Source organism: Maniola hyperantus, chromosome 27, assembly GCF_902806685.2.
Source record: "Maniola hyperantus chromosome 27, iAphHyp1.2, whole genome shotgun sequence".
NCBI classification, from domain to species: domain Eukaryota; kingdom Metazoa; phylum Arthropoda; class Insecta; order Lepidoptera; family Nymphalidae; genus Maniola; species Maniola hyperantus.
This window is the reverse complement of record NC_048562.1, coordinates 1,025,375-1,313,732: the sequence shown is the minus strand read 5'-3', so window position 1 is coordinate 1,313,732 and position 288,358 is coordinate 1,025,375. Positions and strand designations below refer to the sequence as shown.

Genomic DNA, 288,358 nt, shown 5'->3' with positions numbered 1-288,358 from the left:
CGTGGGAACTCTTTTTCGGGATAAAAAGTAGCCTATGTCACTCTCCAGGTCTGTACCTATATCCATGCAAAAAATCACGTCAATCCGTTGCACCGTTGCGACGTGATAGATGGACAAACCAACAAACAAACACACTTTCGTATTTATAATAAGGGTACTGATTTAATAAAATCTTAAATATATAAAAGGAAAAGGTGACTGACTGACTGACTAAATGACTGACTGACTGATCTATCAACGCACAGCTCAAACTACTAGACGGATCGGGCTGAAATTTGGCATGCAGATAGCTATTATGACGTAGGCATCCGCTAAGAAAGGATTTTTGAAAATCCAACACTTAAGGGGGTGAAATAGGGCTTGAAATTTGTGTAGTCCACGCGGACGAAGTCGCGAGTATAAGCTAGTCTCTATATATAAAAACTGGCCAAGTGCGAGTCAGGCTCGCGCAACGAGGGTTCCGTACTACAGTCGTATTTTTTCGACATTATTACAAATACAACAAATTGGCATCAAAGTATTGCTATCCTTTGCACAATATTCCTTGCGGAAACGTACAGCACATTAAAGTATAATGTTGTTTGCAGCGCTATTGTTCGGCGAGCAGATCGGCTCGCGGCAGGCGTCAGTCAACGGCATGGGCATTGGCGGCAGACACATCGGCTCCATCGACCCCGCGTGCGACGTGGTCGCAGTTGTACGCGACGCGTATGAAAACGCGCGGTTTCTGTGCGACCGCTACTACCTCGCCTCGCCTGAACTCGAGCTGATGCAGCATGGACGTGAGTATCTACCTCCAGTCGCCCACTGCTGGACATAGGTCTTTCCCAGCGTTCTTCATTCAGCTACGTCCTGCCACTCTCACAATATCGCTTGTCCATGATGCTGGAAATCGGGGCACACTGCTTGTACTTGTTACACACTCTCCTTTTTATTATTTCCGACTCCAACTGTTATCGGTCACGACAATCCGTAGCCATCTTCATAGCCCTTATTCCATACTTTGTCCTTGCTTTGTCTAAACTCGGACAAATCGGCTCCATCGCCCCGCGTGCGACGTGGTCGCAGTTGTACGCGACGCGTATGAAAACGCGCGGTTTCTGTGCGACCGCTACTACCTCGCCTCGCCTGAACTCGAGCTGATGCAGCATGGACGTGAGTATCTACCTCCAGTCGTCCACTGCTGGACATAGGTCTTTCCCAATGAGCTTCAGCATTCCTCATGTAGCCACTTCTACCACTCTCGCCATATCGATTGTCCAAGGTGGATATAGGCCTATCTCAATGAGCACCATTACCCAGCGTTCTTCCTTCAGTGACTTACTGCCACTCTCACAATATCGCTTGTCCATGATGCTAGAGATCGGGGCACACTGCTTGTAATTGTTACGCAGTTTCCTCTCTAGAACTTTCCGACTCCAACTGTTATCGCTCACGACAATCCAGAGAGAATCTATCTTCATAGCTCCTTACTCCATACTTTGTCCTTGCTTTGTCGACTCCTCCTATGACTGCCTGCTCAATGCCCACGTTACTTGTCATTTTATGATGATTTGGGCTGTACGATTTGGTTCTCCTAAATTTTCGTTCCCTCTTATCACTAGAGAAAAAGTCTACTGACATTATCTGCAAAGAGTTTAATGAGAAAAAAATTGAGAAATTTAGCGAAAACTAAACCTTTGAACTGAATTTCTTAGGATGAACAGACCAGCCGATGAAGATAGTTTACATGCCATCACACGTATACTACATGCTATTTGACCTAAACTTTCACTCCCTCTTATCTCCTAAACTACCAAATCTAGAGAAAAAGTCTACTGACATTATTTACAAAGAATTTAATGTACTTTATTTTGTTCTTAAAGTACTTCATGCTAAAACCTATAGTTTTTGAGAAATTTGGGGAAAACTAAAAAGTTTCACATAATTTCTTAGGATCAAGTGACCAGCCGATGCCGATAGTGTACGTGCCATCGCACCTATACCACATGCTATTCGAGCTGTTCAAGAACGCGATGCGAGCTGTGATGGAGAGCCATGAGAACTCCCCCCCACCTATACAAGTCAACCTTGTCCGGGGGAGGGAGGACGTCAGTGTTAAGGTAACCTAAAAACAAGATTCAAAAAAAAGGGAACAACCAAACAGCATGAACATTTGCAGCACCAGAAGAACCGCCAATACGTTGCCGGCCTTTCAGGAATTTGTTGGTCCGCCCCTTGAATAACCCCATGTTGTAATCTAATGGGAACACTGCCGATGGGAGTTGATTCCACAGTTTGCATGAGACATTGAGCAAAAATGGTTCATGATGAATATCCCTTACTAAAAACGGTTTGTAAATGAAAAGAGGGTAGGTACGAATAATCGTTACTTCATCTGTAATATAAAAATGAATCACTAAATGTGTTGGTCATCGCAAATCTCGAGAACAGCTGAACCGATTTCGCTAATTCTTTTTTTATAATATTCCTTGAAGTACGAAGATGGTTCTTAGGTAGAGAATTTTTAAATTGTAAGTATTAAAAAAAATAAAGAATCGACTGTTAGGCGGTACGAAGTTCGCCGGGTCAGCTAGTTACTAATAAATAAAATGGATTGAACGGGCTAATTTAGTCGATTTTAGTTCTGTGTTCCATAAGTTTATCTACCTAGTTAGTTTTAAATACTCTGTGCCTAGTTTTCATACGCGTACTATGCCCGTGTGTTGTGGACATAATTTTTATTATAAGTGTTAATTTCTCATTGGAGACTGCTTTGGTTTAAGTGTTTTTATATATATACTATCTATTCATCTAATTGTAACTGTTTGTCTCTACAAAATAAAATAAAATAAAAATAAATAAATAATCTTCGGAACGGGTGGACCTATTTTGACGGGACTTTCACAGACAAGTAGAAAATTTACCAAGGAGTAACATAGGCTACTTTTTTAACCGACTTTCAAAAAAGGAAGGGTTGTGTTTTATACACCGAAATTTCTGAACCGATTTGCGAATTGTTTTTGTAATGTCCCATAAAAATTGTATTTTTTTTATTTTTATTCATTATAGGTGTACGCTTGACCACAATCACACCTGATGGGAAGTGATGATGTGGCCTAAGATGGGACGCGTTTACCTAGAAGATGCCTATTCACTCTTGTTTTAAAGATACCCGGTTTTATTCCAATTCCTCAATCCTGATACTGTACGGGACCTGACCGCCAAATCTGATGGGATTTTCAATAGCTCAACCGGTATAGGAGTGGACTGAAAACCGAAAAGTCGACGGTTCAAACCCCGCCCGTTGCACTATTGTCGTACCTACTCCTAGCACAAGCCTGACGCTTAGTTGGAGAGAAAAGGGGAATATTAGTCATTTCACATGGCTAATATTCTTTTTTTTTTTTTTAAATATATATGGAGGTACCTACCAAGAAAAGACTTTTTGAACTCGAGGACCCAACTCCTCACTACTGATGCTGTAAGGAATTGCATTCCTAAATCGTGATGATCCCACGGGATTTCAAAGAATCATCTGTTTAAATGTTTTTACGAAATTTGATGACGGGCTACTACGGATAGGCTACTTTTATCCTGGAAGTCTAAAGTTCCCAAGGGATTTTTAAAAACCTAAATCTAGGCGGACGAAGCCGGGCATCAGCTAGTTATATGATATAATCATCTTTCATGATAAAATTTATCATGATAAAAGAGCGTGGATTTGACCTGCAGCTCGTTCCAGCAACGCACAAGACTGCAAATACCTACTATTTAGTACATGGCATAATCTTGTACCTATATCAAATATTTGAAAAGAGCAACCGCCGAGTTTCTTGCTGGTTCTCGGTAGGAAAGGCATTCCGAACCAGTGGTAGATGCATCCGACTTACTTGTAAAAGTGCTTGTAAAAGTTTATTTGAATAAAAAAGTTTTTTTTTTTCTTTCAGATGTCAGATCGAGGGGGAGGCATCAGTCGGAGTGTATCAAACCTTCTCTTCAAATACATGTACAGTACAGCGCCTCAGCCGTCTAAATCCGACTCGCAAAATGTGCCCTTAGCGGGTGAGTTGGCTACCGTGCTCACTTCGCTCGTGCTTATCGTTTATTTTATTTTATTCAGATACAAAGTTAGCCCTGCACGCCTAACATGCGCACCACGAGAAAATTTTGTCTACGCATTTACTCGTCTTATTTGTATGAAAAACACGAGATAATGCGTAGACAAAATTTTCTCGCGGGGCGCATGTTAGGCCCTCTGGACTGCAACCAATACCCATGGAAAAAATCTCGTTGATCCGTTGCTCCGTTACAGTGCAACAAGGCGATCTTGGCGCGTGGCGAAAATCGGAACTAACGTTGCCGTCGAGTGTCCCCTTTGTTCCTGTTTGAATATTTTAAGCCTTTGTTCTCCAACAGCGCCTCCCTGTCAATGTCATTCAAGTGCCTAGAGAGCCTTGTCCCACTGTAAACTGTACGGGAGCGGTGTGCAGATCAGGCAGATCTCCCACCGAGCGGTGTTGTACTCGGTATCTTGAAACTTCATAATATAGTCCAGATGGCAGAAAACTCCGTTAGTGCGATTACTGTCGGCGGTACATTTGTTCGGGACTTCGTCTTGAAATGTTATCGATTGAATAAATAAAAATAAATAAATAAATAAAATATCTTTATTTAATAAAAACAAGTTATTTTGGCGTCGGTTACTAGTGGTCTCCACACTAGGTTAAACCTGTGAGGTGGAGACCATATTATATGAGTTCCTAGTGGGTTTTACTGAGGACTAGTGAAATTTTGGCGGTTAGAATATTTTATATAATATTACTAATTACAGTTACGAATATACAAACAAATATATAATATTATGATGATGAATGAAAGGAGCAATAAGTAAATAAATAAATATTTATAATATTATAATGTATACATATATATTTATTGCACATTAGGTATGTAGGTAGGTTACAAAGCATAAGTAGTATAGTTTTAAATAACATATTATATTATAGCTTGTTTGCCGAAATAGCGCCATCTAGTTTTATCTGTGGCAACCGCCACAAAACCAACAAACGAACACACTTTCGCACGTATAATGTGGGTAGTGATTTCGTCTTTTTGTACCAACATTCTTGCATATTCTTCTTCTTCCCAGGTTATGGATATGGATTACCCATATCGCGACTGTACGCGCGATATTTCCACGGGGATTTAGTTCTCATGTCCTGTGAAGGCTTCGGTACAGATGCTGTCATATATTTGAAGGTAATTTATCTAAATATATAAAAGGTGAGATATGTTGTGGCCGTATGGTAATAATTAAATGCGGCAACGGTGAAAGATGTTTATTGAGAGCCGACTTATGATCTACTCTCGCTTATGGGCTAACAATACCAATAAAGAAATCTTACATACTATTGTCTTAATCGTATTGCTTAACTGCCTAACCTACATAATTTTGCATCACCTCTCTTTCAATCCGATGTGCAGGCAACCCGTGCAGGCAACCTACTTCGATATATTGAGGAGTTGCATTTTTATGTTACAGGTAATATGAACATGCTACGTTTAAACTGACAATTCGTACATATTACAAAGGAAAAGGTGACTGACTGACTGACTGACTGATCTATCAACGCACAGGTCAAACTACTGGATGGATTGGGCTGAAATTTGGCATGCAGATAGCTTTTATGACGTCGTAGGCATCCGCTAAGAAAGGATTTTTGAAAATTCATCCCCAATCATTCATCATGAAATAGGGGTTTGAATTTGTGTAGTCCACGCGGACGAAGTCGCGAGCATAAGCTAGTTAAAGATAAAATATAAAAAAATAGGATTCTCGTTATTATTCACTCGATGATCAGCCCCCCAATTGTGTAAGAATAACCATTTCATCGCTTTTTTTTTTTTTTTTTTTTTTATTCAGATACAAGTTAGCCCTTGACTGCTATCTCACCTGATGGTAAGTGATGATGCAGTCTAAGATGATAGCGGGCTAACTTGGAAGGGATATGGCAGTTTTTATTAAACCCGTACCCCTTTGGTTTCTACACAGCATCGTACCGGAACGCTAAATCGCTTGGCGGCACGGCCTTGCCGGTAGGGTGGTAACTAGCCACGGCCGAAGCCTCCCACCAGACCAGACCAGAAATTTAGAAATTATAAAATTCCAAACCCCTGCCAGGAATCGCTATCGCAATCGTCAAGAAATTCTGCCCTTTGATTGGATGATTCGCTTTTACATTTTACATTTTTTCACAGCCAATCAAAGGGCAGAATTCTTGACGATTGCGATAGCCATGAAATGGGGTTTTTTTTTTTTTTTTAAATCTTTATTTTTTTTGGGACTTTTACCCGACACGGACACGCCATGAAATGGTTATTCTTACACAATTGAGGGGCTACTGAATCTCAATGATCTCGATCTGGCTCACGAGTGCACGGCTGCCGGGGTGTAATCCTCCGCCCGGTACAAATATGTATCTATGTAAAGTGTATGTAAGTTTGTCTATTTTTATGTATATAAGTGTATTATATTTCTTTTTGCTTTTTATATATATTTATCTTGTACACGGGCGTGAGAGTAGATATATTATCACGATAATATAGCTATTTTATTTTATTTTATTTTTTCTTTATTATACTTACAAAAAAAAAAAAAAAAACTATCGTACAATTTTCCTATTCGTACAATTTACAACATCTATTTCAATGTATTATTTCTTATTTCTTCTTTTATGTCCTATATCACTTTAAATTTAAAAACTGTAAACACTTAATTTCATTTTATTTATCCATTTACTCGCCAACTTTATATATTCTATGCCACTGACGTTTAGGTCATATTTAAAAGGCGGTCACTGAAAATCAGCGTTGGGGCGTCTGGTACCTCAGATATTTGCTCTAGAGGTTTGTGTCTGAGGGGCCCGACGTCTCAACACAAGCTGAGTGGCCTACCTGTTCGAGGTGTTGCACTGCTGTACAGGACGATATTGCCTACACCATGTACCACCTATATACCTCGAATAAACATTATTCTATTCTATTCTATAATAATAATAATTTATTTATTTACACAACGCAGTACAGTTCATCTCTCTGGAATCCTGACCCCTAACCTAGGAAATCCCGTGTGTCTTAGGGGCCAGATTATATATTTAGATAGTGAATTCTAGCCCCATAAACTACCGCTATACAAAAAATTATATAATTTTATTACTACAGTCCAGGACTCTATTATAGATCAATGTCTTTCTTATTGTTGTACGCAATTCTTATTGTATGGCTGTCACTTTGTATAATAAACTATCTGACAACATTAAAAGTCTACCAATGTCTAAATTTAAGAAAAAATTGTTTGACTATTTAATTAACCAATGTTTCTATAGTGTTAAGGATTTTTTGGATAACTGTGGGATTTGACATAAATTATTATTACTTTGAATTATGACGTTTTGATAATGTAACTATAAGTTTTTAAAATTTTACTGTCGTGGTCATTTCTATTTGTTCTTTTCTTAAATTTATTTTTATTGTAAGTACCACATATTTTGCACGCCATACATAAATGGCAAAATGTGAAAGGACCATCTATATATGTACGATCATTTACTACTCACATGTAGCAAAATTAAATGATTTCATTTCAGAGGATTGAGAAATCAAGATAAATTAGTGTCTGATAGGATCTCCAAAACATCATTATACCAAAAAAATTGTTACTCTATGTGCATAAATTTTTTTAACAAATTGCCGATGGAGATTAAAATGCTTCCATTTAAACAATTCTGTCATAAATTAAAAAAATGGTTGCAAGAAAAAATTTTTTATGCAGTGGATGACTTCGTACGACATATTAAGGCTTAATTTCGAGATTTGATTAAGTAATTAATTTCATCAATGTAATTAATTTATTATTATGTTAATATTAACATGCACTTAAATAAGACTATTTTAGGTTTTCTCTGACATCATATTTTAAATTTATTTTTTATTTTTTAGTACCTATGTTAATAGTAACTAAATGTGTAACTGACACTATTGTAAAATTGCGCGCCATTGATGGCAGATTGTAATTGGACTTTTATATTTTTAAGACCCTATGTACATACAATTTTGCAATTAATAAACTTATCTTATCTTTCATTTCAATGTTTTGTATCCTCTTAATTGCAGGCGCTGTCAAACGAAGCGAACGAGCTGCTGCCAATCTTCAACAGAACTTCTAGCAAGTTCTATCGTACGTCACCCACACCCGCCGATTGGTCCGGCTCCGTGCCCCACGTGTCCCGGAACCCTTCCCGGGACAAGCCGTCTCTGTCGCACAAGGCGTAATGTGCCTGCGTTAGAGCGGGACGGCGATACGCGCGAAAAGGACAGTAATATAAAGTGTAATGTGACAAAATCATCAAAACTATTATCATTTTAGTTAAGGACACTTCAAATTTTAAGGACACCTTGGATTTTTAAAGTTACCAAATATGGTATTTGGGGTTTTATTGCAGTTTTGGCAAACCGTTTTTTTAATGCTAAAAACCTATCTTTAATTTTAAGATGCCTGCCTTCAAATAAGATCGTTACGAATCGGCAGCTATCTATATTGTGTGGCTCCAACAGATTGTTGAATGAGTGCCGGGACAAGCCGTCTCTGTCGCACAAGGCGTAATGTGGCTGCGTTAGAGCAGGACAACTATACATGATTTATTAAAATATAATGCGTAAAATTTAACTCCTCACGCGCCATTTTAACTTTGTGTAAAAATTTCATGTCAAACGTACGATTTTAGTCCTTATTTTAAAGGTGAACCGTACTTTTGACATAACAATTGACCCATAGAGTTAAAATGGCGCGTGAGGAGTCATTATGTACAAACTATAACAGAGTATACAGGGTGTAACCAGAATATTAGCAAAAACAATACCAAACCCGCAATGTGTAGCGTGCAAAACTCGGGTCAATGCTCGCGTTGTAGGCGGGGCATTGACCCGAGTTTTGCACGCTACATATTGCGGGTTTGAAAAATACTAAATCACTAAAACTACAAAATGTGGCAAATGGTTATTGGTATTGGATTGTGTTTAGGTAGTATAACAATAAGCCAGGGTAGGCATCAGTTGGGTAGGAACTTGTTTACTGGCAGGTCATAATGAAAAATATGGTCATAATGATAAATAGCTTACAACTGGGGTAAGCAGTGCATTTATGCCTCTATGACCTGCACGCTACTGACAATAACGCTAAGTTTTTGCTAGCGTTGTGGTTACACCCTGTATAGCGATTTTCAAAACTACCTGTTCGATTAAATGCTAAAATTGCTGCGTTGTTATACGAAGGTGGTTACAGTAGAAACTCGATTAACCGGACTAATTGTTGTTAGGGATTCGGATAATCGAAAATCCGGATAATCGAATGTATGAACAAAAGCGGGTTTTGTGCATATGTAGTTCACTATCTTATTTGCAGGTATTATTTGACGACCTCCCTGGCGCAGTGGTGAGCGCTGTGGTCTTAATAGTGGGAGGTCCCGGGTTCGATTCCTGGCAGGGGTTTGGAATTTTATAATTTCTAAATTTCTGGTCTGGTCTGGTGGGAGGCTTCGGCCGTGGCTAGTTACCACCCTACCGGCAAAGCCGTGCCGCCAAGCGATTTAGCGTTCCGGTACGATGCCGTGTAGAAACCAAAGGGGTATGTGTTTAATAAAAACTGCCATACCCCTTCCAGGTTAGCCCGCTATCATCTTAGACTGCATCATCACTTACCACCAGGTGAGATAGCAGTCAAGGGCTAACTTGTATCTGAATTAAAAAAAAAAAAGGTATACAACAAAATTTAATTGGTATTCTTCTCGCACTTGACCGAACAATTTTCGGTGGGTAGTCCGGATAATCGCGAATCCGTATAATTGAGGACCGGATAATCGAGTTTCTACTGTATTTGTTTATTTTAATCAAAATTGGCCAAAAATATGATGTTATGATTGTATTGGAGTAAGGAAGGCTACACACTTAACGACATAATAAGTGAGTCTGTTAGTGTTAGCCGTCCTAAGAAATGATCGACTGATTTTAAATCGATAGAAATCACGTCTAGTGATGTTAAGTTCACTTAACTATGTGGGAATAGGCTAGTTGACACTTTTTTTAAGTTGGTCTTAAATGGTTAATATTTGTCCTATTAGATCAAAAAAATTAACACTATATTTTTTTGCGCCCTAAAAACCGTAAAACTTTAATTTAAAAATATATTTTTCTTAGACAGGTGAAAACACTGTCGGCCATGTTTGGCCGATAGATTATCTATGCTCTGACGTCATGCATTTGTAAACAACAGCATAACCTCCCAAAGTTTAATAAACATGACTTCTATACTAGTTTACATGAAAAATATAGTAATTATCGTTATTGTATCATCCGAGAATGTAAAAACGCATCGATAAAGACCACAGGAAAGTTGTGGATTAGAGTGCCCAGTGAAATAAATATACGTAACACGCGAAGACTTGCTTAAAGGGATCCTATATCACTAACGACTGCAACCCAATTTTATTTTTGCAAAGATCACTTTGTTGTAAGTTTTACTTAATAACTTATTCAATTTATAAAGAGAAAACGATAATTTTTTACGTTTACTATGTTATTAGTGAGAAATATATAAAAAATAGCTTATGCTCGTGACTTCGCCCGCGTGGACTTCATAAATTTCAAACCCCCATTTAACCCACTCAGGGGTGGAATTTAAAAAAATCCTTTCCTAGTGGATACCTTCTCTTTACCTACAAAGAACACACCCACCAAATTTCATGTATCTAGGACCAGCTGTTTAGATGTTTAGGCTGTGCGTTGATATATAAGTTAGTCAGGAGGACTTGAAATTTTATATATATGGATACTACGTTAGTCAATACGGATGACATTTGTTTGTTTACATATTTAATGACGTCACATCATGGCTGACAGCGTTTTCTGAGTTTCAAATAAAAATAAAAACTGTATATTTTTAAATTGGATTTATATATCCATCCTGCGTTTTTAATAATTGTTATTGATATATTTCGTTGTCTTAAGCAAAATACTATAATAAATAATCATTTATTGGACGAAATTAGATCTGAGTCAAGTAGCCTATTGGGTATAATCGAATGAAATTGGTATCGATTTTTATTTATCGGTATATCCAGTCATCGATTATGAGTTTAGGACAAATTTTTCAATCACCGAATAAACTTTAACTGACCAATGACGTTTCGACAACATTCAATGGCGGCGATTCTTTTGTCTTTCCCTAAACTAAATTTAGAGTATTTGCATCTTTTTCTTTTTAATATTGCTAAAACAGGACGGAACATGAATTTTAATTTTAAAGACTCCAAATTTTAGTGCGCTCTACAAATTTAAACAATAGGCTCTTTATGATCAGGAGGTGGATCGCCCAATAAACTCAATCTTCGTAAATACATAAATATAATTTGTTATATTAACAGAAAGACATTACTTTTTCCAACAATAACGACGACTCACAAGTGACAGACTTACAAATATAGAACGCTATTTTATTCTTTCTTCACTTTAGATGTAATGAGTTTACATACGAGTATATCACGTTCTAATATAGGCTCGCGACTGGGAGCTAAAGTCACGGGTTTGACTGCTCTAAATTAACTTTAAAACTGTCAAAATATGTTTGTCCTTTTCATAATACATTAGTAAGAAGAGGATGCGAATACTCTAAAATTTAGTTGTGCCCAGAATCAGTACCAATATCTCTATGATTCAGTACAAATTATGTCAAAACGTCTTAATTTCTTAGATAAATATTATTTGGCGATTGAAAAATCGATCTTAATACAATAAAATTTTCGACTGATGTAATAATTGATAGGAAGGATTTTTGAAGAGTGTAGGTTAGTAGTGTGAACTGGTTTGCTTTAGTTTTGGGTTGTGTTAATAAAATCGATTGTTATTATCGATCACATAGAATTTAATAACAGCTGGTGTCATGTCAAGGGTCGTGTTTTGCTATTTTTATTTTTTTTTTCATTCTCATTGAATAGAAAAAATATAATAAAAATATTGTAACACTAGATGATGCCCGCGATTTAGGTTTTTGAAAATCCTTTTGGGAACTCTTTGATTTTCCGGGATAAAAAGTAGCCTATGTCCTTCCCTGGGATGCAAGATATCTTTGTACCAAATTTCATCAAAATCGGTTGAACGGTTGGGCCGTGAAAGGCTAGCAGACAGACAGACAGACAGACACACTTTCGCATTTATAATATTAGTATGGATGATTGTCATTGGTCATTGTAGGGTCTAAAATATTACTTGGAGTCACGAAATGGCTTCCCTAAACTGCACAATGAATACAGATTATAAATAAGATTAATAATGTAAAAAAATAAGGAATATGCGTGTGTTTTAAATTTATATTTTTTTAATTTAGTTCATTTTTAATAACAAAAATAATTATTGATTAAAAAGTGCAAAATAACAGGGCGAAATTTACATTTGCGAAACGCGTCACCATTGGTCGAAACGGAACGTGACGTGACGTGATTCACGTTTTCAAATTTCTCTTCTATAGTAATACTGTCAAGTGACAAAATGTTGTAAAGATTAGTTTAAAAAAAATTTAGCATTTCAAACAATATTTATATTTTTTACTATGTTATAACAATGTAAAAAGTGAATTAAAATTATATATAAAAAAATTACATTGCATATTCCCTATTATGGTAGGATTTGGGTAGTCGCGAATTAAATAAAACTAGTACTGTAGCCGGCAGGAAATATTGTGCATCGACCTTTTAGAAAGAGATTTCGGCTCCGTAGAGTGTTGTCTCTGTCACCCATACCTATGTGAAGTTTTGTCGGTCTCAACGACAGAGGCAATGCTCTACGAAACAGCTATCTCTTTCTAAATGTCGATGTACAATATTTCCTGTGGGGTATTATATTTACTTAGTAGGTATAGAAAAGAAATATTTTTTGTAGTGACATTTTTTATAATTTAACTAGCTGATGCCCGCGACTTGGTCTGGTTGGAACTCTTTGATTTTCCAGGATAAAAGTAGCCTATGTCACTTTCCAGGTCTTTATCTGTACCCATGCAAAAAATCACGTCGATCCGTTGCACCGTTGCGACATGATTGAAGGACAAACCAACAAACAAACACACTTTCGCATTTATAATAAGGGTACTGATAGCACAATTACCTACTTATACATTAATTGGAAAGGATGGTTAACAAGTTGCCATGGGATTAGGAACTTTAGGAAGTACTACTTCTAAAAGGCCTTTAAAGTTGCTAACCGTACTTTTTAAATGACAGTAATTGACAGATAGAGCAAATATGGGGATCCCATTGTTATAGTTCCCGTCAGTTAAATAGTCGCGTCTGACCTACGATGCATGTGCGACGTCGCGCAAGTATTGTTCCACGCGCTCGTGTACTGTGTACGGATGTAGCACTCACACTAATGCAGATGTTGAACGTAGGACGCCTAAAAAATGCTATTGCGACGCGTCTTGCGTTAACTTCAAGAACGACTATTTGATAGGCGCGGACTATACATTGTACTAATCATAATATTATATCATTCAAATGCACTACCTATGGTGTGACGTACAAATAAAATTAAAAAGAATTTTTAATTCAGATTGTAGGTACCAGTCAAATCAACTAGGGGACAAAATTACTAGTTATGTTTTGATTGGGATTAGACAATTTTTAGATACTAGAAAATGGCAAATAGGTTATAAATAAAATAAAATAGATGCCATACTTATATATTTTCTAAAAACTTTGTAATGTTTAGGTTGTGTAAACAAATTCAAACAGCAATATCTATTTATAGTACGCGGACGAAAGTAATGTACATCGGCCTTTAGAAGGAGACAGCAGATTTGTAGAGCACTGTCTCGGTCGTTGAGGCCGACAAAGCGTCATATGGGTATGAGTCAAAAAAAAGTCAAAAGTCAAATGATTTATTCAAAATAGGTAATTAATAACTCTTTTTGAAGGTCAGATGTTGGATTTCTAAGATATAGTGATGATAATTATTACGCAAACTTAAAACTAAAGCTACGAGGGTTCCAAACGCGCCCAGGTCTGAGAAGAGCCCACAACAAACTCAGCCGGGTATTCTTTTTATTATCACCACTTTACAGAATTATTGAAACTTATTAGAACTATCACAATCCGTTAAGCAACTCATTCCCAAGCTTGCTTATCATTTAAATAATCCTTTACATTGTAATAGGATTTTTCAAGTGACAGAGACAACGCGCTACAAAGATGAAATGTCATTCTAAAGGCCGATGTTCATCACTTTCGGCCGCGTACTGTACTTTTCGTATTCAAGCAATTAATTATACACATAAGATAGCTCACTTGTATACTTTTTACAATAAAAGTACCTAGTATAGTTTTTACAAGTACAATTAAATACATTTTTAAATTTTTAGCAAAAGTTCTGATAATTTTTTTGTCTCATTATATTTTTGTAAACTTATTTTCTTAAAAATAATTAAATAAAATAAAATTAATTAAAATTAAATTCAATTATAAATAAATGTTCTACTATTTTCTGTACTTTACGGTATTTAATAAATTCTGAACTCACTGCATTTTTTCTATCATTATTATTATTTATTGTTTTAGTTTTAAGCGTTATTCCAAAATCGATATTTATTAAATAAGTGTAGAAGTAAATTAGGTGAAAAAAAGATGTTTAATTTTTAATAATAAAAAGATTAAGTATAATGCATTTTTTGTTTTATTGGCACCTACGCAGACTTTATTAATAACTAGAGGATGCCCGCGACTTCGTCCGGGTGGATTTCGGTTTTTAAAAATCCCGTGGGAACTCTTTTATTTTCCGGGATAAAAAATAGCCTATGTCCTTTCCCGGGATGCAAGCTATCTGTACCAAATTTCGTCAAAATCGGTTGAACGGTTGGACCGTGAAAGGCTAGCAGACATACAGACAGACACACTTTCGCATTTAAAGTTAATATTAGTATGGATGATTATACCTTGTATTTTAACAGCCTTTGATTTTCTATCAATCACAACAATTGAGATTGTCATAATGATTGATGCAGGTTTTACGAAATCGCCCTACAGTTTTCTTAACTTTGACTTGCAGTACTCAGGAATCAAAATCGTGACCCTGAGTAAGTGGTGCACATCAAAATTGTCTGGTGGGAGGCTTCGGCCGTGGCTAGTTACCACCTTACTGGCAATGCCGTGTCGTCAAGCGATTTCGTGTTCCGTTACGATGCCGTGTAGAAACCGGGCGATAGGCCTTTATTATAGATTTATTATAAGTATTGATTGAACAAACCCTGCCACAAGGGCGGATCCAGCTTTGGTGCCAGGGGGGGGTCACATAGTCGTGGTCAAGTCACAACATCTCGACCTCTTGCGACAGGTCGAGTTGGTAATCGGGGTATGACGAGCGGGGGTTGGGGGGGGACACCCCGCACACCCGCACGCAGGGCCGTCTTTAACCTATTGGAGGCCCTGGGCACATTAGAATAACGGGGCCCCTATGATCTTGACAGAGTAGGTACTATTTTCTTGGAATAGGCAAAGAAAGCAGATAAGTCACGTTCAAGACGTATTATAAATGCGAATGTTTCTATCTATCTGTTACCTTTTCAAAGTCCATATTCTAAATCAAAATTTGGTACTATTCAGAGATAGTTTACACTCGGAAACGGCTTTTTATCCCAGAAAATTAAAGGGTTCTCACGGAAATTTTAAAAAACTAAATCTATGTGGACGAAGTTGCGGGCATTAACCAATATAAAGTAAAAGCGCGAGCGAAGCGAGCGCGAAATTTTTCACTTATTTACGAAAAAATCATAAGGTAGCTACTAATATTATTATAAATGAGAAAGCGTGTCTATCTACTTATCTGTTACCATTTGACGGTCTATCTTTTTGACCAGGTACTACACAAAGAAAGCTTTCGTCCCGGAAACCTGCATACACTTTTTATGCGGAAAATCAAAGAGTTCCTACGGTTTTTTGAAAACCTAAATCAATGCGGACAAGGTTGCGGGCGGGCAACAACTAATACAGAGCAAAAGCGCGAGCGAAGCGAGCGCGAAATTTTCTGTCTGTCTATCATCTTGTTAGGTACTTTTTCACGGCCAAATGTAGGTAGGTAGGTACTACTCAGTGATAGCTTGCATCTCGGAAGGGATTTTTAATCGTAGGGAACCGTACGTGCGAGCGAAGCGAGCGCAAAATTTATGACATTATTTACAAAAAAGAAAAGATAAATGTCAGAAATATTGTATTACGATATAGATAAATGCCAAAAATTTTGTACTAAAAACTATAAAGTCATCTGTTGTATAAAGAATAGTTCTATTATCTTTAGGGGTCCCCAGATGCAACGAGCGCTTGGATAATAAAAACTTTACTATAAATAATAAACGTAAAGGACCAATCCGACCAATACATTATAGGTATATAATACATATTATTTTTTACTTTTAGAGGTTTTTACTGTCGGGAATTTTTTAAAAAGTGTGAAAAAGAATGAAATATTCTATCATTTGCGTAAAGGCAATAAAGATCGGATATAAGACTATTTAACAATCTCTACGGTCCTTTGTTTGAGATGGCTTTTTTGACCGTTGATTTTATCGAAATAAATATGTTTTTGGGTATTAAAATATCGGTTGGTCTGTTATAGTTTGGTGATCTGGCAGGGACTACTGGGCCCCAATCGATCGTGGGCCCTGGGCAAGTGCCGTGTGATGTTCTTCAATCATTGAAGAACGACACACGAAATGTGACATCTCGATGAAAGGTAGCGGCGGCGCGGTAAAATTCAAATTTTGGATGCGTTTGTTCGTAAGAACATAATGTTTTTGCCATCATACAAAATATTATATTAAATTGCTTAAGTATTGAAGGAACTTACATAAAATCTAGGTATATAAAAATATAAAAAACATTATGTTTAACAATTTTAATTAGTGGTCCACCTAGGTCCTGGACGCAGCCCAGGGGGGGGTCATGACCCCCGTGACCCCCCCTTGGATCCGCCCTTGCCCTGCCATACCCCTTCCATCTTAAACTGCATCATCACTTACCATCAGGTGAGGTTGCAGTCAACGACTAACTTGTAATGAAGTAAAAAAACATCCAAAATGTATTGTTTTTAATATTTCATCTATTGTAACTCAAAATGGCAAGCAATAGTAAAGCTAGATTACTTAGATTTTAGAAGAGTATTGTATTTTTGTCTCATTTTAAAATTATTGGTTTTTGCAGCTTATTGATAGTAATGTAATTTTTATCCATCCAAGTTTTTATGCCATTGCATTATTTCCATTGAGCCATTCAACTCACCATGATTGGCATGTTTACAATGTTACCCGCGATGACTGCATTGACCACAGACTTTTATAAAGTTGGCAATTCTGATCGTGGATTAAAATGTCAAAAAACAATTGTCATTTATTACCCATTTGGTCCGCCAACTTTACAAATTTGTATTTTTAGGTTATGTATCGCAAAAAATACATTTTTATATAGAAAAAAGACTTAAATATACTAAAAATGAAGGTGTACACCAATCAGAACAACACAGCAACGTTGAAATTATTGATATCTGGAAAATTAGCCGGTAAAAAACTCCTTCTACACAAGGCTACTTTGGAAGGTACTATTTCAATATTTACTCTAATTTCTATATTAAATATTAGATTATTTTGTTCGAAAAATTGTTAATCAAATTATTTGGTAGGGTTTGTTGTTTGTATAGCTGTGCTTTGCTGATTTCTTTATGATCTTATTATTGCATCATTTTGGTTTTTGCTAGGTTTTATTACTTTAAGTAAAGATTATCTAAATAGCAATGAGAAAGTGCCCTTATGTTAGATTCAGGATTTGTTTTTCGGTTTCATCGTAGATGATGTGTTCCCTGGTCCCCGAGTGCTGCCACTGCTGGAGGTAGATGCCGATCTGACATTTTTCAGCAGCAATGCAGCCACACAGTACTTGTACCCTGACTTATCAGAACATGGACAATGGTGAGAGGTTATACCTAGAATGAAATGGCGTTTGTTTAGCATACAGTGTGGCTAATCCTGTAGTCTATATATATAAAAGGAAAAGGTGACTGACTGACTGATCTATCAACACACAGCTCAAACTACTGGATGGATCGTGCTGCAATTTGGCATGCAGATAGCTATTATGACGTAGGCATCCGCTAAGAAAGGATTTTTGAAAATTCAAACCCTAAGGGGGTGAAATAGGGATTTGAAATTTGTGTAGTCCACGCGGACGAAGTCGCGGGCATAAGCTAGTGGCTAATAAAATTTAATAAAATGATCACATCGATCTGTTGGTCTGTTGCGACTTGATTGAAGGACAAACCAATAAACCCCCAAACAAACACTTTTGCATTTATACATTCAATATGGGTAGTGATTTTTTTCAGCAACCAGGTCCTAGAATGGGAGGCGACACGTCTGCAGCCAGTGGTAGCGGCGGTGCTGACGGGCAAGTCTGTGCCATCAGACCTAAAGCAGGCTTTGAACTCCCTGCTGCTTGTGATTGACGGAATGTTGGCTAAGCAGAAATATATTATTGGGGTAAGTTGATATTTAAGTATTAAGTTATTTTTTTGTAACCTGTTGACTGTTCTTTTAAATAAATAAATAAAATTAAAAAAAAAGTAACTGACTGACTGAGATCATTATGTCCTTTTATCCTTTTAGAGTTGAAATTTTCTCGGAGTGTATTTCTATTGCCGCTATATTAACAACAAATATTAAAAACCAAGATGGCGCATTAAAATGGCCATCATGCAAATTAAAAAAAAAACCGGCCAAGTGCGAGTCGGGCTCGCGCAACGAGGGTTCCGTAATTCAGTCGTATTTTTTCGACATTTTGCATGATAACTCAAAAACTATGATGCATAAAAATAAATAAAAATCAGTTTTAGAATGCACAGGTGAAGACCTTTCATATGATACCCCACTTGATATAGTTATCTTACTTCGAAAATTGAAAATACTAATTATTAGTTTATGACAACAATTTTTTTTTTGTGTGTGATGTAACCATGAATGTCAGCTATAAGACCTACCTACCTGCCAAATTTCATGATTCTAGGTCAACGGGAAGTACCCTGTAGGTTTCTTGACAGACAGACAACAAAGTGATCCTATAAGAGTTTTGTTTTTCCTTTTGAGGTACGGAACCCTAAAAATTAAAAGTGCATAGTGTTATATTATCTTGTACGATGGTACGGAACCCTTCGTGTACAAGCCCGACTCGCACTTGACCGGTTTTTTTTCTTTTTTCAGGATGAACTCTCGGCAGCCGACATATCAATATGGAGTACCCTGTACCCACTCACACATAAAGATACCCTCAAACAGAGTTACCTCAGTGAGTTTACCAACATCATCAAATGGGCGCAAGAGTTCGCACAAAACGAAGCTGTTCAGGTAACTACTAAGTATGACGCGTAAAAAATGACTTCTCACGCGCCATTTTAACTTTGTGTGTCAAATTTCATCTCAAAAGTACGATTTTAGTCCTTACTAGCTGATACCTGCGACTTCGTTCGCGTGAATTTAGATTTTTAAAAATCCCGTGGGAACTGGTTCCGAGATAAAAAGTTCTCCAGGTCTTTAACTATACCTACCCATACAAAAAATCACGTCAATCCGTTGCGACGTGATTGAAGGACAAACCAACAAAGCAACAAACAAACAAACACACTTTCGTATTTATAATAAAGGGTACTGATATGATAAGGGTACTGATTATAGGCCAAAATTCGACGCCGACTGAGGCAGTGGTCCGACCGCTGACGATGAACGAGAAACGAAAAACGAGTAGAACTAGAAACTATAAACGAGTTGGCGATCAGCGTGTGCGGGAGCGGTGTGCAGGCTCGACCGTACCAAAGGGGAGATCTCCCACCGAGCGGTTGGTTGTGCTCGGTAGCGCCAGCTGGGCCGACGGTTATGTCTTGAAACTTCTATATATAGTCCAGATTGCAGAAAACTCCGTTAGTGCGATTACTATCGGCGGTACATTTGTTCGGGACTACGTCATCGATTGAACAGCGCCATCTAGTTTCTATTGTGGTAACCGCCACATCACTCCCCTCCGAGACGAACGCGTAGTGTGAAGCAGTGAAGAGAGGTGGCGTTGTAGCGTGAAGGCGTGTGAAGGGAGGGCAATGGCTGGTAACCATGCAGAGAAGCGGTAGACCAAGGCGCTTGTAGCTGGTGATGGAGTGCAGAGCCATTGTGCCCCGAAGCTGTGGCTACATCCGTCTTACAGGCCTCGATGTGCTTGCTGTTGCTGCTTGTAGACTTGGAGTTTGGAGGAGACGTCGGGCTTGCGGTGTGTGATCCAAAGGTGTTGCGATGTATGCGATCACCCTTGATCACGTATGCGCCAGTGCGGAGTGCGGCGGTGTGCGGTTTATCTTCGATGACGTCGGCTGTTGTAGTGTGCGACCATTCTTGATTTCGTCGGTTGTTGAGGTGTGCGACCATTCTTGATCACGTCGGGGTCACCAATGTGCGGGAGCGGTGTGCAGGCTCGACCGTACCAAAGGGGAGATCTCCCACCGAGCGGTTGGTTGTGCTCGGTAGCGCCAGCTGGGCCGACGGTTATGTCTTGAAACTTCTATATATAGTCCAGATTGCAGAAAACTCCGTTAGTGCGATTACTATCGGCGGTACATTTGTTCGGGACTACGTCATCGATTGAACAGCGCCATCTAGTTTCTATTGTGGTAACCGCCACAAGCGGGAAGCGAGTGTGTAGTTTCGATAGTTTTGTCGCCGGGCTATAAGCGAGTGTACAAGTGCGACGAGCGATTACTCGCGCGATTCGCCCGCGGTCGCTCAGTCTTGTGCAAACCTGCGCGCGCGTTACACGCGTTCAAGCGAGCGAGCATCGGTGAACAAATATCGCTGAGCGAGTTTATTTTTGAAAGCTCGTCGCTCAGCGACAAAACTAGTAAATCGAGTCGTCGCCGGCAGTGTGAACAGTCAGAGTAACTTTTGATATATGCATCTCTTTCGTTTACACGGAATGTACATTTATTGTGCGTTTCTTGAGAGACAAAATCGCCGATAGTTAGTCCAGCGACAAAACTAGTAAAGCGAGTCGTCGCCGGCAGTGTGAACAGTACAGAGAGTAACTTTTAATATATGCATCTCTTTCGTTTACACGGAATGTACATTTATTGTGCGTTTCTTGAGAGACAAAATCGCCGATAGTTAGTCGTTTTCTCGCCGGCGCTCGGACCACTGCCTAAAACCGAATGTACACCAATGTAATACACACCTTATTAATTTTTATAGGAAGTCCTAAACCAATGGGAGGGTACGGTGGACGGTCCGTTCAGCTCAAACTCAGCTTTGGGTGTTCCACAAATCACCAACATGGTCTCGCCCATTGGGTAATTATGAACAGTTATTTTTAGGGTTCCGTACCTCAAAAGTATAAACAGAACTCTTGTAGGATCAAATCAAATCAAATCAAATCATTTATTTGCACGATTGCAGGTACAATGATGGTGTTACAGTGGTTTATTTACAGCTACAATCCGCCATACAGTGGGCATGCAAAATTTATTTTTTTATTATCTATTATTAATAAGCTATTTTATAACTAAGCTATTATATAAATTTTTTTTAGAATTATAATGTTCAACAGTCACATATCACATAATATAATATCACATGTCACATAATAATTATCTACCTATAATATATTAACCAAGAAATAATTTAAAAAAATAGTCAATATAATATAATCACTTTGTTGTCTGTCCGTCTGTCTGTCAAGAAACCTACATTGTACTTCCCGTTGACCTAGAATCATGAAATTTGGCAGATAGGTAGGTCTTATAGCTGACATTAGGGGACCTCTGTGCATTCTTAAACAGATTTTTATTTATTTTTATGCATCATAGTTTTTTAATAATCGTGCAAAATGCCGAAAACATACGACTGTAGTACGGAACCCTAGTTGCGCGAACCTGACTCGCACTTGGCCGGTTTTTAATAATTTATTTACTTAATTTTTTCAGGTCCCCCGATGAATCTCCGGAGTTAATAGTTACTCCAGAAGAAATTGAAGCGGCCAAAGAGAACCTACTGAGTGGAGTCAAGAACCTCCCAGAACCACTCCAACCAGAGACACCTATGTAAGTATTAAAACTATGTACAGTACGCGGTACATCGACCTTTAGAAAGAGATAGCGGTTTTGTTGAGACTGACAAAATGTCACATAGGTATGAGTGACAGAGACAACGTTCTACAAAGCCGAAATCTTATTCTAAAGGTCGATGTACATTATTTTCTGCCACGTACTGTATCTCTTGACTAGGTATTAATTTTTAGAGCCCGCGAATTCGTGGTAAATTGGTAAATTAAAACTACCTGACTATTCATAAGTACTTGTAAAAAGTTTACATGAATAAAAAAACATTCTATTCTATTCTATTCTAATCGTCCGCGTGAGATAGGATTTTAAAAAATTTCGAGGAAACTTCGATTTTCCGGGATAAAAAGTAGCCTATGTCCTTCTCTGGGATGAAAGCTATCCCCGAAACTATCACTTGCTTTAACGGTGAAGGAAAACATCGTGAGCCAACCTGCATATGCCTGAGAGTTCTTCATAATGTTCTTAAAGGTGTGTAAAGCATCCAAAAACCCTCTCGCTCTGAGAGGAGACCCGTGCTCTGTAGTAAGCCGGCGATGAGTTCATCATAATAGATATATAATCCATACTAATATTATAAATGCGAAAGTGTGTCTGTCTGTCTGTCTGCTAGACTTTCATGGTCTATCCGTTCAACCAATTTTGATGAAATTTGGTACAGAGATAGCTTGAATCCCGGGGAAAGACAGCTACATTTTATCCCGGAAAATTAAAGAGTTCCCACGGGATTTTAAAAAGCCTAAATCCACGCGGACGAAGTCGCGGGCATCATCTAGTCTCTATATATAAAAATGAATCGCTGAATGTGTTGCTGATCGCAAATCTCGAGAACAGCTGAACCGATTTCGCTAATTTTTTTTTATAATATTCCTTGAAGTACGAGGATGGTTCTTACGGAGAGAATTTTTTTTAAATTGTCTGAAAAGGAATCGACTGTTCGGCGGTACGAAGTTCGCCGGGGCAGCTAGTCAGTACCCTTATATGAATGCGAAAGTGTGTTTGTTTGTTGGTTTGTCCTTCAATCACGTCGCAACGGTGCAACGGATTGACGTGATTTTTTGCATGGGTATAGATAAAGACCCGGAGAGTGACATAGGCTACTTTTTATCCCGGAAAATCAAAGAGTTCCCGCGGGATTTTTAAAAAACCCTAATTCCACGCGGACGAAGTCGCGTTCATCAGCTAGTTTATAATATTGTGATGGTATGGAACTGACGAGTTCGGCTCGCACTTAACCGGTTTTATTTCGGAAAATCAAAGAGTTCCTACGGGATTTTTAAAAACATTATAAAACTTCGCGCTCGCTTCGCTCTCGTTTGATTCAAAATACTGAATTGGTACTACTGTTTTTAAAAAACCTAATTCCACGCGGATGAAGTCGCGGGCATCAGCTAGTATTACATGTTTTATTGCTGCCTTCCGCCTCAGGAAAGTCCAAAAGTCATTTGTGGGTATTGGTATTACCTTTTATTAAAGATGGGCGTTATTGGCTATTTACGGCAACGGTTAATCAACAGTTACTTAGTTTCAATACCGATATTGTTAACCGTTGCCGAATATCGGTATCAGAGTTGTGTTTCAACTAATTTAATATGCGCAACGCGCAGCGGTTTCCGTAGTAGTAACTAAGCTAGCTGCCGTATCAATACCGTCTGTATAGCTAGCGCGCGCATATTCACTAAAATAAAACCAATTTTACTTTCATGAATATCGTGAAGTAATCACAACCTTAAGTTCATAGCAGTAAAGTTTAATTTGATCATTGACATAGGTCAAACTATAGTGGACGCCTGCACGAATAGTTTGCCACAGTCCAGTTAACCAAAAACATTTCATGAAGATTGATAAACCAAAGAGGACCTTGTCTCTATTACTCTAAGGCTAACTGTATTTAGAATGATAGATCAAAGTGTAATGGACAAGTACTTGTACAGTTAAGCCTTAGCGTAATAGAGATAAGGTCGGCTTTGGTTTACCAAGTTCTTAGTTACTAATCCGGTAGCCAATAACCGCTCCTTCTCAGCTTTCAGTGAAAGAAAGAAAGAGAAGGCATAATTATTGCGTTTCTAGTTACCAAAAAACCAAACAATGCATTGTCAGTTGCCAGTTGGCAGTGTTGCGTTGTCAGGTGGTTCGTCATAGATGATAACTGAAAACCGTTGTTAGCTACGACAATAACGCTACGGTACGCTATAGGCACGGCAGCGGTTTTCAGTTAAGTTAAGCTATAGCGGACACATGTCTACCTTTTATAATAAAATCCCGCAAACTATTTTGGACTTACCTTTGCACAAGTTTAAAAAATCTATTAAAAATATGCTCCAGAAAAAAGCATATTACACAATTGAAGATTATCTAAATGATAAAAGAGCGTGGATTTGACCTGCAGCTCGTTCCAGCAACGCGCAGGACTGCAAATTTATTTTATACATGGCATAATCTTGTACCTATATCAAATATTTGAAAAGAGCAACCGCCGAGTTTCTTGCTGGTTCTTCTCGGCAGGAAAGGCATTCCGAACCAGTGGTAGATGCATCCGACTATTCGTAAGCACTTGTAAAAGTTTATACGAATAAAAAAGATTTTCATTTTCATTTTCATTTTTCATTGTTTACAGATTGCCAGTAAAAGGTCGTAAGAATGTGCTAATAACATCCGCTCTGCCGTACGTCAACAATGTGCCGCATTTAGGGAACATAATTGGCTGTGTGTTGTCTGCTGACATTTTTGCTAGGTAAGAACAATCATAAAAAACCGGCCAAGTGCGACTCAGGCTCGCCCACTGAGGGTTCCGTACTACAATCGTATTTTATCGACATTTTGTACAATAAATCAAAAACTATTATGTTTAAAAATAAATAAAAATCTGTTTTAGAATGCACAGGTGAAGCCCTTTCATATGATAACCCACTTGATATAGTTATCTTACTTTGAATGTCGAAAATAGCAATATTTGTTCAAAACACATTTTAATTTTTTTTCTTGTGATATGACCACTTAGTTCATGACCACAATTTAATTTTTTTTGTGATGTAACCACAAATTCACGGTTTTCAGATTTTTGCCCTAATGTTTGATATAAGCCCGTACCCCAAAAGGAAAAACGGAAAACTTATAGGATCATTTTGTTGTGTCTGTCTGTCGGTCTGTCAATAACTACAGGGTACTTCCCGTTGACCTAGAATCATAAAATTTGGCAGGTAGGTAGATCTTATAGCAGACATTCGGGGAAAAATCTGAAAACCGTGAATTTGTGGTTACATCACACAAAAAAAAAAATCTGGTCATGAACTAAAAATTAGTATTTTCAATTATTGAAGTAAGATAACTATATCAAGTGGGGTATCATATGAAAGGTCTTCACCTGTGCATTCTAAAACAGATTTTTATTTATTTTTATGCATCATAGTTTTTGAATTATTTTGCAAAATGTCGAAAAAATACGACTGTAGCACGGAACCCTCGGTGCGCGAGCCTGACTCGCACTTGGCCGGTTTTTATATTTAGATACGTGGTGTGGACACAAAAACATTTTATATGTATACGTCATAATATACGCTAACAATATTTCGCCCAATTAAGTAAATGATAATTTTTGTCGATAATTTAGGATTAATTTTTTCTCTCATTAACTTCAACATCTCATTAACATATTATTAAGTATTCGAATTATGAATAAGCATTTTTTTATGATACTTAAAAATTAGTGGTGTATATGTAAAGCTGTGATAGCCTAGTGGTTATAACGTCCTCCTTCTAATCGGAGGTCGGGGGTTCGATTCCGGGCACGCACCTCTAACTTTTCAGAGTTATGTGCGTTTTAAGTAATGATATATCACTTGATTTAACGGTGAAGGAAAACATCGTGAGGAAACCTGCATGCCTGAGAGTTCTTCATAATGTTCTCAAATGCGTGTGAAGTCTACCAATCCGCATATGGCTAGTGTGGTAGACTATGGCCAAACCCTTCTCACTCTGAGAGGAGACCCGTGCTCTGTAGTGAGCCGGCGATGGGTTGATCGTGATGATGATATGTATATGTATTTTCGCAGGTACTGTCGTTTGTGTAGCTACAATACTTTGTTTGTGTGTGGAACCGATGAATATGGCACTGCCACCGAAACTAAAGTGAGTATAATGCGTACAAAGTGAGTTCTCACGCGCCATTTCAAGTCTGTGTCAACTGTCATGTCAACAGTGGCCCTACCGCGGTTGTTTGACAGCTACAATGTCACGATCGCAATCATCTCTGATTGGTTAATGCTCGCTTCACTATTGGCCACAATGCATTGTTGCAACAAGAATCGCACAAATTCAGCCAATCAGAACAATTGAGATTGTAATAATGATTGATGTAATTAATTTATTATTATGTAATTAATTGATGTAATTAATTATAATGAATAATATGAGATATTTGAATATGAGGTATTAATAAATAATTGTTGTGTTGCCTATTGTTGTAGTAAGGATTCCTATTAATAATTCTATTTGTGTACCTATTCAAATTTGCACACCATAGTATGGTAGATTGTAGCTCGAAACAAAAATTGTAATTGACAACTTATAAATGTAACCTACAATCAGCAAATAAATAATTTGTATTTGTATTTGTAGGTTTTAGACAATCGTTGTACAACAAACAAATGTTGTATGTTGTACTTACTATAACCTGTTAATTTAAGTTTAATATGACATAGGGGCTGATTCTCTTGTACACAATCTCTAAACTAAACTAAATTAACAGGTCTAAATCTAGTGCTATCCTTTTCCGCAAGCAACAATATGAAAGGGATAGCAATAGATTTAGATGTCTCATTTTAGCTTAGTTTAGAAATTGTGTACTACGGAATTAGCCACATAGGGGCCGATTTTCTTGTACGCAATCTCTAAACTAAACTAAAATGACACGTCTAAATCTATTGCTATCCCTGTCATAATGTTTCTTGCGTAAAAGGATAGCACTAGATTTAGACCTGTTATTTTAGTTTCGTTTAGAGATTGTGTACAAGAGAATCGGCCCCATTCTTACTGAAAATCGAAACTATTTTATATTAACATACTTGTACCTAATTAATATTACTAAATTATTAACAAAGAAGAAACTAATTGACATTATAACAAACTTAATTAATTAGTGCGATCAATAAATAAAATAATTTCGATTCAAAATGAATGCCCTATATAATTACCTGATAAAATCTATTATAAAATAATGTAACACGTAGTTTGCATGTAATTGTATAATAATTATATATTTAGCATGTATGTATTGTTAATGTACCTAACTTTGCAATGCCCTAACGGGGCTTCATGTAACCATGAAAGCAAATTAATAAATAAATCATCTAAATATATAAAAGGAAAAGGTGACTGACTGACTGACTGACTGACTGACTGAATGACTGACTGACTGACTGACTGATCTATCAACGCACAGCTCAAACTACTGGACGGATCGGGCTGAAATTTGGCATGCAGATAGCTATTATGACGTAGGCATCCGCTAAGAAAGGATTTTTGAAAATTCAACTCCTAAGGGGGTGAAATAGGGTTTTGAAATTTTGTAGTCCTCGCGGACGAAGTCGCGAGCATACGCTAGTCTAAATATATAAAAGGAAAAGGTGACTGACTGACTGACTGACTGACTGAATGACTGACTGACTGACTGACTGATCTATCAACGCACAGCTCAAACTACTGGACGGATCGGGCTGAAATTTGGCATGCAGATAGCTATTATGACGTAGGCATCCGCTAAGAAAGGATTTTTGAAAATTCAACTCCTAAGGGGGTGAAATAGGGTTTTGAAATTTTGTAGTCCTCGCGGACGAAGTCGCGAGCATAAGCTAGTAAATCATAAATCAAATCGCCCTACAGGTCACCGACAAAAATAACGACTAAAATCGTACATAGTACAGACTATATATAGCAAACTTGTAACTTGTCAAAATTGAAGCCAAGTGTTAAAAGACTATTCTAAAGTTTTAATAATATCGGTGAAGTAGAGCCACTTTGCGAGCAAATCTATACTTTTTAGGGTTCCGTACCTCAAAAGGAAAAACGGAACACTTATTCTTCTTTCTTCTTTTCGCTCTGGGCTGGTTTCCGCACTTAAACGTTTCCGTCTGTTGTGCGTGCATTGCCCCTCCCCGCTGAAGTCTTCACTCCAGCCATCCAAGCTCACTCCAGAAGCCGAGTAGACCGCCCAGGACGGTAAACGGAACCCTTATAGGATCACTTTGTTGTCTGTCTGTCTGTCAAGAAACCTACAGGGTACTTCCCGTTGACGTAGAATCATGAAATTTGGCAGTTAAGTAGATCTTATAGTTGGCTTTAGGGGGAAAATCTGAAAACCGTGAATTTAGGGTTAGATCACACACAAAAAAATTTAATTGTGGTCATGAACAAATAATTTGTATTTTCAATATACGAAGTAAGATAACTATATCAAGTGGGGTATCATATGAAAGGGCTTTACCTGTGCATTCTAAAACAGATTTTTATTTATTTTTATGCATCATAGTTTTTGAATTATCGTGCAAAATGTTGAAAAAATACGACTATCATTATTATTATTATTATTTATTTATTTATTATTTAATTAGAACGGCCATAAAGCCAATTACACTAATTAAACTACGAGTAAAAACTAACATAAACATACATACAAAAATTGTTAAAATTATAAATTTTAAAAAGCAAAATTATAAATTTTCACAAAAGTGCAAGATCTGACCCATGAGGTCAGCCCATTTGTCAGCAAATATGTCATATAGACTGACTCGCACTTGGCTGGTTTTTTTCTTCTTCTCGAGTCGACGGTCACCTCAAATACGGGCAGCCCATAGTTTTTTATCTTACCTTGAATGCACTCATAAAAATCTGATAAAAGTCCATCAAATGACTGATTGCAGATAGCTTTGAAATATCAAAAAAAAAAAATAGTTTTCTCATAAATTGAATAATTTTCAGGCGTTGGAAGAAGGCATAACACCGCGTGAGATCTGTGACAAATACTTCGCGATCCACGACTCCGTGTATCGCTGGTTCGATATCGGCTTTGACTATTTCGGCCGTACGAGCACTAAGCAGCAAACTGAGTGAGTTTATTTAATTACTACCTTATGCTCGCGACTTCTTCCGCGTGGACTACACAAAGGAGATCGCCCGTGAACGGGCCCTCTTATGTGGCGTCGTGTCAGGACTTAAATTAATTTTTAAAAATGTGTTATTTTTTACGATTATATATTTTATTACGACTTTTCTTTCACTCTATTATTGAAAATATCCACAATTACAGTTAGAATCGTAAACATCAATTTATTTTGAAGAAGAATTAATTAAAAATAACCTCAATATCAGCAGCATAAAAAAAAGATTTCTTTATAACCAGGGTGAATAAAATGGAAATCGTTCGCAGAATATAAAAAGGTAATTATTTGTCTACAAAATAAAATTAAAACCATGGTAACATAACAATTAAACTAGGGGGGGGCCCAAAGCTCCTAAGAAAATGGGCAATCTCCCAAACCTCTATTTCATCCCCTTAGAGGTTGAATTTTCAATAACCCTTTCCTAGCGGATGCCTAAGTCATGATAGCTATCTGCATGCCAAATTTCAGCCCGATCTGTTGAGTAGTTTGAGCTGTGCGTTGATAGATCAGTCTTTTATAATAGAATAGAATGTTTTTTTATTCATGTAAACTTTTTAAAAGTGCTTATGAATAGTCAGGTAGTTTTAATTTATATATTGAGATTACATGGGTTTATATTTTTAATTTTTATTAAAATCCTGATTACAGAATTGCACAGAGGATGTTCTTAAAACTAATGGATAATGGTTTTGTCAGCAATCAGTCCGTGGATCAGCTGTTCTGCGAAAACTGCCAAAGATTCTTGGCCGATAGGTATGTATTTATTTGTAACTAACTGACCCGGCGAACTTCGTACCGCCTAACCATAACCAAAAAAACCATTCCGTACTTCAAGGAATATTATAAAAAAAGAATTAGCGAAATCGGTTCAGCTGTTCTCGAGATTTGCGATCAGCAACACATTCAGCGAATCATTTTTATAAATAGATTTATTAATACGGTCTTGGACTGTAGTAATGAAATGACATGATTTTTTGTATAGTGGTAATTTATGGGGCTAGAATTCATTATATAGGTTCAGGTTTTACTTATAGGTTTTCTTGACAGACACGACGGACAGACAGACAGACGACGAAGTGATTCTATAAGGGTCCCTTTTTTTCCTTTTTAGGTATGGAACCCTAAAAAAAATCTATTTCTATTTGTCCAGATTCGTAGAAGGCACCTGCCCTCACCCAGGATGTCTGTACGACAGTGCGCGTGGCGATCAGTGCGATAAATGTGGGAAACTCATAAACGCCATAGAGTTGATAGAGCCGCGCTGCAAAGTGTGCTCACACAGACCCTCTGCTAGACCCAGCGACCATCTGTTCATCGAGCTAGGCCAGGTAAGCTACTTAACCTCACTGATTTCTGACAGGTTACTTATATTTGGTCATTGATATGCGAAAGGTAACTTATGTTTGGTCATTGATATGCAAAAGGTAACTTATGTTTGTTCATTTAATTATGATAGTTACTTTGAAGAGTGACTTTAGAGTCCCTTCCTGGTTCTTTTTGGTCTAGATTCGTAGAAGGCACCTGGCCACCCAGGTTGTCTATACGACAGTGCTCGGGGCGATCAGTGCGATAAATGTGTAAAACTCATAAACGCTATATAACTGATAGAGCGGCGCTGCAAAGTGTGCTCACACAGACCTGCTAGACCCAGCGACCATCTGTTCATCGAGTTAGGACAGGTAAGTTACTTAACTACACTGATTCCTGACAGGTAACTTACATTTAGCCATTGAGTGACGACAGGTAACTTATATTTGGTTATTGATATGTTAAATTTGGTCGTTCATATGCAAAGGTATGATAGGTTAGATCATCGAGTTGTGACAGGTAAGTTAAATTTCATTGTGTGATGGCAGGTAAGTTATTGTATTATGTTCTAGCAGTACTAACTTGACCACAGATCATTTATATTCCGTCCATTACTGAGGTGAGGAGCAAGCTAAAAAAACATATAGTGGTTCTAAGGGCTAGGACACAAATACCCGTACATCGCCTGCAGTATCTGTCACATCTCAGTAACCAAATATAAGTTACCTGTTGCATCTCAACGGCCAAATATAAATTACCTGTCCATCTCAAATACCAAATATAGGTTACCTGTCGCTTCTCAGTGCCCAAATACAACTTACCTGTCGCAGTACATTAGCTGTACATAGTTTTAACACCCTGTATACTCCATTGCCAGTTGGAGCCCTCAATCCGTACGTGGTTCAACAACACAGAAAGTGGGTGGTCGCCGCCTGCTAGAGCTGTCACTCGCGCGTGGCTCAGAGACTCGCTGAGGGCGCGTGCTTTGACACGAGACTTAAAATGGGGGGTGCCCGTTCCAGTGCCTGGATATACCAGTAAGGTTAGTATAAGGATTTTGTCAATAAAAAGCCATGATAGCCTAGTGATTAGGACGTCCGCCTCCTATACTGGAGGCCTGGAGGGGGGGGGGGGGGGGGGGGGGGGGGGTTTGGGGGTGTGCCGGGCACTAACTTTTGGGAAGTAATGTGCGTTTTAAAAAACATGGCGCGTGAATCTGTATGGTGCAACATGCGGCATGCGACATGCACCGCCCGCCCTCCCACTGCTAACCATGCAGGGAAAAGCAGCCACCAGGCAAGCAGTACGCACCACCACCACACAAATCCCAAAACACACTCGACGCACGTTTCGCCCCAAAACCGGAGCATCCTCAGGAGATGTGCACTTTACAATGCACAATTGTGCATTTCGCATGCTGCATGTTGCATCATAAAGATGCGACCTGTTTCAGCGGATTATACCTACACTAGCGACCCGCCTCGGCTTCGCATGGGTGCAATGTAGATACTAATGTGGTGTCATTGAGGTGTCATTGCCTCGGAAACTCTCAAATCAGTGGAATTTTTTCCGACCTAATTCACATTATTACAATTTCTCTAGGGATCTCTATTTTTTTGAGAATCAAACTATACCTATAAACCTTCCTCTTGAATCACTCTATCTATTGGTGAAAACCGCATTAAAATCCGTTGCGTAGTTTAAAAGATCTACGCGTTCATACATACATACAGACGCGGGAAGCGACTTTATTTTATACTATGTAGAGATTAAGCTTTTGGTTCATTGTATAAACTATGAATTTGTTCAGGTGTTCTACGTTTGGTTTGTTCGTAGTGTGCGAGATTGTTGTTAGTACGCCCACGAAGGCTTAAAGTAATATGTTGTAATCCTGACTTATCCGTCAATCATTATCATCATTATCTTCTAAAAGACTTTCAGTCTTTCCTACATATATATATTCAGTCATAGTCATATATAACTATGAATTTGTCCAGGTGTTCTACGTTTGGTTCGACGCGCCGATCGGGTACCTCAGCATCACGCAGTGCGCCACGCACAACTACGAGAAATGGTGGAAAAGGGACAAGGACTATGATGTGAGTATAATATATATATACAGGGTGTAACCTGCTGCGCGATTGCGGGAGAATGACAGCTACAATGTCACGATCGCAATAACCGCTGATTGGTTGACGCTCGCTCACTATTGGCTACAATGCATTGTTGCGACAAGAATCACATAAATGTAGCCAATCAGAACAATTGAGATTGTAATAATGATTGATGCAGGCTTTACGATGCAGGATGCAGAACATGCAGGATGAATGCTTTTTCCTGCATGTTTAGCAGTGGGAGGGCGGGCGGTGCATTCAGTGGCGTGCACAGGGTTTGAAGCCAGGGTAGGCATTAGTTAGGTAGGAACCTGTTTACTGGCAGGTCATAATGAAAAATATACATTGAGCTATTACAACTGGGGTAAGCAGTGCATCTATGCCTCTATGACTTGCACGCCACTGGGTGCATTTCGCATGCTGCATGTTGCACGATACAGATTCGAGCTGTTTCAGCGGATTATAGCAAATTAAGCTTTTGGTTCAGTGTTTATAATAAACCTAAATACCAATAGCTAACTAAACTAAATAAAATACATATTGGGGCCGATTCTCTGGTACACAATCTTTAAACTAAACTTAATGAACAGGTCTAAATTTAGTGCTATCCTTTTCCGCAAGCAACATTATGAAAGGGATAGCAATAGATTTATACGTGCATTTTTAGTTTAGTTTAGAGATTGTGTACAACGGAATTAGCCACACTATTAAAGGTCTACTTAAATTTTTTTTCGTTTCTTAGATAAAGCTATACCAGTTCATGGCGAAAGACAACGTGCCGTTCCATGGTATCATGTTCCCGGCCACCATTATAGGAGTCAACGAAGGATACTCGTTGGTGGACCACATTTTTGCCACAGGTTTGTAATAAAGTTGGAAGAGATCGCTTTAGCGATAAGGCCGCCTTTGCATGCTACATCTATTAGACTAGCTTATGCTCGCGACTTCGTCCGCGTGGACTACAAAATTTCAAAACCCTATTTCACCCCCTTAGGAGTTGAATTTTCAAAAATCGTTTCTTAGCGGATGCCTACGTCATAATAGCTATCTGCATGCCAAATTTCAGCCCGATCCGTCCAGTAGTTTGAGCTGTGCGTTGATAGATCAGTCAGTCAGTCAGTCAGTCAGTCATTCAGTCAGTCACCTTTTCCTTTTATATATATAGATTAAGATCCTGTATTGTGTTTTTTCACTGTTTACTTTGTGTTGTGTGCAATAAAGTGTAAAATAAATAAAATAAAATAAAGTTGGGTATAAGTCCCGCAAATTGCCATTGCGCTGGAACCATGTCTCATTAACATCGAAATTACGTCATTAGGGTTCTGTACCTCAAAAGGAAAAACGGAACCCTTATACTCACTTCACTTTGTTGTCTGTCTGTCTGTCAAGAAACCTGCAGGGTACTTCCCGTTGACCTAGAATCATGAAATTTGACAGATAGGTAGGTCTTATAGCTGACATTTGGAGAAAAATCTGAAAACCGTGAATTTAGGGTTAGATCACACAAAAAAAATTAAATTGTGGTCATGAACTAATAATTAGTATTTTCAACTTTCGAAGTGAGATAACTATATCAAGTGGGGTATCATATGAAAGGTCTTCACCTGTACATTCTAAAACAGATTTTTGTTTATTTTTATGCATTATAATTTTTGAAGTATCGTGCAAAATGTCGAAAAGATACGATCGTAGTACGGAACCCTCCTTGCGCGAGCCTAACTCGCACTTGACCGGTTTTTTGACGTCATTTGATGTTAATGAGACATGGTCACAGATCTATCTTACGATATTTGTTTCAGAATACCTGAATTATGAGGAAGGCAAATTCTCCAAGTCGAGAGGTGTAGGAGTGTTCGGAACTGACGCCCAGGTATCATTTTACTTTTTTACTACACTCATCATCATCATCAACCGATAGACGTCCACTGCTGGACATAGGTCTCTTGTAGGGACTTCCACACGCCACGGTCTTGCGCCGCCGCCATCCAGCGGCTCCCTGCGACTCGTCTAATATCGTCCGTCTACCTAGTGGGGGGTCTTCCAACACTGCGTCTTCCGGTGCGGGGTCGCCATTCCAGCACCTTGGGACCCCAACGTCTATCGGTTGTACGAACTATGTGCCCTGCCCATTGCCGCTTTACCTTCGCAATCCAACTACAGTAGGTACTTAAGTGGGCTCAGTTCGGTGCTTTCTTCATACAAACGTAGGAGGGTAATTACTACATTATTTGATATTGTATGCTCAAAACTAAGTATTATATCGATTAATCTCGTCATTATCTAGGTTTATTGATATATGAAACATTAAAAAAAAATATATGTTTTAAAGTTACGAGCCTCAAAAGATTCCTATTTTAAGACAAAATTTATGACAACTTTGGGCGTTAATAAATAAGATTAGGGGTATGAAAATTGTACAGGAATTTAACATTAGACATAGTTTATTTATTCATTAGTTGAAATAACTATACTTTGTAAACATAAAGCTAGTAGTTTTTTCTCAAAAATACTTTTCCTAAACCCTTGATTTCGGTGAAAATCATCGTGCCTCTCACCTTTCTCATACAATGTCAAGTGAAAAGCAAACAGGTTCGGTTGATCGTACTGCGTCACCTTAAAAGGCCTTTTTTAGACTAACTGATGCCCCCGACTTCGTCGATTTAGATTTTTAAAAATTCCGTGGAAACTCTTTGATTTCCCGGGATAAAAAGTAGCCTATTTCACTCTCCAGGTCTTTATCTATCTATACCCATGCAAAAAATCACGTCAATCCGTTGCACCGTTGCGACGTGATTGAAGGACAAACCAACGAACAAAGGGTACTGATTGAATTGCCAATATGTTTGCCAGGAGACTGGTATACCAGCGGACGTGTGGAGGTTCTACCTGGCCAGCATCAGACCTGAGACCTCGGATTCCAGCTTCAGTTGGACGGAGCTGGGCACCAGGTATTATTATAGACATAGATCTAGTCATAGACCTAGACCTACTTAAGTTTTTTACTTGTTCTATATTTATATTACAAGCTTACCCAGCGACTTCGTCGGCGTGGACTACACAAATATCAAACCCCTATTTACCTCCTAACGGGTTGAATTTTCAAAAATCCTTTCTTAACGGATGGCTTCGTCATAATAGCTATCTGCATGCCAGATTTTAGCCCGATCCGTCCAGTAGTTTGAGCTGTGCGTTGATAGATCAGTCAATCAGCTTTTCTTTGTATCTCTCTTCATTGACTCTTCTTCTTATATCTTCTTTTCATTGACTCCGAATGGCCTACTTACGCAAATTTCGTTGACCTCTAGCGTCAGTCAGATGTTTTATTTGCAATATATCGTGAACTTTTACAAAATATAGGATTCTTTAAATTTTTAAATATTTTTTACGTTTTTTTGTGGTATCATATCAGTAATCATCAGTACTATCACCTGTTTTCGTTTTTGCTAGCGTTCTGGTTGCACCCTGTATTTATTTTATGGGTTTTCAGGAACAATTCGGAGCTGCTGAACAATTTGGGCAACTTCTGTCACCGCTCGCTTAGTTTTTGCGCAAACACATTCAAGGGTGTCGTGCCCGAGATGACTCTGACTAACGCAGACTATGAAGTTATTGCGTTAGTCAACAGAGAAGTTAACGGTAAGTGTTAATAGGTGGCGCTAGTAGTATGTTAGCTCGCGCTATTGTTTCTTCGTAATCCTTAGATACCTTTGGTAACACCTTCAAGGGCGTTGTGCCCGAGATGACTCTGACTAACGCAGACTATGAAGTTATTGCGTTAGTCAACAGAGAAGTTAACGGTAAGTGTTAATAGGTGGCGCTAGTAGTATGTTAGCTCGCGCTATTGTTTCTTCGTAATCCTTAGATACCTTTGGTAACACCTTCAAGGGCGTTGTGCCCGAGATGACTCTGACTAACGCAGACTATGAAGTTATTGCGTTGGTCAACAGAGAAGTTAACGGTAAGTGTTAATAGGTGGCGCTAGTAGTATGTTAGCTCGCGCTATTGTTTCTTCGTAATCCTTAGATACCTTTGGTAACACCTTCAAGGGCGTTGTGCCCGAGATAGCTCGCGCTGTTCTCTCTTGGTAATCCTTAGATACGCGTGGATTAAGGTTTTTAAAAATTCCGTGGTAACGTTTTGATTTTCCGGGATAAAAAGTAGCCTATGTCCTTCCCCGGGATGCGAGGTATCTCTGTGCCAAATTTCGTCAAAATCGGTCGAACGCATGGGCCGTGGAAGGCTAGCAGAAAGACAGACAGACACATTTTCGCATTTATAACATTACTAGCTTATGCTCGCGACTTCGTCCGCGTGGACTACACAAGTTTCAACCCCCTATTTCACCCCCTTAGGGGTTGAATTTCTAAAAAAAATTTCTTACCGGATGCCTACGCCATGTTAGCTATCTGCATGCCAAATTTCAGCCCGATCCGCCCAGTAGTTTGAGCTGTGCGTTGATAGATCAGTCAGTCAGTCAGTCACTTTTTCCTTTTATATATTTAGAGTAAAGAGTACTAAAAAACTCTTGTTGCAGCATACGTGCAGCAGATAGAAAAAGGCCGGTTGCGGGAAGGGTTGCGGCACGTGCTGTCCATATCCCGCATCGGCAACCAGCACATGCAGAGCACGCAACCCTGGGTGCTGCTCAAAGGGACCGACGAAGACAAGTTCGTATTGCTTCATTCATTCATTCATTCACTAATGCCCGGTTTCTGAACTCGTCAGTTATGTTCTCATTAGCTTTTAGTTCAATAAAGTTATGTATAAGATAAACGTCGTTTAACTGTCCATGCGTTTCTGCATACAACAACAAGTCCCGCAAATTGCTGATGCGCGTCTCCGCCATTTTAGTGACGTCTCCACTAGACTCAAGTTTCGACCTGATGGTATGTTTTTACTTAAATATACGTCAAATTACGTCAAAATGACGTCATTTCGATGTTAATGCTACATGGTTCCAGCGCAATAGCAATTTGTGGGACTTATACTATGGTACACTTTTTGATTGTCAGTTATTGGATTTGTATTTTTTCTATCATAATTTTTATTTATTTTATTAGTTTTTTGCAATCAACAGCGATATATACAATATAATTTTACATAATAACAGACTGAAAATAAGGCAAAATAGGATTACAATTTTATACAGATTACTTAAATAGATATTAATTATAAATTTATAACAGTACGTTTGATAATTTAAACAAGCTTTACAATAATATAATAATAAGAAAATATAAAAGTCAATTAACTAGTAAAAATACCTAGTAGGTGATTCACAACATATGTATGTGTGTGTGTGTATTGTATGTGTAATTCATACCCTATCCCTAAAAGTTATGTATGTTCCAGGGTGGCCGGCGCGACGGCAATAGCGCTGTGTTGCCAGCTAGTAACGCTACTCTGTACGCTATTGTCGCCGTATATGCCTGCCACGTGCCAACGGTTACGCGCGCAACTCAACATTGATGGCGAAAAGCTCAGGATTAACCCCCAGTGAGTATTTCTACTACTAATGACTCTTGGTATTACTCAAGCTTGAAGCTGTGGTAGCCTAGTGGTTAGGACGTCCGCCTTCCAATCGGAGGTCGGGGGTTCGATCCCGGGCACGCACCTCTAACTTTTCGGAGTTATGTGCGTTTTTAAGTAATTAAAATATCACTTGCTTTAACAGTGAAGGAAAACATCGTGAGGAAACCTGCATGCCTGAGAGTTCTCCATAATGTTCTCAAAGGTGTGTGAAGTCTGCCAATCCGCACTTGGCCAGCGTGGTAGACTATGGCCAAAACCCTGCTCACACTGAGAGGAGACCCGTGCTCTGTAGTGAGCCGGCGATGGGTTGATCACGATTACTCAAGAGGGGCATTATTGCTACTTTTAAATAATATTCATTTGGTGAATCTATTTTATTTTTCTTCACAGTTATTTCACAGGCTTCACTTAGTAAACTATAATCAAACTATAGATATTTAATAGGAAGCCAACGGTATACAACGAAATATTTTTTATATCTACATTAAAAGTAAAAAAAACATCATTAAATCTAAATATATAAAAGGAAAAGGTGACTGACTGACTGACTGATCTATCAACGGAAAAAAGGAACCCTTATAGAATCACTCCATTGTCTGTCTGTCTGTCCGTCGTGTCTGTCAAGAAAACCTATAGGTAAAACCTGAACCTATATAATGAATTCTAGCCCCATAAATTACCACTATACAAAAAATCATGTCATTTCATTACTACAGTCCAAGACCGTATTAATAAATCTATATATAAAAATGAATCGCTGAATATGTTGCTGATCGCAAATCTCGAGAACAGCTGAACCGATTTCGCTAATTCTTTTTTTATAATATTCCTTGAAGTACGAGGATGGTTTTTTTGGTTATGGTTAGGCGGTACGAAGTTTGCCGGGTCAGTTAGTTACAAATAAATACATACCTATCGGCCAAGAATCTTTGGCAGTTTTCGCAGAACAGCTGGTCGACGGACTGATTGCTGACAAAACCATTATCCATTAGTTTTAAGAACATCCTCTGTGCAATTCTGTAATCAGGATTTTAATAAAAATTAAAAATATAAACCCATGTAATCTAAATATATATAAAAGACTGATCTATCAACGCACAGCTCAAACTACTGGACGGATCGGGCTGAAATTTGGCATAGTCTTAATAGCTGATTAAGACGCAGGCATCCGCTAAGAAAGGATTTTTGAAAATTCGATCCCTAAGGGGATGAAATAGGGGTTTGAAATTTGTGTAGTCCACGCGGACGAAGTCGCGGGAATAAGCTAGTTAAAACTAAAATAAATCTAAAACCTCATCGAGACCACCGCAGGAGGCATTGTCATTGTGCTTTGTTGCTGGCAGCATTACCCCTTTGGATGGCCAAACTAATTCTTTGACCAAGGTATCTGCCAGCTCTCGGGTCCCCGGTTGACTCGATAACCCTTTTCGAAATTTCCTCAAAAAAAGCTCGAGCCCCCGGGCCCCACGGCCCCAAGGTCTCTACACCAAAAGGCACTAATATGAAGCTCCCATCAAGGTTTTAATTTTTTTTTCTTAATAAAGAATATATTAGCCATGTTAAATGACTAATTATAGCCTTGTTAAATGACTAATATTCCCCTTTCCTCTCCAACTAAGCGTCAGGCTTGTGCTAGGAGTAGGTACGACAATAGTGCAACGGGCGGGGTTTGAACCGTCGACCTTGCGGTTTTCAGTCCACTCCTTTACCCGTTGAGCTATTAAGGCTCTGATTTGCGCCTCTTGGGCTGTTCGCCGCTGATGGCCCCTGCATATTTAAAATAGATTCATTTTGCAGGAATCCATCGCTGATCCAATACCTACCGGCCGGGCACGTGATCGGCAAACCGGAACCGCTGTTCAGCAAAATAGAACCGGAAGTGCTGGACAAGCTGCGCGCCAAGTACGCGGGCACGCAGAGCGAGCGCGCCAATAAGGTATTGTTCCATGCGCTCGTGTACTGTGTGCAGATGTAGCACTCACACTAATGCTGAGAGTTACCCACTTCCCACTACCATTTAAAGGTTCGTACGCACCTGAGCGGCGCGGCGCGGCGCTTCAGCGAGCTGCACGTCGCGGCACAGAGCTTCAAAATATCATTTCTATCATTTTGTATGGCGCATATCGCACTAGAGCGGCGCTGCACAGCGCTTCACCGCGCGTTGCCGCGCGGCACGGCTGGAGAGAATATTTTGAAGCGCAGCGAAGCGACGCGCAGTGCAGTGACGCTAGTGCGACATACCCAGCGGCGCGGCGCGGCGCTTCGCGCTCGTACGCGAACGGGTATAAAAGTGACGCGCAAGTGACGCGAGGTGCCGCGTACTGAAGTTGTAGTGCGGTAGGCACCGTCGAGCGGCCTGAGGTGACGCGTTCTGCAGTCGGACTGAAGCGCCGCGCCGCGCCGCTCAGGTGCGTACGAACCTTTAATGTCGTCAGTCCAGCGGGCTGGAGTTCGCCCCACACGGCGTTTGCTGATACGCGGTCTCCACTCCAAGTAACTTACAACGTACAAACTAGATGGCGCCACAGGTACCTACAGTCACTAATTAGGAAGCCTGACTCGCGCTAACGAAGTGTTGACCTCGGAAGACTACATTAAGTTCCAATCCAAGATACGATGGTCAGACCAGCTGGGTCCCAGGACATAACAGTCCGGAGGAAGATCATCAAGTTCCAATTCAAGATATGATGGTTAGACCAGCTGGGTTCCAGGACATCACGCCAATCCAAATGAAGATTTTATATCGTTACGGTACGGTAATCCAATACCTACCGGCCGGGCACGTGATCGGCAAACCGGAACCGCTGTTCAGCAAAATAGAACCGGAAGTGCTGGACAAGCTGCGCGCCAAGTACGCGGGCACGCAGAGCGAGCGCGCCAATAAGGTGGACATAGCCCACAGGTCGCTCGTGTACTGTGTGCGGATGTAGCACTCACACTAATGCAGAGAGTTACTATGCGATCCTCCGCCTTCCTCAGCCACCTACTTCCCACTACGCTCCAGGACACTCTACACACTACGTTCCAGGACATCACGCCAATCCATAATGCAGAGAGCTACCACGCGACCAGTGGCGTGCACAGGGTTTGAGGCCAGGGTAGGCATTAGTTGGTAGGGACCTGTTTACTGGCAGGCTATAATGAAAAATAAGCATTAAGCTGTTACAACTGGGGTAAGCAGTGCATTTATGCCTCTATGACCTGCACGCCACTGCACGCGACCCTACGCCTACTATTAATAAGATAATTTAAATACAAGTTCAAAAATTACGGACTCAGCAGGATTCGAATCTGGGAATGGCGCCCGTAGCGCTTTTGACCTATCTACGCAACATTCGTTGACCTCTAGTGTCAGTCATCCCCCCCCCCCAAAGGGTCTTGGACTGTAGCAATAAAATGAGACGTCTACGTCTTCCGCGGTCCAAAAAAGAAAAAAAGTGATATATCATGTACGATGGTACGGAACCCTTCGTGTGCGAGTCCGACTCGCACTTGATCGAGTTTTTGTGTACAATAGCTCACATTAATGTTACATAACCTGTTTATTTCCTTATTTTCAGCAAAATGGCGAAGTAAAGCCAACCACAGCGGCTGAGTTGGAAGCCGCCATTGCCGCTCAAGTAAGTTTAAAAAGCGTGAACTCTATATTGGCACCGATTCCGTTGTCTTTCTCTAAACTAAATTTAGAGTATCTGCGTTCTTTTCTTTTTAATAATGCTAAAAAGGGACAGAACATGAACTTTACATTTAAAGACTCTAAATTTTAGTGCACGCTACAAATTTAAACAGTAGGCTCACGACTGTGCGCTATAATCACGGGGTTAAACCATCTAAAAATTAAATTTAAAACTGTCAAACTGCATCTGTCCTTTTCATATTACATTAGTAAGAAGAGGATGCCAATACTCTAAAATTAAGTTGTGCTCAGAATCAGTACCATTGCTATTCTATTTAACGAAAAACTTTTTAAGACGCACAGTACGCGGAAGAAATTAATGTACATCGACCTTTAGAAGGAGATGGTAGATTTGTAAAGCACTGTCTCTGTCGTTGAGACACTAAAGGTGAGATCTATAGAGCGCACTATGACTTTGCTTAGACTTAAGACAGAGTTAAAACGAGACAGAGATATCTCTCACGTAAATCTGTCTCGTTTTAACTTAATCTTAAGTCTGAGCAAAGTCAAAGTGTGCAAAATTTCAGCCTTAGCTTATAAATAAATAAATAAATAAATAAATAAATAAATAAATAAATAAATTTATTCATAAGAATGCAGGTGACATAACATTGTTATAAAATTAGTTGGCGAGCCTTATGCATTCTACCTTAGAATATTGGTGTATGAATATTTAAATATTACATTACAGTTAAATTTTTAAATACATGTAAGTACATATAAATTACAAAATCTTTAAAATTATATAATATTCAGAAAGTAAATTAATTAAGTCATACAAAAAGTTTTCGTCATAGTTTAGTCATAGTTTTCGTTGGCACGACACATTTTAGACACTAGGTACCTATATTTTGCTTGAATTAGATTTTAAGGAATGTTTTTTTGTAAATATTTGTGTTTGTGTTTATAGTGTGTTGGATCAACCAATAAATTGATTTCTATTCTATTCTATTCTAAAAACAAGAGAAAAAAAAATAGAAATAATAACAGTCATTAAAATTTTAGCCTTAGCTTGTGCTAAGAGTAAGCATAAAAGGCATAAGGCCGGCAACGCATCGGCTGTTCCTCTGGTGCTGCAAATATTCATGGGTGGCAGTAATCACTTAACATCAGGTGAGGTCGCCTGCTCGTTTGCTCGCTATCTCTATTTTAAAAAAAATCTTTTTTCAGGGCGAAAAAGTAAGAAACTTAAAATCGTCGACAAAAGACAAATCAATATGGCAACCGGAAGTAGATAAACTACTGGCGCTAAAAAAACAATTAACATCACTTCCGAAACAACAAAACACAACATGCGACAACAAAGTCGGTGTTGCAAGTGTTGTGGACTTGGAAAAGGCTGTTGCGGAACAGGTAACACGGGTTTTATAATATGTTTTTAGATTTAAAGGCGTTTGTGCACACATCCGTGATTTTACGGATCCGTGAAAAAAGTCCTGCGCCTGATCTCTCCGGACGTGTCGTATTTCCGTCCCATCGTGCTATGAGAGTGAGGGAATAGGGAGTGCTTGCCCACACACTTGTGCACTATAATATTATGTCCCGCGCAGTTGACTAATCTTTCTAAGGATTAGATTTAAAAAGGCCAAGTTTGTATTAAATTTTTAGGGTTCCGTACCTCAAAAAGAAAACGGAACTCTTATAGGATCACTTCGTCGTCTGTCTGTCTGTCAAGAAAACCTATAGGGTCCCGATGACCTAGAAATTTGATAGGTAGGTAGGTCTTATATCACAGGTAAAGGAATAAATCCGAAAATCGTGAATTTTTGGTTACATCACAAAAAAAAATTAAAACGAAAGTTTTCGTAAACATATTTCACAACAGGCGACAACAAAGTCGGTGTTGCAAGTATTGTGGACTTGGAAAAGGCTGTTGCGGAACAGATAACACGGGTTTTATGTATTTTTAGGGTTCCGTATCCCCAGTAAGCTGTGATAGCCTAGTGGTTAGGACGTCCATCTTCTAATTGGAGGTCGGGGGTTCGATCCCGGGCACGCACCTCTAACTTTTCTTATGTGCGTTTTAAGAAATTAAATATCACTTGCTTTAATGGTGAAGGAAAACATCGTGAGGAAACCTGCATGTCTGAGAGTTCTCCATAATGTTCTCAAAGGCGTGTGAAATCTACCAATCCGCACATGGCCAGCGTGGTGGACTATGGCTAAAACCCTTCTCACTCTGAGAGGAGACCCGTGCTCTGTAGTGAGCCGGCGATGGGTTGATCATAATGATGATGATGCAAAAAGGAACCTTTTTTAATAAATATACTTTTTAAGAAAATATTGCACATCGACCTTTGGAAAGAAATAACGGTTTTGTAGAACGTTGTCTCTGACGTTGAGACCGACAAAACGTCACATAGGTATGAGTGACAGAGACAACGCTCTACAAAGCCGAAATCTCACTCAGAGCTTTCTTATAAAAATTATAAAGAGTTATATTTGTATTTCAGGGTGAAAAGGTGCGAAAGCTAAAATCGTCGACCAAAGATAAGGCAATATGGCAACCGGAAGTAACCAAGCTGCTGGCGCTGAAGAAACAGTTAGCGGATGCGCAGACGCACGCTAACAGTGTTGCCAACGTAGTGGGTGACAGCAGTGCTGCCAACGTAGCGAGTGACAACAGTGCTGCCAACTTGGAGAAAGCTATCGCTGAACAGGTATATTTACATGACTACCTAAAAAACCGCCCAAGCCTTTCAAAATCAATGACGAAAAACAATAATTTTTCCCGCGTTAAAATGTTCATTTGTTTTTTTTTTCAATAAACATATTTCTATTTGCAAGTCAGTTCGAAATTTGTTTATTATTTTTTAAGTTATTATTAATAACTAAATATTTATAATTAATAACTATTTAAGTAATCTGTAAAACAAAATTGTAATCCTATTTGGCCTTATTTTCAGTCTGTTATTATGTAAAATTATGTTGTATGTATCGCTGTTGATTGCAAATAAACGAATAAAAAAAAATATGGAAAATATTTATTATGTTAAAAAATTAGCAATTACTCTATTTTTATGTAAAAAATTGAAAAATATTTGTTGTCCAAGACCCTATTTCGGTTTATCTCGAATAATGTCAAAATAATACTAAATTTTCCAAGCGTGTTTGAGAAAAAAGTGTTTCTGACGCAGTGATAAGCGCTGTGGTCTTATTAGTGGGAGGTCCCAGGTTCGATTCCTGGCAGGGATTAGGAATTTCTAAATTTCTGGTCTGGTCTGGTCTGGTGGGAGGCTTCGGCCGTGGCTAGTTACCACCCTACCGGCAAAGCCGTGCCGCCAAGCGATTTAGCGTTCCGGTACGATGTCGTGTAGAAACCAAAGGGGGGCATGGGTTTACTAAAAAACTGCCATACCCCTTCCAGGTTAGCCCGCTTCGATCTTAGACTGCATCGTCACTTACCACCAGGTGAGATTGCAGTCAAGGGCTAACTTGTATCTGAATAAAATAAAAATAAAATGCTTACAGGGTGACAAAGTGCGGAAACTGAAAGCGTCGACCAAAGACAAGTCGGCGTGGCAACCGGAAGTCAACATTCTATTGGATCTCAAGAAACAACTTGCCGCGTTGCAACTCAATAAATAAAAAAATATTTAATTTACACCATCTTTAATTATTTTATTTATCAAAAAAAAAGAACGGTCAAGTGCGAGTCGCACTCGCACGTTCGAAAAGCCGTTGTTCTCCAACAGCGCCCCCCCTGTCATATGTCATTCAAGTGCCAAAAGAGCCTTGTCGCACTGTACTTTTGAACTTGCATGGCGGCCATTTTGTAATTCTTATTATTTTTGATATTATAGCGGTAATAGGGTTTTAAGTACTACGAGACATCCGGCAATAGAATAGCGGCAATAGAAATACACTATAAAAATTTCAACTCTACTTATTAGTGTTCATGAGCTACAGACAGACAGCCGTACGGACAGGGGAGACTTAGTAATCCATTCGGAATCCTAAAAATGAGGTAAAACAGTTTTTGTGTTTCAATATAAATAAGCTTCAATTGGCTAGCATCCAGAGCTGGAAGCTAGTTTAGAAAAAAATTACAATATTATTATTTATTGTCTATTATTTTTAAGTTTTTCGGTGCTTGTTTAAATAATTTATTTTCTGTTTATTTGGCTGTAAAATGCATGGCATTTATTTATTTAAATTAACTTTGGTTTACAAACAATTTATTTTAAGTTAAATAAGCTGCATTCACTTTATTTATATTTTGTCACGTTTAAAAAAATGAATTTCCTTTCCTATAGGTACTTATTTATAAAAAAGATTATTGTTTTTTACATTTCATAACTTTAAAATTGATTTCTTTTTAAAGTAAAAAGGACAAATTCAAGTAAAAGAGTATTAATTAGTAAGTGTCATTAAGATTTTTCTATTGTGTTCAAATCATTACAATATTGTTTAGGGTATTAAGTTCCTTTGTATGTAAATGTGGCACATGGAATCATGATTAATAAATAAAAATTGACAAAGAATCTGATTTTTATTACTTTACTAGTTGACCCGCCCCGGCTTTCCACAGTTGAGCAGTATGGATCAAAAAACCGGCCAAGTGCGAGTCAGGTTCGAGCAACGAGGGTTCCGTTACAGTCGTATTTTTTCGACATTTTGCACGATAATTCAAAGACTATGATGCATAAAAATAAATAAAAATCTGTTTTTCATTGTACAAATGAAGACCTTTCATATACTTGATATAGTTATCTCACTTCGAAAGTTGAAAATACTAATTATTAGTTCATGACCACAATTTTTTTTGTGTGATTTAACCACAAATTCACGGTTTTCAGATTTTTCCCCTAATGTCAGCTATAAGATCTACCTACCTGCCAACTTCCATGATTCTAGGTCAACGGGAAGTACCCTGTAGGTTTCTTGACAGACAGACAACAAAGTGAACATAAGGGTTCCGTTTTTCCTTTTGAGGTACGGAACCCTAAAAACAAGGTTGAAGTTCCTGAGCACATCTGCTTACTGCCAGACCTGGCGGAAGCTCTTAAGGAGCTTAAAAATAAGTTTTCTGTCTTTTTGATTCAGACAAGGGTAATATTACAATTTTTTATGCTAAACAAAAAACCAATTTATGAAATATTATATTATTTATTTATTTAAAAAAATTACATATATTTGGATATACTTAATTAGTCATTCTTATTGAAAGTAATTTTTAAAATAATCGTTGTTTCAAGTCATGATAGTTAAAATTTAATGACTCACATACACACTAAGGTACATTCACACAATTAATAATAATTAATTACATATCACTTTCTAACAAGAAACCAATGACACTTTATTATGTCTACGATGGCGACCTTTTTAGGGTTCCGTACCTCAAAAGGAAAAAGAAACCCTTATAACACTTCGTTGTCTGGTCTGTCAGAAAACCTATAGGGTATTTCCCGTTGACCTAGAACTACGTAGTAGTACATACAATTTCTTTGACCTAGAATCATGAAGTTTGGCCAATACGCGCTATACATGTCAAGAGACCGCAGTCAAAGCTAAATTGTCATAAAACTAAAATAAATTAATTACTTATTAATATTATTATGATTAATAATATCAGAATGGCACAAGAGCAAGAAATATTTTTAATTGTATAAAAATATTAGCTTATTATTATAATTGTTTGCCTTGTTCTAGAAAATCAGCAACTTTTTTTTTTAAATAGCAATATTTAACTATTTTATTTAGTTTTAGATGCAAATGAAAATACAATAAACAAAAATACCAAACTTATTCTAGAACATAAAAATTACAGATCGAAAATATCATCTAAACCACCGCAACGAGGCAATATTTAACTAATTTTCAATTTTTGTGATGTTTTCGTGTGATTTAGAGATTTTCTCTAATTTTCGATTTAAGTGTTTTTTTTACTTATTTCCAATTTGAGCATCTCTTTCGCTAATTTTATATTTTTTGGAGATTTTTAATTTTAGCGAGTTTTTCGCTAATTTTAGTTTTTTGGCTGGTTTTTCCGCTAAATTTCACAATAATAAAACAATGCTACATAATCAAACTTTCGTTCCCATGCACTTTAATATGAACTTTTAGCGCCGAGGCCTTCCTAAAGGCCTGTCCACAACACGTGCATATACAAGACCTCTCCCCAGTATGACATCGTATATATGAGACGAGATTATTCCTTTATGTAAAGGCCTTGATATAATAAACAATTGTATTTTATTTAGTAATAGAAAAGTAACACTTTCACTGTCTATATATAGGCTTTTAATACTAGTGTCATGTTAAGAAATGCTTCCACCGTTTTCAGATTTTTTCAGTCCTTATAAATTTTAGCGATTTTTGCCGCTGATATTCAAATTTAGAGAGCTTTAGCCAATTTTCAATATTGTCGACTTTTGTTGCTAATTTCTTTTCTTTAGACTTTTCTTCGCTAATGTGCAATTTCAGCGAGAGTTTTTGCTGGTTTTCAATTCTATCGATTTTGTCGCTCTAAACACTTTGCTTTGCTGATGTACAATTTTAGCGAAATTTTTATTGTGACCATACAATGCTACATAATCAAACTTTCCTTCCCATGCACTTTAATATGAACTTTTAGCGCCGAGGCCTTCCTAAAGGCCTGTCCACAACACGTGCATATATAAGGCCTCTCTCCAGTGTGACATCGTATATGTGAGACGAGATCGTTCCTCTGTGTAAAGGCCTTTTCACAAAGGGAGCACTGATACGGTTTTTCACCTGTGTGAGTCCGTCTATGGTTCTTCAATGTGTTTAATACGGTGAATCTCATGGGGCATAAGTCGCAGGCGTATGGGCGTTCTCCAGTGTGGATTCTCCTGAAAAAATAAATATAATAAATAAAGTTAGCAATTGGTAATTCTATACGTTTTTACAATAAGCTTCCAGAAGACATATTGGAAACGTCTCTCAACAAGTTCAAAGTTTTCATAAAACGTAAACTAATTGAAAAATCCTATGTATTATAATGTAAAGGATTATTTAAATGATAAGAAAGCTTGGAAATGAGTTGCTTAACGGCTTTGTGATAGTTCTAATAAGTTTAAGTGATCTTGTAAAGTGGTGATAATAAGAATACCCGGCTGAGTTTGTTGTGGACTCTTCTCAAACCTGGGCGCGTTTGGAACCCTCGTAGTTTTAGTTTTTAAGTTCACGTAAAAATTATCACCACTATAATGATATTAGATGATGATATTATGCATCTAACAAATGCAACAACTGACTTTCAAAAAGTGTCATTTATTACCTATTTTGAATGAATATGATTTTGATTGTGATTTTATAAATTATTAGATTATACCCGTGACTTCGTTCACGTAACTTTCGGTTTCGGGTTCTAGTTCACCTTTTGATACGAACCGGTCAGCAAGTTAGAGTTTACCTAATACTTAGCTTACCTGTGTTTAGTTAGAGAGCTGGACGTAGTGAAACTGCCTCCGCAGTCGTCACATACAAACGGATGCGCCCCGCTGTGCTTGCGAGTGTGGGCTTCTAGTTCACCTTTTGATACGAACCTGTCAGAAAGTTAGAGTTTTAGAGTTATTTATTTTGAATTGAATAAACAATATAGTTCGTTGAAATATAAAAAAATTATAATTTATACTTCATTCTAAGAATTTTAAATTACATAATTGAATCCTGAATGCACCCGAAAACTTCAAGATAAAGTTTATTCTATTTATTTATACATTAAAGTAAATTCACAATTCACAGCGAGGAAAACGTAGCGTTTTCCTCGCGGCATGGCACGGCAAGGGCACGGCTGCAAATTTATTTGCGCTCGTGCCCTTAGATTTCTCGCTACGCTCAGGATTCTATTTTTGAACCACGAGCGAAATCCTTCGTTGGCTCGCAATTCAATACAAACCCTTGCGCCAAAATAACAACTTTGCAGCCTTGCATAACAAATAACTATTACTGACCCCCTCTCGCAAGTCTGACATTTGAACGGCTTCAGCCCCTGGTGCCGTCTCATGTGCTGAGTCATGTTGTTCTTCTGACTGAATCCTCGCCCGCAGACAGAGCAGAGGTACGGTTTTTCACCCGTGTGGATTTTTATATGCTCCGTTAATGTTGACAGCATTGTGAAAGATTTGCTGCAGACCTGAAATGTTAGACTTTTATAAAAAGACTAGCTTATGCTCGCGACTTCGTCTGCGTTGACTACACAAATTTCAAACCCCTATTTCATCCCCTTTAGTTTTTAAAGATCCTTTCTTAGCGGATATAATATCACTACAGAAATAACATTTGGTATAAAATAAACTAATACAGAATTTTGTAAACTCATAGAACTGAAGAATCTACCACCCATGAGACACTCTGTGATAAAGGCCAGTAAATAAAGCCGTTTTTTTGGTCAACCTCGTAAATTTCCGATCCAATTTTATTTTATTTTTAGGTTAAGGGTCACATACTGACCATAAAATCACAAAATGCTGACAGATCCAGCAGGGCGATTGTCTAAAACCTGCATCAATCATTATTACAATCTCAATTGTTCTGATTGGCTGAATTTGTGCGATTCGTGTTGCAACAATGCATTGTAGCCAATAGTGAGCGAGCATTAACCAATCAGAGATGATTGCGATCGTGACATTGTAGCTGTCAAGCAACCGCGGTAGGGCCACTGGTGGAGCTTCGACCGCAATCTTGAAGGAAAGTTTTTGGCCGATATCTCAAAAAATATCCACTTTAGGGCCAAAGTTATGCAGACCATTATTGTAGAGAATAAAATTTCGCATCTTTTGTTTCCTGTAAACTTTTTTGTAAAACTTACCGTTAACGATTTATGGCCCGATTTAATGAACCGGTTTTTCTATTTGGGTCGATACCTTTTGAAATATCAGATTAATCAATAAAATGCATCTTTCTATTTTTAAAGATCACTTTATTATCTACAACTTTTGTGTAATTTTTTTTCTAAAGTCAATAATGATTTTTATAATGGAATGAACTGAAACAAACCTTGCATTCATGTTTCCTGTTGACTTTATTATGCCTTTCCTGATGACCGTCCAAAATGTCTTGTGTGGAAAAACTCTTATTACAAATGTCGCAAGTAAAACCTTTCTCCTTTGAATGTACCAGGACTACATGGTTTTCTAGATGTGCCTTGAATGAAAAAAAAAACAATGAAATCACTGAGAGAAACTAATGGACTAAGAGCCAGCGCGTGCCAGACCTTCATTATTTTATTAAAGCTGAAAGTTTTTTCCTTAAATGAATAGCCTAGCGCTTGGCTGCAATAACAATGTTGACGAAGTCGCGGGCCTCAGCTAGTAATCTAAATATATAAAAGGAAAAGGTGACTGACTGACTGACTGATCTATCAATGCACAGCTCAAACTACTAGGCGGATCGGGCTGAAATTTGGCATACAGATAGCTATTATGACGTAGGTATCCGCTAAGAAAGGATTTTTGAAAATTCAACCCCTAAGGAGGTGAAATAGGGGTTTGAAATTTGTGTAGTCCACACGGACGAAGTTGCGAGCATAAGCTAGTAGAATATATTTATTCAAGTAAACTTTTACAAGTGTTTTTGAATCCTCAACTAGTTTAATTTACCAAAATTCAAATAATTTATTCAAAATAGGTAATAAATTACTCTTTTTGATTGTCAGTTGTTGGATTTGTAAGATATAGTGGTGATAATTGTTATGCAAACTTAAAACTAAAGCTAAGATAAAGCCAATAATATAGGTAATGATTAATTTATTACCTTGTGCTGAAATTCTCTTTTACAAGTCTTGCACGGGTACTTTATCTGTGCCTTGTCTTCATGTCGTTTTATATGAGTCACTAACGACAGCCTCCGCTCAAACTTACGCATGCATAACGAACACTGGTAGCTCTGGACTTCGTTATTTAACTTAACATTATCAACGAGACTTTCTTCGTTACCTTCCTTATGCATTTTCAAATGCTCTTGGAATGATTCCATAACGGTAAATTTTTCTTTACATTTCGGACATGTTAGTATTAGAGTTAGACTGTTTTTATTTTCGTTATTTTTTCGTTTCTTATGTTTCACTTTTGCTTTGACTTTATGTGTTTTGATATGGCTTTTTAATGACAATTTGCATGTGAAATTAGTATCGCATATAGTACATTGATAATTTTCGACATTATCGTTATGGGTTAACGTATGTATTTGTAAAAGTTCTATATTTGAAAATTCTTCGTTACATACTGTACAAATTAATGCTATTTGATTTTTGCTACTATCAGGTTTTTGGATCATTTTACTTGTATCATATTCTTTTGAATTCGTATCTCGAATACTCAAGCCTGTATTTGATGTTTTTTCAACTATAGCAGTGCTTTCTATAGCTGTACTTTCTGTGAAATCATAATCGTCATGTACGGAATCATCTTGTTCATTTTTAACCAAATTTTGATCATTTTTAAAGTTTTCTATTGGATGATAATAATTTTCTACAATAGCCATTTCTATTTCGCCAGTGGATGAGTGATTCTTTTTTAAACTACTATCAAAGTAACTGTTGTTCGTAACCTGAGTATTTGTGTATGAATTAGAGACGTTTAAATCTGTATTACTACCCAATTCGCGTTTTATTAACTCTTCAAATGTATGCGAGAGAAAACCATTTTTTAATATAGTTTCCGATTGTAAACATCGCTTTTTGAACTCGTCAGCTTTAAATAACATTATGTAGCACTCATCACAAACCTGTTTAGGATATTTATCGCTCACTGATATGTCCACATTTGTAAAATTAGTTAATACTTCTCGTACAGTACGATCGTCCCCATCCATTTTGCTCAGTAAAGACTTATAGCCTGATGCCTCAGTGAGACAGGTCCTGCATATTATTTTCCGTAACATATTATCCATGTTTCTTTCAATAGAACGCAAAACTTTTCTTTAATTATTTACGAAAACACAAAAATGCAAAATCCCATTCATTTTCACTTTATTTTGTATTTTTTTTTTTTTTTTTTTAATTTATTTTACGGCCCTGGATAACACTCCTTTAAGGCCTTTCAAAAATTTACAAATTCTAAAATACAAAATTGCTTATAACTAAATATTATTCTAAAAATACAAAATTGCTTATAACTAATTAGTCTAACGTTTTTACACTTTATTTATAGTATTACTTATATAATTAAAAATAGACTTAAAATATGACGTTTTACACAACAAGTCCTTTACATGGCGGGGAAAATCAATTTTTTGTTTTTGTTCCATATTTATAGTGTTTAGATCACTGGCTAATATAAGTCTTTGTATGCCAAAAGCTGGACATTTGAGTATCATATGATTAACATCAGCCTCCTCATAATCACAATAGTTGCATTTTTTACTGTTTAGTATTTTTATTTTATTCAGGTGTGTTGGCACCAGACAGTGACCAAATCTCAGTCTATTCATTAATGATGTAAATTTTCTAGATTCACACTTCGTTTTGAAATACCATGGTTGTATTGGTATTTCCTTTTGAATTTCCGCATACCATTTTCCTTTATTTTTATTAGTCACATCCCACACTTCACTCCACAATTTCTTTTGTCTTATTTTAATTGTATTGCATAAATCCGTAAATGGCACCTTGATGCTACTTGAACAATCTTCATAAAAATTACTTTTTCTTGTAGCAGAATCAACCACTTCATTTCCTGTTATACCTCTGTGGGAGGGTACCCAAACAAATTCTATATTAATTCCCCTTTGTTTTAAATTAAGTAGTACATTTTTAATTTGGAAAATAATATAAACTAATTTATAATTACTAAAATTAAAATTATTTATAGCTAAAAGAACACTTTTCGAGTCTGTTATTAAAACATAGTTATTCATTTTAAACATTAATTCTTCTTTGATATATTCCAATGCCTTGAACAGGGCAACGCATTCAGCAGTAAACACACTGCAGTCAGAGTTTAATTTATATGATCTACATTTTTTTAACTGTGAATCATAAAAAGCAGAACTTACAAAGTTCTCATTTTTAGAACCATCCGAATATATCCTATAATGATTTTTACAATTTTCTTCAATGAACAATAGGAAGTCTAAATTGGATTTAATATCAGTGATGTGTATTCTATTTTCGAGGTTTATTACATCATAGTGGCAATCATACATAGGCCAAACGTCATTCACATTTATCTTACTAGCAATACTATGCATATAAGTCATAATCATTGACATAGTAGGTCCTTTACCGGAAAGAAGTGCTTCCGCTGTAGGTTGTAGAGTTTCAATTGATGCTTCAGTAACTTTTAATAAATCCTGTGGAAGTAATAATTTGTTTACCAAGTTAGAGTTAGCGAATAGTTGCTTCAAACAAAACTTTTCAGCCAAATAAACACGTCTCACCGGCAAAGGAGGGATACATGTTTCTACTTCCATTGAATTAATAGGTGTAGACCGCATTGCTCCACTTATTATTCTCAAACCTATATTTTGAATGACATCCAATTTTTTCAACAACGATGGATTAGTTTGCATATACGCAAGACAACTATAATCAAAATGACTTCTAACCATACTATTGTACAACAAAGTCAAAACTTTGGGATCTGAACCCCAAAATGTACCAGCTAAACATCTAATAAGATTAATGCTTTTTAATGCATTTTTACAAATGTAGTTAATGTGAGCATCGAATTTTAGTTTTGTATCAAAAATTACTCCCAAGAACTTCTTATTTCTTACAATTGGAACATCTAAGTTATTATATTTAATGTTTACATCTACTGGTCCACCAAATACCATGCATGAACTTTTAGAGGTATTAATACTTAATTTTAAAGTGTTTTGGTAATAATTTTGCACCTGAGTCAATGCTGAATTAACATTATTTACAGCTATTTCTACATTTTTATTTACACTATATAATAACAAGTCATCTGCAAATTGTAAAATTTTTACATCCTTTGTTGTTACATATTTCTCAATTTGAGAGGTATATAAATTGTATAAAATTGGAGATAATGATGCACCTTGCATAAGGCCTTTACTTGTTGAGTTAGGTCCATGAAGTATATTATTATACTTAACATAAAACTTTCTGTTATTTAAAAAATTTGATAGCCATTTTAACATTTTTCCAGGAATGCCAATTTCATGAAGAGAAGTAATAATCTGGTTTAAATCAACAATGTGGCTAATTCCTTTGTACACAATTTCTAAACTAAACTAAAATATCACGTCTAAATCTATTGCTATCCCTTTCATAATGTTGCTTGCGGAAAAGGAAAGCACTAGATTTAGACCTGTTAATTTAGTTTAGTTTAGAGATTGTGTACTAGAGAATCGGCCCCATTGTCATAAGCACCTTCTATATCCAAAAATACACATACTGCAGCATCTTTTGATAACTTACAGCTTCTTAAATCCGATACAAATGATGTCAAACTCTCATTAGCACTTCTTCCTTTTCGGAAACCGTATTGGAATGTTGGTAATAATTTATTTTTTTCTGTAAAATAATCTAATCTCAGTTTCAGCATTTGTTCAAATAATTTTCCTATGCATGATGTTAGTGATATTGGTCTGTATGAATTACAATCAGATGAAGATTTATCAGGTTTTAAAATCGGTACTATACATTGGATCTTCCAACTCTCTGGAACACATTGATTATCCCATAGCCTATTAAATATATCAAGTAAAGCTAATTGACCTAATTTATGCAATTTTTTAATCATTATATATGGAATGTTATCTAAGCCGGGTGTAGAGTTTTTTCTTGATTGAAGTGCTATATTAAATTCTGCAAAAGTGAAAGGCTTTAAAAGTAACATATGCTTGTCAGAATCATTATTAAATTCGAAAACAGAGGTATTTAACGTTGTGTTATTGTTATCATGTTTAAATTTTGAAATAAAATCGGGAATCCATACATCATTTTTATGCTGTGGTGGGTTTTTAATACGTTTAAACATTTTCATATAATTCCATACTCGAGTAATAGGAGTATATCTATTGAATGTTGAACATAACTTGTACCAACTATTTTTCTTAGCATCCTTAATTATTAATTTTTTTTGTGCATCCAATTGTTTATAATTAATGTAATTTTCCATCAACCCATTTCTTTTATATAACTGTAAAGCTTCTCTCGAATTTTTAACAGCAACTTCACAGTTTTCATCCCACCAAGGAGCAGGAGTTTTAAAAAGTCTAGGACCTTCAATTTTTACATAAGGAACGAATTCTTTTCTAAGAGTATTTAAAACTTCACAGAACTTATCATACGACTGTGAAGGATCTATTTCATCAAAAGATATACCTTTAAAGTACTCCTCTGATTTTGCATAATATTTGGTCCAATCTGCTTTATGAAATAGAAATTTCTCTACTTTGTCATTGACAGAATATTTAGATGGAACTAGGCTTAATTTTGTAAAAGTTGGATAGTGGTAACTACCCAAAGGATCGTCACCTACTGACCATTCACATAGAGGTGCTAATACGGGACTCACCCCTGTCACATCAATAGCAGAGCTATTTGCATTAGGTCTTTGTACTGTAGTAGATACACCTGTGTTTAACAGGCATAGGTCATGTTCATCAAAAATTTCAAACAATGTTTTGCCTCTTGAATTTGTACAATTGCACCCAAAAGCAATATGATGCGCGTTAAAATCTCCTGAGACTATACAAGGTTTTGGTAAGCTAGCAATAATATTTTTAAGTTTATTAATTCTACAATAATTGTTATTTTTATTTTTAGGTGGACAATAAACACATAGAATCGACACGGAACCTATATTAGTTTCTAGAGAAATTGCTATGGACTGGACATCTTGATAAAATTGTGTTGGCAATATTTTATATTTTAATGTATTTTTTAATAAAATGCCTACTCCACCATGTTCATTATTTGCATTTTTTCCTACAAAATTATATCCTGAAAATCTAATAGGATTACTTGTATTTTTTTGCCAGGTCTCATTTAATAGCAAAATATCAATATTATGTTGTTCCAAAAATGTTTTAACCAAGGGTTTCTTATTGTTAATACTTTGGATATTATGCTGCACAATAGTTAGGTGAGAATCCATTATATTTTACTTAAATGTTCTAAAAATGTTTCTTTGATTTGATTAGTAGTCTTAATATTATTAGAGTTCCCTATTGTAACCAAAGTGTTTACTATGGCTCCTAAAAGCTTAGAGTTATTTACAATATCATTGTGTGAAATTTCTGTCTTTGTCTGTGTAGTTTGCTTAGGCTGTGAGTATGTAGTTTGGTTTTTTTCATATGTCTGAGGGCTCTGAGGCTTTGGGAGTGGAGGGAAACTCGCACTACTTATTTGAACTACTTTTGAGTAGGTTTCTTTTTTGTTCCTCTCCATTCTCGCTGCCTTTACAGGACACGTTTTTGATATTGCAAGATGCGCACCCCCACAATTGCTGCACTTCAGTGTATCCGTCGTGCAGTCCTTGTAATGGTGCTCACCAGCGCACCGTGAGCATATTTGCTGATTTTTACAAATTTTCCCATAATGGTTAAATTTCATACATTTAAAACATTGCATCAAAGGAGGAACATAAGTGAAAACTTTGTATCTCCAGTTGTCCAAATAAATATACTGCGGTAGACTAGTACCGCTGAAAATTACACTGATAGTGGAGAGAGGAATTAGCTCCTCTCCCACTTTTTTCAAAAATCTCTTTACACCTATTACTTCACTTTCCGAGGAGAGTTTATTGAAAAGTTCCTGATTGCTAGATTCTTTTGGAATAAACCTAACCACCCCTACCCTTTCCACAGAGGACGCCGGGATGAACGCTCGAAGTTTATAAACTGAAAGGCACTCGTGCTTCAAAAAGTCATTAGCCGCTGTCGCTTGTTTGAAGACAAGCATAATTTTAGTAGCGTTTATGCGCCTACTTTCACTTACACCTTTTACTTGTTTAAAATATTTGGATACCACTAGGGGGTTTTTGTTTCCTAGTTTGATATCTTCTGTGCTTTCTACGTATACAGGGAATTCTGAATTGGTACTAGTATCGCCGTACGCCCGGCGATACCCTGGTTTTATAAATGGTTTGTATTTTGCACCATCACTTTCAGAGGGTTTCTCCTTTTGCATTTTCTTCCTCTTTTTGCCCGCTGCTGGTTCCAAATCACAGCCGTCACTATCTGACGGCATTGTACCACAGTTTAACGAAAACTATTTACAAAATAATGTACTATTTACACTCAAAAACTATATTTTTAACAATTTTCAATTAAAAAGCGCACTTCGCGTTTCCCGCCAAAAACGCAAGTCCCTTTATTTTGTAAAAAAAACACAGACCACAGATCACTATATACTAGACAAGTCTAAAGACTCAGACTGTAGACCAAGCCACCACTATTTTATTTTTTACCATAGACAAACAACCGATTTCTCGTACACGTAACTTTACCACACCACCAGGCACCAAGTAACTTTAACATCCTTTAAGGAATACGAGCCGACGAGCGATTCGCGCGGAGATGGAAGTTTTTTATAGTTTATTTCAGCCAAGGGCACAGATATGTCCAGATATGCAACTAGCGTGGCCCCCTCAGTCCCTCTCGCTCAAGCAGAGGCACTTACCTGTGGAATGTTATTCCGTCTATTTTACGTTCGCTGCGCCTATTGTAGCCTAGTATACTGTAACCCACCATTGCACAATAACTTCAAAAACAAAAACAACAAAACGAATCAATTAGGTATTTATTTAAAATACTTGAGTCAACATAACCTCACTTCACGTTGTTTGCCAAAGTCTCACGTACAAATACATTTTGGCAAACAAAAAAAAGTGGCCAAGGTGATAAGGACAAAACATAATCATTTTGTCACGTTCTAATAAGAGCTTAAATGTATTTAGCTATCTCGCTCTAACAGTAAGTGTCACAATAGGGCTACTTCTAATAGTCCTTATTCTGAGGCCAAGGACAACACGTTATGGCCATAGATAATATATATCATATATCATCTAAGGTTATGGCTACCTCTGTTTTATCTTATGAGTATCTCTGTGTTGTAGTTATGGTTTTATACTATCTCTATTCCCCCCTTTAAAATTTGCCGCGCTTTTCCTGTCTTCTTTCGTTAGCCAGCTACATACAAGCTGGGTTTCCGTAATGTTCTCAAAGGTATCTGAAATCTGCCAACTTGGCAAGTGTAAATATCTCTGATAAGTGATAGGGAGACCCCGTTCCCACTAGTGGGCCAGCGATGGGTTGATAATTGAAATGACGATAATAAAAAACATCGGAACAGAAAATAAATTCTTTATTTCAATATCAATAATATCCAATTTAATCAGATTAACATAACATGAATCAAATAAAAGTTAATACGAAATATATCAATACAGTTTAATTATAAGACGTTTGCCATATTTTAATATCATCAGTGAATAAACATTTACATAAAATGTTGAGATCTTATAAAATACATCACATTAATATTATAAAACTGTTTTAAACGCCAGTGTTGCTATCCGCAAAAATCTTCCATTTTAGTAGATTTTTTTCAATAAACTTGGCAACTATTTCGTGGCGCGACTGTTAAAACAAAAAGGGTGTAAGTCCCATATAAAAATGTTTCTAAAACGTTTACAAACTACAATCTATATATTTTATTTACAATACACTGTCAGAATGAGGTAATTTTTTTTTCTCTAACAACACTTTTGTACTGCATTATTATTTCACGTCCTACTATTTATTTATAAATTACTTAAAACATTAATTTTAATATCATACTGCGTCGAATTCCATATTTTCGTATTTCGGTATTTGTCTACGTTTACGTATTTAATTTTTTTATAATTTTATTTTGTCTATGCTTTCTTATAAATGTAATAACTATATATAATAATTACATAACAATGTTACACGTTATTGGCACGTCAATGACTTGAATGTTTAATTTTTATGTAGTAGTTATTGGATTGTATTTTGTTTAGTTATAAAAATAACAAATGAATGCAAAACCATAATATATACGAGAAATATAACATTATAAACGCCTTTGTTTTAATTTTTGTTGAGATTGTTTTACATAAATAATCTTGACATTTAATTTTTATGTTCAACGAATGAAAAAAAACTGCTTCCAAAATAAACTAACAAAATTCTTGCGTTACGAATATTTATATCTATGGATATATAAATCAAACGCATAGACTAACCACTACATAGTTTTAGTAACAATTTATGTAAAGCAGTATTTAAAATATCTCAACGGTGTGCGTATCTTTTATGCAAATAAAATAACTACTACATAAATATATTAGAAATCTTACTAGACTAGTACATTTCACGTTATATATTACCGTTATGCCAAAGGAGTCGACACTAATGTCAAAGTTACCCCCGAAAATCGGGAAATCTACCCTAAAATGAAAAAAAAAAATTAAAATGTCCCTTAACGAGACACTAAGTACCTACAAAATAAAAAATAACAATACATACGCAAAATCTTATTTATTTGGCAGTTTTATTTTGCACGACGTTAGTAAATAGCTGCCTTATTTAAAAAATATAATACTATAAAAAATAAATCCGCGTATTATTTGCGCGGCTAAAAAGAATTTAAGCACATTATATGTACTAAAAACTAAAAAAATATAGTACAAAATAAACCTATGCAAAATAACGGTTACAAAAATAAATTCCTATCAGTTTATCATCACAATGCGAAACCCATTTTTGGTACAATTTACAAATTCACTATGGCAACACTGAATAAAATGGCGCCCAGTATATTATGTCACATTTTTTATTGTACCAAAATTTATCCTACACGAAACTAAACTACGAATCCATTAAAATAAAAGGCGATAAAAAGGCCCAATAATGCTTTAACTGTCTATTTCACTATTTTTTTTTATAATAATAAAATGTCTTTAGAAGCTTCTTTAAAAGCCTTTAAAAAAATATTCTCTGTTCGTGATTTTTTTGAGCAAAATATTGGGCAGAATGAGTTAAAAACTTTAGCAATTAAAGTTAACTAAACAATAAAATGAATATTATAAAACAACAACTGTAAACTAAACTTACGATGATGGCACAAAATGGACTATGGCGGTTTTTATTTTATTTATATCTATTTACGTTACACCTGTCTCTTTCTAACACCTACTGCGTGACAGAGACACAACATCCCAATAGGGGACTTCTTTTTTTAATTTCACGGCTGTGGATTCTACCGTTTTTGCCACAGCGACCATAAAAAAAAACGTCACGGCTCCAGGTTCTAACTTATAACCCTTTTGTCATAATGACCACATTTATAATGAGCCCATTTGAGCCTGCGATTAACTGTGACCACAGATTGAAAATCAGCGACTTGACATCTGTCACTTTGACAGATGACCACAGAGTAAAAATCAAAGCGTTACAGTTTGACGTGTCACTTAGCGCTGGCCTTTTCAAGGAAATCCATTTTCAACCTTAACTCGATGAGAAAGAGTTGTTTTTGCAATGAAAAAATTTCCTCCTTTTGCTTGAGTTCCATATTTAAAATCTTCATTTTGGCTTCATGCTCCCAGACCGCGTGTTCTCTTTTGGCGATGAAGTATAACCTTTCTTCTTCTGTGGCGGTACCACAGTCGTGTTTGATTTCGTCCGACTTCTCTTGTCTCTCGTGGCCATTTTTTCTTCTTTCCTCGTCTAAATGGCTTAGATTTAATGGGGTATTTGATAATTCGTTTAATTTTTGCAGGAAGTTTTGTTGTAGCCTAGCTTGTTCGATCGCTTGGAGGGGGTTAGTTAGTAATAGAGGGTTGGGGAGGTGGTTTATTAGGGGGTTAATTTGGGGCGTGTGGGGTTTGATGGGGGGCGGGGTGGGGGAGGACTGGGGGATGATCTGGACTTGGGGTTCAAGTACGTTTGGCATCGTGTCGTCGCTGTCGTTCGTGTTCGAAAGGCGGCCGTTAGACATCTGAAAGGAATAACAAAAAATGCAAAAAATATATTAGGAATCTTTTTTTTAAATTGACAGTTGAAAATTTTACAATCCATACTATACTAATATTATAAATGCGAAAGTGTGTCTGTCTGTCTGTCTACTAGGCTTTCACGGCCCATCCGTTTAACCGATATTGACAAAATTTGGTACAGCGATAGCTTGCATCCCGGGGAAGGATATATATTAGCTGATGGCCGCGACTTCGTACGCGTGGATTTAGGTTTTTAAGGATCCCGCGGGAACTCTTTGATTTCCGGGATAAAAAGTAGCCTATGTCCTTCCCCGGAATGCAAGCTATCTCTGTACCAAATTTCGTCAAAATCGGTTGAACGGATGGGCCGTGAAAGGCTAGCAGACAGACAGACAGACACACTTTCGCATTTATAATATTAGTATGGATTCAGCCTTAGCAAAAAAAAGTTATACATATTACTCACGTTGACGGGCAGGCAGTCGTCATCCTTGACGCTGAGGGCGCCCTCCACACTCGTCGTCGCCTCACCCTCCTCGTCTGGAATACAATCTCTAAATAATATAAAACTTCTCTGGCACTGATTATATCACAGAACAACGAGAAATTCAGTAGCCCTATTGTGACACTGTAAGAGCGAGATAGCTAAATGCATTTAAGCTCTTGTTAGAACGTGACAAAATGATTATGCTTTGTCCTTATGACGATGGCCAATTTTTTTTGTTTGTCAAAATGTATTTGTATGTGAGTTTTTGACAATTTTTTTTTTTTATTTTTTATTCAGATACAAGTTAGCCCTTGACTGCAATCTCACCTGGTGGTAAGTGATGATGCAGCCTAAGATGATAGCGGGCTAACCTGGAAGGGGTATGGCAGTTTTTATTAAACCCATACCCCTTTGGTTTCTACACGGCATCGTACCGGAACGCTAAATCGCTTGGCGGCACGGCTTTGCCGGTAGTGTGGTAACTAGCCACGGCCGAAGCCTCCCACCAGACAAACAACGTGAAGTGTAGAAGGAATGACATTTCACAAGTAAGAAAATCTGCTTGAGCGAGAGGGACTGAGGGGGCCACGCTAGTTGCATATCTGGACATATCTGTCTCAATAGCTCAACCGGTATAGGAGTGGACTGAAAACCGAAAGGTCGACGGTTCAAACCCCGCCCGTTGCACTATTGTCGTACCTACTCCTAGCACAAGCCTGACGCTTAGTTGGAGAGGAAAGGGGAATATTAGTCATTTAAAAAATAGCTAATATTCTTTTTTAAAAAAAAAAATCTGTGACAAAGGCTTAGAATATTCAAACAAGAACAAAGGGAACACTTGACGGCAACGTTAGTTCCGTTTTTCGCCACGCGCCGAGATAGCCTTGTCGCACTGTAGGGATGACTAAGTACTAGTCAAATCAGCGACTTTTTATCAATCGTCAAAACGCTCGCGTAAGATGTAATTTGACATAATTTTTTAGTTAAATCAATAGAAATAATCAGCAAAGTTAAAAATAGCAGCGAATGTGGTATTTTCGAATTTTGGAAGACCATCCTATTTCATTATTACTAAGAAATAATGTTTGTTGTCCAAAGAGGACAACCTGATCTGTAAATTGCTGGTGTTACCAATTTTTAGAATAAATTATATAGGATAGGATAATTAAATAATAGGAAATAAGAAATTAGTAATACGGTTAGTTAGTAATATAAGATGTATAATTATTGTATCAGAGAATAAAGGCTATTTTATTTTTATTTTTATTAAAGAAATAATTTAACGGGAAATAAGATGCCGCGTCTCTACACAGTATCGTACCGGAACTCTAAGTCGCTTGGCGGCCTCACTGGGGGGTTTACACCCCCCTTGAGACTCCCGAAATAAATTACTAGCAAGCTAAATAAAACCGTTTAGAATGTGAGGGTTTACCTTTGACATCTAGGGGGTGAATGCTTTGCCAGAGCATGCCGTCGAGCAGGCTGGGCGTCTCCGAGGGCGGTTGCTGGAAACAGTTATATCAATTCAGTATTTTGAGACAAACGAGAGCGAAGCGAGCGCGAAGTTTTGAAATGTTTTTAAAAATCCCGTGGGAACTCTTTGATTTTTCGGAATAAAAACCGGTCAAGTGCGAACCGAACTCGTCAGTTCCATACCATCAAAATATTATAAACTAGCTGATGAACGAGACTTCGTCCGCGTGGAATTAGGTTTTTTTAAAATCCCGTGGGAACTCTTTGATTTTTCGGGATAAAACGTAGCCTATGTCACTCTCGAGGTCTTTATCTATAGCCATGTAAAAAATCACGTCAATCCGTTCACGTCAAAACAAACCACAAAACAAACACACTTTCGCATTTATAATAGGAGTACTGATAGTAGATTATACAACAAATCCATACTAATATTATAAATGCGAAAGTGTGTCTGTCTGTCTGTCTGTTAGCTTTTCACGGCTCAACCGTTTAACTGATTTTGACAAAATTGAAACCTCTGTACCAAAACGAATTGGTACAGAGGTAGCTTGCAACCCGGGGAAGGACAAAGGTTACTTTTTATCCCGGAAAAGGTTCCCACAGGATTTTTAAAAACCTAAATCCAAGCGTACGAAGTCGCGGGCATCAGCTAGTAAAAAATAAAGTAAATAGTAGTTTGTACAACACGGGCATAAAACAAGCCATTTTATCCGAGACGTTTATCACCCGAGCCGAAGCCATACAAGTCGAGGGTAAAAAGGGGTTTTGTGACCGAGTTAATATACTCAGGTTTTCATTTCGATTGGGAAGAAATGAAACAGTGATACGCGACTGCGAGCCGTGCGTGCTCATACTTCACCTCTTCTGGTCATTAACATGTGCTCTAGTCCTAGACCTAGACCAGTGGCGTGCACAGGGTTTGAAGTCAGGGTAGGCATTAGTTAGGTGTGAACCTGTTTACTGGCAGGTCATAATGAAAAATATGCATTGAGATATTACAACTGGGGTAAGCAGTGCATTTATGCCTCTATGACCTGCACGCCACTGACCTAGACCTAAGTCTACTTAATTGTTATTACTTGTTTTTTATCTGTATTATTAATATATTTTTTTGTGATCCTTATATAATTTATGTCAGCACTCAGCAACTTAGTCAATACATCGTTAAATCACCCACTGCGCAGAAACAAGGTACAAGGCCTTTTAATGAAACGCCAAATATATAGAGCGACTAGCTTATGCTCGCGACTTCGTCCGCGTGGACTACACAAATTTCTAAACCCCTATTTCACCCCCTTAGGGGTTGAATTTTCAAAAATCCTTTCTTAGCGGATGCCTACGTCATAATAGCTATCTGCATCAGCCCTATCCTTCCAGTAGTTTGAGCTGTGCATTGATCATGATGATGACTGTACAATACTTTTATGCATGAGGATAAAAAGCCTGCGTGTACCTGCGTGTCGTGCGCGCGCATCTTGCATTTCTTCTTGTAGTTCTCGTACCACATCTTGACCTGCGCGGGAGTGCGCGGCCGGTCGCCCCCGCAGCGCTTGTTCACCTCCTCGCAGATAGTCGACCACACCAGCTGCAACAAACAATAGCACATTACTGCACGAGACCGGAAAGTAAGCGTTTTCTGGGCGAGTGTAAGTTGGACGGCCGAGCCTTGGCGAGGACATCTATGACATCTAAGCCAGAACGGCACTCCCGGTAGAGGCATGTATAGTGCTTTTCCTTTTTCATTTTCAATGGGACCCATTTAATGATGGGTCTATAATACTGGTTCGGGAGTTACTGAAGTACGCTGAGAGCATTACATTTTTTTTTTTTTTTTTTATTAACTATCAAATATTGAACATTTTACAAATACTTTTAACACAACAAAAAAACCACTAAGGTTTAGTATGTTGCTTATCATTCCGTCCATTAATCGATTTTGGGTATAGTGCTTCCATAAATAATATATACATTATGTATAGAAGCACTAGGGAGCGTTACATGATAATAATTTGTTATATTTAATTTTTCAAAAATGGGAATTGTTAATATTTGTTTTGAAAGTATGATTTTAACTTGTGTTTAAAGTTAAATTCGGTTAGTCCTGACCTAAAAGTATTATCTAAACTATTTATTAGGCGAGGGATCATGTACGCGCTGGTGCGCTCACCATATTTATTTTTTGCAGAGATGGTAACTAGTTTTTTTTGAGTTACTTTGCGTGTCTGAATTTTGTTAATAACTTCCTTTTGCATGGCTAAATTAAAAAATTGTTCTTTCAGGATCGTAAATTGAACTTTGTCATAAATATTATTTTTTGAACTTTTAATTGAACTTTGTCATGAATATGTCATTCAATGTTCTTAGCGTACATATTCAAAATTCTTTGATCTTTTATCGTTTTGTATTTTATGTCTTTTTTCTTGTACCTTTATTTGTATTTAAATTTATTATTAATCATCTAGTTAGTGTAAGTGGCACTGCCGTTCTAATTAGATATAAAATAAATAAAATAAATAAAATAAAATAAATAAATAAAATAGCTATTATGCAGTGGCGTGCATAGGGTTCCAAGCTAGGGTAGGCATTAGTCAGTTAGGTTACCTATTTAGAGGCTGTCATGATGAAAAATGACCATTGAGTCATTTCAACTAGGGTAAGCAGAGCTTTTATGCCTCTATAAAATAAATAAGTCTTTATTTCACAGACATCAAAGGCCCACAATATTATGTTAGTAACCATCTTAATCTATGTTAGTAACTATATTATAATATAATGTATGTTAGTAAGAAACTTATTCTATGTTAGTTAATATAATTAATATATTTATTAACTAATGCAGACATCCAGTGCGCTTTGAGAGCGCTGTCCTGTCTGTCTGCTATCACCTTCAGGATAATGTTGGGACTTCTCTCCAACCTACTTTTGATTGAGGCGATCCTTTTCCGTATGATTGCGAAGAAGCCGTCTACACAGTTATCCGCAAACATACCGGACGCGCTACAGTACCGACTACCGGGGCAGTCCCAACATTATTCTGAAGATGTTATTATACTGGACTCGGAGGGAGGGTCTATGACCTGCACGCCACTGCTATTATGAGAGCATGTATTCGAGAAAGAGCAATCCTAGATTTAAGGGACATGATATGAAGCTGCAATATCAATTGCCATCATCAAATCCAATCAAACACTTTCTGACTAACAGAGTTGTACACATATGGAATAAATTGCCTAAGGATGTGGTTATGTCAAGTTCTGTTAACCAGTTCAAGAATAGATTGGGCAAACATTTGGAAAACTCGAAGCACTTCTGATCGAGCTGCTCACTTCATCCCCAGACGCGCCAGGAGTGATCATAGATCTGACTTGTGACAGTCCGTGTGCTAGTAATACCAAGTCATTGCCGGAACATAACTTGGTATATTTGAATAGCCACAACAAAATAAAAAAATATATAAAACTTAGTAAAGTAATTAGAAAAACCAAAAGTTTGATAAAATCTCAAAAAACTCATACAAAAAATATTGCATTACGAAAGGAACGTTCTCAATTATTAAATAAGCTCGATGCTTATTGCTTATCTATTACAGAACTCCGGGATAAGTATGATTTGCATGTTCAAACCTTAAATGATGAAATTTCCAAATTGACTTATTCGCTACATAATGTCACAAACCAATACGAGCTGTCACAAAAACAGATTGATGAGCAAATACTGGCAGCAGATGAATTATTAGCATTAAGTAACTATAACATGGCTCGCTTTGAGTCATTAACCAATAAGCATGAATGTTCTCCAAATGTACCTATTGTTCACCAAGATAGTCCTGCACCGCTCCCTGTGAAAACAGATACTTGTCCAGAGCAGTGTAGTATTGATGTTACAGAGGTTCCGTGTAGTATTGATGTTACAGAGGTTCCGTGTAGTATTGATGTTACAGAGGTTCCGTGTAGTATTGATGTTACAGAGGTTCCGTGTAGTATTGATGTTACAGAGGTTCCGTGTAGTATTGATGTTACAGAGGTTCCGTGTAGTATTGATGTTACAGAGGTTCCGTGTAGTATTGATGTTACAGAGGTTCCTTCATCTGTCAATATTAATCCCTCAGCTAAGCCAATAAAACAAACTATAATTATTTCTGACAGCTTAGGTAGAGGTCTGGGCTCCATAATGAGCTGTTGTTTAAAGCATTCAGTGATTAATAGATGTTCTCCTGGAGCTAGTTTTAACTATTTAATTAATAACTTAAATGAAAAATCATTGGATAGTAATACAAATGTTATATTATTGTTTGGGGACAGTTTACAAGTCAAAAAACAACAGATTGTAAAATGCATTCAAAAATTATTGCTCCTACATGAGAAAACAAAATGTAAATTTGTTTTGTGTGCTTTTCCTTATTCTGGTACATTAAACAAACAACAAAATGATAAAATACATACTTTAAATTTGAAAATGTATAATCTCACTAAACATTATAGTGAAGCTATTTTTTATTTTGACATTAATAGTATTAAATTGACTAATAAGTTTAAATTGACCGGAGACAGTATGTATCTGCCGAAGAGATGTAAGATGCATATTGCCTCACTATTAGCACATAATTTAAATGATTCAGTTACAAGTGTTGTAACAAACTCTTTTGACTCTTATACAAACTGTACTTCTAGTACAAATATTTATAATATTGACTCAAGTACTTCTAGTACAAATATTTATAATATTGACTCGAGTACTTCTAGTACTAATTTTTCTATTATTGACTCGAGCAATAGTGTAAGTACTATTAGGAACCCTATTGCTTGTTTAAACTAGACAGTAAGACAACGGAGGAGCCCTGTCACATGAAAAATGTACATCAAAGTATACAGAGCTTCACCGGCAAAGAATTAGAAATTGCAAGTTGTTGCAAAAAATCTAATGTTATCAATCTGGTGCACCAAAATATTCAATGTATCAGAGGGAAAGATCTGGAAATAGAACTTTTTTTGAATAATTTCAATATTGATATTTTATGTATAACTGAGCATTGGTTAAAAAATCATGAGTATACATTCAATTTTGGTAATCACCAGGTTGGTAGTTCGTTCACCAGAACCAATGCGATTCATGGCGGCTCGTTAATTTTGCTTAGCAAACAATTAAAATTCAAGAATCGAAATGACATAGAGAGCCTGTCTGTTGAGCGAACAATAGAACTATCCTCAGTTGAACTTGAGCAATTCATTGTTGTGTCTGTATATAGACCACCCTTGTCTAACTTTGATCTTTTTGAAAAGGTAATGGATGAAGTCTTATTCAAAATCTCAAAATCAAATAAAAAGCTGATTGTGTGCGGAGACTTTAATGTAATATTTTGGAAAGTAGCCCTTTAAATGGCAAATTATTAAATCTTTTCAAATCCTACAACCTATCCAACATGTTTATGGAGCCTACAAGAATAACTGTAACTAGCGCCACATGTATAGACAATATTTTTACAAATATAAATCCAATTACTAAAACCATAATTAGCAAATTGGATTCGGATCATTGTGGACAGTTGATCCAGTTTGAAAATTTGAAGAAAAAAAATTCTAAACGTAGAATAACCTTTGTACCAGTAACGTCTGACCGAATTGAGAATATGAGACTAAGCCTTATAAAACACCTTCCATTTTTGTCAAATGGGTTTAGTCCTGATGAAATGTATAATACATTTTTTAATATATTCAATACTATATTTAACTCAATATTCACCAGTAAATCGGTCTTGACTACTGATGCAAAAGTTTTTAGTGAATGGGCAACAGTAGAACTACATAAAAGTAGACAAAAACTATATGAATTGTATGCGGAGCGACAATATGATACTGGTGACGAATTCAAGCAGTACGTTCAACTGTTTTCCAAAAAGTTTAAGAGAGATTGCATTGCAGCCAAGTCAAAATATATCCAGGCAAAAATTAAAAACAGCTCCAATGTAGTAAAAACTACCTGGAAAATAGTTAACGAAGAAACAGGAAGAGTGACACATAAAACTTGTAATTTTGAACTAAAATATCATGACAAGTTGATTACGTCAGACCCCGAGGTTGCAACCGTTTTCGAGACCTTCTTTACAGATATTCCTGTTTCTACTACAAAATCATTGAACTCTTCAGCAGCCGCCGCTCTCTCACTATTGGAGGATAACGTGCCTGAATGTAATAAAATGTTTGAATTCAGTCACGTTAGTTGCTCTGACGTTATCAAAGCTTTTAAATTAATTAATAATAAGAAAACAAATGATCTGTGGGGCATTTCCGTTAACGTTGTGAAATCATTAATTGATATTGTTGCACCCGAGTTAGCATTAATATTCAATAATTGTGTTGACTGTGGTGAGTTTCCAGACTTAATGAAACATAGTAAAATAATTCCATTATTTAAATCAGGTAGTACTAGTGACCCCACTAACTTCAGACCGATATCTGTACTACCCACTTTTAGTAAAATCTTTGAAAAAAATAATTTTAACTCAACTGCTTAATTTTTTCAACATTAATGATTTATTTCACACCAAACAGTTTGGTTTTACACGGGGTCGCTCAACAACCGATGCTGGTGTTGAGTTAATACTAAATATATTTGAAGCCTGGGAGGAATCACGTGATGCGCTTGGCGTTTTATGTGATTTATCCAAGGCTTTCGACTGCGTTGATCATGAAACATTGGTCGCGAAATTGCACCATTATGGAATTAGGGGTGCAGCATTGGAATTGATGAGTTCTTACCTAAATGATAGAATACAAAGGGTAGACGTGAATGGAAAGCGATCTCCCGGATCCGTTGTAAAAATGGGGGTGCCACAAGGTTCCATCTTAGGACCTTTTCTGTTCCTTATTTACATCAATGACCTTCCTTACCTCGCTAAGGACAATTACGGGATAGTCTTGTTTGCTGATGATACATCACTTTTATTTAAAATCAATCGATACTTAACAACTTTTGATGAAGTAAACAATTCTCTCACCAAGTTAGTACAGTGGTTCGAAGCTAATAACCTGCTTCTCAACGGGAAAAAGACAAAGTGTATTAAATTCACTTTACCAAATGTTAAGCAGGTGAAAACCACTGTGCAACTTAATAATGAGGAATTAGATTTAGTGGATACCGCTATTTTTCTTGGAATAACGTTAGATGCAAAACTTCAATGGGGCTCTCATATAAATAACTTATCGAACAGACTTAGTTCTGCCGCATATGCGGTAAAAAAGATTCGCCAGTTGACAGACATAGAAACTGCGAGACTAGTATATTTTAGTTACTTTCACAGCATTATGTCATATGGTATATTATTATGGGGTAATGCTGCTGATATTAATTCTATTTTTGTGCTGCAGAAAAGGGCTGTTCGAGCCATATACAGTATGGGGCCACGAGAGTCGCTGAGAACTAAATTTAGGGAAGTTAAAATTATGACAGTGCATAATCAATATATTTTGAAAATTTACTGTACGTACATAAAAACATAAATAAATTTAAAAAAAAAAGTGACTGTCATAATATAAATACTAGAAATAAAAATAAACTTGTAATTCCCGCCTCTAGGCTCAGTAAAGTTAGCAATTCATTTGCTCGTAATTCCATACGTTTCTATAATAAGCTTCCAGAAGACATATTGGAGATGTCTCTCAACAAGTTCAAAGTTTTCATAAAACGTAAACTAATTGAAAAATCCTATTACAATGTAAAGGATTATTTAAATGATAAGCAAGCTTGGGAATGAGTTGCTTAACGACTTTGTGATAGTTCTAATAAGTTTCAATAAATTTGTAAAGTGGTGATAATAAAAAGAATACCCGGCTGAGTTTGTTGTGGGCTCTTCTCAGACCTGGGCGCGTTTGGAACCCTCGTAGCTTTAGTTTTAAGTTTGCGTTATAATTATCACCACTATATTATCTTACAAATCTAACACTATACCAGACAATCAATAAGAGTAATTTATTACCTATTTTGAATAAATCATTTGACTTTGACTTTGACTTTGATATAGACGCATCAGCGAAAGCTGCTTAGTCTATTATAATGACGTAGACATTCGCTAAGAAGGATTTTTGAAAATTTAATCCCTTACGGCGATTACGCACTGCATTTCCGTCATCCGAGTTCTATCCGTTATCCGTGAGAATACCAGCGATTATCTACGACATATGTCATAAGCTCCCATACAAAACAAAAACCGGCCAAGTGCGAGTCAGGCTCGCGCAATGAGGGTTCCGTACTACAGTCGTATTTTTTCGACATTTTGCACGATAATTCAAAAACTATGATGCATAAAAATAAATAAAAATCTGTTTTAGAATTTACAGGTGATACCCCACTTGATATAGTCACTTACTTCGAAAGTTGAAAATACTAATTATTAGTTCATGACCACAATTTAATTTCGACTTATGTGATCTAACCCTAAATTCACATCCGACATTTAAATCCGACTGCAGACGTACCTAAGTTATCGCAAAGTATATTTTTAGGCTTCGGCTATTGTAGCCTAGTATACTGCATCCCACCATTGCAAAATAACTTCAAAAACAATACAGGTGAAGACCTTTCATATACCCCACTTATATAGTTATCTCACTTCGAAAGTTGAAAATACTAATTATTAGTTCATGACCACAATTTAATTTTTTTTGTGTGATCTAACCCTAAATTCACGGTTTTCAGATTTTTCCCCAAATGTCAGCTATAAGATCTACCTAGCTGCCAAATTTCATGATTCTAGGTCAACGGGAAGTACCCTGTAGGTTTCTTGACAGACAGACAGAAAGACAACAAAGTGATCCTATAAGGGTTGCGTTTTTCCTTTTGAGGTACGGAACCTTAACAAAAAGGAACGTAGTTTCACGGACTCGGATCGGATACAATGCGTAACCGTTCTTAACAGGGTAAAAAAAAGGGGTTTGAAATTTCTGTAGTCCACGCGGACGAAGTCGCAGGCATTATCTAGTATTGTATAAAATAAAATATAACAGGAAGAAGATATTTACCTATGCTAATATAAAATACCAGAGATACTAAGTTATGCTGATTAAAAAAAATATATGCGAAATCGTTTATTATAGTTTATACTAAGCGAGTTACTATTATGTGAACCGTTGGATAAAGCCGCGCGCACATTAGCAGACCCAAATCCCAATACGGTATTTTACACTAAGCGAGAAAAATCTAAAAATTTATAAAGAAGATAGTTAGTATTATCAATAAGCAATTGAAAAATGTTACTTTCCGTTTATAATAATACTAGCTACGTGCTCGCGACTTCGTCCGCGTGGACTACACAAATTTCAAACGCCTATTTCACCCCCTTAGGAGTTGAATTTCCAAAAATCCTTTCTTAGCGGATGCCTACGTCATAATAGCTATCTGCATGCCAAATTTCAGCTCGATCAGTCCAGTAGTTTAAGCTGTGCGTTGATAGATCAGTCAGTGAGTCAGTCACCTTTTCCATTTATATATTTAGATAATGAATTTTAAAGATTTCACTTTTTAAATATGTTCCACAAATATCCAAAACTGTGTATTTTACGCGTTTTTGAAATGATAGTTTATTATCACTTTAGGATCACAATATTAAGACACTTTTCAAAAACGGGTAAAATATACAATTAGTGAAAAATATAATAACTCTTAGTAATGAAATAAATATGATTGTATTGGATTATGGAGAGAGCTATGCTTGGAGTCTCTACGTGATCAAATCAGAAATGAGGAGATCCGTAGGAGAACTAGAGTAACCGACATAGCTCAACGGGTTGCGAAGCTGAAGTGGCAATGGGCATGGCACATAGTTTGTAAAACCGATAGACATTGGGGTCCCAAGATGCAAGACCGTGGCGTTCGGAAGCCTCTACAAGAGGCCCAATGTCCAGCAGCGGACGTCTATCGGTTGATGATGATGATGATTGTATTACCTACCGCAGCTTTTATTTATTTTGGTTTTTTTTTTTCATTTTTCAAAAAATTAGGCATTCCTAGCATCATGGACAGGTCCCCGTCACTCAAGGTCCCCAAAATGCAATTAATTAGCCTTAGCCTCAATAGCTCAACCGGTATAGGTGTGAAATGAAAACCGAAAGGTCGACAGTTCAAACCCCGCCCGTTGCACTATTGTCGTATCTACTCCTAGCAGAAGCCTGACGCTTAGTTGGAGAGGAAAGGGGAATATTAGTCATTTAACATGGCTACTATTCTTAAAAGACCGGCCAAGTGCGAGTCAGGCTCGCGCAATGAGGGTTCCGTACTACAGTCGTATTTTTTCGACATTTTGCACGATAATTCAAAAACTATGATGCATAAAAATAAATAAAAATCTGTTTTAGAATTTACAGGTGAAGACCTTTCAAATGATACCCCACTTGATATAGTCACTCACTTCGAAAGTTGAAAATACTAATTATTAGTTCATGACCACAATTTAATTTTTTTTTGTGTGATCTAACCCTAAATTCACGGTTTTCAGATTTTTCCCCAAATGTCAGCTATAAGATCTACCTACCTGCCAAATTTCATGATACTAGGTCAACGGGCAGTACCCTGTAGGTTTCTTGACAGACAGACGGACAGACAGACAGACAACAAAGTGATCCTATAAGGGTTCCGTTTTTCCTTTTGAGGTACGGAACCCTAAAAAAAAAAATTAAATGAAAAAAAAAAATTAAAAAAATTAGTACGGATATTGAAACGTTCGAGTAAGTATACACGGTGCTTTACAAAGTTGGTTACACGAGGCAAATCACTTAGCAAGCGCAATACAGTATCGAGTTACTGCTTCTACGGTCAGCTATAGTTGTTAAACTATTGTGACACTTTATACATGTACCTAACTACTCCGATAAAGAAGAGCCTCAATAGCTCAACGGTTAGTCCGCGCGACTGAAATCCGAAAGGTCCGCAGTTCAAACCCCACCCGTTGCTCTTTGTCGTACCTACTCCTAGCACAAAGCAAGCAAGCGTAGTGTGGGACGCCCTCCAGCACGAGGGACCGACGATATAAAGAGGCTGGCGGGAAGTGGCTGGATGAGGAAGGCTGAGGACCGGGTGTGGTGGCGCTCTTTAGGGAAGGCCTATATCCAACAGTGGACGTCCACAGGCTGATGATGATGATGATGATGATGACTCCTAGCACAAGCTTTACGCTTAGTTGGAGGGGAAACGGGAACATTATTCATGACTAGCTTATGCTCGCGTCTTCGCCCGCGTGGACTACACAAATTTCAAACCCCTATTTCACCCCCTTAGGGGTTGAATTTTCAAAAATCCTTTGTTATCGGATGTCTACGACATAATAGCTATGTGCATGCCAAATTTCAGCCCGATCCGTCCAGTAGTTTGAGCTGTGCATTGATATATCAGTCACCCAGCTTTTCCTTTTATATGTATATTACTAGCTGATGCCCGCGACTTCGTCCGCGTGGACTACACAAATTTCAAACCCCTATTTAACCCCCTTAGGGGTTGAATTTTCAAAAATCCTTTCTTAGCGGATGCCTACGTCATAATAGCTATCTGCATGCCAAATTTCAGCCCGATCTGTCCAGTAGTTTGAGCTGTGCTTTGATAGATCAGTCAGTCAGTCAGTCAGTCAGTCAGTCAGTCACCCTTTCTTTTTATATATTTAGACTAGTTGATGCCCGCGACTTCGTCCGCGTGGATTCAGGCTTTCAATAATCCCGTGGAAACTCTTTGATTTTCCGGGTTAAAAAGTAGCCTAAGTCATTATCCAGGTCTTTAACTATACCCATGCTAAAATCACGTCAATCGGTTGCCCCGTTGCGACGTGATTGAAGGACAAACCAAAAAACAAACACACTTTCGCGTTTATAAGATGGGTACTGATTTAGACTAGCTTATGTCCGAGGCTTCGTCTGCGTGGACTACACAAAGTTCAAACCGCTATTTTACCCCCTTAGCGGTTGAATTTTCAAAAATCGTTTCTTAGCGGATGTCTACGACATATCTAATAGCTGCAAGTCAAATTTTCAATTCAATTCAATTCCCAATTATTGGCTTTTAGGTGTGCCAGCTGGGCACAGAGTGATTCGCCAGTGTCACGTTTATGGAGTCAAATTTTCGGGTCAGGTAACCTCCTCGTGTGCCTGAGCGTTACGGGTCCCATTCGGATACGTACGGGGGGAAGAGCAGGGCTTGAACCAGTGTGTAACATAACATATACAGTGGAAACTCGATTAACCGGACTAATTTGTTGTCGTTAGGGATATTTGAAAATCCGGATAATCGAATGTATGAAGAAAAGCGGGTTTTGTGCATATTATGTAGTTCACTATAATAGTAATTAGCAATTTTAGACTTGCCTTTACACAAGTTTAAAAAATGTGTTAAAAGTATGCTGCTAAAAAAAGCATATTATACAGTCGCAGACTATGTAAACGATAAAAAAGCTTGGATTTGACTCGCTCCAGCAATGCACGGGGCTGCAATGGCTTGTATAGTACAGTATAATAACATTGTAAATTGAAAAATTAAAAAGAGCAACCGCCGAGTTTCTTGCTGGTTCTTCTCTGTAGGAACGGCATTCCGAACCAGTGGTAAATTAAAACTACCTGACTATTCATAAGCACTTTTAAAAAGTTTACATGAATAAAAAAAACATTCTATTCTATTCTATTCTATTCTAAATTTTCAAAGTAAGATAACTATATCAAGTGGGGTATCATAACATGCCTGTACATTCTAAAACAGATTTTTAATTATTTTTATGCATAATAGTTTTTGATTTATCGTGCAAAATGGCGGAAAAAATACCCGAGTATGGAACCCTCGGTGCGCGAGTCTGACTCGCACTTGGCCGAACAATTTTCGGTTGGTAGTCCGTGGTCCGAATAATCACGAATCCGTATAACTGAGGGCCGGATAATCGAGTTTCTACTGTATACAATATTGTTAGCCATGGCTAATTGACCTGGCGTGGGAGTGTTTGTCCGCGCGTCCATCTTAGCCCGAACAGAAGGCGCAGCGGACGCACCCATGTGCCTCAGTATGGGGCTCAGACCCCGGAACACGAGGACCGTCCAGTTATAAGACTGGGCGCATGAGTGGGACGCAAATCGGAATAACGAGGAGTTGTCGGTCCCTTTGCTCCGTCGGAAGATGGAACTTCGTGAGGTTTTTGGTCGAGTTAGGACTTGCTGAACTATAATAATTACACCAATAACAGTTTCTGAATCTCCGTAACTTAAGTGGGAAGTAACCTTGCAACATCAGGATTGAAGAGCTGGATCCAAAATGTATTTATTTAAGGGGCCTTCTGGTAAACTTCCTGTACTGAGTAAAAAAATTTTTGCAAATCGGTCCAGACTCCAGAAATCAGTGTATAATCAAAGAAGTCCTAGACTTTTGTAATTTTTTTAAATGTCTTAAGTCTGAGCAATAAAATTCCCCAATAACAGTTCCTGAATCTCTCTTAGGTGGAAAGCAAGCTTGTAACATCAGGATTAAGGAGTGGGATCCAAAAATAGACCACAAAAGGATGCCAACGTTCAAGATTTCTCGCTGTTCTGTGGTAGAATGGTGAAGGAGGAACAACGATGTGAATTTCCTGAGCACACTCTCCAAAATATATCCGATAAAAGACAGATAGACAGGCGACAATGCGTCGGTGCTATTCGCCTGCGTGATTGATCCCCAATTATTTTTCGGGCAAATCTTCGGGGGTCATTAAAACTGATCTATGTCAAAGTACGCTCTACAGATCTCAGTATCAGTATTGCAGTGTGGTCAGGGGTTGGTGTGAGGCGACTGACCTGCTTGCTGCGGTTGGTGGCGTTGTTGGAGCGCCCCTGCCGAAGCACGTCTCGGTGCCGCGCGATCAGCTCGAGGACGGTACGCTTCTCGAGCTCGGTGAAGTTCTGAGAGCGCTCCTTGTGCCCGCGCCGCGCTCGTGTGTCAGGGGTTGGTGTGAGGCGACTGACCTGCTTGCTGCGGTTGGTGGCGTTGTTGGAGCGTCCCTGCCGAAGCACGTCTCGGTGCCGCGCGATCAGCTCGAGGACGGTACGCTTCTCGAGCTCGGTGAAGTTCTTAGAGCGCTCCTTGTGCCCGCGCCGCGCTCGTGTGGTCAGGGGTTGGTGTGAGGCGACTGACCTGCTTGCTGCGGTTGGTGGCGTTGTTGGAGCGCCCCTGCCGAAGCACGTCTCGGTGCCGCGCGATCAGCTCGAGGACGGTACGCTTCTCGAGCTCGGTGAAGTTCTTAGAGCGCTCCTTGTGCCCGCGCCGCGCTCGTGTGGTCAGGGGTTGGTGTGAGGCGACTGACCTGCTTGCTGCGGTTGGTAGCGTTGTTGGAGCGCCCCTGCCGAAGCACGTCTCGGTGCCGCGCGATCAGCTCGAGGACGGTACGCTTCTCGAGCTCGGTGAGGTTCTTAGAGCGCTCATTGTGCCCGCGCCGCGCTCGTGTGGTCAGGGGTTGGTGTGAGGCGACTGACCTGCTTGCTGCGGTTGGTAGCGTTGTTGGAGCGCCCCTGCCGAAGCACGTCTCGGTGCCGCGCGATCAGCTCGAGGACGGTACGCTTCTCGAGCTCGGTGAGGTTCTTAGAGCGCTCATTGTGCCCGCGCCGCGCTCGTGTGGTCAGGGGTTGGTGTGAGGCGACTGACCTGCTTGCTGCGGTTGGTAGCGTTGTTGGAGCGCCCCTGTCGAAGCACGTCTCGGTGCCGCGCGATCAGCTCGAGGACGGTACGCTTCTCGAGCTCGGTGAAGTTCTCAGAGCGCTCCTTGTGCCCGCGCCGCGCCCGTGTGGTCAGGGGTTGGTGTGAGGCGACTGACCTGCTTGCTGCGGTTGGTGGCGTTGTTGGAGCGCCCCTGCCGAAGCACGTCTCGGTGCCGCGCGATCAGCTCGAGGACGGTACGCTTCTCGAGCTCGGTGAAGTTCTTAGAGCGCTCCTTGTGCCCGCGCCGCGCTCGTATCGCGGTCGCGCTGCTGCGCGTCGACATATCACTCTGGAGGACAAACGCATCACTATTACAAATTAAAAAAAAATTAAAGAATTCTGTAACGTTTTCAAAAGTTCGCGATGTATTGCAACGAAAACATGACTGACACTAGAGGTCAACGAACAGGTGTAGATAGATGCCGCGTCGTAAGCGGGGCATTGCCCTCGAGTTTTGCACGCTGTACATTGCTGGTTTGGAAAATAAGGCAAATGGTTATTGGTATGGCAAATGGTTATTGGTATTGGATTGTGTTTAGGTAGTTAATGGGGCCGATTCTCTTGTACACAATCTCTAAACTAGACTAAAATAACACGTCTAAATCTATTGCTATCCCTGTCATAATGTTGCTTGCGGAAAAGGATGGCACTAGATTTAGACCTGTTAATTTAGTTTAGTTTAGAGATTGTGTACAAGAGAATCAGCCCCAATAGCGCTAAGTTTTTGCTAACGTTCTAATTAGCCCTGTCCCTACCTATATCGTTTTTTTTATTGCGTGATAGGCTTGCGCTTGGGGACAATCATGCTTAAAAAGCTATAATGAGGTCTAGGTTGGAGCCTAACCTAGAAGATGGCTATTTACTCTTGCTTCGAAGGTAGAGATTTCTGCAAATTCAACCATTAAGCGGGTAAAACAGGCAGGGGTTTGAAATTTGTGTAGTCGCGAGCATAAGCTAGTTATTTAATAAATTAACATAATAAAATATGTCGCAAACTACAAAAAGGTTTACAAAAGTGTTAAATCAATTATTAGCAAGTTATGCGATGTCGATTAAAAAAAATTACCAACCATTTTATTGGGTAGAACTTTTTATTGAACTATAACTAAATAATACTCGACCAGCTCTGTTCTGGTACCTACATCATTAAGTAAACCCGTTCGTAATTCAGATCGGTTTTTTATGAGATCAATTAAACTTGTGAATAATTTGTAGTTCATCATCATCATCAACCGATAGACGTTTCCACACGCCACGGTCTTGCGGCTCCCTGTGACTCGTCTGATGTCGTTCGTCCACCTAGTGTGGGGGCAGTGGCGTGCAGGTCATAAAGGCATAAATGCACTGCTTACCCCAGTTGTAATAGCTCAATGCATATTTTTCATTATGACCTGGATGTAAACAGCCTACCTAACTAATGCCTACCCTGGCTTCGAACACTGTGCACGCCACTGTGTGGGGGTCTTCCAACACTGCGTCTTCCGGTGCAAGGTCGCCATTCCAGCACCTTGGGACCCCAACGTCTATCGGTTTTAAGAACTATGTGCCCTGCCCATTGCCACTTCAGCTTCGCAACCCGTTGAGCTATGTCGGCTACTCTAGTTCTCCTACGGATCTCCTCATGTCTGATTTGATCACGTAGAGAAACTCCGCACATAGCTCTCTCCATCTCCCGCTGAGTGACTCTGAGCTTTCTTATGAGGCCCATAGTTAGCGAACATGTCTCGGATCCATATGTCATCACTGGCAACACGCACTGTTCGAAGACTTTGGTCTTCAAGCACTGAGGAATTTTGGACAAGAAGACATCTCGAAGCTTCCTGAATGCTGTAGTTATTTTGTAGTAAAAATAGATCAAATTATTTCCGACTGCAGACGTACCTAAGTTATCGCAAAGTATATTTTTAGGCTACTGCATCCCACCATTGCTCAATAACTTCAAAAACAATACAGGTGAAGACCTTTCATATGATACCCCACTTGATATAGTTATCTCACTTCGAAAGTTGAAAATACTAATTATTAGTTCATGACCACAGTTTAATTTTTTTTGTGTGATCCAACCCTAAATTCACGGTTTTCAGATTTTTCCCCTAATGTCAGCTAAAAGATCTACCTACCTGCCAAATTTCATGATTCTAGGTCAACGGGAAGTACCCTGTAGGTTTCTTGACAGACAGACAGACAGACAACAAAGTGATCCTATAAGGCTTCCGTTATTCCTTTTGAGGTACGGAACCCTAAAAACAACAAAACAAATCAATTATTTCTTTAAAATACTTGAGTCAACATCTCACTTCACGTTGTTTGTCAAGATCTCACGTTCAAAATATGTACATCTTGACAAACAAAAAAGTGGCCACGGTGATAAGGACAAAATATAATCATTTTGTCACGTTCTAGTAAGAGCTTAAATACATTTAGACATCTCGCTCTAACAGTAAAAGTCAAGGGCTACTTCTACAGTGAAAATGAATATAAAATAAGTTTTTATACGAACTGCTAACCATATAAAAAGTTTATAAAAAGCTCGAATAGTGTTGAGTTTCTCTCAATTATATTGCCATAATCAGATCATTAAAATAACTCATTAGTAAACCTGGCCCCAAATACTAGTTCAGTGCTTTTTATATATACGTGTGACCGATCAATCAAAACTTCGCAGTCCTCTTGGAAATGTATAGATGTTGTGACCATGAATGCCAAATTATTCAGGATAATATTAATTTTCTATGTAACGTATCTAAATAGGGTCTTGGACTCAACAAATAAAATGATGATTTTGCTTGTTCAATGGCCCTGTCCTTACGAAGTAATATATAAGTCAATGTATAGCGGTAGTTTATTGGACTAGAAATTAATTATATTTAAAGAGAATAATTTAAAAATGTTATTTTTATTTATTTTTAACATGAACGTCACGCTGTAGCGAAGGTGGATAATGACGTCACAATCCGTAAACGACATTTTTTTAACACAAAAATAGTGTAATTTCTGTGGGAAAATATTTTTTATGTTATGTGTTGAAAAATATTTGTCGTTTACGCCTTGTGACGTCACTACTGGCACGCACTGTTCGAAGACTTTGGTCTTCAAGCACTGAGGAATTTTTGAGGGAGGAGGGAGTATGTGAAGTCTGCCAACAACTGGGCTAGCGTGGCAGTATATGGCCTAAACCCTTCTCATTCTGAGAGGAGACCCGTGCTCTGTAGTGAGCCGGTGATGGGTTGATCATGATGATATCACATCCCGGTGATAAAAGACCGCATTCTACCCAAAAGCAGCCAACAAGAACTTTTGTTAGAAGGTACGACTTACACAAGAAACCAGCTAGGTGATTCGCTAACTCAGTGTCTAACACCGAATGATAGCCACCGAGGTTGGTTGGTTCTACATTGCTGCTTCATTGGGTGATATCAAAATCTTTTTTTCGTAGAAAACCTTCAACGGATTAAAAAATGAGCTCAGTGGCTATCATTCAGTGTTAGACACTGAGTCGGCGATTACGTAAAACGTTGCAGTAGCGACAGCAATGCGACAGTTGATTTGCTGTCTCTATTCTTCTTCTTCTTATTTTGCTTTGTGGCTATTGCTGTCTCTCTCTTGCCGCTGTTACGTGTGACGTTTGACAGGAATGATCGCGAGATTTACGCCTGTCGCGAGATACGTAATCACAATCACCCCACCGGTGTTACCAAAGCGCGTGGTCACCGTACGCTATTATCATGTTTTCGTCATTGGTGATATCAAGTTAATGCTAGATCTGAATCGCAACCAACCTGTTAACAGACGGCATGACATGACTAGAACGTGTTACTTCGCAAAAGTGTCATTTTCATGTTTTTTTTTCATTTATTTAGCCAAATGTGAGTACATTCATGGATGGTCCCTTTCACATTTTGCCATTTATGTAATTTTAATTCACTTATTTAAATAATTATATAAAAGGAAAAGCTGACTGACTGATCTATCAACGCACAGCTCAAACTACTGGACGGAACGGGCTGAAATTTGGCATGCAGATAGCTGTTATGGTGTAGGCATCCGCTAAGAAAGGATTTATGAAAATTCAACCTCTAAGGGCGTAAAATAGGGGTTTGAAATTTGTGTAGTCGCGAGCTTATTCTCGTCAGCAAATAAATGATTTGATTTGATTTGATCACATCCCGGTGTTACCAAACCGCGTGGTCACCTTACGCTATTATCATGTTTTCGTCATTGGTGATATCAAGTTAATGCTAGATCTAAATCGCAACCAACCTGTTAACAAACGGCATGACACTGAACCGCCAGTCGGTTCAGTATCATGCCGTTCCTAGGTTCGTGTTAGACTTTGTTTCAAGTTTGAAAGTAGAAGTTTTTTAAGCTTTACTATATAATCGCCTGTTTGCGACTAGAACGTGTTACTTCGCAAAAGTGTCATTTTTATGTTTTTTTTTTCATTTATTTAGCCAAATGTGAGTACATTCATGGGTGGTCCCTTTCACATTTTGCCATTTATATAATTTTAATTCACTTATCTAAATATATAAAAAGAAAAGGTGACTGACTGATCTATCAACGCACAGCTCAAACTACTGGACGGATCGGGCTGAAATTTGGCATGCAGATAGCTGTTATGATGTAGGCATCCGCTAAGAAAGGATTTATGAAAATTCAACCTCTAAGGGGGTAAAATAGGGATTTGAAATTTGTGTAGTCGCGAGCTTATTCTCGACAGCAAATAAATGATTTTATTTGATTTGATCACATCCCGGTGTTACCAAACCGCGTGGTCACCGTATGCTATTATCATGTTTTCGTCATCGGTGATATCAAGTTAATGCTAGATCTGAATCGCAACCAACCTGTTAACAGACGGCATGACACTGAACCGACTGGTTCCTAGGCTCATGTTAGACTTTGTTTCAAGTTTGAAACTAGAAGTTTTTTAAGTTTTATCATATCGTCTGTTATTTCGGAAAAGTGTAATTTTTAGGGTTCCGTACATTAAAAGGAAAAACGCAACCCTTAGGCTTATACAATCACTTTGTTTTCTGTTTGTCTAGAAACCTACAGGGTACTTCCCGTTGACCTAGAATCATGAAATTTGGCAGGTAGGTAGGTCTTATAGCAGACATTCGGGGAAAAATCTGAAACCGTGAATTTGTGGTTACATCACACAAAAAAAATTAAATTGTGATCATGAACCAATAATTAGTATTTTCAATTTATTTTCGAAGTAAGATAACTATATCAAGTGGGGTATCATATGAAAGGTCTTCACATGTGCATTCTAAAACAGATTTTTATTTATTTTTACCCATCATAGTTTTTAAATTATCGTACAAAATGTCGAAAAAATACGACTGTAGTACGGAACCCTCGTTGCGCGAGCCTGACTCGCACTTGGCCGGTTTTTATGAATGCCCAAACCTATTTATCCTATATCACTACCCATATTATATATGCGAAAGTGTGTTTGTTTGTTGATTTGTCCTTCAATCACATCCATGCTAATTCTAGGTCAATGGGAAGTTCCCTATAAGTTTTGATTCCCTCGAACTGACTGACACGACAGACAGGCAACGAGGTGATCCTAAAGCTACAGCTAAAGGTAAGAGTTCCTATTTCCTTTTGATTGAAAAGGTTTGAAAATTAGACCTTGCTCTCTAACAGACAGTTTTTTTTTTAAAGAATATTAACCAAATTGCTGACCCCCCCCTCCAATTAAGCGTAAAGCTTGTGCTAGGAGTAGGTACGACAATAGTGCAACGGGTGTGATTTGAACCGGCGACCTTTCGGTTTTCAGTCCGCTCCTATAACCATTGAGCTATCTTTATCTTTATTATCTTTATTATTACATTTTAAACAATATACACTAACAGTCTTAACCAAAGCGTGTACATGCAAAGTTATTAACAGCTAATTAGTAATTACATTCTAAAAAAAGCACTTAACACCCAAAAGTACTTAACAGCTACAATGCCACGATCGCAATCATCTCTGATTGGTTAATGCTCGCTCACTATTGGCCACAATGCATTGTTGCAACAAGAATCGCACAAATTCAGCCAATCAGAACAATTGAGATTGTAATAATGATTGATGCAGGTTTTAGACAATCGCCCCGCTGCATCTTTTTGATAAAACACGTCGGCATCTGGGAGTCTGCATCAGCATCTCGTTTATCAGTGCCACTACCCTGTGGGGCTTAATAAAGTTTCTTCATGAACAATTAAAGTAATCAGTTTTTAGTTAAGCCTCAAAACTACCGGTATAAATATTGTAATCTTTGTTGCTCTCGTGGCGATCTAGACTCGACACCTGACATTTAGACGGCATTCCGTCGCTAAATGGTCAAAAACGACAAAAACTGTACACCCACCCGGCTTTTAGGTACGAGATGACAAATTATGCATACGGTTCAGTTTGATTCTTAATTCTTTAGTTTAATTTAACCTAGCCTAGGGCTCCGCGCAAATCTATACTAATCTATACTAATATTATAAAGAGGTAAAGTTTTGTATGTCTGTAGGGGGTAATCTCTGGAACTCTGTCCCATATATGGGAAGGAACGTTTCGAACTGGAACAAAAGACAGAAGTGCAAATAAGGAAAGAAACGCTGGAAGTACTGCTAAGAGACAAAAAGTGCCAAAAAAAATTTTTAGAATAGGTACTGCACCAAAATAGCGAAATGTACTATAAAGAAAAATAAAACTTAAGTAAAACTGTAAATATTTTAATATATATTATACTTGTAAATATAGATCTATAGTTGTATGCTTATTATAAGAATAAATGTATATACTTTGATAAAAAATTATAGGTATAATATAGTTAATATAGAAAAACAAACTGTAAATAAATAATGTAAGAGACTAACAAAATGTAATACCCAAAAAAGAACTCTGACACAAATCGGAGGATTTCCGATGATTTTAATTTAAAAAAAAAAATCTCTGGAACTACTGAACCGATTTTGAAAATTCTTTCACCAGTAGAAAGCTACATTATTTCTGAGTGACAGGCTATATTTTATTTTCAAAAAAAATAGAGATCCCTACGAAAAATTGTAACAATGTGAACAAAGTCGTCTCATCTGTGAGCTTCCGTGGCGTGCGCTGCGTAAATAGTTAAAGTTGCACGAAAACAATGTTAGGTGGAATTGTTTTTGTTAAACAGCTCTAAAAAAAGTCGGCGATAGCATAAATCTATCTTTTACGGTAGGCTCAAAATAACAATTTTTAGGGTTCCGTACCTCAAAAGGAAAAACGGAACCCTTATAGGATCACTTTGTTGTCTGTCTGTCTGTCTGTCAAGAAAACTACAGGGTACTTCCCGTTGACCTAGAATCTTGAAATTTGGCAGGTAGGTAGATCTTATAGCTGACATTTGGGGAAAAATCTGAAAACCGTGAATTTAGGGTTAGATCACACACAAAAAATTAAATTGTGGTCATTAGTATTTTCAACTTTCGAAGTGAGATAACTATATCAAGTGGGGTATCATATGAACGGTCTTCACCTGTACATTCTAAAACAGATTTTTATTTATTTTAATGCATCATAGTTTTTGAATTATCGTGCAAAATGTCGAAAAAATACGACTGTAGTGCGGAACCCTCATTGCGCGAGCCTGACTCGCACTTGGCCGGTTTTTATGATTTTGAAATGTGGTCTAAAACAAAGTTTTAATTTCGAAGGTGTTTTACTATCATAGTATTAATCCTTATCAAAATAAAATTGTTCGTCATCTCAAGTATATTGCATTTAGACCAAAATTTATCCTTTGTATCATTTCATTTAGAATAATATCTTAGGAGATATTACGAAATTAAAATAATCGCGACGGCCGCGGCAGTCCGGGACAGGAGTGTAGAAGGCGGGTAGAGAGGCGCAAGGGGCGCAACGGATCGACGTAATTTCTTGCGATGGATATAGTTAAAAACCTGGAGAGTGACATAGGCTACTTTTATACTGGAAAGTCAAAGAGTTCCCGCGGGATTTTTAAAAACCTAAATTTACGCGGACGAAGTCGCGGGCATCAAAAAAAATCTATTAAAAATATGCTCCTGAAAAAAGCATATTACATAATTGAAGATTATCTAAATGATAAAAGAGACCTGACCTGCAGCTCGTTCCAGCAACGCGCGGGACTGCAAATAGTATTTTATACATGGCATAATCTTGTACCTATATCAAATATTTAAAAAGAGCAACCGCCGAGTTTCTTGCTGGTTCTTCTCGGTAGGAAAGGCATTCCGAACCAGTGGTAGATGCATCCGACTATTCGAAAGTACTTGTAAAAGTTTATTCGAATAAAAAGATTTTTATTTATTTATTTATTTATCAGCTAGTATCCTTATATTTTAGCGCATGGGAATAAAAACTGGCTGACGATAACGGAAATACTGACTGCTTCCGCCTGTAGTGTATAAATGACAGTTTTTAATTGTCATTTTCTAATGTATGCAAAACGTGCTGTCTATCGGTTGAAGAACGTGGGATCCTTGCCTATGCATTTTTAATAGTAGGTACCTAGTTGAAACGGTTGCATAATAGGGTTTATGATGACCTCCCTGGCGCAGTGGTAAGTTATTAGTGAGAGGTCCTGGGTTCGATTCCTGGCACGTGTTCAATCATGATTTTTTAAGTTGTTCTCTTTAATAATGAATTTTAGCCCTATAAACTACAACTTACCACTAAAAAAAACCGGCCAAGCGCGAGTCAGGCTCGCGCAACGAGGGTTCCGTACTACAGTCGTATTTTTTCGACATTTTGCGATTGACATTGACGATAATTCAAAAACTATGATGCATAAAAATAAATGAAAATCTGTTTTAGAATGTACAGGTGAAGACCTTTCATATGATACCCCACATCTTACTTCGAAAGTTGAAAATACTAATTATTAGTTCATGACCACAAATTATTATTTTTAGGGTTCCGTACCTCAAAAGGAAAAACGGAACCTGTCTGTCTGTCTGTCTGTCTGTCTGTCCGTCTGTCTGTCAAGAAACCTACAGGGTACTTCCCGTTGACCTAGAATCATGAAATTTGCCAGGACAGACAGACAACAAAGTGATCCTATAAGGGTTCCGTTTTTCCTTTTCAGGTACGGAACCCTAAAAACCACGTGATTTTATTACTACAGTCCAAGGCCCTATTTGTTTCTTAACTTATATCTACTTAATTTCTAAGGAAGGGGAAAATTATATGTACATAGTTAGTGTAGGCCTTATTAAAAAAAAGTCGCGAAGTTTTCTCTCACAACAAAACTAACCCGATCGCGATGAATATGCATATAACATATGGCATATAAAGGTTAATACAAACACGTTACATATAACATACATATAGTATGGATACTTAAATGTAGCGCCGACCTGATTTTTGGAGATCCTTAATTAAATTAGCGAAATCTAAACCTAAAAGAACTAGGTAGGTAAGAAACATATCTAGCTCTGAAATCAGCCATTTTTGAAATCTAAATATATAAAAGGAAAAGGTGACTGACTGATTGATCTATCAACGCACAGCTCAAACTACTGGACGGATCGGGCTGCGGCATGTAGATAGCTATTATGACGTAGGCATCCGCTAAGAAAGGATTTATGAAAATTCAACCCCTCTCTCGCGACTTCGTCCGCTTGGACTACACAAATTTCAAACCCCTATTTCACCCCTTTAGGGATTGAATTTTCAATAATCCTTTCTTAGTGGATGCCTACGTCATAATAGCTATATGCATGCGCAGCCCGATCCGTCTAGTAGATTGAGCTGTGCATTGATAGATTAGTCAGTCAGCCAGTCAGTCACCTTTTCCTTTTATAATATTTAGATGCGAAAGTGTATGTCTGTATGCTAGCTTTTCACGGCTCATTCATTTAACCAATTTTGATGAAATTTGGTATAGAGATAGCTAAGATAGCTTGCATCCCGGGGGCGGATATACGGCTACTTTTTGTCCCGGAAAATAAAAGAGTTCCCACGGGATTTTCAAGAACATAAATCTACATTTACTAAGTCGCGCTCTTTTGTACAAAGATAGTTTGCATACTGGCAAATCTCTGCATAGTATAAAATAAAGTCGCTTCCAGCTGTCTGTATGTATGAACGCGTAGATGTTTTGAACTACGCAACGGATTTTAATGCGGTTTTCACCAATAGATAGAGTGATTCAAGAGGAAGGTTTATAGGTATAGTTTAATTCTCAAAAAATTAGAGATCCCTAGAGAAATTGAAATAACACCTACTTGTGTGATTTTTTTGAATTTGGTCGGAAAAAAACCTCTAATTTCAGGGTTTTCGAGGCAATGACACCTCAATGAAACCACATTAGTATCTATATTGCACCCATGCGAAGCTGGGGCGAGTCGCTAGAAAGTCGAAAGAATCGCAAGATCGTGGTGTGTGGAAGTCCTAAGAGATCTATGTCCAGCAGTGGACGTCTATCAGTTGATAATGATGATGATGGAATATTAAGGAGCCATAGAAAGCCTTTTTTCCAACCCTAACACTAAGTAAAACACTATTTTTTGCACTAAACAGAAACAGGTCGGTTATTAGTGTTAACATTTAATAGAAAACTCGTCTCGACGGGTTGTCGAATTTGCATGTTAACTTGTTTTCATACAAAAAATATAACGCTCCAATTATTTAAACTTTAAAAGCTAGTTCTAGTTTCGTCGTGCGAAAGCTTAGGTAAGACTAGATAAGGCTGGGCGCAGACCTAGGTTTTTGTAGGGTATCTCCAGGAAAAAAAAACCGGCCAAGTGCGAGTCAGACTTACGCACCGAGGCTTTCAAACTCGAGTCTTTTTAAGAGACCTTTAGAAGAAGATAGCGGATTTGTCTCTGTCGTTGAGACCGACAAAACGTCATATAGGTATGAGTGACAGAGACAACGCTCTACAAACCCGAAATGTCATTCTAAAGGCCGATGTACATTATTTTCTGCGTACTGTAATCCATACTATCCATACTAATATTATTATAAATGCGAAAGTGTCCGTCTGTCTGCTAGCTTTTCACGGCCCAACCGTTCAACCGATTTTGATGAAATTTGGTACAGAGTTAGCTTATATCCCGGGGACGGACATAGGCTACTTTTTATCCCGGAAAATTAGAGGGCTCCCACGGGACGAAGAAGGTATATTTGAGCCTCGATAGCTCAACGGTTATAGGAGCGGACTCAAAACCGAAAGGTCGCCGGTTCAAATCACACCCGTTGCACTATTGTCGTACCTACTCCTAGCACAAGCTTTACGCTTAATTGGAGGGGAAATGGGAATATTAGTCAGCATGATAAACTTGACTAATATTTGACTTGATTTAACATTTGACTGTGGACGCCTATCAATCGCGGTTCTTAGCCATAGCTTTACGGACGCGTCCCATAGTTTGTTTCACGCTTTAACCTTGTGTTTTGTTTATTTATTTATTTTAAATAGTTGTAACATCTAGCTGTAAATTATTAACTATTCATATCTTATGTATGGGAAGGCACTGGCCCCTTTTCCAAATCCCGTGTTTTAACACGGGATTTCCTAGTTTAGGGGTCAGGATTCTAGAGAGTTGATTACTGTACTGAGTTTTTTAAATAAATAAATATTATATTATTATTACTAAAAAAAAAATGTAGGTGCAGTTGATTTCGTGGTCAAGCGTAAACCGTAAGTATCTCTAAAAATGTCCTTCGTTATCGATTACAGTTAACTGATAGACAAGTACAATCGATTACAAGTTACACGTGTGTCCAAACACCTATTATCTACTTTGGAATTGAACTGAGTTATCTAATTATCACATTTTTAGGGTTCCGTACCTCAAAAGGAAAAAACGGAACCCTTATATCACTTTGTTGTCTGTTTGTCTGTCGGTCTGTCAAGAAACCGACAGGGTACTTCCCATTGACCTAGAATCATGAAATTTGGCAGGTAGGTAGGACTTATAGCCTGTGGCGTGCACAGGAGTTTAAGCCAGGGTATGCATTTAGGTATGAACTTATTTTACGGCCGGTTATAATGAAAAACAAGCATTGATTTATTACAATGAGGGTAAGCAGTGCGTGTATGCCTCTATGAGCTGCACGCCACTGCTTATAGCTGACATTCGGGGAAAAATCTGAAAACCATGAATTTGTGGTTCATGACACAAAAAAAATGAAATTGTGGTCATGAACTAATAATTAGTATTTTCAATTTTCGAAGTAAGATAACTATAATATCAAGTGGGGTATCATATGAAAGGTCTTCACCTGTACATTTTAAAACAGATTTTGATTTATTTTTATGCATCATAGTTTTTGAATTATCGTGCAAAATGTCGATAAAATACGATTGTAGTACGGAACCCTCAGTGCGCGAGTCTGACTCGCACTTGGCCAGTTTTTTATGTTAATATTACTATTGGCGTGAGAAAATAAAATCTGAATCACTTTCTAAACTATTCATGATCAACCTATCGCCGGCTCACTACAGAGCACGGGTCTCCTCTCAGAGTGAGAAGGGTTTGGCCATAGTCTATCACGCTGGTCAAATGCGGATTAGTAGACTTCACACACCTTTGAGAACACCTCACACCTCTCGAGAGGAGACCCGTCCTCTGTAGTGAGACAGCGATGGGTTGATCATGATGATGAAAAGTTTAAAACCATTTTTAGGGTTCCGTACCTCAAAAGTAAAAAAGAAACCCTTCTGTCTGTCTGTCTGTTCGTCTGTCGTGTCTGTCAAGAAAATCTATAGGGTACTTCCCATTGACCTAGAATCATGAAATTTGGCAGGTAGGTAGGTCTTATAGCACAAGTAAAGGAATAAATCCAAAAACCGTGAATTTGTGGTTACATCACAAAAATAAATTAATTTGTGTTCATGAACAGATAGTTAGTATGTTCAATTTTCAAAGTAAGATAACTATATCAAGTGGGGTATTATATGAAAGGGCTTCACCTGTACATTCTAACACAGATTTTTATTAATTTTTATTATGCAAAGTAGTTTTTTGATTTATCGTGCAAAATGTGGAAAAAACACCCGAGTACGGAACCCTCGGTGCGCGAGCCTGACTCGCACTTGGCCGGTTTATTCACCTATCAAGAAGCCTTAGAAGAAGCGGATAAGTATGCCTATGTTAATTTTGGCAATATAATATTTTAGTCGGCGACATTTCAAAACGAGTTCAGTCATAATATGAGTAGATTAAATATTGACTCTAGTATTTTATAATTATGTGCCGATCCATTAGAAAGCGATCGAGATTTTATTTTCTCACGCTAAATATAATGTTCATCATCATCATGATCAACCCATCGCCGCCGGCTCACTACAGAGCACGGGTCTCCTCTCAGAGTGAAAAGGGTTTTGGCCATAGTCTACTACGCTGGCCATGTGCGGATTGGTAGACTTCACACACCTTTGAGAACATTATGGAGAACTCTCAGGCATGCAGGTTTCCTCACGATGTTTTCCTTCACCGTTAAAGCAAGCGATATTCAATTACTTAAAACGCACATAACTCCGAAAAGTTTAGAGGTGCGTGCCCGGGATCGAGCCCCGACCCCCGATTGGAAGGCGGACGTCCTAACCACTAGGCTATCACAGCTTATAATGTTAGCATTTTTTTTTAAATTTGATGACTAGCAACCCGCCTCGGCCTCGAACGGGTAGCTTATAACAATTTTCGTACGGATCTCTAAGTATTCCGAAATCTCCAAAGTTTACCAACCGAAAAATCTCAAAATAATTAGGGTCAACTAGATGATGCCCGTGACTTCGTCCGCGTGGAATTAGGTTTCTTAAAAATCCCATAGGAACTCTTTGATTCTCCGGGATAAAAAGTAGCCTATGTCACTCTCCAGGTCTTTATCTATACTCATGCAAAAATCACGTCAATCCGTTGCACCGTTGCGGCATGATTGAAGGACAAACCAACAAACAAACACATTTTCGCATTTATAATAAGGGTACTGATTAAATATTGACTTTAGTATTTTATAATGATGTGCCAGTCCATTAGAAAGCGATCCAGATTTTATTTTCTCACGCTTAATATAATCTAAATATAGCTAATATAAAAGTAAAAGGTTACTGACTGACTGACTGATCTATCAACGCACAGCTCACTGCTCAAACTACTGGACGGATCGGGCTGACATTTGACATGCAGATAGCTATTATGACGTAGGCATCCGCTAAGAAAAGATTATTGAAAATTTAACCCCTAAGGGGGTGAAATAGAGGTTCGAAATTTGTGTAGTTCACGCGGATGAAGTCGCGGGCATAAGCTAGTTTTTTTAAATAAAATAGTCTATGTTACTCAGGAATAATGCAGCTCAGCAAACGACGAGAAGACATCTGATCTGAAGCTTCCCGAACGCTGCCCAGCTGAGCTAGATACAGCGGTTAACCCTTTAGTTTCTGTAGTCCATGGGTTAACCTCTTTCTCGAAATTGGACCTACCTAACTGTATTGTGTGTCCCAGGTACACATACTCGTCTACAATTTCGAGTGCAGAGCTTTCAACTGTTATAAAGAACGTATACTACGCGATAGGTCCACCCCCCCCCGATAAAAGACGCCCTAAGCACGTCCTTAACGATCCCGATGATCAAATCAATACCGACAATGCTATCTCGTAGGGCTACACAACTCAATCTTATTACAGCGTCTTCGCCGGTGAAGACGAGGTCCCCGATTTCTAACGTCACCTGGACGTAGACTCACGCCACGGTCCGGGGGCGTACGGACTAAGCAGTAGTCTAACAACTCCACCCATCCCATCTCAACGTCATCCTAAGCCGTGGTCCGAGCCTCACAGGAGGCGCCCTTAGGAGGACGTTGCCCTCCGACCTGTCAAATTACTTCTTCGAGCCCTAGGGCTCACCCCCGGGCGGAGCTTAGAATATAATAGAATAGAATATGTTTTTTATTCATGTAAACTTTTTACAAGTGCTTATGAATAGTCAGGTAGTTTTAATTTACCACTGGTTCGGAATGCCGTTCCTACCGAGAAGAACCAGCAAGAAACTCGGCGGTTGCTCTTTTTAATTTATCAATTTACAATGTTATTATACCGTACTATACAAGCCATTGCAGCCCCGTGCATTGCTGGAGCGAGTCGAATCCAAGCTTTTTTATCGTTTACATAGTCTGCGACTGTATAATAATATAGTTTTTTTAGGAGCATACTTTTAACACATTTTTTAAACTTGTGTAAAGGCAAGTCTAAAATTGCTTGTGGAGTTTTATTATAAAATATTACACTCATTCCCACAAATGACTTTCCCACCCTCCAGAGGCGGAGCGCAGGAGTAGCTAGCTTATTTCGGTTTCTAGTTTGCCTATCGTGTAATTCGCACTTCGCGCTCCGAGTTAGCGCGGGGGCGTGGCAGTCTCACCTCGATTGCCATGTCGACCAGTCGCGAACTATACTCGTCTAAATTTCGAGTGCAGAGCTCTCAACCTTATAAAGAACGTATAACTTACGCGACAGGTCCCGATGGCAATCGGTGTATGAGGTGGGGGGACGCCCCGCACGTCTCGCGCTATCCCGCACCGAGTTAGGCCCGGTATCCACCTAAGTGGAGAGGATAGGAGATGCGTTCAATCGACCAATCAGATTCAAAATAGATGACGCAACAAAATTAGCACGTCATTTTTTAAAAATCGGATTGGTTTATACTGTACACATCTCCTCTCCGCTCCGCTTAGGTGGATACCGGGCCTTAGGGCGGGGGCTGTGTGCAGCGGCCTCACCTCGATTGCCATATCGACCAGTCGTGAACTATATACTCGTCTATAAATCCCGCAAATTGCTAATGCGCGTGGCCGTCATTTTAGTGACGTCAGCAATAGACTGAAGTTTCGAGCTGATGGTATATTTTTATTTCGGCTGACGTCAAAATGACGTCATTTCGATGTTAATGAGACATGGTTCCAGCGCAATAGCATTTTGCGGGACTTATACAATTTCGAGTGCAGAGCATTTAACCGGTATAAAGAAAAGAAGGTACAAACAAAGAAAAGCTGTCCAAATATTTATATTTGGGTTTTATTCGTTACATACAAACGCCATTTTAAAAGCTAATAAAGAAAACTTGATCTATAAAAGCACAGGATACGTTTATCATTAATAACTGAACTGAATAAAAAATCGGCCAAGTGCGAGTCAGACTCGCACACGAAGGGTTCCGTACCATCTAAATATATAAAAGGAAAAGGTGACTGCCTGACTGACTGACTGGCCGATCTATCAACGCACAGCTCAATATTATGACGTGGGCATCCGCTAAGAAAGGATTTTTCAAAATTCAACCCCTAAAGGAGTAAAATAACGGTTTGAAGTTTGTATGAAAGTCTGTCAGTTTTGAAGTTAGAATCGCGAAATTTTGCAATTCACACTAATCTATATATATAAGGAAAAGGTGACTGACTGACTGACTGATCTATCAACGCACAGCTCAAACTACTGGACGGATCGCGCTGAAATTCGGCATGCAGATAGCTATTATGACGTAGGCATCCGCTAAGAAAGAAGTCAGTCAGTTTTCAAGTTAGAAGTTTGAAGTTTTGTAGTTAATATTTTTGCAATTAGCAGTATGACATATTTTATGTTAAAATGTCATTGTGAAAGATCAACCCTAAGGGTGTAAAATAGGGGTTTAAATTTTGTTTACTCCACGCGGACGAAGTCGCGGGCATAAGCTAGTTGTTTTATATTTGGACCATTTATAGCTGAAACCTGTTTTGTGTGCCTTTATAATAAAAAAATAAAAATAAAAACGGTGCAACGGATTGACGTGATTTTTTGCATGGGTATAGTTAAAGACCTGGAGAGTGACATAGGCTACTTTTTATACCGGAAAATCAAAGAGTTCCCACGGGATTTTTAAAAACCTAAATCCACGCGGGCATCATCTAGTTTTCCGATATTTTTTTCGAATACGGAATTCTAAAAAGAGCTACTTTATTTTTAATGGCTATCCGTAATTATACTGATTAATTGATAAGCAATATTATAAGTAGTTTAGTAGATAAGACATTAAACAAATACAGGTTTTTTGAATGTCAGTTAAAATAAAACTTTCACACTAGGATTCGTACTGATGCGAAGTTATTTTTTTAAAGAATATTAGCTACTAGCTGATGCCCGCGACTTTGTCCCGTGGGAATCCCGTGGGAACTATTTGATTTTCCGGGATAAAAAGTAGCCTATTTATTTATTTTATTTATTTACACTTTATTGCACACAACACAAAGTAAACATTGAAAAAACACAATACAGGATCTTAATCTAATAGCTGTAGCATGCAAAGGCGGCCTTATCGCTAAAGCGATCTCTTCCAGGCAACCTTTGACGAAAGGAATCACGAAAGCACGGGTTACGGGCACGTAGCCTATGTCACTCTCCAGGTCTTTATCTATACCCATGCAAAAAATCACGTCAAACCGTTGCACCGTTGCGCCCGTGATCGAAGGACAAACCAACAAACCATAAAAACAAACGCATTTTCACATTTATACTGAGGGTACTGATGTTGAATAACTAATTATTATTCCCCTTTCCTCTCCAACTAAGCGTCAGGCTTGTGCTAGGAGTAGGTACGACAATAGTGCAACGGGCGGGGTTTGAACCGCCGACCTTTCTGTTTTCAGTGCACTCCTTTACCCGTTGAACTAATTGAGGCTCTAGTTTGTAGGGTTCCGTACCCGAAGGGTGCAAACGGGACCCTATTACTAACCCTCCGTTGTAAGTCCAACCGTTCGTCCGTCTGTCTGTCAGCGGGCTGTATGTCGTGAACGGTAATAGATAGAGAATTCAAATTTTCACAAAGTGTGTATTTCTATTGCCGCGATAAAACCAAATAGAAAAAATCCAACATGGCCGCCATGAAAACTAAAAAAAAATCAGCCAAGTGCAAGTCAGAGCCACGCACTGAGGGTTCCGTACTACAGTCGTATTTTTTCGCCATTTTGCACGATAAATCAAAAACTATTATGCATAAAAATGTCATGTAAAAGTGTAGTCGGTAGTGATGTTTATTATATAACACTTATTATGTGATAGTTAAGATAAAGATAGATAAATGTAATTGTTATCTTTAACTTTGAAGATTAATTGGGTTGCATACTGATTATACTTAAATAACATTAGTTTTTCAATTTTTATAAATAAGTAATATTATAATACATCAATACATACCCTTATAATAAATGCGAAAGTGTGTTTGTTCGTTGGTTTGTCCTTCAATCACGTCGCAACGGTGCAACGGATGACGTGATTTTTAGCATGGGTATAGATAAAGACCTGGAGAGTGACATAGGCATAGACCCGACGGGCGACAACGCGATCCTGCGCACGAAGCCCGCGTCTCATCCTTCGCCTCTTCTACTGTGCCCTCTGCTAGTCAGAGGGACACGCGGAGAAACCTCCCCTCCCAGGTCATTAGCCATAGCCAACAATATCCTCGAAGAGAGATTATTAGCCATGTTACCGGGGTGCACCGGCCCAAATACTGCTCTTCACCTCGGACGTATTCAAAAGGGACCAGCAGCACCCAGGCACACTGGGAGGTTACCTGGCTGGCACCCCAGGGATCAAACCCCCAAACCCCAAATAAGAGAAGCTTGTTTTTAGCTATCAACGCTTTTTAACTAAACTGAACTGAACTTAAAATAAATTAAAATTGAAATGGTAATAATTAAAGTTTAATTTATAATCTACTAGCTGATGCCCTCGACTTCGTCTGCGTGGATTTAGGTTTTTAAAAATCCCGTGGGAACTCTTCGATTTTCCGGGATAAAAAGTTGCCTATGTCCTTCCCCGGGGTGTAAACAAGTTTCTTGCCAGCTCTTCTCAGTAGAAACTATTTTCCGAACCGGTGGTAGAGGTCTCTAAAGAGGTAGTGGTCATGTAAAACATGAAATAAAAAATATTCATTTCAAGTTTAACCAATAGACAAGGATCTTATTCAAATAACTAGCTTATGCTCGCGACTTCGTCCGCGTGGATTACACAAATTTCAAACCCCTATTTCACCGTCTTAGGGGTTGAATTTTCAAAAATCCTTCCTTAGTGGATACCCACTCTTTACAAAGAACACACCCTCCAATATTTCATGTCTCTAGGCCCAGTGGTTTAGGCTGAGTGTTGATATATAAGTCAGTTAGTCAGTCAGTTAGGACTTTTATATCCAAAAATAATAATAATATAATATGTGAAGTCAAGTCAGCTGGCAACAAAAAACTTTATATTTATCTTACAAACTATTGATTATTCCATTTGACTTCTTAAAGGTTAAATATTTTTATTAGAAAAATCTTTCAAATTAAAATCATTTGATAATAGATATATAATAAAATAATATATTCTAATTTAATCCATATTATTTTTCCTGCTTAACTATATATAGTTGTATGTTTGTAACCAGTTTAAGATTGGCAACATTGTTTTATTAACCGACTTCAAAAAAAAGAGGAGGTTCTCAATTCGTCTGAATCTTTTTTTACAAGAATTTTTGTTACTGGTTAATACCAAGAAATAACATGAATTTTGGTACAAGACACAAAAAATATTTTTTTTACACTGGCTTTACAGCTCTGGATTCTAGCCATTTTGAGCCTAGTAACCGAATGGCATAACTCAGAAGTGCAAATACAATTTTTAAATTTAATTAAAGTTTCATTTTTAAATAGAATAATTAATTGAAATCGCATCTGCTAAATTCAAATTAGTAATAATCCTACGAAAAAAGGAAAGTAAGAATTTAAATAAAGCACATAGTTAGTAAGTATCAATTTAAAAATAAGCCAAAAAATAGCTAGGTACCAGTCAAAATATTTTTCTTATCATGTGCGAAAATAATAAATAAGTAAATAAATGTTAAGTATGTAAAATAAGACTGAAGAAAAATTCAAGGTACTATCAGATAAATACATTGATTAGAGTCCAATAGCATTTTTTTGTAGATAAAGAAATAAACATTCAAAATAATATAGTGCTGTTGAAAACAAGCCTTTAGCGACATTTTTAAATTTAAATAAATTATTGCTTGGAACTGACCTTTAAAAATTCAAATTCGTTCCATTTTCGTTCCAAAACTTCAGAAGCGATCCACTCAGCCAACTTTGCACGATTAATAAAATTCGCGATTTTATTTTAAAAAAGATAACTAAGAATATCGGTTAAGGCATTTTATCAAACGGTTTAGAGCCAATCATAGGTTTAAATATGAATTTTGTACTAATTGAGATAACACCACAATTACGTACGATAAGTAAACGACTCGAGGTTTGTATCACTGCAAATGCCGAAAATATACAGCCGGTTATTATTCGACAAATGTATGCGGCGAGGAGGCGAATCGTAATAAAATTATACACGGCATAGCGTCAAATTACGCGTCTCTCGCCTTTAGTTAAAAGGTTAACAGGCAATTGACTACAGTTTTTTTTAATCAGTTAAAAATAAGGACATTCAATGATCATATCGCAATTTTTATTAACTCACCGATGCTAGCGGGCCGCATTCCACCGTTCTCGAAGTGCGTGGGCTCGTATTTTCATCTTGTTCACGTAATACCACTTCACGAATTACTAATATTTTGTATCAAAATGCAAGAGATATAAAAAATAAGATGACCACTGTTACTTTGGAACTGTCAAAATTTAACTTCACTCAAGTGGTTGTGCCAAGTGCCCATAGACAAATATTCGTGTTTTATTTATAGATGTTAGTTTTTCTATTGCACACGAGATGGAACTAGTAGTAATTTATTTTTCTTTGTCTATAACCTAGTTATTCAACTGATAACTAGATGGCACTGTAAGTTATTTTTAAAACTTATCGTCTACTCAACGCTAGATGGTGATGTAAGTATTTTTTTGTCAAATTAGTTTCAGTACTTTTAGGTTTAGCTTTTAGGATCTTGAAGTCTTGAATTAAATAATTAGTTAATAATTTCTCTCTCTCTCTTTGGATATTGGGAAACAGTGGTCTGTACTCTCTATTTCCAAATCGTTCGAAACAGTCCATACTAAATACTACCTATTCAAAAGATTCAGGATTCCAAATCTAAAACTGTGGTGAGTACAGTCGGTAACAGTAAGGTTTTACGAGAGAGAAGGCTCGGGTTCGATTACCATAGGTATCCTAATTCCTAATAATATTATAAAATGTGAAAGTGTGGATGTTTGGATGTTTGTTACTCAATCACGCAAAAACGGCTAAACGGATTTGGATGTGGCATGGCGATAGATTATACCCTGGATTAACACATGGGCTACTTTTTATCCCGGAAAATCAAAGAGTTCCCGCGGGATTTTGAAAAATGTAAATCCACGCAGACGAAGTCGCGGGCATCAGCTATTAATTTATAAGTCAGATTTCTAATTATAAATTTAATGTGAGTATCTTACGGGAGAATTTGACTGCGAATATGACCAAGTCAAGCCAATTCAAGTTAATCTAAAAACCAAAAAAAAAATAAGTAAGTTGGAGGATAATTCTCATTTTCTAACACCGGATGTAAAACCAATTAGATCTAGAGGAAATAAATAAAAAATCAACCTTTGCCTAATCTATGAATGACTTTTAAAAATAAAACAATAGCAGGGCCATAGACAATCGCCAAATTTCCAAACAAACGTATTGGCTATGATATCTATCTTGTAAAAAACAAAGAGCGATCTATGCATGCTTAAATTTGTAGGGAATAATTTCTGTGCGTTGATTTTTATCCGAGTCGAAAAAGGTAGAGTTCAGTCGTCATCATCATGATCAACCCATCACCGGCTCACTACAGAGCACGGGTCTCCTCTCAGAATGAAATGGGTTTTGGCCATAGTCTACCACGCTGGCCATGTGCGGATTGGTAGACTTCAAACACCTTTGAGAACATTATGGAGAACTCTCAGGCTTGCAGGTTTCCTCACGATGTTTTCCTTCACCGTTAAAGCAAGTGATATTTAATTAATTAAAACGCACATAACTCCGAAAAGTTAGAGGTGCGTGTCCGGGATCGAACCCCCGACCTCCGATTAGAAGGCGGACGTCCTAACCACTAGGCTATCACAGCTCATACACAGAGTTGAGCAAGTGCTCATTAGTAGCACGTGTGTCATGTAATGAGCATGCTTATTTCGAGCATGCTCAAAAATCAACCGACGTTTGATTTTCGAGCATGCTACCTGAGGCGCGGGTAGAAGGGGGCGTGCTCCGAGCGCGTCTGAACAGGGTTTGCTTATAGCATTACTCAGTACAACATACAACATATAACTCTACAGTTTATTTAAGCATGCTTATTGCTGGCAAATGTGAACAGTTGCATGAGCATGCTAACATTAAGCTAGCATAAAAGCACGCTTATTTTGAGCACGTCTGTCCGTACCTTTAAGTATTTTTCAGTATTTCTTGAAAGTTCTGGTAAGTTAAAAACTATGTGAATAGGTAATACGGTATTTGACGACTAGTCAAATCAGTGACTTTTTATCAAACGTCAAAACGCGCGCTTAGTATGCGAGATTCTATGGAATAGTGTGTGAAGTCTTAATCATTTGACGTGCTTTTTGTAGTTTAATCGATAATTTAAAATGATTATCACACTTAAAACCAACAAAGGACGCCTGGAAGAGATCGCTTTAGCGATAAGGCCGCCTTTGCATGCTACATATATTAGAATAAGATCCTGTATTGTGTTTTTTCAATGTTTACTTTGTGTTGTGTGCAATAAAGTGTAAAAAAAAAAAAAAAAAAAAAAAGGACGTGGATTTTACGTATTTTGGATCTATTTAATAATCACTGAGAAATAATTTAGTTTTGATGTACCGAGTCAAATACCCAATTATGTATTTCATTAATTAAGTTAAATACCTAAAAGCCTTGCGTGCGCCTTTGCGACAAGTCTCCTTGATTCGTCTGAGACAAAGGCTAGAATATTCAAACACGAACAAAGGGGACACTTGACGGCAACGTTAGTTCCGATTTTCGCCACGCGCCAAGATAGCCTTGTCGTACTGTAGAGCCCTATTAGCACTGTTCTCTATTGAATAAAAATGCAGGCGCGTCCGGGTGCAGTGCCTAGTCAACAGTGGAGTGGAAAGTGACAAAACAATATGTAAATATCATTATTTAGCGAACACGCACAGTCATCCAACCAATTTGTTCTGGGTTCGACGTTTGCTTATTGGGACAGAGGCGGAGCAGAGTCGATTTTTTTTTATTCGTTTATTTGCAATCAACAGCGATACATGCAATATATACTATAATTACTTAAATAGTTATTAATTATAAATTTATAACAGTACGTTTGATAATTTAAACAAGCTTTACAATAATATAATAATATGAAAATATAAAAGTCAATTAACTAGTAAAAATACCTACCTAGTAGGTGATTCACAACATATGTATGTGTGTGTGTATGTGTGAGTGTATGTGTGTCTGTGTGTCTGTGTGTGTGTGGGTGTGTGTTTGTGTGTGGGAGAGAGAGAATACGTGAGAGAGTATGCGTGAGTGCGTGCTTGTGGGTTATGATATTATGCGGATTTATGTACTATTATAGATACTAGTATAATTATTATTAGTTACATATTATTATTTTTCCGATGCAGTTTAATTATTTCCTTTATCTTTATTTATTATCTATTATTATCTAAATAAATAAAAGGAAAAGGTGACTGACCGACTGACTGATCTATCAACGCACAGGTCAAACTACTGGACGGATTGGGCTGAAATTATACTTAACTATACTAAACTAATTTTGAAAGTTATAACCCTTAAAACAACTCCATTTTAAGTCAAATTTTGAGGCAACTTTACTTAGTTAATAATAATAACTAGCTTATGCCCGCGACTTCGTCCGCGTGGACTACGCAAATTTCAAACCCTTGTTTTACCCCGTCAGGGGTTGATTTTTTAAAAATACTTTCTTAGTGGACCTCTACGTCATAATAGCTATCAGCATGCCAAATTTCAGCACGATCCGTCCCATAGTTTGAGCTGTGCGTTGATAGATCAGTCAGTCAGTTAGTCAGTCAGTCACCTTTACTTTTTAGATATTTAGATTTTGTACAATACGCGGCAGAAAACAATGTACATCGACATAGAAAGAGATAGCAGATTTGTAGAGCATTGTCTCTGTCGTTGAGACCGACAAAACGTCACGTAGGTATGAGTGACAAAGACAACGCTCTACAAGGCCGGAATTTCATTCTAAAGGCCGATGTAGGTACATTACTTTCTGCCGCGCACTGTAAGAAGAAGTGGAGTACAGTCGATTCTATTATTTAGTATCTAATAATAATTCTAATCTACCAACACTAGCTGATGCCCGTGACTTTATCTGCGTGGATTTAGATTTTCAAAAGTCCCGTGGAAACTTTATGATTTGCCGGGTTAAAAAGTAGCCTATATCACTCTGTACGTCTCAACTATTTTTACTATATTATCTAGTTATACGGAACTTTGTAATGCTAAGTGAGTTTTTTTGCAGGAATTTCAAAGTTGTGGAAATGTAGAACATTCGACTCTACAGTTTTCCTGCGATCGATCTGCATTTTGAAATTGGAACGGCGCAAGTCATAGACAATAATGATGGTATCTGTGGCCGTTTAGCATAGAACACGGTTTGGCAACCTGGCATTCAAGTCCCCAGACAAATTAAAAAGTTAACTTTAGACAATGTGTTACAAGCTTTATTGTGATAATAACCTGTTTAATAGATGGGCTGATGTTATTATAAATACATTAATTACTACGTAATAAGTACTTCGTCATCATCATGATCAACCCATCACCGGCTCACTACAGAGCACGGGTCTCCTCTTAGAGTGAGAAGGGTTTTGGCCATAGTCTACCCTACCACGTTGGCCATGTGCGGATTGGTAGACTTCACACACCTTTGAGAACATTATGAAGAACTCTAAGGCATGTAGCTTTCCTCACGATGTTTTCCTTCACCGTTAAAGCAAGTGATATTTAATTACTTACTTAAAACGCACATAACTCCGAAAAGTTAGAGGTGCGTGCCCGGGATCGAACCCCCGACCTCCGATTAGAAGGCGGACGTCCGTTAGGACTAGGCTATCACAGCATATTCGCTTTGCAATACAGCTGCTCAATAATCGATAGTCACCTAATAATCGAATCATATGACGTAACCCTGTATAGATTAGAGGTCATAAAATCGATCATAGCTTCCGATCGACGCGCGGTTCGAATACTGATTTCATTTCAGGGAACTGGGAAAAACATAGTAGGCTATTTTTTTTTTTGATAACGTGTTTGTACTCTTAGTTTAGTTTAGTTTAATATTCTTTATTGTACACCAAAAAGAAAAGACACAAAAAGAAACATGTAAAAGAAGAACACTTCGGTGAATGATTAGCTGGGTGATTCGCTAACTCAGTTTCTAACACTGAATGATATGCACGGAGCTCATTTTTAGGGTTCCGTACCTCAAAAGGAAAAACGGAACCCTTATAGGATCACTTTGTTGTCTGTCTGTCTGTCGGTCTGTCAAGAAACCTACAGGGTACTTCCCGTTGACCTAGAATCATAAAATTTGGCAGGTAGGTAGGTCTTATAGCTGACATTCGGGGAAAAATCTGAAAACCGTGAATTTGTGGTTACATCACACAAAAAAATTAAATTGTGGTCATGAACTAATAATTAGTAGGTATTTTCAATTTTCGAAGTAAGATAAATATATCAAGTGGGGTATCATATGAAAAGTCTCCACCTGTACATTCTAAAACAGATTTTTATTTATTTTTATGCATCATAGTTTTTGAATTATCGTGCAAAATGTCGAAAAAATACGACTGTAGTACGGAACCCTCGTTGCGCGAGCCTGACTCGCACTTGGCCGGTTTTTTAATCCGTTGAAGGTTTTCTACTAAAAAATCTAAATCTAAATGTCTATAGAACTAACCAACCTTGGTGGCTATCATTTAGTGTTAGACACGTTCCCTGTTATGTGATGAACGTTCAGGACCAAAATTCGCTGACTTTTGCATCGGTGTCATGTTCAGGACCCACTTCCATCTTAGACTGCATCATCACTTACCATCAGGTGAGATTGCAATCAAGGGCTAACTTGTATCTGAATAAAAAAATAAAAATAAAAATTAAGTAAGTACCTACAGTAGGCACGCGGCAGAAAATTAGTTCTTTAGAAAGAGAGATTAGTCGTCGAGACCTACAAAACGTCACATAGATAACAGTGACAGAGATAACGCTCTACAAAGCCGAAATCTCTTTCTAATGTCGATGTACAATACTTCCTGCCGGCTACTGTATCTAGGTACATATTCCATATTTTTTCTTCTCCTCTCCTTCCTCCCCCTCCTCCTTTCATTGCCTGAGTCCTCCTCCTTCCTTTTACGACATGGTGGTTAACGTAGGTTATAGACCAGAGTGTGCTTAGTCCGTGACAGGTCGAGATAGCAATCAGGGCATGAGGCGGGGGACGCCCCGCACACCCGCACGTCACCCGCGCTCGCCCGCACCGAGTTAGCGCGGGGACCGTGCGTGTGTGCGGAGCGTTCCTTCCCCGATTGCCACATCAACGTGTCGCGTACCTACCATGCATTGAGGCTTGTGGCGTGAACTTCAGTCCCAATTCCCAAACAATGAGCTATAAAAGCATTTAGGCGGTGCTTGTATCATAACAATATCTGAGTCATCCAGACCAACATAACACCACGAATAATTAGTTATGGGCACCTATGGGCGCATGGTAGATATATAAAGCACTATTAGTAAACCTATGAAGCTGATTTCCGTTAGGTTAGTTCAATAACTTTATTTAAGATAAAATTGAAAAAACTATTGTTAGAAAAGACATATTACTCGATTAATGATTACCTTGTAGAGAAATTTTAGTTTTATTTTAATTTTTGACATTTGTAACATTATCATTTAAATTTGTACTTTTTTGTGACTAAGTATTTAATTTGACTAATTTTATCAAAACTATGTACCTACACGTTGTTCGGTATATCATAAGCTTGGACGATCTAACCTATTGTTTTGTAATATCTGCACTGTTTACCCATATTCGCAATAAAGAAATTTGAATTTGAATTTGAATTTGAATAATACTTCGTCGAAATTGATTGATCAGTATTCAGTACCCTTATTATAAATGCGAAAGTGTGTTTGTTTGTTGGTTTGTCTTTCAATCACGTCACGTCACGTCGCAACGGTGCAATGGATTGACGTGATTTTTGCATGAGTATAAATAGACCTGCAGAGTGACATAGGCTACTTTTCATGCCGGAAAATCAAAAAGTTCCCACTGGATTTTCAAAAAACCTAATCCTATCTTGACTATGAATTCTGGTGTTAGAAACTCTTTTCCAGTAGGGAAGAAAAAGACTCCTTTTAATTTTACTTTTTAGTCGTTTAGTGTAAAAACGACCATCGAAGTGTTTTGATTTTTGCATACAATCATCAATGCCAAAATAAAAAAATCTATGTTGATATTATTACGACCCTTATTGGTATCTTCTTACCTGCTATTTTCATTTGAATATTTCTTTTATTTATTTCCATTTGCGGTTGATTGTATCACGAATTTATTTGGAACGCTAAATGACAGATAATTGTCGGCCATTTTGAATCCATTGGCGCCATAAATGGCGGACATTGGTTTTGTTTGCGATCTAATTTGTCATAACAATGCTAATTGTTTTGCTAATTGTAATTCTATTACTGTTGCGGTGATTTGTTCAATAGTTTTATTTTATTGCATGACTAGCTTATGCTCTCGACTTCGTCCGCGTGGAGTACCTACACAAAATTCAAACCGCTATTTCGCTCCGGGTTGAATTTTCAAAAATGCTTAAACCTACGTCATAATAGCTATCTGCATGCCAAACAGCCCGATCCGTCCAGTAGTTTGAGCTGTGCGTTGATAGATCAGTCAGTTAACTTTTCCTTTTATACTTATATTTAGATAGATGCCCGCGACTTCGTTTGCGTGGATTTCTTACTTAGTTTTTAAAATCCCGCGGGATCTTAGATTTTCCACATTTTCCGAGATAAAAAGTAGCCTATGCTATATCAGGTCATAGGACTCGCGCAATGAGGGTTCCGTACTACACACAGTCGTATTTTTTCGACATTTTGCATGATAATTCATAAACTATGATACCTACATAAAAATAAAAATAAATCTGTTTTAGAATGCACAGGCGAAGACCTTTCATATGATACCCCACTTGATATACCTACTTACTTAGTTATCTTACATAGAAAATTAAAAATACAAATTATTAGTTCATGACCACAATTTTTTTTTTGTGTGATGTAACCACAAATTCACGGTTTTCAGATTTTTCCCCGAATATCAGCTATAACATCTACCTACCTGCCAAATTTCACGATTCTAGGTCAACGGGAAGTACTCTGTAGGTTTCTTGACAGACCGACAACAAACTGATCCTATACGGGTTCCGTTTTTCCTTTTGAGGTACGGAATCCTAAAAAAACGTCAGGTATCTACACTAGATAGGTACATAAATCCATAGAGTAAGTACAATAATATAGAAGGCAATCGAAACTAATGCATTAAAAATTAAAAGGTACTTATCGGCTCCAAATATGGCTTGGAATTGATTTTAAATATCCGAAATTAATAGATAATAGAATATAATATCCGTTGCCGATAGACAATGATGATTATCATAATAAAGAGATTTGTTCACGCGCTGGGGAAGGGACCGGACGATGGCGCTCGAATGTAGCGACAGCAAAAAAAATCAGTACCCTTATTATAAATGTGAAAGTGTGTTTGTTTTTTGGTTTGTTGGTTTGTCCTTCAATCACGTCGCTACGGTGCAACGGATTGACGTGATTTTTGCATGGGTATAGTCATAGATAAAGACCTGGACATAGGTTACTTTTTATACCGGAAAGTCAAAGAGTTCCCACAGGTTTTTTAAAATACCTAATTCCACGCGGATGAAGTCGCGAACATCATCTATTGTAACTCATAAAAAAGTTTCACAAAGACATGCAACTTTATAATATGACTAGCTATTGCCCGCGTCTTCGTCCGCGTGGAATTAGCTTTTTTAAAAATCCCGTGGGAACTCTTTGATTTTCCGGGATAAAAGTAGTCTATGTCACTCTCCAGGTCTCAAACTATAGGTACCCATTCAAAAAACCACGTCGATCCGTTGCGACGTAATTGAAGGACAAACCAACAAACAAACACACTTTCGCATTTATAATAGGTGTAGTGATAGTGAATCCATCTGCGACGTAGCTCAAAGGCTTTTAGAACAAGAGTAGTTTTAGGCTGAGATCTAAGTATAACTAAAGAGTACTTTGACATTGCTCAGACTTAAGTTTACGCTAAAATGAGACAGATTTATGCCAACAGACATATGGACAGATGAACTGGACGAAACCTTAAAGCTAACTACAAATTTTTTTTGCTGTCGCTACATTGCGTGCAGGCACGCGGACGCATTACCAAATAATCGAATAGGATACCGAGTTATCGATATTTGCTGAGCTTATTTATGACCTATTAGGAATTGTACTATAGGTTCACGAGGAAGGCAGCCATGACGGTGCTGAAGCTCTAATGGTCTAAAAAAAAGATTCCGACGAATTGAGAACCTCCTCCTTTTTTTGAAGTCGGTTAATAAATTTGTACGTAAGTATCAGTCCCGCAAATTGCTAATGGGCGTGGCCGCCATTTTAGTGACATCAGCACTAGACTGAAGTTTCAAGCTGATGGTATATTTTTATTTCAGCTGACGTCAAAATGACGGTGGTCTCAGTGGTGCTATAGCACTAATGTAACCTTAGTGACGTCTGGATTTCAAACGGGTCGTTAATTAGTATCTAAGAGGTGGCGCTGATTTATTTGGTTGTTCGCTTGACCATTATACTTATCTTGTCATTATTTTATACTAGCTGCCCCGGCGAACTTCATTCCGCCTAACAGTCGATTCAATTTTTTTAAATTTTTCTCTCCGTAAGAACCATCCTCGTACTTCAAGGAATATTATAAAAAAGAATTAGCGAAATCGGTTCAGCTGTTCTCGAGATTTGCGATCAGCAACAAATTCAGCGATTCATTTTTATAATAAAGAAAAAAGATCGATGCCAACGAGGCACCTAAGTAGGTACCTATAGTTATCGCAAATGTGTCATCGATGTAGCGACGATTTCGTACGAACGATGCACGATGACGACAGACAACAATTAAGCACGCATGCATCATAAATTACGAATGCAGTGCGCATACAAAGCCTCCTTTATGCCGCCGACGGGACGCGCATCGCATGCGACCCATGCCATTGATGCAGCCGCAATTAAAAAATAAAAATATCAACAACTGTCACTATAACAGGCTGTATTGAGTTTCGATCTTTGCCTGAAAAAAAAACCCGCTAAGTGTTAGTCAGGCTCGCGCAATGAGGTTTCCGTAGGTACTACAGTCGTATTTTTTCGAAATTTTGCAGGATAATTCAAAAACAATGATGCATAAAAATAAATAAAAATCTGTTTTAGAATCCACAAATAAAGCCCTTTCATATGATACCCCACTTGATATAGTTATCTTACTTCAAATATTGAAAATACTAATTTTAGTTCATGACCACAACTTAATTTTTTTTGTGTGATCTAACCACAATTTCACGGTTTTCAGATTGTTCCCCAAATGTCAGCTATAAGACCTACCTACCTGCCAAATTTCATGAGTCTAGGTCAACGGGAAGTACCCTGTAGGTTTCTTGACAGACAGACAACAAAGTGATCCTATAAGGGTTCCGTTTTTCCTTTTGAATAGAATAGAATGTTTTTTTAATCATGTAAACTTTTTACAAATACTTATGAATAGTCAGGTAGTTTTAATTTAGGTACCACTGATTCGGAATGCCGTTCCTACCGAGAAGAACCAGCAAGAAACTCGGCGGTTGCTCTTGAGGTACGGAACCCTAAAAATTGACACGAACCAACACGAACTCAACGAACTCTTTGATTTTCCGGGATAAAAAGAAGGTACAGTATACGCGGCAGAAAGTTATGTAAGTACGTACATCGGCCTTTAGAATAACATTTCGGCTTTCTAAAGCGTTGTCTCTGTCATTCATATCTACATTACGACGTTTTGTCGGTCTCAACGATAGAGACAATGCTCTACAAATTCTACTTCTAAAGGTACATTAACTTTCTGCCGCGTACTGTACCCTATGTCACTCTTCAGGTCTACGTTGCGACGTGATTGAAGGACAAACCAACAAGCAAACACTTTCGCGTAATATAATATGGGTACTGAGCACAGGTACCGAGGTACTGATATAGGTACCTACCTACAGTGTTAGGACGTTTGTGCACTCATCCGTATTCGGTTCGTATCCGTGATTCTTCGTAGTGACCATCATAGAAAGACGTAGGTACTCATTCGATTCGTATTTTCACGGAATCCGTGATTTCACGGACGAGTGCACAAACGCCCATACGATACTTAAATCTGTGCATTTAAACAACCCTGTTTTGAAGCACGCTGGTACCTAGTCATCTCGTCACCTGGACCAAATAAGTCCCGCAAATTGCTAATGCGCTTGGCCACCATTTTAGTGACGTCAGCACTAGACTCAAGTTTTAAGCTGATGGTAGGTATATTTTTACTTAAATATACGTCAAATGACGTCAAAATGACCTCATTTCGATGTTAATGGCACATGGTTCCAGCGCAATAGCAATTTGCGGGACTTATAACAACGAATCAATTCATACCTCAAAATTCATTCATTCATCAAAATCAGCCCAGTAGTTTAGATGCTATAGTGGAACACACATAGATACATACATACAATATAGACTGCCAAAATCATCACCCCTCCCTTTTAGCTTTGCCGTAGTCGAGTAAAAAGACATCAGTAATTAAATTTAAACAAGTAGCCAAAGTAACTTAAAATGGCCAATACGTCAGTCGTGATATGTTATGGTAATGCTGTAATTGGAATCGGTCCGTCCGTCCGTCTGTCGGCACTGGACACTGCGCTCAAAGCGCAATACGTGCTGGTTAACGACTATTTATTTGTTCTGAGAAATTATCATGTCTATTCTACATGTCGATTTCTGTATCTACCCATGAATATATAGGCACTTAAGTTTGCCACTATTAAGTCTTAAAAAAAAACTTTTTATTCGAATAAACTTTTACAAGTACTTTCGAATAGTCGGATGCATCTACCACTGGTTCGGAATGCCTTTCCTAATCCTAGCCTAAGCATAGTCTAATTTACACGCATTAAGTTGTCAACTAAATTTTAACTTATTAGTTCATAACCACAATTTTTAGGGTTCCGTACCTCAAAAGGAAAAACGGAACCCTTATAGGATCACTTTGTTGTCTGTCTGTCAAGAAACCTAAAGGGTACTTCCAGTTGACCTAGAATCATGAAATTTGGCAGGTAGGTAGATCTTATAGCTGACATTTGGGGAAAAATCTGAAAACCGTGAATTTAGGGTTAGATCACACAAAAAAAAATTATTTGTGGTCATGAACTAATAATAATAGTATTTTCAACTTTCGAAGTGAGTGACTATATTATCTCAAGTGGGAAGCAATTTTTATGCATCATAGTTTTTGAATTATCGTGCAAAATGTCGAATAAATACGACTGTAGTACAGAACCCTTATTGCGCGAGCCTGACTCGCACTTGCCCGGTTTTATTTTTTATTTATTTATTTATTTATTTTTATTTTTCATGTACCAAAATTGTAGTTACAAAGTAATAATAAATTAAGTTACATTGGAAATGCGAATTTTTTTATGTCTGATGTAACCACAAATTCACGGTTTTCAGATTTTTCCCCGAATGTCTGCTATGAGACATACAGCTACCTGCCAAATTTCAAGATTCTAGGTCAACGGGAAGTAAGTACCTACCCTGTAGGTTTCTTGACAGACTTACAGACAGACCGACAGACCGACAGACAGACAGCTAGACAGAAACAGACAGACAACAAAGTGATCCTATAAGGGTTCCGTTTTTCCTTTTGAGGTACGGAACCCTAAAAATTATATGCAATATGCCCCACGATTGATGCATAAGCAATACAGGAAAAAATACTAATTTAAATAAAACTGACATGAGCTAATAAAGCAATCAATTTCTAATTCCATATTCCGTAGACGACCGTCTTTGTGGACGCCGCTGGTCTATGTCCATCATTGTCTATGGGCCTATTTCTTTTTAATTTCTTTACGAATCGCCGACGGTCATGCGTTCGGGGAACGATCGACTCCTGTCGTGAATTTATTTTAGATGGGAATTGATTGAATGCGATATGTTTATTGGTATTGGTAGAGAGCGTTGATCAATAATACACTAGATAATATGCAGTCCACAACGACTTCTACTATAGTGTAAACAAGTTTAAAAAACTTGTTAAAAGTATGCTCCTAAAATAGTTATTTGTTATGCAAGGCTGCAAAATTGTTATTTTGTCGCGAGAGTTTGTAGCTATTAAATTCCGAGCCAGCGAAGGAATCTAGGGTTGAACCATGAGCGAAGCGAGTGGTTCAAAGATAGAATCCTGACCGTAGCGAGAAATTCAAAGGCTTCGAGCGCAAATAAATTTGCACCCGTGCGAAACACACAACTTTTCATCTTATCTACAGCGAGGAAAACGCTAGATGTTTGATACAAGAGGCGCCAGTACCGTGAAGGTTTCAATAAAAAGTTTCTAGATATTAATAGGGCACGACCAAAAGTCAGGCAGTGAAGGAGGTTCTAATTCAAGAAGATTCTATATAAGTACGAATAAAGTGTTTTTCGGGTGCGTTTAGAATTCAAATTTAAAATTCTTAGAATAAAAAAAATCATTTTCATAATTCAACGAACTTCATTATATTGTTTACTCAATAAAGCTGAAACGGAGTAGGTAGGTACTAATTTAATTAAATAAAAATAAATGTTCCTACTTGTCACTTAATAGGTTAGTAAATAATAATAAATAGTAAAGACAGTAAGGACGAACCGCGTTTCTGAACGTTTCATTATCACGTGGTCTTTTTAATAGAAAGAAAAAAGTAAGTAGGTCCGCAACCATAGACCACAGTTCGTCACGTTCGAATTTCAACTCGTACTTTGCGCGCTAGCGAGCAAAATTACCACTTTCCACTCAGATTTCAAAGAGCAAAAGGATTGTTTCCGAGCGAGTGAGATGAAAAAGCATATTATATTATAATCGAAGACTACGTCATCGAAAAAAAATACACAATAAAAACCATTTCAAAGTCCCTGAATAATTCTAACATTAAGTATTATAATTTTCAATCATTTTTTTATCATATGGCGCCAGAGGGTTAAAAATTAACACAAAATGGTTTATTGTTCAGCTTTTTTGAGTTTTTTTTTGAAAATCCGCCGGATTTACACCTTTTTTGTCGAATCGGTGATATTTTTGTAGAATGTGGCGCCTGTTTGATACGTGATATGATTAATAAAATAAACTATTACGAACCTGGGGATGTTTTTTTTTTAATTTATAGACTAGCGCTTGGCTGCAATCAGACTTGGTGGCAAGTGATGATGCAACCTAAGATGGAGTGCGCTTGCCTATTCACTCTTGTCTTGAAGGTATAATTATTATAATTGGAGGGGAAAACTGATGCTGGAAGGGTATTCCAAATCTTATAGCGGTTCGAATTAGAAATGAGCATAAGAGCACAAGAGCATGAGATAAGCACTGTGGTCTTATTAGCGGGAGGTCCCGGGTTCGATTCCTGGCAGGGATTTGGAATTTTATAATTTCTGAATTTCTGGTCAGCCCCCCCAATTGTGTGCGAAAAACGTATTCATCGTTATCGTTATCGTCAACAAATTCTGCCCTTTGATTGGCTGTGCAAAAATGTAAACAGCGAATCAACCATGCAAATTTTTTTGACGATTACGATAACGATGAATACGTTTTTCTTACACAATCGGGGGGCTGGTCTGGTGGGAGGCTTCGGCCGTGGTTGATTACCACCCTGCAATCAAAAATTGGGCAATGTTACCTACTTACATATTTTTAACCGACTTCAAAAAAAAAGGAGGAGGTTCTCAATTCGTCGGATTTTTTTTTTATTTTTTATGTATGTTCCCCGATTACTCGAAGACGCCTCTACCGATTTTGAAAATTCTTTTTTTGTTTGAAAGGGTATACTTCAAAGTTGGTCCCATTTAAATTTGGTGAAGATCTGATGAACATCTACGAAGATAGATACTGGAACTCCTCAACGGATAAGAGTAAATTGCTCGCGATCAGTGTAATAGCTTAGTAAACAGTAGATTTTTAACCAGTCATAGCATAATTCCATGGGGCCACTAAAAATTGTGAAATAAATTTTTTTTACAAAAAAAATAAAAACCGACTTCGATACACAAACACTAAAAATTTAAAAATAATTTAATTTATTACCGAATATATAATGTAATGAGGTGCCATTGTGGAGTCTCATAAAAATGTGAAGTCTAGACGATTCGCGCTGCTAAAGCTAATTGGCACCGGCACCAAAAAATATTATTATGGAACTATATTAACTCTTGTATACATAATATATTCGGTAATAAATTAAATTATTTTTCAATTTTTAGTGTTTGTGTATCGAAGTCGGTTTTTATTTTTTTTGTAATTTTTTTTTTAAATAAATTATTTGACTTTAAAATTCCAATTTTCACATCTTTACTCATAATATTAATACAGCTTAGTTACGATTTGTTTGAGCACGGTTCTGCATTTCCCTCAATGGGGTAGGATCTGTCTCTCAGGGGAGCCGACAGCGGTATGAATTTTATGCTTCGTCTACCCTCCTTCCGGGGTAGTGATGTGACACTGACACTACCTAGAACTTGTCGATATCGATATGCCTAACAATAATAACACAAATGATGATTTGTTAGAGTGTTTTGCATTTCGTGGCGCATCGTATAGCATCCGCATTAGCATGCCAAGCGGTAGTCTAAGTATAATTTCTTTTTTAAAAAGCATCACAATTCACGTGAAAATGACGAATCTATATATATATATATAATTCAAAGTCCTGACTGACTGACTGACTGACATATATATCAACGCACAGCTTAAGCCGCTGGTCCTAAAGACATAAAATTTGGAGGGTTAAAGTAAGTATCCACTAAGAAAGGTTTTTTTGAAATTCCACCCCTAAGTGGGTTAAATGGGGGATGGAAGTTTGTATGAAAGTCTGTCATTTTTCAAGTTGTTTGCATGAAAATTGGTATTTGGCTTTTCGACCACAAATGAAGAAATACGTGTTTCAGGATTTTTGGAAAATTCGGCCATAAGGGTGGTAAAATAGGGGATGAAAGTTTGGAAGGTTATATGTGTTATTCGGTGCTGGTGCAGGGTGCGCGTCCTGATGTTATAATGTTTGTTTCTGAAAAAAAAAACCGGCCAAGTGCGAGTCAGGCTCGCGCAATGATGGTTCCGTGCTACAGTCGTATTTTTTCGACATTTTGCACGATAATTCAAAAACTATGATGCATAAAAATAAATAAAATTCTGTTTTAGAATATACAGGTGAAGACCTTTCATATGACACCCCACTTGATATAGTCACTCACTTCGAAAGTGGAAAATACTAATTATTAGTTCATGACCACAATTTAATTTTTTTGTGTGATCTAACCCTAAACTCGCGGTTTTCCGATTTTTCCCCAAATGTCAGCTATAAGATTTACCTACCTGCCAAATTTCATGATTCTAGGTCAACGGGAAGTACCCTGTAGGTTTCTTGACCCACAGACAGACAGACAGACAGACAGACAACAAAGTGATCCTATAAGGGTTCCGTTTTTCCTGGTAAGAGGTAAGAGGTAAGAAGGTAAGAGGTACGGAACCCTAAAAAACGCCATTTGTTTCCTGTAGGCCACGCGGGTGAAGCCGCGGGCAGAAGCTAGTTTCTTAATAAAATGATTGTATGGAAACGGTTGGCTATGTATTCAGCAGCCTACATCGTAGTGTAAAAGTTACATTGTTTATGTGCATATTTACACATGTTTTATTTTTTTAAACTGCTGAGTTTCTTGCTGGTTCTTTTTAGTAGAATTGCTCGGTGGTAGACTCTTGACATAAATAGGCTATAGGCATAGGCTGCTCTATATTTAAAAAAAATAGTTCAATTTCGAAATACTTAGATTTACCGACACTCGTGCATAGCATTATTTCATTACGACTATGCCGTTTTGAAATTGAATTTAAATTGAAAATGTTAGGTATACAATGAAATTTATAGCTAGCTTTATCTAACTATTGTACAAGTCATGTATATTTATGTAGTAGGTACTATAAAATATTCTGTAAAATATAATCGATAGTTTATTTTTATCGATAATGGTATAATCACATCACTAGAGTCAAGTGGCGTATAGCATCAGCATTAGCATTACAAATATGACATGGAAATAGAATTAGCGACGCGCGCTAGCACGATTTTGATGCGACTTTACGAATAGGTAGGTAGGTATACCTACAATGTTTTGGTTTTTGGGTAGTTGGGTAGGTACCTACATACTTACCTATTATTAGGTATTGAGGTAAGTACCTACTAATTATAATACCTAATTAAATAGATAGATAAATATACTTACGATGTACCTACCTACTAAGTAAATGAAAATTAAATAGGGTTTTGGACTGTTGTAATAAAATGACGAGATTTTTTGTATAGCGGTAGTTTCAAGTTTGTTAGGCTAGAATTGATTAATAATTAAAAAAAAAACAATATTTATTTACTTTTAAATATAATTAATTATTAGATAATTGTCACGCTGTGCCAAAATAATTTTCGATTTTTTAAGTTACGTACCTACCTCAAAAGGAATAAACGGAACCCTTATAGGATCACTTTGTTGTCTGTCTGTCTGTCCGTCCGTCCGGAAGATTTTATTCAGGAAGAGTCTCCGTAGCCACTGGGTAGGTAGGTATCTATTATACTTACGAATTTTTGGTAAAACTTTCCTTTTACCGTAGTCGTAGTCCTAAAAAAGTACAACACGATACAAAATTAACAGTTTGTCCATACAAAAGGCACAAAGCGTCAAATCTCGAGCGTGGTTGCATTGCACCATGTCACCGAAGTACACCTTAACTAGTCAAAACTATAGATCAAGTCGCGTTTCAAACAAAAAAAACTAAATCAAAATCGGTACATCCGTTTAGGAGTTATGATGCCACAGATAGGGCAAACTTATTTTACACTACTACCCCACTTTTTGGGAGGCGGGGGTAAAAAGTACCCCACACGGTACAATTAACATTTTGTCCGTTTATAGAGACAAAAAAACTAAATCAAAATTGGTTCATCCGTTTAGGAGCTACGATGCCACAGACAGACAGGTCAAACTCATTTTACACTAACACCCCACTTTTTGGGACGGGGGATAAAAATTACCCCACACGGTACAAAATTAACAGTTTGTTCATACAAAAGCACAAAGCGTCAAATCTCTATGAGCGATGGTTGCATTGCACCATGTCACCGAAGTACACCTTAACTATAGTCAAAACTATAGATCAAGTCGCGTTTCAAAAAAAAAAAAACGAAATTAAAATCGGTACATCCGTTTAGGAGTTACGATGCCACAGATAGGGCAAACTTATTTTACAATACTACCCCACTTTTTGGGAGGCGGGGGTAAAAAGTACCCCACACGGTACAATTAACATTTTCTCCGTTTATAAAGGCAAAAAAACTAAATCAAAATAATTGGTTCATATCCGTTTAGGAGCTACGATGCCACAGACAGACAAGTCAAACTCATTTTACACTAACACCCCACTTTTTGGGACAGGGGACGGGGGGTAAAAAGTACCCCACACGGTACAATTAACATTTTCTCCGTTTATAGAGGCAAAAAAACTAAATCAAAATTGGTTCATCCGTTTAGGAGCTACGATGCCACAGACAGACAGGTCAAACTCATTTTACACTAACACCCCACTTTTTGGGACGGGGGACGGGGGACGGGGGGTAAAAATTACCCCACACGGTACAAAATTAACAGTTTGTTCATACAAAAGCACAAAGCGTCAAATCCCTATGGGCGTGGTTGCGCATTTCTTGATGTGACTTTTGGGGCGCGATAGATTATAATTGTGAGTTTGTGATCCCGGTAATTCGGGTGACAATTGGTCTATTGATACTCGATTAAAGCGGCTGAGGAGCAGATGCTGTTAAAAAACCGGTCAAGTGCGAGTCTGACTCGCGCACCTAGGGATCCGTATAAAAGACCGTATTTATTTGACTTTTTTCAGGATAACTCAAAAACTATTATGCATAAAAATAAACAATTTTAGAATGTACAAGTCAAGCCCTTTCATATTATGGTATTGTTATCTTAATTTGAAAATTGAAAATACTAATATTTGTTCATGAACACATTTTAATATTTTTTCTGTGGTTTAATCCACAAATTCACGGTTTTCGGATTTATTCCTTTACTTATGCTATGAGTATGATACCTCGTTGAATGGCCAGAATAATATGCTGACCGACGTAGGTAACTGTCAGCCCTCCGATCTTCCGTGGATTCCACGAGACGGCATGATGACAGGTCTTTAAAACAGGATAGGTAACCCTCATCCCCATGAACCCATTTTATTTCTATTTCAGCAGTGGACGACTTTCTGTTCACGACGCGCGTTCTAACCACTGCACTATCGTGGTATTTTGCCGTAAGCACGGCAGATGTGTTTAATAGTCGCTAATCTGTGGGCGGGACGCGAGAGGCGGGACACAAACTGCTACAAATTGTTGTTTTGTTTGCCTTTTATCGACCCCTGTGGCTCAGTGGAGAGTATCTTACAAGTAGGAGGCTTCCGATTCGATTTCTGGTAAATTGGAAGAAACTAAGCCTATACATATAGCCATGATAGCCTAGTAACGACGTCTGATTCCTAATCAGAGGTCGGGGGTTCGATCTCGGGCACGCACCTCTAACTTTTAGGAGTTACGTGCGTTTTAAGTAATTAAATATCATTTGATTTATGGGTGAAGGAGGCATCATGCATGAGAGTTCTCCATAATGTTCTCAAAGGTGTGTGAAGTCTGCCAATCCGCACTTGGCCAGCGTGGTAGACTATGGCCAAAACCCTTCTCACTCTGAGAGGATACCCGTGCTCTGTCGTGTGCCGGCGATGGGTTGATCATGATGATGATGAAGCCTACATACCTATTATAAAACCGAAGTGATTGTGACGCTGATGTAGCAATGGACAGGGCATACCTACCTAACTTGTATCTGAATAAAAAAAAAAATGTAGGTACTCCTACATTTTTTTTTTATTCAGATACAAGTTAGCCCTTGACTCCAATCTCACCTGATGGTAAGTGACGATGCAGTCTAAGGTGGGAGCGGGCTAACCTGGAAGGAGTATGTCAGTTTTTATTAAACCCATACACCTTTGGTTTCTACACGGCATCGCGGAACTCTAAATCGCTTGGCGGCACGGCTGTGCCGGTAGGGTGGTAACTAGCCACGGCCGAGGCCTCCCACCAGACCAGACCAGAAATTTAGAAATTATAAAATTCCAAATCCCTGCCAGGAATCGAACCCGGGACCTCCCTCTAATAAGACCACAGCGCTTACCACTGCGCCAGGGAGGTTGCCAACATTCTTAGTTCGCGAAACCGATAGATGTATGGGGTCCCAAGATGCTAGAGAATGACGACCTCGCATCAGAAAGCGTTGGTAGACCACCCCACTACTCCCACTAGGTGGACACTGGACAGACGACACCAAACTACAGTCGCAGGGACGACGCGTGTGTAAGTCCCTACAAGCATTGACTTATATAACTAGGTTTATTACTTCGTATACAGCTTATTGAATAAACAAAATGGCACCGACTCATTGGTGCTATAGCACCAATGCAACCTCAGTGACGTCTGGATTTCAAACGGGTCGTTCATTAGTATCTAAGAGGTGGCGCTGATTTAGTATTTGGTTTCTAAACCGTGAAAAATTTTGTTCGCTTGAACGTATCTTGTCATTTATATCGATGCCTACAAGAGACTTATTAAGAGAGAGGCAGCGCGTGCCAGACCTTCGTTATTTTATAAAAGCTGAAAGTTTCTCTGCGTATTGTCCCCAACACAAGGAAACTATGAATTTTGGATCTAATTTACGTCATATTAATTCTAAACTACATAAATTGCAAGCCCCTATCTTCAAAAATCCTTTCTTAAAGGATGTTTAACGTCCTAATAGCAATCTGCATACCAAATTTCAGCCCAATCCGTCCAGTAGTTTGAGCTGTGCGTTGATAAATCACAGTCAGTCAGCTTTCCCTTTTAAATATACTACTTATAACAATAATAATATAATAATAGAAAATCCCATATTATCACAAAATCCATATCCACCCTATCCCAAAACTGCAAACAAAGATCGGCCATCTTTCATTACCATAGATCCACATGTCAAAGGGCAATCGCATAATCGTTTTGTGCTTTTGACAATCTATTCTCACATTTTTCTCACTCAAAATTCAACTGTAACACAAAGAAGTAAGGTTGAAAATCTCTTGAACTTATTATTTTGTTATTTTAGATTTGGAACTATTACAAGTTCAACTGTATTTGAATACAGAAGTTGAATTCAGATTGAATACAATCTATGGTCAGTATAAAATCTATTTCAAATTCGGATTTCTAACATTTTATGCACATGTGATTTTCAACCATTATGTTTACTTAAATTAAGGTTGAATTTAGATTGTACAAATTCTCCGTGGTCAGTATAGAAATCCATTTCAACATTGGGATTAGTGGCGAATTTTCGCAAGCAATATTAACAGGACTCTATTTCTTGTGAAATAGAGTTTAAAATAGTTTGTAGATTTTGGTGCTATAGAAGCTTTTTAATTTGATTGCTTTTAATAGAATTTGTGTTCTGTCACGCCCACTTGACGTTTGTTGTAGGGTGACTATGAAAGATGGATTTATTTTTGACTATTGGCACCTTATAAATACTATCTGTCCCGGCTTACTCACGTGTGTAACCAAAACCGCGGCGCGGGCGCGGACGGACTCCCTTGAAAAAGGACCCCGTATGGGTTCGAAACTAGTCGGGCTAACGTCGACTACACACGTGAGTAAGCCGGGACAGATTGTATTTATAATGGAAATCACTCACGGTAGTTTAAACGCTAAAATATTGGCACCTTGTCTATTAAAAACTGCCACAGTTAGACCGCTTCCATCTTAGACTGCAATCGTCACTTACCATCAGGTGAGATTGCAGTCAAGAACTAACTTTTATCTGAATAATAATAAAAGCCTACTATTTTTCTTTTCGATTCTTTCCTAGCTAAAATATTTTTTTTTAGCTAGTGTTGGAATATTTTATGTGATATGACTCAAACAAGTGACGACCTCCCTGGCGCAGTGGTGAGCGCTGTGGTTTTAATAGTGGGAGGTCCCGGGTTCGATTCCGGGCAGGGGTTTGGAATTTTATAATTTATACATTTCTGGTCTGGTCTGGTGGGAGGCTTCGGCCGTGGTTAGTTACCACCCTACCGGCAAAGCCGTGCCGCCAAGCGATTTAGCGTTCCGGTACGATGCCGTGTAGAAACCAAAGGGGTATGGGTTTAATAAAAACTGCCATACCCCTTCCAGGTTAGCCCGCTATCATCTAAGACTGCATCATCACTTACCACCAGGTGAGATTGCAGTCAAGGGCTAACTTGTATCTGAATAAAAATAAAAATAAACAAGTTTTGCAAAAAACCGACTTCGTTACATAAACACTAAAAATTGAAAAATAATTTAATTTATTACCGAATATATTATGTATACAAGAGTTAATATAGTTCCATAATAATACTTTTTGGTGCCGGTGCCAATTAGCTTTAGCTGCGCGAATCGTCTAGACTTCATATTTTTATGGGACTCCACAATGGCACCTCATTGGCACCGACCCCAAAAAATATTATTATGGAACTATATTAACTCTTGTATACATAATATATTCGGTAATAAATTAAATTATTTTTCAATTTTTAGTGTTTATGTAACGAAGTCGGTTTTTATTTTTTTTGTAAATTTTTTTTATTTCACAATTTTTAGTGGCCCCATGGAATTATGCTATGACTGGTTAAAAATCTACTGTTTACTAAGCTATTACACTGATCGCGAGCAATTTACTCTTATCCGTTGAGGAGTTCCAGTATCTATCTTCGAAGATGTTCATCAGATCTTCACCAAATTTAAATGGGACCAACTTTGAAGTATACCCTTTCAAACAAAAAAAGAGTTTTCAAAATCGGTCCAGGCGTTTTTGAGTAATCGGGGAACATACATAAAAAATAAAAAAAAAAAAAAAAAAAAAAGATTCCGACGAATTGAGAACCTCCTCCTTTTTTTGAAGTCGGTTAAAAAGATATCTTGAGCTCATAGCTCAATACAGTAAAACTAAAGATTGAAATAAAATACGAAATTTTTATCACACAATCTTTAATATTTTTTATATATAATATAATACAAATAAACTTTAGGCAATTACTTATCACTTAAAATAATTAATTTATCTTACAAAACTAACTGTGTCGGCCATTTTGTATATTCTGATTCGGGTAATGTCTCAAATTGACAGCCGGTGGCATTAACCTTGCATCGTAAATAGTGTTGTGACTTAGCGGGTTGACGTGTATCGATTCTTGTCGATTATCGGTTTTTGAGGCGGATAAAAACGCAGATGTCTGCGACTGAAGGAGACTGCCAGGTAGAGGCTGTGTTCTGTCAAGTATGTACTGCAGGTTATTTCAAACAGGTTTCGCAAAAAAGATATCCTGAGCTCAAAGCTCAATACAGTTAAACTAAAGATTGAAATAAAATACGAAATTTTTATCACACAATCTTTAATATTTTTTATATATAATACAAATAAACTTTAGGCAATTACTTATCACTTAAAATAATTAATTTATCTTACAAAACTAACTGTGTCGGCCATTTTGTATATTCTGATTCGGGTAATGTCTCAAATTGACAGCCGGTGGCATTAACCTTGCATCGTAAATAGTGTTGTGACTTAGCGGGTTGACGTTTATCGATTCTTGACGATTATCGGTTTTTGAGGCGGATAAAAACGCAGATGTCTGCGACTGAAGGAGACTGCCAGGTAGAGGCTGTGTTCTGTCAAGTCTGTACTGTAGGTTCTGCTTCTCCATTTGATGGTGTTGGGTTCTGACAGCGAACCGGTTTACATGGACGGGAATTGGTACTACAATTTTGGTGCCGGTGTTCTTGCCGCCGGCATGGCTGCCCGACGCGAGGCCTGCTTTCACACGTTTCCATTTCGCTCGCCGATTTTGGAACCATATTTTTACCTGGAACAAAAATATTGTTTGATTAAGTTTTTGGACGCCCCAGAATCATCAACGCTAGCGTGGTCGGCCGAGGCGACGTTGGTGTGATGAATTAGATAAATTTACAGTTACGTGGCCTGAAGAGGCACGAAATAGAAAATTGTGGAAGGATCGGAGGGAGGCTTTTGCCCAGACGTGGGACAGCACAGGCTGATTTAGATTAGATTAAGTTTGCTAGATATTTACAAATTCATACTTGCAACGGCTGTATTTTTTCAGATAGGTACAAGTTAGCCCTTGACTGCAATCTCACCTGGTGTAAGTCATGATGTAATCTAAGATGGATGCGGGCTAACCTGGAAGGGGTATCCTTTGGTTTTAATTGTGCAACGGGTGGGATTTGAACCGCCGACCCTTCGGATTTCGGTCCACCCCTTAACCGTTGAGCTATTGAGGCTATATTGGGGGCCGATTCTCTTGTACACAATCTCTAAACTAAACTAAAATAACACGTCTAAATCTATTGCTATCCCTGTCATAATGTTGTTTGCGGAAAAGAATAGCACTATATTTAGACCTGTTAATTTAGTGTAGTTAAGAGATTGTGTACAAGAGAATCGGCCCCATTGTATTGCGCTATTGTATTGCACGTCTATACAGGGTGTAACCAGAACGCCAACAAAAACTTAGCGTTATTGTTATACTATCTAAACACAATCTAATACCAATAACCATTTGCCTCATTTTGTAGTTTTATTAATTTAGTATATTTCAAACCCACAATGTACCTATAGCGCGCAAAACTCGGGTCAATGCCCGCCTACGACGCGACATTGACTCCGAGTGGCCTACTTACGCAACGTTCGTTGACCTCGCGTCAGTCAGATGTTTTATTTGCAACATATCGTGAACTTTTACAAAATATAGGTTTTTTTTTAATTTTTTTCGCGTTTTTTTTTGTGGTAGGTAAGTGTCATAGGTAAGTAGATAATCATCAGTACTATCACCTGTCTTCGTTTTTGCTAGCCTTTTAGTTTCACTCTATATATAGTACTAGTTGATCTCCGCGGCTTCGCCCGCGTAGATTTAGGTTTTTAAAGATCCCGTATAGCCTATGTCACTCAGGAATAATGTAGCTTTCTACTGGTGAAAGAATTTTCACCAGTAGAAATCAAAATCGGTTCAGTAGTTCCAGAGATTACCCCCTACAAACAAACTTAACGACATTACCTCTTTATAATATTAGTATAGTATTGCACGTGTTGTGCAAAGAATGGGTGGCTTGCGTCATAAAATTAAAGTCATTAAATGTTTTGCGCATTATATTGACTTCATTTAACGCCATGCGTTGTAGTGTGTTGCATAGGTAATTATTATGCTCACAATAGGTAGGCACATTATGAGGCAAGGAATTGTCTAAGCTGCACAGTTTGTCTATTGTGTCTGTCTGTAACATTCTTTATGGTGTTAAAAAATTGGTGACCGATCAATTCACAAAAAACAAATAACAAACTATCATTCCACAAACAACGTTTGACAAAATTAGGATTCATTTTATAATCGTTATAAAATTTCTGGTTGTACAAATATTTCACTTGACAAAATAAGTTACCAGACAAATACCTAGTCATTTCATAAAATACCATTTGACAAACAATTGATTTCTTAATCGTGTTAATTAGTAAAACAACAAATAGCATATTTTTTTTATTAAATGCCCTCTCCCATTAATTAAGTTTATGATAGGTATTATAGGATAGTAAAAAACAGGCACAGAGAACTTAGCCTGCAAGAGCGAGCGAAGCGAGCTCGGGACTGGGGTGGCGGGGCTTACAAACCCCGTACTCCGATTGCCATCTAAACCTGTAACGGACGTTTAGTTCTCATTTAGATCCAAACAAACTGAATAAAACTTTTGTGCTGTATGTGGGTGTCAGTCAGTCAGTTTCGTTTGTTACACGTAAAGAAGAAGATATTGACAGGTAGGTAAGTCTTAAGTACCTGTACTTCGCTCAGCTTCAAAGCGGCCGCTATCTGCGATCGCTCCGTGAGGCTGAGGTACTTCTTGGCGTGGAACTCCCTCTCCAGCTCGAGGAGCTGTTCCGAGGTGAAGGCTGTTCGTCTTCTTCTCGCTTTGTTTTCTCGAGGAGTGTCTGTGCCGTCTTCTTGGTCTGGCTCCGAGTCATTACCTGAAGGAGAAAACTTTATATTAATAACTAGCTTATGCCCGCGACTTCGTCGCGACCACACAAATTTTAATACCCTATTTTACACAGGGTTGATCTTTAACTATGAGATTTTAACATAATTATGAGCTTAATAAAATATGTCATACTGCTAATTGCAAAAATATTAACTACAAAACTTCTTTATAGACACTTCAAAACTGACTGACTTTCATACAAACTTCAAACCCCTATTTTATCCCTTTAGGGGTTGCATTTTGAAGAATCCTTTCTTAGCGGATGCCTACGTCATAAAATAGCTATCTGCATGCAAAATTTCAGCACAATCCGTCCAGTAGTTTGAGCTGTGCGTTGATAGATCAGTCAGTCACCTTTTCCTTTTATAGGTATATTTAGATATATTAGTTAGTAACTAGATTATGCCCGCGACTTCGTCCGCGTATGCTAAACGAATTTCAAACCCCTATTTTACCCCTTAGGGGTTGAAATTTCAGAAATCCTTTCTTAGCGAATCATCATCATCATCATCATCAACCAAACCAATAGACGGCCACTGCTGGACATAGGTCTCTTGTAGGGACTTCCACACGCCATGGTCTTGCGATGCCTGCCTCCAGCGGCTCTCTGCGACTAAGCGAATGCCTACGTCATAATAACTAACTGCATGCCAAATTTCAGCCCGATCCGTCCAGTAGTTTGAACTGTGCGTTGATAGATCAGTCAGTCACCTTTTCCTTTTAAGTATATATTAAGATCAGTCAATCAGTCAACTTTTCCTTTTTAGTTGATGATTTAGAGATAACTCACGCAAATTGCTAATGCGCGTGGCCGCCATTTTAGTGAAGTTTCGAGCTGATGGTATATTTTTATTTCGGCTGACGTCAAAATGACGTCATTTCGATATTAATGAGACATGGTTCTAGCGCAATAGCAATTTGCGGGACTTACACTTAATGACACACCTATCAATAGTTTTTCTCAGAGAAATATCTCCATTGATGTGTCCCTGAGTCATGGTTATCAGAGGGACAATAAAAAGCAAATAAAAAGCGATGGACGCTGCGTCGTCAGCAACCCCGCCTTCTCGCTGTCGAGTGCTATGATTGGACATGACCGTCTGTCCGTAACAAAAGTGTAATTTGAAAAATGTTTCTTCCGACTCATACGGTTTCGCAGACATTCAAAATTCGCATTGCTAGGGTACTTCCCGTTGAACTACTTTATAGATAATCATAAAATTTACCAAGAAGTAAGTAAGGTCTCACAGCATAAATGAAGGAAAAATCCAAAAATCGTTAATTTGTAACTTACAAAAAAATCGTTTATTAACTTACATTTGCAGTTGAAGATAATTAAACACATATTACTTAATTATCTATTAGGTATCTATATATAGGTACCTAGATCGATTGTACCTACTTAGGTTTCATTGAGCGAGAAAATAGTCAATAGCTAGTCGCCTCCTCGTCGGCCTTCTGAAGACAGCGTATTTCATACCCACCGCCCCAGAATGCCCAACGAGTCACACTGTACTGTGAGTGTGACTCGATGTGAGAAAAAAAATTATGGATTCCCAACGAGTCACACTGTTACACGATTGGGTGTGACTTGTTGGGAATCCACCAACACAAGTAGGTATCTTTTTTTTTTTTTTTTTTTTTTTTGATTTTTGTAGAGGGTTTGTTTACAACCTAAACATGTCACCCTCATAGGAGCAAACATTTCATTATGTTCTAACTTCTAAAATTTGAGTACGTTTTATACAGCTTGCACAGTGCTCTGGCCTCCTTAGACAAAGGGAGGGCCAAAACACTGTTACAAGTACCCACATCTCTCAAGTCAATATTAAACCTATTTATAAAATTATGCCTTTCTATTTCGTTCCGGACACACTCCACTAAGACGTGATAAACATCCTCGATTATATCGCATTCTGTGCATTTTGGCGAGTTTGATTTTCCAATAAGGTATGCAAATCCGTTCAGTGGAATGTGACCGGAACGTAGTCTTAAAGCTACTACAATTTCGAATCTACTTAACTTAGCACCAATAAACCACGGTTGCCGAGGGAGGGATGGCTGTATAGTCTTATACCATATGCCTTTGATGAGAGATCTCTGGTCAAAATGTTCCTTCCACATATCAAAACATCTTTCTTTTACTAAAAAAATTAGATCACTGAAATAGGGTAGCCCATCAAATGACCAGTCAGAATACGATGCTTCTTTGGCTAGGTGGTCGACTTCCTCGTTACCTGGCAAGCCTATGTGAGATGGGATCCATTGTAGACATAGATACTTTTTATTAGATAAGATCTTAAGGATTGATTTTATGATATCATATGCTAGTGGTACACCGCGAAAAACAGTTGTAGTACATTTCAACATGTGCTGAAGGGCACTCTTTGAGTCCGTAAGAATCACATAATTGCCAGGAGCAAGGGAGTCAATATATGCCACAGCTTCCGCTATAGCCACCAACTCAATGTGCATGATAGACATATTCGAATTAACTCGTAATCCGACCGATGTTCCCGATTGAGTGTCTAAGAAAGCCATACCAGAACCATCCTCTCCTTTGCAACCATCCGTGTAAATCCTGTAGAAATTTTCATATTTATCGGCAATGTAATGCATACAAAGATTTTTTAACACATTCTGATTGTATTGCCTTTTAGCGTTCTTGATCGTCTCAATCTCCGTGTTAACTACATTTGTTAAATCCACATTGCTGATCCAAGTATCTAGGGAAAAACAGTCCAAATTATTACTCTTATGAAATGCGGTGTGTTTGAACTCGTCGTGAACTAAAGCTAATAAAGGTTTATTTTTGCATCTCCAATATCTATCTTGACAAAGGGCACTGAGAACACTAAGTGTATTCGCTAGCTCACTTTCCGAGATTGATACCGACTTAAACCAAAACTTCCCGGCCAGGTAGTATCTTCTTGTACATAAGGGTTGGAGATATAGCTCCGATTCCATTACATGAATCGGCGTGCTTCTGATAAAACTACCAACAATCCGCATGTATTGGTTCTGAATTTTATCCAACTTACTTAAGTGTGTATTACAGCTGTTTGCAAATAGGAAGCTAGCATAATCTAATCGGCTTCGTACTATAGCAATGTACAATTTTCTTAAATGGGTTGGGTGAATGCCCCACCCCGGCCCTACCAATACTTTAAAAACATTAAAAAACTTTGAGCATCTTTCTTTTAATTCATTAATGTGTTTTTTCCACCTTAGAGAATAATCTAACCATAGACCTAAGTGTTTTACGCAATTGGCCATCTGCAGAGTAGAATCATTGACAGTTAAATTTACCGTTGCATCTTTATAGCCCCTTCTAAAAATACATATTTTACTTTTGACTGCTGATACCTGTAATCCTAATTGCATCGCAGTATGAACAAATTTATTTAATTCTAATTGTAAGACCTGTGACCCTCTTTGGGTATTTTTGCACATCAAATAGATTACAAAATCGTCAGCGTATTGAGAAATTGAAACCTTATCAGTATTTATACATTTACACAGATCTAATGTCGCAATATTGAAAAGAAGAGGTGAGAGCGGATCTCCTTGAGCCAACCCCTTCCCAGTTTTCCGGCAAATATATGAATTCTCAACATTAATTTTAAGATTCCTCTCATTTAAAAAATTCCACAAGTAGCTGCATAATCTGCCACTGATAGCCAAGTAGGTATCTTAAGAAGATTTATGTAATCACACACCCATCAATGTTTTTCAGATATATCAAAATATGAGCCAATGGTTATTAAAGGGACGATAAAAAGCAAATAAAAAGCGATGGACGCAGCGTCGTCAGCACCCTGCCTTCTCGCTGTTGACCGCTATGATTGGACATGACCGCCCCTAAGTAAGAAAACTGTAATTCGAAAGAATATTATTTTATGAGAACTTCAGAACTTTTGATTTATACGATTTTGTAAGGATTCAAAGTTCGCGTATGTAGGTACTTCTACTACCTAGCTGACCCGCTTTGGCTTCGCTCGGGTGGAATTTAGAAAATAGACATCGGGTTGAATTTCCAAAAATCCTGAAACACGTATTTCTTCATCTGTGGCCGAAACCCAAAATACCAATTTTCATGGAAATAACTTGTAAAATGACGGATTTTATCTCCTACAAACAAACTTGTATCTTACATTTAACCAACTTAGGGGGAGAATTTCGAAAAATCCTTTCTTAGTACCTACCTACTTACCTACTCTTTCCAAAGAATACACCCTCCAAATTTCATGTCTCTAGGACCAGCGGTTTAGACTGTGCATCGATATAAGTATAAGTCAGTCAGTCAGTCAAACAGGACTTTGAAATGTGCATACTTACAAAGATATGAATAACTTAAAAGGTTAATAAACTCAGGTATAAATTAAAACAAACGAAATAAATTTCAACCACGATTCAACATCTTTAACGCTTTAACACATAATAAAGTAATCAGACAAAATTCTTAGAATTTCCAACAAGTAGTGCCAATATTGTGTCAATCGCTAAAGAATTTAAGCATTCGTTTGCGCGAATTTCCATGAAAAAACATCGATAAAAAGACCCTTTAGTGAATAAACACATTTATTTAGTCCATTTCTTACGACCGCGACGACGTCTATTGACAGTTATCGAACGCGTCAAATGAATTGTAAACGCGTTGCAAATTTATTTGCCATCAAAACAAGCTAAATTCGCCTTTAAATAAATAATAATAAGTGTGTAACTCAAAAAAATAGAGAGGTCAGATAAGTTTGTAAACGAATAAAGCCGAGTTCCCGCCGCCGCGGCGCGATCAGAATTTGAAATTCGAATTCGTAAATAGTGCATTCGAAAGTCGGCGAAGTTAAATCGCCCGTGAACCTTTAATATGCAGTTTCGCTCGAATCGGATATTTATCGGTAAATTTCGATAAGCGGACGTCACTAGTCACTAATAAATATTGCGGTCACGTTCGGATCGGTTTAAATTTTTCACGCGGGAAAATTTCGTTCGCATTTCAATATCTTGATTTCACGTGTGATGATGTTTGATAAATTTGTTTTGGGGTGCCTACTTACTGATTTCTGGGTCTTTTTGGTGGTCGTAGTGGTCATACCCGGGTGAGTTTGTTGTGGGCTCTTCTCAGACCTGGGCGCGTTTGGAACCCTCGTAGCTTTAGTTTTAAGTTTGCGTAATAATTATCACCACTATATCTTACAAATCTAACACCATACCAGACCATCAATAAGAGTAATTTATTACCTATTTTGAATAAATCATTTGACTTTGACTTTGTAGTTCTCGAAAAAACTCTCGAGTAAGTAGGTACGAATAGAAATAATGTTAAATCCATAAGTACCTACTAATATTTTTTTATTCAGATACAAGTTAGCCCTTAATTGCAATCTCACTTTGTGGTAAGTGATGATGCAGTCTAAGATGAAAGCGGGCTAACTTGGAAAGAATATAGCAGTTTTTTAGGGTTCCGTACCTCAAAAGGAAAAACGGAACCCTTATAGGATCACTTTGTTGTCTGTCTGTCTGTCTGTCTGTCTGCCAAGAAACCTACAGGGTACCTACTTCCCGTTGACCTATCTCATGAACGGTAAATGCAGAGAATTGAAATTTTCACAGAATACGTAGGTTATTAATTATTAGGCTATTTAATAGGCTATTTTATTCTATTGACACTTTAACAACAATAATAAAAAAATCGAAATCTTGTTTTCAAATTCAAAGTCTTGGGTATCATCATCGGCACCTCAACTTCTCGCCGGCGTACTACTGAACATGGGTCTCCTGTCAAAATGGCCACTAGGCCATAGGCCATGCTGGCCAAATGCTGATTGGCAGAGTACACTCACTTTTGAGAACAATCATCATGATCAACCCATCGCCGGCTCACTACAGAGCACGGGTCTCTTCTCAGAGAGAAGGGTTTTGGCCATAGTCTACCACGCTGGCCATGTGCGGATTGGTAGACTTCACACACCTTTGAGAACATTATGGAGAACTCTCAGGCATGCAGGTTTCCTCACGATGTTTTCCTTCACCGTTAAAGCAAGTGATATTTAATTACATAAAACGCACATAACTCCGAAAAGTTAGAGGTGCGTGCCCGGGATCGCACCCCCGACCTCCGATTAGAAGGCGGACGTCCAAACCACTAGGCTATCACAGCTTATAGGCTATCACATATTTGAGAACAGACATGCAGATTTCCTCACGATGTTTACTTTCACAGTTGCCGTTGGAATGACATGTTGTTAATTAATCGGGAAGCTCCCAGAAGGTTATAAAAAATATCGATAAATTACTATCGACAGGACCACTGCCCTATCATTTGACAGCTGTCAACTTATTACGCCATTTCGCGCCGAAACGATTACCAACAATCCCGTTCAGAAATCAGAAATGTCAAATGACAATTTCACGCTACAGATGCAGTTCTAGTGGCGTGACATTTTTTTTCAATTTTTAAAGCAAGCGTCACTAATCATACAGCCACGGATGTTAATTTTGTGTGTGATTTCAAAAAGATAATGGGCATGAAATTGATTTATTTATTGTTGTGCTGTTGAGATTTCTCGTTCTGTTGAGTGGGTAGGTATCTATCTACTGAGGTGAGGTATGAGAGCTGTGAATCGGTGTAGATTTATTAATAGCATTTGGCAGCTGTCGAAAATAGGAGATAACCTACTTTATCTTTTTAGGGTTCCTAATGAAGACAACAAATATTTAATTAAGATTTAATAAGAAGATAGGTATCAATCATGAAAATGAAAAGTTGGTTGGGTGCTCAGAACAAGGACTATTAGAAGTAGCCCTATTGTGACACTTACTGTTAGAGCGAGATAGCTAAATGCATTTAAGCTCTTGTTAGAACGTGACAAAATGATTACGCCGTGGCCACTTTTTTTGTTTGCCAAAATGTATTTGTATGGATGTATGTATGTATGTATGTATGTATATACTTTATTACACCACAGAAACACAAATGACAGGTTACAAAAAGAAATCTTAATAAGTAGGTACAAAAAGGCGGTGTTATCGCTAAATACTAGCGATCTCTTCCAGACAACCTTAACGCTAGGGAGAAAACGAACAAATGGACAATGGGAGGTGGTGTAAAATAAACCTAAATACCAATAGCTAAATAAACTGAACCATATAATAAGAATATAAAGTACATATTATTAATACACTAATACATACAAATAAAATATAATAGACATACATAAGACTACATAGATATACCTATATACACATATAGATTTAAATAATTAACTATGCTGTTACAGATGATAGCAAAGAGATAGGTAAATGTACGTGAGATTTTGGAAAATAACGTGAAGTGAGGTTATGTTGAATCAAGTATTGTACCTAAATAAATAATTGATTTGTTTTGTTGTTTTTTGTTTTGAAGTTATTGTGCAACGGTGGGTTGCTAAACTATCCTTGAGAAGCTTCTCTCAAGGCCGTCCATCTTTGAGTCGGTCCAGTTTTTATCACCTACTAGCCTAAGACTTTTTTTTATTTTTATTCCGATACAAGTTAGCCCTTGACTGCAATCCTACCTGGTGGTAAGTGATCATGCAGTTTAAGATGGAAGCGGGCTAACCTGGAAGGAGTATGGCAGTTTTATTAAACCCATAAATAGGTAAGTACACCTTTAGTTAAATCTAAATCGATTGGCGGCAGGGCTTTGCCGGTAGGGTGGTAACTAGCCACGGCCGAAGCCTCCCACCAGACCAGACCAGAAATTTAGAAGTTACATAATTTCAAACCGCTGTTGGAAATCGAACCCGATACCTCCCACTAATAAGACCACAGCGCTTAAGTACCACTGCGCCAGAGAGGTCGTCAAACCTAACCTAACCTATCCTAATTACGTAACACATGCGTATTGCTAGTTTTAATTGTTAATTTATGGTTAATGACCACAATTTAATTTTTTTGTGTGATGTACCTAACCACAAATTCAAGGTTTTCAGATTTTTCCCCTAATGTCTGCTATAAGACCTAAGTACTTACCTACCTGCCAAATTTCATGATTCTAGGTCAACGGGAAGTACCTATCCTGTAGGTTTCTTGACAGACCGAAAGACAGACAAACAGACAGACAACAAAGTGATCCTATAAGGGTTCCGTTTTTCTTTTTAAGGTACGGAACCCTAAAAACTAAGTATATCGATAACTACCGAGCGTAAGCACATCACTATAATTAATTACCAAGCCAATGATGTCTCTATTCTTTATACCTACTTACTTAATAGAAAAATTCGACAGAAAAAATCGATAATTAATTACCCTGTGTATTATCTTCCGCCCCATCACTTTCCAATTCACTCCCAACACTGACAGGACTCTCTCTTTTCTCTTCTTCTCTATTCTCCTGTGTTATCTGTGGCGGAACAGCACCAAAAACTCTCGACAACCACGGTTCAGGATAACCCAATAGAAAAGGGAAATTAACGTTCTGTTGCAAAAATGGCGCGTTAAAATAACATCGCATCCTATTAAATCTCTCCGATCGTCCACTTTCTTCTTCATCTGAATGTCTAGAACTCTCCGAAATGTTATTCTCTATGTCTATTTCGGGAGATTTTCTGTCGCCAATTATAGATTCTATCGAAAACGGTTTTGGCGTTTTTTTTTTAGTTTGCGATTCCAACTCCGACTCCATTGCACAATTTTATAAAAAAAATAGAACTAAAGAAGTTTATTTAACACTGTGCACAAAAACACACGGAATTACAAAAATCAAATTCAAATTTGGAACGCGCGATGCGTGCGTTCGCCGCGGCATCGTAGTGATGTACTCGAGTCTCATTTTGTCGAATGTCGTCGCCCCGCCTACATACGGGGTGTAGACGAAGTGTAATTTTATTTTATTAATGCCTCAGTCGGTTAAGCGAACATAAGCTTTATTACTATCGTGATAATACCACTGTTACCATCAAAATCTTCCATTCTATAACGCCTTACGATATCAGTTTGCTTAAATATTTTTATCTGTATTTGCAATACTAATAGCGGTTATTTTATATCAGCAAACCTTTTGCGTAGTTCTATAGAATTACGTATTCAAATTAAAACTTTATTGTTACTAGACGTAAAGTACAATTTTGACTAATGAGTTCAGACGTCATAGAGCTTTTTAGACCTGTGTAGTAAATGATTAAGAACAGTTTACAATTCGGTTAGAAAGAGATGAACGTACATTTTGTTTGTGTGGAAAAGGGATAGGGATATGGATATTTGTGACCGCTTAGTACACTGGTAATTGGTGGTGATCAAAATGTTTTGCCAGCGTCTGCACTTTGTATAAGTTTATCGTCTCATGCTGCGTTCGGGGTTTTTTCTTTTTCTACTGGCACGACATTTTAAGATGGATACTTTGATTGTTCATTTTTATTTTGGCTTTTAAAGAAAACTACGTAGAATTCAATATTATGTAATTGATTGCTGTTTCTATTGATCTAATGTACCTACCAACCATATATTTAACTTCTCTACCTCACAACTCACCTTTTTATTCGTACCTAATCGTAATAAGTTTGATGTTCATTGAGTGAAAAAAAGTCAGATCTTTGCAAATTGCACCTCCTTTAAATGAGCGTAAAATTATGTCGGGTCCAATTTCTCCAGTCCAGGTTTTTTTTGAGTAAGTAGATATCTTTAACTCTAGGATCTCCTATAGACTAAGTACCTATACTTAGAGATCCTCTTTCTACCTAGGTACCTTGAAAAGTGCAACCTTTAGGTATAATCAACGAAGAATCAGCTTTCGTCAATCTTGCTTCTTTGTTCTTATTTTGTTTTCGTTCGATCAAATTTTAACTAGGTATAGGCATGCTAAACAAAATTGAACTTAGCTTCAGCTTGGACTCAACTTTTAGTTAGTAGGGTAAGTAAGTAGTCACCTGCTTTAGCATTGAAAAGAGATCTAAAAGTCCTCATAGTGCCCCCATTTCTAATCCCAATATTTTTCTTGCTTCATAGTTGCTTGCTTCATTGTTTTATAGATTTTCTTCTTTCTTTATTTTTATTTCTTGTTATCGATTAGTTTAGCAGCCATTTCAAAACTTTTTCCTCACAAATTCTTTCTCTTTTCTTCTCAACTTGTTTGATATAAAATATAGATTTGAGTGTCCAAAGATTGTTCAATTCATCTCGCCGGACCAAACGAGCTCTGCAGTCATTAGAGAGCAATTTGTCGTTCCCCCACCACTTAGCTCCCCCCACCCTCGTTAGCTCGCTCACATTGATTGTGGCTATTTGTCGTGCTGATGGTTTGTTGCGGTGGAATTATGCCTTGTGGATGAATTATTATGGTTAAAACTAGCTGATGCCCGCGACTCTACGTGGAATTACCTAAGTTTTTTAAAAATCCCGTGGAACTCTTTGATTTTCCGTGGTTAAAAGTAGCCTACATATGTCACTCTCCAGGTCTTTATTTATACCCATGCAAAAAATTACGTCAATCCGTTGCACCGCTTCGACGTGATTGAAGGACAAACCAACAAACCAACAAACAAACACACTTTCGCATTTATCATAAGGGTAGACCTACCTACTGATTATAGAACTAGGTTAGTGAAATGAAATGAACTAAGTAATTATTTATTCGATATGCCACTTATGATTAGATATAAGTATCAAGACGTAGTGTTGATATATCTAATATATCAAGGTCATCCGGTCGGAAAGCAAATTCTAATGGGAAGAGCCGACAAGAATATCTCTTTTTTTAAACAAAATGTAAGTACTTACCTATTTACCTAGTTAGGTCTGAACTCATTTGCTTACTTTTGTAATTGAGTTAACTTAGGTAGGTATAGGACCTAATTTCAGTAAAGTACCTATCTAAAGATGTAGGTAAATTCCTGCAAAATTTTACATGTCTAAGTATTAGTATTGCAGCATTTTTAATCGATGTCGAGATACTAAACAGAACAGAAGCCAATTTTAAGTAAAATTTTTTCAAAAAAATCAATAGGTAAGTAGGTAGGTACTTGAACAAATAATTGCTTAATATTCTGAGCAGGGACCCAGCTAGCGCCTCAGGAGGCAGGAATAGCGCCGTAATTTGAATAAAAAGCATAAATATTAAACTGGATCCAACGATTCGTTCTTCAAAGTGACAACAATAAGACATTTTCTGTACTGAATCTGTCTAATCTAGAGCCAAGTGTCCTGTGACTGTATGAAAGTGTCTGAAACTGTCTCGCCTAGCGCCAAATGTCACTAAAGTGACTGAAAGGAACTCGATAAGAAATGCAGATGACTCGTGTCCCTTGAATATTTTTATCAAATAATGCTACTTTGTGTCTTTATGCCGCAAAAAGTAAGAAGACCTAATTAATAATGCTACTTTGTGTCTTTATACCGCAAAAAGTAAGAAGACTTAATTAATAATGCCACTTTGTGTCTTTATACCGCAAAAAGTAAGGAGACCTAATTAATAATGCTACTTTGTGTCTTTATACTGCAAAAAGTAAGGAGACCTAATTAATAATGCCACTTTGTGTCTTTATACCGCAAAAAGTAAGGAGACCTAATTAATAATGCTACTTTGTGTCTTTACTTATACCGCAAAAAGTAAGGAGACCTAATTAATAATGCATAAATTCGTACAAATCGCGCTGCTGGACATAACGGCCGCACATTAAACGGGTAATGATCTATTGTTCGCACTTTATGGCCAAATAACAATGCGGCGAGTGGAACGAATTTGAGAAGCTAATTCTGGCTGCTGAGAACTTAGCACGAGACTCGACTAGGTTATAGGTAGGTACCTATATTTAGTCTAGCGCCTAAATTTCATCATGTACCTACTTACTAGGTATCCACTTAGATAGGTGTAAAAGATATGGGAGACTTTCATCAAAAGTACGTACCTAAGTTAACAAAATTCTAAGTAAGTTAGACATCTAATTTTGCAAGAGGTACTTACGCGACAGAAAATATTGTACAACGACCTTTAGAGTGAGATAGCGGTTTCGTATTTCGTAGAGCATTGTCTCTGTCGTTGAGACCAAAAAACGTCACAAAGGTATGAGTGACAGAGACAACAACGCTCTACAAAGCTGAAATCTGATGTTTCTAAAAAACAACCTAAGAAAGACGGTTTTTAATTTGATCCTTCGAAGCACACTTTTTAAAAACATCAGTTTTTCTAAATTTCAGTGTTTTTCGGCGATAGCTCATAGGCTAATTTTTCTAAAGCATTTCTAAGTAGGTAGGTACCTACTTAGGTAGATGTAGGACGGGATCTTATTACCTACCTACCTACTCTATCGGATTCGTCTCTACCATAAATGCAGCAAAGTTTTTTTAATCTTAATAGTATCTAGGTATAGCATTAGTAGGTAAAACTAATAAACAGACCTACCTACAAATCAGGCGACACTTAGGTATCCCTAATAACCCACAAACATTAACAAACACAAAACAAATTTAATAATAACAAGCGATTTAGTTTATAAATCACGTTTCCCGCCATTAATCCCAATTCCGAGCCATTACAGCGCCCTCACATAAATCCGCAATAATAGAATCAACTTATTCATAACAACGTTAATATCACCATGAAATTAAATATTAAAACAGCCTGTATATTCGACAAAACCGACTACCGAGTACCGACTCCAATAACGACCTAATACCCCATCCCTTTCTAGCAATCAATACTTTTATACGTTTAAAAGAGATGACTATACTTTTTGTTTTGCGTCTAAAACTCTTAGTGATGTAAGTAATGAGTGCAGTCACGCCCCGCAATCACGGTTCCGTGGTTTTTATTGGTCGATTTTAATAGGGATTGGAGGTTTTTTATCGAGTAATTTTCTTTCATTAGCGCTTTGTAGTGATGAGAACGAATTATTCCGATATTCCCTTGCGACTGTCAGTTTCGGTCGTGCATTTTCGAGTTCGTTTCGCGTAATCAAGTTAGGAATGACACTTGATTTAATATGCTGTTGTTTGTTTTATTTATTAGGTACAATATTTATGCTGAGATTTGAATTTGTTCTCATGGATTTATTTGGCCATTTTCTTGTCTTACTTTGACAGGTACAAGATAGGGCAAGAGATAGAAAATTTAAGGATGCTAAGGATGGATGATCCCACTGAGTTCGTCGTGGACTTCTTCTCAAACCAGAGCGCTTTTGGAACCCTCGTACCTAACTTAATAATTAACTATTACCATTAGGTAGGTAGATACCTGCGTCAGTTTATCAAATTCAGCAATCGACAATTAAAAAGGTTACTGTGGTTCCTATCTATCTACTAATATTATAAAGAGGTAAAATGTGTAAGTTTGTTTGTAAGGGGTAATTTCTGGAACTATTGAAATGATTTTGAAAATTCTTTCACCAGTAGAAAGCTACATTAATCCTGAGTGACATAGGCTAGGTATATGTTATTTCAAAAATTAGAGATCCCTACGAAAATTGTAATAAGCTACCCGTGCGAAGCCGGTGCGGGTCGCTAGTTTTGAATAAAAGGCTTTGGCTTTGACAGGAATTGGCTACAATGACGGTGGCAGCTGACGAGCTTATAACCAAATATATCTACGCTTATACCTATTAGGTACCTACCAGTAGCGTGCACAGAGTCCGAAGCCAGGGTAAGCATTAGTAAGATAGGCCTTAGATAATAGATACACCTTATGTAGACCTATGGAATGGCAGGCCATAAAGAAAAATGTCGTTTCAACTAGGGTAAGCAGTACTTTTATGCCTCTATAAATTGCACGCCACTGGTACCTACCTAACTAAGAATCCAGATGGGCACTACCTAAGCTAATTGGGTAAACACCGAATAAAAATTATATCTAGTAAAAAAGTCTTCACAAAATTATGCGTATTTCAATCACTTTATTTGATAACACTCCATTTCCCCCACCATTAAGAAATTTGCATAAACAATATCAAAATCACATCACAACTTCACGAGATATAAATATAACACACCATTGAATTCCAAATTCAAATGCACCCCCATCGTATCGAATCGGGACGTCATGTCACATCACTACTTCAACGCACTTAACTCGCGTCACCAATTTTCATACAAAATAAACTGCGTCTATCAAAATGATATTTATCCCTTAATCCATTGCAATAAGATTTAGTTTCGAATAAAAATGACCTTCTTGGTTGTATTTCAAAATTGGTAGAAATATTGAGTACAATTATAATTTGCTGTAAAGAAAATTGCGTATAGACTCTATTACTATTTATACAAGATTTAATATTCCTTGAATAATACTTTATTGATAAAGTGGTCTAATTCGGCACGGATATCATATTCGCGCGCAGCGATTTGAAAATGGAACGTTGCTTTTGACGCTTTTGACATTTGGTCTTTGGGGAGTCTTTTCTAAGTTGAAAAAAAACCATCGTAAAATAACATTTTTTAAGTCTAGGGTGTCTAGAAAATAGTTTTTTTTTCTACATAGTTAACTAGGTATATTTTTTATAATTTTAACTTTTCTCTTGATTTATTACAAATCAGGACATTTTCATTTCTTCATTGGTTTGAATTTGGAAAAGGTTACTCAATAGTTTCTTAGAGTAGGTACCTAAGTGAATTTGTTTTTTAATTTATTGATGTAATTTTTTAATAATAAATTATCTTACTTTATTATTAAAAAAAATTGGGTTTTGCTAGATACTGATAAAAACCCATTTTCTCACTTAATAAGTTATTAATGATTGATTCATCATTTTAAGAATCTAACTTAGCTAGTACTTAAGTAGGTAGGTATACTTAGTGCATTCAATATTAACTGGCGTGTTTCCACTTGAGACCGTCATTAGTAATAACAATAGGATTACATTCGACATGCCAAGTAGGTACCTAAACAATAGGTAGGTGTAATAAACCAAACACTCATGAGCCCATTCATTTTTAAAGGAGCCGGTTCAACCTTCTTACAAGTATTTTGTTGCAAACCAACCAGTGTTGATACTTTTGAATAGGCTAGTTGACCCTTTTTTTAAGTAGGTCTTAAATGGTTAATATTCGTCCTATTAGATCAAAAAAATTAACACTTTATTTTTTTGCGCCCTAAAAACCGTAAAACTTTAATTTAAAAATATATTTTTTTTAGACAGGTGAAAACACTGTCGGCCATGTTTGGCCGATAGATTATCTGTGCTCTGACGTCATGCATTTGTAAACAACAGCACAACCTCCCAAAGTTTAATAAACATGACTTCTATACTAGTTTACATGAAAAATATAGTAATTATCGTTATTGTATCATCCGAGAATGTAAAAAAAGTAGATAATTTAAAGTCCTGACAAACTTTTACGGACTTTAAATTTTATGTATATGGATACTACGTTAGTCCACGCGTGACATAGGGATGACATTTCTTTGTTTACATATTTAATGACGTCACATCATGGCTGACAGCGTTTTCTGCGTTTCAAATAAAAATAAAAATTGTATTTTTTTAAATTGGATTTATATATCCATCCTGCGTTTTTAATAATTGTTATTGATATATTTCGTTGTCTTAAGCAAAATACTATAATAAATAATCATTTATTGGACGAAATTAGATATGAGTCAAGTAGCCCATTCACCCGCCACGACTTAATACTATTGTTAGGTACCTATAGCTAATGACGGTATCAAGTGGAAACACGCCAGTTAATATTGAATGCACTATAGATAGATATGTATAGCTACTTATTTAACACCTAGGTGTCATTTTTTGTTACGTAAGAAGGTAAGAATAGGTATTTAGGTCTAATTATTACTTATAAGAAATTGATATCTACCATTAAAGTGCTTCTAAATCTAGTAAATACCTAACTAGTCACAGATTTTCCTTGTAAGAAAATTGAAAATGTGAAACTAATTAATGTGCTTTTACTTACGTAGGTAGGTACCTATTTAATAATAATACTTAATAATTATGTAACTAATTAAACTGTAATTTGACATGGTTAAATTTAGCTGAACCTGCTTATTGGGAGATGATCTCTCATCGACTTGATAATTACAAACTACGGTGACGAGACGAAACTCAGGCAAGACTCAAGACGCGTCGACTAATGTTCGCGACTTCGTCCGCGTGGATTTAGGTGTTTAAAAATCCCGTAGGAAGTCTTTGATTTTCCGAGATAAAAGTAGCCTAGGTATGTCCTTTCCCCAGATGCAAGCTATCTCTGTACCAAATTTCGTCAAAATCGGTTGGACGGGTGGGCCGTGAAAAGCTAGCAGACAGACAGACACACTTTCCCATTCATAATTTGGTATGGAAATATAATATTAGTATGGATTAGGAGGAAGGATTTTGCAATTAGTCCACGCGGATGAGGACGCGGGAATAAGCTAATACCTACTGGCACCGATTACGTTGTCTTTCTCTAAACTAAACTTAGAGTATCTGCATCCTTTTCTTTTTAACAATGCTAAAAGGGGTAGAACATGAACTTTACATTTAAAGACTCTATTTTAGTGCACGCTACAAATACAGTAGGCTCGCGACTGTGCGCTAAAATCACGGGGTTTACCATCTAAAAATTAAATTTAAAACTGTCAAACTACGTCTGTCCTTTTCATATTATATTAATAAGAAGAGGATGCGAATACTCTAAAATTAGGTTGTGCTCAGAATCAGTAAGTATCAATATAAATGTTTCCGCAAATAAAGAATCTTTGAAGCTATAGTAAAATATACTTATAAGTTATAGTCTGTGGCTATAAATATAATCTGTGCGGGATAATTTGGCGCGCTGTCACCGGCGGAAGGGGCGTGGCTTCCGGCCGCGCTCCGCTGCCGCCAAGTGAGATCCCCTAATGGCCGCCAGATAAGTTGAGCTACCCTCATAATATAGACTAGCCACTACGTAGGCTCTTAATATTATTACGTAAACTAATTGAAAAATCCTATTATACCTGCAGGAAAAACATCGTGAGGGAACCCGCAGGGCGATTGTCTAAAACCTGCATCAATCATTATTACAATCTCAATTGTTCTGATTGGCTGAATTTGTGCGATTCGTGTTGCAACAATGCATTGTGGCCAATAGTGAGCGAGCATTAACCAATCAGAGATGATTGCGATCGTGACATTGTAGCTGTCAAACAACCGCGGTAGGGCCACTGCATGCCGGACAGTTCTCCATAATGTTCTCAAAGGTGTGTGACGTCTACCAATCCGCACATGGCAGCGTGGTAGATTATGGCCAAAATCCTTCTCACTCTGAGAGGAGACCCGTGCTCTGTAGTGAACCGTGGGCTGATCATGATGATATATACCCCTGAATAATTAATGGACAAATGAAAATGGAAGGGCAGTCATAACAAGCATTGGCGCTCGGGTAATTACAAATCAATATTTATTCGATAATGGCCCACAAATTGTAGGTACGTAATTGCCACTTACCTAATTTGCCTCTGTATGTTCTACAAATTACTGGGTTTGCTACAATATCTGTGTTATTAGTTGTCATTGCTTATAGCCAGTTTAGGGTTGGCAAGTTTTTAGGGTTCCGTACCTCAAAATGAAAAACGGAACCATTATAGGATCAGGACTTTGTTGCCTGTCTGTCTGTCTGTCTGTCAAGAAGCCTACAGAGTACAGAGTACCTATTTCCCGTTGACCTAGAATCATGAAATTTGGCAGGTAGGTAGGTCCTATAGACATTAGGGGAAAAATCTGAAAACCGTGAATTTGTGGTTACATCACACAAAAAAAGTGGTCATAAACTAAAAACTAGTATTTTCAATTATCAAAGTAAGATAACTATATCAAGTGGGGTGTCATATGAAAGGGCTTCACCTGTGGATTCTAAAACAGATTTTTATTTATTTTTATGAATCATAGTTTTTGATTTATCGTGCAAAATGTCCAAAAAATACGACTGTACTACGGAACACTCGGTGCGCGAGTCTGACTCGCACTTGGCCGGTTTTTATTAGGTATTTTATAATAAAAAACAATTTTAATCATATTTTAATGATCTCAAAAAATGTTTTTTAAACTGTTTTTGTCCCTGAGCCAGTGTATCGTTTTAAGGGTTCCGTACCTCAAAAGGAAAAAGATACCCTTGCTGTATCACAGTATAGGTACAGTGCTTCTCCGGGACAAAAATAGCCTATGTCCATCCCTCTCTATAAATCTCTGTTTTGTATCCAAATTTCGTCAAAATCGGTTAAACCACTGAGTAGAAAATAAAAGCTTTGTTTCTGGTTATCTGTGGGTTAAACGGATGGGCCGTGAAAAGCTAACAGACCGATAGACAGACACACTTTCGCATTTATAAAATTAGTATGGACTAAGTAGCTTATGCTCGCGACTTTGTCCGCGTGGACTACACTTTCAAACTCTTATTTCACCCCCTTAGAGGGTGAGTTTTCAAAAATCCTTTCTTAGCGGATGCCTACGTCATAATAGCTATCTACATACTAAATTTCAGCCCGATCCGTCCAGCAGTTTGAGCTGTGTGTTGATAGATCAGTCAGTCAGTCACCTTGCCTTTTATATATTTAGATTTATAATTCCATGGACGTATAATTTGATAATACGCGACTGCAGCGTGCTTAGGCATTAAATTTGGGGTTCCCACTTCCCTGCACCCCCAAATTGTAACTGACCCCGGTTTAGTAACTAGGGTGACCAAGTTAATATAACAAATACATTGGATAACATTGAGTTTCATCGTAATCTCTATCATCATTATCATCATCAGCCTGTGGACGTCCACTGTTGGACATAGGCCTACCCTAAAGAGCGCCCACCCACCACTTTCCGCCAGCCTTTTTATATCGTCGGTCCATCGTGCTGGAGGGCGTCCCACACTACGCGGTCTCCACTCAAGGACTTTCCGGCTCCAAAGGCAACCGCCTCTATGACAGGCATGACCTGCCCACTGCCACTTCAGCTTGCTAATAGTTTGGGCTATGTCAGTGACCTTGGTTTTCCTGCGAATCTCCTCATTTCGGATCTTATCCCTCAGGGAAACTCCTAACATAGCCCTCTCCATAGCTTGAATTTGAGTAATCTCTATGTTACAATCATAAGTAAGTAATATCTGTAAGTACCTACCTACTTCCTAATATCCTAAACTAGTAATAGATGTTATGTCTAAAATTGTGAAAGTGTAAATAATTTCTACTCTTCACGCCCATTGATATAGAATAGTAGGAACCAATCACGAACAAAATGATATCGTTCAAGTGGCCAGGTTTGCACATAATAGGTAGGTACTAGGTATAGATTCGAAGTATATTTTTAAAATGAGATCAAAAATATTTATTCTAAAATGAAACTTAACATCTAAGCAATAGGTAAGTCAAGAATTTTAACTAATTTGAAATAAGGTCAGTGCTTTTATTTTTAACCATTTTGAGGCACCAACCAATCACAAATATGTTTTCAAAAAATATTCGAAATTCAGTTCGAAAATGTTCTCAAAAATATTTTAAATTCAATTTGAAAACATAGTTTCATTTGTGATTGGTTGGTGACTCAAAATCATTAGACAAAAAGCCATTGAGCTTTGAGCAAACGTGCAAAATTTAACTCCTCACACGCCGTTTTAACTTAGTCTCAAATTTCATGTCAAAAGTGCGATTTTATTCCCTATTTTAAAGGTAAACTCGTACTTTTGACATGACAGTTTTTTTTTAAATTACTAACATAAAGAATGTTTAACAACCATACCCATAGTTGATCCATAGAGTTAAAATGGCGCGTGAGGAGTCATTTTGTACGGACTATACCTACCTACTTGAATTGTCCTTAAAAAAATTGGATGTAAGTAAATAAGGTCACCCTACTCCCGCCCTACGCGGTTTGTGTTGATCGATTGATTTTAAACAATGACATCACACAAAACAACGAAACTAAGTTAAGAATAATAAATTATTATTGTTCTTGTTGTAAAAATTAGCTGCAACATTAATTCAATTTCAACAAAGTTATGGATTCTGTGGTCTATGTCTCAGACAAATAACCAACCAATAATAAAACCTGACATTGCATATTGGCTAATCTGTGTAAAGCCAGAAGAATGCAGAAGAAGAACAAAAAAAAACCAATAATAGTAAAATACCAAGCGAAGTGTAGGTATATGGAAAAGCTCTGAAGACGTTAGTTCACAGAGTAGGTTCATTGAATATAGGTGTAGTTCCGATTTTCGCCACGCGCCAAGTTAGCCTTGTCGCACTATAAGTAGGTAGGTAGGTATAAGTCGTGTAGATAATAGATATCGACACAGGAATGTAAATTAACATTCCGTCCCAAGTCGCAGATGCAAATCGAGTCCACACATCAGAGGACGGTTTAAATCTAATTTGGAGCCAAATGACAATTAACGGAGCCATCAATGCTGAACGAGGGCCTTCACTTGTTACGACATGATGAAAGATCGAATCAAGATACAAATACGATGTCGAACTAGTGTCGAACTCGAGTCGATTGAACTCGAGTCGAACTAGAGTAGAACTCGAGTCGAACTCTACTTGAACTAGAATTGAACTCAAGTCGAACTCTATTCGAACTAGAATCAAACTCGAATCGAACTAGTCGAACTCGAGTCGAACTAGATTCAAGCTAGAGTCGAACTCGAGCCGAACTGGAGTCGAACTAGAGTCGAATTGGAATCGAACTCGAGTCGAACTCGAGTCGAACTAGATTCAAACTAGGGTCGAACTCGATTCGAACTCTACTACAACTAGAGTCGAATTAGAGTTGAACTCGACTCGAACTAAAATTGAACTAGAGTCGAACTGGAGTTGACCAAGAGCGAACTCTTGAACTCGAAAGAAGGAACAATAATAGTTAGATAAGTATAAGTAGATATGTATATCCGTAGTCCGCGACAGGTGGAGATGGCAATCAGGGTATGAGGCGGGGGACGCCCCGCACACCACATTACCCGCGTTCGCTCACACAGGGTTAGTCAAAGTCAAAGTCAAATGATTTATTCATAATAGGTAATAAATTACTGTTTTTGATGGTCAGATGTTGGATGGTTAGCGCGGGGAATGTATGGGTGTGCGGGGCATTCCTTCTCCGACAGCCATCGCACATTTCATCTCAGGTATAAGTACTTATCGTATCTTAACAATCACTTTATATCGTCCAGTAAAACGTAATTAAAGGCGTTTCTGAACGTTTTGTAACGATGAGTAGAGCTGTCAACTTGACAGATTGAAATGGGCGCGGTTTTTGACGTCTTTTTGCGCGCGACCGCGTTCACGCGTGTACGATGCGTTTTATTTTTGGAAAATTTTTCGAGCGCATCTTTTAATGGCTAATGGTGCAATGAATGTTTCAATTTTAAAGAGAATAAAAAGAGTTCAATTGTTACACTAATAGAAAGAGAGCCAACGTGTGCCAGACCTTCGTTAGGTATTTATAAAATCTGAAAGTTTCTCTGCATGTTGCCCCAAACACAGGGAGGAACGTTTGTTTAGATCATGGTGGCTTTGGCCTTTGGGAAATAACAGGTAATAAATATATAAGATTTTTTACTTCAAAGTAAGTTAAAGTGTAGTTTTTTTAGGTAGGTATATTTTCTTCGGCATAGTATTAGCAAAATCGCGGGCTTCATCGTCGTCTTCAACTTCGTCTCCAAACGTCACATACGTATATAAGAGACAGAGACAACGCTCTACAAGGCCGAAGTCTCATTCTTAAGGTCGATGTACAGTATTTCTTGCCGGCTACTATAACTGAATCGTATCGAACACAAGATGAACTAGAGTCGAACTCAAGCCGAACTAGAATCGAACTCATGTCGAACTCGAGCCGAACTAGAATCGAACTCATGTCGAACTCGAGCCGAACTAAAATCGAACTAGAATCGAACTCATGTCGAATTGGAGTTGTCAAAACAGCAACCCCAATTTTCTGCAGGAAAATGCCAACATCAAAATATTATTACCGGAAATGGTTCTTTTCAGCTCACTTGCGCATTAGCTGGTCATTGAAACATGATGTATGGCGTTCTATTGATACTAACTTATGAGTTATGAATCTTATGAACTACCCTCCAATTTGATACACCTACTACCTACCTACTAACTGACTTGTCGTGACTTTGCACTGGTGATTTTTTACGACTGACTGTCTAGTGCGAGTCGGACAATCGTACAAGATTTATAGACACTACTAGCTTATTCCCGCGACTTAGTCCGCGTGTACTACACAAGTTACAAAGTACAAACCCCTATTTTACCCCCTTAGGGATTACATTTTCAAAAATCCTTTCTTAGCAGATGCCTACGTCATAATAGCTATCTGCATGCCAAATTTCAGCCCGATTCGTCCAGTAGTTTGAGCTGCGCGTTGATAGATCAGTCAGTTTTTCTTTTTAATATTAAATGTACTTTTAATTTTTTTTTGATAGATACAACATTGTATGAAATATGTACTTATTTGTTTTTGATCAGGACAACGGAAGCGGAACAAACCGTAAAAGAAAATCCCAAAAAATGTTTGTTTCTTTTGGTCGCAGCTTACAAACTACTAAGTAGATATACATACCTATGAATTGCTGTATTCAGTATAATTTAGTTTTTGGTCAACTTTTTACACCAAAATACCAAACCAGGTTTGTCATTTGTGACTCATTTTGTCTACGAGCTAGACACCTGTGACATGCGGACAGACAGACGGACAGTAGAGTTACATTAATCGGGCTCCATTTTTACCCCTTGGGTACGGAACTCTAAAAACGATGTTCCCAAAAAAAAAAGAATTTAAACTTACGTCAACAAATCACTAATAAGACGTCCCATATCCTCTCTATAAATAACCGAACGCAATTAACCAATTTGTTACCAAAGGCTGGCAACACGCTCGACTTGGTGTAGTTTATAGCCGGGCAACATTTTAGTTTCACTTTGAAAATGGAATGGAATGGTGTAGTTTGAAATGAGGCGCGAAATGCGTTGACGGTTTCGCGCCTTTCGGCTAAATATGGCTGAATGATGTTTTTGCAAATGACTGTGACAATGTTTCTCATGCTTTAACAGTTGGTATTTTTATCTGCTTGCTACATACAATCGCAGTCTTTTAGGGTTCCGTAGCTTTTTTTCCGAAACTATACGAACTATATACTGTTGAAACTTGATAAGTAGATGTATTCTGTGAACCGTATTAAGATTTTCACACAAAAATATAAAAAAAACAATAAATTTTGGGGGTCCCAATATCAAAATCTAGACAAGACTAACACACAACCTAGGCAAGACCAAGACACAACCTAGACAAGACCAAGATACAACCTAGACAAGACCAACACACAACCTAGACAAGACCAACACACAACCTAGACACGACCAAGACACATCCTAGTCAAGACCAGGACAATACCAAGACACAACCTAGGCAAGACCAAGACACAACCTAGACAAGACCAAGATACAACCTAGACAAGACCAACACACAACCTAGACAAGACCAACACACAACCTAGACACGACTAAGACAATACCAAGACACAACCTAGGCAAGACCAAGACACAACCTAGACAAGACCAAGACACCATCTAGCCACAACCTCGATAAAACCAAGACACAACCTAGACAAGACCAAGATACAACCTAGACAAGACCAAGACACAACCTAGACAAGACCAAGACATAAACTAGACAAGACCAAGATACAACCTAGACAAGACCAACACACAACCTAGACAAGACCAACACACAACCTAGACACGACCAAGACAATACCAAGACACAACCTAGACAAGACCAAGACACCATCTAGCCACAACCTCGATAAAACCAAGACACAACCTAGACAAGACCAAGATACAAGCTAGACAAGACCAAGACACAACCTAGACAAGACCAAGATACAGTCTAGACAAGACTAACACACAAGACAATACCAAGACACAACCTAGACAAGACCAAGACACCACCTAGACACAACCTCAATAAAACCAAGACACATCCTAGACAAGACCAACACACAACCTAGACACGACCAAGACACCATCTAGACACAACCTCGATAAAACCAAGACACAACCTAGTCAAGACCAAGACACAACCTAGACAAGACCAAGATACAGTCTAGACAAGACTAACACACAAGACAATACCAAGACACAACCTAGACAAGACCAAGACACCACCTAGGCACAACCTCAATAAAACCAAGACACATCCTAGACAAGACCAACACACAACCTAGACACGACCAAGACACAACCTAGTCAAGACCAAGACACAACCTAGACACGACCAACACACAACCTAGACACGACCAAGACACAACCTAGTCAAGACCAAGATACAATCTAGACAAGACCAAGACAACCTAGACAAGACCAAGATACAATCTAGACAAGACCAAGACACCACCTAGACAAGACCAAGATACTACCTAGACAAGACCAACGCACAACCTAGACACGACCAAGACACAACCTAGACAAGACCAAGACACAACCTAGACAAGACCAAGACACAACCTAGACAAGACCAAGACACCACCTAGACACAACCTCGATAAAACTAAGACACAACCTAGACAAGACCTAATATCATATTTTTCTAAAAGAGTTTGCGCGAGAGACCCTTCCAAAGTGGTAAAATGTGTCCCACATGTAACTTAGGTAAGTAGTTTTTGATTTATCGTGCAAAATTTCGATAAAATACGATTGTAGTACGGATTGTAGTGCGCTAGTCTGATTCGCACTTGGCCGGTTTTTTTTATTCTTGCTTGCAGCTTCTATGGGTGGGGACGCGGACTTGTCAGTGGTGTCGGATGTGCGGGGCAACCCCCCCGCCTCGTACCCTAATTGCCATCTCGACCTGTCGCGTACTATATACCTACCTACTCAGAGGCATGTTTCATTCAGCCTTTACGCACTTGAAAAATATGAAATCAAGCAATGAAAATTTTTCTATCCATGTTTTGCTTTTTATGAAATGGATGCGCGAAGACCTAAATAATCACTAGGTAACTAAACTGAACTTTTTTTTATTTTCTTCCCCGCTTTGAGGAAAACAAAGACGTCAACTTTTGACGAAAATCACTTTCTACTTTTTACATTATTATTGAAATAGGGTATTTTACCCTTTTTTGGAAAGTGTCTTAATTTGATCCTAAGGACCTAAAGTGATAATAAACTACCAAAAATTTACAAAAAATTTGTTTGATCGATAAGTGCAATAAAAATGCATTTTAATTTTGCATTTCAAATTTCACCGCGAAAACGCTACCCACCACTGCTACCCACCATCTTTTTTAGGTTCACGAGCTGTCATGATGTCACACAGATTGGTACCACCCGTGGTACCACCAATGAAATTGTATGTACTACTACGTATGTCGATGGGTACCACAGATTTTTACCCAAGCAACGGCATTTTCAGTGAAATTTGAGTGAAGTAATTCTAGTGTTCTATCGTAGTGATTTGATAGCGCCATCTATTATCCAGTAGCAAAAACATTTCCGCCATCTAGAGCACGACCTGTCACAAGGTCACATGAAAAACCATAGACATTTTGATTCGTAAATCTTCAGAAAAAAATATTATTTTGTGCAACGATTTACATTATTTCTTGTTGATTAACAAATGAAATTAAAAATTAATATGTATGTATCGTTTTATTTAATTTCTTGCACTTTTATTTTTGTCTGTGCCTGAAATGTCAAGTACAAAAATAAACCATAAATAAACACACGTCAAACTGTCAAAATCCATGGTGTCATGTCATCGTAATATTTTTGTATCGGTGAATAATCGTGAAAAAAAGAGAAAAAATTGCTAAATAGGAACGAAAAGTTTATACATAGCTGTACTGGGAATCTGAATTGAAAACGTGTTAAAATGCACTGGTTTGGAGGAACAATGGCTGAGGCCGTAACGCTTTCGAAACAAAAAAATGCCATTTTCGTTGTTTTTGTTGAAGGTAAGTCTTTGCGAACTATATTATCTTGTAAAAGTAAACTAGTAGCCACTCTTCCTAATATCCTCAGAGGAATTACTTGTAAAAGTGATTTTTTTTACGGAATTTTGAAAATTACGTCACTATGTCGTCATTGCTCTGAAGTATAAATAGTAAGTAAATATTTACTTAAATGTGTAATTTTTGGCCTTATCTGCCTGTTGCTGTACACAATCCTTCAATGTAGGTCTAGACTAAACGTCATAGATATATTACGCGACAGGTCGAGATGGCAATCGGGGAAGGAACGGTCCGCACACCACACAGCTTCCACGCTAACCCGGTGCGGGCGAGCCCGAGTGACGTGCGGAAGTGTGGAGCGTCCCCCGCTTCATACTCTGATTGTCATCTCGACCTGTCGCAAACTTTAGGTACATTGCAGAGGATTTACAACGTTCTCATCTTGACTTTTCGCTCATCTTGATTTCACTGACTTTTAATAAACTGACATGTGTTTACCTTTCTAGAGGGTCAGAGGTTCACAGCACGCGGTTTGTACGCGGCAGAAAAGAATGTACATTGACCTTAAGAATGACATTTTGGCTTTGTAGAGCATTGTCTCTGTCACTCATACCTATATGACGTTTTGTCGATCTCAACGGCTTTGAGAGTGCTCTACAAATCTGCTATCTCCTTCTAAGGTTTGATGTACTGTACTTTCAGCCACATACTGTACTTCATTATTGAGGGTTGAGGATGTAGAGGGTTCACAGATCCTTCCAGTCCAGATAATGATGATGATGAATTAAATTGTAGATGACAACCAGCACTCCAAGGAGTTAGCAGAGACGCTGGACGACGGTGCTGTGCTGAAGAGACTGTCGGACCAGAGCAACTTCCTGGCTGTCAAGCTGAAGAGTGGCTCCGAGAATTACACCTTCTTTGCGCAAATTTGTATCCTTTTGTAACAAGATGGCTGAGTTTGTTGTGGGATTCTTCTCAAACCAGGGTATGTTTGGAACCCTCGTAGCTTTAGTTTTTAAGTTTACGTAACTAATTTTCATCATTAACATCATTATCTTACAAATTCCACAATGGGATCTTGGACTGTAGTAATAAAATGATGTGATTTTTTCGTATAGCGGCAGTTTATGGGGCTAGAATTCATTATTAAAGAGAATAATCACTACCCCTATTATAAATGTGAAAGTGTGTTAGTTTGTTGGTTTGTCCTTCAATCACGTCGCAACGGTGCAACGGATTGACGTGATTTTTTGCATGGGTATAGATAAAGACCTGGAGAGTGACATAGGCTACTTTTTATCCCGGAAAACCAAAGAGTTCCCACGCGATTTTTAAAAACCTAATTCCACGCGGCCGAAGTCGCGGGCATCAGCTAGTGAAAAAATAAACTTAAAAACTTGTACAGGAACAAAGGGTTCTAGATACCCTCTTCCATACATGGAGGCCATTTTGTAATTTTTATTATTCGTTGTAATAGTAGTAATAGAAAGCAGAAGTAAGTAGGTGAAGAGAGCAAGATGAAAGAGAAGCTCTTCTCTGCAAAAATTTCAACTCTACATATTACAGTTCATGAGATACAGCTTGCTAACAGACAGACAGACAGTGGAGGCTTACAGAACCCTACAAAAAATGATCTAAGAACTTGAGAAGTAAAATTTGATTATTTATCCATATTGAATTTTTTCAAAGAATATTAAGTATCACAGTGAAGGAAAACATCCTGAGGAAACCTGCTTGCCTGAGAGTTCTTCATAATATTCTCAAAGGTGTGTGAAGTCGGCACTGGGCAGCGTGGCAGACTATGGCCTAGCCCTTCTCATTCTGAGAGGAGACCTGTGCTCAGTAATGGGCTGATGATGAGCTTATCATAATCTCTATGATGATCTTTTTGATAAACTTGTTTTAAAACCACAAGATAAAACTATTAACTATATAACTTCGTTAACTCTGTATCAGACCAGTTTGTACCAGTACCGTCTCTCTTCTTCATTGGACGCAACGGGACTCCCTTGGAAGTGGTATGCGCGGGGGTACAACCTGAACAACTAGCCACGAGGATTGATCGTATTTTGGAAGAACATCGTAAGTAAAATAGTACTAATAGCCCCAACTTCCAGTTTGCCCCAAAATGTATCGGGTGTCCCACTATACCATACCATAGTTTTCATGTTCTCAAGATCCACAGTTGTTTGTTAGTACGATTGACGCAGGTAGCCCTAAAGTAGCCCTATCTTTTTTTGATTTAACATCGTGATAGGCTAATATTTAACATATCGTCGATTCAAGACTAAACTGAGAGTTCCCTCACTCTAGCTTACTCTTAACTGTACCCCAAAGTTTCATTTTGCCCCAAGCGGATTACTGCCACTAGCCATGAGGTTGGAAGAACATCGTATTTAAAATAGCACTAATAGCCCCAACTTCCAGTTTGCCCCAAAATGTATCACAGTTTGTCCCAACTCCCACAGCATACTAAATTTTTCAGCAAGCAAAACTTTCACACATAAATTTTAACCTATTTCTAATAAGCATTAATTTATCATTGGAGACTAAGTTTAAGTGTTTTATATATCTACTAACTATTCATGTAATTCTAAATTTAATTATATAAAATATTGTACAAAAATAAATAAATAAAATAAAAAAGACATGTTTTTACGTATTTCATTTTCACATAGTTATATTTCATTTTTCTTTCTAGGCAAAGACCAAATGCCCGGCTCAGTCCAACCGTCAACATCATCCCGAGACATCAAAGATGAAACTGTCAATTTCATGCAATCCGAGGCATCCGCTTTGACAGCACAATCTCAGCCTAAACCTGTTGAAAAGGCCCCAGAAGCTGCCCCCAGTGTAATTCAGCCTGCCCCTAGTGTAGCTCAGCTGGCCCCCAGTGTAGCTCAGCCGGCCCCCAGTGTAGCTCAGACTGCCCCTGACGTGCCTCAGACTGCACAGAAAAATCCATCATCTAATGATGAAGAACCAGGTAAATATGTTTACACTAGCTTATGCTCGCGACTTCGTCCGCGCGTGAATTTCAACCCTCTATTTTATCCCCTTTGGGTTGAACTTTCAAAAATCCTTACTTGGCGGATGCCTAGATCATAATAGTTATCTGCATGCCAAATTTCAGCCCGATCCGTCCAGTGGTTTGAGCTGTGTGTTGATAAATCAGTCAGTCAGTCAACTATTCCTTCTTAGACCGGAGAAAATTTTAAAATTTAACAATTCCCCCTGCCGGGAATCGAACCCGGGACCTCCCACTAATAATACCACTGCGCCAGGGAAGTCGTCAAAAATAAATAAGCGTCGCTCTATGGGTTTGTCTGAGCTAATTTTGATAAAACTATAGAAACCTCATCAGGCCCCGCTGCCAAGATCCAAAAGACAGAACACCATGAAGTGACGCGGTCAGGGCAGGAGTATGACGTCATCTGCGACGGCGACGTGTGCGTCAGACGTCCACGCGTGGAGCAGGCTGGGCCCAGCCAGAGAAGCGAACCCACGACCCCCGAGACTGTAAGTACTTTAAGGCTCGTTATCATTTTGCACGATAATTCAAAAACTATGATGCATAAAAATAAATAAAAATCTGTCTTAGAATGCACAGGTGAAGCCTTTTCAAATGATACCACACTTGATATAGTTATCTTACTTCGAAAATTGAAAATCCTAATTATTAGTTTACGACCACAATTTAATTTTTTTTGTGTGATGTAACCACAAATTCACTTTTCAGATTTTTCCCCGAATGCCTGCTATAAGACCTATCTACCTGCCAAATTTCATGATTCTAGGTCAACGGGAAGTACCCTGTAGGTTCCTTGACAGACAGACAGACAGACAACAAAGTGATCCTATAAGGGTTCCGTTTTTCATTTTGAGGTACGGAACCCTAAAAATTGACATATCGTCGATTCAGGATCAAACAGAGAGTTCCCTCACTTTAGTTCATTCTGTCATTGATTAAAATGTTTTCTTTGATAAAGTTTCTTTGAGAACTAAATCAATTGAACACATTTTTCAGGCGCCAGTACCCGAGAGTGAAAGTGAGACATTGGTTGACGAAAAGGTAGAAAGAGCCAAAGAGCTTCTACTTGCTAGAAGGAGAGAGAAGGAGGAAAAAGAGAAGGAGGTAAGAAACTGGTGTTTGACAGCTGTGATAAACCATACAGGGTGTAACCAGTACGCTTAGTACGAGATTTTACGTCTCACCAACGTTCAGTATTCGAGTGTCGAAACACTTCCGTGTTATAGTAAACTGGATCTTAACTGCCTTGTTTTAAAGCTCAAGTTTGTCTACACATCTAAAGCCAGCGCTCCAAGCGGAAACGTTGCGAAATTAAGATCAGTGGCATTGAATTTTTGACTTTAATTCAAGGCTTTTTAGGTCCATTTTAATTTGACGTTATTGTGTTTCGACTCTAGCAACGTTGGTGAGACGTAAAATCTTATACTAAGCGTACAAAACACTGGCAAAAACAAAGACAGGTGATAGTAATGATGATTACTGATATTATGATATGATACCAAAAAAAAACGCGAAAAAAATTAAAACCAAATTCTATATTTTAAAAAACGATTAATATTCACGATTTATATTGCAAATAAAACATCTGACTGACGCTAGAGGTCAACGAACGTTACGTAAGTAAGTCACTCGAAGTCAATGCCGCGTCGTAGGTTTTTGTGGTATTTAATATGTAAGTTAGTTTTCGGAGTTATGTGCTTTCTAAGCACAGATAATTCAACGTCAAGAGTACGCATATACATTGTTTTGTGTGAAAACAAAATTGTAATATTTTGTTAAAAAAAACCTTTTTTTTAAAATTACTAACTACTACTTACTAACCATTAATTTTAAGTTTGTTTGTACCTTAGGCACAAGATGAATAAACTAGTTTTCTTTCTTCTTTCTTTCTTCTAAAATGTTGGCGGGGGACAGGGGAGAATGCTTTGTTGTGATTGGTGGACTCAAAAGTGACGTAATCAAGACAATGTGCGGAATGAGGGTACCGAACGGGCGTGGGCCGACTTTTATGCTAAGCTTGGCGATCGGGGGTGTCCGGCTATTAGACATCTATTAGGCTATTAGGTGGTGGTCTGTGGTTTTTAAGCAATTAAATATCATTTGTTCCCGTGCTCAGTAGTGGGCCGGCGATGACTTGAGATGGTGATGATTTTAATTTTATGATTTTGTTTTATAGTTGGAAAAACAAAAAGAAATGGAAAGACGTGCGGTCGGCCAGGGAGTTGCAGAGTTGAAGAAATGGCAGGCCGATCAAGAGATGAAGCAAATTCAGGTATGAAAAAAGAGGCATGAAACTTTATAGCTAGGTATGAAGGCGTACACTGGTATGTTTCTATTACTGTACATTTGATTCGAAGTTTAAGAGCTGAAGCAAATTCAGGTATGAAAAAAGAGGCATGAAATTTTATATCGAGGTATGTACGTCATATTATACTGGTGTGTCACAATAATTTATGTTGGGTATAAAAGTCATTCTTAATTTTGAAATTTAGAGCTGAAGCAGTTCAGGTATGAAAAAGGTATGAAACTTAATATCTAGGTATGAAGTCGTACACTGGTATGTTTCTATTACTATACATACATTTGATTCGAAGTTTAAGAGCTGAAGCAAATTCAGGTATGAAAAAAGAAGCATGAAATTTTATATCTAGGTTTTGTATACTGTCATATACTGGCGTAGATAGAGTAATAAAGGTAGATACAGGAACGTTTGCTTTCTCATTCACACTAAAAAGAGAGCACAGATAAAGTTACTAATGTGATAAACAGAGACGCAGCTAACCTATTTTTTCGTCCCTTATCGTGTAACTGTTTTTTTTTCAAGTATACATACAAGGAATGCAACTTTAGTTGCAAAACAAACTTTGAGAATTCGTGACGTAATTGTATTTCTTATTAGTTATTTACTTGTTTTCACATAAAAAACGTTTAATACAAATATTGTGGCTAATTCCTTTGTACACAATCTCTAAACTAAACTAAAATATCACGTCTAAATCTATTGCTATCCCTTTCATAATGTTGCTTGCGGAAAAGGAAAGCACTAGATTTAGACCTGTTAATTTAGTTTAGTTTAGAGATTGTGTACTAGAGAATCGGCGCCATTGACTACTGAACAATGGTAATAATTGTCGTGTTATTCATCGTTACGTCGTGCTATCGCTATCTCATACGCGGTTACACTGTACTTACATCTACCTTTATTACTCTATCTACGTATACTGGTTTGTCACTATAATACACGCGAATACTCTAAAATATAGTTGTGCTCAGAATCAGTACCAATGTCCTCCTATTTAGATGAGTTTAATTTTAAAGATTTTCTTACATATCTGGTTACAGGAAGAGAGAAAACGCGAAAAGATGGAGAACAATCTGCAAAGACAGCGTATTCTAGAGCAGATCGCTCAAGACAGGGCAGAGAGGAAGGCAAGAGAGCATCCTACGTCCCCCCTCCCGTCTGCACCTGCCTATGTCACTCTACCGACTAGTAAGTATAACTGCAAACTCCGCGCACGTCGCCTGCGTCCCATCCTCCGCCTCTTCCACTGTGCCCTCTGCTAGTCAGAGGGACACGCGCAGAAACCTCCCCTCCCAGGTCATTAGCCATAGCCAACAATATCCTCGAAGAGGGATTGGCAAATGCAGCAAATCCGTCAAGATTGTACTGTTTAACGCGTATTGCCAGTGCTTCTATACTTGCCAACTCTGGACAAATTTTCTCCAAAAGTCCTACACGGCATTGCGCGTGCAGTATAATGATGCTTTTCGCATATTGATGGGTTTGCCTAGATACTGTAGTGCCTCGAGTATGTTTGCCGAACCGAGAGTGCCTGATTTTTATGCGGTAATAAGGAAAAGAGTGGCTGCCTTCTGGGAGAGACTCCGGGCATCTCAGAACAGTATTCTACAGTAGACATGTGTCCGCTATAACTTAACTTAACTGAAAACCGCTGCCGTGCCTATAGCGTACCGTAGCGTTATTGTCGTAGCTAGCAACGGTTTTCAGTTATTATCTATGACGAACCACCTGACAACGCAACACTGCCAACTGGCAACTGACAATGCATTGTTTGGTTTTTTGGTAACTAGAAACGCAATAATTATGCCTTCTCTTTCTTTTTTTCACTCAAAGCTGAGAAGGAGCGGTTATTGGCTACCGGCTTAGTAACTAAGAACTTGATAAACCAAAGTCGACCTTATCTCTATTAAGCTAAGGCTTAACTGTACAAGTACTTGTCCATTACACTTTGATCTATCAATTTTAATACAGTTAGCCTTAGAGTAATAGAGATAAGGTCCTCTTTGGTTTATCAATCTTCGTGAAATGTTTTTGGTTCACTGGATTGTGTCAAACTATTCGTGCAGGCGTCCACTATAGTTTGACCTATGTCAATGATCATTATAATTAAACTTTGCTGCTATGAACTTAAGGTTGTGATTACTTCACGATATTCATGAAAGTAAAATTGGTTTTATTTTAGTGAATATGCGCGCGCTAGCTATACAGACGGTATTGATACGGCAGCTAGCTTAGTTACTACTACGGAAACCGCTGCGCGTTGCGCATATTTAAATTAGTGGAAACACAACTCTGATACCGATATTCGGCAACGGTTAACAATATCGGTATTGAAACTAAGTAACTGTTGATTAACCGTTGCCGTAAATAGCCAATAACGCCCATCTTTAATTGCCAGTGCTTCTATACTTGCCAACTCTGGACAAATTTTCTCCAAAAGTCCTACACGGCCTTGCGCGTGCAGTATAATGATGCTTTTCGCATATTGATGGGTTTGCCTAGATACTGTAGTGCCTCGAGTATGTTTGCCGAATCGAGAGTGCCTGATTTTTATCTACACTAATCTACACTAATATTATAAAGAGGAAAACTTTGTTTGTATGTTTGTTTGTTTGTACTGAATAGGCTCAAAAACTACTGGACCGATTTTAAAAATTCTTTCACCATTCGAAAGCTACATTATCCACGAGTAACATAGGCTATATTTTATTTTGGAAAAAAATAGGGTTCCGTAAGATATTTAGGTTTTTCGGACACAAGGTGTAAAAAATCAACCAGAAAAGTTACTTATTTTGCGTACGCTGCCTAAACTATAAAAGATAGAACCATAAAATGTTCTAATTAATTGTAGATCTTATAAATATCTACAAAAAAGTCCGCGACACACTATACCCATCTATGTCGAGTGAGGCACAGCAACCATTTTTTTATTTAAAAATCTTGAATTTTTTTTGGACTACATTTAAACGCGTTTATTTTACTCATGCTATTAATCCTTATCAAAATAAATGATTTCATCACTAAGAACAGTTTATGGAGATAATATTTGGTCTTTGAATGATTAAAATTGGACGTTTGGTTTTGAAGTTATGGCGAAATTAAAATATTACGATTTCTGCTGCACGGCCCGATGTCGTTAAGTTTGTTTGTAGGGGGTAATCTTTAGAACTACTGAACCGATTTTAAAAATTCTTTCACCAGTAGAAAGCTACATTATTCCTGAGTGACATAGGCTATACGGGATCTTTAAAAACCTAAATCTACGCGGGCGAAGCCGCGGGGATCAGCTAGTGCGGTAATAAAGAAAAGAGTGGCTGCCTTCTGGGAGAGACTCCGGGCATCTCAGAACAGTTTTTTTTTTTTTTTTTTTCTTTTTTTTATTTATTCTACAGATGGTTTGTGACGGAATGCCTAGCAATATTTTTACATATTGGCTATCTGTGCATCGTAATAGATAAAATAAGAAATAGAAATAGATTTGTTGACGAGAACGCCTGTGAAGAGTTTTTTAACATTCACAGTTAGTTTATAAGTTTGTATGTACATGTAGTTCATTTTACTTTATTTTATTTTAATTTATATAATGGTATATTTTATTTTATGAATAATATGTATACTGGGTTCTTTGCCTTTAATAAAAATCTTTATTATTATTATTATTATTAGCCATGTTACTGGGGTGCACCGGCCCGAATACTGCTCTCTCCCTCATGATGAACCCATTTCTGGCTCATTGCAGAGCACGGGTCTCCTCTCAGAGTAAGAAGGGTTTTGGCCATAGTCTACCACGCTGGCCATGTGAGGATTGGTAGACTTCACACACCTTTGAGAACATTATGGAGAACTCTCAGGCATGCAGGTTTCCTCATGATGTTTTCCTTCACCGTTAAAGCAAGTGATATTTAATTCCTTTAAACGCACATAACTCCGAAAAGTTGGAGGTGCGTGCCCGGGATCGAACCCCCGACCTCCGATTAGAAGGTGGATGTCTTAACCGCTAAGCTATCACAGCTTACTCCCTCGGATGCATCCAAAAGGGACCAGCAGCACCCAGGCACACTGCGAGGTTACCTGGCTGCCACCCCACGCTTCTCCTACCTTTTTTTTTTTTTTTTTTTTAACGTGGGGAAGTCCTCATGGATACCACCGCGCTCGGGGAGGTGCGGTGGTTATGTCGGACTCTTACCGACTAAAACCCCACGGTGTTCTGTCTCATCCGTTGTTGCTAGGCACAGGGACACGAATGTATTCGACTGCAACCTAGCTAACGGCTCCCGCCAAAGCAGGCCTAGCTCTGGGACTTAATGGGGTCCCCAACTCAGTTTTAGGCTCGCCGGGGACAAGGGCTTGCCTTCCAACTCAAGGACCTATATTCTCCCGCGGGCAACAGACTCCCCGTGTCTATTACCCGGAGGTCCTATTCAAGGGGGCAAGCGACGGTCATGCGCAGCTCGCCTGCGCCCGATTCTCCTGCGGCGCATGGGATGAGAGTTCTCGGCTTCCTCTCTTACCCTCTCCGCTGCCTCCTTCTGCGTCATTACTTCCTCGCTGAAGGAGACCATCGCTTTCCAAGCCCTCTCACTGTCCACCATGGATCTGGCCACGATGGGCAAAGAAAGGTCCTGCCCCATAACTTCCACCAGCGACTTGCGTGGCTCCTCCCATGCCGGCACTCAGCCAGTGTATGCTGTGCTGTGTCTGAAGCACTACCGCAATGGTGGCAATCCTCTCTGGGACGCTTCTCCTACCTAGACCAACCGCAACCATCCATCCATTAAAACCTAAATCCATGAGGGCAAGTGGCGGCAAAAAAGCTAGTGAAATGTGTTTTAGGGTTCCGTACCTCAAAAAGAAAAACGGAACCCTTATAGGATCACTTTATTGTCTGTCTGTATGTCAGTCTGTCAAGAAACTTAATTTACATAATACATTACATTTACATAATAATACATTAATGAATTTTTTCAACTTAGACATTTTTAAATTTTGAATTTTACCATAGACAAAGACAACGTGCGTCAAATTACTTATAGTTATTGTTTTACTACTAATTGTTTACTACTAATTGTTTAAAAACATTTCTACTGGACAATTTTATGTAATAACATCTCGTTGTAAAATGTTTCCACAAATAAAGAATCTTTGAATCTTTGAACTTACAGGGTACTTCCCGTTGACCTAGAATCGTGAAATTTGGCACTTAGGTAGGTCTTATAGCTGACATTTGGGGAAAAATCTGAAAACCGTGAATTTGTGGTTATCACACAAAAAAAAATTAATTGTGGTCATAAACTAATAATTAGTATTTTCAATTTTCGAAGTAAGACAACTATATCAAGTGGGGGTATCATATGAAAGGGCTTCACTTTTGCATTCTAAAACAGATTTTTATTTATTTTTATGTATCAAAGTTTCCGATGTATCGTGCAAAATATCGAAAAAGTACGACTGTAGTACGGAACCCTCGGTGCGCGAGCCTGACTCGCACTTGGCCGGTTTTATTTTTCCAGGTGTAGGTGATGCCTCGGGCCGTGCTAGGGTCCAGTTCAAGTTGCCGGACGGCGCGGCGCACACCGCCCACTTTGATGTCACCGCCACTTTGGGAGACGTGCAGAGATATGTCGCTGATAACTTACAGGTGATCTTCCTTTCAAACAACTTTTTTAACCGACTTCAAAAAAAGGAGGTTCTCAATTCGTCGGAATCTTTTTTTTTTTTTTTATGTATGTTCCCCGATTACTCGAAAACGCCTGGACCGATTTTGAAAATTCTTTTTTTGTTTGAAAGGGTATACTTCAAAGTTGGTCCCATTTCAATTTGGTGAAGATCTGATGAACATCTTCGAAGATAGATACTGGAACTCCTCAACGGATAAGAGTAAATTGCTCGCGATCAGTGTAATAGCTTAGTAAACAATAGATTTTTAACCTCATAGCATAATTCCATGGGGCCACTAAAAATTGTGAAATAAAATAAAATTACAAAAAAAATAAAAACCGACTTCGTTACACAAACACTAAAAATTGAAAAATAATTTAATTTATTACCGAATATATTATGTATACAAGAGTTAATATAGTTCCATAATAATATTTTTTGGGGTCGGTGCCAATGAGGTGCCATTGTGGAGTCTCATAAAAATATGAAGTCTAGACGATTCGCGCAGCTAAAGCTAATTGGCACCGGCACCAAAAAGTATTATTATGGAACTATATTAACTCTTGTATACACAATATATTCGGTAATAAATTAAATTATTTTTCAATTTTTAGTGTTTGTGTATCGAAGTCGGTTTTTATTTTTTTTGTAATTAGACTTATTGCTTAACTGCTAAGTTTTATCCATACTAATATTATAAACGCGAAAGTGTGTCTGTCTGTCTGTCTGCTAGCTTTTCACGGCCCAACAGTTCAACACACAACACACAGTTAAACACAGCATGCTTAGGGAGTGACAAGTTATCCTACATTTCCTACAACTAAGTAACAAAATTAAAAATACAACGACATTTTTGACGACGACGAAGTATAGTATCAGAAAGTATGTTATTACGTTACATATCTACTCGCGTGGTATTAAGTGAAGATGCAGCGGAAGGGATGTGTTTTGAGCTGTTTGTGGTATGGCCCAAGTTAAGAGCGCATATAAAACGACGACCTCCCTGGCGCAGTGGTGAGCGCTGTGGTCTTAATAGTGGGAGGTCCCGGGTTCGATTCCTGGCAGGGGTTTGGAATTTTATAATTACTAAATTTCTGGTCTGGTCTGGTGGGAGGCTTCGGCCGTGGCTAGTTACCACCCTACCGGCAAAGCCGTGCCGCCAAGCGATTTAGCGTTCCGGTACGATGCCGTGTAGAAACCAAAGGGGTATGGGTTTAATAAAAACTGTCATACCCCTTCCAGGTTAGCCCGCTATCATCTTAGACTGCATCATCACTTACCACCAGATGAGATTGCGGTCAAGGGCTAACATGTATCTGAATAAAAAAATAAAAAAAAACCTTTTCATATTGGACGGCACTCGTTTGCTAAAAATTACACATGCTCCTTTCTTTCTCAGATGTCAAGATCCTCCTTCTCCCTCTGGACGGCGTTCCCGCGCCGCGAGTTGACCGAAACTGATGCAACTCTGCTAGAACTGCAGCTCGTGCCGTCTGCTGCTTTGTTGGTGCTGCAACGACGGGCCGACGTTGTCGCCGCCAATCCTAATACGTTCGCTTCTATTATCAGTAAGTAATTATATAATAGGCTACTTGACAATTTTTTTAAGTTGGTCTTAAATGGTTAATATTTGTCCTATTATATCAAAAAAATTAACACTATATTTTTTTGCGCCCTAAAAACCGTAAAACTTTAATTTAAAAAAATATTTTTCTTAGACAGGTGAATGCATGACGTCAGAGCACAGATAATCTATCGGCCAAACATGGCCGACAGTGTTTTCACCTGTCTAAGAAAAATATTTTTTTAAATTAAAGTTTTACGGTTTTTAGGGCGCAAAAAATATAGTGTTAATTTTTTGATATAATAGGACAAATATTAACCATTTAAGACCAACTTAAAAAAATTGTCAAGTAGCCTATTAAACTAGCTTATGCTCGCGACTTCGTCCGCGTGGACTACACAAACTTCAAACACCTATTTCACCCCTTTAGGGGTTGAATTTTCAAAAATCCTTTCTTAGCGGATGCCTACGTCGTAATAGCTAACTGCATGCCAAATTTCAGCCCGATCCGTCCAGTAGTTTGAGCTGTGCGTTGATAGATCAGTCAGTCAGTCAGTCAGTCACCTTTTCTTTTTATATATTTAGAAGACAGGTACAATACGCGGTCAAAAGTGAAGAACATCGGCCTTTAGAATGAAATTTCATCTTTGTAGAGCGTTGTCTCTGTCACTCATACCCCTAGTCTATGTCCTTCCCCGGGATGTAAGCTAACTCTGTACCAAATTTCATCAACATCGGCTAAACTGTTGGGCCGTGAAAAGCTAGCAGACAGACATACAGACAGACAGACACACTTTCGCATTTATAATAGTGATATAAAGATTTTTTTTAAATAATATCTGTCCCGGCTGTACTCACGTGGTTCAGTCGACGTTAGCCCGACTAGTTTCGAACCCGGGACAGATATTATTTAGAATGGAAATCACTCACGGTAGTTTAAACGCTAAGTTTTTTTTTTTTTTTCGCAGCCTTCTTCACACAACTCTTCACCTCCATCGTGGTAGACCCATCCTACCAGCTGTACACCTGGCTCCGCAGCCGCCTGTTCCCCTCGCCCTCGAACAGACCCGCAACCCCCAACCCCCCCGCCAACCCCCCCACCAACCCCGGGGGGCCCAGACGCCGGGGGAATTTCCACAGAGTGACGGCGGATAGAGCGGACGATGATGATAACAACACGTGGAACGGCAATTCTACGCAACAGATGTACGTATGTTTGTTCATATGCCCGTGATACACATGTGACATGCCAGTTAATGGCATGCTAGGTGCTGGCAAACTGGCATGCCAGCTACTAGCAGAATGCCAGTGCATGATACACATGCTAGTTAATGGCATGCTAGGTGCTGGTAAGCTGGCATGCCAGCTACTAGCAGAATGCCAGTGCATGATACACATGCTAGTTAATGGCATGCTAGGTGCTGGTAAGCTGGCATGCCAGCTACTAGCAGAATGCCAGTGCATGATACACATGCTAGTTAATGGCATGCTAGGTGCTGGTAAGCTGGCATGCCAGCTACTAGCAGAATGCTAGTGCATGATACACATGCTAGTTAATGGCATGCTAGGTGCTGGTAAGCTGGCATGCCAGCTACTAGCAGAATGCTAGTGCATGATACACATGCTAGTTAATGGCATGCTAGGTGCTGGCAAACTGGCATGCCAGCTACTAGCAGAATGCCAGTGCGTGATACACATGCTTGTAACTGGTATGCCAGTTAAGGCATTGGTCGATTTATTATAAAAAATAAATAAATAATATAAAAATCCTTTAATTCGACCATAAAACACGATCATAATTTGTTAGTAAATAACACACACCTTAAAAACTAATGTTAGTAATCTTATAACTATTTACCTAATCCTAATACTATATCTAGGACAGGCTTGATTAGTCAGCACGTGCACCATATGACAATGGTTCAGGTACTGACAATCAAACCTGTCAGCAAATGCCCTCAGGATGCCACTGAGGCTAGCTCGTGCCCTGCGCACCAGGGATGTGCACCGTTTACGCATGGTCGTGCAGAAACAATCCACATGCGCATCCGCGAACATACCCGACGCGCTACAGTAACGAGGTAGACCCATTAGCATCCTGAATACATTGTTGAACTGAACACGCAGGGCATTTTACTGTTTCTGCGTGTAGTCCACCTACAGGCTGCTCGTGTAAAAAGAAGTGCAGTAAGCTCTAAAGAGCGTTACATAGTAAAAGATACATAGACAATAATATAATATCTATATTTTTTTTCAGGTAAATACTGTCATCCCATATCGGCGAAAGGAGTGGATGCAAAACATTGATGTATAGGCTAGATAATAAAATACACCTACCACTATTTGTATTTGTTAAACTTAAAATATGTTATTTTTGGCTATTTGAAGCAATTTTTTTAGTTGATCTATACCCTATCCGCCGAAAGAAGTTAGTATAGCGCTCTGTCTGTTACGTAGTCCCATACAAATGATGGATGCAAAAATCTCAGTGGGCGCTAACCATTTTGAGTCACCAACCAATCACAAACGAAACTATGTTGTCTTATTTGAATTTCGAATGTTTTTTTTAATGTACTAGTGTAACCATATGTAACATTCTACTGGCGTGGTCATTTCTATTTTTTTTTTAAGTTATATAGTTTAACCACATGTTTTACACGCCACATATAAATGTGTGAAACCATTATTAAACTTTGGTTTGACATTTTTATTTTATTTTTATTTATATTTAGTAACAATAAATTTTATTTGTTACTCACATTTGACAAAATAAAAATCATTTCATTTCATTTCAAAACATGTTTGCGATTGATATTTTTGCCTCTATCATTTGTATGGGACTACGTGACAGAGAGAGTGCTATACTAACTTCTTTCCGCGGATAGGGTATACAATAAAGTGTAAAAAAAAAAGATTAATGTATAAAATTAGATGATACCCGCGACTTCGTCCGCGTGGATTTAGGTTTTTGAAAATCCTGTGGGAACTCTTCAATTTTCCGGGATAAAAGTAGCCTATGTCCTTCCCCAGGATGCAAGCTATCTCTGTAAATCGGTTGAACGGTTAAGCCGTGAAAAGCTAGCAGACAGACAGACACACTTTCACATTTATAATATTAGTATGGATTAACAATTATTTGCTTGGATAAAAGTCTAAATTGAATTTTGTTTGAGTTAAATTTTCAAATCGAAAATGTTACTCGAGATTTTCATTAAAATGGACTTTTGGTTCACTTAATTAATAACTGATTTTGAACTTTAAAAAAAAAGTAAAATAATTTAATTCTTAATACTTAATATCAATTAATAAATAAATAATAATATCATATTGAATTAAACGGAATATTCTGTGATAATATCTATTATATTCAATAATTTAATACTGAAATAACCGTTGCCTGTATAGTCTGCGACAGCTTGAGATGGCAATTGGGGTGGGGGGACGCCCCGCACACCCGCGCTCGCCCGCACCGGGTTAGTTTGAGGGCTGTGCGGGGTGTTCCCTCCCCGATTGCCATCTCAACCTGTCGCGTACTAAACATACATTGGGGCCGATTCTCTTGTACACAATCTCTAAACTAAACTTTACTAACAGGTCTAAATCTAGTGCTATCCTTTTCCGCAAGCAACATTATGAAAGGGATAGCAATAGATTTAGACGTGCCATTTTAGTTTAGTTTAGAGATTGTGTACAAAGGAATTAGTCACATTTTTTTTTGTAAAAGTGCTATTATTATAAATTATAACTAATTATATAATTATTATAAAAAGTTGTTATAGTTATTTCGGCATTTATATTTTCAATTATTATTTTGGTCGCTCGGAAGTACAGTTTTCTAGAATAGTTATAAACGGTTAGGTTTCTAATTGTGATTGATTATTTATAAATTAAATGATTAAAGAAATAAAGGTTATTTGTATGAAAAAAGGTTTTTTTTAAAGACTCATGAATGATAAGATTAGATCGAATGTTTTGATGACCTCCCTGGTGCTATGGTGAGCGCTTTGATCTTGTAAGTGGCAGATTCCGGGTTCGATACCCGGCGTAGGTAATTTAGAAATCTATAAAATATAAATAGTCGTGATAGGGCGAACGTGACTTTTTTTTAATATCTCATGGGAGCATATTTGTGTCCCTTTCGGCATCCCCAAAATCAAAACCAGGCACTCAGAAATTGATAAAGCGCGAGCGAAACGAGCGCGAAGTTTTTTACAATATTGCCCATGGGAGGTACCCCCCAAATCAAATCTAGGTAAGGATTCGTAATATGGCGCTCGCCTTGCTCCCCCTAGAACTCTGCGGCGGGTGCACCGCACCATTTGAACCACGGATAAAGACGGCCCTGCAAGGAAGTAATAAGTTTCTATAAAGCATTTTCCCCGTTCATTAGCATCGTTCAACGCGCTTTTGGACAATAATGCTCAATGGGACCCATTTAATGATGAGTCTATAATACTGTAGGGCGATTGTCTAAAACCTGCATCAATCATTATTACTATCTCAATTGTTCTGATGGGCTGAATTTGTACGATTCTTGTTGCAACATGGCCAATAGTGAGCGAGCATTAACCAATCAGAGATGATTGCGATCGTGACATTGTAGCTGTCAAACAATCGCGGTAGAGCCACTGGTTCGGGAGTTACTGAAGTACGCTGAGAGCATTACATGAATATGTCATTCAATGTTCTCAGCGTACATATTCAAAATCCTTTGATTTTTTATCGTTTTGTATTTTATGTCTTTTTTCTTGTACCTTTATTTGTATTTAAATTTATTATTAATTATCTAGTTAGTGTAAGTGGCACTGCCGTTCTAATAAGATGTAAAAAATAAAATAAATAAATAAATAATATTACATTAGATAGATGATGATAGATGCCTAACTATAGCAATTATCTATGAATGAACAACCGGAACAACCTACGTTTAGCTAATCGTATGTGTAGTGAAAGTGTGGGCATTATTTACCGACGTAGCGTGTAGGAAATGTACGCTCCACTGATCTTATTGTTATCTAATCACTGTTCACTGAATTGCTGAATTCGGGACTTATTCCGGCGCAAAGTTGCCTGTCTATCGGTATTTTACAGGATATATTTCGGAGAGTGTGCCGAAGAACTTTTCAACCTTTTTTTTTTTTTAAATAGATATAGCGAGCAAACGAGCAGGCGGGTCCACCTGATGTTAAGGGATTACCGCCGCCCAAGAACATTTGCAACACCAGAGGAACCGCCGATGCGTTGCCGGCCTTTTAGGAATTTGTTGGTCCGCCCCTTGAGTAACCCCATGTTATAATCTAGTGGGAACACCGCCGATGGGAGTTGGTTCCACAGTTTGCACGTGCGTGGAAAGAAGGATCTGGCGCAGCGGACGGTCGAAGTGCACCAGACACCCAGGTGGTGAGGGTGAAATTCTTTACGGTGTCGTGCGGTGCGGTTGTAGCAAAAAGAGGGTGGAATGAGGTCAAAAAGCTCTTCAGAGCACTCCCCATTATACAGGCGATAGAACACGCATAGAGAGCTAACGTCTCTGCGGTGCTCCAGGCTTTCTAACGAGCCGGTTAGTTCGGGATCGTCCACAAGTCGAACAGCCCGCCTTTGGATCCGATCAAATGGAAGGAGTTGGTAATGGGGTGCTCCAGCCCAAAGGTGGGTAAACCTAGTTCCTCCTTCACCTTTCTACTATCGTATCGCAAGGCATCGCCAAGGTCTTCACCCGTACGAAGCGATATGCCTCCTCATTTCTAATTCGAACCGCTAAGGTTTGGAACACCCTTCCAGCATCAGTTTTCCCCTCCAATTATAATATGGGTACCTTCAAGTCAAGAGTGAATAGGCATCTTCTAGGCAAGCCAGCTCCATGGCTGCATCATCACTTGCCAGCAGGTCTGATTGCAGCCAAGCGCTAGTCTATAAATTAAAAAAACCTGCCAAGTGCGAGTCAGGCTCGCACACTGAGGGTTCCGTACTACAGTCGTATTTTTTAGACATTTTGCACGATAATTCAAAAACTATAATGCATAAAAATAAATAAAAATCTGTTTTAGAATGCACAGGTAAAGCCCTTTCATATGATACCCCACTTGATATAGTTATCCTACTTCGAATATTGAAAATACTAATTATTAGTTCATGACCACAATTTAATTTTTTTTGTGTGATGTAACCCTAAATTCACGGTTTTCAGATTTTTCCCCTAAAGCCAGCTATAAGACCCACCTACCTGCCAAACTTCATGATTCTAGGTCAACGGGAAGTACCCTGTAGGTTTCTTGACAGGCAGACAGACAGACAACAAAGTGATCCTATAAGGGTTCCGGTTTTCCTTTTGAGGTACGGAACCCTAAAAAATGTATGCGGCGCTTCATATATTATACAGGATGGAAAAAAATTATGGGCCCTCCAGGGAATTACTAAAACCGTAAGTTACATCGATATAATATGTTGAAAATATTTTTTATTCAACTAAACTTTTACAAGCACTTTTGAATCGTCGGATGCATCTACCACTGGTTCGGAATGCCTTTCCTACCGAGAAGAACCAACAAGAAACTCGGCGATTGCTCTTTTCAAAAATTTGATATACAAGATTATGCCATGTATAAAAAGTATTTACAGTCCTGTGCGTTGCTGGAACGAGCTTTAGGTCAAATCCACGCTCTTTTATCATTTAGATAATCTTCAATTGTGTAATATGCTTTTTTCAGGAGCATACTTTTAATAGATTTTTGAAACTTGTGTAAAGGCAAGTCCAAAATAGTTTGCGGGATTTTATTATAAAAGGCAAGATGTTATGGTCAAGCGAACAAAACTTTTCACGGTTTAGAAACCAAAAAAATCAGCGCCACCTCTTAGATACTAATGAACAACCCGTTTGAAATTCAGACGTCATTGGTGCATAATTAACAATAGCTTATGCTCGCGACTTCGTCCGCGTAGACTACACAAATTTCAAACCCCTATTTCACCCCCTTATGGGTTGAATTTTCAAAAATCCTTTCTTAGCGGATCCGTAGTCCCTACGTCATAAAAGCTGCTATCTGCATGCCAAATTTCAGACCGATCGGTCCAGTCGTTTGAGCTGTGCGTTGATAGATCAGTCAGTTAGTCAGTCAGTCAGTCACCTTTTCCTTTTATATATTTAGATTTACGCACCAATGAGTCGGTGCCATTTTGTTTGTTCAATAACCCTGTCAATACGAAATAATATTTAAATTATAAGTCAATGGTAGGTAAGTTATCTTTTAGACTTTATCTTTATTGACTGTATTGATTAGTGGAATAAAATAGCGAGTGTTAATATTATAAATACTATCTGTCCCGGCTTACTCACGTGTGTAGTCGACGTTAGCCCGACTAGTTTCGAACCCATACGGGGTCCTTGAAAAAGGACCCCGTATGGGTCCTTAAAAGTGTTAATATTTTTTGGTTCTGAATTGGTTCGATTCCCGGGTGAGACAAGCGAAGTTTAGAAAATGTTTGAATGCAGTTTTGTTTCTTTTTAAAAGTAAGGGAATGTTTTATAAGTAAAATGATCTAACTAAAGGATTTAATGTAGTTCCCCTGGAGGGCCCGTACTTTTTTTCCACACAGCCTACGCAACAGGTTGAAATGTCAATCGGGGAGGGAACACATACACATATATTATATAGTTTTGACTGGATAAAAGTTTTCATTGTAACAGATATGCCTAATAGTTTTTACGCTCTAAAAATTTCTAATAACTTTCACTTTTTGATTGTCATAATTATTTTAATCTACTTAGAGTATTTTAGTATGAGTCAGTAATAAAATACGAGATATAAAATTACGTAGGTTCCAATCTAAAAAAACCCGGGCGAGTGCGAGTCGGAGTCGCGCACCAAGGGTCCCGTACCTCGGATAGTTTCTATCACGTTTCTACATTTCGTTGAGTTTTCAAGCGCGTCGTAGGCGGGGCGTTGACCCGAGTTTTGCACGCTATACATTGCGGGTTTGAAAATTACTAAATAACTAAAATTACAAAATGAGGCAAATTGTTATTAGCTATTTGTTCACTTATCTGTGGTTATTGGTATTGGATTGTGTTTTAGATAGTATAACAATCATCATCATCATCATCATCATCATTATCAACCCATCGCCGGCTCACTACAGAGCACGGGCCTCTTCTCAGAGTGAGAAGGGTTTTAGCCATAGTCTACCACGCTGGCCATGTGCGGATTGGTAGACTTCACACATCTTTGAGAACATTATGGAAAACTCTCAGGCATGCAGGTTTCCTCACGATGTTTTCCTTCACCGTTAAAGCAAGTGATATTTAATTACTTAAATCGCACATTGCTCCGAAAAGTTAGAAGTGCGTGCCCGGGATCGAACCCCTTACCTCCGACTAGAAGGCGGACGTCCTAACCACTAGGATATCACAGCATAACAATAACGCTAAGTTTTTGCTAGCATTCTGGTTACACCCTGTATAGTCTGTAGGTACTTATTTAGTGCAGTAAAGATTTTAACTCGGACGAAAGTCCTACCTATACGACAAAGGTTTCTATTTTCTTGTTATTCCTAAAGCCGCGTCTAAACAACAAGGGCCAGGCCAACGCTGGCTTGTCTGCAGACTGGCGCCAGCATTACTGGCTTCGTGTAAACTCTACCTAATTTTGTAAAGTGACAAATGACAATAACCCTACGAAAATTATGCTAATTGTATACAAACTAAACTTTTAAAGTTTTACCTTTTCTAAAAGATTTCCCTAAACATGGACGACTTTCTAAATTCCTTTTCGTACGCGTTCACTTATTCTTTGAGGAACGAGGATAATAAGCATTGATTCAGTGCATAGTTTAAAGTTAACGGATGGTTAACGGTAACAAAAACTGTATGCCTACTTGTTAACGATGACACGCCATATAGACAATTCCAGTGAAAGTTTTTTTTTAAAGACGTAGGTACCTAAGTAATATACATGTGCTATTCTTTTACATAATAAGACTACTTAGATTCACAGTACCTCACCCTATTCAAAATATCTATAGACGTGGATTTAATTACCTTTAAAAAAAATTAAAAACGTTTGATTCAGTTATGGTATACTCGTAAGTCGTACCTACCATATCCTATCCGTTTAACCGATTTTAACGTTTGGTCTCAGAATACATTAATAGTAGGTAGGTACCTACAGTTTGATACAGAAATATCTTGCATCCCGAAGATGGACATGGGCCTCAGAATAAGGACTATTAGGAGTAGCACTTGTGACACTTACTGTTAGAGCGAGATAGCTAAATGCATTTAAGCTCTTATTAGAACGTGACAAAATGATTATGTTTTGTCCGTATCACCGTGGCCACTTTTTTTTGTTTGTCAAAATGTATTTGTACGAGAGTATTTGACAAACAACGTGAAGTGTAGAAGGCATGACATTTTACAAGTAAGAAAATCTGCTTGAGCGAGAGGGACTGAGGGGGCCACGCTAGTTGCAAATCAATACTTATAATATCTGACATATATCTGTGACATGGGCTATTTCTATTTTTTGTCGTAGAAAATCAAGGAGTTCTCGCGGTATTAAAAAAAACTCAAGCACCTAGAGTCAAATCAAGTCACGGGCATCATCTAATGAAGTAGGTATATAGCCATAGGTCCTACTACCTACCTATCTACTTCCTAGGTACAATAAAACAAGTACCTAATTGCACGATTTCTGCGCATTATTTTTATTTTGAATTTTTCTTGTATTCTAAAATTCATTGATGTTGGAATCCATTCTAGGCTAAAATTGTGTAAATCTGTCAATCCGCAATTAGCCAGACTGGTAGACTATGACCTTCTTATTTCTTCTATTACTGAGTTTGTTGTGGGCTCTTCTCAGACCTGGGCGCGTTTGGAACCCTCGTAGCTTTAGTTTTAAGTTTGCGTAATAATTATCACCACTATATCTTACAAATCTAACACCATACCAGACCATCAATAAGAGTAATTTATTACCTATTTTGAATAAATCATTTGACTTTGACTTTGACTTATTTTAAGAGGACACGCGTGCTTGTTGGCTGCCGATGACTATAGAGAGGTCACCTAAAATTATTTTTTAGCAAAATGAACTCCAAGGTTCAAGTAATTTTCCATTCAAACGTTTTTGCAAAAAAGTAAAATCAACCACAATAATATCTAGGCACGTAGGTATATCCATCACAAGTGAATTACAAAATTCAGACTTCCATACTAATTTAATTATAGGTACCTACTAATAATATAAAAAAAAACCGGCCAAATGCGAAACAGGTTCGCGCACCGAGGGTTCCGTACTACAATCGTATTTTATCGACATTTTGCACGATAATTCAAAAACTATGATGCATAAAAATAAATAAAAGTCTGTTTTAGAATGCACATGGAACCCTATCATATGAGACCCCACTTGATATAGTTATCTTACTTTAAAAATTGAAAATACTAATTATTAGCTCATGACAACGATTAAATTTTTTTGTGTGATGTAACCACAAAATCACGGTTTTCAGATTTTTCCCCGAATGTCTGCTATAAGACCTACCTACTCGTATCTACCTGCCAAATTTCATGATTGTAGATCAACGGAAAGTACCCTGTAAGTTTCTTTTACAGATATAGACAGGCAGACAACAAAGTGATCCTATATGGGTTTCTTTTTCCCTTTTGAGGTATGGAACCCTAAAAATAGAGATTATCGAGTCAGTCAGTTGTTCCGATGTACAAGGCTTCACTGGTTTCCAGCTGTCCATTCATGATGCGACTATGGATTGTTGGTAGGTTCTTGCAATAGTCGTGTGTCGTGTCGCTTTGCCTTGGGAATTTTCCAACCATACAAAAGTACGGTTACTATCATCATCCAATCAACCGATAGACTCCACTGCTGGGTATAGGTTTATTACAAGGGACTTCCATACACCACGGTCTTGCGCCGACGCCGTACAACGGCTTACTGCGACTCGCTTGACTTATATTACTAAGATATTATAAATGCAAAAGTGTTTGTTTGTTTGTTGGTTTCTTAGTTTGTCCTCTCATCACACCGCAATGGAGCAACGGATTAGTATGATTTTTGCATTATCCTGGAAAATCAAATTTTTCGGGACATGAAATCAAATTTTTCGGGATAGGGTTAAATAAGTTTCGAGACTGTCTTGTCGCATGTACAATATTTATTTAATGTCTGAGCGTGAATGGGTTTCTCAAGTGAAAGAAGAAATGGCATGGTGGCCATTCCACCGTTCTCAGTTCTGACGTAGCTTCACGCGCGAAATGACGTCTACACAACTTTTATTTATTTACAAAACCCGCGAGCAGTGAACTTTGACTTAAAACTACGAGTTTAAAAATCAAAAATGGATTTAAGAGAGATAATAAAGTGGTTCATACCATGTTTTCATAGATTATTATACAATTTCACGAGAAAATTCGACGTGTGTTTGACTTTTGCGTGTTTGTTTTTACTTTTTTTCGCTTGCCCTAGTTTAGCGGCAAAGGTGAACCGTGATACGGACTCAAGTTTAGTTTTTAGCAATAATAATTTAGATAGTAAATTGAATTATACCAAAAATATAGGCTTAAATACAAATGAAAGTTTTAATGGAGACCAAAGTGTTGTTTATTTAAGGAATGCAGAAAATTATAGTTTACCGTTACAGGAAGACACTTCTGTAGGTGAGTGTACTGCTACTGTGTGGGAATTTTTAAGGGTTGTTCTATTCTTGCCCGTCTATTTTTTTCCAGCAAGCTATGATAGCCTAGTGGTTAGGACGTCTGCCTTCTAATCGGAGGTCGGGGGTTCCCGGGCACGCACCTCTAACTTTTCGGAGTTATGTGCGTTTTAATTAATTAAATATCACTTGCTTTTCCGGTGAAGGAAAACATCTTGAGTGTGTGAAGTCTACCAATCCGCACATGGCTAGCTTGGTAGACTATGGCCGAAACCCCTCTCACTGAGCCGGTAATGGGTTGATCATGATGATGTTTTTTTTTCCAACTGGCTTTCGGTTCTGGGTTCTAGCCCTTTTGGGCTTTTTGCCTGTCTACAGCAAAGCCAAATGGAAGGGTTATGATTTTAGCTGTCTATGTGCAGAGATAATTTCTTTTGCATCCCAGGGATGGACATTGGACATGTGACACATCTTTATCCGGGAAAATTAAAAATTTCAAAAATAAACATGACGAATCTTTAAATTAATGACACAGCTCAGGGATGAAGGAATCTTACATGCCAAATGAGTATCTATTAGGTATTTATCTCTCCATCAGAAGATAGTTAGGTATTTTACCAGTAGGTACCTACCTACTGCTTTCTATTTGTGTTGGTAAATGTGATTAAAAAGACCATTGAGTCACGCGATTGCAAAAAGAAGTGTATGTAAACTAATTAATTAACTTTCTAACAAATGATTAATATACCTACCTACCTGTATTCCGTATGCATATTAGACTAGCTGATGCCTACAACTGCGTCCGCGTGGAATTAGGTTTTTAACGTGCTATCACGGCTTGACTTTGACGAAATTTGGTACAGCGATAGCTTGCATCCCGGGAAAGGACATAGGATTCTTTTAGTACCGGAAAATCAAAGAGTTCCCACGGGATTTTTAAAAACCTTCCATCCGGATGAAGTCATATCCTTTATTCTTTCATTTGCCCGAATATTGTAAAGCACGCGGCAGAAAATAATGTATACATCGGCCATTAGAATGACATTTCGGCTTTGTAGAGCGTTGTCTCTGTCACTCATACCTACAAGACGTTTTGTCGGTCTCAACGACAGATACAATGCACTACAAAACTGCTATCTCCTAAAGTTCGATGTACTATTTTTTGCCGCATAGGTACCTACTGAGGTCAAAGCATTCGACTAAAACTAATAGTGCAAATATTTTATGAGAGATACATCAAAAGTTAAATGAAGTAACTACTTAGTTAAATTCTAAGGTTAAATTAAATGAAGTTTGGACCTTGACATGCATAATAATTATTATGAACGATTATTTTGTAAAGGTTAATAGTTACTATAAAAATAGGTGTGCAAGCTGTGATAGCCTAGTGGTTAGGACGTCCGCCTTCTAATCGGAGGTCGGGGGTTCGATACCGAGCACGCACCTCTAACTTTTCGGAATTATGTGCGTTTTAATTAATTAAATATCACTTGCTTTAACGGTGAAGGAAAACATCGTGAGGAAACCTGCATGCCTGAGAGTTCTCTATAATGTTCTCAAATGTGTGTGAACTATGGCCAAAACCCTTCTCACTCTGAGAGGAGACCTGCGCTCTGTAGTGAGCCGGTGATGGGTTGATCATGATGATCATGATGATAAAAATAGGTCAAGTGCGAACCGGATTCGCACACAAAGATAACACTTTTTAATTTCTTTAATTTTCATGGTGGCCATTTTGTTAGTAGGTACTTATTAACCGACTTCCAAAAAGGAGGTGGTACGATTTTTTCGAGGTTTCTGGACCGATTTGCAAACAGAGGAAGTTTCCGTGGTGGTCCCATGAAAATTTCTGGATCCAACTCCTTAATTCTGATGCTGTAGGATTACTGCCCGCCTAAGTTATCAGGATTTAGGAAGTGTTCATAGTGAATTAATATTGTAGGTACCAAGCAACGACTTCATGCTTGGACTCCAAGTCCCAACTCCTCATCCCTGATGATGTAGGGTACAGCACTCCTATACTGTAGCGATTCAGGAACTGCAGATGACGCGATATTTTTCTAGGTACCAAGTATAGACTAGGTACATCATTGAACTTCGGATCCCAACTCCTAAATTCTGATGCTGCAAGGTACTAAACTCCTAAGCCGTGGGGATTCGGCACATACTGAACACGGTTCACATACGTAAACAAAGTTATTATACATTAGATGAAGCCCGCGACTTCGTCCGCGTGGATTTAGGTTTTTAAAAATCCCGTGGGAACTCTTCTCTGTTCCGGGATAAAAAGTAGCCTATGTCCTTCCCCGCGATGTAAGCAGTGGCGGCTTGAAGCCAGGGTAGGTATTAGTTATGTGAGAAGTTGAGAACCTGTTTACTGGCTGGTCATAATGCAAAATATGTATTGAGCCATTACAACTGGGGTAAGCAGTGCATTTACGCCTTTATGACCTACACGCCACTGGATGTAAGCTAACTCTGTAACAAATTTCATCAAAATCGGTTAAACGGGTGAGCCGTGAAAAGCTAGCAGACAGACAGACACACTTTCGCATTTATAATAATTAGTATGGATAAGTAGGCTAAAGATTGTTTTTGCAAAGTCAGGGCAGATCAGGCGTCAATCGCAGATTGTGTCGGGTATAATAGTAATATTGATCTTACAGTAAAATCGATTTTCAACGATTTCACATCATTCGGGTTAATGTAAATAATAATAATAATAGATCTATGCCGTATCGTGCGGTCTCCTGAAAGTAGAACGTCAAATCGCGTTTCCATTCCCTGCATCATATAGATACATGAATCAATCGAAATATATATAAAATGAAAACCTTTTATATATTTCGATGACTGACTGATTGATCTATCGGCGCATAGCTCAAACTACTGGACTGATCGGGCTGAAATTTGGCATGCAGAAGCTTTTATGACGTAGACATCCGCTAAGAAAGGATTCTTGAAAATACAACCCCTAAGGGGGTGAAATAGGGGTGTGTAGTCCACGTGGAAGAAGTCGCGAGCATAAGCTAGTTATAATATAAGTAATGTTATATTAACAAGGTTAACTAAATTTATTTATGTAAATTAAGTTTGAATCTATAATTTTTATGCCAAACATAAGATTCGAGACATTCAGGGTCATGGTTCCAATACTTATAAATTTTATGAAGTTCTAAAAACCCAAATTATCAAACAATCATCATCATAAATCCATCGCCGGCTCACTACTGAACACGGGTGTCCTCTCAGAATGAGAAGGGCTTGCCTATAGTCCGCCAGACTGGCCAAGTGCAGATTGGCAGACTTTACACACCTTTGGAGAACTCTCAAGCATGCAGATATCCTCGCGATGTTTTCCTTCAACGTCTTCTTCAACGACTTCTTATTATTATTGACTTCTTATTATTATTGACTTCTTATTATTATTGACTTCTTATTATTATATTATCATCATCTTCATTATCATCATGAGCAATACATCGCCGGCTCACTACAGAGCACGGGTCTCCTCTCAGAGTTGCCGGCCAGGTGCAGATTGGCAGGACTTCGTCACACCTTTGAGAACATTATGGATAAATCTCAGGCATGCAGATTTCCTCGCAATGTTTTCCTTCAACGTTAAAGCAAGTGATATTTAATTAATAGGGTCTTGGACTTTTGTAATAAAATGAAGTGATTTTTTGTGTAGCGATAGTTTATGGGGCTAGAATTAATTGTTACTTAACTGATTAATATTTATACCCATGCCAAATTACAGATTTCTAGCACTAATAGTCTCTGACATTAACCGAGAACGGACAGACGGACGGACATGGCAAAACTATAAGGGTTCCTTATTTACTATGGAACCCTAAAAAGTAGCCTATGCCCTTCCCTGGGATAAAAGCTAGCTCTGTACCTTTCATTAAAATCGGTTAAATTGTTGGGCCGTGAAAAGCTAGCAAACAGACAGACAAACAGACCTACACACTTTCGCATTTATAATATTAGTATTCGTATGGATTGCGACACCACTGCGCCGGTGGAAAAAATATTTAGAAATTTCCTTGAAGTGTAGGTAAAAATAAAAATCATAACATTATCATAAAAATTAAATACCTACTTGATGCTAACCCAGATTGCAAGTGATCGAAAATATAACCAACTATATTCTCAGTTCTCACCTTCTTCCTAACCATGTTTCCAGGTCGCACCTTCGGGCGGCCCTTCAAGAAGATGCTGCAAGCCATGATACCCCTCGCCTTCAACCTGGGGGCCGCCGCCACGTGGGCCGTCATTGCAGCTCTCGTAGGCATCAAGACACTGGCTGTCACTCTGTTCATCGCCAAGATGCTGATAGTAGCGGGCGCTGCTAAGGTAATATTGGCTGTGTACGGCAAGGTACGTGAGTCCCGGGTTCGATTCTCTGGGTCTTTTGATGCACCACTCAAAATCTTACCGAAACGGAACACGAGCACTGGTGATTATGATACTTGTCTAAAAATCTAAAAATGTCTCTGATCCTATCCATGATCTAAGCACTGTTCCTACAGACACTTATCTAGGGTGATAAAAACTTCTATGAATATTCATTTGTCGGGATAAAAAGTTCTATAAATATTCAGTTGTAGGGATAAAAAGTTCTATAAATATTCATTTGTCGGGATAGAAAGTTCTATAAGTATTCCGTTGTCGGGATAAAAATGCCTATAAGTATTGGGTTGTAGGGATAAAAATTTCTATAAATACTTATTTGGTTATTATTATTATTAGGTATTATTAAGCCTTTATTTACTTCCTTATCTTTAAAATTACAATAAGTTTTCTTACAACCATCTAGTTAATTATTTTACAATTTTTACCTTTATGTTAGTTTTGTTAATATGTGTTTAGTATATTATCTGTTTAGGCCTTATTCGGTTATCGGGATAAAAAGTTCTACAGGTAAGTATTCGGTTGTCGAGTTAAAAAGTATAAAAGTATTCGTTTGTCGAGTTAAAAAGTCATATAAGTATTCGGTTGTCGAGTTATAAGTCCTATAAGTAATCGGTTGTCGAAATTAAAAGTCCTTATGTTGTTGGTTGTTGGTTGGATCTTCGCATTATTTCAAATGTCGCACGTATTCCAATAATAGCACCCAGTCAGTTAAAAAATATTCTTATTTCTTATATCTACTGTAATTACTTATTTCTTATACTGTTCTTAATAACAACGGGTTGAGTTTGAGTTGTTACGTTGATTATGTCAGTCAGTCAATTTCTCTTTTTATGTAACGGCTAGGTAGCCTAGATATTTACCTACGTTTCAATTTATAAAATCGGTACATAGAGCACCGGCCATCTTGTAAAGTTGTCCGTGACGTAATATTCTTTTAGTCCGCCACAGGGCGAGATGGCAATCGGGGTATAAGGCGGGGGAACGCCCCGCGCACCCGCACGTATCCCGCGCGATAGATAAGTAACAGCCGTACTCAGAGCCGCTTATTGTTAGGTACTTAAAATTGAGTTAAAACGAGACAGATTTATGTGAGAGATATAGCTCTGTCTCGTTATTTTAACTAAACTTAAGTAACGATTAAGCGACTCTGAGTACGGCTGTCAGTAGGTATATTTTGACAAGTTTCCTTAAATACGCTAAAATAAAATAATTATTTACTCTTGACTGGTCAGTGGTTTAGTGAAAGTTACTTTCTACGTGAGTGGGAAAAGGACACGCGATGTTTTTCAAGAATTAGAAAGAGATAGCACATTTGTGGAATCTTTAAATTATCGCTGTTAGTCGGTCAAGGTTAAGGCACAGGTTATGTAGGTGTTTTAGCTTACATAAAAGCTTCGTTCCTTTTTTTACCGTAAAAAAATACCTGCTGGAAAATTTTGTACATCGACCTTTAGAAAGAGATATAGCAGTTTCGTAAAGCTTTGTCTTCGTCGTTGAGACCGACAAAACGTCACATAAGTGTGAATGACAGAGACAACACAAAGCCGAAATCTCATTTCATGGATGAGTGCACAAACGCCCTTAACAAATATCTACATATATTTTCTTTCCTCTTTTTAATAAGTTACCTACATTTACTCAAATTGGCTTTTACCCTGGTTTGAGTCCCGGATCGGGTCAGGTAATTCAAGCCTAGCCCTTGTGAGACCATTTTTTTTTGTAAAACATTCCTAAAAAGCCAAAGGGGAGTATAATTTTTCCAATTTAGCCAATATATTTTTTCTTCATTGCAGCTTGGTGCACTATTTGCTTCGAAGGGACACCACCATCAGAGTCATCAAAGCCACGGCTGGACTCCACCGCAGAAAGAAATCCACTTGCACATTCATAATAATGGCTATCAGGGTCACGGAACGGAACAAGAATCAATTATTTGTAAGTAAAAATAATTTGTAGATAACGATTAGAAATAACCATAGAGCAGAAACAAAGAGGAGATGTTGTATTAAGATTTCCCTATGAAATATCGAGTGACATTTTGCGGGGTGAGGGGTTGTGGAACGCCGCCCACTTCTCAATTTTCCATCTGCGGGTTAGTAGCAAAACTACTCGCTTAGCGACCTAACATCGATATATTGATGTCACTACATAGTTCAGCTATCTCACACTAGATGTCAATAATCTAGAACTATTTTAATAATTACGTATAAAATTACTTACAAATGAAATGTGATACCATTCATAGCATCAGAACGTCTGTCTGAATAACTTTGACACGATAAAACACAACACGTCTTCATCCTTTTGTTCTTAAAAACGCGAAAACACACCGATAATACGAGTCTCAATATATGTGAACCTGACGAACGCAGACAGCATACTAACTAAGGCCCCGCCCACAGTGATGACGTCAGGACCTAGTTGAAAATCACAGTGCACAGTTGCTTAGGCCAACTCCTCTTTGTTTCTGCTCTATGGAAATAACTAAAAATATTATTTAAAGCCCCATCTAGTGCTGAGTAGTCGTACTACGTAACAACTTGCAACGAAGTTCAAAGGTACGCTAACAGATGGCGTTATCACATATAGTAACACCGTAGTTTAATAAGTTATCAATAGATGGCGCTGTATTATTGGTTTCTTCTACACGCTAATAGATGGCGTTGCCGGAATACGAGTAAATTCAAAGAGGTTTCATTTTAAATTGTTTATTTTTTTTTCTAGCTCCGTGGAGTAGAGAAGGTGTTCAAGATGTTCCTGTTCCGAGTCAAGCTGAATCCAAGCCCGTGAACGCAGTATACAACCCGTACGTTGCCGGTCCGCAAACCATAAGCACACCGTATGGAAACTATATGAGGATTGAACCTGGACAACCACAACGAACGGTTTAATTTGAATTCGACAATCCGAAGGTCTAGTTATAAATATTATACCCAATTTCTAAACTAAATTGACAGATCTAAAATGGTATAGTCTACGGTGGTATGTACAAAATGACAAGTCATTTTGTACGGACCATGAACGGACTATGGGTTAACTGTCAAAAGTACGAGCAGGGATATTAAAGCATCTGGATGGCTGGAGCCTAAAAATTATTTTAATGAGAAGTTGATTGCTTTGTAATGTAGGTACAGATTGTATTAAAATAGTTACCTTATTTAAATACGTACCTATCTAATAATAATAAAATTAATAAAGTATTATTAAATTAAATTATTTAAGTAATTAGATTAAGTATACGAAATACCACGTCTAACAAAATATTTATTTAAATTATTTCTGGTTTGATGTTTGTCATCAATTCACGTGTATTTTTTATTTTTTCTAAATAAAATTTTGAAGAAGACTATTTTAATTTCATTGCTAACACTACCTAGAGGTTTAGGGTTCGATCCCGGGCACGCACCTCTAACTTTTCGGAGTTATGTGTCATTTAAGACATTAAACTTGTTCTAAATGTTGTGAAAAGAAACCTAGTGCATACTATAGAGTTCTCCATAACGTTCTCAAACTTCAAAATGTCTGTGAAGTCTGCCAAACCGCACATGGCCAGCGTGGTAGACTATGACCAAACCCTTCTCAATCTGAGTGGAAATCCGTGCTCTGTAATTGAGCCGACGATGGGTTGATCATGATGATGATGATACCCCTATTTCACCCCTTAGGGGTTGCATTTTCAAAAATCATTTCTTAGCGGATGTCTACGTCATATATTTAGCTATCTGCATGCCAAATTTCAGCCCGATCCGTCCAGTAGTTTGAGCTGCGCGTTGATAGATCTGTCAGTCACCTTTTCCTATTATATGTATGTTTAATAGATACCTAATCCATTATAATACTATAGGAGTGGGTAATATTATAATGAAAGTCAAACTAGATAATGACGTAATAAAAAAAAAAAGTCAAACTCAAATCATTTATTCAAATTTGGTACAATTGTACACTTAATTATGTGGAATTTGTAAGATAATGATACTACTTAATAATTAATTATAATGATAATACTTAATAATAAATTAAGCCTCAATAGCTCAACCGGTATAGGAGTGGACTGAAAACCAAAAGGTCGACGGTTCAAACCCCGCCCGTTGCACTATTGTTGTACCTACTCCTAGCACAAGCCTGACGCTTAGTTGGAGAGGAAAGGGGAATATTAGTCATTTAACATGGCTAATATTCTTTAAAAAAAAAAAAAAATGTAAGTACTCAACTTAAAACTAAAGCTACGAGACTTCAATTACTTTTAATATCAAATACACAGATTTCATCAAACTCCTAATACAATATTCACTTAATTGTAACGATTTCGTGACTTCAAATTCAAGACTACAACAAATTCTAGTTATATCCAACCATTCCGTGCTTAAGCTATGTGTCAAGGGTAACCAGTTATTCTAACTTGGGTGGAAGATGACGTCACACTGGATTAGAATGATCTAATCTATCTGCCAAAAGCCTACGAAATTTGCGTTACCTAAGAACCAGAAATCTTAATTACATTGCCTTGTTATTGAGATTTGTATTCCTATTATTAGGACCTAGATATGCACGGTTAGTGAAGGAAAACATCGTGAGGAAACCTGCATGCCTGAGAGTTCTCCATAATGTTCTCAAAGGTGTTCACACACTTTACTTCACAGTGTGCCAATCGCAATCCGCACTTGATGAGCGTGGTGGACTATGGCCCAGTCCTTCTCTTTCGCTCAGTAGTGAGCCGCCGATTGGTTGCTAATGATGAAATCTCTACCTACCTACCTTACCTACATTATATACTCGTATTTTGTCCATTTTCGCTGGCAGTCGGATTTTGGCAACTATAAGTCTATTATTAGACGTCCTCTAAGCCACAGCTCCGTTGACTTTTAAATACCACGAGTTCGGAGTTATACCCACACATACATACACACAGACGTGTTACACGCACACACACGTCGCCAAGGGCGTCCTGAAGTGACGTCACCGAACTAGAAGCAAGCAAGTCTAAGGCAACTTATGTGCATACGAAATAATTTGAAACTTTTGCTATGATCCGCTGAAACAGACATATCTGTATGATGCAACATGCAGCATGCGACCCGCACCGCCCGTCCTCCCCCTGTTAAACATGCAGAAAAAGCCGGCCCTCAAGCAAGCAACACGCAACACCACACAAATCCAATTTCAATCCAAAACACACTCGACGCACGTTTCGCTCCGACATTGGAGTGTCCTCAGGATATGTAGACCTTACAGCATGCGCGGGTCCACCGTTGTGGGCACGATGGGCATGCCCACAATTCTAATCCTAAAATGCCACTGGCTGACGGACCAAGGGGTCCCACGACTCCCGGGGGCCGGGGGCCGAAAGAAAAATTTATGCTCGTTTCATCAAATTGCAAATATAACTGAAATGATTTAATTTCGGGGATTGCCGTAAAGGATAATGCGCCATCCATAGGCAAGATTGTAAAAAAAATTCGCGCTTTATCGATTTCTGAGTTTTTTTCTGAGTTTCAACGGGTTGCGAAGCTGAAGTGGCAATGGACAGGGCACATAGTTCGTACAACCGATAGACGTTGGGGTCCCAAGGTGCTGGAATGGCGACCTCGCACCGGAAGACGCAGTGTTGAAAGACCCCCCACTAGTTGGACGGACGACATCCCGCTGATGCCGCTGGATGGCGACGGCGCAAGACCGTGGCGTGGGGAAGTCCCTACAAGAGACCTATGTCCAGCAGTGGACGTATATTGGTTGATGATGATGATGATGAGTTTTTTATTCCAATACGTAAAAGCCGATAAGTTTCGATAAGTTAGCCCTTGACTGTAATCTTACCTGGTGGTAAGTGACGATGCACTGTATGATGGAAGCAGGCTAACTTGGATTATGGCAGTTTTATTAATCCCATAAGTACTGACCCTTGGTTTTTAAAGACGCCATGCAACCAATCTTGGATTAACTTCGCATCAAATCACGGATCTCTAGGCTATCTAGGAATCTAGTCTAGATCGCAAGTTGCAATCTGCAAGCTATCGTCATGTGTCATCACTGCGGAGATCGTCGGGATTCCTGAGTCGTGAGTCGAGAGCTGAGCGCAGGCACGTGAACTGATCGACTTGGATAAAACTTAACGTTGACTCATGTAACGACTTCGCCCGCGTGGATTCACGTTTTTCAAAATCCCGCGGGTACTCTATGAATTTCCGGGATAAAAAGTAGCCTATGTGCTAATCCAGGGTATAATCTATCTCCATTCCAAATTTCATCCAAATCCGTTCAGCCGTTTTTGCGTGATTGAGTAACAAACATCCAAACATCCACACATTCACATTTATAATATTAGTAGGATTGGGATTATTATTAATTAAAAAAAACGAGACCACAAAAATTTATACTTTAAAAAAAACTTAAGCACGTAAATTTTAGCAAGATTTATTCACGAATGCAAATATCATTAGTTTGTGCAAAAAGACGAAGAAAAAAACACGAATCTTTTGGCGTTTGAGCAAGGGCGTCGGGTCAAGTGACGTCAGGGTCCAAACTAGTATTTCTAGCGACCCGAGTGTGGGAAGGCGTTTGCCACATCGACACTTAAAAACCGGTCAAGTGCGAGTCGGAATTTTTGAACCATCTCGATTTTTTCAATATTTGTTATAGCTGCAATAGAAATACCTAAAACATCTAAAGATGTGAATATTTCAATTCTCTATATCTATTACTGTTGACGAGGTAAATCTTGCTGACAGACAGACGGACGGACAGCGGAGTTAGTGACAGGGCCCGTTGGCAACTTTCAAGTACGTAACCTTAAAAATGTGAAATTTACGGATCAAAAAGGTGGAAAAATACATGAAATTACAACGAATATTCATCAAAATTCGGAATTTCAAATTATCATCATCATCATTTAAACCTTCGTCGGTCAAGTACTGAGCACGGGTCTCCGAATGGGAAGGGTTTAGGTCATAGTCCACCACGCTGGACATGTGCGGATTGACATTTATCACACATTTTTGAGGCATGCAGATTTCGTCTTTTGGCGTTTGAGCAAGGGCGTCGGGTCAAGTGACGTCAGGGTACAAACTAGTATTTCTAGCGACCCGAGTGTGGGAAGGCGTTTGCCACATCGACATTTAAAAATGTGGAATTTGTGGTCCAAAAAAGATTAGGTAGGATTTCTGTAAAAATGTTTAGTTTTAAAGTTCCTCCGTGATCAACCCATAACCGGCTCACTACAGAGCACGGGTACTTTAATACCTACTAATAATTGTACCTACTTGTTTTTATCTTTATTTTATTTTAATGTTAGAATCTAAATTTTTATTTTATATTACTTATTTCATATTTTACCTCTGTAATAATATACAGACTCATGGCGTGATTTATACGATTCCTTGTATTGTCAATTTCTAGAAGCCGTGAACGCAACGCGTTCTATCTAACCAGGACTTTACATATTTCGTAAAAATAAGCAATTTACATTCAACCTGTGTTCCACACAAGTCCTCAACAAAATGTTAAGGAATTGCTCAAACGTGACCAAAATACTAAATATACTAGAATAGGCACTTAATATACTAAATTACAATGACTCTCCTGTATCCACAAAATACGGCCCAGGAAATTAGCGTCCTTCTGCTACAAGTAGGCTCTTAATACATAATATTAAACTAGCTTATGCTCGCGACTTCGTCCGCGTGTACTACACAAATTTCAAACCCCTATTTCACCCCCTTCATCATTATCATCATCATCATCATCAACCAATAGACGTCCACAGCTGGACATAGGTCTCTTGTAGGGACTTCCACACGCCACGCCACGCCTCCCTGCGACTCGTCTGATGTCGTCCGTCCACCTAGTGGGAGGTCTTCCAACGCTGCGTCTTCCGGTGCGAGGTCGCCATTTCAGCACCTTGGGACCCCAACCCCCAAGGGGGTTGGGGTCCCAAGGCACAAACCCCAAAAAATAATATTATGGAACTATATTAACTCTTGTATACATAATATATTCGGTAATAAATTAAATTATTTTTCAATTTTTAGTGTTTGTGTATCGAAGTCGGTTTATATTTTTTTTGTAAAAAAATTTTATTTCACAATTTTTAGTGGCCCCATGGAATTATGCTATGACTGGTTAAAAATCTACTGTTTACTAAGCTATTACACTGATCGCGAGCAATTTACTCTTATCCGTTGAGGAGTTCCAGTATCTATCTTCGAAGATGTTCATCAGATCTTCACCAAATTTAAATGGGACCAACTTTGAAGTATACCCTTTCAAACAAAAAAAGAATTTTCAAAATCGGTCCAGGCGTCTTCGAGTAATCGGGGAACAAAAAAAACAAAAAAAAAGATTCCGACGAATTGAGAACCTCCTCCTTTTTTTGAAGTCGGTTAAAAATGTCTTTTAATAGATACCCAAGTATATTAGGAACTAGCTGATGCCCGCGGCTTCGTCCGCGTGGAATTAGGTTTTTCAAAATTCCCGCGGGAATTCTTTGATTTTCCGGGATAAAAAGTTGCCTATGTCACTCTCCAAGTCTTAAACTATACCCATGCAAAAGATTGACATAGGCTTTTAATCCCGGAAAATCGAAGAGTTCCTACGGCATTTTTTCAAAACCTAATTCATCAGCTAGTGTACTTATAAAAAAATATTTGAATATAAAAATATTTCTACACTATTCTTTTCTAAGAAACTAGTGTATGTACTTGACTTGACTGCTTGGTTCATACAGTGCGACAATGGCTCTCTCAGCGGGGTCATCTCCGTTTGGTCGAAATCGACCAGACGGGGGTACGGGCCTCGAGGCTTTGCCTCCTTACCCGGGCGAGTCGCTGGGCATCTCTGTGCCCAGGTGTTTTGCTTTAGCCTTCTCGGCTAGGGCCTGCCATCTTGGCTTGGGCCCTGGTGGTTGAGTGTTTAATCCTTTATTGTTTCGCCACTCAGCGGGTCGATCACCCACTACGCCGCTGCGTGGTGATAACAATGGCTCTCTTGGCACTTGAATGACATTGACATGGGGGGCGCTGTTGGAGAACAAAGGCTTAGAATATTCAAAAAAAATCAAAGAGGACACTTGACAGCAACGTTAGTTCCGATTTTCGCCACGCGCCAAGATAGCCCTGTCGCACTGTACTTGTCATGTCTTCTCTTCTTGTCTTCAGTGCATGTGTTATCCTTGTCTGTTCTTCGCTGAGCTGTTGCGGAGAGAAAGGGACAAAACGTAACCTCTATCAGGCTATGTCTGAGAGATCTGAAAGATACAGACAAAGCCAAGGAGAGGCTAGGTCAACGTCCCAGGGGCTTTTCAATCTTCATGTTATCTTCATATGTTTTTTAAAGAATATTAGCCAAGTTAATTGTTGACTAATATTACCCTTTCCCCTCCAGTTAAGCGTAAAGCTTGTGCTAGGAGCAGGTACGACAATAGTCCAACGGGTGGGGTTTGAACCGGCGACCTTTCGGTTTTCAGTCCGCTCCTTTTAACCGTTGAGCTATCGAGGCTATAAACAATTACAATTCAAAAGCACAAAACTAAATTTTAAAATAAATAATTAGGTAAATAGGTATTAAAAACCGGTCAAGTGCGAGTCGGCCTCTCACACGAAGGGTTCCAAGGGAAGTGGTCTTATAGTGGTCGTGGTAGTGATTTTTAGGGTTCCGTACCTCAAAAGGAAAAATAAACCCTTATAGAATCACTTCGTTGTCTGTCTGTCGTGTCTATCAAAAAAACCTACAGGGTTCTTTCCGTTGACCTAAACTCATGAAATTTGGCAGGTAGGTAGGTCTCTAGCACAAGTAAAGGAATAAATCCGAAAACGGAGAATTAATGGTTACATCACAAAAAAAAAATGTATATGTGTTCATGAAAAAATAATTGTGTTCATGAAAAAATAATAAATTAGTATTATCAACTTTCAAAGTAAGATAACTATATCAAGTGGGGTATCATATGAAAGGGCTTTACCTGTACATTCTAAAAGAGATTTTTATTTATTTTTATGCATAATAGTTTTTGATTTATCGTGCCAAATATCGAAAAAATACGACTGTAGTACGGAACCCTCTCGGTGCGCGAGTCTGACTCGTATTTAGCCGCTTCTTTCATTTAAAGATACGGAACCCTAAAAAGACTAGATACAATTTTTGAAAATTCAATAACTTATCGACACATTATAAATAGTTTAACTTTGGCCTCCCTCAAGAAATACATGTAAGTACAAATAACAAAGTTAACCTTCACATCAGGTATAAGTCCCGCAAATTGCTAATGCGCGTGGTCGCCATTTTAGTGACGTCAACACTAGACTGAAGTTTCGAGCTGATGGTATATATTTACTTAAATATAGTCTAATGACGTCAAAATGATATGTCATTTCGATGTTAATGAGACATGGTTCCAGCGCAATAGCAATTTGCGGGACTTATACCTACTTACTTTAATTAGCTATCAGTAATCTAAACGACGCTTTAAAATACAAGGCCCAAGGCAAAGTTCTAGCGACCATACAAAAGACATCAACGCGTGTGTAGTTTTTTATTCTTATAAAAAATTTGAATCCAATCAGTACTGTAAGGAAACCTAACATAACATCTGGTGACAGACGAGCTGACTAATTCTTTTGCGCTACGAATCAGCCTGGCTGTCCAGCGCGGAAATGCAGCCTTCTACGCGGGCATGATTTGTATAGTAATTAGATGAGGCTAGCTTTAAGTTTTATTGTAATATTTTCATTAAAAAAATACCAGGAATAGTGTTCTCAAAGGTGTGTGAAGTCTGCCAATTCGCTCTTAGCCAGCGTGGTGGACTATGGCCAAACCTATACTGTGATGAGACCCGTTCTCTGTAGTGAGCCGGTTATGGGTTCGTCATGATGACCCACTATCTATACGGAGTTATGTGCGTTTTCAGCAATAGGGTCTTGGCCTGTCGTAATAGAATGATGTGAAGTTTTGTATAGCAGTAGTTTATGGAGCTAGAATTCATTAAATAAAAACCGGCCAAGTGCGAGTCGGGCTCGCGCAACGAGGGTTCCGTATTACAGTCGTATTTTTTCAACATTTTGCACGACAATTAAAAAACTATGATACATAAAAATAAATAAAAAATCTGGTTTAGAATGCACAGGTGAAGGTCTTTCATATGATACCCCTAACCCTACTTGATAACATCTTACTTGAAAATTGAAAATACTAATTATTAGTTCATCACCACAATTTAATTTTTTTTGTGATGTTCACAAATTCACGTTTTCAGATTTTTCCCCAAATAAGACCTACCTACCTGCCAAATTTCATGATTTTAGGTCAACGGGAAGTACCCTGTAGGTTTCTTGACAGACAGACAGACAGACAACAAAGTGATCCTATAAAGGTTCCGTTTTTCCTTTTGAGATACGGAACCCTAAAAATCATGATTTTTCTTTATCTATATACATAAAAGGAAAAGCTGACTGACTGACTGACTAACTGACTGACTGACTGGTCTATCAACGCACAGCTCAAACCACTGGATGGATCGGGCTGAAATTTGGCGTGCAGATATAGCTATTATGACGAAGGCATCCCTAAGATAGGATTTTTGAAAATTCAATCCCTAAAAGGGTTTGAAATTTTTGTTATTTAAAGCTAGTATATTATAATATACTGTACATATGCAACTTGCAAGTATACTTAGATTTTCATTTCACTCAAGGATTTCTAAGGTTTGATGGCCCTCTAAACATGAGGCCTATGGGTGGTGGGACCACCTTTTCTGCCCCAGCCTATGTGACTGTTAGTCATTCGTCACTAGTTGCTAAGGTTGGTCACCGTATTAAATACATAATATGTAAGTATTACACAATATAACTACATACATACTATAGCTACATAGAGACTAACAAATTAGCATATTTTATATGACCAGCATATATAAAACCTCATTTCAATATAACAACAAGGCTCGGAAAGGTCTTAAGAACTGGTTGTGTCTAGGATCATAGCATTCATAGCAACCGAGTCAAGGTGTTCGTGTTTTTTTTCCGAGGTTTTTGTGTGAATTTGATTAAAACTAAAAGTTACAAGAATTTTATGAATCTTGGAGTATTTTTCCCCCGCTATTGGGTAATTTTGATCGTTAAATAAGAGGCCCAAGTGTTTTTTAGGGTTCCGTACCTCAAAAGGAAAAACGGAACCCATATAGGATGACTTTGTTGTCTGTCTGTCTGTCTGTCAGAAACTTGCAGGGTACTTCCCGTTGACCTAGAATCATGAAATTTGGCATGTAGGTCTTGTAGCTGACATTAGGGGAAAAATCTGGAAACCGTGAATTTGTGGTTATATCACACAAAAAAAAAATTAAATTGTGGTCATAATTTAATAATTAGGATTTTCAATTTTCGAAGTAAGATAACTATATCAAGTGGGGTATCATATGAAAGATCTTCACCTGTGCATTTTAAAACAGATTTTTATTTATTTTTATGCATCATAGTTTTTGAATTATCGTGCAAAATGTCGAAAAAATAGGACTGTATTACGGAACCCTCGTTGCGCGAGCCTGACTCGCACTTGGCCGGTTTTTTTTTTAATTTATAGACTAGCGCTTGGCTGCAATTACACCTACTGGCAAGTGGTGATGAAGCCTAAGATGGAGCGCGCTTGCCTATTTAATGTGGTCCGTAATTTTTGTAATCAAATTAAAAAATTTTTATATCAGAGCTCAAGTGGTCTCTAATATCTAAATATATAAAAGGAAAAGGTGACTGACCGACTGATCTATCAACGCACAGCTCAAACTACTGGACAGATCGGGTTGAAATTTGGCATGTATATAGCGATTATGACGTAAGGCATCCGCTAAGAAAGGATTTTTGAAAATTCAACCCCTAAGGGGGTGAAATAGGGGTTTGAAATTTGTGTAGTCCACGCGAACGAAGTCGCAAGCATAAGCTAGTTACTTATTAGTTACTAGATGATGCCCGCGACTTCGTCCGCGTGGATTTAGGTTCTAAAAATCCTGTGGGAACTCTTCAATTTTCCGGGATAAAAAGCTTAGCCTATGTCCTTCCCCGGGATGCAAGCTATCTCTGTACCAAATTTCGTCAAATTCGGTTGAACGGTTGAGCCGTGAAAAGCTAGCAGACAGACAGACAGACACACTTTCGCATTTATAATATTATATAATACTAGCTTATGCTCGCGACTTCGTCCGCGTGGACTACAAAATTTCAAACCCCTATTTAACCCCCTTAGGAGTTGAATTTTCAAAAATCGTTTCTTAGCGGATGCCTACGTCATAATAGCTATCTGCATGCCAAATTTCAGCCCGATCCGTCCAGTAGTTTGAGCTGTGCGTTGATAGATCAGTCAGTCAGTCAGTCACCTTCTCCTTTTATATATATAGATTAATATAAGTTATTACTTAAGTTATTATTAGTTTACCCATGACGTTATATTAGATTAGCATATTAATGCAAATCAAAACGTTTATATTAATATTTCCGTTACCAAGTACCTAAACGCGACGTTCTACACTAATATTATAAATGCGAAAGTGTGTCTGTCTGTCTGCTAGCTTTTCACGGCTCATCCTTTCAACCGATTTTGACGAAATTTGGAACACAGATAGTTTGCATCCCGAGGAAAGATATATGCTATTTTTTATCCCGGAAAATCAAAGAGTTCCCACGGGATTTTCGGAACCCTAAATCCACGCGGACGAAGTCTCGGCCAACATTTAGTCTAGTTTGACATAAAAAATAATATTATGCAAGGCAAAAAAGCCGTGACTAGACTAGCCGTGATAGCGCAGTGGTTATAAGACCTAGCCCACCTAGTGGTATTCGGGATTCCTATAGTGAGGAAACCTGTATACCTGAGAGTTTTCCATAATATTTTCAAAGGAGTGAGAAGTCCATTTTAAATCCATCCATTCAATCCAAAAAAATTGTCCAGTGTGGTGGACTATGACCTAAATCCCTTCTCATTCTGAGAATCCGTGCTAAGTAGTGCGCTGGCAATTGGTTGATCATGATGATAGACGTCCGCCTTCTTTTCGGGAGGTCTGGGGTTCAATCCCGGGCACACACCACTAACTTTTCGGAGTTATATGCGTTTTTAAAACAATTAAATATCACTTGCTTTAACGGTAGGACCCCATCCTGAGGAAACCTGCATGCCTGAGAGTTCTACATGTTCTCAAAGATGTGTGAAGTCTGCCAATCCGCATTGAGCCAGCGTGGCAGACTGTGGCCTAAACCCTTCTCACTCTGAGAGGAGACCGCGGCTCAGTAGAGGGCCAGTAATGGGTTGATCATCATGATGATGATAATGAACGTGACAAACTTACAGCTAAGTATCAAAAACTTTATACACTTGCGTGTTCCTAATTAATTTTATTTAGCTAGCTAAGTAGATAGATCTTAATTATCATAGAAGCTACTTTGCTATTAATTATGCTTATTTACTTAAGTAGGTACTTAATAATAAAAATTTATTCAACACTACCAAGTCAACAATCTCCTATTTTTGATTAAATTATGTTGAAAAAAATAATAATATTGAAATAAAACACTGAATTTGAACTTAAAATACTTAGTACTGCTTTAAAAGGTCCTAGAACCCTAATTACCTGAGTCACACACACACACACACACACACAATACAGTATACAAAGTAGAGTTTAGTCAAGCAGTATATATATACCTATAGGAGATGACCTATAAAAAAGTTTTACTAAAACAGATTCAGTACGAGATTCAAATAGGTTTAAATCATGGATTTAGCGAGTAATAATTCTAATTATTTGTATGCTTTCAATAATTATTATTGCTTCGTTAAAGATGAAATAATTGCTTCTTATAAGAAGAAATAATTACTGCTTAAAAGAAGCAATAATTGAAACCTATTTAAAAATGGAACGTAATTTGCCACTTCATTGAAAAAAAAACAGATTAAAACCTCCATACCTGATCAGGAATCCAAGTCTCGATTGCACAATAAAAAAAACAATAAGAACCTATCCACACGTGTCTAGTTCACAGATTCACAAGCATAACTGAGATCACACGGCGGGGAATAATTCCGAACCGATCACTATGAATTGATTATACTTATAAAATCATTTAAAACCCGAACTGGTCGAATAAATGTTAATTATCGTTTGGCGCCAATAGATGTTAACGTTGTTAGGACGTATGCGATGTGGTCCGTTGCCGGATTTAAAAATAATATTAAAAACAAAAAATCCGCGAACACGGGGTCTGTGTGGAACGCGGTGTGGCAGCCTTGATGAGGGATTGGCGAAGCGGGTTCCGTAGACCAACTGTTACGGGCTCGAAACAACGGATTGACATGATTTTAGGTTTAGGTTTAAAGACGTTTATTCTCATAAAGACAAAGTCACTTACATGAGAACTTAATTCTAAGAATAAAGTTTACAAATATTCGCCATTTAGGTACTCATTCAATGCATTTGTCGAATTGATTCGCATTACTCATAATGTGAGCAGCTAATTCAGTTTTAAATGCATTGAATGAGTGTAGATTTTTTATGTGTGCAGGTATTTGGCTATAAAATTTAGCTCCTTCATAGGTTAGGGTTTTTCTGCCATAATTTGTTCTAGTTTTGGGTAGGATAAGATTTTCTATGAATATAAAGAACAGGAAAGAGATGGGCTATTTTATATCTCGGAAAATTAGATTGGTTCTACTTAGATTAGAGGTATTTGATACAGAGATAGCTTGCATCCTGAAAATGTGTATTGACTACTTTTTACCCTGGAAAATAAAAGAGTTTTTGAGTTTTTTTTTAAATTTTATTATGGCAAAAACAGTCATTACAAACAATTACTTATAAATATAGTCGCATACTTATATATAGACAAACAATGCCGAACAAGTACATACATAATACATAAAGTTATTAAATCATTAATCAAATTAATATATTCGGGCAATTTTGTCAATAAATCAAACCTCGAGAACCTCGAGTAGTGAAATGAGCATTTACACCGCTTGGATAGAAGGATCATCGTAATAGTTAAAAGATAGGCAAGATTATATCAAATTCGTAACAAGATTTCGTAACAAAAGTCGTACAAAACCTTGAAAATAGAATCAAGACGGATAAAGGCTTCGTATAATTTATACTTTACCTGATAAACAACGAGATTTCGTAGTTTATTGTGCAATCGACCTATTTATAGTCAACTATATGATGCTTGCGACTTCGTCCGCGTGGATTTGGGTTTCTTAAACTCCCCGTGGGAACTCTTTGATTTTCAGGGATAAAAAGTAGCCTATGTCCTTCCTCGAAATAAAAGCTATCTCTGTAGCAAATTTCGTCAAAATCGGTAGAGCGGATGGGTCGTGAAAAGCTTGCAGATAGACAGATAGACCGACAGACAGAGATAGACACACTTTCGCATTTATAATATTAAGTATGGAAGTATGGATTTACGGATTTTAAAACGCACCGCACCGTTATTACGTAATAACCATTTTAACTTATCGATTAAACGTAAAAAAGCACGTAAAATGACGTCCACGTTTGCGCATTTTGTCGTTTTATAAAAAGTTACTGATTTGACTAGTTGTCAAATACCGAATTCCACACCGGTTTTTTCATAATTTTAAATTCAAATTTACAGATTTTAAAACGCACCGCAACTCGCCGCACCGCAGCGCGCGCTCTCTATCCGATCGACCGTTTCCACGTCACCCCCACGGAACTCCATATGCCTTCTCTCAAATGTCATCGTTCAAGGTCAGCGGGCGACAATCAACAAATGTTTTTCCCCGCAAAATCTGTGAACTATAGAACTGCATAGAAGCGCGCGCAATTTGGAATCAATTGGGTATTTGCCTGTGTCAAAAATAAATTATTTCTCAGTGTTTATTAAGTAGAGAGTATTCTAAAATATGTAAAATCCACGCCCTTTGTTAGCTGTTTTAAGTGTAATAACCATTTTAACTTATCGATTAAACTTAAAAAAGCACGTCAAATGATTGTGACGTCACATTTGCGCATTTTGGCGTTGCATAAAAAGTTACTGATTTGACTAGTTGTCAAATACCGAATTCCACACAGGTTTTTATAGATTTAAATTCAAATTTACAGATTTTAAAACGCACCGCAACTCGCCGCACCGCAGTGCGCGCACTGTCTATCCGATCGACCGTTTGCACGTCACCTCCGCGGAACTCCATATCCCTTCTCTCAAATGTCATCGTTCAAGGTCAGCGGGCGACACTCAACAAATGTCATATGCAAATATCATGGCGGCACCGACACACGTTGCCACCTACCTACAATCTATGTATATATTTGCTATTATTATTATAACTTGCTACAAGTCCCGCAAATTGCTGTTGCGCTGGAACCATGTATCATTAACATCGAAATGACGTAATTTTGCCGTCAGCCGAAATAAAAATATACCATCAGCTCGAAACTTCAGTGTAGTGCTGACGTAACTAAAATGGCGGCCACACGCATTAGCAATTTGCGGGATTTATACCTACTTACTTTGTTTCAAGTTTGTAACGATGGGGCTGGCATATAGGTCACCTATAAAATCCTCTTGAAAAATAGGTAAGTACGAGCAATAATACTTTATAATCTATAACTTATATACTAATTTCTATCTATATTTAATCTATATATGTACTTATTTGGGCAGTGTACTCCAGATAGGCAAAACTCATTTTGGATGTGTTAAACACAAATTGGATGTGTGTCTGTCTCTTTCTCTCACTCACTCCCCCCCCCTCTCTCTCTCTCTCTCTCTCTCTCTGTGTGTGTGTGTGCGTGTGCGTGTGTTTGTGTGTGTGTGTGTGTGACAGAGTGGTATAGACTTATAGAGCAAACATTGGCTGGATTGTACTATAATAATTCTGATTCATCAATCTGATTTAACGGCATTCCGAACCAGTGGTAAATTAAACTAGTTGACGATTCAAAAGCACTTGTAAAAGTTTACTTGAATAAAAATCTATTCTATTCTATTCTATTCATCTTCGATGGATTTAAACACTATCATCTATTAGTCTGTGGATTTATAAATCTACCATTGATGTATTCTAGTGAGTAGTGACTAATTACATCAACATGGCCGACGGTTAATCGACGAGCGAGAGCGTCAACTAATTAGTGGCAATTATTGACAAATAATACCTAGATACCTAGTTGTGTCGTTATAATAGCGTAGTGGTTTAGACGCCCGACGCGTGAATTTAGATTTTCGAAAATCCTATGGGAACTTTTTGATTTTCCGGAACAAAAAGTAACCTATGTCACTCTCCAGGTTTTCAACTAAATATATCCATGTAAAAATCAGGCCAATCCGTTACTCCGCTGCGGCGTGATTGAAGGACAAACCAACAAACTAATAAACTATGTGTTAATCCAGGATATAATCTATCTTCATTCCAAATTTCAGAAAAAACCGTCCAGTAGTTTTTGCGTGAAGGAGTAACAAACATACACACACACATGCAAACTTTCGCCTTTATAATATTAGTCGGGATTTCAAGGAGCCGCTGAATTGAAGAGGCGCAAGATTCCTTACAAGAGATGGGTGTGACTCGTTAGGAATTCAGTTAAATTTTTCTCCCATCGAGTTACACGAGACGTATGCCCAACAGTAGACGTCTATCGGTTGACGATGATTCAGTCAAACAGAGTGAAAAGTCAAAGGAGGGAAGGTAGGTATTTATAAAACTTGAATAGATATGTCAGCTGTGAAGATAGCCTAGTGGTTAGGACGTCCGCCTTCTAATCGGAGGTCGGGGGTTCGATCCCGAGCACGCACTTCTAACTTTTCGGAGTTATGTGCGTTTTAATTAATTAAATATCACTTGCTTTAACGGTGAAGGAAAACATAGTGAGAAAAGCTGCATGCCTGAGAGTTCTCCATAATGTTCTCAAAGGTGTGTGAAGTCTACCAATCCGCACATGGCCATCGTGGTAGACTGTGGCGGTTGCCACAATAGAAACTAGATGGCGCTGTTCAATCGATGACATAGTCCCGAACAAATGTAACGCCGACAGTACTCGCAATAACAGAGTGTTCTGCAATCTGGACTATATATAGAAGTTTCAAGATACAACCGTCGGCCCAGCTGGCGCTACCGAGCACAACCAACCGCTCGGTGGGAGATCTCCCCTTTGGTACGGTCGAGCCTGCACACCGCTCCCGTACAAGACTATGGCCAAAACCCTTCTCATTTTGAGAGGAGACCCGTGCTCTATAGTGAGCCGGCGATGGGTTGATCATGATGAATAGATTTTGGCCAGCTAGATGCTAGCGCAAGAATGTATTAACGCATAACATATATCAGCTGGTCGCTCATACATTATACATGGGCTACCCGGATGTCTGTGTAGTGTAGGAGCTGGAACCACAAATATGACATGCTACAATACAAAGCCACGCAGGCGTCGTTCTAATACAACGTGATTACGCGATCTTCGTATCACAGTTGTAGTAATCATACATAAGTTCACTCAATCACAACAACTGAGATGGTTCATCATCATCATCAGGCTGTGGACATCCACTGTTGGACATAGGCCTTCCCTAAAGAGGCGCCACCACACCCGATCCTTAGCCTTCCTCATCCAGCCACTTCTCGCCAGCCTCTTTATATCGTCAGTCCATCGTGCTGGAGGGCGTCCCACACTACGCTTGCTTAAACGCGGTCTCCACTCAAGGACTTTTCGTCTCCAAGGACCATCGCCTCTACGACAGGCATGACCTGCCCACTGCCACTTCAGCTTGCTAATAGTTTGGGCTATGTCAGTGACCTTGGTTCTCCTCATTTCGGATCTTATCCCTCAGGGAAACTAACATAGCCCTCTCCATAGCTGAGCGACTGTGAATTTGTGAACAAGGCCGTTTGTCAGCGTCCACGTTTCAGCACCATAGGTGAGGACGGGAAGAACACACTGGTTAAAGACTTTCGTCTTGAGGCACTGAGGAATTGACGATGAGACTTGACTCAATTTCCCAAAAGCTGCCCAACCTAGCCGAATTCTTCTGTTGGCTTCCTCGTCGAAATTGCTTCTACCTAATTGAATTATTTACTGAGATAGTAACAATTTGAGAATCACTACTTTTGACAGAACTAAAGTTTAAATGTCCATTAAGTAACAGGGTCGCAGTTGCCAGCCCGATCGAGCGGTCGTCTCCTGGACTACAGCATCACAATAACTTGAACCGTTGGCGTGAGTGACGTCATGACGTAACGGCCGTCGAATGTATTGTACGAGACAAGTCGAGATGGCAATCGGGGAGGGAACACCCCGCACACCCGCACAGCCCCCGAGCTAAACCGGTGCGGGCTAGCGCGAGTGACGTGCGGGTGTGCGGAGCGTCCCCCCGCCTCATACCCCGATTGCCATCTTGACCTGTCGCGGACTATACAACCTTCAACTTAGACTGCCTCTATTATATCTCTACCTACATAGTATAAAATAACGTCGCTTCCAGCGTCTGTCTGTATGTATGTTCTACCTACATAGTATAAAATAAAGTCGCTTCCCGCGTCTGTATGTATGTATGAACGCGTAGATCTTTTAAACTACGCAACGGATTTTAATGCGGTTTTCACCAATAGATAGAGTGATTCAAAAGGAAGGTTCATAGCTATAGTTTAATTCTCAAAAAATTAGAGATCCTTAGAGAAATTGAAATAATGTGAATTAAGTCGGAAAAAAATCCTCTCATTTGAGAGTTTCCAAGGTACCTCAATGACACCACATTAGTATCTACATTGCACCCATGCGAAGCCGGGGCGGGTCGCTAGTTATTATAATAATATTGTGTTTCATTTTAGAGGTACATAATTATGAGTAAAATGTATAGAGATACATTATCAATATAATCTTTTTATGATTTGAAAAGAGCTACAGATGAGTTTCTTGCCGACTCTTTTCAGTGGAAGCTACATTCCGAACACCAAAATCTTATATTTATTTCATGTAAGACAACTACGGAGACCCCGTTGTTTGACCTCACTAGGTGGACGAATGACATCAGACGAGTCGCAGGGAGCCGCTGGATTCAGGCGACGCGACGCAAGACCGTGGCGTGTGGACTTTACGCGTGGTTATATATATTATATTGTGGTTATGTATATAAGTATATTATTATATTATATTAAATTAAGTATTTTGTAATACGCGAACGAAATACGAATAGGTAACGAACAGACAGACATACCCTCGAATGTATGTATATGTTACCTTCAACTTAGACTGGTTCTATTATACGGGGTGTAACCAGAACGCTAGCAAAAACTTAGCGTTATTGTTATACTTAAACACTATCCAATACCAATAACCATTTGCCCCATTTTGTAGTTTTTGTGATTTAGCATTTTTCAAATCCGCAATGTATAGCGTGCAAAACTCGGGTCAACGCCCCGCCTACAACGCGGTATTGACTCCGAGTAGCCTACTTATGCAACGTTCGTTGACCTCTAGCGTCAGTCCTATTTACGATATATTTGCAATATATCGTAAACTATTATAAAATGCAGGATTCATTTCATATATTTTTTCGCGTTCTTTTTTGTGGTATCATAATCACCTGTTTTCGTTTTAAGCATACCTACTTCATTTGAAGGTAAAATGTAAAAGATCTCACCGAGCGATAGAATCTATTTCATAACATTTGATTTGATAATTAGGTAAGTATTTTTTATTTTAAAAAAGCCACTTTATTGCATAATATTTTTTGTTATGGCGAAAACCCAGCCAGGACTCTAAATCCCGAATTTCTATGTCTACACTAATATTATAAAGGGGAAAACTTTGTTTGTTTGTTTGTTTGTTTGTTTGTTTGTTTGTTTGTACTGAATAGGCTCAAAAACTACTGGACCGATTTTAAAAATTCTTTCACCATTCGAAAGCTACATTATCCACGAGTAACATAGGCTATATTTTATTTTGGAAAAAAATAGGGTTCCGTAAGATATTTGGGTTTTTCGGACACAAGGTGTAAAAAATCAACCAGAAAAGTTACTTATTTTGCGTACGCTGCCTAAACTATAAAAGATAGAACCATAAAATGTTCTAATTAATTGTAGATCTTATAAATATCTACAAAAAAGTCCGCGACACACTATACCCATCTATGTCGAGTGAGGCACAGCAACCATTTTTTTATTTAAAAATCTTGAATTTTTTTTGGACTACATTTAAACGCGTTTATTTTACTCATGCTATTAATCCTTATCAAAATAAATGATTTCATCACTAAGAACAGTTTATGGAGATAATATTTGGTCTTTGAATGATTAAAATTGGACGTTTGGTTTTGAAGTTATGGCGAAATTAAAATATTACGATTTCTGCTGCACGGCCCGTTGTATTATATAAAGAGGTAATGTCGTTAAGTTTGTTTGTAGGGGGTAATCTTTAGAACTACTGAACCGATTTTAAAAATTCTTTCACCAGTAGAAAGCTACATTATTCCTGAGTGACATAGGCTATACGGGATCTTTAAAAACCTAAATCTACGCGGGCGAAGCCGCGGGGATCAGCTAGTATAGTATACAGAGGCAGATTATCGCTAAGGCAAAATAGGCACGTACCTAGGGGCGCGAGGTTACGAAGGGGCGCGCGCGATCATGTAGAGTTCCATTACCTGGCCTACCTAATTATCCCTACTAAGTAGAGTCATCTTGGAGTGACCGAAACTGCCTCTTCTTTGATATAGCAAAGTGTCATGACGTGATGTTCTTCATTCGTTCACATAAACAGTATAATCAGTAATCACCAACAATCAGCTATGCATTGAGAGGATTCCTCGTTCTTTTGAAATTAGTTAGTAATTTTTTTAATATGGCTGTTAGGGGCGTCCATGAGGTGCTTGCCTAGGGCGCCCTCGACATTTAATCCGCCTCTGAATGGACAGAAGACGCGACGGTGAGTTGACATTATAAATGGTTTTTACATTTCACCACGCATCCCCAGTAAACACCCAGGTACCATGGCATCGGAATTTCGCCGCGTCCGGTACGGGCTCCGATTTGCATATGCCATCCGTCCCGTGCTTTAGAGCAACATTATTCACGACATTTTTATAATTTTAAATTACTTAAAACTAAAAAAACAGGTGTACAGGTGAAGACCTTTCATATGATACCCCACTTGATATAGTCACTCACTTCCAAACTTGAAAATACTAATTATTAGTTCATGACCACAATTTAATTTTTTTTGTGTGATCTAACCCTAAATTCACAGATTTTAGATTTTTCCCCAAATGTCAGCTATGAGACCTATCTACCTGCCAAATTTCATGATTCTAGGTCACCGGGAAGTACCCTCTAGGTTTCTTGACAGACAGACAGACAGTGATCCTATAAGGGTTCCGCTTTTCCTTTTGAGGTACGGAACCCTAAAGCCTTGTCGAGACCACCGCAGCGAGGGAATTGTATCCAAGATGCTGGCGCCTGGCAGTATTGCCCCTTTGAATGGCCAAATGCCAATCGTGATTCTTCATGATCATGACCATATCTTGCGGGAACTCTTTGATTTTCCGGAATAAAAAGTAGCCTATGTCACTCTCCAGGTCAGCTGCGTTGCTCCGTTGCGACGTGATTCAAGGAAAAATCAACAAACAAACACACTTTAGCATTTATAATAAGGGTACTGATGAAAGTATCAATATTGATCTGAAATAATATGATGATTTAGGCTACATAATGGGTATACCTTATGCATGTACATAGATGTGTATGTACAATTATTATATATTATTATTATTATTTATTTATTTATTATTTAATTAGAACGGCCATAAAGCCAATTACACTAATTAAACTACGAGTACAAACTAACATAAACATACATACAAAAATTGTTAAAATTATAAATTTTAAAAAGCAAAATTATAAATTTTCACAAAAGTGCAAAATCTGACCCATGAGGTCAGCCCATTTGTCAGCAAATATGTCACAGCGAGGGGACTCGAATTATATTATATAAGTAAGTATTATATGTGTGAATTTATATTATATATTATTAATAGATAGAATAGATAGATTAGATATGTACGATTAAAATAATTTCGTGGCGCCACCCGAATCAGGGTTCCTACTGAAAACCAGCGTTGTATGTCTTTGTACTTGTGCAAGACATATGGCATTTATGCTGAGTAGGGACCTTTTTTTTCGGGTTGTGCCACACATTTTTTTTTTTAAATAAAGAATATTAGCCATGGTAATGACTAATATTCCCCTTTCCTCTCCAATTAAGCGTCAGGCTTGTGCTAGGAGTAGGTACGACAATAGTGCAACGGGCGGGGTTTGAACCGTCGACCTTTCGGTTTTGATACTTTATTCCGGCGCTTCTTCTACTTGAGGTCTTTTGACTTTACTACTCAAGTATTAGAGGCGTCGGGATAACCTAACTGGTAATGTGTGTAGCTTTAAAAAATAAACGTTTTTCTCTTTCTTCCTTTAAATAAACAAAACATTAGCGCCCATGGCCAGCGTGATAGGCTATGGCCAAAACCCTTCTCACTCTGAGAGGAGACCCGTGCTCTGTAGTGAGCCGGCGCGGCGATGGGTTGATCATGATGAATGATGATGATACATTGATTGGATATAGGTAATTTCAACGTCAGCTGTCAGCTGTATTATTTATCCGCCATCTTGTTTTTTTTTTCAATTCTATCGCTAACGGAATGCAAGGCTCTGCCAGTCACGAATGCATGCAATAAAAAAACCTACGTTCGACCGGTCTGTCTAGACTTTAGACTTAGGTAAAACCAGCGCTCTAAGAGCTAATGGATATATTTTAGCTAGGTAACCTATGTTTAACATGTATTAACTAGATTCTTCGGAATATGTAAAAGGAAAAGATGACTGGACTTTATTTTATTTAGATACAAGTTAGCCCTTGACTGCAATCTCACCAGGTGGTAAGTGGTGATGCAGTCTAAGATGGAAGCGGGCTAACCTGGAAGGGGTGTGGTAGTTTTTATTAAACTGGTCTGACTGACTGATCTATCAACGCACAGCTCAAACTACTGGACGAATCGGGCTGAAATTTCTCATGTAGATAGTTATTATGACGTAGACATCCGCTAAGAAAGGATTTTTGAAAATTTAACCCCTAAGGGGGTAAAATAGCGGGTTGTGTGTAGTCCACGTGGATGAAGTAGGAGGCATAAGCTAATTAGGTATATTAATAGACTGCAATATTGTACATTGTGGAATCAAGCAAATAGTCCTTAGAAGGTAGTTGGCTATAAGTAATGCCCCCCGCCTGCCTGCATGTGCTAACATATTTTATGTAAAATATATAACCTTATAAATTTTTTTGCTTTTCGGTTACCAGTTACTATGACGTAGGTATGGCAGTCGGGTTTTTAGTTTTATTCATTAAATAAATATAAATAAATAAAAAAGCTTTTATTATTCCTTACATGCACATACTTAATTTTACTTAGTTTTTAATTTTATCTTATTATTAACATTATATTATATATACAATTACTTTTAATCTTTTCTTATTATTATAATTTATTTATTTATTTAAGTATGTAGTTATTTACAATTGCAGGTGCTACCTGGCTTGGACCCACTCACGAAATCTCTTAAATATTTTACATATATATATATATATAATGTATATATATGTTTTATTCATTACGTAATTTTATTTCTTGTGCTGTGCTATCTACCTATTTGCCAAATTTCATGATTCTAGGTCAACGCGTTGACGCGTGTCTGTCACGAAAACCACGCCCGTTTACCATTACCCGAGGGTAATACCCTATAGGTTTTCGTGACAGACACGACGGACCGACAGACAACAAAGTGATCCTATAAGTATTCCTTTTTCCTTTTGTAGTACGGAACCCTAAAAATGTGAAAATGTTTCCATGAAACTTGTGACCATCTCCTAAACTATTCTACATCTAACGTAAAGATCACTGGTCAGGCCAGGACTAGGTCATACAGCGTGGGTTGCATATCTATCTACACCCAAGTTTTTAGGGTTCCGTACCTCAAAAGGAAAATAGAAACCCTTACAGAATCACTTCGTTGTCTGTCTGTCTGTCGTGTCTATCAAAAAAACCTACAGGGTTCTTTCCGTTGACCTAAAATCATGAAATTTGGCAGGTAGGTAGGTCTTATAGCACAAGTAAAGGAATAAATCCGAAAACCGAAATTTGTGGTTACATCACACAAAAAACACATTCAATTAGTATTTTCAATTTTCAAAGTAAGATAACTATACCAAATGGGGTATCATATAAAAGAAAAGAGCTTTACTTGTATATTCTAAAACAGATTTTTATTTATTTTTATGCATAATACTTTTTGATTTATCGTGCGAAATGTCGAAAAAAGTAGGTACGGAACCCTCATTGCGCGAGTCTGACTCGCACTTGGGCAGTATTTGTTAAAGTACTTAAGTAGGTATTAATATAAAAAAAACCGTGATAGCCTAGTGGTTAAGACATTCACCTCCATTCGGGACGTCGGGGGTTCGATCCCGGGCACGCACCTCAAAGTTTTCGTAGTTATGTGCGTTTTAAGAAATTAAGTATCACTTGCTTTAACGGTGAAGGAAAACATCGTGAGGAAACCTGCATGCCTGAGAGTTCTCCATAATGTTCTCAAAGGTGTGTGAAGTCTGCCAATCCGCACTTGGTTAGCGTGGTAGACTATGATCAAAACCCTTCTCACTCTGAGAGGAGACCGGCGGGGCGGTGATTACGTATCTCGCGACAGGCTTGCAACAGACGTAAATCTCGCGAACATTGCTGTCAAACTTCCGGCTAGAGAGAGACAGCAATAGCCACAAAGCAAAATAACAAAAAGAAGAAGAGAGACAGCAAATGAACTATCGCATTGCTACTGCTGTCGCGTTGCTGTCGCCACTGCAACGTTTTACGTAATCACCCCGCCGTTCTCAGTAGTGAGCCGGTGGCGGGTTGATGATGATGCACAAATTAAATTAATTATACAAACAAGTTCTTTGTACTGTACGACCTTAGCGCAGTACAATGTACATTTTAGAGAAGGATATTTTTACTTCACGACACGATTTCGACACGATCCTCTGACAAAATAAGTTTTAACCGGAAGACGCAGCGTTGGAAGACCCACCTAGGTAGACGGACGATATCAGACGAGTCGCAGAGAGCCGCTGGAATCAGGCGGCGCAAGACCGTGGCGTGTGGAAGTCTCTACAAGGGACCTATGTCCAGCAGTGGACGTCTATCGGTTGATGTTGATGATGATGATAAAAATGATGTCACAACGGAGCAACAGATCGACAATTTTTTGGATGGATATAGGTAGTAAAATACTTAGAGAGTGACATTTAGGCTACTTTTATCATGAAAAATCAAAGAGTGATTTTTAGAAACCTTAATCCACATGGACGAGGTCGCGGGTATCAGCTAGTCACACTAATATTATAAAGGCGAAAGTTTGTGTGTATGTGTGGGTGTATGTTTGTTAATCTTTCGCGTAAAAACTACAGGACGGATTTGGTTGAAATTTGGAATGTAGATAGACTATACTTTTTATCCCGAGGGATTTTGTAAAACGAAAATCCACGCAAACGAAGTCACGGGCCAGCTAGTAATATTATAAATGCGAAAGTGTCTGTTTATCTGTCGTGTCTATTTTCTATGACCTATCCCCTTAATCAGTTTTGACGATATTTGGTATAGAGATAGCTTGCATCCCGGAGACGGACGCTACTTCTTATCCCAGAAAATCGCGGGATTAAAAAGATTTTTCACTGTCGTGTCGTGTAAATGCTCACTCACGACATTCGACTAGGCGAGGCGACATGACGTCACACATACCTGAAGAGGTTCTTAGAAGGACTACACCCTACCACGAGCTACGAAGGTTTCGTATGCGAAAATACCTATTTAAATTTCTTTTTCACTTCTCATGCTCCTAAATTTTTTTTATGCTGGCTGTAAGCGGACTAGAACTGCTTTTCATGATCTTGTGCACAAAGTGTTTATAGGTAAAAACATAAAAATAAGAGTAATTTCTGCGGAAAAATATTTTTATGTTAAAAAATTTAAAAATATTTGTCTTTTACGCCATGTGACGTCATTAATCGCCTTCCGTACAGCGTGACGTTAATAATAATTAATTACCTATGTTAAAAAAAATCTAAATTAAAAAAAAAATCTCTTTAAAGCGAGCTGCAAGTTATTCCGCAAGTAGGTACTTGCAGAACTGTTTACACTACGAACAATATTGTACATGTACATACATTTGTGACTTGCGGCAAGTCTAGCAAGTTACAAAACTTGCGGAAGTGATTGTTTACACGGTAAAAATAACTTGCGGAAGTCAACTTCTGCAAGTTTTGTTGCTAATCTAAACCTTGCTTAATAATGAGTTCTAGCTCCATATAAACCACCGCTATAAAAAAAATCACATCATTTTATTATTACAGTCTGACCCTGAATTTAGATTTATGTTAAAAAGAAAAAGAAATTAGAACATCCTTGTTGTTTTCATTGTATGCCTTCTCCAATGAGAACAAGAATAAATTCTTGGCTGTTTGTAAATCAACGGTCTCGTCATTCAAGGTTGTAAAAATTACCATTTTTGGGACAAATCATGGCGGGATTAGAATTTCACGATGATTTGGTAATACTGTTTGTTAGTTTCGCATTCGGGTTTATTTGAATTTGAAATAGATTCAGCAGCAAGTCCTTAACCTAAATAATAAATAATTAATTTTACATCCAAGTTTTTTTTATCAGCAGTAACTGCCCTGCTAAGCCGAAAGGCGCCTATGGCGCTATGTCTGAGATAGGTCCTTTTTGTTTTTTTTTACACAGGAAGGTATACTAAGTATTTATGGATAATTTGGCTCAGTAATAATTAAAATCTATGGTCAAAAACACGTACAAATAAGTTGAAAAACACAATTTACAAAATGTCGTTTTTCTCAAAACTTAATGCGTTTCGGCTTACCAGGCAGAATATTATCAGCTAAATATGAAACGGCTGTTTCAAATAGTTTTGTGGCCAGCGCCATCTAGTATTGGATAGCAATAGTTTTATTTTTATTACCTACTAATGACATCTATCGACGCCTTTTTAGTCCTATAAGCGCCATCTAGCGACGTAGTAGCTAAACTTTGTAACGCCACCATTTTCTAAAACTAAATAGCAAATTCGGCAGAAACAGATGGAGCTAATTTTTCGCAATGGATGTTTTGCGCATGTCAAAATAAAATGTCATTTAATTTTGTGAATTCGTAAAATCGAGTTGATTTCGTGAAAATACACGGACGTGGTTGCCTCCAATTTCGGACATGAGCGTCTTTCCGCTTCGGACCATTGTGTTCTTCGTGTAATGTAGATAAATGTGATTTTCCTTAGTTTTAGACCGATATGAATTTTCGCAATTTCCACTGAAAAAAAAAAATCTGAGAATTTTTCCCGATTTCCCAGGTATTAGGAAAGTGTTGTGTGTTTTCCTGGCTGTGCAATGGACATAAAGTGGTAGATTTTCCAACATAGTGATCAGTGCTTGCAATTTTCTATTTCGGACATTTAGTAGGGTCTAAATTTACTTCTAAAGGTGATGTGATAGATTGGCTTGGGAGAGACGCAGAAAATTGCGTAAGTACCTACTTTCTTTCTTCCTAATATTATCACGACCGAATTATTCTTGTCATAATAATTAAAAGCTGATCTAATACCTGACGAATTCAGCACCAGGCACTAATATAATTTTTGCCATTTTTTTTTGCAAAAATGTATGCATTCCAATACATTTGTCATTTTTTTGATATTTGATAATTACTTACAGGAAATAAGATAATTCATCTTAAATGTACACCTGGTTTTGTTCCTGTTTGCATATAATCCTCAATGCACCATAATACACTGGCTAGATACCTTCTTGAAAAGTCTACAAAAAATCATTTATTAGTGTTTTATGCCTTATACCTGGACTAAAATGAAAGGTCTTGTTTTTTTTGGCTTATGTTAGTACCTATGCAATGTCTATCAGTCAGTATAGGCTTAGAACAAAGATATAAAACTTTGAATAGACAAAGGTCAAAAATTGAAGACAAATTTGTACAGTACCCAGCAGGAAAGACATTTAGAAAAAAGTAGTGGTTTCGTAGAGCGTTGTCTATGTCGTTGAGACTCTAAAATGTCACATAGGTATGAGTGACAGAGACAATGCTCTACGAAGCTTAAATCTCTTTCTAAAGGTTGATGTACAATGTTTCCTGCCAGTACTGTGCTCTTGTGTGTATGACACATATCTGTAGCGAGCAGCGACACTAGAGTAATTAGACTGACTTAGCTTAGACTTTAGATAGAATTAAAATGAGACAGAGCTATATCTCTCACATAAATCTGTCTCGTTTTAACTCAATCTTAAGTCTGAGCAAAGTCAAAGTGCGCTCTATAGATCTCAGTCTTAGGGAACTTGTAACAAAACATCTAGGCTTCGACGTCACTGGCAGTCATCAAATGTTCCTACATTTGATGCTAGGTAGCCTATGAATTACATATTTTTCTTATAGTTATAATCTACTAGCTGATGTCTGTAGCTGTAGCTGTAGCCTGTGTCACTTTCCAGGTCTTTAACTATACCCATGCAAAAAATCCTCTCCACTCCAATCCGTTGCTCCGTTGCGTCGTGATTGAAGGACAAACCAACAAACAAACACACATTCGCATTTATAATATGGGTAGTGACTAGATGATGCCCGCGTCGTCTACTTGGATTTAGGTTTTTTAAAATCCAGTGGAAACTCACAGTTGATTCATACTTCCACCCTTATCGCAACATAAATAACTATGTAACTAGGTTACAATCAAAATATCCAGATGGTAGATAACCATGACAGTATGGTGACTTACCACCATGACCTTTCAATGGTGAGGTCAGGTAAAAGGTCGTTGAGTCACAGCTGATTCAGGCCCTTATCATGGGATCAGCTGATTTGTTAGCGCTGAGCTTGCTATACATTAGTCATTGCCTCACATAGTTTGCGTGGATTTAGGTTTATAAAAATTCTGTGGGAACTCATTGATTTCCCGGGATAAATAGTAGTCACTCTCCAGGCTGTGATAGCCTTGTGGTTAGGACGTCCGCCTTCTAATCGGAGGTCGGGGGTTCGATCCCGGGCACGCACATCTAACTTTTCAGAGTGCGTTTTTATTAATTAAATATAAATTTTATTAATTATATATGCCTGAGAGTTCTCCATAATGTTTAAAGTCTACCAATCTGCAGATAGCCAGCGTGGTAGACTATGGCCAAAACCCTTCTCACTCTGAGAGGAAACCCGTGCTCTGTAGTGAGCCGGTGATGGGTTGATCATGATGACTCTCCAGGATAAAGGCTGTCGAAATTGGCTTAGCAGATGGGCTGTTAAAAGGTAACAGACAGATATACAGACACACTTTCGGACTTACGATAGACTAGCTGATGCCCGCGACTTTGTAATATAGTAATAATCTAAATATATATAAAAGAGAAATACCACTCACTCACTGACTGACTGACTGACTGACTGACTAATCACGTAATCCCAGAAACTATAAAGCCTAAAAACTTGAAATTTGGAAGGTAGGTTCTTTTTACGACGTAGGTGTCAGCTAAGAAACGGTTTTGAGAACATCCCCCCCTAAGGGGGTGAAATGGGGGGTGGAACGTTGTATGAAAGTCCTATGTTTTTGAAGTTAAAGACATATAAATCGACATTTAGGTTATTAGCTTTAAATAATAAAAATCTGTATAAGTTAAATTGGGAAATTCCCCCCTTAGGGTGGTAAAATAGGGGCGAAAAGTTTTTATAGAAAAGTTTTAACTATTATTATTTTTACTTGAAATTTGTAATGTAGGTTCTTTCTAGGGGGTAGGTATCAGATAAGAAATGATCTAACTAAATCCTCCCCCCTAAGGGGGTGAAATGAGGGTTGACAAGTTATAAGAAAATCCTATGTTTTTGAAGTTAGAGATATGAAAATTGGCATTTAGGTATTCTGGGTTCCGTGTCTTAAGGTGAGACTGAGTGAGTAGGTAAGTGAGGCCTTTTGCAGCGGGAAAATTTCAGATCTCATGAGAAACCAGAAATTTTACGCGGACGAAGTCGCGGGCAACTGCTAGTTAATAATATAACTCGCGATAGTTTATCGATATCGCTAGTCCATCCCTATCCCACATCGACATTGACCGCCAAATCATAAAGCCATGATGTAACTGGCCCAGCTAATAGCTGTGTGATGACGGTACTAACTCTAATATTACATTATTCTGACGACTGACAGACACATTTGCCAACCGACTCCTATAGTGTTATTTTGGTATTGTTATAAACACATCAAAAAGGTATTCTAGCCTAGTGGTTAGGACGTCCGCCTCCTAATCGGAGATCGGGGGTTCAATACCGGGCACGCACCTCTAACTTTATGTGCGTTTTAAGTAATAAAATATCATTTACTTACTTTAACGGTGAAGGAAAACATCGTGAGGAAACCTGCATGCCTGAGTTCTCCAAAAGTTCTCAAAAGTGTGTAAAGTCTACCAATCCTTTAGTTATAAATCCTTTTGTATAAATATTATAAATCCTTTAGTTATAAATCCTTTTGTATGTAAATACTTGTGTATGTGTAAATGTTGTTGGTTAGTCAAATAAAAAAAATAAAATAAAATAAAAATCCGCACATGGTCAGCGTGGTAGACTATGGCCAAACCCTGCTCACTCTTAGAGGAAACCCGTGCTCTGCAGTGAGCCGGCGACAGGTTGATCATGATGATATATTACTTACAGTGATTTCCACAAATGACTTTCCCACTTTCCTGAGGCGGACCCTTTCATACTTCATAGGGCACTGCATGCCGCGATCTACCATTCGAGTAGTCTAGTGAGTAGGATTTAGTTGTAACATTGCCCACACAAGGTTGACATTTACCAAAGCGTGCGCAAATCCTAACCTTTACAAACACATGAACACATTTGATTTAAAGCAACAATATGTAAAGCTTATTTTTAACCGACTTCAAAAAAAGGAGGAGGTTCTGAATTCGTCGGAATCTTTTTTTTTTTTTTTTATGTATGTTCCCCGATTACTCGAAGACGCCTGGACCGATTTTGAAAATTCTTTTTTTATTTGAAAGGGTATACTTCAAAGTTGGTCCCATTTAAATTTGGTGAAGATCTGATGAACATCTTCGAACATAGATACTGGAACTCCTCAACGGATAAGAGTAAATTGCTCGCGATCAGTGTAATAGCTTAGTAAACAGTAGATTTTTAACCAGTCATAGCATAATTCCATTAGGGCCACTAAAAATTGTGAAATAAAATTTTTTTACAAAAAAAATAAAAACCGACTTCGATACACAAACACTAAAAATTGAAAAATAATTTAATTTATTACCGAATATATTATGTATGCAAGAGTTAATATAGTTCCATAATAATATTTTTTGGGGTCGGTGCCAATGAGGTGCCATTGTGGAGTCTCATAAAAATATGAAGTCTAGACGATTCGCGCAGCTAAAGCTAATTGGCACCGGCACCAAAAAGTATTATTATGGAACTATATGAACTCTTGTATACATAATATATTCGGTAATAAATTAAATTATTTTTCAATTTTTAGTGTTTGTGTATCGAAGTCGGTTTTTATTTTTTTTGTAATTTTTTTTTATTTAAAGTAAGTAGAAAGAGGTTACGATATTCTGCAATGAGAAATATGATGCAGAGAGAGCTAAGTGGAGTACTGCTCTCACCTTTGGGCCGGAGCACCCCAGTACCAACTCCTTCCATTTGATCGGATCCAAAGGCGGGCTGTTCGACTTGTGGACGATCCCAAACTAACTCTTTGCGTGTTCTATCGCCTCTATAATGGAGAGTGTTCCGAAGAGTTGTTTCATCTCATTCCACCCTCCTTTTTCTACAACCGCACCACCGCACAATGAGGAAGTACGTGTTTCAGAATTTTTGGAAATTCAACCCCCACCTCTATTTTCTAAATCTACCCGAGTGAAGCCGGGGCGGGTCAGCTAGTAAATCATAAATAAATTAATGTTTCTGTAGGTAGAGACTATATAATGTAGGTATGTACCATTGACTTATATATTACTTCGTAAGGACAGGGCCGTTAAACAAGCATCGCATCGCAAATGGCATCGACTCATTGGTCCTAAAATGTTTATTTAGCACTAGCTTATGCTCGCGACTTCGTCCGCGTGGACTACAAAATTTCAAAACCCTATTTCACCCCCTTAGGAGTTGAATTTTCAAAAATCCTTTCTTAGCGGATGCCTATTGCCTACGTCATAATAGCTATCTGCATGCCAAATTTCAGCCCGATCCGTCCAGTAGTTTGAGCTGTGCGTTGATAGATCAGTCAGTCAGTCAGTCGGTCATTCAGTCAGTCAGTCAGTCAGTCAGTCATTCAGTCAGTCAGTCAGTCAGTCACCTTTTCCTTTTATATATATAGAAGAAGAAGACTAATGCAACCTCAGTGACGTCTGGATTTCAAACGGGTCGTTCATTCATCTAAGAGGTGGCGCTGATTTATTTGGTTCCAAAACCGTGAAAAATTTTGTTCGCTTGGGCATATCTTGTCATTTATATCGATGGTATGTGCTGTTTGATAGTATACAGGAATCTGTCACGCCGCGCTGAGCGCTGACGGACGACGTCAAAGGTATATTTATACGTGCAAATGTTACCCGTGACGTGCACGCGCTTTCAGCTAACAGTCGTTATGTTGCAGCGCAAACATTGTTGCCGGCGTGTTATAGGACTGACTAGGTAGACAAAAGTAGCTCGACGATGGTTTTCTTATTAGGTCACCTACACATAGTAACATAAATTTTGATTTTTGATTGATTCAACGCCAGCACAGCCTGGTCGGCCGAGGCGACGTTCGCGTTGGCGTGAATAGAATAGAATAGAATAGAATAGAATAGAATGTTTTTTTATTCATGTAAACTTTTTAAAAGTGCTTATGAATAGTCAGGTAGTTTTAATTTACCACTGGTTCGGAATGCCGTTCCTACCGAGAAGAACCAGCAAGAAACTCGGCGGTTGTTCTTTTTAATTTTTCAATTTACAATGTTATTATACCGTACTATACAAGCCATTGTGCATTGCAGCCCCGTGCATTGCTGGAGCGAGTCAAATCCAAGCTTTTTTGAATTATATGAATTAGATATATTAGATAATATTATGAATTAGATAACTTTACAGTTATGTGGCCTGAAGAGGCACGAAATAGGAAATGGTGGAAGTATCGGAGGGAGGCCTTTGCCCAGACGTGGGACAGCACAGGCTGATTTAGATTTAGATTTTAGATTTTGAAGCCTACGTTTTCACCTTATACTATATATCTAACTATTCCTAATTATACCTATGCAAAAATCATGTCGACCCGTTGCTCCGTTGCGGTGTAATTAAAGGACAAACTGACAAACAAACACAATTTCGCATTTAATGTATGGATAGTCATAAATATACTAAAAAATTTAAGCAAAGCTACAATACATGACATTTAAATTTCATGCAATAGGTACCTACCCTAAAAGTTCTTGTTCGATCCAGAAATTGTATGTATTTCCTGAACCGGAGTTTAATCAGCAACATACTCGTCTATGTTGCATATAACTACTTTTTGTTTATGCGTCATCTGTTGTTTGCGAAAATGGCGAAAATAGTATCCCATAATAATTAGGCGATTTTATTTCTAAATGTGTTCATGACTTCAAAACACAGTTATTCATAGAGTTTCATCATCATCATCAACCAATAGAAGTCCACTGCTGGACATAGGTCTCTTGTAGGGACTTCCACACGCCACGGTCTTGCGCCGCCCGGATCCAGCGGCTCCCTGCGACTCGTCTGATGTCGTCCGTTCACCTAGTAGGGGGTCTTCCAACGCTGCGTCTTCCGGTGCGAGGTCGCTATTCCAACACCTTGGGACCCCAACGTCTATCGGTTGTACGAACTATGTGCCCTGCCCATTGCCACTTCAGCTTCGCAACCCGTTGAGCTATGTCGGCTACTCTAGTTCTACGGATCTCCTCATTTTCTCATTGATCTCGTAGAGAAACTCACACACACACACGCACATAGCTCTCAGCAGCTCGTAGAGTTTACTATCCTAATAAATTTTACTTCTAGCTGATGCCCGCGACTTCGTCCGCGTGGATTTAGGTTTTTAAAAATTCCGCGGGAACTCTTTGATTTTCCGGGATAAAAAGTAGCCTATGTCACTCTCCAGGTCTTTAACTATACTGATTATACACATGCAAAATCACGTTAATGCGTTGCACCGTTGCGACGAGATTGAAGGACAAACCAACAAACCAACAAACAAACACACTTTCGCATTTATAGTAAGGGTACTGATAAGGGTACTGATAGTCCGCGACAGGTCGAGATGGCAATCGGGGTATGTGGCGGGGGAGGCCCCGCACACCCGCACGTTAGACGCCCTCGCCCGCATTGGATTAGCGCGAGGGCTGTGCGGGGCGTTCCCTCCCCGACTGCCATCTCGACCTGTCGCGTACTATAGTTATTCGCGACTGCGATTGGTTGACGCTCGCTCACTATTGGCTACAATGCATTGTAGCAACAAGAATCGCACAAATTCAGCCAATCAGAACAATTGAGATTGTAATAATGATTGATGCAGGTTTACGATATCGACCTACCGATCTTATAGGTGAACCGTACTTTTGACATGACAATTGATGGGTCAACACCCATAGAGTTAAGATGGCGCGTGAGAAGTAATTTAGTCAAATTCAAAGTCAAATGATTTATTCAAAATAGGTAATAAATTACTCTTTACTCAACACCCATAGAGTTAAGATGGCGCGTGAGAAGTAATTTAGTCAAAGTCAAATGATTTATTCAATATTTATTACCATCAAAAAGAGTAATTACTCTTTTTGATGGTCAGATGTTGGATTTGTAAGATATAGTAGTGGTGATAATTATTACGCAAACTTAAAACTAAAGCTACGAGGGTTCCAAACGCGCCCAGGTCTGAGAAGAGCCCACAACAAACTCAGCCGGGTATTCTTTTTATTATCACCACTTTACAAAATTATTGAAACTTATTAGAACCATCCAGAGGCGTCTTTACCTATGGTGCAGGGTGTGCGGCGCACACGGGCGCCGGGTCTAAGGGGGCGCCGAGCGCCCTCTAATGCGACACCTCCAAAGATGCGTCGCTGCCGGCGCTCTCAAAGACCCTGCGCTCGTGTTATGGCCGACGCCGTCATCATTTGAAATTGCACCATTTGCATCCGAATTTCCGTTTGAAAATATAACTGTTAGTATTCCATTTTGACCCTGCTCCTACTAGACTAGAGGGCGCCAGGGTACTGGTTGCACACGGGCGCCACAAGGGCTAGAGATGCCTCTGGAACCATCACAAAGCCGTTAAGCAACTCATTCCCAAGCTTGCTTATCATTTTAAAAAAAACGATAAAAAAAGCTTGGATTTGACTCGCTCCAGCAATGCACGGGGCTGCAATGGCTTGTATAGTACGGTATAATAACATTGTAAATTGAAAAATTAAGAATTAAAAAGAGCAACTGCCGAGTTTCTTGCTGGTTCTTCTCGGTAGGAACGTCATTCCGAACCAGTGGTAAATTAAAACTACCTGACTATTCATAAGCACTTTTAAAAAGTTTACATGAATAAAAAACCATTCTATTCTATTCTATTCTATTCTAATAATCCTTTACATTGGGGCCGATTCTCTTGTACACAATCTCTAAACTAAACTAAATTAACAGGTCTAAATCTAGTGCTATCCTTTACTGCAAAAAACATCATGAAAGGAATACCAATAAGTTTAGACGTGCCATTTTAGTTTAGTTTAGAGATAGTGTACAACGGAATTAGCCACATTGTGGCTAATTCAGTTGTACACAATTTCTAAACTAAACTAAAATGGCACGTCTAAATCTATTGCTATCCCTTTCATAATGTTGCTTGCGGAAAAGGACAGCACTACATTTAGACCTGTTAATTTAGTTTAGTTTAGAAATTGTGTACCAGAGAATTGGCCCCAATGTAATAGGATTTTTCAATTAGTTTACGTTTTATGAAAACTTTGAACTTGTTGAGAGACATCTCCAATATGCCTTTAGTACGGACTATACATATAATTATCGTAATTCGTAGTGTTAAGGAATGTGAGTATGGCGTCGTTTCATTCACATTTCAGCCGGTGACGTATCTCAGCCTTGCTGTATTTAAATGCCGACGTTTATTTAGATTTTAGATACGTTAGTGTAGGTAGGTACTTCGGGAAGCTCTCCCGGCATTTCCTGATGCGAGAGAGAAGAATTGGACCACCAATATTATTTTGGTGCAGCATACCATTTTTTAGGGTTCCGTACCTCAAAAGGAAAAACGGAACCCTTATAGGATCACTTTGTTGTCTCTCTGTCTGTCCGTCTGTCTGTCAAGAAACCTACAGGGTACTTCCCGTTGACCTAGAATCATGAAATTTGGCAGGTAGATAGATCTTATAGCTGACATTTGGGGAAAAATCTGAAAACCGTGAATTTAGGGTTAGATCACACAAAAAAATTTAATTGTGGTCATGAACTAATAATTAGTATTTTCAACTTTCGAAGTGAGTGACTTTACCAAGTGGGGTATCATATGAAAGGTCTTCACCTGTGCATTCTAAAACAGATTTTTATTTATTTTTATGCATCATAGTTTTTGAATTATCGTGCAAAATGTCGAAAAAATACGACTGTAGTACGGAACCCTCACTGCGCGAGCCTGACTCACACTTGGCCGGTTTTTTTATTTATTTACCGCAACTTCGTCCGCGTGGATTTGGGTTTTCAAAAATCCCGTTGGAACTCATTGATTTTCCGGAATAAAAAGTTAATCAATTTCCGGGATGCAAGGTACCTTTGTACCAAATTTCATATAAATCGGATAAACAGACGGGCCTTTAAGATGCCCGTGGGAACTCTTTGATTTTCCGGAATAAAAAATAGCTTTATGTCCTTCTCCGGGATATAAGCTAACTCTGTACCAAATTTCATCAAAATCAGTTAAACTGTTGGGCCGTGAAAAGCTAGCAGACAGGCAGACAGACAGACACACTTTCGCATTTATAATATTAGTATGGAAGTATGGATTTAAAATTTAAACATCTTTATTGCTTAATACTATGACCAAATTACCTATTGGTTCACTAATGTTTGACAAAAATGATCATATTTTTACAAATTACAAATCGGTTAAGTGCGATTCGTACTCATCCACGTAGGGTTCCGTACCATCGTACAAGAAATAAAACTTTTTAATTTGCATGGCGGCCATTTTGAAATTTTGATTTAGGTATTTGCTGTTATATCGGCTGTACAGAAGACACTGTGAAATTTTTATCTTTATATTACAGTTCATGAGATACAGTCCGCTGACGGACAGACCGACGGATGGACTGACAGTGGAGTCTTAATGGTACCGTTCTAGGGTCCCGTTGGCACCCTTCGGGCACGGAACTCTAAAAATGAGTTTGAGCTGTGATAGCCTATTGGTTAGGACGCCCGCCTCCTGATCGGAGGTCGGGGGTTCTATCCCGGGCACGCACCTCTAACTTTTCACCAGTTAGGGTAAGCAGTGCTATTACGCCTCTACGAGCTGCACCCTACTGATCCGAGATGATTAAACATTCGTGAATCTCTGTTAGCCGTTCGGGTAACATCGGTTCCCAAAGCATCCCGCATACAGGTCATTAGGGCACCGCACACGCGCCCTGGATATCCTAAACTAATCCAATATCAACCTTAATTGTTATCAAAATAGAGTTGAAAATTAAATAACCTTTGGTGATTTATTAAGTGAAGGGATAAAGGGATAGCCGATAGAGTATGCGATGGGAAAATCGACCTTATCGTATAGGAAAATAGAAGTGGCGTTGTAAATTAAATTTTGAGGATTTCAAAAATAGATGAAAACTGACTGAACGGCCCCGTTTTCACTCGGATGGAGTTTTTGAACATCCTTTCTTAGTTTTACAAATACATGTTCCAAAATATAGTGTTTTGAGTTACGATTTTTTTTGCTTTAAAAGACAATATTATGTCAAAAAAAACCCGACCAAGTGCGAGACAGACTCGCGCACCGAGGATCCTGTTCCTGGGGTTCTTTTTTTGTCATTTTGATTTCTGTCAAAATGAGAACCATTTCGGCCATAGTCTACAACGCTCGCCAATTGCGGATTAGCAGACTTCACACACCTTTGAGAACATTAAAGAGAACTCTCAGGCATGCAGGTTTCCTCACGATGTTTTCCTTCACCGATAAACAAGTAATAACTCCGAAAAGTTAGGGGTGCGTGCCGGGGATCGAACCCCCGACCTCCCGAGTATCACCGCTCTATCCTTACATACCTACTTTCCTAAAGCTTTCAATCGGCTTTGAACCTAGGTCTTACAAGGTTATGTTAACAATCATATCTAACCCTGAAAGTAGAATGACCGGCCTTGGATGACTCACCTTCAAAATTACCGAAAATCAACCTTAAATCTATGCAATAAAGTCAATTTCAACCCAGTCTTTGTATACTGAAAGTTTCAGTTGTTAGTTTACAGGATTGCGACCCTTATCGTTATACCAGTAAGGTGTAAATTGGTTTACACTTACACCTAATAGGTGGCCATTATTTTATAGGCTGTATGGGGTTTATTAAATCGAGGATGAATCATTTTCACAGGAACTAGCTTATGCTCGCGACTTCGTCCGCGTGGACTACACAAATTTCATACCCCTATTTCACCCCCTTAGGGGTTGAATTTTCAAAAATCCTTGCCTAGCGGATGCCTACATCATAATAGCTGCATGACAAATTTCAGCCCGATTCGTCCAGTGGTTTGAGCTGTGCGTTGATAGATCAGTCAGTCAGTCAATCGATAGTTTAATTGAACTAACTGACAGTAGATTAATGGAAATAATAATATGTAGATTGTAGGTATAACTGTCTCGTTGGCTTATCGTCTAGTTGTTTCGGCGGATCATGAAGTCCCGCATTCGATTCCTGGGGTTGTTGGGCCAAAAAAATTGTCAAGATCATGATGATGATGATGCACCTACCAAGGAGACAAGTATACCTAAGGGCAAAAAGTTCATAAAAAGTTCAAGAACAGTTTTGAACAGTTCAAAGGTTCATATCCGGGGCGCGTGTGACCTACATTGCCAGGTCGATAGTAAGAGCGACCTGTTTCCCGGCTTAGCCGGTAGGGTGGTAGCTAAGCCACGACCGAAGCCTGCCACCAGATAAAAGTTCTATTTACACTCATCAGTACCCTTATTATAAATGCGAAAGTGTGTTTGTTTGTTGGTTTGTCCTTCAATCATGTCGCAACGGTGCAACGGATAGACGTGTTTTGTTTGCATGGGTATAGATGAAGACCTGGAGAGTGACATAAGGCTACTTTTTATCCCGGAAAATTAAAGAGTTCCCGCGGGATTTTTAAAACACCTAAATCCACGCGGACGAAGTCGCGGGCATTGGGGTCGATTCTCTTGTACACAATCTCTGAACTAAACTAAATTAATGGTTCTAAATCTAGTGCTATCCTTTCCCATAAGCAACAATATGAAAGGGATAGAAATAGATTTAGACATGCTATTTTAGTTTAGTTTAGAGATTGTGTACAATGGAATTAGCCACAATTTCTAGTATCTAAAATCTAAATATATAAAAGGAAAAGGTGACTGGATGACTAACTGATCTATCAACGCACAGCTCAAACTACTACTGGACGGATCGAGCTGAAATTTGGCATGCAGATAGCTGTTATGACCTAGGCATCCGCTAAGCAAGGATTTTTGAAAATTCAGCTTCTAAGGGGTTTGAAATTTGTGTAGTCCACGCGGAAGAAGTTGCGAGCATAAGCTAGTTTGGTATTATATATCGTCTCAGACAGACAGCAGAGTGACATTAATAGGGTTCCATTTTACCCTTTGGGTACGGAACCCTAAAAACTAGTTTACCTACTATTGTGTTAGGTCATAACTCATAACAAAGGCTTAAAAATAGGAAAATCTAGGTTCGGCCCGGGACACGGGTGACCTATATTTCGCGATCGATATCAGCAACAGGACCCGGTATATGCTCTACCTGACTCAATACCTACCATACATGTCTCCACCCGGCTTTACTCACGTGTTTAGTCGACGTTAGCCCGACTAGTTTCGAACCCATCCGGGGTCCTTTTTCACAGGGACTCAGTTCGCGCACGCGTCGCGGTTGAGACTACTTTAGTGAGAGAGAGTTTGGACTTGTTATTTTAGTTTTTGTACAACAGATTTATAGCCGTACTCAGAGTCGCTTTATCGTAATATAATTTTAGTTAAAACGAGACAGAGTTATATCTCTGACAACTCAATCTTAAGTAACGATTAGCGACTCTGAGTACGGCGCGGCGGTTAGCCACACCACAGCCTTCAAAATGTTGTATTTGACACCATAGCGCACAGTTCACGGTACAAAACACAACAACAAAAAACCGGCGAAGTGCGAGTCAGGCTCGCGCACCGAGGGTACCGTACTACATACAGTCGTATTTTATCGTCATTTTGCACGATAATTCAAAAACTATAATGCATAAAAATAAATAAAAATCTGTTTTATTATGCACAGGTGAAGACCTTTCATATGATACCCCACTTGATATAGTTATCTTACTTCGAAAATTATTGAAAATACTAATTATTAGTTCATGACCACAATTTAATTTTATTTGTGTGATGTACCCTAAATTCACGGTTTTCAGATTATTCCCCTTATATCTGCTATAAGACGTACCTCTACCTGCCAAATTTCATGATTCTATGTCAACGGGAAGTACCCTGACAGACCGACAGACAGACAGACAACAAAGTGATCCTATAAGTTTACAAGTTCCCTAACTGTCGTGATCTGTATCCGTGCTCAGTAGTAGGCCGGCGATGGTTCGATCATGATGATGATAGACTTTTCCCCGTAGCAATAAATGACGCCATACAGCCGCGCGGTAAATGTTTAACATGGGAGTTATTTATAGAAGTTATTTATAAACCCGCTAAAACGCGTGCGCTCAGCCGCCGTTAATGCTAGCAGTGGACTGTTTGACCAGCGGTGCTATTCTGTAAGTGTAAACAGCCTTACATTCAGTACCCGTAGTACAAGATTTTACGTTTCACCAAACCAAACCAAATTCGAGAGTCGAAATACTTCCGCCTTACAGTAAACTGGATCTTAAATGCCTTGTTTTAAAGCTCAAGTTTGTCTACACATCTACAGCCAGCGCTCCAAGCGGAAACATTGCGAAATTAAAATCAGTGGCATTGAATATTTGACTTCAAATAATACCTACCATGTATTATAAATTGGACTGGCGGTTAAATTGGGAGTTAAATCGAAAACACTGTTTTTCCTGGCAACTTTCATAAGTTCTGTATAGTTTGCTGTTCAGCGACGAACTCGACGACGGGCAGAGCGTTGTATGGAATAGATTACCTACGGCAGATGTCGTGCAATAGCGTCGTTAGGTCAAACAATACGACCGGTTAGGTTCCATTCAGATCTACCTTTTCACCGATTTTAGTTGGAGATGCACAGATGTGATAAGAGGCAGGGTGCAATGGACATGGTATTTTACGTTTAGCACCCACAAGCTCTATCATCATCATCATCATCATCATCATCATCATCAACCGATAGACGTCCACTGCTGGACATAGGTCTGTTGTAGGGAATTCCACACGCAACAGTCTTGCGCGCGCCGCCTGAATCCAGCGGCTCCCGAGCGAGTCGCAACTCGTTTTTTCGACGTTTTGCACAATAAATCAAAAATTATTATGCATAAAATAAATAAAAATCTGTTTTAGAATGTGTAGGTAAAGCCCTTTCATATGATACCCCACTTGGTATAGTAATCTTACGAATTAACTTTTAAATCTTTTTGAAAGTTGAAAATACAATTATTTTTTCATTTAATTTAATTTTTTTTTCGTGATGTGACCGAAAATTCACGGTTTTCTATTTCCTTTACTTGTGCATGTTACATGAAATTTGGTAGGTAGTCTTATATGACCTACCTATCCACCTTTGATGATGCAATTCATGGTCAACGGGAAGTACCCTATAGGTTTTCTTGACAGACACAATGGACAGACGTACAGACAGACAACAAAGTGATCCTATAAGGGTTCCGTTTTTCCTTTTGAGGTACGGAACCCTAAAAATGTCATGCCAAAGTAATCACCAATGCCAACTCCAAATTGTTGTGCATCATGGTTAGTGTCCCTATATTTGTGCTAACCCTAACCCTAAAATAAGCTCGACTGACCAGTTTACGACCCTCTCTTTATAGCCCTTATTGAGGGCACTAAGCGCTATCTGACATCATATATCTAGGACAATTATTATCTAAATATAATAAAAGAAAAAGGTGACTGACACAGTGAGTGAATGCACAGCTCAAACTACTGGACGGATCGGGCTGAAATTTGGCATGCAGATAGCTATTATGACGTAGACATCCGCTAAGAAAGAATTTTTGAAAATTCAACCCTTAAGGGGGAGAAATAGGGGTCTACTTGTCTATATACGTGAAATCGTAAACGCCAAGGTAATATAAACTTACAGTTTTCAAAGTCACGGACTCCGCGAATGCTTGGATGTAGTTTAACCTTTATACCCCGGGTTTGCCCTTGGCGTAGCAGCTCGTAGCTTGCATGCTACGGATTTCCCCGAAGTTTGCTACGCTCGCGGCTATCCGCTACATCTAAACGACCCAAGTTAAAGGCTGGGACAAGGTCATATGGAATACCTATGTAATTATGTATTACATATAATTACTAGTGGAGCTGACATCCTTGAGCTCAGAGAGACATCGTTGCGTGATAGATCAGTCAGTCAGTCAGTCAGTCACCTTTTCCTTTAATATATTTTAAGATAGATGTTATAGAATATATGTATGTATAGTATGTTATAGAATATGGATGGATAGAAGCCCCAACCCTTCAGCAATGAGGAATACGATGCCCAGTTTTACGATGCTCGTATGCCAGATCACGTGACTTTCATTTCAAAAGGCGGCAACTACAAATGCAATAACAAGTTTAAATAAATAAATAGTTATATACCCCGAGTTCGCCTTGGCGTAGCAGCTCGTAGCTCGCATGCTACGGATTTCCGCAAAGTTAGCTAAGCCTGCATGCATCCATTCAATCTAGACGAGCATAAGTAAATGCATAGGGCAAGGTCGTCTGAAACACCTATGCCTCGTGCGCTTTATCAATGTGAAGGCTCTTTTAAGAGTTATGGCCCCGTTACACATTGGCCAGCAATGCGTTAGACGAGTTTCGGCCAAAGTGTAAACGGTACTTGCAAATCGCGGCCAAGATATTTTAATGTTTGCATGATCACTACCCATTTTTACCCATATTGTAAATGCGAAAGTGTGTGTATTTGTCGGTTTGTCCTTCAATCACGTCGCAACGGATTGACGTGTTTTTAGGGTTCCGCATCTCAAAAGGAAAAACGGAACCCTTATAGGATCACTTTGTTGTCTGTCTGTCTGGCTGTCTGTCTGTCTAGAAACCTACAGGGTACTTCCCGTTGACCTAGAATCATGAAATTTGGCAGGTAGGTAGATCTTATAGCTGACGTTTGGGGAAAAAATCTGAAAACCGTGAATTTAGGGTTAGATCACACAAAAAAAATTAAATTGTGGTCATGAACTAATAATTAGTATTTTCAACTTTCGAAGTGAGTGACTATATCAAATGGGGTATCATATGAAAGGTCTTTACCTGTACATTCTAAAACAGATTTTTATTTATTTTTATGCATCATAGTTTTTGAATTATCGTGCAAAATGTCGAAAAAATACGATTGTAGTACGGAACCCTTATTGCGCGAGCCTGACTCGCACTTGGCCGGTTTTTATTTGCATTATAGTTAAGGACCTGGAGAGTGACATAGGCTACTTTTTATCCCGGAAATGTTAGTACATTTGACGCTAGTAGCCCTAAAGTAGTAACTAGAAGCCGGGACGGGTTAAAAAGTACAGTGCGCGGCCGAAAGTGATGAACACTGGCCTTTAGAATGACATTTCAGGTTTGTAGAGCGTTGTTTCTGTCACTCATACCAGTGTTTTACAAATCTGCTATCTCCTTCTAAAGACCGATGTACATTACTTTCTGCCGCGTACTTATACTAAGAAATGACTTTCAGAAATCCCGAGCGAAGCCGGGACGGGTCAACTAGTTCAATCTAAAATCTAAACGAGCAGGTAAAGACGGGGCAAGGTCGCGTAAAACACCTATGCCTCGTGCGATTTATCAATGTGAAGGCCACACAAGCTTGATAAGAACTGACAGTTGTTAGCTAGTGAAAAATAAATGGTTTTAGAGTAGTGATGAGTTGTATGAAGACACTAGCACACGAGTAGACTAGTTTGATCACGGATACACCTGCTCGGAATCAATATTCACTAAACTATGATGAAGTGGAGTCGCTTTTGTTACGTACCATATAACAACTATTGTAGTACTTACTAGGTTTATTTGACTATTTTGTTTAATACTCACATAATATAAGCATTAAAGATGGGCGTTATTGGCTATTTCTGGCAACGGTTAATCAACAGTTATTTAGTTTCAATACCGATATTGATAACCATTGCCGAATATCGGTATCAGAGTTGTGTTTCAACTAATTTAATATGCGCAACGCGCAGCGGTTTTCGTAGTAGTAACTAAGCTAGCTGCCGTTTCAATACCATCTGTATAGCTAGCGCGCGCATATTCACTAAAATAAAACCAATTTTACTTTCATGAATATCGTGAAGTAATCACAACCTTAAGTTCATAGCAGCAAAGTTTAATTATAATGATCATTGACATAGGTCAAACTATAGTGGACGCCTGCACGAATAGTTTGACACAATCCAGTTAACCAAAAACATTTCACGAAGATTGATAAACCAAAGAGGACCTTATCTCTATTACTCTAAGGCTAACTGTATTAAAATTGATAGATCAAAGTGTAATGGACAAGTACTTGTACAGTTAAGCCTTAGCTTAATAGAGATAAGGTCGGCTTTGGTTTATCAAGTTCTTAGTTACTAAGCCGGTAGCCAATAACCGCTCCTTCTCAGCTTTGAGTGAAAAAAAGAAAGAGTAGGCATAATTATTGCGTTTCTAGTTACCAAAAAACCAAACAATGCATTGTCAGTTGCCAGTTGGCAGCGTTGCGTTGTCAGGTGGTTCGTCATAGATGTTAGCTGATAACCGTTGTTAGCTACGACAATAACGCTATGGTACGCTATAGGCACGGCAGCGGTTTTCAGTTAAGTTAAGCTATAGCGGACACATGTCTATATAGACCACGCGCGCACACACACACACGCACTCACACACACACGCACACACACACACAAATACACACATACATATATCTATCCATACACTTACTAACAAACACACGTTTGCTTGATATCGCTGATGATAATTTTTTTTTTTTTTTTAATAGAAAGATTAGCCATTTTTTTTAATGACTAATATTCCTCTTTCCTCTCCAATTAAGCGTCAGGCTTGTGCTAGGAGTAGGTACGACAATAGTGCAACGGGCGGGGTTTGAACCGTCGACCTTTCGGTTTTCAGTCCACTCCTATACCGGTTGAGCTATTGAGGCTCTATGAATATTGTTAAGGAAGAGCGGTGTCTTCTGACACAGGAGTAGTTCGCCTACTCCTAAAAGAAGGCTCCAACCTCCTACAGCTACTGTAAAACTCAAGTTATTTGAAATAAACTATTAAAGAGCCTTAATAGCTCAACCGGTATAGGAGTGGACTGAAAACCGAAAGGTCGACGGTTCAAACCCCGCCCGTTGCACTATTGTCGTACCTACTCCTAGCACAAGCTTGACGCTTAATTGGAGAGGAAAGGGGAATATTAGTCATTTAACATGGCTAATACTCTTTTAAAAAAAAAAAAACTATTAAACCTGTATCTAGAAAGAAGTCTGCGTAATCCGTACCCTCCGTACCTAATCCGTAAAGAATCGCGATGACTCAGTGACGCATAGGCGTAGGCATGAACTTGACAGAGGCACTGGGTCAGGGTTGTTGGTTCGTTTCCATTTACACACGTCAACCTTTTGACGTTGAACAATGACTGAAGAAGTTTGACAGTGTGACGTATTTTTTTTTTTTTTTTTTTTTACTAAAGAATATTAGCCATGTTAAATGACTAATATTCCCCTTTCCTCTCCAATTAAGCGTCAGGCTTGTGCTAGGAGTAGGTACGACAATAGTGCAACGGGCGGGGTTTGAACCGTCGCCCTTTCGGTTTTCAGTCCACTCCTATACCGATTGAGCTATTGAGGCTATAGTATTTGCTATAGCGTACCAAATAGTTATTAATAGAGCTGTGATAGCCTAGTGGTTAAGACGTCCGTCTCTTATTCGGGATGTCGAGGGTTCGATCCCGGACACGCACCTCTAAATTTTCGGAGCTATGTGCGTTTTGAGCAATAAATATCACTTGCTTTAACGGTGAAGGAAAACATCGTGAGGAATTAATTGTAGATAACGATTAATTTAATGATAATTATGTCGTTGAACCACGAAATAAGTTTAAAATCTAAAAGTATTGATTAGAATAGTACTTGACAAAACTTAAAAATAGTTTCCGTTAGCGGATTATGAATAATAATAATAATAATGCAGCCAGGATGCAAAAAGCGGTCTTGCTGGACTCGGCTAGGATAGTCCGCCGATTTCTTCACCTGTCGCCCTGACCCTCGGCCGTTTGGTCTCCCCTGCCGGGGTGTAATCTTCCGCCCGGTACAAATATGTATGTATGTAATGTTTATGTAGGTTTATTTATTTTTATGTGTGTAAGTATATTATAAACTCTTTTGGCTTTTATATGTATCTATTTTGTACACGGGCGTGAGAGCAGATAAAATATGATAATAATAATAATAAAAAATATATTTATTTAAGAAAAAATATTTACAGGTTACACAAATTGAGGTATAATCATAAACTCGAAGCTTGAGTTTTTCCGTATACCGAAGCCGTTAACATTAGGTATCTACACGTCACACATATCTTATTAAAAGCTAAATAACAATGAATGAATGAGTCATATTACCACGTCCGACATTTTTGTCGTGACGTGCAACAATGGACCCGCGTCAAATGATCTTGGATCACAAGTCACGATAAGCGTAAAATGTTGCTTTCCAAGCTACATTAGCTTCGGAACCGCTTTCGCGAGTTGATAGATGACCGCGCTCCACGGAACCATCAGAAGTTTTGAGAAACGTTAGTTTTAGGGTTCCTTCAGTTCTTCTTTCTTTCTTTCTTCACTCTGGGCTGGTTTCCACACTTAAACGTTTCCGTCTGTTGTGCGTGCATCGCCCCTCCCCGCCGAAGTCTTCACTCCAGCCATCCAAGCTCGCTCCAGAAGCCAAATAGACCGTTACAGAGATAGAGTTTTTTTTTTTTTTTTTTATTATCTTTAATTTCAGGAGTTTTTTCCTATTGGAATATGCCACTCCGTAAGGCCTCACATATATTAATTACTTATTTACGTAATGCCTTCTTGTACAACTGTAATAGAGCCCCAGCCTGATCCGACAGAGGTTGTGATAAGGCGCTATTACAGCCGCCAATCTGGCGAAGCATAGGAAATCGAGTACATGCCTCCCATCTCTCCGCCTCGTTACGAACACATTCCATTAATAAGTGGTGTACGTCCTCCGGTCTATCACAATCGGGACCATTAGGGGATAGAACTTTTTTCATTAAGAAACCAAATTTATTCAGTGGGATGTGTCCGGAACGAAGGCGCAATAAGTGTACAGAATCCTTTCTATTTAAAGAACAGTTGCTAACCCAAGATGTAAGAGGCTCCGACTGAATAGTACGATACCAGATACCTTTGTCTCTCGAACGTCGGTCAAAGTATTCATTCCATAAATAATAAAATAAATAAATAATAAATAATCTTTATTTCACAGACATCAAGGCCCACAATATTATGTTAGTAACCATCTTAATCTATGTTAGTAACTATATTATAATATAATGTATTATAAACAACTTAACCTCCAATCCGGGTTTATTAGTCTTGGGATGACCCTAATATGAATCAAACGCAGTTCCAATGTCCACAGTCTTATATTCAGGTACACTTGTCACATCCACTTAGTTTATATCTAGCTTAATTAATCACCTAGTACTTATATCTCCCTTAATTACTTTTATATCGTCCCTCTTTTTACTCCCGCGCGCTGTCACACCTCCACTGACGGGTGACAGATGCCAGGTTTTCTGTGTTGCCCACAGTCGTCCATCCTGCTCCAGATATGTCCCCATATCTGACCACTCGGCCTTCCAACCGAGGGTAATGCCCTCATACCCAGAACTCAATAGGAGCAACATAGAATACCTTAATATTATAATTAATATGATTAGTATAATAATTCCTCTAACAGATCAAAGCTAACATTGTTAGATTTAACAAGTGCACAAAACAAGTGCCAATGAGACCTACAAAATACTGGTATCAATAATCATTATGTACATTGCAATCAACATCTGTAAGTCTAATTCTTATAAATACACAACAAATCACACTGAGATAAGTAAATAGTAATACTATAAGTCATTCTGATTTAAGCTTGATATTAAGAAAATTCTATAATCTAGTTATTGTTAGTGATATACGTATACAACCAATTCACAATAGTATAATCAAATATTGAAATCAACACAATTTATGTTAATACTTAATACAAGGAAATTATAGTGAAATCAATAATTTAATTTTTAAATATTATTATGAACTACATATTCTTCAAGTTTGTATTTGTATTTAGTAATACGTGAATAAATATTTGCATGGCAAATGTGGCAATACTAATTATGAGAATTATAAAACATCTTTGGTAAATTGCATTTAAAGCGAATAAAATATAATCAAACTTAAACAAAACAACAACGAGGAAAGAAAAGAAGGATGGTGAATTATCACCAACTTGAATTCTGAGTGCTAAGTACTCTATGATTTTAAACCATGTCACTATCAGTTTTCAATTAAAGTAAGTTTGTTTGCCCTTTCCTTCTTACCACTGTAATGACATGAATTCTAATCCTACATAATGCTCTAATGCAACACAAATACAATATTTTCACTAGTATAAACATTTTAAGAGATATGGTAAGTGTTGTTGGATCCCATTGACCATTACTAACACTTTATACAAAATTAATCACAAAGTTCTACAATATACCAATGAACCTAACTACTTCTGTAGACTTCATAATTTCTTTAAACTTAAAAATAAATTAAAAGAATATCTTATAATCTAATGTTCTCATACAATTGATAAATATTTGATATGAGTTGACCTTGATTATAATGTCTTTGTAGTGTTTCATGAATTACCAATTTGACTATCGTGAATTGACATTTAATTATTCTCAAGTGGTACCTACTGATTGACACCGTTGAAAAAAATAATAATATTACAATATAAGTATGTAACGTAAAACAAATAATAAGAAAACCATATGCCAATCTTTAATTGCATATATGTAGTATTATACTAAGCAATATCGGTAAGTATATGAATAATGATTGTAAAATAATTTTGCAGACCAGAAAGGCAGAGATGTCGGCACAGATATTATGTGACCATATTTTGTACTCTACTTGAATAACAATAAACGATAATTACCTATCAAATTGAATTATTGAATATTGAACCTATGTCTACGAAATCAAGATAAATAATATGGTTAAATGTAGTTGTTATTATTAATAAGTACTAAGATCGAAACAAACCACAATGTATTCTAAGGAGACCCCAATAATCATATTATAATAATATAATATAATATATTTATTTATTTAAACAACTCAGTACAGTAATCAACTCTCTGGAATCCTGACCCCTAAACTAGGAAATCCCGTGTCTTAGGGGCCAGTGCCTTCCCAAACATAATTTGAATAGTTAATAATTTACAGCTAGGTATTACAACTATATAAAATAAATAAATCAACAAAACACAAGGTTAAAGCGTGAAACAAACCATGGGACGCGTCCGTAAGCTATGGCTAAGAACCGCGATTGTAATATTATTTCAGAAATTTAAAGAAACATGAATCCACTAATTGATAATGATACACAGTACAGATCACTATGAGATCTACAATGTGCACAATGTAATCCTATATTTTCAAATAACTGAGACGACTGCCTCTGACTCTATCTCGATTGTAGTACAACAAATACTATTATTAATATAACAAAATAAGTCACAATTATGTTAGCCAAGGTATTATTGTATTATTATAAACTCGTTACCCGTGATGCCCCATATCATCCTTGCACTAGGGGTAGATGCATGCATAACTGTGTCTACCATAAGCCCCGTAAGTGCGATAGAGAGCGCAACAGACGGCGTTTTGTTGCCCCATTTTATTGTCTCGCAAGCAACGAGTCCTTGATGGCACTATAGACTTAATTGATGTAACATACAATAAAATCTGATTTCTGGAAACTTCCATTCTTGTACATTCTTGAGCGCGTAAGGACGAACGATGCCAGAGACCCTCGTCCTCTTATGATAATATGGTTAACTTGAACACGGTGATTGAGGACAGACAGCACCCAACGCTGCACCAACCCAGCGTCATGCTGAGCCGTGAATTGCTGCATCGGTCACCGTTGCTTGTCTCGTGTCAGTGTGTGACAAATGAATGACAAAGATGTAGGAAATTATTTCGTGATACATTGGTGTACTTATACGCTTTGGTAACATATCAACGATCCATACATTAATACCTAGCGAGTGAAGTAAGCAAGCCTTCGTGCGCGAACTGCTTATATAGTCTATTGGAATATATGTTACTTGAAATAGTATTTAAGAATTTGCTCTGTACTGTGCTGTTTCCACCAAACATCAACGTAATACAATGAGTGACTGCGAAGATGTACATTAACATGAACCGATATTTAGCATTTACAATCAGCATGTCATTTTAGATCTACTTTAAAGGGTCTATACAACTTCTACTACGTACCGAATTCAGCAAGACATAATTAATATATTATTACTGAATACGTCCATTATAAGAACTTTAATTTGAATTTAAGTAACCCTTGAACATTAGTATCTGCTAGAACAGGTAAAGTGATTTCCAACCATGATATCTACTTCTGTACCCCTATTCTGTAGATAAATCTATTATTATTAATAAAAAGGATACACCCTTTCCACTTGCCGACCGAGTTTGTCTGCTTGTTTTCCATCAACTTAACTGGACTCCCTCTTGTCACCATCGCGACCCGATCAGTTGCTGAAGTTCATACTGAAGATCACCGTCCACTCGCATCGGGATTATCGAATCAGGTTTTACCAGACTATTATTGTTCGTCATTTTTCAGACGCTTCGTCAGCCGTTTTCCAATTCGTTTGTTGGTTCTTACTAGGACCAGCTTTTGTCACCGGAATACGATCCATTGTTTACGTTAGTATTGCCACCTTCCATTTGTCATTCTTGATTCCTTATTCTTAGGTTTATATTATAGTCAATGCTGCCCTCCTTTGGCACGATTGCTACAAAATCTAAAATTTCCACTTGCTGTATGTCACAATTGGGACATGAATTAAATTTTCCAATAACAATATGTCTCATTTGGAACATATAAAATAGACAACCTTTGACACAATTGGGACAAGGTATATTACATAAACTATTCTCAGCAATTACCGCTTATCACACCAGGAATAAGTCCATACATAAGTCGGTATTCTTTTCTCTCATTTGCCGGTTGGTTCATCATAAAATATTCTCAGGAATAACCGCTTATCACACCAGGAATAAATCCATACATAAGTCGGTATTCTTTTCAACTATTCTCAGGAATCACCGCTTATCGCACCAGGAATAAGTCCATACATAAGTCGGTATTCGTTTCCCTGATTTGCTTGTTAGGTTATCATAAAATACTCTCAAGAATCACCGCTTATCACACCAGGAATAAATCCATACATAAGTCGGTATTCTTCTCTCTTATTTGCTCGTTAGGTTATCATAAAATACTCTCAAGAATCACCGCTTATCACACCAGGAATAAATCCATACATAAGTCGGTATTCTTTTCAACTATTCTCAGGAATCACCGCTTATCGCACCAGGAATAAGTCCATACATAAGTCGGTATTCGTTTCCCTTATTTGCTTGTTAGGTTATCATAAAATACTCTCAAGAATCACCGCTTATCACACCAGGAATAAGTCCATACATAAGTCGGTATTCTTCTCTCTTATTTGCTCCTTAGGTTATCATAAAATACTCTCAAGAATCACCGCTTATCACACTAGGAATAAGTCCATACATAAGTCGGTATTCTTTTCAGATATTCTCAGGAATCACCGCTTATCGCACCAGGAGTAAGTCCATACATAAGTCGGTATTCGTTTCTAATATTCTCAGGGATCACCGCTTATCACACCAGGACTCAGTCCATACATAAGTCGGTATCCTTTTCTCTCATTCACTGGTTGTCAGTTTGTTTAGAGTCTAAAAATAATAATCACATTTATAACAATGACACGTTATATCATAACAATATTAAACACCATTTTTTTTTTAGCCACCAGAAGCGATTATTTGTGTACAGTCAATAGAATGAATATTATAGTGTCAACGGTTATGGCAAACCCGCTAAGTGTTTGCTCCCTTAATACCTCATTTGATTAATCTTCTTCTTAATTTGCTTTATGGCTTTTAGTAATTTGATTAATGATTTGAAAGACTAGTTATCGAGACTACTGAACTCAATACTCAAATCGATATTCTCAACGATTTGTGGAGTATCTACAGTACTAAACATCTTTAGTTCACCGTGGGCTCTACCGCGGTTGTTTGACAGCTACAATGTCACGATCGCAATCATCTCTGATTGGTTAATGCTCGCTCACTATTGGCCACAATGCATTGTCGCAACAAGAATCGCACAAATTCAGCCAATCAGAACAATAATGATTGATGCAGGTTTTAGACAATCGCCCTACGTGTAATGTCTGCAAGTGATAATAATTGTGCAACTCGTTTGAAATTTTAATATAATTTAAGGGCACACACACAAGAGAGCAATCTGTCTTTTGTTTATAATAATTATATTAATAATTTATTTATTTAGTAAAAATATGCATCTCATAAGCTCCTTTTTCCAAAGTCAAATAGCTAGTCAAAATTTGGGCAGTAAAAGTAGGGAATCCGTTTCTCCACTATTTATCCGATGGGGCTTGCAAGGTTAAGATTTACACTTCTCTGTATACTGACAATTTCATTTCTTATTTCAGCTCTAAACCTAAGTCAGAGATCGAATTATTCGTGTATTATTTATACCCGATAAACAACGATATGATAAAATTATGTGTTAGTAGGCTATATAAAGAAATACAACAGTCCAGACCCTGTAATACATAACATTGCCACCAGTGGCGTGCACAGAGTTCGAAGCCAGGGTAAGCATTAGTAAGATAGGCCTTAGATACACCTTATATAGACCTACTGAATGGCAGGTCATAAAGAAAAATGGGCACTGGTCATTTCAACTAGGGTAAGCAGTACTTTTATGCCTCTATGAATTGCACGCCACTGATTGCCACAGTCATTGCCACTTCATTTAATAACACCTTCGTAACTCTCTTTTGTTATTAGAGACACATGTTTCAAAGTTTCCTTTACTCGTACATAAAAATTGAACTTCGTAACTTAGTATTTCTTTCGAATTTCTATTATTACAGCAGATAGTATCATCTATTAAGTTGGTAAGCCAATCCAATAATAACAACAGTAAATATGATGTACTTGGTAGTTAACCTGTTGTTCAGTGCGTGTTTTTCCGAGGTAGTAAGTACCTAAAGGCTTTGATTTATGATAGCAGATTGTACAACAAGGGCACCAAACAAGCCACTTGAGCAGAGTTGAAGAAATGTAACAATAATATTACTATAAGTACATATCTATAGATTGATCGAAAAGAGTAGGGATTAAATGAGGGTGCTGTAATGAGTTTGTAGGTATAGGTCGCAACCTCAATACAAGTGCAAAAGTTCACTGGCACCATAGAAATTACATACATTCTTTCTCATCCATATGTCATTCAGAGAGACTGTTGTTTACCTATAAATACCTTGTGCATAACAGCATGAAACGCACTTTAGTCCTCTTATAGCCAGCGTAAAATAGAACCTTACGAGCATGAGAAGTGGAAACGTATTTTTATTTTATTATTATTGTTATTTTCCGAATTCTAAAAATCACGAATGCATGTCATCTATTAGTATAAGAGGATGTCAGCCACTAGTGACTTTATATGAATGTGATAGCCCATATAATTTTACCTTTTTAATTATAAAACTCTAAGAACATTTGAAAGAACCACTGTTATGCTGATAAATAAATATTTTAATTCAATTCCATTTATTTATTTTCATCTGATCTGATCAGTTAAATTCACTTTAGGTTAATATAATAATGATTCAATTCATTTTCCTTTCATAACCTCACCTCTCCTTAAATGGTAGTTGCAGCCAATGTAATTTATAATTTTCACAAGGGTGAGCAAGCGGAACAAAAGTACATACTAGCACTTAATATAAATTTTATTGGTATAAGAATCAAATAAAATTCCAACATCCACATGGCTACTTTCGTGAGCATGAGTGTTGTATGTCTTTCTGTTTCTGGTATGTACATAGTTAGATTAATTCAAACCTGATATTTCATACCCTATACCTACTAGGTATTCAAAGTAATCTAATAACTCTAATTTGGTCGAATAAGTAAACCTACAGATTCAAAATAGGTTCAATGTTACCTACTTTATCTAGTGGACCAATTAATTATTTATTAGCTGATCCACCCCAGGTAGAATTTTCCAAAATCTTTTCTTTGTGTCTAGTAGTAGCTTAGTAGAGAACTCAAATCATATTTGATTATGCAGGGCCTGCGGGTTGATCTATGTCTGTCAGTACATAATACAGACTATTCAGTCGGTAGATAGGTATTAAATGGGTGCATCTAGCAATCGACTCTATTAGTCTCCCTATCACTGTCTATCATTCTCACAACCATACCATGCCTACCATAGACCCAAATCCAAAAATCTTACATTAAATGGTAGGTTATGAAAACACATGCACCTGACACATATTTCAGGCATTCTATCCTTAAATTGTACTAAAATATTACTATGTGTATAGTTAAGTATGTAATTATTTAATTAAACAAGAGTAACTACTCATATTGAGACTATTCAATTCAAAGTTTTAAGACTTTATTTTAGTTACTAGGTAAACTAGATTTGCTTCAATTAACCATAGTAGTATTCAGATGTTTCTTACCTTCTTATTACTGTATTACATAACAATACCTTGAGGTTACACCCTCCATCATAATGAGGCAGGCAGGGATGGCTTTTTTTTCTTTTGTATCATTATAACAGGCCTCACACAAAGAGTTACTGTGTTCTTATCCGATTCATGCAGGTACATGACTGCTTCTAATCACAACTTGAAGGTTATGTGCACTTCTCCACCACAGATGCCGGCCAAAACCACTTGTTCATCTCACATTCGTCGACCTCATCGTCAAGTCGGGGTCACAGGGTCGTGGACATCATCAGAAAAGTTGTCGAACATGAAAAAAATGGTAACAGTTGAATAATCTCGAAAATATTGCATTTAAGTGACACCAGTATCAAGTACATACCTACTTGATTATATCAGACCCCTGTATATAACCCAAATTTTGCACTAAAACCATTGATTGACCCATTGATGTAGATATGACCGTTGTTATTGTAAGATTATTATTTTTTATTTTTAACTAAAGCACATGTACATATTTCTTTTTTAAAATGATTGTTGAATGATTTAAATTAAGACTTGAATAAAATTATATTGTCAACATTACTTCCTAGATAGATAAAGTTATATATAAATGAGTTAAGTAGATATTATTCATTCTAAATTTTCACATTTTATTATGCTATGATAATGTACTATAGGTAATAATTTGCACACTCAGTTATTGGTTGAATGTGTTAGATCAAAACAGATTTACGACCAAATTGTACCACATTCTAGCAAATAAACTCTACTTTTTTATTTCTACATTAGCTCATGTATCAAGTACTTACCTACATAATAATCTAATTGTTTTCTTGATTCTACTTTAATATAGGTAGGTGCCTATTTGGTTTAAAGTATTTGATATCACTTATTACCTTATTTCGATTTTAAAATACAAGGTGTTAGTACTACGGTGCGTTGCATCCAGTCTTGAAATTAATACTAATACTACTTATAACTTCATAGATCAAATCTTGGGCTAGGTATGTTCCTACATAATAATCCATTAAAGCGGTCAGAATAAAACTATAATCCCTTACTTTGAACTCTCAAATAAGTCATAATGCTGATATCTACTTACTATTAATAATTATAGCCTTCACTTACTCTGTTCTAAAAGTATCAATTGGTAATATTGTGACTTATCAAATACCTACTTAGGTATTTTGATGCAGTAATCTTACATTAGGCACTCTTAATATTCACCCATGCTTTAATGAACATCCACTGTAAGAAGGTAAGTACACAGATTCACCGCTTTCAATACAACCTATGGATGCATTGGACCCATCGACCTACGTACTTCTGCTTGTTCCAGACAGTATAAGGTGCTTTCCTCAAACCAATCTCTTGAGTAGTTGCGTTGGAGACAAGTCCTCCAACTCGACACAGGTCTACTCAAGTACTCCCAAAGTAATAGTGTAGCACCATTGCAGTTTGTATGTATTTCATATTCACTTTGTTATTCGTTCAGGTAGGTTTCTTCATATAATTTCCGATATAAGTACCTAATAAATATGTTGCTATGCGTCTTGTACAGGCACTTTTAACATCTTCCAGGATAGACCCGCATTTTTGGGCATGAATCACATCCAATCTTCTGATATAAACAACTTAACCTCCAATCCGGGTTTATTAGTCTTGGGATGACCCTAATATGAATCAAACGCAGTTCCAATGTCCACAGTCTTATATTCAGGTACACTTGTCACATCCACTTAGTTTATATCTAGCTTAATTAATCACCTAGTACTTATATCTCCCTTAATTACTTTTATATCGTCCCTCTTTTTACTCCCGCGCGCTGTCACACCTCCACTGACGGGTGACAGATGCCAGGTTTTCTGTGTTGCCCACAGTATGTTAGTAAGAAACTTATTCTATGTTAGTTAATATAATTAATATACTTATTAACTAATGCAGACATCCAGTGCGCCTTGAGAGCACTGTCCTGTCTGTCTGCTATCACCTTCAGGATAATGTTAGGACTTCTCTCCAACCTACTTTTAATTGAGGCGATCCTTTTCCGTATGATTGCGAAGAAGCCGTCTACACAGTTATCCGCAAACATACCGGACGCGCTACAGTACCATAAAGGTACGGACAGACGTGCTCAAAAAAAGCGTGCTTTTATGCTAGCTTAATGTTAGCATGCTCATGCAACTGTTCACATTTGCCAGCAATAAGCATGCTTAAATAAACTGTAGAGTTATATGTTGTATGTTGTACTGAGTACATGCTAATAAGCAAACCCTGTTCAGACGCGCTCGGAGCACGCCCCCTTCTACCCGCGCCTCAGGTAGCATGCTCGAAAATCAAACGTCGGTTGATTTTTGAGCATGCTCGAAATAAGCATGCTCATTACATGACACACGTGCTACTAATGAGCACTTGCTCAATAAAAGCATGCTTTCGTGCTAGTAATGAGCACGTCTGTCCGTACCTTAACTTTACACACTTCTCTTTTAACAAATTTGTACAGAGATAGAGTTTCCTTCAGTTATTGACTTTTCTTTATTCGATTACAAGTTGGTCCTTGACTGCGATCTCACCTGTTGGTAAGTGATGATGCAGTCTAAGATGAAAGTGGGCTAACTACGAAGGAGTATGGAAGTTTTATGAAACCCATACCCCGCCTTATCGGTTTCTACACGGCATTGTACCGGAACGCTAAATCGCTTAGCGGAACGGCTTTGCCGGTACGGTGGTAACCACGTGGTAACTATAGCCACGGCAGAAGCCTCTCACGAAGCATTTTTGTCGTGACGTACAACAACGGACCCGCGTCAAATGATCGTGGATCACAAGTCACGATAAGCGTAAAATGTAGCTTTCCAAGCTACATTAGCTTCAGAACCGCTTTCGCGAGTTGATAGATAACCGCGCTCCACGGAACCATCCGAAGTTTTGTGAAACGGCACCTTTAGGGTTCCTTCAGTTATCGATGTTGAACTAAATTGAATTGAATTAGAATCAGTACCCTTATTATAAATGCGAGTGTGTTTGTTTGTTGGTTGGTTTGTTCCGTACTACAGTCGCGTTTTTTCGACATTTTGCACGATAAATCAAAAACTATTTTACATATTACGTACGGTATAATAACATTGTAAATTGAAAAATTAAAAAGAGCAACCGCCGAGTTTCTTGCTGGTTCTTCTCGGTAGGAACGGCATTCCGAACCAGTGGTAAATTAAAACTACCTGACTATTCATAAGCACTTTTAAAAAGTTTACATGAATAAAAAAACATTCTATTCTATTCTATTCTATTCTATACATAAAAATAAATAAAAATCTGTTTTAGAATGTGCAGGTAAATCCCTTACATATTATGATACCCCACTTGGTCAAATACACTATTTCATTTCAATGACATTTCCTTTCTTTGTTACAGATAAATGGATGAGACCATCGCAAAGAGGCACAGGATAAATTTACCCAACAACGAATTTTGAAAATTCCATCACAAAACGCAACAATGCTATCCGACACCAGCCGTCCAGAGCGAAACACTGAGAGCGACACTATAAAAAACCTTAAAATTAAAAAGAAAACGAGCTTACCTACTATAAAACACCCAATCCGTTTACAGTGGGGGTTCTAAAAGCTTTAAAATTTAAATTATTCTATAAATTAAAAAAAAGAACTTCTAGAAGATTTTAATAACACTTGCCTTCTCTAGCTCTTGATTGGTCCAATTTTTTCGTTGTATTATATATTATACTTGATTATATCGATGTTAGTGTTAGATATAGCGGATAGACATAGTTGGGTTAAGTTGTATGTTTCTACGGTGAAATAGACAGGTTAGTAAACGATCATTTATTATCTTTATACTACTATATTTAAAAAAACCGCCCAAGTGCGAGTCAGACTCGCGCCTAGAAGGTTCCGTACTACAGTCGTATTTTATCGACATTTTGCACGACAAATCAAAAACTATTATGCCTTAAAATATATAAAAATCTGCTTTAAAATGTACAAGCAAAGCATTTTCTATGATACCCCACTTGGTTTAGTAATCTTCCTTTGAAAGTTGAAAATAGCAATATTTGTTCATGACCACAAATTTTAATTTTTTTTTGTGTCATGTAATCACAAATTCACGGTTTTCAGATTTTTCCCCGAATGTCAGCTATAAGACCTACCTACCTGCCAAATTTCATGATTCTAGGTCAACGGGAAGTACCCCGTAGGTTTCTTGACAGACCGACAGACAGACAACAAAGTGATCCTATACGTGTTCCGTTTTTCCTTTTGAATAGAATAGAATAGAATGTTTTTTTATTCATGTAAACTTTTTTAAAAGTGCTTATGAATAGTCAGGTAGTTTTAATTTACCACTGGTTCGGAATGCCGTTCCTACCGAGAAGAACCAGCAAGAAACTCGGCGGTTGCTCTTTTTAATTTTTCAATTTACAATGTTATTATACCGTACTATACAAGCCATTGCAGCCCCGTGCATTGCTGGAGCGAGTCAAATCCAAGCTTTTTTATCGTTTACATAGTCTGCGACTGTATAATATGCTTTTTTAGGAGCATACTTTTAACACATTGAAGTACGGAACCCTTAAAACAACAAAAAAATTACCGGGAAAACTAAAGTTTTGTTCCAACATTTTCCAGAGTGGTGCTATAATGGAGCAACCTGAGCTGGACAATGGCAGTCCGGCCTCGGACGACGCCGGACTCAGTAGAAATAGGGTAAGTACCAGTGTTCCCTCACTTGCCAGTGATGACATATGGATACGAGACATGCTCGCTAACTATGGCCCTCATAAGAAAGCTCAGAGTCACTCAGCGGGCGATGGAGAGAGCTATGCTTGCAGGTTCTCTACGTGATCAAATCAGAAATGAGGAGATCCGTAGGACCAGAGTAACCGACATAGCTCAAGGAGTTGCAAGCTGAAATGGCAAAGGGCATGGCACAAAAAAAACCGTTAGACGTTGGGGTCCCAAGGTGCTAGAAGGGCGACCACACGCCGTTGAAAGACCCACCACTAGGTGGACAGACGACATCAAGAGTCGCAAGGAACCGCTGGATGGCAGCAGCGGTGTAAAATCGTGGCGTGTGGAAGTCCTTACAAGAGACCTATGTCCAGCAGTGGACGTCTATCGGTTGATAATGATGTTATATTCGTAGTATTGGTATTGGCACCGATTCTAAGCACAACCTAATTTTAGAGTATTCGCACCCTCTTCTTACTATTGTAATATGAAAAGGACAGAAGCAGTTTGACATTTCTAAATTTAATTTTTAGATGGTAAAACCCGTGATTTTAGCACGCACTCGCGAACCTACTGTTTAAATTTGTATTGTGCACTAAAATTTAGAGTCTTTAAATGTGAAAGTCATGTTCCGTTCCTTTTTTAGCATTAGTAAAAAGAAAGGGATGCAGATACTCTAAATTTAATTTAGACAGAGACTAGAGTATCGGGGCCATTGTATAACTAGTGCTCTTGTTTCCAGAGTTTCAAATCAAAACAGCTCGTGCGTAGTCAAGCGATCCGCGAGTCCACATCTCCCCCTCGAACCGTCTCGCCATACGCGAGCAAAGACGCGGCGTCGAACGAGCACACCGACACAGTCACCAGTGACAGGACTGACAACAGTGGCTCCAGTCACAGTGACAGGTGCACCGTCGTCACATGTGACAGGAAACAACCCGTTGAAATACAGGTAAGATTCTAGCAGGTTTCAGAACAAGAAGCAAAAAGAAAAACCGGCCAAGTGCGAGTCAGGCTCGCGCAATGAGGGTTCCGTACTACAGTCGTATTTTTCGACATTTTGCGCGATAATTCAAAAACTATGGATGCATAAAAATAAATAAAAATCTGTTTTAGAATGTACAGGTGAAGACCTTTCATATGATACCCCACTTGGTATAGTCACTCACTTCGAAAGTTGAAAATACTAATTATTAGTTCATGATCACAATATTTTTTTTGTGTGATCTAACCCTAAATTCACGGTTTTCAGATTTTTCCCCAAATGTCAACTATAAGATCTACCTACCTGCCAAATTTCATGATTCTAGGTCAACGGGAAGTACCCTGTAGGTTTCTTGACAGACAGACAGACAGACAGAAAGACAGACAGACAGAAAGACAGACAGACATACAGACATACAACAAAGTGATCCTATAAGGGTTCCGTTTTTCCTTTTGAGGTACGGAACCCTAAAAACCAAAACCAATAAGAGGAGAAAGAGTCTGAGTTAAATATGCAGAGAAAAGTACCAGGTACGCATATCTTATAAGTAGTCAAGCTATAGACAATGTATGATGTTGCAGTAAATGGGCATACCGACAGAGTCACCAGTGAGTTCACTGGTGACTCTGGCTGCTGGCTGGCTGGTGGTGGTGGCTGGTGGTGGTGGCATCGCCAAGTCCTGCACCTCTACATAGTCGAAATTCCACAGACTCGTCCGTCTGTGGAATTTAACCGTTTTTTAATGCCCACTGCTAGAATATGGAATGCCCTTCCAGCTTCCGGTTTCCCCTTTTAGCTATATTGTTGGTATCTTAATGGTATAATAAAGAAATCTTCAAAAGAAGAGTGAATAGGCATCTTCTAGGCTGGCGCGCTCCACCTTAGGCTGCATCGTCTCCTACTGTTTGGTGTGATTGTAGTCAAGCACAAGCCTGTATATAAATAAATAATAAATAAATAATCTTTATTTCATCAGACATCAAAGGCCCACAATATTATGTTAGTAACCATCTTAACCTATGTTAGTAACTATATTATAATATAATGTATGTTAGTAAGAGACTTATTCTATGTTAGTTAATATAATTAATATACTTATTAACTAATGCAGACATCCAGTGCGCTTTGAGAGCACTGTCCTGTCTGTCTGCTATCACCTTCAGGATAATGTTGGGACTTCTCTCCAACCTACTTTTGATTGAGGCGATCCTTTTCCGTATGATTGCGAAGAAGCCGTCTACACAGTTATCCGCAAACATACCGGACGCGCTACAGTACCGAGGCAGTCCCAACATTATTCTGAAGATGTTATTATACTGGACTCGGAGAGCGTTTATAGATTGTTGGGTATAGTCAACCCACAGACTGCACGTGTAGAAGCTCTGACAAAAGGACTTGAACAAAGTGACCTTCACTTCTTTTGTGCAACGTGCAAATCTGCGAGCTATCATATTCCCTCTAACCGCCAACGCCCTCCATTCCCTATCAATGTCACAATTATCTTTCATGTCTGCTGTAACCACATGACCCAGGTATGTGAACTTGGGCACCCTAACCAGCTCTGCACCGTACAGTCTCACTGGAGGTACATAGCTGGGAGAAATGCTACCCGCCGCAAAGACCATGAGCATGCTTTGCATGCGTATATGTAGTTACCAAAAAGGTGATTCCCTGTGTATAATCTTGCAGATAACCGGCGGCGGGTGGGACTCAGAGGGGCAGTCGGAACAGAGGCTGCGCACGCGGCGCTGGCTCGGCCACCGCCCCCACTCGGACTCGTCGCGCGACCTGCTGTCGTACAACCCGCGCGTGGCGTGCGTGTGCGGTGCGTGCGCGTGTCCGCACTGCAGGTACGTTGACGTGCATAGCAAATCAAACATCTGACTGATGCTAGATGTCAACGAACTTTGCGTAGATAGGCGCCGCGGGTTAATACCGCGTCGTAGGCGGGGCATTGACTCCCGAGTTTTGAATTTGAAAACATTATGGAGAACACTCGGGCATGGAGGTTTCCGCACGATGTTTTCCATCGCTGTTAAAGCACGTGATATTTAATTGCTTAAAAAGCACATAACGGAAAGTTATGGGTGAGTGCCCGGGATCGAACTCCTGACCTCCCGAATTGGAGGCGAACGTCTTTTTAGTCTAAATATATAAAAGGAAAAGGTGACTGACTGACTGATCTAACAACGCACAGCTCAAACTACTGGACGGATTGGGCTAAAATTTGGCATACAGATAGCTATGATGACGTAGGCATCCGCTAAGAAAGGATTTTTGAAAATTCAACCCCTAACGGGGTGAAATAGGGGTTTGAAGTTTGTGTAGTCCACGCGGACGAAGTCGCGAGTATAAGCTAGTTGATATATAAAACAAAAAGGTCACTGACTGACTGACTGTCTGACTGATCTATCAACGCACAGCTCAAACTACTGGACGGATCTGTTTGAAATTTGGCATGTAAATAGCACATTGGCATATAATATCACAAAGGCATCCGCTAAAAACGATTTTTGAAAATTCAATCCCTAAAGGGATAAAACGGGGGTTGGAAATTTGTGAAGTCGCGAGCATAAGCTAGTTTTTAATAAAGTAACGAAAAAACCATTTGTCTGCAGAGGTCGTCGAAGGAAACACGCTTGTCCGACGAAGCAAGACTCAGGCATCGTGTGCTCTGAGGACTGTCCGGAGTGCTCCGACTCCGACCACGCTGGTGAGTAGTACTGGTACGATAGAAAACCCAATGCTAGAACAAGTTGATGAGCTTAGCCTATATCTGTAATGCATAAATCCGGTATTTGACAACTAGTCAAATCAGTAACTTTTTATCAAACGTCAAAACGCGCGCTTAGTATGCGAGATTCTATGAAATACCGGTGTGTGACGCCACAATCATTTGACGTGCTTTTTTTATCAAACATCAAAACGCGCGCTTAGTATGCGAGATTCTATGAAATACCGGTGTGTGACGCCACAATCATTTGACGTGCTTTTTTTATCAAACATCAAAACGCGCGCTTAGTATGCGAGATTCTATGAAATACCGGTGTGTGACGCCACAATCATTTGACGTGCTTTTTTTATCAAACGTCAAAACGCGCGCTTAGTATGCGAGATTCTATGAAATACCGGTGTGTGACGCCACAATCATTTGACGTGCTTTTTTTATCAAACATCAAAACGCGCGCTTAGTATGCGAGATTCTATGAAATACCGGTGTGTGACGCCACAATCATTTGACGTGCTTTTTTTATCAAACGTCAAAACGCGCGCTTAGTATGCGAGATTGTATGAAATACCGGTGTGTGACGCCACAATCATTTGACGTGCTTTTTTTATCAAACATCAAAACGCGCGCTTAGTATGCGAGATTCTATGAAATACCGGTGTGTGACGCCACAATCATTTGACGTGCTTTTTTTATCAAACGTCAAAACGCGCGCTTAGTATGCGAGATTCTATGAAATACCGGTGTGTGACGCCACAATCATTTGACGTGCTTTTTTATCAAACATCAAAACGCGCGCTTAGTATGCGAGATTCTATGAAATACCGGTGTGTGACGCCACAATCATTTGACGTGCTTTTTTTATCAAACGTCAAAACGCGCGCTTAGTATGCGAGATTCTATGAAATACCGGTGTGTGACGCCACAATCATTTGACGTGCTTTTTTTATCAAACATCAAAACGCGCGCTTAGTATGCGAGATTCTATGAAATACCGGTGTGTGACGCCACAATCATTTGAAGTGCTTTTTTTATCAAACGTCAAAATGCGCGCTTAGTATGCGAGATTCTATGAAATACCGGTGTGTGACGCCACAATCATTTGACGTGCTTTTTTTATCAAACATCAAAACGCGCGCTTAGTATGCGAGATTCTATGAAATACCGGTGTGTGACGCCACAATCATTTGACGTGCTTTTTTTATCAAACGTCAAAACGCGCGCTTAGTATGCGAGATTCTATGAAATGCCGGTGTGTGACGCCACAATCATTTGACGTGCTTTTTTTAGTTTAATCAATAATTTAAAATGGTTGTCACACATAAAACTAACAAAGGATGTGGAATTTACGTATTTTAGAAGACGCTCTATTTAATTATCACTGAGAAATAATTTATTTTTGACATAGTCAAATACTGTCCACTCCAGAACACGTCTGTCCCATTAAGTCGGTTTTGCGACAGACATGACCTGCCCACTGCCACTTCAGCGCGCAAATAGAATAGAATAGAATAGAATAGAATGTTTTTTTATTCATGTAAACTTTTTACAAGTACTTATGAATAGTCAGGTAGTTTTAATTTACCACTGGTTCGGAATGCCGTTCCTACCGAGAAGAACCAGCAAGAAACTCGGCGGTTGCTCTTTTTAACTTTTCAATTTACAATGTTTTCAATTTAAAATCCTTTGAGCTATGTCGCTCGCTTTTGTTGTTCTGCGAATTTCCTCGTTCCGGATTTTATCCCTGAGAGTGATACCCAACATAGCTCGCTCACTAGCGCGCTGAGCGACTTTTGTGGACGAGGCCGACCGTCAGTGTCTACGTTTCTGCTTCATTATGTTGTTATCACTAAACCGTAAACGTACTGAAGGAGTCCCCTCGCTGTGACATATTTGCTGACAAATGGGCTGACCTCATGGGTCAGATCTCGCACTTTTGTGAAAATTTATAATTTTGCTTTTTAAATTTATAATTTTATCAATTTTTGTAAGTATGTTTATGTTAGTTTGTACTCGTAGTTTAAGGTGACGCTGTACGCTCGACCTAACGTATTTGCTTTCTACTTGCCATTGTATGAGAAAGGTGAGAGGCACGATGATTTTCACCGAAATCAAGGGTTTAGGACAAGTTTTTTTGAGAAAAAACTACTGAGTTTATGTTTGCAAAGTATAGTTATTTTAACTAATGAATAAATAAACTATGTCTAATGATAAATTGTTTTAGCATCTTCATATCCCTAATCTTATTTATTTACGCCCAAAGTTGTCATTAATTTAGTGTTAAAATAGGAATCTTTTGAGCCACGTAACTTTTAAATCAATATTTTTTCAATATTTTATATATCAATAAACCTAGATAATGACGAGATAAATCGATATAATAGGCTACTTGACAATTTTTTTAAGTTGGTCTTAAATGGTTAATATTTGTCCTATTATATCAAAAAAATTAACACTATATTTTTTTGCGCCCTAAAAACCGTAAAACTTTAATTTAAAAAAATATTTTTCTTAGACAGGTGAAAACACTGTCGGCCATGTTTGGCCGATAGATTATCTGTGCTCTGACGTCATGCATTTGTAAACAACAGTATAACCCTGTGGTTATACTGTTGTTTACAAATGCATAACCCTGTGGTTATACTGTTGTTTACAAATGCATGACGTCAGAGCACAGATAATCTATCGGCCAAACATGACCGACAGTGTTTTCACCTGTCTAAGAAAAATATTTTTTTAAATTAAAGTTTTACGGTTTTTAGGGCGCAAAAAAATATAGTGTTAATTTTTTTGATATAATAGGACAAATATTAACCATTTAAGACCAACTTAAAAAAATTGTCAAGTAGCCTATTCTTAGTTTTGTGCGTACAATATCGAATATTGTTGTAATTTCCCTCCTACGTTTGTATGAAGAAAGCACTGAACTGAGTCCCCTTAATTAGTGTAATTGGCTTTATGGCCGTTATAATAATAATAGTACTGTTACAAGGGCTCCCTCAAAAAGGTTTTAAAGAAAAATATTTATTTTGTAACCAAAAGAAATACACTTTAATTAATTAATTAAACTTGAAAAATAAAATAATCTGGAAATAGACCACGGATATTGGAAGAGTCAAGAGACGTTTAGCCTGCTCGGAGGTTTAGCACGAACTGCCCGAGAAAGCTACCTTATCCATCGGCGGTCAAGTCAGAGTCGTTCTGTCGTCAGCAAGTCGTCGTCTGTTGGGTGCAAACAAAAGTTATGCACTATTTTAATACATTTAGGTACACAGGTAGGCATACAGGTAGGTTACACGTAGGTCCAAATGGCGAAATACGACTGTAGTACGGAACTATCGTTACGCGAGCTCGACTCGCTCTTTGCCGGTTTTTAGGGTTCCGTACCTCAAAAGGAAAAACGGAACCCTTACAGGATCACTTTGTTGTCTGTCTGTCTGTCGGTCTGTCAAGAAACCTACAGGGTACTTCCCGTTGACCTAGAATCATGAAATTTGGCAGGTAGGTAGATCTTATAGCTGACATTTGGGAAAAAATCTGAAAACCGTGAATTTAGGGTTAGATCACACAAAAAAAATTAAATTGTGGTCATGAACTAATATATCGTATTTTCAACTTTCGAAGTGAGATGACTATATCAAGTGGGGTATCATATGAAAGGTCTTCACTTGTACATTCTAAAACAGATTTTTATTTATTTTTATGCATCATAGTATTTGAATTATCGTGGAAAAATGTCGAAAAAATACGACTGTAGTACGGAACTCTCGTTGCGCGAGCTCGACTCGCTCTTGGCCGGTTTTTTTTATGTTTATAGTGTTTAGTAATATGTGTTGGATGAGCAAAATATTCTATCCTAAATTGTTATTTCAGGTCCAAACGGCGATGTTGCTAGGAAATCAGACAGTTTCGACACGGAAGAGCAAACTTTCTACTGCAGGTAATTCTTTGAATCATATTAAGAGACTAGCGTATGCCAGCGATTTCGTCCGCGTGGACTACACAAATTTCTCACCCTTATTTCACCACCTTAGGGGTTGAATTTTCAAAAACCCTTTCTTAGCGGATGCCTACGTCTAATCTATCTGTATGCCAAATTTCAGCCCGATCCGTCTAATAGTTTGAGCTTTGCGTTGATAGATCAGTCAGTCAGTCAGTCAGTCAGCTTTTCCTTTTATATATTTAGACTAGCTTATGCCCGCGACTTCGTCCGCGTGGACTACACAAAATTTAAACCCATATTTTACACCCTTAGGGTTGATCTTTAACTATGAGATTTTAACATATTATGAGCTTAATAAAATATGTCATACTGTTAATTGCAAAAATATTAACTACAAAACTTCTTAATAGACAATATCGACAACTTCTAAACTGACAGACTTTCATTCAAACTTCAAACCCCTATTTTACTCCATTAGGGATTGAATTTTGAAAAATCCTTTGTTAGTGGGTGCCTACTTCATAATAGCTATCTGCATGCCAAATTTCAGCGCGATCCGTCCAGTAGTTTGAGCTATGCATTGATAGATCAGTCAGTCAGTCACCTTTTCCTTTTATATATGTATAGATTAATAATATTATGATTAACATGATGTTTTCAGGTGTCCTGAACGCAAAGAGACTCCTAAGACGGTGTCTCTGGGTGGAATCGATCAAGGTTGGTACTGGATATATAGTCTATTCATCATCATCATTTGCCTGGAGGCTTCGGCCGTGGCTAGTTACTACCCTACCGTCAAAAGCCGTGCCGCCAAGCGATTTAGCGTGCCGGTACGATGCCGTGTAGAAACCAAAGGGGTATGGGTTTAATAAAAACTGCCATACCCCCTCCAGGTTAGCCCGCTATCATCTTAGACTGCATCATCACTTACCACCAGGTGAGATTGCAGTCAAGGGCTAGCTTGTATCTGAATAAAAAAAACCATTATCAACCCATCACCGGCTCACTACAGAGCACGGGTCTGCTCAGAGAATTAAAAGGGTTTGGCCATAGTCTACCACGCTGATCAAGTGCGGATTGGCATACTTCACACACCTTTGAGAACATTATGGAGAACTCTCAGGCATGCAGCTTTCCTCACATGCTTTCCTCCACCTTTTCTAGTTTAGAAAACAAATAATAATTTATTTGTATGATTACAGACGAACCCACGGGTCCTGAACTAGTGAACTTCTTAAGAGACACTCTCAACAAGAACCCCAGAGACAGGGCGACGCTGCTACGAATAGAGAGGGAGCTACATTCTCTAGTCAACGACAATGGGTAAGGAGGGGCTGCTTCTCGGACCAGGGCGCGTTTGAAACCCTTGTGGCAGCGCTAAATTTTTGCTAGTGTTTTGTTTACACCCTTTATAGTAAACCTACAGTGCAATAAATAAATAAAAATAAATAAATAAATAAATAAAGCCTTTATTCCAATTCAATCTTGTGGATACATACAATTTATCACAAAAATTACAGTTGATATGACAATTAGAAGTACTTACATAATATTAAGATTAACAATTTATATTACAAAAATTCAAACAATTATGCAATATGATATTCGTTATAGTTTTTCTAGGTAGGTACAATTTTATAAGTTTTATAACAGTTTTTGGTAAAAATAATCATCATTAATTAAAAAAAAAAAAAAAAAAAAAAAAACCTACAGTGCAATATCTTAATGAAATTCCAGAAGGTGCATAGTTCGATTCCCGGTGATGACGTCATACGGCCGCATGTTGGTGCACCGCTGCGCCTCGCTGTTCCAGCTGGCGCACCATTTGGACCAGTGCAATAAGAACTCCGTTCTAGTGTCCAAGAGCGGTAAGTGTAGCATAGAGTAGTAGAGTTGCTCTATGTGTCATCTGTCAAAGTAGAAGTGACAGATGACATATCTGTCATTGTGACTTTAATATAATCTTGCGTAAAGGTCTGTACGCACCTAAGCTACGCTGCGCGTCACTGCAGGGCGCGGCACAGAGCGTCAAAATATTATTTCTATCATTTTGTATGGCGCATATCGCACTAGAGCGGCGCTGCACGTTGCTTCACCGCGCGTCGCGGCTGGGAGAATATTGTGAAGCGCAGCGCAGTAACGCTCTGTGCAGCGACGCTAGTGCGACATACCCAGCGGCGCGTCGCGTCGCTTCAGAATGCGTACGGCGCTCGGATAAGATACACGCGCATCGAGTTAAGTGTTTAATGTACAGGCGTGATAGACCTCAAAATAAATAACGTAGTTTAAATTTTTGGCACATGACGGGCTCTTGAAGTATCTCCTCGAAATTCCCAACCCCTAGGATGTCGGCTTCCACCCTTTCCCTCTTCAATGTCGCTCATCTTGCGATTGCGATCTTGCGTTGTTGCTCGTACGCGAACGGGTGTAAAAGTGACGCGCAAGTGACGCGAGCTGCCGCGTACTGTAGTTGTAGTGCGGTAGGTACCGTGAGCGGCCTGAAGTGACGCGCCCTGCAGTCGGACTGCAGCGACGCGCAGCGCAGCTCAGGTGCGTTCAGACCTTAAAGATTGAATTGCATTTCACTGTGTTTGTAATAAAATATTAATTAATAAAAGTTTAATAAAATAAATCCACCATTGACTTCAACATCCATTGTTTTATTCAACAATGCAGTAAGTATTGGAGGTTTTTGTGTGAATTTGATTAAAACTAAAAGTTACAAGAATTTTATGAATCTTGGAGTATTTACCCCGCTATTGGGTAATATTGATCGTTAAATAAGAGGCCCAAGTGTTTTTTAGGGTTCCGTACCTCAAAAGGAAAAACGGAACCCTTATAGAATCACTTTGTTGTCTGTCTGTCTGTCTATAAAGAAACCTACAGGGTACTTCCCGTTGACCTAGAATCATGAAATTTGGCAGGTAGGTAGGTCTTACAGCAGACATTCGGGGAAAAATCTGAAAATCGTGAATTTGTGGTAACATCACACAAAAAAAATATTGTGGTCATGAACTAATCACTACCCTTATTATAAATGCGAAAGTGTGTTTGTTTGTTGGTTTTTCCTTCAATTACGTTGCAACGGTGCAACGAATTGACGTGATTTTTTGCATGGGTATAGCTAAAAACCTGGAGAGTGACATAGCCTACTTTTTATCCCGGAAAATCAAAAAGTTCCCACGGGATTTTTAAAACCTAATTCCACGCGTACCTAAATGCAATGCCCGCCCTCCCACTGCTAACCATGCAGGAAAAGCAGCCACTCTGTGCGTATTGCTTGCCGAGTGGCTGCTTTTCCTGCATGGTTATCAGTGGGAGGGCGGGTGGTGCATGTCGCATGCTGCATGTTGCATCATACAGATTCGACCAGTTTCAGCCGATTACAGCAAATTAAGCTTTTGGTTCATTGTATAGGGATTTGTTTGATTGCAGGAACAAGCGGCGGCCGGATACCGTGTACAAGTTTCCGCGAGTGGTGCACGGCGAGCTTTCCTCGATCTCCGCCCAGGAGGCATGAAGACACACTAGCTAAGTACGTACCTAACTACACTTTTCTAGGGTTCCGTACCCGGGTCCCTTTGAAAAAGGACTCTGGATGGTCGAAACTAGTCTGGCTTACGTCGTCTAAATACGTGAGTAAAGCCAATTTATAGTCGTCCGCGTGGACTACACAAATTTCAAACCCCTATTTCACCCCCTTAGGAGTTGATTTTTTAAAAATCCTTTCTTAGCGGACGCCTACGTCATAATAGCTATCTGCATGCCAAATTTCAGCCCGATCCGTCCAGTAGTTTGAGCTGTGCGTTGATAGATCAGTCAGTCAGTCAGTCACCTTTTCCTTTTATATATTTAGATGTATAATGGAAATCATTCATGTCCCGTAAACGTTCAAACATGTTTATCAAATACTAGCTCGTGCCCGCGGCTTCGCTCGCGTGGATTTAGGTTTTCAAAAATCCCGTGGGAACTTTTTGATTTTCCGGGATAAAAAGTAGCCTATGCCCTTCCCCGGGATGCAAGCTATCTCCGTACCAAATTTCGTCAATATTGGTTGAACGGATGGGCGGTGAAAGGCTAGCAGACAGACAGACAGACAGTCAGACAGACACACTTTCACATTTATAATACTAGTATGGATTACGTGTTTGTTAATATACATATTTATATTTGAACGTGTGCGGTAGTGTTTGATGCGTTTGTCAAATAAACTACGTGTTTTTCAACACAATTTGACAATACACACACACACACACACACACACACGCAAGTTGTGAATCATCTACTAGGTATTACTAATAAATAAAATTAAAACAGACTACGTGTTTGGTAAATTTGATTGACGGCGTGTTTGACAAACATGTTTGACCGTTTACGGGGCACTTTAAACGCTAAAATTAATGGATATACTCTCTTCTCCAGGTCAATACTGAAACGGTGTGACGGTGGTTCGGGTTCCGTACCCGCGGTGTCGGGCGGCAGGAGCAAGTCGCTGGAGCAGCGCGAGAGGGAGTACGAACGAGTGAGACGCAGGATATTCAGCACGGTAACTGACCTACAGTCATCATCATCATCGTTGTCGTCATCATCATCATCATCATCATCATCGTCGTCATCATCATCATCATCAGTTTCATCATCATAATCATCATCATCATCATCAGTTTCATCATCATAATCATCATCATCGTCATCGTCATCATCATCATCATCATCATCATCAGTATCATCGTCATCATCATAATCACCATCATCAGTATCATCATCATCATCATCATCGTCGTCATCATCATCATCATCATCAGTATCATCGTCATCATCATAATCACCATCATCGTCATCATCATTATCATCATCATCATTATCAACCGATAGACATAGATCTCTTGTAGGGACTTCCACACGCCACGGTCTTGCGTCGTCTAAATCCAGCGGCTACTGGCGACTCGTCTGATGTCGTCCGTCCACTTAATGGGGGGGCCTTCCAACGCTGCGTCTTCCGGTGCGAGGTCGCCATTTCATCACCTATCGGTTGTACGAACTATGTGCCCTGCCCATTGCCACTTCAGCTTCGTAACCCGTTGAGTTATGTCGGATGTAAACCCCTATTTCACCACCTTAGGGGTTGAATTTTCAAAAATCCTTTCTTAATCTGTGTGTGTCATAATAGCTATCTGCATGCCAAATTTTAGCCCGATCCGTCGAGTAGTTTGAGCTGATACATCAGTCAGTCAGTAATTCAGTCAGTCAGTCACCTTTTCCTTTTATATATTTAGAAGAAGATTTGTAAATTTAAATTTATTTATGTCACATATTATGTTAGTAAATGTTGTGTTAACTTATAAATGACGACTACATTTAGTATTTTCAGAATTAAGTTTTTTTTTTAATGTATTAGTGTAAGTAGCCGTAAGTTAACCTAATAAATAAAATAAAATAAATAAAAAAGAAGATGAATGGGCCCAGTATTAGTATGTTTAATTTTTGTCGTAGGATAACTGCACGCATGATGAATCTCAATGGCCGTGGCTGGCGTCTGGACCAGTCAAACTGTTGACGCCTGATGCTGGAAGGAACAAACTCTTAAAAGTATGTCATCATCATGGCGACAGGTCGAGATAGCAATCGGGGCATGAGGTGGGGGGACGCCCCGATTGCTATCTCGACCTGTCAGGTACACACCAGCTGCGCGATTGCGGTAGAATGACCGCTACAATGTCACGATCGCAATCACCTATGATTGGTTGACGCTCGCTCACTATTGGCTAAAATGCAAAGATTATTTAATTTTTTCTTTTTTTTTTTTTTCCCCACCATAAAGCACCATTATAAAATGGCAGCTTTATTAGTACTACCATCTAGCCTATGGGCTAATAAGTAATATTATTCTAGCTTAAACTTCTACTTATGATTAATTTTTAAATCTAATTTACAGTCCAATAACTGTCCTTAGTTTATTCTAACACGTACTTACAGTTCACTATGTTCTTGTGTCCTAGAAAAATAAAGTAGCACAAGCACTATTTAAATGATTATTTAAATGATAAGCAAGCTTGGGAATGCCAAGCTTGCTTATCATTTAAACAATCCTTAGGGATTTAAATTATCCTTAATTAGGTAACTAACTCGGTTTATTTTGTTTATAGGTGCAATCACTGGAAAGCCGCGCCGGTACTGAGAGCAGCGTCCGCGGCCCGGTGTCCAAAAGTCATAGTTTTGGCGGATACGCCGGGGAGCCTGCGCAGCAGAGGATGCTCAGCAAACAAGGTACATCATCATCATCATCTCAAACTCAAATTATTTATTCAGAACTAGCTTATACTCGCGACTTCGTCCGCGTGGACTACATAAATTTCAAACCCCTATATCCCCCCCTTAGGGGCTGAATTTTAAAAAATCCTTTCTTAGCGGATGCCTACGTCATAATAGCTATCCGTGCCTAATTTCAGCCCGATCCGTCCAGTAGTTTGAGCTGTGCGTTGATAGATCAGTCAGTCAGTCAGTCAGTCACCTTTTTTAACCGACTTCAAAAAAAGGAGGAGGTTCTCAATTCGTCGGAATCTTTTTTTTTTTTTATGAATGTTCCCCGATTACTCGAAGACGCCTCTACCGATTTTGAAAATTCTTTTTTTGTTTGAAAGGGTATACTTCAAAGTTGGTCCCGTTTAAATTTGGTGAAGATCTGATGAACATCTTCGAAGATAGATACTGGAACTCCTCAACGGATAAAAGTAAATTGCTCGCGATCAGTGTAATAGCTTAGTAAACAGTAGATTAACCAGTCATAGCATAATAGGCTACTTGACAATTTTTTTAAGTTGGTCTTAAATGGTTAATATTTGTCCTATTATATCAAAAAAATTAACACTATATTTTTTTGCGCCCTAAAAACCGTAAAACTTTAATTTAAAAAAATATTTTTCTTAGACAGGTGAAAACACTGTCGGCCATGTTTGGCCGATAGATTATCTGTGCTCTGACGTCATGCATTTGTAAACAACAGCATAACCACAGAGTACATTATATATACTGAGCATAACCTATCAAAGTTTAATAAACATGACTTCTATACTAGTTTACATGAAAAATATAGTAATTATCGTTATTGCATCATCCGAGAATGTAAAAAACGCATCGATAAAGACCACAGGAAAGTTGTGGATTAGAGTGCCCAGTGAAATAAATATACGTAACACGCAAAGACTTGCTTAAAGGGATCCTATATGACTAACGACTTCAACCCAAATTTATTTTTGCAAAGATCACTTTGTTGTAAGTCTTACTTAATAACTTATTCAATTTATAAAGAGAAAACTATATTTTTTTACGTTTACTATGAGTTTTTAGAAATATATAAAAACTAGCTTATGCTCGTGACTTCGCCCGCGTGGACTTCATAAATTTCAAACCTCCATTTAACCCACTCAGAGGTGGAATTTCAAAAAAATCCTTTCCTAGTGGATACCTTCTCTTTACCTACAAAGAACACACTCACCAAATTTCATGTATCTAGGCCCAGCTGTTTAGATGTTTAGGCTGTGCGTTGATATATAAGTTAGTCAGGACTCTAAATTTTATATATATGGATACTACGTTAGTCCCCGCGTGACATAGGAATGACATTTCTTTGTTTACATATTTAATGACGTCACATCATGGCTGACAGCGTTTTCTGCGTTTCAAATAAAAATAAAAATTGTATTTTTTTAAATTGGATTTATATATCCATCCTGCGTTTTTAATAATTGTTATTGATAAATTTCGTTGTTTTAAGCAAAATACTATATAAATAATCATTTATTGGACGAAATTAGATATGAGTCAAGTAGCCTATTCCATGGGACCACTAAAAATTGTGAAATAAAAATTTTTTTACAAAAAAAATAAAAACAGACTTCGATACACAAACACTAAAAATTGAAAAATAATTTAATTTATTACCGAATATATTATGTATACAAGAGTTAATATAGTTCCATAATAATATTTTTTGGGGTCGGTGCCAATGAGGTGCCATTGTGGAGTCCCATAAAAATATGAAGTCTAGACGATTCGCGCAGCTAAAGCTAATTATATATTTAGATTTTAATTTTATGTTAATGCTGTATGTTTTCTTTTTGCAATAAAAAAAAAATGTTATCTATTTCACAGGCGACCAAGCCCTGAGTAGCTGGCGGCTGTCACCCTCCAGCTCTGGATACAAAACCCTCAGCCTGCGAAGTACGGACTCTGTCACTCCCTCACCCTCCCCCACAGGTAATTTTTTTCTTTTCTTGTTTGTTGGCTTTTTGTAGTGCCAGACGAGACCTCTTCGCCAGTGTAAAGTAGCTTTTTTTTTAATAGAGATAGCGAGCAAACGAGCAGGCGGGTCACCTGATGTTAAGTGATCACCGCCGCCCATGAACATTTACAGCACCAGAGGAACCGCCGATGCGTTGTCAGCCTTTCAGGAATTTGTTGGTCCGCCCCTTGAATAACCCATCTGGTGCTACAAATGTTCATGGACGGCGGAAATCACTTAACATCAGGTGACCCGCCTGCTCGTTTGCTCGCCATTTTTATTTAAAATAAAATCCCTATCGATATAAAAACTGCTCAAGTGAGACGGATACAAATTAGTATGGATTTCTTGTTTGCTTATTCCAGGCGGCACAAGTCCCGAGCCGGGCATCGAAGCGACGACCCTCGTGTGGGCCGTCACCAACATGTCTGCCGTGCCGCCGGGGGCACTCGTCATACACCCACAGGTAAAATAAGCCTCAATAGCTCAACGGTTAAAGGTGCGGACTGAAATTCGAAAGGTCGACGGTTCAAATCCCACCCGTTGCTTTATTGTGGTACCTACTCGTAGCACAAGCTTTACGCTTAATTGGAGGGGAAAGGGGAGTATTAATCAAGGCTCATGGCTAAAAAAAAAGGTTTTCATTCAGACAGACGGACAGACGGACGGACAGACAGATAGACAGACAGACAGACAACAAAGTGATCCTATAAGGGTTCCGTTTTTCCTTTTGAGGTACGGAGCCCTAACAAAAAAAAAAAATGAATCGACTGTTACTCGGTATGAAGTTCGCCGGGTCAGCTAGTTTATAATATTAGTATGGATTGTTTACCCGACTACAGCAATGCCAAGAAGAAGGGTTATGATTTTAGCAGTGTATTAAAGATGGGCGTTATTGGCTATTTCTGACAACGGTTAATCAACAGTTATTTAGTTTCAATACCAATATTGATAACCGTTGCCGAATATCGGTATCAGAGTTGTGTTTCCACTAATTTAAATATGCGCAACGCGCAGCGGTTTCCGTAGTAGTAACTAAGCTAGCTGCCGTATCAATACCGTCTGTATAGCTAGCGCGCGCATATTCACTAAAATAAAACTAATTTTACTTTCATGAATATCGTGAAGTAATCACAACCTTAAGTTCATAGCAGCAAAGTTTAATTATAATGATCATTGACATAGGTCAAACTATAGTGGACGCCTGCACGAATAGTTTGACACAATCCAGTGAACCAAAAACATTTCACGAAGATTGATAAACCAAAGAGGACCTTATCTCTATTACTCTAAGGCTAACTGTATTAAAATTGATAGATCAAAGTGTAATGGACAAGTACTTGTACAGTTAAGCCTTAGCTTAATAGAGATAAGGTCGGCTTTGGTTTATCAAGTTCTTAGTTACTAAGCCGGTAGCCAATAACCGCTCCTTCTCAGCTTTGAGTGAAAAAAAGAAAGAGTAGGCATAATTATTGCGTTTCTAGTTACCAAAAAACCAAACAATGCATTGTCAGTTGCCAGTTGGCAGCGTTGCGTTGTCAGGTGGTTCGTCATAGATGTTAGCTGATAACCGTTGTTAGCTACGACAATAACGCTATGGTACGCTATAGGCACGGCAGCGGTTTTCAGTTAAGTTAAGCTATAGCGGACACATGTCTACAGTGTATGTTTGTATAGTCTGGTGTCCACGCTACATAACGCGTCGCCGTGGCAGGCCCCGCACGCGCTGGCGCGCAGGTCTGGAGGAATTTGATGGCCTCGGTGCGCTCTGGACGCGTCTGGTCGCTAACAGGGATACCTGGAAGAAAAAGGGGGAGGCCTTTGCCCGCGTTTGGGATGACCTCTGAATTATCAGAGCTAGATATACCTTATAAGCAATATTGACCAAAAAACAAAAAAAAAAAAAAAATAGTATAGGTACTAATAATTTGAAAAAAATGAACGAAAGTAATAAAAAAAAAATAAAAAAAAAAAGTATATGTTGGGGCAAGTTCGAAGTTCTTCCCCAACTTGACGAATGAGTTTAGGGGTTTTAATCACTGGGTTTTGGGGAATCTTATTAGTGGACTGTATAGGTTTTGACAAGGTTTCGAGAGCTCCCTGCTTCCTTTTGCTAGACAATCTCTCCCCATGAACCTGCAGACACCTCTAAATAGATAATACCACCTACCTTTGAAGGTCTGCAGCTTTCCGTGTGTGGTCTCCCTAGGTCCGCCTTTCGTAGCACTGTCCGTCCCACGACGGGCAGTTCGACACCAAACTTGCACAATGTTAACGATGAGTGGTCGAATTTATAGTAGTCGCGGCGATGCGGCCATGTTTGTGGTTTTGGCATACGAGCGGCGTGCGTGCTTCGCGCCGATTTGAGACACACTGGCGCCTGGCGGTCGTTGCGTGCGCTGGCGCCACGATCGTTTAATCCGCAAAGATGCGCGGAATGGTTAGGCGGTAAAAATCTACTTTGAAGATACCTACATTTTCATGAGGTTTGAAATTATCCGCAAAGCAGGGAACATTTCCGAACAGTATATATATACAAAAAAAAAAAAAAAAAAAAATTAGAGGTAGGCTTATTTATTTATTATGTTTGTATTTTTCAGACGGGTCGTCCGTTGATGAACCCCGACGGCAGCATCTACCACTTCGACCCCAACAATCCACCAGTTCTATACAACACCGTTGCATACGCACCTGACGAGGAAAAGGTAACACTGAAGGCGTCGAGGTGATTATGTATCTCGTGACAGGTGTAAATCTCGCGATTTTTTTTTTTTTTTAAAGAATATTAGCCATGTTAAATGACTAATACTCCCCTTTCCTCTCCAACTAAGCGTCAGGCTTGTGCTTGGGTATAGTCAAAGACCTGGAGAGTGACATAGGCTACCGTTTATCACGGAAAATCAAAGAGTTCCCACGGGATTTTTAAAAACCTAAATCCACGCGTATGTAGTCGCGGGCATCATCTAGTAAATTTAATAAAACTATATGAGTGTCAGCGATAGAGATATTGTACCGGTTTTTTCCTAAACGCCTTCGCTCGTGACTCGGCCCACTCGCCCCCTCTCTCTCGTGTTAATTGTTTTAATCGCGCCTATCTGTTGTGTGCTGTCTACCTACTACCTAGTATAGTATAGTATAGTAGGTAGCTATGTATTGTATTGGCTATGTATTGTATCGGTTATATGGAAACCTTGTATGCCATGATGGTGTTTCGTACTTTGGATGATAAAGCATTTTTTTTAAAGAATATTAGCCATGTTAAATGACTAATATTCCCCTTTCCTCTCCAACTAAGCGTCAGGCTTGTGCTAGGAGTAGGTACGACAATAGTGCAACGGGCGGAGTTGAACCGTCGACCTTTCGGTTTTCAGTCCACTCATTTACCAGTTGAGCTATTGAGGCTATATATACACGTCCGGCGAGAGAGAGACAGCAATAGATACAAAGAAAAATAAAAAGAAGAGAGACAGCAAATGAACTGTCGGATTGCTACTGCTGTCGCGTTGCTGTCGCCACTGCAACGTTTTACGTAATCACCACGCCGGTCCGCTGCGCATTGTTACGAAGAAAACATTGGCGCCGATTTTGTTGTCTATATATATAAAAGGAGAAGGTGACTGACTGACTGACTGACTGATCTATCAACGCACAGCTCAAACTACTGGACGGATCGGGCTGAAATTTGGCATGCAGATAGCTATTATGACGTAGGCATCCGCTAAGAAAGGATTTTTGAAAATTCAACCCCTAAGGGGGTGAAATAGGGGTTTCAAATTTGTGTAGTTCACGCGGACGAATTCGCGAGCGTAAGCTAGTCTTTCTATAAACTAAATTTAGAGTACCTGCATCTTTTCCTTTTTATTTATTTATATTAAACTTTATTGCACACAACACAAGTAAAAATAATAAAGACGTACAAGGATCTTAATCTAATAGCTGTAGCATGCAAAGGCGGCCTTATCGCTAAAGCGATCTCTTCCAGGCAAGCCTTTGATGAAATAAAATTACTAAAAATTTAAGAATTTTAATATTGCTAAAAAAGGACGGAACATGAATTTTATATCAATTAAAGACGCTTTAGAAAGAGAGAGAGGTTTGACAGCTCTAAATTAAATTTAAAACTGTCAAACTGTGTCCTTTTCATATTACTATTATTAAAAAGAAGCAGCTTTCATAAAACCAATTTTTTTTCTATTTAAATAGTTTATAGTTAAGTACTTTTTAAGCGGCGCGACAACGACCCGATACGACCCGTGCTCAGTAGTGTGCCGGCGATGGGTGGATCACGATGATGATGATGTTGTGAGAGTCTCATCATAAGAAGAAGAGAGACAGCAAATGAACTGTCGCATTGCTACTGCTGTCGCTACTGCAACGTTTTACGTAATCACGCCGCCGACTTAACAATATTACTAATTCTCGACTATAGATTTTTATTGAATAGATCTTTTTTCGAATACTTACAGTAAATTAAACTTTTCAGGTCGACTCAAACAGCGAAGCAAGAAGAGGAAAATTAGAAAAACAACACTCGTTTATAGATAACGGTGAGTAAAAGTTGCGACGTCGCGTCGGCGCGGCACCGCTCATGTAGCTTTTAGGGTTCCGTACCTCAAAAGGAAAAACGGAACCCTTATAGGATCACTTTGTTGTCTGTCTGTCTGTCTGTCTGTCGGTCGGTCGGTCGATTGGTCGGCATGAAATTTGGCAGGTAGGTAGATCTTATAGCTGACATTTGGGGAAAAATCTGAAAACCGTGAATTTAGGGTTAGATCACACAAAAAAAATTAAATTGTGGTCATGAACAAATAATTAGTATTTTCAACTTTCGAAGTGATATAACTATATCAAGTGATGTATAATACGAAAGGTCTGTACCTGATCATTCTAAAACAAATTTTATTTATTTTTATGTATCATAGTTTTTGAATTATCGTGCAAAATGACGAATAAATACGTCTGTGGTACGGAACCTTCATTGCGCGAGCCTGACTCGCACTTGGCCGTTTTTTTATATTCAGCAACTATAAATTCGAATTACTTTTGTGATTTTGGTTTATATCATAAAATAAAGGATTTTCCCAATTTTTTTCTGTAACAAGGCTGTGCCCGAAACTGGTCGTTCTCCTTTGAATTATATTTTTCATAGTTAATTTTCTTGTATTTCTTTTTTCTGTGTTATAAATTGTATAAATTGTATCTTATCAGTTAGTTAGTGCATTTATTTATTTAAGAATTGTTGTGTACACATATTAAGGGTTACCGCTTAGATCTTAATCTATTGTTTTTTATTTTTATTTGGACCATTTATAGCTGAAACCTGTTTTGTGTGCCTTTATAATAAAATAAAATAAAATAAAATTGATTTAAATAGTAACATTTTGGTGTCAGGATGCGAGTGTCAGCCGGCAGAAGAGTGTCACGCCAAGTGTTGCTGCGAGTGTCGAAGACACGAGTGCTCTCAGAAGACCACCAGCGAGAAGGTTAGTTTAAACAATCACAAATTTTAGAGTTTTTTTTTTTAAATAATAGCCATGATAAATGACTAATATTCCTTTCCTCTCCAACTAAGCGTCAAGTTTGTGCTAGGAGTAGGTACGACAATAGTGCAACGGGCGGGGTTTGAACCGTCGACCTTTCTGTTTTTAGTCCACTCCTTTACCCGTTGAGCTATTGAGGTTGAGGCTATACTAGACTTTATTTTATTTTATTTGTTTTTTTGCAATCAACAGCGATATATACAATATAATTTTACATAATAACAGACTGAAAATAAGGCCAAATAGGATTACAATTTTTTACAGATTACTTAAATAGATATTAAATATAAATTTATAACAGTACGTTTGATAATTTAAACAAGCTTTACAAAAATATAATAATAATAATAATATAATAATTTAGAGAGGGTATAAGACCTGGAGAGTGACATAGGCTACTTTTATCCCGGAAATTCAAAGAATTCCCACGGGATTTTTAAAAACCTCAATCAATATTTATAATTTTTACATATCCTCTGTATACAGGGCTCACCACAAAAAGTGAAATCGGCATCCAACCCAACCACACCAATAAAAACCCGATACGAACCAAAACCACCCTCACCGGAACCAAAATCAGATATAACACAAACCAGAAACCAACCAGAACCAAAATCCGAACCAAAAACAAACCACCAACTCGAAAACCATCATCAAAACCCAAAAGAACCTCCAAAACCAATGGATAATCATAATAGTTACGAAAAACAAAACTCAGCCAATCAGAGCCCTTCAAATCCAAGGTCATCAGAATCAGCCAATCAGAGGCCGGTGTACGAGCAAAGGGCTTACGATTCACCCAATCAGAGAGGTTTTGAGAATCGGTACGATAGTCGGATAGAGGTCCAAAATCACAGGGCTGTCAAAATGCCTGAGGAAGTTTTCCAACAGAATTATGTTCAGGGATTCAGAAGTGAAGATGTAAGTAGCCATTTTATATTCTACTTATCTAAATATATATACGATGCAGTGATAGCCTAGTGGTTAGGACGTCCGCCTTCTAATCGGAGGTCGGGGGTTCGATCCCGGGCACGCACCTCTAACTTTTCGGAGTTATGTGCGTTTTAATTATTTAAATATCACTTGATTTAACGGTGAAGGAAAACATCGTGAGGAAACCTGCATGCCGGAGAGTTCTCCATAATGTTCTCAAAGGTGTGTGAAGTCTACCAATCCGCACATGGCCAGCGTGGTAGACTATGGCTAAACCCTTCTCACTCTGAGAGGAGACCCGTGCTCTGTAGTGAGCCGGTGATGGGTTGATCATGATGATGATGATGATGAAATATATATACGACCTCCAACCCGCTGGACTGACGACCTTAAGAAGATAGCGGGAAGTGGGTGGATGAGGAAGGCGTGTGTGGTGGAAAGCCTATGTCCAGCAGTGGACGCAAACAGGCTGATTGATGATGATTAATGATGAAATATATAAAAGGGTTGACTGACTGACTGATCTATCAACGCACAGCTCAAACTACTGGACGGATCGGGCTGTTGGCATGTAGATAGCTATTATGACGTAGGCATCCGCTAAGAAAGGATTTTTGAAAATTCAACCCCTAAGGTGGTGAAATAAGGGTGAGAAATTTGTGTGGTCCACGCGGACGAAGTCGCGAGCATAATAGAATAGAATAGAATGTTTTTTTATTCATGTAAACTTTTTACAAGTACTTATAAATAGTCATGTAGTTTTAATTTACCACTGGTTCGGAATGCCGTTCCTACCGAGAAGAACCAGCAAGAAACTCGGCGGTTGCTCTTTTTAATTTTTCAATTTACAATGTTATTATACCGTACTATACAAGCCATTGCAGCCCCGTGCATTGCTGGAGCGAGTCAAATCCAAGCTTTTTTATCGTTTACATAGTCTGCGACTGTATAATATGCTTTTTTTAGGAGCATACTTTTAACACATTTTTTAAACTTGTGTAAAGGCAAGTCTAAAATTGCTTGTGGAATTTTATTATAAAATTTTATTATAATAGATTAAAACATAGTTGGTTGTGATATCTTTTTTCAGATAACATCCCCACAATCGGTGATCACTTACCCCCAAGCGGACGCGGCGGAGATGCAGAACATGATGCAAGTGAAAGTCACGCCGATACCTGCGCCCGATCACAATATGCGTAAGTTGCATCGATTTTGGTACATCTTTTTTTAAATAATTTTTTATGTTTTACCTACACTTTCTAAATAATCAGTACCCATAATATTATAAATGCGAATGTGTGTTTGTTTGTTGGTTTGTTGGTTTGTCCTTCAATCACGTCGCAACGGTGCAACGGATTGACGTGATATTTTGAATGGGTATAGATAAAGACCTGGAGAGTGACATAGACTTCGTCCGCGTGGATTTAGGTTTTTTAAAAATCCCGCGGGAACTCTTTGATTTTCCGGGATAAAAGGTAGCCTATGTCACTCTCCAGGTCTTTTTACAATACAATACAATTCTTTATTTGTATTGTATTGCATGGTAGTTTAATTATACCCATACTAGCTTATGCTCGCGACTTCGTTCGCGTGGACTACAAAATTTCAAAACCCTATTTCACCCCCTTAGGAGTTGAATTTTTAAAAATCCTTTCTTAGCGGATGCCTACGTCATAATAGCTATCTGCATGCCAAATTTCAGCCCGATCCGTCCAGTAGTTTGAGCTGTGCGTTGATAGATCAGTCAGTCAGTCAGTCAGTCACCTTTCCCTTTTATATATATAGATTCCATATCATAAATACCTCACACTTACACTCGTATTTATAAACAAGTAAAAGCCTTTGCTTGAGTAAAAGTAATTACTTAAGCAATGATTTTTATAAACATAACAAAACACTTAAAACTTTGTAAATTACAAAAATATGACGTTCTTTTATTTCATTTGCATTAGAACAAAACGCAACTAATTAGTATTGCCAGTTGGAATGAATGCTCAAGCAGCAAGTAATGCTTAATGCTTTACTTAGCTGAGTAAAGGACTTTACTTGTTTATAGAATAGAATTTCGATTTTAAGAATTCTAACTTGAAGTAATGGCTTAATTAAGAAATTACTTGAGCAAAAGTGATTACTTGTTTATAAATACGAGTGTAAGACCCCTGCGCCAGTTAGGTCCGGTATCCACCTAAGCGGAGCGGAGAGGACATGTGTACAGTAAACCAATCCGATTTTTAAAAAATGACGTTATAATTTTTCACGTCATCTATTTTGAATATCGACGACCTCCCTGGCGCAGTGGTGAGCGCTGTGGTCTTAATAGTGGGAGGTCCCGGTTTCGATTCCTGGCAGGGGTTTGGAATTTTATTATTTCTAAATTTCTGGTCTGGTCTGGTCTGGGAGGCTTCGGCCGTGGCTAGTTACCACCCTACCGGCAAAGCCGTGCCGCCAAGCGATTTAGCGTTCCGGTACGATGCCGTGTAGAAACCAAAGGGGCATGGGTTTAATAAAAACTGCCATACCCCTTCCAGGTTAGCCCGCTATCATCTTAGACTGCATCATCACTTACCACCAGGTGAGATTGCAGTCAAAGGCTAACTTGTATCTGAATAAAAAAAAATCTGATTGGTCGATTGAACGCATCCCCTCTCCTCTCCGCTTAGGTGAATACCGGGCCTTAGGTCAGGAAATGTGTGTGAGTGTGTGTGTTTGTGTGTTTGTGTTGCAGGGCCGATGTCTCTGACCAGCGTGGTGTACCCAACGTCCATCCCGCCGCCCAACGCTTACCCGTACGTCAACACGTGCAGAATCGTAAGTTTTTCATTTCATTTCATTTTCAATTGACATTAAAAAAAACATGCAGTCGAATTGAGAACCTCCTCCTTTTTTTAAGGCGGTTAAAAAGACGGGAGTTCCTTAGGTGCGTTTTTTAGGGTTCCGTACTTCAAAAGGAAAATGCAAAGGAAAATTTAGAGCCTCAATAGCTCAACGGGTAAAGGAGTGGACTGAAAACAGAAAGGTCGACGGTTCAAACCCCGCCCGTTGCACTATTGTCGTACCTACTCCTAGCACAAGCTTGACGCTTAGTTGGAGAGGAAAGGGGAATATTAGTCATTTAACATGGCTAATATTCTTTATAAAAAAAAAAAAACGGAACCCTTATAGGATCACTTTGTTGTCTGTCTGTCTGTCTGTAAAGAAACCTACAGGGTACTTCCCGTTGACCTAGAATCATGAAATTTGGCATGTAGGTAGATCTTATAGCTGACATTTGGGGAAAAATCTGAAAACCGTGAATTTGTGGTTACATCACACAAAAAAAAATTAATTGTGCTCATGAACTAATAATAATTAGTGTTTTAAATTTTCAAAGTAAGATAACTATATCAAGTGGGTTATGATATATTTGTACATTTTTATATATTTTTAGTCCTAATAGTTTTTGATTTATCGTGCAAAATATCGAAAAAATACGACTGTAGCACGGAACCCTCGGTGCGCACTTGGCCGGTTTTTTATGGTGACATCGACTTAAGCCCAGTGAAAATTATTATTTTCAGGAGCAATCGATGCAACCAGCTCCCATGTACCAACCGATGGTGCAGCCTCCCGAAGAGCAGAAACATCACACGCCGTCGCCGCACAACGAGAACACCTTCAGAATTGGTAAGACTACCTCCGCAGTGGACGGGCCTGACCTTCGCGTTACATGTACGCGCGTCCGCCAAATAGAACAGCTTGAAGGGTTGTAGGCCGTGAAAAGAAAAGATTTAAAAAGGGATCAAACTAGATTTAATTAATTATTTGGGAGCACATATAAAAAACACAGCGAGTCGGTGGCCAGTCGCAGGCAGAGAGAACATAGACGTTTGACAGGAGTAAAGACAATGCAACACCATAGACAAACCACCTACTCTATAATGCTTCGTTTACACTTCCAACACAGCTGTTATGAGGCCGCCCATTTATCGCCAGTGTTTAAAAGTATCCTAGATTTAGTGACATAGACTAAGAACTCGATTTTTGTAACTTGAAAATTAATGAAATAAAATAGCGTTAGTTTTACTTCAAGCTAAAATAATTAAAATTAAATAAATAACTAAAATAAAACCAGTTACGTACGAAGAAGATACCAATAATTTGTGCCGCCGAGTTTCTTGCTGGTTCTTCTCGGTAGGAGCGGCATTCCGAACCAGTGGTAAATTAAAACTACCTGACTATTCATAAGTACTTGTAAAAAGTTTACATGAATAAAAAACATTCTATTCTATTCTATTCTGTGCTACAGTACGCGGCAGAAAGTAAATCGAACTTTAGAAGGAGATAGCAAATTAATTGTAGAGCGTTGTCTCTGTCACTCATACCTATAAGACGTTTTGTCTATCTCAACGGCAGTGACAATGCTCTACAAATCTGCTATCTTCTTTTTTTTTTTTTTTTTTTTTTTTAATAGATATAGCGAGCAAGCGAGCAGGCGGGTCACCTGATGTTAAGTGATTACCGCCGCCCATGAACATTTGCAGCACCAGAGGAGCCGCCGATGCGTTGCCGGCCTTTTAGGAATTTGTTGGTCCGCCCCTTGAATAACCCCATGTTATAATCTAGTGGGAACACCGCCGATGGGAGTTGGTTCCACAGTTAGCACGTGCGTGGAAAGAAGGATCTGGCGCAGCGGACGGTCGAAGTGCACCAGACACCCAGATGGTGAGGGTGAAATTCCTTACGGTGGCGCGCGGTGCGGTTGTAGAAAAAATAGGGTGGAATGAGGTCAAAAAGCTCTTCAGAGCACTTCTTCTAATGGTCGATGTACATTACTTGCCGTGTACTGTACGCAATTTTTTTTTAAATTGCAGATCCGAGCTATCCATATGCAGCAGATTTCAGTGCTACATGCGGCGCGTGCGAACCAGTGCCGATACAACAAGCAAGAGGGTAAGTCAGTCAGTATGTAAGATGGTGACCACTGTGGTCTTATAAGTGGGAGGTCCCGAGTTCTATTCCTGGCATGGGGAAATTTGGGAATTTATAATTACTTGAAAAGGTTCAAAAAGCCTTTCTAAGGTATTTATATAAAAAATTGCATGGGTATTACCCATTTATGTATCCCACAAAATTTCTTCAAGGGCACTTGGGTTTCAACTCGCTCAAAACCCGAAGAGACTGCGACCAAATTGGTACAATTTGCAAGATTCTTAGGGGTGTGATCGACTGCTCTGAACTGCACAACAAGCTCTGCTGCGTTTATGCACCCTCTAATTACAGCTATCTCCGCCACCGCTCCAAATGTTTCGTAAGTCCGTTTAGTCGCACGGTAGCGCGCTCCGGTCAGTGGTCACCCATACCGGGCACTTTGGCTGCGCTCAACGCGCTGCTGAAGGAGTCCCCTCGCTGTGACATATTTGCTGACAAATGGGCTGACCTCATGGGTCAGATCTTGCACTTTTGTGAAAATATATAATTTTGCTTTTTAAAATTTATAATTTTAACAATTTTTGTAAGTATGTTTATGTTAGTTTGTACTCGTAGTTTAATTAGTGTAATTGGCTTTATGGCCGTTCTAATTAAATAATAAATAAATAATAATAATAATAATAATTTCTAAATTTTACCTGCGAGCTGATTCACCAACTCAGTGTCTAACACTGAATGATAGCCATCTAGCTCATTTGACATTTATTTTTTACTAGGTGATGCCCGCGACTTCGTACGCGTGGTTTTTAAAAATCCTGTGGAAATTCCTAAATTTTCCGGGATTAAAAGTAGCCCATGTCCTTCCCCGGGTTGCCAGCTACCTCTGTACCAAATTTCGTCAAAATCGGTTGAACGGTTGAGCCGTGAAAAGCTAGCAGACAGACAGACAGACACACTTTCGCATTTATAATAAAGTAATGTACAGTGCTCTCTTGGCACTTGAATGACATTGACAGGGGGGCGCTGTTGGAGAACAAAGGCTTAGAATATTCAAACAAGAACAAAGGGGACACTTGACAGCAACGTTAGTTCTGATTTTCGCCACGCGAGAAGATAGTCTTGTCGCACTGTATGGCCGAAAGTAATGTACATCTACCTTTAGAAGGAGATAGCAGATTTGTAGAGCGTTGTCTCTATCACTCATACTTATATTATGACGTTTTGTTGGTCTCAACGACAAAGATAGTGCTCTACAAATTTGCTATCTCCTTCTGAAGGTCGATGTACAGTACGCGGCCGAAAGTAATGTACATCTACCTTTAGAAGGAGATAGCAGATTTGTAGAGCGTTGTCTCTATCACTCATACTTATATTATGACGTTTTGTCGGTCTCAACGACAGGGACAACGCTCTAAAAATCTGCTATCTCCTTCTAAAGGTCGATGTACATTACTTTCGGCCGCGTACTGTACATCGACCTTCAGAAGGAGATAGCAAATTTGTAGAGCACTATCTCTGTCGTTGAGACCGACAAAACGTCATATAAGTATGAGTGATAGAGACAACGCTCTACAAATCTGCTATCTCCTTTTAAAGGTCGATGTAACTTTCAGCTGCGTACTGTATATCATGTTTTGCAGTTACAACGTGCCATACGGTCAAGTGGAGGTCCCGCAGGGTGTGATGCAGCCCTACTCCGTACCCAATGTACTAATACAGCAGCCCATGCAACCGTACCCGGTAAGTTATTCCTCTGTGGCGGTTACCACAATAGAAACTAGATGGCGCTGTTCAATCGATGACGTAGTCCCGAACAAATGTACCGCCGATAGTAATCGCACTAACGGAGTTTTCTGCAATCTGGACTATATATAGAAGTTTCAAGACATAACCGTCGGCCCAGCTGGCGCTACCGAGCACAACCAACCGCTCGGTGGGAGATCTCCCCTTTGGTACGGTCGAGCCTGCACACCGCTCCCGTACACCTCAATGGAAGCCACTTTCAGAACTGTTGGTTCAATCCCTACAAACCTTGAACCTTTCCGAGAAGGTACAAACCTTTTTTTTTTTTTTTTTTTTTTCGTGGAGAAATCCTCATGGATACCACCGCGCTCGGGGAGGTGCGGTGGTTATGTCGGACTTTTACCGACTAAAACCCCACGGTGATCTGTCTCATCCGTTGTTGCTAGGCGCAGGGACACGAATGTATTCGACTGCAACCTAGCTAACGGCTCCCGCCAAAGCAGGCCTAGCTCTGGGACTTAGTGGGGTCCCCAACTCAGTTTTAGGCTCGCCGGGGACAAGGGCTTGCCTTCCAACTCAAGGACCTATTCTCCCGCGGGCAACAGACTCCCCGTGTCTATTACCCGGAGGTCCTAAGAGAAGGTACAATCCTAGATTAAGGGGACATGATATGAAGCTGCAATATCAATTGCCATCGTCAAATCCATTAAAACACTTTCTGACCAACAGAGTTGTTCACATATGGAATAAATTGCCTAAGGATGTGGTTATGTCAAGTTCTGTTAACAAGTTCAAGAATAGATTAGATAAACATTTGGAAAACTTGAAGCATTTCTCATATAGACGCATCAGCGAAAGCTGCTTAGTCTATTAAAAACAAACAAAAAAAAAATTGACAAAGTAACTAACTTTTTCACTGTTTCCAGTATCAAGAACAAATGCCGCTTCAATGGCAGAGCATTCAGCCTCCAGCACTGAGCGCGCCGGCCGCGCACAAAGTGATGCTGCATGATCTGTATCCAGTACTCTATCCCAACGTGTACCAGCCTTACAATATCGTGTACCCACAGGTCTGTACTGCTATCCTGACTTTACTATCAATCATAGTTAATAGTGGGAAGAGTGTTAATTATCCTTGACAAAATGTCCATCCATCCTTGCTAGTGGGGGGGAGTGCTCGTTTGTTCAAGGTTCTTGAACAAAATGACCATTCATCATTTTTAGTGGGGGGAATGTTAAGTAAGTTGAACAAATGTTCAACCGGTAAAGGAGTGGACTGAAAACCGAAAGGTCGACGGTTCAAACCCCGCCCGTTGCACTATTGTCGTACCTACTCCTACTAGCACAAGTTTGGCGCTTAGTTGGAGAGGAAAGGGGAATATTAGTCATTTAACTAATATTCTTTATTTAAAAAAAAATCATTCTTAGTGGGGGGAATGTTAAGTAAGTTGAACAAAACTACCATTCATCATTCTTAGCGGGGGGAATGTTAAGTACAGTACGCGGCCTAAAGTGATGAACATCAATCTATAGAAGGAGACAGCAGATTTGTAGAGCACTGTCTCGGTCGTTGAGACCGACAAAACGTCATACAGGTATGAGTGACAGAGACAACGCTCTAAAAAGATGAAATGTCATTCTAAAGGATGTTCATCACTTTCGGCCGCGTACTGTAAGTTGGACAAATGTCCATTTATCGTTCTTAGTGGGGGGAATGTTAAGTATCAAGAACCCATTCTTCCTTCCTAGTGGGGGGATGTTAACCAGCCTGGAAAAAACGCACATTTATCATTGCTTGTGGGGGGGAGAGTATACAGCCTTCAACACTAAGGCTGAGATCTATAGAGCGCACTTTGATTTTGCTCAGACTTAAGATTGAGTTAAAACGAGAAAAGTTTATAGAGAGATATAGCTCTGTCTCGTTTTAACTCTGTCTTAAGTCTAAGCTAAGTCAGAGTGCGCTCTATAGATCTCACCCTAAGCGTGCCGGCCGCGCATGAAGTGATGCTGCATGATCTGTATCCAGTACTCTATCCAAATGTGTACCCAAGGTTACTAGGGTTACTATTCTAACTTTAATAAGCTCTTAGGTATTCTTCCTCATAATGTCTTCCTAATAGAATTTTTTTTTTTTTGACTAACCAACAACATTTACACATACACAAGTATTTACATACAAAAGGATTTATAACTAAAGGACACATAGCATAAACGTTAACAACTGGCTAGTACAAAAGATTTAGGTACAATGATGTTATGACTTTAAAAGGCAGTAAAGTAAAGCAAAATGTAATAAGGAATTAGCACGTTAAATCTATTAAGTCTCATTACAAACTGATTAATTAGCTCCCTTTCGTAGGGAGATAATGACGTTACGACGAAAGCAGGTTGTCGTAGAATTAAAAATATTTAGCTGTCGATCTTTCTGATGAAGCGTATTAAATTGATGACAGATGCGATTGAGGAAAGAGTGCGTCGCAAAAACAGTGCGGCATGGCTTATTTAAATCACATACACGAAGTAGTGTGCACAGAACACTTGTTACTCCTACCGTAGTGTGAGTGAGCGTCTTACGCTCGTCATGTTGTATTACTTTTCCGCTGTGATATAAATAACTAACTTTTTCTTACCTACCTACATTTATCTATAAATTTAATGATTGTGTTTTTACCTACTAAGTATATTTAGTTTAAAATAATCTACATTTAGTTCAATGTTGTTAGTTTATATAAGTAAGTATTGTTATTTAGCTTTAAGTATTATACCATTAAATTAATGTGCTACGTGTACCTATCTACTGTCGACGGCATTTGTGTACGGAAAAACTTATGATTTAAAGTTTATGATTACACCTAAACTTGTTGTAAAATGTACATATTCTTCTATATATATAAAAGGAAAAGGTGACTGACTGACTGACTGACTGATCTATCAACGCACAGCTCAAACTACTGGACGAATCGGGCTGAAATTTGGCATGCAGATAGCTATTATGACGTAGGCATCCGCTAAGAAAGGATTTTTGAAAATTCAACTCCTAAGGGGGTGAAATAGAGGTTTGAAATTTTGTAGTCCACGCGGACGAAGTCGCGAGCATAAGCTAGTCCTAAATAAATAAATTATTTATTATTATTATACGTACGTAAATATCACGTATCATCACTTGCCAGCAGATCTAATTGCAGCCAAGCGCTAGGAAATCTTTACGTTGTTAAATATCGAGTTTTTTCATTCTAGGTTTTACCACAACCATATCCACTAGTGCAGCCGATGTACCCACTATTGGACAAGCACGAACCGCGCGCGCCGTCTCTCCCCCTACCACGTCCCAAACGCGTGCCGTCTCGCGCGACGTCGAACACGCCGCCCGAGTCGGACGCGCGACAGAGCGAGATAGCGATGAAGATACAGCAGATCAAAGAGCAGATGGCGCAGTTGAACACCAAGGAGAGGAACAGGAACGAGTGGCGCAGGCGCAACAGTGGCAGTGGACTGCTGGGCAGCTGTCCTGACAACTTCACCGCGCGAGTCCCAGGGTGAGTCGGAAATACCACATTCAGCACCCCACGCATTTACATAATATTTTCATATGCATACGCATTTATATATTAGGTTTCAACTCCCTGGAGGTCAGACGCATTTGCGACCAACTGAAAATTATGTGTCAAATTTTTCGAGGAGATGTTAATGCTCCAGAACTTCATGACCAACTGTGTCGCATACGTGTCCCTGAATCCAACAGTAATCTTCGTCCACGAAAAAATAAACTTTTCGTGGTCCCACATCATCGCACTGTTGCTAGATCTATGTCACCTATACCCCGTTCATTAGCATCGTTCAACGCGCTTTTGGACAATAATGCTCAATGGGACCCATTTAATGATGGGTCTATAATACTGGTTCGGGAGTTACTGAAGTACGCTGAGAGCATTACATGAATATGTCATTCAATGTTCTCAGCGTACATATTCAAAATTCTTTGATCTTTTATCGTTATGTATTTTATGTCTTTTTTCTTGTACCTTTATTCGTATTTAAATTTATTATTAATCATCTAGTTAGTGTAAGTGGCACTGCCGTTCTAATTAGATATAAAATAAATAAAATAAATAAATAATAAATATTCAAAGCCTCAATAGTTCAACGGTTAAGGAGCGGACTGAATTCCGAAAGGTCGGCGGTTCAAACCCTACCCTTTGCACTATTGTCGTACCCACTCCTAGCACAAGCTTTTCGCTTAGTTGGAGGGTAAAGGGGAATATTAGTCTCATATTAACAAGGCTAATTTTTTTTTTATATTTTGGAATCGGCCAAATTCGTCTGAAAACAACCACAAAACTTCACTAAAATGGAAGACGTATAAGTCCCGCAAATTGCTATTGCGCTGGAACCATGTCTCATTAACATCGAAATGACGTCTTATGACGTCAGCCGAAATAAAAATATACCGTCAGCTCGAAACTTCAGTCTAGTGCTGACGTCACTAAGATGGCGGCCACGCGCATTAGCAATTTGCGGGACTTATACCGCGATGTTATGAACTCCATCCCTCGCGTAAACATTACAGACTGCGTTCACTATAACTTGTCCCCTGCCGTCATGTTGGCACCATTGCCTTGTTTGCTTTATTTCTTAGAACTTAGGGTTTATTATTGTGTGATTTGCAATGGTGCCAACATAACGTCATAGGTATTTTCAGCCCGATCTATCCAATTGTTTGAGCTGTTGATATATCTGTCTATTCCTTTTCCACTTCGTCCGCGTGGATTTCGGTTTTCAAAAATCCCGTAGGAACTCTTAGGCGCCGTCCTATTGTCATCGTTCGCGCGATGATGCGATGCGATTTCATCGTGCGAAGAATTACAATATGAACGCATCTCATGATCGCGCGATCTTCAATAGGACATTCAGTAGAACACAGTTTGTTTAAACGCACGGGACGCGCGATCATTTTCGTCCGACGCACGCATCATCGCACGAGCGATGACAATAGGACGGTGCCTTAGATATTCCGGGATAAATAATAATAATAATAATAATAAAATCATTTATTTCCACCAAATACAATTCATATTTTTGTTAGTATTGAGACCTTAAAACTAGTTATTATAAAATTCTTACCAAAACAATACTGTGCACCTGTATTCCGAACTAGTAGAAACTGTGTCTCGGAAAACAGGGCCTCCAGCTCGGTGAATACAAAGCTAACTACATATTAACTAACATACTAACTAAACTAAAGAGCTAAAGAAAATAATATGTGTGTGGAAGTCCATGTTATCTGTGTTTGTGTGGGCGTGAGTCAGTGGCGTGCAGGTCATAGAGGCATAAAAGCACTGCTTACCTAGTTGAAATGGCTATGTTCTCATTATTCATGATGACCTATCATTAAATAGGTAGTTAGCTAACTAATGCTTACCCTAGGTTGAAACCCTGTGCACGCCACTGGCGTGAGTGCGTGTGTGTGGGGGTGAAAGTGAGTGAGCATGTGTAAGTGTGCATATGTGAGTATCTTTGCTATATTATGTTTGTGTACAATTGGGGTTACACTAGAATATCCAGAAGTCTTTCAGTATCCGAGTAAGTTTGTTTCAGAAGCCATGTCATGTTAAAAAGTAGACTATGTCACTCTCCAGGTCTTTAACTATATCCATGCAAATCACGTCTATCCGTCACTCCGTTGGAATGTGATTGAAAGGCAAACAGACACACTTTCGTATTTATAATATGAGTAGTGTATTAAAAAGGTTCATCATCATGATCAACCCATCACCGGCTCACTATAGAGCGCGGGTCTTCTCTCAGAGTGAGAAGGGTTTTGGCCATAGTCTACCACGCTGGCCATGTGCGGATTGGTAGACTTCACACACCTTTGAGAACATTATGGAGAACTCTCAGGCATGCAGGTTTCCTCACGATGTTTTCCTTCACCCTTAAAGCAAGTGATATTTGATTACTTAAAACGCACATAACTCCGAAAAGTTAGAGGTGCGTGCCCGGGATTGAACCCCCGACCTCCGATTAGAAGGCGGACGTCCTAACCACTAGGCTATCACAGCCATTAAAAAGGTTATTTTTCCTCACCTTTGTCTCCAGGCCGGCACACGACGAAGCGCAGTTGAGTTCGGCGGCGCGAGCTATAGTCAATTCAATACGAAACATGCAACAGAAGGGTAATTGTAAGTATAGTCTGTACTAAATGACTTATCACGCGCCATTTTAACTCTATGCCTCCATTTGTATATTGGTGTGGTTAGGGTTCCCAGGTTGCCAAATCTAATACCCGGACAGACTAGCTAGTTTGGCCGGACGTTTGGGTAGAAAGGCTGGACACCCTACATTAATGAGGATTTTGTGTCTTTGTAGTAATAGGTACGACAAAAAAATTGTATGTAAAATCAAGCTTTTTTTTATTATTGCCATAAATCTTGTTGTCACTTGTTGAGCACTGCCGCCTGCGGGAGCGACCAACAGTCGATTCGCCTGCGCTCGGCCACGCTCGTTGTAAAATGTAAAAAGCCTAACAAAAGCCGGACAAGCCGGACACCGTTTATTTTGGCCGGACACGCAATCAAAAAGCTTACCTATGTCCGGCTTTATCCGGACGCCTGGCAACCCTAGGTGTGGTAAATTAAACTACCTGACGATTCAAAAGCACTTGTAAAAGTTTACTTGAATAAAAATATATTCTATTCTATTCTACTCTATTGTCGTCAAAAGTACGCCACCTTTAAAATAACGACTAAAAATCGTACTTTTGACATGAAATTTGACACAAAAAGTTAAAATGGCGCGTGAGGAGTTAAATTACACGCGTTACAGGTAGTATAACAATAACGCTAAGTTTTTACTAGTGTTCAGATTACATCCTATATATATATTTTTTTTTCATTTATTTGGATCACTAACAGCTAATCATATACATCAAATACAAATTTAACAATACAAAAGTTCTAAGATAATATGACGAGCTAATTAAAAGTAATCACCGCATGCGAATGTGTCAGGTAATTTTACAACTAAAAAAGTTACTTAATTAAAAAATAATAATAATATAAATAAATAAACTCTAAACTAATAAACAAATGTAGGTAAGCAGTTCACATGGCATCAAGTAAATTACTATGGTAATTTACTTAATGCCATATGAACTGAATTCCGGAATTTAACCAGTGAGTCCGCGTGTATGTCTAGCACATTGAGCTTATTATAAAGTTGACTTATTCTAGGGATTGGCGAGTTAGCACCCATAACTGTTGAGCGTCGAGGAAAAGATAAAGAAGAATTTAAAGGTTTTCTAGGATATTTCGAAGGAACCCTTAATTTAAAGCTATTCGAAAGAGAAGAACAATCTATTTTGTTGTTGAAATCCACATATCCAAGTGCATGTCTTGAGATCCGTACAGTTTGCTAATCACTTTATTCTATCGTTTATAAGATCAACACGACAACCGTCGGTTCGAGCCGCGCGGCGACCGCCAAGAGTTCCGCGGTCGAGGTTTTAGACCGTTCGAGCCGCATCACCGCGACGCGATGCAGGAGCGAGACGACCGCAGGGACCGCCGACCGCCGGCGCCTCCATTGTACAGACCGCCCTACTTATTCAGACAGGTATAGTCCGCGCCAATTAAATAGTCCTTCTTGAAGTTAACCGCAAGACGCGTCGCAATACCACTTATACACTGCATCATCACTTACCACCAGGTGAGATTGCAGTCAAGGGCTAACTTGTATCTGAATAAAAAAAAAATTGCATTTTGAGGCGTCAGTGGGGCGTGCGGCGTGAGAGAGCGTTGTGTCTTGAAACTGTTTATGATTTATGATTTATTTATTCATTTGCTTTCATGGTTACATGAAGCCCCGTTAGGGCATTGCAAAGTTAGGTACATTAACAATACATACATGCTAAATATATAATTATTATACAACTACATGCAAACTACGTGTTACATTATTTTATAATAGATTTTATCAGGTAATTATATAGGGCATTCATTTTGAATCGAAATTATTTTTATTTATTGATTGATTGATCGCACTAACTCATTAAGTTTGTTATAATGTCAATTAGTTTCTTCTTTGTTAATAATTTAGTAATATTAAGTAGGTACAAGTATGTTAATATAAAATAGTTTCGATTATCAGTAAGAATGTCATATTAAACTTAAATTAACAGGTTATAGTAAGTACAACATCGCCTGAAGCACGGATTTAGAAGTAATAATTCTTATAACTTACATAAGTATTAGTAGGTATTTAAAAATTCTTAGGTCTAAAGTCTAAACATACAAATAGGATATGCAAATATAGTGTCTAACTTCTATAATATAGTGCAGATTGCAAAAAACTCCGTTAGTGCGATTCAGATTTGCGTGTTCTACTTTCACTTCCGAGGGTGGTACCCCTGCTGCCATCTAGTGAGAGTGACGTGAGTATTCTAGGCTTGGATTCACATCTAGTGACTGCTGATGGATTTCTTCGTACGAGCAGGGAGCGCCATCTGCTTGCAATTTCCGACCGCCATTATAATAGCGCCCATACATTTTACCTTCGTCTAGTACCTGCGCCCGAACGGCATCCCTTTATCGATAACTTCTGCACATTCTCACAATCCCATGATCGTAATAATTTATGACCCAGTTCGCACGTTCGTAATGGCTAAACTAAAGCGTCGCTCAGCTTTTCACTCGAGTGCGAACCACTGATGTTGCTTACGTATAGCATCGTCCTTGTCCCGCTCGATGGGCATAGCTTGGACCTTAGCTCTACCTTCCCCCCGCCCCCCCCCACACATACACGCACAAATACAAATCGTGTATAATGCGTTTAAAATGACTTATCACACGCCATTTTTACTTTAAGTGAATTATAATACAGAAGTACGATTTAAGTCCTTATATTTAAAGGTGAACCGTACTTTTGACACTTAACCCATAGAGTTAAAATGGCGCGTGAGGAGTCATTTGGTACGTACTATACGGACCAGGGTGGTGTTCCGGTAGTAGTAATAGATAATTAATGCATACAATATTTACCGCCAGATGTCGCCCGGCGCATGGTGCAGAAGGTCACCGGGGCCCGTACCACCCGGTAAGTAAAAAAAAAAAAAGTTCAACAAGCTCTACGTTGGGTAGAGGTCTACTTTCGATGTGCAGCAAATAAGAAATTTATAGCTTGGCGCACATTGAAATATATTTAAAACTAGCTTATGCTCGCGACTTCGTCCGCGTGGACTACACAAATTTCAAACCCCTATTTCACCCCCTTAGGGGTTGAATTTTCAAAAATCCTTTCTTAGCGGATGCCTACGTCATTATAGCTCTGCATGCCAAATTTCAGCCCGATCCATGAGTAGTTTGAGCTGTGCGTTGATGGTCAGTCAGTCAGTCAGTCCTTTTCCTTTTATATATTTAGACTAGCTTATGCTCGCGACTTCGTCCGCGTGGACTACACAAATTTCAAACCCCTATTTCACCCCCTTAGGAGTTGAATTTTCAAAAATCCTTTCTTAGCGGATGCCTGCGTCATTATAGCTATCTGCATGCCAAATTTCAGCCCGATCCATGAGTAGTTTGAGCTGTGCGTTGATGGTCAGTCAGTCAGTCAGTCCTTTTCCTTTTATATATTTAGACTAGCTTACGCTCGCGACTTCGTCCGCGTGGACTACACAAATTTCAAACCCCTATTTCACCCCCTCAGGAGTTGAATTTTCAAAAATCCTTTCTTAGCGGATGCCTGCGTCATAATAGCTATCTGCATGCCAAATTTCAGCCCGATCCATGAGTAGTTTGAGCTGTGCGTTGATGGTCAGTCAGTCAGTCAGTCCTTTTCCTTTTATACATTTAGATTTTCTTTGTTTCCAGCTTTTAACCAACCGCGTCGGCCGTACCCGGACAATAGGAACGTACGCCGCTAGACAAAAATTATTGTTTTAGTGATAAATAGTTTACCTCGAACATATCCCCAATATACATGTTTTTGCTTTTGATAGAAAATAACTCCTATAACATGACCTTAAATTTATTGCGAGAAAACCCTATTTTATTTACTTATTTAAAAATATTTATTGCACAAACAATACAATACAAGATATTAAAGAAACTATATAAAATGTAACTATACAAAATGATGCATAGGCGGCCTTATTGCTAAAGCAATCTATTTTACTGAAAAGCCGAAAGAAAATCGTAAATAAAAAACAATTTTACTATGAAATTGATTGATACTAAAATAAATAAAGCAACTAAATGAAATGTAACTTAAAACTTATAACTTATATAACTTTACCTGAAAAATAAATTTTTAAGTTATAACATTTCTTTGTATTAGAAATCTATAAAAAAAAAATTTTTGTCTGTTCATTTTTTTTTGGCTGTTGATAATTTGATCCTTATAAAAATAACAATTTTCATCAACTTTATTTTATGTTGGGAGTTAATTTCTATCAAAATACAGATATTTTTGTTAAAACCATCAAAAATCGGGACACGCCATATATAACAATAAAGCGCACAACACACTAATTACAAAAAAAAAATCCGCGGAAAAAAGTTAGTAAAGCAAATCTTTCTGTTACGTAATCCTATACAAATGATAGAGGCAAAAATCTCAGTGGGCGTTAACCATTTTGAGGCACCAGCCAATCATAAATGAAACAATGGTACTGATTCTGAGCACAACTAAATTTTAGAGCATTCGCATCCTCTTCTTACTAATACAATGTGAAAAGGACAGACATAGTTTGACAGATTTAAGTTTAATTTAGAGCCGTGAAACCTCGTGACTTTAACTGCCAGACGCGAGCGTATCGTTTAAATTTGTAGCGTGCTCTAAAATTTAGATTCTTTAAATGTAAAAGGACGGAACATGCCGTCCTTTTTTAACGATATTAAAAAGAAGAGGAAGTATATACTCTAAATTTAGTTTAAAGAAAGACAACAGAATCGGTGCCATGGTTTTCTAATTGAATTTCGAATGTTTTTTGAAAACATTTTCGAATTGAATTTCAAATGTTTTTTGCAAAGATGTTTATCATTGGTTAGTTATTCAAAATGGTTAACGCCCACTTATATTTTTGTCTCTATCATTTGTATGGGATTACGTAACAGAGAGAGCGCTATACTAACTTATTTCCGCGGATAGAGTATATAAGCACAATTTATTTTAGCGCAGTTCTGTTAGAACTATACAAACACAGTGACTTAAACAAAATAAATGCTTAAAACCAAATTGAAGGTTAGAATTGACTGAGCGTTTTGAACGCCAGCTGATAATTGAACTAAAACGCCGAAAAGTATATTCGTTTAGAACTTTGACTTAAATTGTAATGGAAATATAACAAATAGAGTATGAGAGTTCTTTATAAAAGAAATTAAAAAAAAAACTACAACCGAAATTAATAATAAATCTATCTGTAATCAGTCAATAAATTAACATCATTGTTATTTGGCAGAAAACTGGTCAAATGCGAGTCGGACTCGCTCACGAAAGGTTCCGTACCATATTACAAGATTTAACTCTATATGTACTATTTTAATTTTTTTTCATTTGTAAAGCGGCTATTTTGAAATGCGCCATTTGGTTTTTATTATTTGTTGTTATAGAGGCAATACAAATACAGACAATGTGAAAATTTCAACTGTCGTCCTATTTCGGTTCATGAGATACAGCCCGCTGACAGACAGACGGACGGAGGTGGAGGCTTAGTAATAGAGTCCCGTTGGTACCCTTCGGGTACGAAATAATATAAATAATTTTTGACAAAATACAATATAACAATATAACATATTGATAGTTTAAAGATAGATTAGATTGATTATTAGTTTTCGCAGTTAAATTACCAACATTCTTAAGTCAGCGTCAAAAAAACCGCGGCGTTCAGAACGCTCAGTGTATACAAAGCCTTAGCCGAAGAGTTTAGACGCGTTACACAGATCTCACGTTGTAAGCAACCTAGTCATTTTTTATATTAAACCAAGTTTAGGTTTAATTTTTTTTTTGTTTAGTTTAAAGTTTAAACAAGCAGCGCTCTCATAGGTTCAGGGTATTGACGTATCATCATGAACTCAACGCATCGCCGGCGCACTACTGAGAACGGGTCTCCTCCCAGAATGAAAAGTGTTTAGGCCATTATAGTCCACCACGCTGACTAAGTGCGGATTTGAGACGGCACACCTTTGAGAACATTGTGGAGAACTACCAGGCATGGAAGTTTTCTCACGATGTTTTCCTTCTCCATCGTTCAACCGGTTAAATTGAAACTTTGTACAATTGCTGTTGGCACTTGCCTGAAGGATCCTGACAGTACCATAAACATACAAACACACATCGTTTCGAGGTAAAGCGATGGTAGCGTAGTGGTCAAGACATCAGCCTCCTAATTGTGTGGTCCGGGATTTGATTCCCGGCACGCATCTTTAACTATTCGGAGCGAAGTGCGTTTAAAAAAATTAAGTATCACTTGCTTTAACGATGAAGGAAACCTGCATGCTTTAGAATTCTCCATAACGTTTTCAAAGTGTGTGGAATCTGTCAATCCACACTTAGCCAGCGTGGTAGACTATGACCAACCCCTTCTCATTCTGAGAAGACGCCCGTGCTCGGTAGTGAGCCGGCGATGGGTTGCGTTGGTGATGATGCTATATCTTTGTACTGAAACTATGAGACTGCCTCGTACATACACACACAAACATACATAAAACATAATTAATTATTATAATATGATATTTTTAAAAAAAATAGTTTTTATGTTACCGTTTGTTGTTTTAGGTTTAATAAATGAAAAATTACTCACCATAAAATATTTCTGTAACCAATTTGTATCACAAGTTTTAAGCAATCAATAAATATTGGTACTGATTCTGAGCACGACGTAACCACAAGTAAAGTTCACTCGCCTTCGTGAATTGCAAGAACTGTAATGCATTAATATGATCGAACGCACACCAATATCGAAATAACATATGTATATGTGACTGTTGTTATTTCAATTATTATTATTTTTTCAAACCTTTTTCGTTATTTGTATTAAGTACTTTAATTACAAAAAAATAAATATTCTAAAAATACAGTATTAATTAATAGATTTTATTGTCATAACAAAATAAAAAAAATTGTTGATGTAATTCTGTTCCATTAATAAAATATTGTTTTTGATTTAATACATAAAATTAAATCTAAAAAAATTGTATCACTTGAACAACAACTTCAAATATAACAATAATATTTCCACAAACAACAGTATTTCGCACAACAACAGTGACCAACAAATATTATTATTAACAATATGAATGTATATTGTAAAATTAGAAATGAAAATTAAAATCCCTTGTTGCTTTTAAACTATTTTTGAATATGGTGCTAATTCGGTGGTACAACCAAACGCAGGCTTGAATTATGCTAATCTATTTTCCTTTGACTTAAAAGATAAACAAATTAGAGATTCCTTCTTGAAGAAAGAAAATTTTGTTGCGTTTTTGTTTTGAATAAGCACCATTATTTTAAGTTTTGTCAAAAAATAAATAGTTTAAAAGTGACAATAGTACCCACTGATTCTGATGGCAACTAAATTTGATAGTATTCGCATGTTATTCTTACCAATGTAATAAGAAAAGGACAGAAAAATTTAATTTAATTTAAAACTGCCAAACCTCGTGACTTTTTTCGTCTTGAGCAGTGTTTAAATTGGTAGAGTAGCAATAAACTTGGATTCTGTAATTCAAAAGTCATTTCCATCCTTTTTTAGTAATATGAAAAAGAAAAAGATGCAGATACTATAAATTTAGTTTAGAGAAAAGCATGAGAATCGACGCAACACATTAGCGTTGTGGTTTGGTTTGGTTGTTGGCTAATTCTGTTATACACAATCTCTAAATTAAACTAAAACAATAGCTCTAAATATATTGCCGTTCCTTTCATAATACTCTTTGTGGAAAAGGATAGCATTTAGTTTAGATATTGGCACTGATTCTGAGCACAACCTAATTTTAGAGTATTCGCATGCTCTTCTTACTAATGTAATATGAAAAGGACAGACACAGTTTGACAGTTCTAAATTTAATTTTTAGATGGTAAAACCCGTGATTTTAGCGCGCAGTCGCGAACCTACTGTTTAAATTTGTATTGTGCACTTTAAATGTGAAAGTCATGTTCCGTTCCTTTTTTAGCATTAGTAAAAAGAAAAGGATGCAGATACTCTAAATTTAGTTTAGAAAGAGACTAGAGAATCGGGGCCATTGTTACAACAGTATTAGCCACAATGTTAAATAAAGAATGGTTACCATAAATAGTTACGAATATGCTCTGTCATCTGATACCCACTATGCTCGTCGCAGAAGCGAAATGTTAAAACTATTTGTATTATTTTCTCTCTCGTAGAAAATCCTCGCTTTTACCCGTTTCTCCAAAAAGTAGCCACAGTGTAGCATGAGCGAATGAAAATAAAAATAGATTCTATTAATAAATAAATAAATAATTAATTAATAATAAGGTATTTATTATAGCCAATAGAGAAAACTTACAGACGCTTTATTAAAGTTATTTTTTTTAATTAAGATTGTCGTCAGCTTTTCTATAAGATTTATTATTATTGATTAATAATAATTAATTGTATTGTTGTGTACAGACTTTTGTGAGTTTTAACTTTCAACAGAGAAATACAGAAGCCATATTTATTTATTGTTAGATACGATTGTGTTGCGATAAAATCCAGAAATGAGTGAATTCTATTCATCTTATATTCAATGGCTAATTAGTTTCAGAATTAAAAAAAGAAAACTTAAATAATTACAAAATTTTATTTTTAGTTTACGAAATTTACGGTATTTTTTTTTCTTATAAATATAACTGTAAATAAATAGTAATTCGATGGTTTAGAAGGTTTCATTTATAAGAAAATTTTAATATTTTTTCTTGATTTCAAAAAAATACTTTTTATGCCTTTTAGTAATTATTGTTGTGAAATTTTGTTTCACAACAATCAGTTTTCAGTTTTTCTAACACGAAAAATAGTAAATGTATGATTTCATTATAATGTACTGGTCACACTAATGCTGTTATTTTTTTACCTTAAGTAATTTAAATTAAGAATATGGTCAGTACAATAAATAATTATTTTAATATGGCAATAGATAAACTGTAAATAATATTTTAAAAAACCGATGTTTTCTGTATTTGTTTAAATATTTTCCCATATTTTAAGAAATAAATAAAACACTTTAATAATATTAATAGACATTTAAAATTAATATTGTTGTGATTAGAAATTCAATGCTTATAATATCTCGATGTTAGAGTCCGTATCAAAATAGTTGTGTTACCGTAAAATGGGGTAACTTGGTAACTAAAGTAACTTTGACTGTCCACGAAAAATTTTTTTTTTCAAAGCGCTTTAAGATGGAAACATAATTTTAAACGCGCAATGCGATATAACTTCACGCCTGTTGCATTAAATCAAATTGTAGTATAATGCGTTCAAAGAATAGGAAAGTCAATGCCCTCTTATTTTTAACTAGCTGATGCCCGCGACTTCGTACGCGTTGATTTAGATTTTTTAAAATCCCGTGGGAACTCTTTGATTTTCCGGGATAAAAAGTAGCCTATGTCCTTCCCCGGGATCTGAGCTAACTCTGTACCAAATTTCATCAAAATCGGTGGAACGGATGGGCCGTGAAAGGCTAGCAGACAGACACACTTTCGCATTTATAATATTAGTATGGATGACACCTCATTCATCAAAATCTGCCCAGTAGTTAAGGCGCTACGATGGGAATGTTTTAGAATGTACATAATATGATATCCTACTTGGTATAAGTAAATCTTACTTGTAAAGTTGAAAATAGCAATATTTGTTCATTTAATTTTTTGTCTTGTGATGTAACCACAAATTCACGGTTTTCAGATTTTTCCCCTTATGTCTACTATAAGACCCTAGCTGCCAAATTTCATGATTCTAGTTCAACGGGAAGTACCCTATAGGTTTCTTGACAGACAGACAGACAACAAAGTGATCATATAAGGGTGCCTTTTTTCCTTTTGAGGTACGAAACCTTAAAAGTATATGTTTACTGTCAAAGTTATATTACAAACAGCAAAGTTACCCCGATTCAGTGTTCCGTGTTTTATTTACTCTGTGCACACTGGCCTACTTCTTGGAACTGTCGCCTGTCATCGTGACAGTGACAGCTGTCAAAGGCAATGTCCCGTAGAGTGTATTTATATATGGAGATTTTATTGTGACATGTAGAGTATATTATTGTTAATATTAAAGATTTTAGCGTATACATGAAGTTTGGTTTTATTTTATCGCCTCTCATAGTCAGCGACGGGTTGAGATGGCAATCGTGGTATGAGGCGGGGGGGACGCCCCGCACACCCGCACCGGGGTAGCGCGAGGGGTGTGCGGGGCGTTCCCTCCTCGATTGCTATCTCGACCTGTCGCATACTATACATATTGAAAGAAAAGACGTTTATTTATACAACTGTGCCACACATCACAATTTAAAGCTAAGAGCTGGTTATTCCGGCGCTTCTTCCACCTGAGAACAAGCAAAAGAAGCGCCGGAACAAACCGTCATGTGTGGCACAACCCGAAAAAAGGGTCCCAGCTCAGCATTATGTGTGGCACAACCCGAAAAAAGGGTCCCAGCTCAGCATTATGTGTGGCACAACCCGAAAAAAGGCTCCCAGCTCAGCATTATGTGTGGCACAACCCGAAAAAAGGCTCCCAGCTCAGCATTATGTGTGGCACAACCCGAAAAAAGGGTCCCAGCTCAGCATTATGTGTGGCACAACCCGAAAAAAGGCTCCCAGCTCAGCATTATGTGTGGCACAACCCGAAAAAAGGCTCCCAGCTCAGCATTATGCTGTATGCCTTGTTGCACAAGAACATACAGCGCTGATTTTCAGCTGGTACCCTGAACCGGGTAGATTATTGTTAGGTTAGGTTAGGTAATTGTTCTAGATCAGTGGTTCCCAATTAGTGGTACTCGTACCCCCAGGGCAGTGGCGTGCAGGTCATAGAGGCATAAATGCACTGCTTACCCCAGTTGTAATAGCTCAATGCAAATTTTACATTATGACCTGCCAGTAAACAGGTTCCTACCTAACTAATGCCTACCCTGGCTTCAAACCCTGTGCACGCCACTGCCCCAGGGGTACGTGAAGTTGCATCAAGGGGTAAGTGCGGCTATCAGTAAAAACAAGAACAATTTCCCACGGTGCTACCCGCGGTTTAAGTAGCCTATCTGTTAATCCAGGGTGTTAACTACCTGTATACCAAATTTCATCAAAATTGGTCCAGGCGTTTGAGCGTGAAGAAGTAACAAACATACACACATTCACAAACTTTCGCATTTATAATATTAGTGTGATTGCTACAATAAGGGGTACGCAGGTTTGAGGTCTTTTCTGAAGTGGTACGCAGCAAAAACTAATTGGGAACCACTGTTCTAGATGATGCCCGCGACTTTGCGCGGATGTAGGTTTCTATATTTCCCG

General features: G+C 38.2%; 9 protein-coding genes and 1 long non-coding RNA gene across 13 annotated transcripts in view; 5 read left to right on the top strand and 5 right to left on the bottom strand.

Moving 5' to 3' along the window:
• The window catches only part of LOC138404328 (uncharacterized), a 201,959-nt gene extending 198,801 nt beyond the window's left edge, over nucleotides 1-3,158 (bottom strand). The window contains exon 1 of the long non-coding RNA XR_011238329.1: nucleotides 3,076-3,158. This is a non-coding gene — a long non-coding RNA (uncharacterized lncRNA). The remainder of the gene's footprint in view (nucleotides 1-3,075) is intronic.
• The window catches only part of Pdk (pyruvate dehydrogenase kinase), a 50,830-nt gene extending 36,092 nt beyond the window's left edge, over nucleotides 1-14,738 (top strand). Inside the window, exons 5-10 of the mRNA XM_034982795.2 lie at nucleotides 588-782; nucleotides 1,936-2,102; nucleotides 3,930-4,044; nucleotides 5,132-5,241; nucleotides 8,155-10,092; nucleotides 11,097-14,738. Of these exons, the coding sequence (XP_034838686.1) occupies nucleotides 588-782; nucleotides 1,936-2,102; nucleotides 3,930-4,044; nucleotides 5,132-5,241; nucleotides 8,155-8,313 (746 nt within the window). The 3' untranslated portion in view covers nucleotides 8,314-10,092; nucleotides 11,097-14,738. The remainder of the gene's footprint in view (nucleotides 1-587; nucleotides 783-1,935; nucleotides 2,103-3,929; nucleotides 4,045-5,131; nucleotides 5,242-8,154; nucleotides 10,093-11,096) is intronic.
• Nucleotides 1-79,113, bottom strand: part of LOC117994799 (protein KTI12 homolog) — a 239,271-nt gene extending 160,158 nt beyond the window's left edge. The window contains exon 1 of the mRNA XM_069507974.1: nucleotides 79,097-79,113. The gene's annotated coding sequence lies outside the window, so the exon portion shown is untranslated. The remainder of the gene's footprint in view (nucleotides 1-79,096) is intronic.
• On the top strand, nucleotides 17,475-46,105 carry MetRS (methionyl-tRNA synthetase 1). The gene is made up of 24 exons (XM_034982670.2): nucleotides 17,475-17,664; nucleotides 17,914-18,034; nucleotides 18,448-18,601; nucleotides 19,319-19,462; nucleotides 21,344-21,441; nucleotides 22,075-22,191; nucleotides 24,827-24,943; nucleotides 26,262-26,337; nucleotides 29,185-29,312; nucleotides 30,015-30,119; nucleotides 30,517-30,694; nucleotides 31,552-31,716; nucleotides 32,672-32,773; nucleotides 33,531-33,648; nucleotides 34,588-34,658; nucleotides 35,639-35,736; nucleotides 36,276-36,424; nucleotides 37,323-37,455; nucleotides 38,141-38,284; nucleotides 40,118-40,256; nucleotides 41,881-41,940; nucleotides 43,167-43,349; nucleotides 44,450-44,656; nucleotides 45,468-46,105. The coding sequence occupies exons 1-24, from the start codon at nucleotides 17,562-17,564 to the stop codon at nucleotides 45,582-45,584; spliced, it is 3,027 nt and encodes a 1,008-aa protein (XP_034838561.1). The 5' UTR covers nucleotides 17,475-17,561; the 3' UTR covers nucleotides 45,585-46,105.
• On the bottom strand, nucleotides 46,959-52,939 carry LOC117994741 (oocyte zinc finger protein XlCOF6-like). The gene is made up of 5 exons (XM_034982694.2): nucleotides 51,720-52,939; nucleotides 50,964-51,110; nucleotides 49,919-50,100; nucleotides 49,394-49,510; nucleotides 46,959-48,814 (listed from the first exon to the last, which is right to left on the bottom strand). Exons 1-5 carry the CDS (start codon nucleotides 52,854-52,856, stop codon nucleotides 48,529-48,531), a joined length of 1,869 nt encoding a protein of 622 aa, XP_034838585.1. The 5' UTR covers nucleotides 52,857-52,939; the 3' UTR covers nucleotides 46,959-48,528.
• Nucleotides 59,230-94,299, bottom strand: LOC117994623 (uncharacterized). Its single transcript, XM_069508051.1, has 8 exons — nucleotides 94,219-94,299; nucleotides 78,667-78,840; nucleotides 78,329-78,547; nucleotides 77,654-78,040; nucleotides 65,320-65,451; nucleotides 63,823-63,895; nucleotides 62,370-62,443; nucleotides 59,230-61,905 (listed from the first exon to the last, which is right to left on the bottom strand). Exons 1-8 carry the CDS (start codon nucleotides 94,297-94,299, stop codon nucleotides 61,375-61,377), a joined length of 1,671 nt encoding a protein of 556 aa, XP_069364152.1. The 3' UTR covers nucleotides 59,230-61,374.
• A 27,757-nt stretch (nucleotides 94,300-122,056) lies between these two features.
• Nucleotides 122,057-133,877, bottom strand: LOC117994744 (homeobox protein GBX-1-like). The gene is made up of 3 exons (XM_034982698.2): nucleotides 133,378-133,877; nucleotides 124,887-125,074; nucleotides 122,057-122,906 (listed from the first exon to the last, which is right to left on the bottom strand). The coding sequence occupies exons 1-3, from the start codon at nucleotides 133,751-133,753 to the stop codon at nucleotides 122,514-122,516; spliced, it is 957 nt and encodes a 318-aa protein (XP_034838589.1). The 5' UTR covers nucleotides 133,754-133,877; the 3' UTR covers nucleotides 122,057-122,513.
• Nucleotides 133,878-150,754: 16,877 nt separating this feature from the next.
• On the top strand, nucleotides 150,755-287,924 carry LOC117994665 (UBX domain-containing protein 4). 4 transcript variants are annotated; one of them, XR_011238287.1, is made up of 13 exons: nucleotides 150,755-150,981; nucleotides 151,774-151,911; nucleotides 152,938-153,063; nucleotides 153,683-153,967; nucleotides 154,334-154,500; nucleotides 155,009-155,116; nucleotides 156,189-156,284; nucleotides 157,355-157,502; nucleotides 161,825-161,952; nucleotides 163,372-163,540; nucleotides 164,505-164,742; nucleotides 165,794-166,113; nucleotides 287,860-287,924. XR_011238287.1 is itself a non-coding variant. In XM_069507959.1 (12 exons), exons 1-12 carry the CDS (start codon nucleotides 150,900-150,902, stop codon nucleotides 165,795-165,797), a joined length of 1,677 nt encoding a protein of 558 aa, XP_069364060.1. In that variant the 5' UTR covers nucleotides 150,755-150,899; the 3' UTR covers nucleotides 165,798-167,449. The 4 variants fall into 4 exon arrangements, 3 of the variants coding, with proteins under 3 accessions (XP_069364060.1, XP_034838511.1, XP_069364061.1); XM_069507959.1 differs by lacking the exon at nucleotides 287,860-287,924 and having other exon boundaries at nucleotides 154,346-154,500; nucleotides 165,794-167,449; XM_034982620.2 differs by lacking the exon at nucleotides 287,860-287,924 and having other exon boundaries at nucleotides 165,794-167,449.
• On the top strand, nucleotides 174,791-182,965 carry LOC117994667 (uncharacterized). The gene is made up of 4 exons (XM_034982622.2): nucleotides 174,791-175,204; nucleotides 179,390-179,559; nucleotides 181,413-181,554; nucleotides 182,344-182,965. The coding sequence occupies exons 1-4, from the start codon at nucleotides 174,886-174,888 to the stop codon at nucleotides 182,508-182,510; spliced, it is 798 nt and encodes a 265-aa protein (XP_034838513.1). The 5' UTR covers nucleotides 174,791-174,885; the 3' UTR covers nucleotides 182,511-182,965.
• enc (encore) lies at nucleotides 208,808-280,826 on the top strand. The gene is made up of 31 exons (XM_069507868.1): nucleotides 208,808-209,226; nucleotides 240,465-240,876; nucleotides 241,697-241,774; nucleotides 242,541-242,750; nucleotides 244,473-244,633; nucleotides 245,402-245,496; nucleotides 249,385-249,451; nucleotides 250,116-250,171; nucleotides 250,657-250,777; nucleotides 251,192-251,322; nucleotides 252,890-252,989; nucleotides 253,877-254,000; nucleotides 254,948-255,043; nucleotides 255,601-255,721; nucleotides 257,606-257,710; nucleotides 258,101-258,201; nucleotides 260,336-260,440; nucleotides 262,219-262,282; nucleotides 263,127-263,218; nucleotides 263,762-264,196; nucleotides 265,299-265,407; nucleotides 266,937-267,019; nucleotides 267,769-267,874; nucleotides 269,062-269,140; nucleotides 270,760-270,859; nucleotides 271,789-271,932; nucleotides 274,100-274,398; nucleotides 276,959-277,041; nucleotides 278,301-278,473; nucleotides 279,904-279,952; nucleotides 280,726-280,826. Exons 3-31 carry the CDS (start codon nucleotides 241,709-241,711, stop codon nucleotides 280,776-280,778), a joined length of 3,528 nt encoding a protein of 1,175 aa, XP_069363969.1. The 5' UTR covers nucleotides 208,808-209,226; nucleotides 240,465-240,876; nucleotides 241,697-241,708; the 3' UTR covers nucleotides 280,779-280,826.
• Nucleotides 287,925-288,358: the final 434 nt, after the last annotated feature.

Bases quoted from the DNA above. Each gene is read 5' to 3' on its own strand.
- LOC117994665 (XM_034982620.2), top strand. From the start codon at position 150,900: ATGCACTGGTTTGGAGGAACAATGGCTGAGGCCGTAACGCTTTCGAAA. The intron at 150,982-151,773 runs GTAAGTCTTTGC...ATTAAATTGTAG, and splicing joins TTTCGTTGTTTTTGTTGAAG to ATGACAACCAGCACTCCAAG. The intron at 161,953-163,371 runs GTGATCTTCCTT...TTTCTTTCTCAG, and splicing joins ATGTCGCTGATAACTTACAG to ATGTCAAGATCCTCCTTCTC.
- enc (XM_069507868.1), top strand. From the start codon at position 241,709: ATGGAGCAACCTGAGCTGGACAATGGCAGTCCGGCCTCGGACGACGCC. The intron at 264,197-265,298 runs GTAAGTAGCCAT...ATCTTTTTTCAG, and splicing joins AGGGATTCAGAAGTGAAGAT to ATAACATCCCCACAATCGGT. The intron at 265,408-266,936 runs GTAAGTTGCATC...TTTGTGTTGCAG, and splicing joins TGCGCCCGATCACAATATGC to GGCCGATGTCTCTGACCAGC.
- LOC117994741 (XM_034982694.2), bottom strand. From the start codon at position 52,856: ATGGATAATATGTTACGGAAAATAATATGCAGGACCTGTCTCACTGAG. The intron at 49,511-49,918 runs GTCAGTAATAGT...ACTTTCTGACAG, and splicing joins TGTCAGACTTGCGAGAGGGG to GTTCGTATCAAAAGGTGAAC. The intron at 48,815-49,393 runs GTAAGCTAAGTA...TTATTTTTTCAG, and splicing joins AGCTCTCTAACTAAACACAG to GAGAATCCACACTGGAGAAC.
- LOC117994623 (XM_069508051.1), bottom strand. From the start codon at position 94,299: ATGGCAATCGAGGTGAGGCCGCTGCACACAGCCCCCGCCCTAAGGCCC. The intron at 78,041-78,328 runs GTCAGTCGCCTC...CGCGGCACCGAG, and splicing joins CTACCAACCGCAGCAAGCAG to ACGTGCTTCGGCAGGGGCGC. The intron at 63,896-65,319 runs GTACACGCAGGC...AACTGTTTCCAG, and splicing joins TGCGCGCGCACGACACGCAG to CAACCGCCCTCGGAGACGCC.
- LOC117994744 (XM_034982698.2), bottom strand. From the start codon at position 133,753: ATGGAGTCGGAGTTGGAATCGCAAACTAAAAAAAAAACGCCAAAACCG. The intron at 125,075-133,377 runs GTAATTAATTAT...TTTCTCCTTCAG, and splicing joins GGCGGAAGATAATACACAGG to GTAATGACTCGGAGCCAGAC. The intron at 122,907-124,886 runs GTACTTAAGACT...TTTTTGTTCCAG, and splicing joins TGAAGCTGAGCGAAGTACAG to GTAAAAATATGGTTCCAAAA.
- MetRS (XM_034982670.2), top strand. From the start codon at position 17,562: ATGAAGGTGTACACCAATCAGAACAACACAGCAACGTTGAAATTATTG. The intron at 19,463-21,343 runs GTAACTACTAAG...TAATTTTTATAG, and splicing joins CACAAAACGAAGCTGTTCAG to GAAGTCCTAAACCAATGGGA. The intron at 38,285-40,117 runs GTGAGTATTTCT...TTCATTTTGCAG, and splicing joins AAGCTCAGGATTAACCCCCA to GAATCCATCGCTGATCCAAT.
- LOC117994667 (XM_034982622.2), top strand. From the start codon at position 174,886: ATGGATTTAAGAGAGATAATAAAGTGGTTCATACCATGTTTTCATAGA. The intron at 179,560-181,412 runs GTAATATTGGCT...TCTTCATTGCAG, and splicing joins TAGTAGCGGGCGCTGCTAAG to CTTGGTGCACTATTTGCTTC. The intron at 181,555-182,343 runs GTAAGTAAAAAT...TTTTTTTTCTAG, and splicing joins GGAACAAGAATCAATTATTT to CTCCGTGGAGTAGAGAAGGT.